General features: G+C 41.7%; 2 protein-coding genes across 6 annotated transcripts; one reads left to right on the top strand and one right to left on the bottom strand.

The window, feature by feature from the left end:
- The first annotated feature begins 74,129 nt into the window (after nucleotides 1–74,129).
- On the top strand, nucleotides 74,130–226,894 carry WDFY3 (WD repeat and FYVE domain containing 3). 5 transcript variants are annotated; one of them, XM_044428212.1, is made up of 69 exons: nucleotides 74,130–74,323; nucleotides 75,158–75,273; nucleotides 92,613–92,651; nucleotides 100,960–101,059; nucleotides 110,089–110,299; nucleotides 115,760–115,883; nucleotides 117,342–117,451; nucleotides 121,586–121,747; nucleotides 122,197–122,389; nucleotides 125,966–126,152; nucleotides 128,233–128,399; nucleotides 129,257–129,724; nucleotides 130,544–130,645; nucleotides 134,278–134,471; nucleotides 137,739–138,196; nucleotides 139,651–139,734; nucleotides 144,965–145,142; nucleotides 146,273–146,487; nucleotides 147,221–147,333; nucleotides 148,834–149,065; nucleotides 152,156–152,256; nucleotides 152,775–152,993; nucleotides 153,743–153,924; nucleotides 155,491–155,722; nucleotides 157,350–157,510; nucleotides 158,565–158,676; nucleotides 160,149–160,339; nucleotides 161,567–161,719; nucleotides 164,204–164,277; nucleotides 165,393–165,554; nucleotides 166,046–166,140; nucleotides 170,182–170,302; nucleotides 172,175–172,392; nucleotides 174,453–174,688; nucleotides 176,636–176,770; nucleotides 178,144–178,323; nucleotides 180,542–180,775; nucleotides 182,200–182,299; nucleotides 183,374–183,534; nucleotides 184,206–184,435; nucleotides 186,366–186,475; nucleotides 187,254–187,436; nucleotides 188,091–188,248; nucleotides 189,586–189,663; nucleotides 190,513–190,740; nucleotides 193,492–193,545; nucleotides 196,224–196,392; nucleotides 197,890–198,053; nucleotides 199,632–199,780; nucleotides 200,141–200,261; nucleotides 200,600–200,685; nucleotides 201,629–201,709; nucleotides 202,702–202,756; nucleotides 202,945–203,064; nucleotides 204,016–204,133; nucleotides 207,680–207,786; nucleotides 210,199–210,352; nucleotides 210,949–211,040; nucleotides 211,301–211,513; nucleotides 213,858–214,005; nucleotides 214,931–215,085; nucleotides 216,386–216,544; nucleotides 216,680–216,859; nucleotides 218,414–218,596; nucleotides 219,563–219,659; nucleotides 220,338–220,667; nucleotides 221,534–221,645; nucleotides 222,393–222,590; nucleotides 223,155–226,894. In XM_044428212.1, the coding sequence occupies exons 5-69, from the start codon at nucleotides 110,120–110,122 to the stop codon at nucleotides 223,273–223,275; spliced, it is 10,587 nt and encodes a 3,528-aa protein (XP_044284147.1). In that variant the 5' UTR covers nucleotides 74,130–74,323; nucleotides 75,158–75,273; nucleotides 92,613–92,651; nucleotides 100,960–101,059; nucleotides 110,089–110,119; the 3' UTR covers nucleotides 223,276–226,894. The 5 variants fall into 5 exon arrangements, with proteins under 5 accessions (XP_044284147.1, XP_044284146.1, XP_044284148.1 ...); XM_044428211.1 differs by lacking the exon at nucleotides 75,158–75,273; XM_044428213.1 differs by lacking the exons at nucleotides 75,158–75,273; nucleotides 92,613–92,651 and having other exon boundaries at nucleotides 174,453–174,643.
- A 4,521-nt stretch (nucleotides 226,895–231,415) lies between these two features.
- CDS1 (CDP-diacylglycerol synthase 1) lies at nucleotides 231,416–257,130 on the bottom strand. The gene is made up of 13 exons (XM_044429607.1): nucleotides 256,563–257,130; nucleotides 247,720–247,847; nucleotides 246,386–246,482; nucleotides 245,760–245,857; nucleotides 245,147–245,286; nucleotides 243,501–243,559; nucleotides 241,712–241,794; nucleotides 239,549–239,636; nucleotides 236,386–236,454; nucleotides 235,113–235,265; nucleotides 233,764–233,883; nucleotides 233,409–233,512; nucleotides 231,416–232,121 (listed from the first exon to the last, which is right to left on the bottom strand). Exons 1-13 carry the CDS (start codon nucleotides 256,623–256,625, stop codon nucleotides 231,992–231,994), a joined length of 1,332 nt encoding a protein of 443 aa, XP_044285542.1. The 5' UTR covers nucleotides 256,626–257,130; the 3' UTR covers nucleotides 231,416–231,991.
- Between the last annotated feature and the right edge of the window lie 30,337 nt (nucleotides 257,131–287,467).

Genomic DNA, 287,467 nt, shown 5'->3' with positions numbered 1-287,467 from the left:
AATTTGAAATAATTTTTAAATTTATTTTAATTTGAAATAATTTTTAATGTGCAGTGTGCATAGGAATTCATGCATTGTATTTTTCAACCTATAGTCCAGCTCCTCAACAGGGACAGTGAACTGGCCCCCTATTGAAAAAGTTTGAGGACCCCTGCTTTGAAGCAACCAGCAGGTGCCAGGTTTCTGCCAATCCGCACTTGCCTTTGGCTTCTTTTTCTTTTCTTTTTTTGGTAATACATTCCCTCTTTGGAGGCAATGCAGAAGCAGCCAAGAGGATAAGGACACGATGGCTACTGGGTTTGAAGGCTAGACACTCCCTCTACTATCAAAGGCAGTGGCTGGGGAACATGGGTAGGAGGGTGCTGTTGCTCCCTTGTCCCACCTGTGAGTTCCCAACTTCACCACTGTGTGAACAGTCTTGGTACCAAACACACCTTGGTCTAATGCAGCAGGGTTGCTTTCACATTGTTGCAGCCACCCAATCCCTGAGGTGCCTCCTCTTGCACCAGTGAGGGAAGATTATTTATTTATTTATTTATTTATTTATTTATTTATTTGGGAACTTGTATGCTGCCCCATTCACATAAGCCTCGGGGCAGCTTCCAACAAATAAATAACTGTACAAATACATAAAAACTGGAAACATCCAGGCAATAAATTAAAACCAATAAATAAATTAACAATTAATTAAAATAACGTTTAAATAAAAAGGTCTTGGCCCAGCGCCGAAAACAAATAACGACAGCGCCAGGCGGACCTCTCTGGGGAGCGCATTCCATAAGATTCTGCCTCTCTGCCAAGCCCTCTGAGCACAACCTCGGCAGGGGAGAGGCAGCCTTACAGGACAGCTGGCTGGTGAGCTAAGCTCACTTCCCTGGGCTCCTAATAAAGCAGCGTCCTGCGTTCCCAATCTGTCCATTTGGGAGATAGTCAGCCTGTCCTGGGAGGGGTCACACTCCACCTAAAGGACAAGTTTCATAGTTGGGGGTTCTCCTAGTCCCAGAATTATCACTTGAGTCACAAGTGAACTCAGTGTCTAGGAGCACCTTGTATAAGCCTAGGTTGGTTTAGCAACTATGACCCTCTCTGGACAGGCAGAGTTCAGCCACAGTGCCATGCTCTGGTTACCTCTGGTCTGGATTACTGAAACACTCCAAATGCCTTTGAAAACAGCCCAGAAACTCCAGCTGATTTCAAACGGGGCAGTGCAGCTACTAATGAGGAATGATTCATGTGATCCTATAGTTCCAGTCCTCTTTTGGCTGCATCAGCTCCCGGTTGGAGTCCAGGCTTAATTCAAAGCACTGGTGTTAACATTCACGGCCCTAAACAGCTTGGGGCCAGGCTATCTAAAGAAACACCTTGTTCTGAATGTTCCTACCCAGCATCTAAGATCATCTGCTGGGTCCTTCTCAGGAAAACCCCCTCCCTGCAAAAGAAGCTAGGGAAAAGACGATGATCAGAAGGGCCTTTTCAGCAGCAGCAACCCATCTTTGGCACATGACCTCCAAGAAGATGCACCTGTCGCCATCTTTGTTCTCTTCTCAGCACCAGGTGAAAACCTTTTCATTTTCCAGACATTTTAATAGATAACTTTTGCTTTAATTGTGTTTTTACTGCTGCTATGTCATATATTAGTTTTATTACCGTTGCTATGGGGTTGTCAATCTTTGTTGCATTGGTTTTATTGTCCATCTATTCAATTATGACAATTTGTTGTTCTTATGTCTTTTTTATTGTGCAAACCGCCCAGAGAGCCCAATGGACTATGGGATGCTATATAGCTATAATAAATAAAATAAAATAAATTTTGAAGCTTTTCACTATGATTTCTTCTCCCATGGGCTTTAAAATTCATAGAACTGCTCTTCAACTTAAAAAAAAAAAAGCAACGCCCTTCATGCATCTGATTGGAAATCAAAGTTACCTTGAGCCGAAAGATCTTGTAGGGGGATGATTTTGCCTACATTTATTAAACATACCTTTTCAAGACTTTCCATCCCCCCTTTTTTATTTTTCCCCTCCTCTGAATTTTAGGTATGCAGAAGAAGAAGGAAACCAGCATGCTAATATTTGATTCTGAATTTCTTTTGAAATGAAGCAGTCCTTCAATAATCTTCTGGTTATCCGCTCATTACCCTGCATACAAGATGAATTCTGATGAGATCATATGAATGTTTTAAGTGGAACAGATACATCATTAGGAAGCAAAATCAATGCACCTGTACATGCCTATGCAAACCACATTATTTTTAACTGTCAGAAATAACCTTGTATCTAAGGATGCAAAAGAAGTTTAACGTTTTCCTTGTGAGAGCCTCTTAAGAAGGAAACTTCAAAAAAAAATCTAAGAACACAGATGATGGACAGGTTGGTGGGGGGAATAATACATTTGGCTTCATTCCCTGATTGATTGATTGATTGATTGATTGACTGGGGGGGTCACTGACAAATCCAGTCAAATCCCTTTCTTCCTTCTCCCACCTTCTGAGAAATAAAGGTATCTGGGGTGAGCTAGGTTTCCTCCCTTTGCCTACAGACCTTTCTTGCAAAACTTTCCTTATTTCCAGAAGCATGAACATCCAGAATGAATCTTTGAGCACACACAGAGAAGTGCCTTGAACCCTATTTAGTATTCACTTTAGAACACTCCTTATGACTACGTTTGGGCCCCATCCCTTTGGGAGGGGCCTTTCAGAAACATGTACACCTCCTCTCTGCATGCCAGATTGGATAGCCCTTCTCTGCTGATGTTGCATTGTGGGGTTGAGCCCCATCTGTCTCCAATAAACTTCCAATCCCCTTCTTGATACCTGTACAAGTGGGCTATTCTCAGAGGCTGCCTGTGCACCTGGGGAGTCCAGCCTCCACTTCCCTCATCTCGCTGTCTGGAATTGGCCCACATTCCAAAGCCTCCTCCAAGTCCCAGCAAGATGGCCTTGGGAGCACGTACCAAGAGTGGATGTCTTTCTCACCCTCAACAGTATCAGCAACACAAGTAAACAAATCCAGTCTTAGGAGAAGGTAGCATTTCATCTTTGCTTAGAGGACACCCCGTTGCTTAACTATGTCATGGTTTATCCTTCCGTGTACCACAGATAGTCATAAATATCCATGTGAAATAAATTTGGGCCATTTGTAAAAACAGATCAACATTCCTCCATTCCTGAACAGTGCAGACATGCATATATGGTAGCCTGCAATGATATTCATGTGAAATATGCCTGAGTGACAACACCAACCCCAATGGAAAATGCCACCATTTACATCGGCTTCTCAGCTGATCACAAACCCCACTGAACTTCATGGGATTTACTTCCAGGTACTTCCAGGGTACAGGATTGTATTGTTGGTTTTGAACATACATGCTGCAACAGATGCACCTCTGAACCTGCCTGTTACACCTGAGCGTGTGAAGAATTGTTTGCAACTTCTCATCCAACAATAAACTTGCTTCTCTTCCTGGGCAAGACTAGAATGTTTGCCATTTTGCTCTAATTTATGGCTGATTCTCTCCAATTCTTTGCAAACCTGAAGTATAAATCCCATTGTGCATTGTCCATGAGGTGGGGAGGGGTGACTGATTGATTAGTAGATCTATGCAGCTGCTTTGAAGATTAGGGGAGCGGTGTGAGGGATGAACGTGAGAGAACAGGTTGTCTTGAGGCAACAAAGAGCCTTTCTGTACCAGGCATTTATTCTGCACTAATCAGTCCTTATTCACAGTTGTTTATAGATTATTTAGGCAATGTCATGACCTTCCAGTTTCCTTACTGATTTTAAACAGCGCTCTCAGTGAAGGTGCTTTAAACAGAGAAATGCAGTATTATCTATGAAAAATAATGCTTTTGCGTAACTGTGCTATTCTGCTGTACCACCGCACCACCTAGAGGTCATATCCTGGAAAAGCAGGAAAGGTGATGCTCTTTGCATAGTGCTTGGATCTCAATTCTGTAACATACAGCATAAGAATCTGGTGAGGGAAAGCTCGAAAGGGCTCTGGACAGGAAAGACAAGGACAGTGACAGAGAAAGGAGATCCCTATCACATCATCCACAGGGGCAGGGGGGAAGCCAGCGGACAGAGAACTCCGAAGGGGGTCAGATGACGCCAGACCAACATTATTTATACTGTTGTATTCCTGACTGTTACGCATTGGTGCGAAAGACAATCAGTGAAGAAAGCTGGCAGAAGGAAAACTGGTGCATTCAGAACATGATGCTGGAGGAGAGCTTGCAAATACCCTGGACTGACAGAAAAGATGAACAGGTGGATCCTGAATCAAATCAAGCCAGAACTTGCCCTGGAAGCAAAAGAGACAAAACTGAGGCTGTCCTACTTTGGACACATCATGAGAAGGCAAGACTCCCTGGAGAAGACAATCATGCTAGAACAAGTTGAAGGCAGAAGAAGAAAGGGAAGATCAGCTATAAAATGGATGGATTCCATAAAGGAAGTGGTGATCCTGAATTTCTGAGAGCTGAGCAGGGCTCTTCTGGAAGGGACATTTTGTAGGGCTTTCACTCATAGGGTTGCCATAAGCCAGAAGTGACTTGATGGCATATAACAACAACTGGGTCTTAGAGGTTTTGCAAGGAGGGACCAACTCCTGATGGTACCCAGGACTAGCAGCGATGAGATTTTTTCCCTTGAATAGTCACTCTGAATTGCCCCAGTGTTGGTTTCTTTTCCTGCAGGAGATGGAAGAAAGAGGGAAGTTTTTAATTACTGACCTTTTATGGTTCTTAAATGGTAAATATGGGAGATAAAGAGAGACTTATAAAGATATATAAAGAAAGGGCCTGTGAGAGACAATAGTACTTGATATTTATTCATCCATAGCAAGCACTGTTTGAAGAAAGTGTGTAAAACAAAACAAAACAAAACAAAACAAAGAACACTGCTAATGTGGGAAAGAGGGGGGCAATATTTACATTTATATGCCGCTGAGTAACCCAACAGCTATACTGCTCAATGTCAGCAGCAAATGCTGGGGTACAGCTGAATTCGGAGTAGGGGAGGGAAGCTTTGGCCACGGTCCCCCAGAAGTGGTCCTCTCCCCGTCTTTTGTCAAAATGGACCAATTGTGAACTCTGAGTTTATCTCTGGACCTGCATTGATTTCTGTGCAATCTGTGAGAGTCAGTGCCGGACTCATTTATATTCTCTGCAGATCAGGATTCATTACCTCCCCTTTAATGGCAGCCTGCCTTCCTTTCCACCCCGGCCCCTGCCATATGATGCATTTGCATGCCTCAGCTATGGTATTTATTTTTGAAAGTGGCAGTGGGAAGAATAGCAATCAGTGCCGGTTTACAGCCCAACATTCAAGGACCTGATTGCTGCAAAGCCCCCTCCCATTCATTTTCTCCCATGCAAAGAGAAGAGTTGGCCATAAAACAGCACAGCCCATTTAAAAACCCAGTCACAGCCTCCGGCTCCTTGACACGGGCACCAGGAGCCTCCGGGAGCCGTAGATTATTATTAAGAGGCCAGAGAGAAGAGAACGATTGCTTTGTAATTTGTGGCGCTTCTTCCATTTGGGAGGGCCTGGTGTAATTGACAATTTTAAAAAACATAATTGACAATTCAATTACATGGGCTACAATGCAGACAATACTCCTTTTATCATCCCCAAGTGCTCTTCCTTCCTCAGAACTCCGCAAGATGCTCCTCCTCCCCAGCCTGCCTCCCAGTTCCTCTTTGGGCAGGACAGCAATCTGGTTGCAGCCTACGGTGGGGAGGTGAGTCGCCCTGCTTTTGATGGCATCTTCTTGGGATGGCCTGAGTTCCAGCTGTTCTCTCTCTTTTTCTTGTTGGACTTGTTTTACAGCAAGCCCAGCTCCTGTGCATTTCTGTTGCACAGAAATGATGCAGGTGAAGGTTTTTTCCTCTCCTTTGGGCCTGGCTTAGGGGTCGCCGGTGGGGGAACCTCACTGTCTTTCTAGCATCACGGATCGGGGCTCAAGGCACAAGGGGAGGCTGCCAAACAAGGCTGCAACCCTACAGGGCCCTCAGGATACTGCTCCAAACAGGCGGCACCAGCAGCCCTCGGTACTGAGCGGCTGATGGCCCCACCTGGCGCTGAAAGCTCCTGCTACGTCCCCCTGCCTGCTACCCCCTGAAACTGGCAAAGGCCTTTGACCTCCTCAGGCCCTCACGACACCAGCCAGGTCACAATCCCACTTGATGTGACACAAGATATAGAGTTCTGCACTGGACACCCATCAGTTCATGTGACATATTGAGGGCCCAGGTAAATGCTATGGAGCAGGTATATTGTTGGGCCCCATGAACTAATTTTCTTCCTTTAGAAGCAGTCTTAGGGCCCTCAGTCAGGATCAGGGCTGTGGCACAGAAAACATTTAACCCTTTCCCTCCATCCCTTAGCTCTGCGTCCAGCATTGCTATCAAGGTTCATGAGGAAGGGTGAATACTATAATTAAAGAATGAACAATGTGCTGACCCCAGATATGAGACGGGAGGCTCCATCAAGGCAGCCACAGCCTTGAGTTTACAGGAGCTGAGAGTTGCTATCATGGACCCAGGAGGGCTTTCATTCACAGGGTCAGAGATGAGCCAGAGATGACTTGACAGCTCACAACAACAAGAAGAAAGGCAACCATCTTCTGCCTTCTGAGGTTTCCAGCCAGAAAAGACCCTAGAGAAATGTGAAGACCGTCCCTTCCGTTCTAAGCCTCTTCTCCAAGTGCTCATTTTCACTGAAGTAAAATACAGCAGTTTTATCCTCCTCTTTTCTCTCTGGTATTGGAGCTAGACATGGGGAAAAAATGGGGAAAAGGGGTTGGTGGAGCACAGCAAGGTAACAATGGCGGACAAGGCAGAGCCAGAATAAAAAGTAAAGCCTTCTCCCCCCACAAAAGCAGGCTATTTTGCCGGGCTAAAATACTTTTTCCCAGTGACTAGTGCAGTACTGAAGAAAACAGGTGAGGGGGGGGGAGGGTTATTACTTCCCCATACCTCGTTCAGTTAAGTAATGCCTGTTAGCATGGAAGGAAGATACTAGAATGAAGCACTGCTACACTCCTCGATTTTCAGGAAGTTTCCGTGCATCTTAAATGGAAGAGCAGTAGTTTGGCAGGATTAAGAGCCCTCTATCTGGAAGGACCCAAAAACATGGATTAAAGTTGCAAACAGGAGTCTTTCAATTAGCATTAGAAAGGACCTTTGCGGAATGCAATTTGCAGAATGAAATCTTCACTGGAGTAGCCGCTATAGAAGGTCTTGGCCGTAGCTACAGCTGCCATTACATCCAATTCTGGCTAACATTGCAATCAAAAAGGTGGATTGCAGTAATACTCATGACGGAGGGCTGGTGGCATGAGACATTTCTTTGTGGATGTATTTGGAGTGCTTTTCCACAAGGTTTTAAAAATTGCAACCAGGGGGAGGGGGAGGGGAATTGGTCTGATTTAGCTCCAGAAAAAAAATCCAGGTGCACATTTAAATGCTCTACATACGCTGGTTTGATTGCTTGTTTATTTGGGGGACTAGACATTGCAGATGCCACTCAAGTTGTCAAAATGAAGCTTTTCAAACGTATCAGAGACTTAAACTGAATCTAGTTTTTCGATGGACTGTGGTTAAACAATTCTCTGCACTCCTGAATCAAGATTGTATCAATTGCAAGATGCTGTGCTTCAGTGCTAAAGTGCAGGGTGTTGTTCAGGTCTCACATGGGAAATGATGGAAGGCAAGTTGTAGGTGGACTTGTGAGAAGTTGGTGGCCATGTGAGAAGCCGCATGCTGGGCTGGATGGGCTGATCGAGCAGACCTTTTTTGATGCTCTTTTGCCCCATGGCTCAGATGCACCCACCAATCACAACTATATGCTGATACACCTGAACTTTAAGGCTGGTAACCTTGGTAAAAATGCATGCCATGGGCAACCCAGAACTCTTCAACATGATCAACTCTTCAAAGTGTGCTAACCATTCCTGACTTCCTGTATTTTAGGGGTGCTTTAGAGGGTGCTGGCATCCTTCAGCGCTTCTCCTGTGCTTTCCAACCATTTTGGCTTGGATTTTTGAAGTGTCGTTGGAGGGAACTGCAACAAGGAATCGTAAACCAAAACTGTCACCATCCATCAAGCATGGTTCTGTCTCTCTTTGTTTCACTGTGCCATCCTGTAATCCTGACAGGGCTAAGATGGATCACAGATGAATTGAGATATTTTGCCCTGTATGGCTCTGAAGTCAAAAAGCTGCCTCAGTGGGAAGAATCAGGCAGATCACATCATCAAAGATGTATTTCATCAGAAATGTCTAAGACACAATAATTTGCAACATGTATTAAGTAATACAATCCTGTTTCAAAGGTATGCCTCGAAAAGAGGATGCTACATGTAAAACAGAAAAGGTATTTGGAATCCACCAGAACAACAATTGAAGTCCGGGCCCAATTTAAGGTGCTGGTGATGACCTATAGAGCCCTAAATGGTTTGGGTCCTGGATACCTGAAGGAGTGCCTTCTCCCCTATGTGCCCTCCCACCTCTTAAGATCTGAGGGAGGGGTCCTCCTCCAGGAGCCCTTCTTGAAAGTGATCAGGAGGGTGACTACCCAGAAGAGGGTCTTCTTTGTGGTGGCACCCCAACTGTGGAACACGGTCCCCAGAGAGATTCACCTGGTGCCAATGCTTCTTTCCTTTCCTGTTTCAATTTGTGGTTTTACACTGAACATGGGATGCTGTGCTACTCTTAATTCTATTTTTATCCTGTTTTATTAATGTTGTTTTAAACCATCCTGAGATGTCTGTGATGGGTAGGTATAAAAAAGTTTTAAATAAATAAACAAGCAAGGCAAAAGAAAGTAGTCTCCTTGCCATTTCCCCAAATGCCACGGGGTCCTCAGCTCAACATTCACCCCTTTCTTCCACCTAGATGCTGAAGTGAGATCCTCTTGCTGGTTTTAAAGCTTGGGCCTGCAATCTCGAAAATTAGGGACTATCTCCATCCATCAGGCACCCAGGCCTGCTCCTTCTGTGGAGTTTTTCCAGCTGGGCTGACTCAGATATCTTGTTGCATAGTAAAACAAAACATGCATCACACCCATTTAGCAGAGTTTTGAACAAAATATTAATGTAGGCCTGTAGTAAAAATGTAATTCTTCTATGGCACAATCCAGTATGGCTGCCCATCACCCTCCGAACTCGAGGATGGGAAGAGAACAGAGGTAAATGTTGCCTCTGAGTTTCTCCTGCCTTGAAAAAGACTAGGATGCCCAGTTTCAGACTTCCAATTCTTGTGTGCCTGCTCACGTGGAAGATAAGCTGAGCCTTGGCAGGGTCCATTGACTGAATGGGCCTCCAGGGAGGAGGAGGATAACGAAAGTGCTCCCCCTGAAGGCTGAATCCACTTGGGGAGAAGCTCTCCATGGCTTCATCCCAATTTCGCAGGGCCAAAAGCAAAATGGGGCAGGGCCAAAACACCAAAACTGTCGGAAGAATGCAGCTTAAAGCTCTTACTGCCAGCAGTGAGGCCTTAGAAGAAGCATCACAACCTCTTAGAAAGGTGCAGGGACTTGTGCAAAAGCTAGGAAACCAACCAAGGTTCAGCACGTGGGACTGGGGTGAAGGGAATGGTCTTCTGCAGCACCAGAGGCAGGGGACCTAACACCAAATGCATTAGGATGCTCGGCTGGCCTGTGGGTCTAAACTTCATCATCCCTGAAGGGAGGCCGTGGCTGCTGATGTATCATGCTGCCTGCACTGTGAGCAGGAGAGAATGGGACTCTCTGGCCACATGAAGCTCTCCCACCCTTCAAACCGAGGCTTTACGCTCTCTGTCCCTTGCAAAGAGAAACAGCTACCAGAATCATCTTGTTGAAGGAAATGGGAGTATCAGCCCCAATTGCTTTTGAGAACCCCTCTGCAAATCTCTGTACCTAGACTTGGCCTGGATTAGGGCATGCCTGACTCACAGAGCATTGCAAAAGCATAATCGAAGCAGGGATGAATGAGTTTTATGTGAACTTGGGGACTCATTTTCTTTCCCTGGCTAGGAGCAGACAGCAAGCCATTTGCCAGAGCCGATGGGCTGTAGTCTTCCTTTGCGAGCAAATGATGCTAATTGCCATCTAGTTGTAGCCACTTTCTCACCAGAAATGGGCCCTGCAGCTCGACTGGCATGGACTTCAGCTCGGGGCATTCAAAAGGGAAAGAAGTGGAAAGGAAAGCAAACCGGTCAGTCTACAAATCCCTCGATTTTCTAAACAAATGTCCTATTTCACCCTAGTGTCGTCATTCAGCAAGGTTCCAGAAAAGTTGGACGCAGGCAGGTAGTTCTCCAGCCATTTTGTGGGGTTTAAGCTAAACTCTAAGTCTGCACCAGTATGTTCATATTTAAAGTATGGAAATGGTTCCCTTCCCACTTCCTTGTCACCCAGGACTAATTGCCCCCCTGGGAAAGTGCCAGAAAGCAAGCCCATCTGCCCCTTCTCCACCGGGGATGCAGCAAACGAGGAAGCTAGAGCCTGCAGCGTCGGCATGGGCAACCTGTGATCCCGGGCCATGTGTAGCCCTCAGAGGCCGAGCCGGCAGCCTGCCAGAAGTCCAAGGTGCTCCCACAATTCTCCCTCCCATACCAAAGTGGTGCAAATTGTGCTGGGCAAGAGGACAGGTGGAGATGAGCCTGCTCTAGAGCTCAACTGCCCTGCTAACAGCCCACTAGACACTTGGCTGATAGGACCTGACTGAGCTGGGGAGGGGCATGCAGGGAATGGCATCCCTCTTCCCTGGCACAGCTGATCCCCACTGCAGCCAGGGCTGCCACACGGAGGGGTGTTACCTCTGCCTCTCTCAGCCACCCTGTGCAGGTGTGTGCAGGTGGATGCAGCTTCCAACCCACCACTGGACAGAACATGGAGCCCATGGGTCTGCAACGGTTCCCCCACCCATGCTTTATAGCGGGAAGGTCTACTAAACAGCAGTAGTCTGGGCTGCATGACGATGGAGGAGGGGAGGGAGAAGTCTGCTGCCCCCCACCTGCCCCATAGCACTGCCTGATTGCTGCTTTACGGCCACTGTGGATGGCATCAAGCAGCAATGGTGGTTGCCCTGGAGTCCTTTGGAAAGGAGACACCTGCAGCCCACTCTTGGTCATTGGGTTGGCAGTGGTCAAAAAACAGTGGTCCTGCTGCAAGCCCCATTGCCTGACCTCCAACAGCAGCGACTTGGAGTCTCGCGGGGCTGACGGGCAGGGCCTGTAGACCATGCTGGGCGCAGCATGAGGCTTGGAGTGCAGTGCCGCCAGTGCGTGCGTCAGATCCAGGTGTGTGCACGGAAGACATCTGGCTTCAGCGGCCGCTTCCATCAGGTGTGCTGCAGTGGTGACTTCCTTGATCCAATTTCTGAGATCAGCGATGGACTGGAGGAATGTGGAGAAACTTCGGCTTAATCCAGATGCGTTGACCGCATGCTGGCGGGCCGGTCCAGGAAGTAACCGGGCCTTGCATTGCCATACTCCTCCTCAAGCGTAGAATTTGGCACCCCAGCCATGATTGTGGACTTCTATGACTCGGAGTGCTGTTTGCCCAGCATAGACTGTGACTCAGCTGGGCTTCCTGCTGGAAGTTCTGAAATCAAGCTGCTACCACCTCTGCCATGGAGAACACACAAACCCTGTCTTGAAACAACTGCACTGCATATCACTTTGTTTCTGGACTTATCCATGCTGCTGGCTCTAACTATAAAAACTCTTACTAGTCCATGTCCTGGATATGCCAAGAAGTGTCCTTCTTGTTTCTCTTCCTGCCAAGTTTTTTGTCTGCAGCACCGTCCTTGTTCTTGCAAGCATCATTGTCAGATGCTATATTGTTATATACTAGAGAAGGGCTTTTTTCTCTGGTGGCCCCGATTAACAGCTCCCTCTTCTGAGAGGCCAAATATTTATTTTTATTTTTTATTTAAAAATGTCTATGCCGCCCCATTCACCGAAGCCTCGGGGCGGCTTACAAAACATCAGTTAAAATATAAAATATAAAATAGCCATTTGTTTTGCCTCTTATAAGAGGCAGGTGAAAACCTGGTTGATCCAATGAGATTTTGGAAGCTGAGACTTTAGCTTTGGGTCTGATTGTGGCTGCTCTGTTGTTTTCTGGGTGTTGGCTGTTAAACATTAAGGGTTTGAAATATTAATACTGACGCTAGATATGTTTTATGTGTATCACTTTGAGAGCATTCCTGCTGAAATGTTTGATAGGTATCTTGTAAATAAATAATATACCCATTTGAACTACCTTCCCACCCCCGCAAGTCTCCAGAAAGATTTTAATCATGTTGAATTTATATGGTTTTCAGAACACAGCAATAAAATTAATTCTTTCCGGGAGAAACTCAGCATGATTAAAAGAAAAAGATCGGCATCATAACAGAGAGACTTTTGTGTGAAGAAAATTTTGTATGCTGCTCGACGTCTCCCCTCCCTCCATCTGCAAAACATTTTAATTTCCAATAAGTGTTTTTCATTTTTATATCTTTTTGAATTAAGTCTTACGAAGTATTTGGATTCAATTAAAATCAATCCAAGTAGCTAACTGCTACTTTATGAAAACCATCCACATAAATTGAGAATAGCAAATATATGTATCTCCCCACCCCCCCACCCCCACCGTGCTCTTGCTGGGGATAACCCTCGCTGAACATGGTGAGGTCTACTTGCAACTCGTGGAAAAGTGTGACCCGATGTTTCTGGGACAGCAACCTGGGGCCACAGGAAAGAGGAGATCCTCCCCCGCAAGGTCTGGGACAGAACTGGCCCCGGAGTGGCCGATCTGGCCTCGGATCCCCTCTCCCTGCCCCTGATGGAAAAGCCACATCCCTCACCTTCTGCATGAGCAAACCTCTCCGAGAATCCAACGCCACCCTTGGTGGGGAGGTGGAATTCAGCCCAGCCCTGGAGCACATCTAATGGACCTCCCTCCTCCTACTGTGAAATGGTTTGAGGGGTGGCAGGGTGGTCCCCAAGGCCTTTTTCTGCAACCTCCTTGCCACTCAGCACCTCCCCCCCCCCCCGTTGCCCTCGCAGCCCAGATCCCAGTGGGAGTGCAGGCGTGATTGCAGCAAGCTCTCCTGAGGCCGCCGGCCTGTCCCACTCTCTTCCTGAGGCTCTGGAAGAGCTGGCTGGCAAGAGCTGGCCGCAGCGTGCCCAGTGCTGGTCCAGCTGGCAAGGGCAAAGCTGGAGCTGAGCGCCATCGCACGTGTCGGCAAGAGCAGGTGGGGCTTGCTGGAGCGAGTCCGTTGGCTCACGTGCAAGAGGCTCAGAGCGCCAATCCAAGAAGGAAGGAGGGGCCATAGAGGGTCACATGCGAGGGTCACATGGGTGGGAGAAACAGCAAAGAAAGGGATGGGCCACCCCAGGGAAGCGGTCACTGTGCTTGGGCTGTGGGCAGAGCAGGAGCTGCCTGGGAACTGTGCAAAGCCCCCAAAGCATTCTTTTTCATTCAGGTAGTCTTAAAATTAATTCTCCCTCAATTAATGGTTAATTAAATATATTAATGGTGCATGCTAAATTAAATAAGTATATTGCAAACACTTTAATTTACGATATGGAGATATAGAAATATAGAAACAGAGCAAGTCAGAAGGGGTCTCCCGGGCCATCTAGTCTGACCCCCGGCTCCAGCCGGCTCCGCTCTCGACATGCCCACCATGTGCATGTCCAGCCTATCTTTGAACACCCGCACCGATGAGGCCTCATTGTGCAGCCCCTGGGCTCCATGTCGACGTCCTCATGCAGCCCTTGAGGTACACAAAGCTGGACCACCCTGGCCTAAGGAGTGGGAGAAATGCCTTTCGTAGAATCATAGTACAGTTGGAAGGGGCCATGAAGGCCATCGGGTCCACCCCCTGCTGTTGCAGGACACCAGTTTACACCATCCCACTCAGATGGCTGTCCAGTTTCTCTTTGAATGCCTCTAGTGTGGGAGAGCCCACCACCTCTCTAGGCAGCTGGTTCCACTGCTGTATTGCTCTGACAGTGAGGAAGCTTTTCCTGATGTCCAGCCTGAATCTGGGTTGTCACAACTTGAATTGGTTAGTCCGTGTCCTGCACTCTGGCACTCTTTTGTCCCTTCCACTGTGTTCACGGAAGCACAGCCAAGGGCTGGAAATGTCTGAGTCACTGTTCTTGAAGCCCTCTGACAGAATGGTTGTCCCACCATTCCTCTTTCAGGGAGTGGTTCCGAGAGCCACAGTGGATTCTTTCCTTCATTTGGACCCACTGAAACATCACCACTGAGTGAACACATCCTTGAGTTTTCCAAACTCTTCTTCAGGCTGGATATTGAAGTAAAACCATTGCTGGAGAAGGGAAAGGAAAGAAGAAGCTGGCCGTAGTTGCTGAAGCCCCACAGTCTGCAATGTTTAAGCAGGTAGCCCTGGAGGTGTTAGGCGACTGAGGCTGGGTTAGATGCTGCCAAACAGCTGCTGGGAATGCTGGGTAAAGAGACAAGAATGGCTGTGGCTGTTGGGTTTCTGCTGTTCCTGCCATGAAGGTCCATTCTTGACTTCTCAGGGGCAGAACTGTGGTGCAAAGACACAGAACGTTTCAGCTGGTAGAGGAGCTTCTTGGCAGAGAGCACAGGAAGAAGTTTCTGCTTTCTGAGCAGCCGGATTGCAATATTGTGCAAGTCTGTGCTTGCTGACTGGTTCAGCACCCACGGTCAACAAGCACTTTTCGAAGGTGCTGAGAGAGGTGCCCCTGCCCTGCTCCTGGCCTCCAGATCACTCGTCCTGTAGCTGCAGCTGATGCTTCTTACTAGCAAAACACTTCTGCGGTCACTATTGCACCCCTACAGAGTTTTTCTTGATTTTTCAGCTATATTTATAGCCCAGTTTTCTTCCTCTTACAGGGAACTCCAGGCAGGTTGCGCAGACCTCCTCTTCCTCCCCATCCTCTCCTTTTTTATCCTCACAACAACCCTGTGAGGTGGCCAAATGAGGGCTGGAACCCAGATCTTCAGATAACCCACCAAGACTCTAACCACTACACCACATTGACTCCCTGATCTATCATCCATTCTTATTTCTATTTACTCTGAAATCAGAATCAGTTGCACCCCAGGCCTGCCCTGGCCTTCCCTGGCAGAGAGAACAACCCTTGCAGAGAGTAAAATAAACATGTATCTATGCATGCAGTCCACTGATATCTATGCATGCAGTCCAGTGGAAGGGTTTGTGTTCAGAGGGTGCAACAAGCCGCCCTTGCTGATGAACTGTCATGGTTTATTTTGTTGTCAAATGAGTCCCTGTGATCCATGGATCTACCCTCTTGCCACTTCTTTTCCCACCACCAGAATGACAGGCATTTTACTAGTGTTCAATAAATTGGTGGAAGAAACAGATTACTACTACCATGAACATTTGTTATGGGCTCTCCTCCAACAGTAAAATAAAATTCAGGTTGCTGCTACTGTGGGAAACATTTGCTTTTTCCTAGGAGGAGAGTTCCCCCTAGTGGTTTTGTTGCAAAATGCAGCTCCAGGAGAGAAGAATGACAGAAAAGTAGAACAGAGCCAGAGACTCGAGGAGAATGTTACTCTTTAGTAAAATGGGGGATCCCACTTGAGATAAAAACAATGAACCAGCATGTGCGGAAAGAGTTGAGGAGGCATTCTATGAGAACTTTAGGCTCAGCGTTTAAGAGGGTGAAATGGGGACCCTAACCCCAAACCTAACCTTTTCACTACCACCTGGTTTATAGTAGCATTCATCCTGGCAAAAGGGTTTAGCACAGTGGTGAGGGCTTGCCAACAAGCACAGGTTCAACAATATCGGGTGTGGTGCTAAAGGCAACAGGTACCAATTCTAAATGGGCCTCCCCTTCCTCCTGTAAGTAGGACTGAGAGGAAACATTTTCTCCTGTGGAATCCAAGGGCTACTGTCATGCTTTCCTGTATTACATTTTTAGACTGCCCAATAGCCAATCTGTCTGGGAGGCTTACAAGGATTAAAAACCTTTAAAATACAGCATTATGCAAATTTCAATGTATTTTTATTCTGAATTTCACCAGAACAGAACAAAATCTAAATTAAAGATGAGTGTGTGTGATGCCATATAACTCCATAAATTTAAAAGTATCAATTGCAAATACACTTCCACAAAGGCAGACCTATATATTTGAGAACAGTGTCTTCAAGTCATCCACTCAAACATGGAAAGTCACTAGAAAAATGCATAACATAAAAACAGATTAGCTACAGCAATCCCATGACCTGACTAAAAATTAGCCTATGCCACCAAATACCTGGGAATAGAGGAATGTCTGGACCTGGTGTGAAAAAATAGCAATTTGGCACCCGGCAGGCCTCGGTGGGGATGTCGTTCCATCACTGGGGAGTTACAATGGCCACTGAGCTTCCTTCAGAGAGGGCACCTGGAGAAGGTGATGAGCGTAGTGTTCATGCAGGGAGGGCTGCTCTTCCAGGTGTGGCTGTCTGAAGCCATGTCAGACTTTCAGGGTCAATTCTTCTTGACCTGGGTGAAGAAGAATTCATTGCCAGCTAGTAAGCCAGTTTTTTCCCCTCCCTTTGCCACCCACCTATATTTCTATGATTAGAAAGTCTGAGCTCTACAGTTTGACAGTGCAGCTGATTTCAGTAATCTTTGACTAATGGGCCATTATCTGCTTACCAATGGCTCATGGTAGAGTGGACCCTAACTCCTCCAAGGAAGCTTCAGCAAGAAGCCTCTGCATCGCCCTCTTTCCAAAACAACAATGGCTCCCATCCAACAACTTCCAGTGGAGTGTGCTTGAGTGGGCAACTCACCTTCCCTTCCTCCCACCTGCAGCCCCAACCTTCTGGAGCAGACCTGAAGGACAAGGATATGGAGGGGGAAGGGAATCTGTCCCATCTGCAGCACCCATTCTGCCCACCGATTCAGTTGGCTTTGGGAAACAACATTGCACATACCATGTCCTTTTTGCATTCCCACTTTTTAGATCCATTCCTGTCTTTGTAAGGAAAACATTCCTAGTAAGATCTGATCTAAATACTCCTGCTTCCTTTGAGCCTTCCCTGGGCAATGCAACCAGGTCCTGAAAGCGTATCTAGAAATCATCACAACACGAGGTGATGTTTCCTTAGCTAGGCCAGTAAGTAATAGATCCCTTAACATATAAAGTCCCTTTCACCTAATCAAAACATTCCCCCCTGTGGCTTTTGCAGGCTTCTTAAAAATGTGCTCCACCTACCACATCAGACTCTGTCAGCTCCAACATTAGCTTTGTAATTCAAACAATAAGCTAAATTAGCTGCTAGAAGCACAGCTGTGGATGAAGAAAATATTTGATATGTCTCCCTCCCCACCGTTTTAATATGTTGTGAATAAACATGGCACATTTTTCTTGTTGGAATCAAGGTTTTAATCGGCTTTATGATCATCACCATGACATTCCCAATTAAGGCACACAATAGCTTTCCAAGACTTATCTTTTATTAAGAAGTTTGGGGACATGACATTCTCCAAGCCCCAGTCTAAGTAAAACTACTGGAATGCTATTGATCTGAAGAGTTGGGTCTGTCCTTGAAAATTCTGAAAGCCTTCCTGAAAGCCCGACAGCAGAACTTTCTAGAGGAATGCAGCCAGGCACAGGTCACGAGGAGTCCTAGACTGCCTTAGACCTGTATTGTTATTTGTGCCTTGGTGGCTAATTTCCCCTGCTTCTCCCTTTCAAACTTCAAGGAAAAATCACGCTATATTAACAAGGCCAGGGAGCTGTCCAGCAGAGCAGGGAAGAAGTCCATGGAAAGGGATCAGAAGCACCAGGACAGCTGCCTGGCGAAGGGAGGCGAACGGCGAACTGGACAGTATGAGGTAGAGCACAAGCAACTGTGAACGATTGCCTGGCTTCCTGCCTGCTTCTGTTTGTGGCTCCATCCTTGAGTAGTACTCAAGGATCTCATTAGTCATGAGTCACCGGGGCAAGAACTAGGGCCTCTTGGCCTGGGGCGAGTTGCCCTGTTCAGTCAGCCACCACTAGAGCTGTGAGTATAAGCCACCTGCTGGTCAAATTATAGGCTGTGGCTGGTCCCACCTAGGGATGTGTGAGGAATCCATTTGTGGGTGGGAATCCATTAGATTTCCTGAGCTCAGCTTCTGGGACTCCAGTCCAGTTTGCAGCAGCCCCAAGTCTGAGTTCCTGGTGAGTCTGCCCAGCATTCCAAGTCTAAATTTCAGCTCAGACTCCTCACCCTCTCTGCCTCTGGGATCCTGGGATGGTTGTGGAGGAGATGGAACTGCATGCAAGCAATCAGGGTAGTAGAGTGACCCACTGAGGCAGGCAGAAGGTCTGTCTCAGAAGGTCTATCATGGTTCCCTGGTTCCCTGTAGGTTCTGAGGCTGTTGGCAGGCTTGTCCTCTTCTGATGAGGACTTCTCTTCTGCTGGGCTGGTTCAGACATGGAGAAGAAGAGATGTGACAGAACCCCTTCCCAATTTTTAAATTAGCTTGGGAACAGCAAGAAGAACCTCCTGTTTCTAGCACTCAGACTGCTGACCACTGGTCTATCTGGCAGCCCACACAACTCCCGTCTCTCAGGAAAGAATCTTCCAGATCTGGCCCAGGACCACCTGCCTTGCCACCCATTTCTTCCTTCTGGGCAGGAAAGAGGAGCCAGATGTCTTCCTTTTTCAGCTCATCTTTGTATGAACAACAAAGTCACCCTATTGAATTTCTGGGCTTGGGCTTGGTCACCATCCCTGGCTTGTTCTGAACTTGTCTCCTTGCTGTCCTTGTTCCTAATTCCTCTTTGATTCCTTGCTCTCTCCATCCCACTTCCCAGCACTGACTCACAGATGGGAAAAACATCTAACATATTCTGGCTAACATATTCTGGGATGTCTCCAAACATCAGAATTCTATGAACTTGTGAATATGCAGTCAATCAGAGGATGCCTTGCTAGTGTGCAATGGGCTTGCTTCTTTTGTATGGAGAGATCGGGGCGGGGGGGGGGGAGGAGAAAGCACCTCGGCATCCTGCCATTGTGCTGCTCTTCTCCACCTCATTAGACAGTGACTTGCCATAAAAATGCCCTTTGATCTTTGTTACAATCCAGAGATAATGGGATTGCATCTAGAGCCTGCCTTCTGTGAGAGGAAGGGTGACGATCCCAGAGGGTCTAATTTGAAAGACCCTCCTCTCACACCCACCACAGCTCACCCCCTTCAGCAGGGTCCCTTGATTCTCTCTAGAGCATTTACAGAGGGTGGAAGGGATTCCATGAGAAGGAAGGCACACTAAATCTGGATCCAAACCAATATTGCCACAGGTCGTCTTCATGGATCAGAAGAATCATGTGCAGTTTTCTGACCTATAAATTATCAGATTGATACCAGTTATTAGATTTAGTTATCCAACTGGGTGTTGTGTTTTTAGGAAAGTGCCGGACAGAGTGTAAATGCCTAGTGGTGCATGTTGAAAAAAGAATTTACAGGACTTCTGAGGCAGATATTTTAAAAAATTGGAATGTAGCTGAAAGATACTATGGAAGTTGGATCATTTCCCCCATTTGCAAAGAAAGGCAAAATGTAATCACTAAGTTAAAAAAGGAATTCTACAGAGTGCCTCTATTATATTGAGAAAGAAGAACCATCAGGCATAAATCCAGTGTAAGGGATTAACAGTGACAGAGAAAACCTCTCCAAGCTCTTTTGCACAGAACTGAACGAGAAATGCTGAGACATCACAGTCCAGCAGATCTGTTACTGCATTATAATCCTGGTTCCAATTCCACCTCAGCAGAAGAAAAATTGGACAATGCAGCAGAATGGAGCCAAAACCAGTAGATGGAAGATGAGCTCAGCTTCTAAACTCTTCAATACATTTTGGACATAAATGTTCTTTTTCAAGGAAAACCATTTACTTTATGAACTAAGAAATGTGTGATTAATTATTAGTGATTGACTTGAGTTGCCAGTTTGTTGCAGAATAAAAATCCCTTATTTGGCTTTTGTAAGTGGCACTCAGATACTAATGAAAGACTCTCTCACATTTTAGCTAAATATGAAGACGGCATAATTTAAATTAGATAAAGTGCCTCCAAGATAAGCTGGAGGAGGTTGAATTCAACCGGGGGACTGAGTTTCATGCCAAGTCATTTCTTCTGAGTATGAACATTTGTGTTCAGAACATAATAGGGAATTTGGAAGCCCATCACCTTCCACTTCTTCGTTTTGCTGGGTTTTCAAATCCCGTCTCAGCCATCAATGTACATCCATTTCATACGTAATCCCTTGTTAGCTACATTCAATTTTATTTGTTTGTTTATTTATCCAATTTATGTGCCACTCCAAGTCCAACAACATTTCTGATTGGTGATCAGTACAAGAATGGGTAACAACAAACACAATACAGAATCCAGGCCTTTAAAATCAGATTGTGCCAATAAAATGACTTGTTAATCATGGTAGTCTTTAAAAAAAACAGGTCTCAGCAGACATTTTTCTTGAAAATGTCAGACTGCAATATCATGAAATGCCTCTGTGATCCATTCTAATTTATTTCTGTCCAGTTCTTATTTATGGCTCCTGTGCAAAGGTCATTTCCCATTTGCAGCTTGAAAGCCCAGTATTTTTAACAGAACGTATGTTGTACGTGTGAAAATTTAGGCCAAGTAGCATTCTTCATTCCAGTCCAGAATGGATGTGGGGTGGAGGGTTGGCTGCTGAGTGTTTGAGCTTTCTGCCAGCACCAACTTTTATCCCTAGTGCTTGTTCTGCAGACGCCAGCCACTGCCACTTGGAGAGCAACTTGCTATAAAGATTCTTGGACCGCGTTGGATGGTGTAAAAGTGTTCCTTTCTGACTTGGGCAGGATTCAAATGGATGTGTTCAAAAGCCTTTGGCTGTGCCCGTCAGTAAAATGGAGGCATTCTGAGTTTAAATTGAAATTTCATTAGTCCAACTCCCACTTCTTTCCAAACACGCATCATCTGGGTCCTGGAAGGAAAAGAGGAGCTCCATCAAAACACGTGATGAAGGGGAAAGACATGGCGAAAGTGATGTTCTCCGTCAGGTGTTCTGCCGCATATGGTGAACATTGAATGGCGCAGGAGAGCCACACTGCCTTTGCTGGCCTAACCCTCTCAGTAGCCTAATCCCACCCCTGCCCAGTGGTGCAGCTAAGGATCTTGGGGAACCTGGAGAGGTCACAGACGTGGTAAGGGGAGGTGGGAGGAGCGCGCAGGCTAGTCTGTGTCTCCTAATGAAGATATCCCAGAATTCACTTTGGTAACATCTAGGCAGGACAAATGTGCCTGCAAACTATTCAGAACATTTCAGGCGCTCATAATGCAGCAACATGATTGCTATTAGGAGTAAGCCAGTGGATGCATATTATGATAGACATCCTCCAGGCAAGTTCCAATCTCAATGTATCTTCTCAGAGGTTAATCCCACAAATGGCAACAGAGGTTGCTGTGCTAGTTGCTGTAGTTATTACATTTCTATACCACCCCATAGCCAAAGCCAAAGTTTACTTTAGGGTAAGTGTGCATAGCAGCCTTCCCCAACCTGTTGCCCCCCAGATGTTCTAGACTACAGCTCACAGCATCCACATTAACTGGGGCTGATGAGAGTGGAAGTCCACAATGGTTGGAAGGCACTAGACTGGGAAAGGCTAGTGTATAGAAACTTCTGCATGGAAATGGGGAAGAGAATGAGCCCAGGTATGATAGCATCGCATGTTTTCCATGGCCAAACAGAAGGAAGAAGGACATAATGGCAAAAGCTACTTTTGCCATATGTGGCTTCAGTATTGGTGCTCTAGGGTATATTCAGATGTGCAGCTGGAGACACTTTATGTGTTTGGAAAAAAAAGTAATTGTGCATCTGAAACAAAGTTTTTGTGCAGTGGGGAATACGGAGTATTAGAAGGAGCGAGGTTGCTGCTTAAAAGAAATAGATAAGAAAAATAATATAAATAGAACATAGGATAATTACTGTCTTCATCCAATTTTTATAATCTTATACAAATCAAATACTATAGGGACCAACTGCTTGACTCGTCAAAGGCATTTATTAACAGAATAGGTAGACTGCAGTGGCACATGGCAAAACAAATACAAAGAGGAGCACGGAACTGAGCCATGGGCCCTGCCTCCTCTCACGCTGCAGCTCTCATATCAAAATGTCCTTCAATGGTCCTCCTGTCACTAGCTGGGCAGGATCAGCAGTGCTGCTTGAGGAAATTCCTTTAAGCTATATCGGCTCTCTCACCTGTGATCTCCTCTCACCATCAGTGATCCCAATCCGTGAGTGGTGGCATATTGTGATAGACACAGAGGTAACTGAGAGTCTCTTTTTGGTTATGGGTTCAACGTGACACCTGTGCTATAAGAGGTTCCCGTTCAGCACCATAAGGCTTAGCTGCTAAAAGATGTGCCCTGAGTGTCGTCACGTTGCTGCCTTCCTCGGACACTACGAAGGAAGGGACCAAATGGCCACTGACATCACTGCTGCTCTCAAGTTGCAGCATCTCCTCATATGCTAACAAGAGTTCCACCAGATCAAGGCTGTACCAAGCACCTCATAAACTGCTTCCAGGTTTACTACAGGTTCCTTCCAGGTTCGTAAGGTGGCAAAAGCTTCATCATCATTACCTTCAAAGCATTGATTCAAGAACTGAACAGGAGAGTCAATCACTTAATTGCAGAGGCGCCAGCATATCTTGTGTCCAATACACAGTGGTGACGCTCCGTGCATGCCTTCTTGTGCTTTGCTAGCAGCTGAGTTCCATTCAGCATCACTGATCTATTTGGCTGTTCAACAGCTTCATTCTTGAACACCTTAACTCCCCCATCACGTCAGTACTGCTCTTTCAGTGCCTGTAGGGTTGATTTCACCAACATTATTTCTCTGTCAGGGATGCTGAACCCATCTCCTTGCAACTAGGGGTCTGTGAAGAATCTGGTTAGTGGTGTGCATCAGGCCCCCTGTGACCACTGCACAAGCATATTCCTCTTGCTTGCACATGGTTTGTGCTTTTGTTTGTACTGCAGGTGACATGAAATGACGTTGCCAGTTGGGGTTCTGTGAGCCTTCATGCTCTTCCTCTTCACTTGGCTCACTTTCTAAGACAGGGTCAAGCAGGAAAGGACGCCCATGAACTGCAGAAGTTCATCCTGCTTCAGTTGGACCTTTGGTCTGATCCTGCATGACTTTTCTAATGTTCTTATGGATTCCACAGAGCTGCATCACAACACAACTTGCAACTGCTTCTGGTACTTATCAAAGACTTTAGCCAGAAAGTAAAGAAGGAATGCAAGAAACCAATGTACTTCCTATTCTTCAGACTTCTTCATGACGATGACTAGGAAATGCCAAGTATCAAAATTCTTTAATGTGTAGACATATATGTTCAGCACTACAAGCTTCTGGAGGATTTGTCTAGATTTCCCAACTAACAGTGCCATCCAATGGGCTGCCTATAACCTGCTGAACTTGGAGGATTATGGGCATTCAGTGGAAGTGGGAGGAGTTTGGAAGCAAGGATACCTCTGCACTTCCTTTTACCCTCCTTTACCTTTCTGAAGGTTGTGGCTTCCTCTATGGATTTGAGCCACCTCATAATTGGTCTTCCTAGTCTTCTTCTGCCATCTACAATACAGGTTATGCACCAGGTGCTAAGACACACCTGTTTCTTTCAGAAGCAACCTTTGATCCACACAGTCAAAGGTTTTGTTGCAGTCTATGAAGCAAGACTGATCTTCTGAAAATCTTCAATATGCTCCAATAGCCAATGTATATTTGTAATATAATCTCAAATACTTCTTTCACTTCAGAATCCAGTTAGAGCATTAAGCATTTCTCACTTCATATAGGGTAAAATTCTTTGTGACAATACCTTTGTCACTATGGTTGCATGGGAAATTAGTGCAATGGCTCTACAGTTGCTTTTTTTGTATCTCATTTCTTGAGAATTGGAATGCATATTTAACATTTTCGTTCTGTGGGCTTTGCTTTTCCTTTGATTGCTTAGATATTCCCAAAGAAGTCTCTTGTTTTTTCCTCTTTTGTTATTCTCTTCTACGTCTTTGCTCTGGCCGTTGTTGTAGTTCTTTAACAATTGGCATTATATACTGACTTTCCTTTGGAGGAAAGCTGTGTGCTTTCCACACATGTCAAGTTGACAATTGGACCATTTCAGTGCTTTCACCACAGTAGGATTGTTCCAGACACTTCTGAATTTTCTCGTTCTTATAAATATATCCACACTCTTTTGCAGTGGGGACATCTGAGAAATCAGTAAAACCAATTCTACTATGTCAGGAACTTGAAATATGTTCTACAACCTAATATATTGTCAGCCATTTACTGTGCTTTATTAATTTGAAACTTGGTTTCATAAACCCTTATGACCTGACACTCCACCAGAAATGTTTGCTTAGCTATTGCCCTTTCAGGAACTGCAATAGCACTGTGAGGGTCCCCAATTTTCTCCTGTTTGTCAGCAGTCAGGGGAATTTAGGAGTACTGCTGGAGCAGCTGAGGGTGTAGTACACTAGAGGTTTATCAGCAGTGACAGGTGAGAGCTCATGCTAAGTCTGCAGGTGGTGTATGGGCTATATCAGAGAGCAGAGCCACGGCAGGTGGTGCTGGAAGTGATGCACTTTTGGAGGAGACAAGCCAGCTTCACAGAGAGCTTGCATTGATGTTTTTTCCTAGTGCAACTGATGTACCAAAATGAATTCTTAAGTAGGAAAAATATACATTGGATTAACAACTGAGTGACCGTTTGGGTTAAAAGAAGGCTGAATCACTGCTTTCTATAATTCTGTTTAAATATACCCCTACGGATGAAGGCCTTGCATTCATCCAAACTTCCAGAAGCAATTTCCAAGGCAAAGTAGTTCTGTGATGTCTGGGCCCCACGCCGGCAAAGCAGACTGTGCTCCACCTATGGCCTTCAACGGGTCTCCTCAGGAGCACCTGAACTAACTTCTTCCCTTTCAGCCATTCAGCAAAATGTAGCCTGGGTCTCTTTCAGGAGACAACCCAGCTCCATTTTCAACTCTTCGTGTAGGCTCCTTGCCCACTTTCTCCACCTCTTACTCTTCTGTCTTCTCTCAGGCACAACACACCTACTACACAGGGTACACACTTCCCAGGGAACTCAATTCCCAAGGTTCTTTGGGATCTTGCTTTCCTTTCACCCCTCTGAAGAAGGGTAGAACCCTTGAAGAACACTCTTCTCTGGATTTCCAGAAGGTTCAAGTTCATCACTGGCTTCTTCAGGAAGAAACGTCTCTCAGAGACTTCTAGCCTCTGACAAGCCCTCAGCGCATCCTAGCCAGCTACTTATATACAGAGCTTGGCCAAACTTCACCAGAAATCTAGACAAAGTGGAGCCCAGTCTGTTATATATAAGATAAAGGAGTTATATATAAGATAAAGGAGTATTTCTGTGCATTTCCAGAGAGTTTTGTGAATAAGTCAGAAGATGATTACAGTGTGGTTGCACTTGTCTCCTCTGCTCCTCTAACAGAGAGGACTGCCCTTTTGTCCTAACACAGCCCACACCATTATCAATGGTAAAGCGCTTAGCTTTTGAAAGGTTTCACACCAATTCCTGGTGGATTTTTTCCCAAGTGTTTTACCATGTCAGAGGAAATGTAGGTGTCTTGAGGTTCAAGCCAGGCCTGATCTTCCTATTGCAGCAGTTGTTCCCAAGCTTTATAATGGCTTGACAGGTTAAAGGTAGCAGTGGAGAGTCTGAACAGTCATTTGTGAGCAGCCTCTCTTTTGTGACTGCCGTGGAACCTGCTATTATCCCTACTATGTCACACAGAAGCTTCAAAACACCCGATCTTGTGAAAGGATAAATTCTAGTCACCACAATTATAAACAAGGGACAGGGTTTTCAGATCCTCAGCTGTACATTTTGCGGGGTGGGAAGCTCAGTCCTTAACTATAATTTAAGGCAGGAAGATAACCTCAACATTCTTTGCAAGACATCTTCATTTCTACTTCTTGTACTTTTATATCCTTCTTTCCTTTCTGTTTCTCTTACTCTTGTCTTCTCTAATGCTTCTTATTTGCATGTTCTGCTTGCATTTTTTTTTTCTAATAGAAGCATTTTGGGAAGTATCATGCATTGTGGCTGGGGGTGGGTGGGTGCACCCGTTCCTTATGCCACTGAAAAGATGTATATACAATAAACACTGCAGTGTTCAGCGGTCAGGCTTATCTGGAAGTGGGTGGGGAACAGGACTTGCATCTCAAGCCATCACTCTATTTAAAGACACAATCCTGCACCCTCAGTGCACATCACCTTGCAAACTAGGAGGCCTATCTGCATCCTATGCCTATTCGATGGAACAAGGCCTGGTGGAAGCAGTCTCGGCTGCCACCATACCTCAAACCAGGTATTTTATCTACACAGTATTTTTCAACTACCTAGATAAAGCTCCAGGAATGTGGCCAGAATGTTTGGCAACAACCTCTTCCCCTCTCTGTCCACCAACACGACCCCTTCTCGCCCTTCAAGGCCTAGTTGCGACCTCGGTGAGGCAGCCAGCAAGGCTGTGAGGTGGCCCCAACGGTGGCCCCTTTGGAGTTTCTGTTCCGAGGTGGCAGGATCTGCAACCAGGGGCTCTGAAAAATCCCAAGACCCCCCCCAGAGGATTGCACCCTAAAAGAGCTGGGCCAGGAAACAGGCTACCAGGCAAATGTGACTTTTAACATTTATTTCCATTCACAAACGTCTCCCGTGATAAGCACAAATGATTAATTTGGCTCAGTGATGGGGAACGTTTCAACTGGAGCACAGGTCCCGTGATGTGAAATTGATGGCTACTACCGCAGCTGCAAAAGAACAAATAGCTTTCCAAGCCACAAAGGTCACTTCCAAAGGTTACAGTGGTGCACACGTCTCCAATTACCAGAGCCACGCATGTGGAAAATAGAAAACAATAAGGCATAGATTGTGATAATTCTATTAACAATGACAAGGGAAGGAGGAGGCAGTGTTTGGCAAAAGTTCATCATGGCTGATGCATGAAGTGGGTCTTATTCTGCAATGTAGGAAGTGAAACATGTGCAAAGGATAGATCAATTGATGAGACAAGTGCAGCAGTGTTTTTTATTTTTTAATTTTTTGGTCAGCTGAAGAAAGGTGAACGGTGGCATTCATCAGCCGCTGTCTTGTCATATACTTTGCCTAGGAAGGATAATAGAATCTACCTTCCATTTGTTAAAACTGTTAATCTTGCTTCTGACAGTCTCCAGCTCTAGCACCATTTTAACAAGACCGTTGGTTGGGTGCATTCATAATACATCAAAACCAGGCCATCCTCTCCTACCTGCAGAACATTTTGGTGCCAAAAGAAATGTAAGCCTTGTAAATGCTGCTTGTCTGAATGAGTTACTTTTATGACCATGAATTGGCCATAGATGTGAGTCATACTCTCATTTATTTGGGAAAAAAGCTCTTCTATTCCCCCAGGAAACAAAGAAGGAAACTAAAGGGATGGGCAATAGGTGCCCCATGATCCGTTTGTGTCTCCCCCCAACTGTAAATAACAACAAAATGGCATTGAGAGTACAGGTGTTGAAGCTTTTATATCCTTTTGGTGATTTGTAACTACCACAAGGCACTGGAAGAGTCAAAAGTCTCTTGAAATCGCTCTGATGTTGATACTGTTGACTCTTTATAGACGTTCTAGACATTTTTAAAATAGTCATTATGGGTTTTTTCCCCAGAACTGTGGGTGTGGAGAAGATGAAGCCCGTGGTGCATTGTAGGGTGGGGGGATGTCCAACAGCAAAAATGGTTCCCAGACCTCCCAAAGTTGCATACCTTTAATGGATATGAATCAGGAAGAACACATTCCAGTAAGCAAACACTACTGAATGAACATTGCTGAAGTGAGGTGCCCACTTTGGGGTAACATACAAACCAGAGCATTGCAACTCTATCACAATTCCATGATATAAACTTTGTTTATGCTGAGGACCAGCAACCCCTTATTCCATGAATAGAAGGGAGAAGAGGCAAAATAGTGTATGCTGAGTCCTTTCCCCCTCCCTTCCTAGTTTTTATTTATTTATTTTTTTGCTCCCACCCCACCCCACCCCCCACCTCTGCCTCCTCCATCAAATCAACTTTAAAGTCCCTGGAACTCAGGTATCTATTGCAGATAATCTTGGGAGTGACTATTTAGATGTGGGATGCGTAACCCAAAAGAAAAGAGGCCACAAGCTTTCAGTTTTACAAGGAAAAGTGAGGTGAGACAAGTTTTTAAACTCCCAGCAGCCAAGGAAAAAAGATCTTTTGTTGCCCTATATGTTTCAGAAATGTAATTTCTTTTCTCTGGGGGCTATAGAAAAAATGCAAACATATTATTCAAAATCATAAATAATATTTGTGGTTAAATGAGTGGAGGTATTCTTCTTTCATATTTATACATAAATATAGTATTAATGTTTAAAATGTTTTCTGCATGTTTCTTCCCTTTGATGATTTTAATAATGTATAAGATTTTTCATGTAAATGATTTTAATATACATGTTAACTTTACCTGTTTTTGAAAACATTTTTAGAAATATGATGTATAATTGTTATTTCTTTTTTGTTTTTAGTTGTTTCCATATGCTTTGGGGTAACACAAATTCATAACAATGGTGCATATTTATAATTATAATTAGACATGCTAAGATACTTTGGAGTGTCATCAAATACTCAAAATGTTATGTTTGTGTTACTTGGTAGCTGCTGACAAAGGAAATCTACATTTCTGAAAGGCATAGGAATAATAATACTTTTTTCCCCTTGCCAGTCAAGCCTTTTTAAAACATTTAATTTTCTGCATCACTTTCTCCTGCACACACGTGCCTTTCCCTCATACTGTTTTACTGAAGCACTATTTTAATAGGAAAAGTTTTGAAATCCAAATGAAAATACACAGTTAACCCACAAGATTATATAAGGGCAATAAACAATCCAGATAACCAGGGACAGAGATAATTTGACTATACTTTATCTATCTCTTTTTTATCCCAGAAATGCGTTACCATCGTAAGTCCAGCATTCTGTCAACCAGTTTTCCAGTTTCAGCTGGGCCTCTTCCCTTCCTTCACTTTTTCTGCCACTATGGATACATTCATACTGAGCCCCCAAATAAGTTTCCAGGGGACGCAGGGTCCCCCAGACTACAACCTCTCAAGCATCCAGAATTTCTACAGGTAAAATCACAGCCCATGATCCTTCTTTCTTACAGTTCTACATATCCAACAGCCAAATTCTAGGCAATCCACAACAATTTTAAATATTAATTTATTAGATTTATATCCTACCTTTATATCCTCTTTTTTTAAAGAACTCAAAGCAGTTTACAATGTTCTCCTGCTGCTCTCAATCTTATGCCCACAACAACCCTGTGAGGTAGGTTGGGCTGAGGATCTGACTGGACCAAAGTCACCCAGTTGGCTCCATGGCTAGCTGGACTAGAACCCAAAACAAACAACTCACAGTCTTGTGCTCTTAACCACTGCACCACACTGGCTCTCAGTAATTGTGATATCAGTACTGGGATTCTGGTAGGTCTGGAATTATATCTCCACTGTGCTTGTGCAGAAGCATTCTGTGGCTATAAACCTGCAAAGCATTTGCAATGGTTCTATAGGGGTAAATCTTACAAAACTGCCATTCAGTACAACTACAGTATCCCAGCACACTCGTTGTCCAGAAGGTAAACTGGCCTCTTGTGTATTTTTGGCTTCTGAACAATGTTTGCCCATTTCAGTTTGCTACTGGGTTACAGAAAGGGGGTTGTATAGCCCACAGGACCTGTGGCTGAACAGATTTAATGTACGCTTCAGATTCTTATGACTCTGCCGAGACAAATAAGTATTGCTAGCTTTCTATAGCAAATTTTATAAGCTAACCTAACAGAGCTTGCTTTATAACAGGCCCAAGGTAACATCTATAAACTTTGTGGGCCACCTAAACACTGTGGTCAGTTTTAATTTTCCTCATGTCACATTGGCTAATAATTGGTTTGTGCAAAGGTTTGACTTACTTGCACGAGCTGTTAGAGATTTACTACTAAACTAGACTTTAATTCACTTTTCACAGTACAGAAACACAATACCTACTAATAATAATACAGTGATGTCAAGTGAGGTCACCAGGGATGGCGCTACAGGAACAGTGAATACCCAAATATCTGTGCTCAGAAGACAGAAACCAGTTTTCTCCACCTTAGGAAGCAATTCTACTTTCCAACCTGTTGTTATGTTCTGTCAAGTCATCTCCAATTCATGGTGACCCTAGGAATGAAAGCTCTCCAAAAGCCATGACTTCCCTGCTTAGCTGTTCTAAATTCAAGTCCATGGCCTTCTTCATGACGTCAGTCCAGCTCATATTTGGTCTTCTTTTTCTTCTTTTGGCATCAGCTTTCCCTTGTATGACTGTCTTCTCCAGGGAGTTTTGTCCCATGATGTACCCAAAGTATGACAACCTCTTTTTTTTCACTCTTGCTTCGAGGGAAAGCTCTGGCTTGATTTGTTGTAGGACCCATTTGTTTCTCTTTCTGTTTGCCAAGGGTTCCTCCAGCACCGTGGTTTGAATGCATCACTTTTCTTCCTGTTGGCTTTCTTCGCTGTCCAGCTTTCACATCCATACACAGTGAACTGTGCAACTTAGGGCCTCCTCATATTAGGGGTCACAGGATCTTCCCCTTTGAGAGCAAGTCCACCCTCAGAAAGGGAGAGCTGATCTCACAAGCCTCATCTGTAGATCATGGACAAGCCCACTGGCCAGAAAAAGAGGGGTTCCAGCCCATGACAGATTGTACCCTCCTGTTCCCCAACATGCCACCAGAATGGGAGGAGAGCAACACTATCCCCTTCCACTTTGCTGGCACGAGCCATAGGGTCATTAAAAGGACTTTCCCCTCTGGGATCAACCAAAGATGTTTTGCTCCCCTGGGTGAAGGACAAAAATACATCCCCTTCTGTTCCTTTTACAGAAGCTGAACAGACTAGCAGTGGAATCATTATTTCTATACTGTTCCACAGCACCTGCGGGAAGCAAACTAGTTTTTGGGACACAGGGCATATGACACAGGTTTTTCTTGTCCACAGCATCTGCCACCTGGGGAAGTCATGGCTTCACTTCCCTCTGCCTGGTTCCTCCCTCTCCCTCCCAGGCTTGCTCTATCACTGTTCAGATATGTAAGAAGTAATTCACATGTTACTTGTAGGCAGGTTCTTGCATCGGCTCGATCTGAACTAGCACAAATCTTTTTTGTGCTCTTCTTGCAGAGCAGACTGAATTCAAATTAGTTTAAGAGACTGCTTTCTCAGGGTGTGTCCCAGAACATGAGAGTTTTCACATTACCTGCGTAAAGAATGCATGGCTGAGCGTCTTAATTCCTTTGCATTTCCAACAGCTTCCTGCTTACTTTCTGGAAAACCATATATAATATAGTAAGCATTGCACAGACCAGAATGGAGAGGTTGTATGGATGAAAGATCATAATGCAATCAACCGCAGAATGTATAAGATTTCTAGATCATGAAACATTATTGTTGATGGGCACACAAAAAGAGACAAGACAGACAGATCACTTCGAAGTATATTAAGTCTAAAACAAAGGCATTCTGGTGACTATGCTGAGTGGTGGGTGGTCCTTGTTAAGCCCTGGATGCAGTGTTCCAACTTACAAGGATCTTTCATTCAGCACCCTGGTTAGCTCCCAGTCACCAGCTTGCTTGCTAAAGGGTGTTTCATAAAGTATGCAGTTTTTGAATTGCGCGGTATTTTTTTGTTTGAAAATTGTCAGCACTGTTCCTATCATTTTTGTTATCTATTATCACTCCAATTAGAAGACCATTTGTCATTTTTCCATTTAGTAGCCATGGAGTGTTTCAGTTTCGAGCAACGCATTCTTATTGTGAAATCTCATTACAAAAACAGGAAGTGCTACTCAGAGACTGTCTGTAAACTTCACGCAATCTTTGAACATGACAATGCCCCTAATGCAACAACAGTTTCGAGGTTAGTACAGAAATTCAAAGAATCTGGGTCAGTTGCAACCAAAAAAATCACCCGGTCGAAACCGTAATGTTCGAATGCAAGAAAACATTGCGGTACTGCAAGACAGTGTGAAAGTGAGTCATGTGAAGTCGCTTCGCCGTCGTTCACAACAGCTGGGTATGTCAACAACTTCACTGCATCGAATACTGAAAAAAGATCTTCATATACACCCCTACAAGATTCAGTTGGCACAAGAGCTGAAACCTCAAACGATTGCCGAACTGAAGAGGGAAATTCAACAGATAATCAGCGAAATCGACAGGGACGTCTGCGAAAGAGTTATCGTTAATTTCAATGATCTGATGACTGTCTGCAGAGAAAGTGGAGGTGGACATATGCTCAATATCATTTTTCATTATTAAATCGAAGTATATGTTGAATGAAATTAAATAAAAATTTTGAATGTTGCTTCGATTTTGGCTGGTTTATTGCATTTTTAAAAACTGCGTACCTTATGAAACACCCTGTAGATAATCATTCATTCAGAGCAGCCTCCCAAAATTCATGCCCTTCAGATATGTTGGACTATAACTCTCATCATCCCCAGCCAGAATGGCTGTGGTGGAAACTGTGTTAGGAAAGGTTACTTTAAAGCTGCCGCACACTTGCTGTTGCAATGCCCATGGGGAATTCCTCAAACCTGGGGTCTGAGTCAGCTGGGACACGAGCCAGTGAGGGTGTAGCTGGCACTGAAGCAGAATCTACAACACAGGTGGAGGGACCCTCACACCTAAAAGGGAGACCAGGCAATACCTGGAGGGAGGAGAGGTAGGAAGAGGGGCCAACGCATTTTGTTGAGCATGGGCCGAGTGGGCATGCATTGTAGTGGAATCATATATTCTTGTTGAAATGTGATTGACTGTGCTGTCCAAACCCAGACATGATAACAAACCACAGATTTGGTTTGTTATCATGCTTACCAACCACAAATTGATAAGTTTATGTTGTGAGCCGCCCCAAGGCTTCGGTGAATGGGGCGGCATAGAAATGTTTTAAATAAATAAATAAATAAATAAATAAATGATCATGGACAATGCATTGTTCAGAACAGAGCAACAACCATGGGCTCTCTTCATGGCTTGTCAAGAAACCATGGTTTGCGTGCTCATATGGCTGGGCTGAAACATGATAACCCACATCTCAAAAACAACCAGTGGTTCAGTGACAACCTCCACTTGGCCCTTGAATGTGGCTTGTTCATATGATTAACAAATCACCCCACAGCCTTACCACAGGTCATGAGGTTGGGTGATCTGTTAATCATCCCAACAAGCTACCCTTGCTGGGTTCACATCTCATAACAACCCAGACCCAGTGGAGATAATTAGGGAAATCAGCTGGCAAATAAACAGCATGTGGGAAGCTTAAGAAGCTGCCATGGATTATTATCAACCCTTGTGTTATGTGAACCAGGCCAGCTTCCCACGGATTGAACAATTCATTTAAATTTGGACATTATGCCTGAACAATAAGAGTCTCTAAAGTATAATCTCCCACAGCATCTGTACCCACGACAATGCGTTCCAGACATTTTAGACTACAGGCCCCATCATCTTCCATCACCATATTCAATTGTCAGGAGTGATGGGAATTGCAGTCCAAAACATCTGGAGGGCACCATGTTGCAGAAAGCAATCCTCCTGGGAATCCAAACATGCAAGAGGGGATGCTGCGTTGTTTATGATGTTGCTGAAGTTGCTTGTACCTCATTCCTTCTTGGTAGTTGCAGCTCAGCTGAGATGATGCTGATTCCTAGACCAAAGTTCCTTATTTACAACTCTTCAGCTATGTCCAGAACCCAAGTAGAATGATAGTGTTCAACTTGGGCTAAGGAGAGCCAGGTTTAAATCATTATTTGGCCATGAGACTTTCTAGCAACCTTGGACCAGCCACTAGTCCTGATCCTAACCTGCCTCATAAGGTTGTTATGAAGATAAAATAGGGGCAAGGATCATGTGCACTGCCTTGAGCACTTTGGGTGGAGAGAAAAGGAGCTCAGGATACATGAAATGAGAAAACATAGAAGAGGTTTGCCTATACAGGGCACATTCAAATCACCTGCACCCTTAATGCATGTAAGCCCCCAATCTCAAGGAAAGGGGTGTGGAGCTGGCAGTCCCCACTGCTGCTTTGCCTTGCGCCATGCGTTTTATCTAGGAAGCATTCTCGAGCTATTTCGATTAAGCATCAGGGAAGGGGAAGGAAGGAGGCCAGGGCACTGACAGCAATCAGAGCAAGTTCTGGTCAAGCCCTGCCTCCTGGAACACCCCTTTTCTCCCTTCCAAGGGACAATTGTAACCTGCAGGGAGGTGACCTTCATGGTTCTTTCCACACGGGCTGCAAGAGGAGCTGACCAGGGGCTCCAAGACTGCAGGATCACAGAGCCAGGACTCCAAAGAATCCTTTACTCCCCACCGCCCCCATCCCAGACAATTCTGGGAGGCTCTGGGATTGCACCTTCAGTCCAGCAAAGACATAGCAAGAAATAACTTCAAAGGGAAGGAGCTGTTCTCAATCAGTCAACCAACGTCACATCATAGGGGAACCAGCAAATGATGATCAATATTGCCTGACCTGTGTTTTTTCTCCTTCATCTCCAGTTTCAGGTCATTGGTTTCACCCCTCCCCCCTTCCCCTGTTATAAGGAACACAGTCCTGTAGGCCCACCAGAAATAAGCCCCATTGAGATATGTGCGCATAGGGTTGCAGCTGAAGCCTGTCATTCTATATGCACCTGCTCTCATCTAAGCAGATGCGAATACAATTGTACTGTGAGATATGAAGCCACAGACCAAAACATCTTCTTTTCTAAAGGAAAAGCCGTCGTTGCAAAGCTGCAACCTATGCATCATCTCTGCCTGATCTGACAGTTCTGTTATTGCTAAATGTTTGATGGAAGGTTTTACAAATGAGGAAAATAAGGGCCCAAAGTTGTCTTTACAAAACAAAACAAATCCTATTCAGCTTCAAAGTCTTTTAAAGACAGGATTGTATTGCCCTGGCCATGAGCTCAAGGCTTTCTGGAATCCCAAGGAATGCTGTATGCCAGGTCTAGGTTTGCTTACCAGAAGGAAAGCTCTTAATTGTGTATAAAATACAAGTCAGCGAGCTTACACAGTGTTGAGCAGCAGTCACTTATAATGCACAGCATGAACTGGACTGCAAGGCAGGCTTCAATCTCCTGGAACGGACGGTCAGCGAAGGCTGCCTAAAAGATCAATGCCCAAACAAGGCAGGGGGTAGAACTAAGCACCTGCTTATGCACTCTTTGCTGGTGATGCCATGAAGCGCCACAATCCAAACAACCTGAAAGTTTCTTACTCTAGCAAATCCTGCTGTAACTGGTGCTCATGTTCTGAGGTGTTCTTTGCCTGTCTCTTGTGCTGAGCCAGGCCTTTTAGCTGAGCCAGACAAGATGGAGGCTTTGCCCACAAAATGGAGGACAACCACAGCCTACACAGGACTCGATCCGTCTACAGTCCAAAGAAACCTGAAAAATTGCCTCTGGATGTTCCTTGGACATTCTGTTGAGAAACTTAAGTCAGGAAGCCAACTTGCTATGTTGCATTGTGCATAGAACAGAAATAAACAGGCATACATATTTATGTTTCCCTGACTAACTGCAGTTGTATGTGATGCCAAACAAAGTGTGATTTCCCTTCTGTTTACGCACTAACGGGATTTATTTATATCACCCACACCTTTTCTTCAAGAGGTTCATGGTGGTGTTCAAGATTCCTATGTCTATATTTCTCCTCACAACAATCCTGTGAGGTAGAAACAAGCCTAATTAATCAGCTTCAAGCGTTGGTGAAGATTTGGATCTGAGTCCATTCAGTCCATATAACTACAGTGGTACCTCGGTTCACGGATGCCTCAGTTCACAACCAAATCAGGTAGCGAACAGAAATTTCAGAAAAAAATTGCCTCAGGTTGCGAACTCTACATCGAGTGACGATCACGATCGCGCCGCCTTCCCTGCACGAGCCCAACCGCGGCCATCTCCCCCACCCACCGAGCACGACTGCGGTTGCATGCATGCAGGGAAGATGGGCGCAATTGCAGTCGTACTGGTTGCGGGGGGGGGGGGCACGGTCGTGCCCACGTTCCCTGCCCGAGCAGGACTGTGATCACACCCATCTATGGCCACGATCATGGTCGCACCTGTGCAAGGATGATGGGTGCAATTGTGGTCGTGCTGGTGGGGGCGGGGAGATAACTAAGCTCGTGCTCGGTGTGGGGGGGAGATGGCCACGATCTCTGTTGTTCTTTGTCACTTTGCTTCAAATTTTTGTGACTGAAAAAAAATAGTTACAGAAGGATTAACCTTATTTACATTGAACCTTATGGGGAAATTTGACTTGGCACACAACCAGTTTGGGTCACAACCAGAGCCGTGAAACGGATTAAGCTCACGAGTCAAGGTACCAGCGTACTTTATTGCACTGGATCTGGGGTGAACTAGGACGACTCAAATTCCATCACATCTAGAATGTTGCATAACCAGCCTTGGAGCTGAAGGATATTAGAATGCTGTTTCTTGGCAGAAGAAACAAGGACAATTGCAGGTTGTTAAGAAACAACCAAAACAAATGGAAGTGATACTGGATCACATAGATGCCAATCTCTTTTGTGCCAAAATAGAATGCATTTTTCCTCAGGGACTCCCTCAAGTACATAAGATATTACATCTTCAGGCAAATAGTTATTCAAGATAGACAGCTGCAAAAACATCATGGACAAAAGACAGTGTGGCACAGTGGTTAAAGTGCTGGACTGGGGATCCCAGGATCCAGATTCCAGCCCCTGCTCAGCCATGCAGCTCACTAGGAGACTTTGGGCCTGTATCTCAACCTAAGCTACCTCACAGGATTGTTGTGAAGATAAAATGTTAACAACTTTGTGTTGTCCACAAGAGGAAAATTGGCAGGATATAAATATGATGTAATCACAACTACATATGTTCCAGCAAAAGCAAAAACACTTCCTTGCATGTATTTATAAATGCTTAAAAAGCACAATCCTACACATGTTTTGCCAGAAAAAGGCCCACAGTTCCCAGTAGGCCACAGCTGGTATTTCACCTGAAATGTAAAAACAAGTAAAACAAAACAAAGCAAATACCACCACCCACTAAAATTAAGGTTTCTTTCAACTATTAAATAAAACTTCTTTCCAGCCCAAATTTGCATGACACAGAAATACTTTATGTCTCTTTATAAGTCAAACTGCTCCTCAGGAAGAAGGAAGTAGTCTCTGAAATGTTGGGCAGGTTCAGCACAAACTAAACTGGCATATGCCTGATCCTGTATCAATTTTGTTTGTTTGGGGACTAATTTTGATGCCTCTCTCTTGTTGGCTGCAAATGCAGTTTGTGCTTCTTTGGATGAAGAACTAAGGGACTTCTCTGGACAAGACATGTGTAGCGAGTGCTCCATGATCCCTTACTCACAGTAGGGGGTGACTGTTTCAACTCCCTGCTGCTCCTCCAGGTCCTCTCTTGCCTTCCATGCATTTCTGTGTTTCTTGGGTTTTTTACAGCAGGAAAAGCATGTTTTTATCTGGCTGCCTAAAATGTGCTCAACACACACAGGAATTTCCATAATGGGATTATACCACCTTGTGGTTGTCTGATGGAACATACAGGAAGGCAGAGAAAGAAGAAAAACAACTGGGAGCAGATGTAATGGAGCCAGTCTTAAGCGAGAAGCTGTAAAAGGCATTTCTTACATCACCCTGTTTTTTAAGAGATTGTCTGTTTGAAGCGATCTTGTGAATACTCACACTCTCATAACATATATATGAAAGAGAACATGCATGTATTCCTTTGCATGCACACACAACTATTCAGACATCTAGCTCTAAAAGTATCATCTCCGACCGATATCTCACCTTTCTGTGTTCTTATGAGCATTCTAGGATAGCATAGGATAGGATAGGACAGGGTGCTAGTCTAAGAGCCCAGATATAGAAATAGCCCTAACTTTCCTGTTAAGAAACCCAGCAGCAGAGCAGTAGTAATACAGAGAATATTTATAATGAAAATGTGGCTGTACAAGATACTTGCTTATAATCAAGTAGAAATTGCACGGAAAATCAGCCAATGCAATCCTACCTTACAGTTCCCTTGGCTAGTTGATCCTATAGTGGCCACTAGAGGTACTAAGTCATCAGGAATTGAGAAGAAGAATTTTCTTCCAAAGCAAAATAGACAAAGGAGTCATCTTCGTTCAGGAAGACACGCATGAGAATTATGCAGTGTCAAAATAAGTAAATTGTAGGGAGTGCTGGACAAGATAGACCTTTGCTCTGAATCAGCATGGTTTTTCTTACGTTCTTCGACGGTTAGGAGTACTCGTGTGATTGGCACAATGGTGTTTTTTTTTTTTTAACAAACACACCATATATTCATTTTGCTGTCACCAAAGATCACAATGCCTCTTTAAAGACAGGAAACCAACTGATTTGGCAAAGCCAAATGTACCACCATTAAGTTGCTTGTGGGCATCTCGCTGGCATCCGTTGGAGATGGGATGGTAGGCTAGGCAGTCTCATCTGAGGGGGCTCTGCCTATGTTTGCATCAGCCTCGTGCAAACAGTGAACTCAGGTGGCAAGCACCAATGCCGAATGGGGTCTCCCCAGGCTTGGAGGAACTTGGAAGTTTGCAAAAGTACACACAAGTTCCTCCAGTGAGAAATGGCGAATGTTAGTTGGAAAAGAAAAATGGAAAAGAGGAGCAAGGGAGGTGGATATGTCTGCCTTGGAGGGAATCACTGGCTGGAATTCTGAACAGGAGCACTCATTTCAGTATTTTCTCATTAGTCAAGAGTGGAATTACCTATCAAATGTGAATCCGGGGCCTCAGCTAGGGTGGCTTGGCGGGTTGGACTGGGGACCTGGGTGTTAGCTTCCACTCAGCCATGAAGCTCAGTGGGTGAATTTGGGCCAGTCATGCAGTCTCTGCCTAACCCACCTTACAGGGTTGTTGTGGGGATAAAAGAATGTGGAGGAGGACTCTGAAAGCTTGGGTTTCTCCCAAGAGGAAAAATGATGGGATATGAATGTAATGCAATGATAATAATAAAATTGCACTCCTACCCATTTTGGAAAAAACTCATAAGGAACTTGTGTTCATATATTATGAAAGAGAAACTAAGAGCTTCTAGGAAATGCACAATTCTCCCTCTGCTTGTTTCTTAGATACAGACTAGATAAATTCAGCTTCCAAATAGTGCTAATTTTAATGCTGTAAGCTGTCCTTTAACATTGTAAGTCATCCTTTAATGTTGTAAGCCATCCTGAGATGCTGTCATAAAGGATGGCATATAAATGTTTTAAATAAATAAATGAATAACCAAATAAATAATTTTGTTTAGGACAAAGGAAGAAAATTGAAATAAATTGGCTAAGTATCTATCAGATGAGCTTGTTTGGCTGGTTGAGTACGGCTCCGCATAACATCATGATTTCGTAGCTTATATGCAGATGGATTCATGTCATAGTTCAGCACCACAACTTCTCATCCACAAAATATTAATGTATTGTATTTCTATCCTGCCTTTTTTTCTTCAAAGAAACTCAAGGTGGCTTACATAATTCTCTGCTTCTTATCAATCTTGCATTCACAACAACGGCCTTGTAAGGTAGGAAGGCTGAGCTTCTGTGACTGGACCAAAGGTACACAGTACTCAAGACAAAGTTTGACTAGCAGTGAGTATAGAGCGGTGATGGCAAACCTTTTAGAGACCAAGTGCCCAAACTGCAACACAAAACCCAACTATTTATCGCAAAGTGAAAAACACTACAATAAAACCTGAAAACTGAGGTTTTAGTTTAGAAAAAACAACTCACAGCCAGTCCAAGCAAATATATACATATATATAATTGGAAGCGCACTGACTGGTCATGCAAAAGATTGCACGTGCTGTGGCTACTGCGTAGTAGTGGCTTGTGATGTCATTGCATGGCGCCGCTTATCGTTTCTGAGCACGCGCATTGCCCCTATGTGCACTGTTATCAGATGCTTGGCTGCAGGGAGGATGCTGGGGCAACATGGCTTGCATACCGACACAGAAGGCTCTGTGTGCCCGCTGTGACACACCTGCTCAGGTTCGCAACCATTGGCCTGAACCTGCGCTGGTGCATGGCCCCACAATAATATTGGACGACAATTCCATTGAAAAGAGGGAGATTTTGGAAAAGCCTTCCTTGAGTAGATTTTTCCACATAGCTCATCTTTTCTGCCCATTCTAAAAACATTCCAACCATCAGAATCATGCCAGGACAGTTTGTTTTTCTAGTTCCATTGAAAATAATGCGATTATGAAAAAGCCTTCCTTGAGCAGCTTTTCCTGCACAGCTCATCCTCTATGCCCATTCTAAACACATTCCAGCCATCAAAACCCTGCCAGGATACTTCGTTTTTCTAACCTTAACCTTACCCTGGTGCACATTTCTGACCCTAATATCGGGGAAAAGTTCCCTTGAAAAGAGGGCGATTTAGAAAAAGTCTTCCTTGAGTAGTTTTTCTTGCACAGCTCATCCTCTATGCCCATTCTAAACACATTCCAGCCAACAAAACCCCACCAGGACACTTCGTTTTTCTAACCCTAACCCTACCCTGGTGCACACACCAAAACCTAATATAGGGGGAAAATTCCCTTGAAAATAGGGCGATTTTAAAATATACTTCCTTGAGTAGCTCTTCCTGCACAGCTCAAAACACATTCCAAGCATAAAACCCAGCCAGGATACCTTGTTTTTATAACCCTAACCCTACCCTTGTTCAAACCCCTAACCCTAAGATGGGGCTAAAGTTCCATTGAAAATGATGCGATTTTGAAAAATCCGGCCTTGAGCAGCGTTTTTTCCACAGCTCATCCTCTCTGCCCATTCTAAAAATATTCCAACAAACAAAACTCTACCAGAAAACCTCATTTTCTAACTCTATCCCTACCCTGGTGCACAACCCTAACCCTAATATACGGAAAAAGTTCGATTGAAAATAATGCGATTTTGAAAAGGCCTTCCTTGAGTAGCTTTTTTTGCACAGCTCATCCTCTATGCCCATTCTAAACACTTTCCAACAATCAAAACACTGCCAGGACACCTCATTTTTCTAATCCGTACCCTACCCTCATTCACACCCCTAACCCAAATATGGGGCTAAAGTTCCATTGAAAATAATGCGATTTTGAAAAAGCCTTCCTGGAGTAGCTTATCCTGCACAGCTCAACATTTTTGCCGATTCTAAACACATTCCAACCATCAAAACCCTGCCAGGAGTCCTCGTTTTTCTAACCCTAACCCTACCCTGGTGCACACCCCAAACCCTAATATAGGGGGAAAGTTCCCTTGAAAATAGGGCGATTTTGAAATATACTTCCTTGAGTAGCTTTTCCTGCACAGCTCATAATTTTTTCCCATTCAAAACACAATCCAAGCATCAAAACCCTGCTAGGACACCTCGTTTTTCTAACCCTAACCCTACCCTGCTTCACACCCCTAATCCTAATATAGGGCTAAAGTTCCATTGAAAATAATGCGATTTCGAAAAAGCCTTCCTTGAGTATCTTTTCCTGCACAGCTCATCCTCTATGCCCATTCTAAACACATTCGAACCATCTAAACCCTGCCGGGACACCTCATTTTTCTAACCCTTACCCTACCCTGGTAAGGCTATTCCTAACCCTAATACAGGGCAAAATTCCTTTGAATGTAATGCGATTTTTACAAAGCTTGCTTTGAGTAGCTTCTTCTGTACAGCTCATCATTTCTGCCCATTCTAAGCACATTCGAACCATCAATATCCTGCCAGGACACCTCTTTTCTCTAACCCTAACCCTACCCTTGTGCCCACCCCTAACCCTAATATAGGGCAAATATTCCTTTGAAAATAATGCGATTTTGAAAAAGCCTACATTGTGTAGCTTTTCCTGCACAGCTCATCTTTTCTGCCCATTCTAAACACATTCCAACAATCCAAATCCTGCCAAGAAACCTCCTTTTTCTAGCCCTAACCCACTGATGGCGAACCTTTGAAAGACCGAGTGCCCAAACTGCACCCCTAAACCCTCTTCTTTTTCACAAATTGCCAACACTACAATAAATGCTAAAAGCTGAGATTCTTGTTTAGAAAAAACAACCCACCCCCGAAGGGTCTGGCAGCGCACTGACCGGCCATGAAACAACACTTGTGGGTCACACCTAATGAGTCGCGGCTCATGACATCATCGCCTGGCACCAGTACTCCTTTCTGAGAATGCGCATGGCCTTTTGTGCGGTGTTATCCAGTGTTCGGCTGCTGGGCGATTCTGGGGTGACTTGGCTTGCGTTCTGAAAGAGAGGGCTCTGCATGCCCGCTTTGGCATGCATGCCACAGGTTCACTGCCACTGCTATAGAGGAACTAGTACTTCATGTGATTTTGACGCAATACTCATATTTTTATTAACGCAGCATAATATAGCAGCCTAATTATATGGATGTGAGGTAGCAGTGACAGATCAAGACAGAAATCTTGGGGTTGTGATGGAGGGCACAATGGAAATGTCTGTGTGCACCTGCTGTCAAAAAGGCATGTTAGGTTTAAATGGAAAAGGAACTGAAAATAAAACTTGCAATTGTATTCACTGTATACATATCGTTGGTGCAGCTGCACCTAAAGTATTTTGTACATTTCTGGTCACCACACCTGAAAAAAACATTTTGAGTTGCAAAAAATGCAGAGAAGGGCATCTGAAATGGTGAAGGGTTTGGAGCAGCTCCTCTGTGAGGAATGGGTCTAAGAGCTGGGTTTGTTGAGCGTATAAAAAGGGGCAGACAAGGGGATAGCTGATAGGCGTATTCAAAATCATGCATATTGTAGAGAAAATGAAGGGGAAGACATTTTGCTTCCTTTGCTTCCCATAATACTAGACTCAGAGTCACTCCATGACGTGTGTGGGTGGGAGATTCGGGACAGATAAGAGGAAGTACTTTTTATGTAACGCACAGTTATATTGGGGAATTCTCTGCCACAAATTTACTGCTGGCCACCAATCTGGATTGCTTTAAAAAGAGAGCAGACAATTTCATGGAGGAGAAGGCTGTCAGTGGTCACTAGCCTTGTAGCTAGGTGCTTTCTTCTTATCAGAGGTGGCATGCACTAATTGCTGAGGAGTTTGGCAGGCAGAGGTCTTGTACCCTTCTTGCTTGCAGGATCTCATCTTATGAGATTCCCAAAGGACTCTGAAGCACTCCAGAACGACACCATGATGGAACGGAGACCCTGTGGGATGGAAGTTCCCATACCTGGAACAGGAGTGGGGTTTGGTTATCTTCTTCCCAGAAATAACCTCAACGACACTCTACTCATTCCTTTCTATTGACACTTTGCTGGGTGGTATAGAAAGTAAATAAATAAATTCCCTTTGTTTTCATTTTCTTCATAAAGAAGATTAGAAGAGAAGCAACCAGTTAAAAGGGAAGCAGTAAAGAAGCAAATGATGCAACCATAAAAAGAAGCAGACACAATACAGCCAAGAAATGAAAATAAAGACACTTTTATAGCCCATTGCTGTCAAATGGCATGGCAGATCTGGGTTCTAGTCCTCATTTGGCCAAGCAGCTGACTGGGTGACTCCAGCCCAACCTGCTTCACAGGGGTGTTGTCAGGATAAGAAATGGGGCGGAGTGGAACTACCTAAGTCGCACGAGGACGAGGGTGGGATATAAAAGCAGTGTAATGCTAATGTCTTGCTCTTGGCCAATCCGGATGCAGCATTAATTGCACAAATGCATTCTGCACTGCTCATTTTTTGTGATGTAACTATCAGCCATGGGGGAGTAAACAGCATCATGGAAGAGGAAGAGCTTAGTTAATTAATGATGACATTCTGATACCACCCAGTAGCTGAGTGGTTTACAAGATGAAGCTGACAATTGCAAAATAAAATAACATCGTAAATTAACATATCAAATTCGAAGTTTAAAAGAGAATAAAAGCAAAATAGTAACCAGAATAGAACGCAGCAGGAAAGCAGAGATCTAAAAATGCAGCAGCAAGTTTTAAAGGAATAATGCGAAGGTGCTCACCGTGACACTGAAAAGACAACAAAGGGCACACTGAAAAGGCATAGTAGCCCCTGCCTTCCTAGTCCCTGCCTTACCTCATTTGACAGGGACAGTTTTATCCTTTCATCCTCCTGCCATGGTCCTGTTTGAAATCGTGCATGCCCTGAAGCTGCTATTTTCAGCAGGATGGAAACTTCCATCTGGCATCAAATAACAGCTTGCAAATAGAAATAATGTGGGTGGGGTGGTGGTTTTCATTCCGGCCACGGCACTGAGAAAGGTAAAATATTCCTCTCCGTGTCCTGTAGCCACTCAAATAAAGGGCACCATCAAACAGGATTGTCATCTGTAAATTAGGACACCCTGCTATCCTAGCAGGAAAGCCTTGTTCCTTCCTTTAAACGATCTGCCTTTGGATATTTTCCCTGTCTGTACTCCGGCAAACTATTTAAGTAACAATATATCTTTGTTCAAATATATATATTGCCTTTGATATAAATAACCATGATAAATAAATAAGAACTAAATGAATGTATATTTCAAAAAGCAACAACAATAATACAAGAAAGCATCACATTGCATCATAGTATCAAATGCAAACAATGGAAACCAAATAAAAGAAGAGAAGCTGTAGAATCAGGAGTGATAAAACACAGCATTGCTGTGTGTGAGGAAATCAGGTCCAATACAGGTGTTTTAACCTGGCACCTGAAACTCATCAAAGCAGCTGCCAGTTCAGCAACAAGGCAAGAGCGAATTCCAGAGGCAAGACACTACTATGAAACAGGCCTTATGCTTGGTTGCCAACAACTCAACCACTACAGTTCAGGGGCACTGCTGTGTGGTGTGACATGGTGGTTCAGAGCATGGGACTGGGACTCAGAAGATTTGGGTTCTAGTCCCCTCTCAGCCATACAGCCATCCTGATGGGATACTCTAGTATCCCACTCAGGATACCTAATGGAACACCTGCGTCCATATTTGCCCTCCCGCCCCTTGAGATCGGCAGCAGAGGCTCTACCCTGGGAACCCTCCGGGAGAGATATTAGGAAGCAAAGTACCTGGAGGAGGGCTTTCTCTGCGGTGGCGCCCCATCTGTGGAATGCGCTCCCCAGAGAGGTCTGCCTGGTGCCGTCACTATTTGTTTTTCGGCACCAGGCCAAGACCTTTTTATTCAAACAATATTTTAATAATGTTTAATATTTATAGGTTTTGATTGTGCAGCCAGGGCATTTCTGGGTTTTAATTGTGATTGTTATTTATATTGTATTTATTTATTTCTGTGAGCTGTCCCGAGGCTATATAGCAAGGGGACGGCATATAAAAACTTTAAATAATAAATAAATAAATAAATAATACCGCCAAGTGGGTAACCTTGGGCCAATCATGGACTCTCAGTCCAACCGACCTCACAGGGCTGTTGTTGTGGGAATAAGAAAGCAGGAGGAGAAGGATGTAAGCCACTTTGAGTTCCTAAGAAAGAAGCGGGATATAAATCTATTTAATAAACAAACTTAGAAGCAAGCCTGACCAGATGTCCTGCCTTACAAAGCATGTCCCTCTGTCCAAAGGCATCCGCTGCTTAAAGGGCTGTCTGTTCCAAGGAAAGTATAAAGATAAAGGACCACTGGAAACTCTAGGAAGGGAGGGCAATAGGCCTTAAGGGGGAAGGCAAAGGTAGCCACTGCAACCAAGAGAACATTTCCAAAATCAATGTTGGTGTGTAATACTACACATCAGGAAACAAAGTTGCTCGTGGATCCCTGCTCAGCAGCTTTAATAGGCACATGGCTGGCCCAGTCACCTCTTCCCCAATCTGGTGAGTAGGCTTATATTTTTGTTTGAATTATGGAGTGGTATTGCACTGGGCCCATGTCCTCACAGGACACACCATTTGTGCAGTGAGGCCTTTCCAGTTCTAAAAATATCTTGGAATGAGTGGAAACCTTTGTGTCTGGAACAGGGCTGGTCAGAGGAGCCCACAGAAGGAAATTTCACAGACCTGCCCTGATCCAGAAACGATATTCTGTGAGTTTCCAGGATAATTTTCCAGGAATGCATGAGCACAACAGAACCAGCTGGGGTGAAATATCCCAGTTGGATACTGACCAAAGAAATCATTTCTAATTTTTTCACCTATACATCTAAATTATACATGCAGATTTTATGCAATTCTATGTCCCCTTTTGCTTTTTATCAAAATGGCACTGCAGTTACTTTTTCACTTCTTTGTCATCCCCACCCCACCCCCAGGTCATAACTAGCCACTCTGTTCAGAAGTTCTTTATCAGCCCACCAGGTGCCATCCAGATGTTTTGGACTTCAACACCCATCAGCCTCAGGCAGCATGGGCAATGGTCAGGAATCTAAGTACCTGTAATGCAAAATATCAGGAGAGCAGCAGGTCAAGGAAAGCTGTGCAGCGCCAAATGTTTGGGAATGCCATGCTTCCAAGTGAGGAGCTGACCAAATCTTTGGCACTGTACCAGCTTTGGGGCCTGATCCTATGCATGTTTTGACAGACAAAACTCCCCGCTTGCTCCAGCCAGCCATGCAAGTAGTAGGGGTTTGTTTTGTCTAAATGTGCCCTTGTTGAATTAGCTGCTATGGAAAAGGGGAATGCTTCCCCCCGACGCACCTTTGCAGGCCCAGTGTAAACGCAGCAAACATAGTGACCGTGCTATGAAGCAGCTCTTAAAACATTCTTTTCTGGAACTTTCTGGTGCCAATTATGACAAATGGCCTACCTCAGAGAGTTGTTGTGAGGATTAATTAGATGAGGATTAGAAAGCCCTCTGCATCCTGAAAGTTCTGTGAAAATGATAAATAGCTGCATTTAATCTCAGTAATGGTAAACATCTCAGGGATTTTTTTACACATACATACACAGGCAAAGAATTATAGAGAGAGGGAGAGAGAACTAAAACTACTTGACATCTTATTTTTCTCCCTAAGAAGCCAAAGGAAGACTATCACACAAAAAGGATTAGGTTTTGCTTTTCCAGTACCTCCAGGCTTCTGCCCCACTCCAAGATCTCCATATGTCTTCATTTTTATGTTAATTTTCTTTTCATTCATTTTGGTGCCCCAAGCTGTGCACATTCTTTGAGCAAATTCTTGTACCGGGTCGCCAGAAGCTTTGCAGCCAAGAATGCTATTAAAATGTGAATTTCTGTATCTGAGGAGTTTGGGAGGTTTCTTTCTTTCGTTCATTCCTTCTTTCTTTTTGCTTTGCTTCGCTTCTTTTGCCCCAGGTGTTTCGATATGGATTTTCAAAACTCAGCTGGAATAGCTCAGCCGTAAGATCAGAGGCTATAAATCTGGAGCCTTTGATCCTTGATTACTTGTTAAATATTCCTAGGAAACCATGCATGCATTTATAACTGAAATGAGAACATGCACTAAGAGCAATCATTGTGCATTATTCAGCAGTCGGCATGTTGCCAGCTTTGGGAAAGAAAGCCACTGAGCTGATATCTTCACAGGGCTCTTTTTCCCCTTAGGACTGAAAGGGTATGGAACGGCCACATCGCAATGACCAAATGTGCTCATCTGAATGTCTTATCTGGACGTCCCCCAGGCATTCTGACTTTGGCCGCCAGAGTGTCTTGAGAACCAGCTGTAATGCAGCACCACAAAAGGTGCATTTACAGTTGAGACATGTGCTCAGCGTCACCTGTGGTTAAACTGAGGTTTCTTGGAGTTCAGTGGGGCTCAAGACTCAATTACACCTTCCATTAGGTGCATGGCATGCAGCTGAACTAGCCGTCTTTTTCACACCGATGTAAGTGCATGTTGCCCCAGTCTGGATCAAGAGAACCGTATGTGTGTAGAGAGGTTAAAACCTACTCAGCCTCTTCATAATTCTCGCTCTCCCGGTGAAAGAGCCATTAAAAACAATGCATCTTTCACATGAGGAGAAAAATTTCCCAAAGTGGTGGGAGGAAGAGCTCAGCAGAGCATCTATTCAATGTCTCTCACTGATTGAGAAAGCAGGCATCCAAGGCACTTCATTGATGTAGCATAATAGCGAAGTCGGAGGACTGATGCTCTCCTGCAAAAACGCCACCTCATAGGTGAGATACTGCCATCTCAATCTGAACTGCCTTGACTCTGTGCCACACTGCAATTGGCACATAATAATTTGCAGGGCTTATGTAAACAATTATGAAATACATGGGTGGCAGAATGTACCTCAAGGAAATTCATTATTTAGCCAGTGTGTACATGAGAGCTCAGACAAGCATATGAGAGCTCATTCTGTGTATATGAGATGTGGCACATACACAGTATCCAAGTGCATCTTGGGAGCTGTAGTTTCCACTGCATAGTGCAATGATGTAATGTAGCATTATGTAACCGCATCCTGACTGGTTGTTTTCATGTGACTGCATAGGCTGGGCCAGCTTCTCCCAATATATAGCATTCCAGGCTAGAAAGCACAGACTCTGAAGGTTGGAAAGAATTGCTAAAGCACCAAGGTTAACAAGTGAGGTTAGCTAAGCAGCTGTTGTGAACCAGATTGCCTCAGGTTTGGGCAGGAGACAGTGTAGAACAAGCAGGATCAAGTGGGAAGGGGTGTGAATTTATCCATCCAGTGGTTTGTTTGTCAAACCAAATGAGCAGTCCAATTAAGTAATGTTCAGTGTTCCCACTGTCTGGCCCACAAGCAGCAGAAACCTCCCTAAGGGTGGAGCCAACACCTTTTGGGAGAAAAAGAGGAGGTGAGTTCAGTTTATAATTAATTCCTGACATGGGCAAGAGCTAACTCCACCAATCAGAGGAATCACTACTTTGATACTGCTTGTTAATAACTTTATTATTACTCACTCTGTATTTCAAAGCCATTCTAGTTCAACAAAGGCTGAATTTTAGAAGCCTTTTGCATTATTCTGTTATGGGAATGGGAAATTAGGGGAGAGATGTGTTCACAATAGCGAGCTGCCTGCATGATTTCATGTTTACTCAGCATTGCAGATTGTCAGCATGTGGAGGAGACAGCAAGATGGACCTGCAGAGAGCAGCATTACTAAATATATTTGAAGTACTTGGACACTTGAAAGCTGTTTTCTCCTAGTGGTGAATATTGTGCTGTTTGAGGCTGAGTGTATCATCCACCTGTCAATAAGTATTCACATCTGTTCCATTATTTCTTCAGAAAACACTTATATCCATCTGGATCATTCAGGAGTCCTTGCAATACTAGCAGAATTGTGATTTGACTCTGCTTCTGGTGGAGCATGTTCCCCTGATGGCTGGACAGATAACAAAGTGAGTGTAGCTACCTGCAAAGACCTTGCTGATCTTCCAGACATAAGCATGGAGTCATGCATTGCTTCTGTTCCTTCAGTGCTGAATACTGAAGAAATCAAACTTAGTGTTTCCAAGTGAAGCAATAAATATAACCCCTGTGCTTTTGCTGCCTTAATGGTCTAAGAACAGGTTATTGTACAATCTTCTGCCTTCACATGATGGATGTGATCAACACTGAAGTGGCAGAACAACTTGAATGGATTTCAAACTGATTCATAGGACAACTAGAATGTCTTGGCTTTAGGAAGCCACTGTCAACTAGCTGTTTACATCCATGCTCTGCATAGTCAAATACCTATCCCTGAATACCCAGAACCTCCCTTTCTGTTGCATTTGAAACTCTGACAAACTCTTCATTGTAAAAATGTTGAGGTGGGAACCTCTTTGACCTCTTCTACTACTCTATCCTTCAAACCTAATGGAAATCAACCCTGACTGTTCATTAGAACAGATAGTGAAGATGAAGCTCAAATACTTTGGCCACCTAATGAGAAGTAGGGACTCACTGGAGAAGACCCTGATGCTGGGAATGATTGAGGCAAAAGGAGAAGGGAATGGCAGAGGTTGAGGTGGCTGGATGGGGTCACTCCGGCAGTGGGTGTGGGGTTGGGTGGACTCTGGGGGATGGTGGAGGGCAGGAGAACCTGGAGGAATGTTGTCCATGGGGTTGTGAAGGGTTGGGCATGACTTTGTGACTAAACCACAACAAACAACAACTACTCTACCCAGGATAATGCCCATTAATGTCACCCTATAGAAACAGGTATGCCAGAAGCTGCCCATAGATAAGGCATTAAATCAGTAAATGAATGAAAGAGGTGGACAAAGAGAAGTTTTACTCCCTTCCTTCATAATACCAGAAGCTGGAAAGAGCCAATGGGTTCTAGCCAACATCATAATGAATTATAACTCACTGAAATGAATAAGACTATTGTCAGAATACCATTGGATATAATCCATTGCAATCGACTGGCAGCAAATTCAGGACAGACAAAGGGAAATAAAAAGTGGAAAGATCATGTAGTCCAACCCAGCTCCTTGCTTGATGCAGAAAGCCTTGTTTGCTTGCCTGAAGACTTTTGATTGCTGTTTCCCATGGCAACATCTCTTGGGTCATCTCAGCCCACGGTGCATCAGAGAGAGGATGGCACGTGCAGATCCTTTTCCAGATGAATTGTGAGGCAAGAAGGCTACTGCACGGGAGTGTTGCTGCCACAGCGAGAAAACAGTGGCCAGATCTGTTTAAAGTACAAAAGAACAGAGCAAGTCATACCTGAAGACTCTGACTGCACTGCTGTCTCTGACTGGCAAAAGGTGTACCTCCCCAAGTCTGACACCGTCCTCATAACTTCCTCATCCCACTCTCAGATATGTAATGGTGCTGCTTGTTATTTGTTTTTCGGCGCCAGGTGAAGACCTTTTTATTTAAACGTCATTTTAATTGTTAACAATATTTACTTATTTATCTGGCCAGGGCGACTTCTTTTCTTTTCTTTTATAACTTTTCTAACTCCTTTTATATCGTTTATATTTTTTATTTATTTTATATTATTAATTTTAATTTTATATTGTTATTTTTGTATTATATTGTATTTTATTGTGCTGTAAGCCGCCCCGAGGCTTCGGCAAGGGGCGGCATAGAAATGTTCTAATAATAATAATAATAATAATAATAATAATAATAATAATAATACAGTCGAAGACTGGGGCTGAAAGAAAAGCGGAAGGGAGACACTTTCTAGCCAGCCCTAGTTGTCTTTATTGGTTCACCCCTATAACCCTCCGAAAAGATTTTTCCAAAGTTTAGAAATGTGAATTTCTCCACTATTTAAAAATGACAGAATATAGGTTCCTCTGAATTGCTACACCACAGGGTATAATTTAAAATGTAATTAACTCTCACTGTCTATTAAACATGCTGTCAAATAAACAGCAAGTACCTTGCCTTCTTACTCTCTCGCCTCCACCCCATGGACCATGTGTTATTAATACAAATTATTTTCTAATTTGGTGCTTCTCCGGGATGCAGTATGACTGCCCAACTTAGGGCAGTTTTAATTAAACCTGACCAAAGCGGAAACATACTTTAGTTCATAAAGGCTATGTTTACTAAGTTTTTGATTAGTTTCTAGAGCAACTGAGCAACAGAAGCAAAGAGAAAATTTAAAAGCAAATTACAGAGCATAGGAACATAAGAAGCTTCTGTGTAATGAATCAGTCCTTTAGCGCACTACTGTTAATGCTTCCCAGGTTTCAGGCAAGATGCTGTCCGAGTCTTATCTGGAGATGCCAGGAATCTGCGTGCAAAGCATGTAATCTGTCACTGAGCCAGACCAGCATAGTGAAAGGGCCTGGACTGAGTCCACCTGGAGATATGGTATCGCTTCGGACGGAGGGTGGTAACCTATGAATAACCCCACCCCAAAAGAAATGCATCACTGCATAAAAGAGGGGAGTGGTATATATAAAGTTTTCATGTGCAAATTTTATCTGTGGATGCAAATATTGAAAAGCTTATTGTAATTAAAATAGAAATCAGTACCTCTCACTATAGCCAGGGGGCATAAAAAAGCTGGTGGAAGATGGAAAGCCCTTCTTAGTCTCCGGGTTAGCTGCAGTTGATTATGAACTTCCTTCATATGGTCTTTAATTTTAATACAAGATGGACTGGACAGTGCTTCAAACAGAGGGACTCTGCAGAAAAGAGGACAGTTCCTTGGCAGGCTTGTCCTCTGCAAAAGAGGACCCTTGGCCACCACATGGATCCAGCTGATCCAAAGCTGGCTTTTCCCTGTCTATGGGCCATTGACCTGCCTGGGTGTATCCAGCTTCTCTAGCACAACAGAGCTCCACACAACCACCAGCAGTGATTGGAGGTGGTAAGAAACATGGCACTGCCCCCTCGATACATCAGTACTGGGATTAGAATGAGTTTTGTGCTTGGAGTGAAAGCTTTTGCATGTGAACCAAGTTCTGATTTGTAAATTACATTAATGAAAATGTTTTGCCAGCTTTTCAGAAATAACCAACAACAGCCAGTGTGGGGTAGCGGTTAGTGTATTGAAGTGGAACTCAGGAAGGAGGCGCAGGGGTGTGGGGTTCAACTTGAGGACTAAGTCTACAGCTTATACACTGTGCCTGAATGCAACACGGCACCTACAGAAGCCTTTTGTTATCTATAAACCTGTTCCTTTTAAAATGCAGCATTGATTCAGAAGGAAAGAGGGTGAAACAGAGTTAGGAAGAAGGCCTGCATCAGTCCCTGCCCATTCCATTATTGCTTATTGTGACCTTTTCACATGCTTTCATCACTGGAGAGCACGCTGATTTATATAGACCAATCTTTCTGGCTTGGTATAAGTTTCATATATTCCTAACTGTATTAGCAGTTACTCTTGGCAGCTGCCCGTGTGCCTGCCAAGCCTTATTCCCAAGCATTGAAATCATTCTAATGCTTCTGCAACTGAATCACCCAGAATTATTTCTTGATGATGTCTGAAGAAAGGCAGAATTCTTTCTGCAACATTCCAGATGAGGCCATCACTTCTTTCTGTAGCTGGTAGCATATGAGACCAAGCTTGGCTTTTGCCAGTATTATTTTCACTTTCCTGCCAGTGTTCTTTGCATCAACGATATAATGGTGCTCTCACTTAGCTAATGCCAGCCTGCCTAAAACTAGGAGAGCATATACTTTTAGCCAGACCAAGAATATCAGGAGCTGTTGTTGTTGTTGTTGTTAATTCATTTCTATATCACCCGTAACTGAAGCTCTCTGGGCAATGTACAACAAATACTTGTATGCAGCTGTATACAGAACTGCTTCATTTGTTTTCTGGCAAGGCCCCAGCAGGCAGAAATACGACAAGTAGAGCTTCCCCAAAAGGAAAATGCATCACTCGTTAAATTTTAGCCTGCCTTGCAGCTGTTAAAGGCTATTAAGATCCCTGCCTGGAAGTGGGGTGGGGAGGGAAATGCTGTTTATGTGCAGAGAGTAAGAAGATTTAATATTAGTATGGAATGAAATTGACTTTCAGGAACATCCCCAAAGGAGATTGACAGTGTAGTTTGTAGTCAGGAGTGGTCTCTGCCAAAGGCATCTGCACATCTTTGCTCTTTTTAAATGAAGCCCCTATAATAAAGCTAATAATAGCAGTAAAGGTTTGTAGTTGGGTCATTTGCTCCTAGGCAAGGTACTGTCAAATATAATTACACTGGATTTCTCTGCTGTAAGTTATGTTATCTGAAAGAAGGGCCACCCCTTCTCTCTCTCTCTCTCTCTCACTCGTCCCAACCCTTTTCCTCTCTTACCCTCTTCACCTCAGCTCAGCAGATTGCCTGGGGAGAAGGCATTCCCTCTTGACAGAGGCCTGAATAAATAAATATATATAGTCCTAGCCCATTTTCAAAACGTAAAAGTATTCCCCGTAAAAGGTCTGGGGATACAGGACCCAAAATGAAAGGACAAATTAGCATGTGCTAATTCCCATACATACTGTGTCATGAGAAAAGCCCTGCTGGGTCAGACCAAAGGTCCGTCCAGTCCAGCGCTCCATACACACCTTGGCAACCAGGTGTCCACGGGATCCCTCAGGTAGGGTGGATGCAAGCCCTCCTCCTGCACAAGCTCCTCAGCAACTGGTGTATGCAGGCATGTAGCCTCTGCTAAAGAAGGTAACACATAGCCAGCAAGACTAGTGGCTATGTGATGTCATGACTGTTCTACGCAAGTTCCCCTGGGTGTTCATAGCCCAGTAGCATCCAAATAAGTTAAATGTCATTCCATAGAACAGGGCGCAGAATCTCTGTCCACCCAGGGGCCAAATTCCATTTGGAGAAGCCCTTGAAGGGCCATATTCCACTGGAGGGGTGGGATTGATTGCATAAGGAGTGGCACCAAAAATATCAGCATAATAATAATAGCTGAAAACTCTTACTCATACAACCCAGCCCTAGAGGAGGCATTTCAGCATTGCAGAATGGGAGGGAAAAGCCAAGAAACCAGCAATGGAAAAAGTAGTTGGGGCAAATGGGGCAAGAGGATGGAATGTGGTAATTTGAGGGACCCCAGGGTCAAACTGGGACCACTTGGAGGGCTGAGTTCTTCATACCTGACATCTCTTCCCAGGCCCAGAGAGGTTTGGTTACTGGGAGGTATAGAAATATAATAAATACATTACCTGTGCTGTCCTGTCAGTGAAACTGTTCTCTCGATGTGTTATCCCCTAATGCAATTCCAGTATGGTCAATCCTGTTGAATTCAGTTCCCCCAAAAATACATATTTCACATCATCACCTTCAGTCTTTGAGAGCTGCTGCCATGTTTTATTCATTTCAACAGGATTTGCATAGGGAAAGATCCTGATGGATTGTTTCAAGAAAAGCACTGTTGAACCATAAGAAGGTCATCTGATTGATCACATTTCAGGCTTAATCATCTTTATTTCCTGGCTGCTTCCATTTCCCTTTTTCTACAAACATGCAGAAAATCAACCTACAGAATCAAATGGCTGCGCTGCAAATAGAGGACATATTCCCAGCAGACAAGTGCTTGCAAAGCCCTGCAAGTTACTCCAGAAAATTCACAAAAGGGAAGCATGCCACACCAAAGATTTATTTTCTTGAGTTACAAATTGGTTACTGGTTTCCTTTCTTGATGAATAGCCATGTATATAATTATGATTAAGTTTATATCTTGCCTTTTGCCCTCTTGCAAGAAATTCACAGTGGTTTTCATGGTTTTCTTCCTCTTCATTTTATCCTCAGACAACCCTCTGAGGTAGGTTAGGCTGCGAGTGGGTGACTGGCCCAAAATCACCCAGTGCATTTCATGACTGAGTGTGGACTAGAACCTGCATCTTCTGAGCCCCAGTTCAAGACTCTAACCACTACACCACCCTAGCTGCCTGACAAGGCAACTTATATGCAATTAGCATGGAGTAAATTAGACCACAAATAAGGATCTAACAATGTTGAATTATTCTGTAATTTTAAACAGTATGATAAAACTAATGGAAAAGACAGAAAACACAGTCAGCAACAGTAAAAGCCTAAAACCAGGGAGAGGGACTCTTCTGAAAATGATCAGCCCATTGTTAAGATTATCTCTGCTGGGCCAGATTCAGAGGTAGGCAGGGTGTTGCATATGCCACGGGCAACATCCCAACTCTCATCTGTCCAGGAAGCAAGTGACAGCTAAGGTAAGAAAGAAAAGAATGTTCCGGCAACAACAGTGGCAAGAATGTAAAGATCCTGCAGCAGGAGAGTGTCTTACCTAACAGCCCTCGAAAACTTTCCAACAGCAATGGATGTCTTGGCCCATCACTGGGGCAAGATAAAAAGTGTGGTCCCAGGTGGCCTTCCTTATAGGACATCCCAAGACAAGGCTACCACACCCGGTCCATCAAGTTTGCATATATTTCCCATGGATTCTTATCAAAGAACGTCTTGTGCTACTGGCCCGGGAAGATCAACTTCAGTTCTCTCCCTGGTAATGCCTCCTATGGCCAGTGAGGTTTGACAAATGAATGCTGCACAAGAAAAGTTACTATCAATGTTTAATAAACACATCTGCTTATAAGAAATACAAATTTTATGGAGAGTATTTTTAGGTTTGCAATAGATTGCTCAACTCCTAAAACTATCTCCCTTTAAATATTCATGGTGCAGAGCAATTTACATGATGAGCATTGCTCTAAAACAAATCCACTCATTTATGTAAGGACTCCATTGCTCAACATATTTTTAATATACAAAGCATGACCTCTCCACAATGCTGAGAAGCAATGGGGCCCTTAGCTCAGGGCTGAAAACCTCTTTCAACCCAAGTGATAATTTCAGAGCAGCTCTAAGGGCCACCTTCCAATAATGGGTGGAGCTGAAGGCAAGTGGGGTGGAGTTAAAAATGCAAACGCCCCAGCATACTGTAACTTAAGGGCACAATGCTATATATTTCTAGAATGAAAAGGTCTTGCGATTCCCAGCATGCCCCAGCCACCAAGACTGGCTAGAGGGTTGCTGGGAGGTGGAAGACTTTTTCTGTGCAAATATGCAGAGGATCGCACCCTACGTCAATGACTAAGCCTTAGGAGAGGCATGGCAACCTCCTAGAATGGTAGGGAATTGCACAAAAACAAGACAACCCATCCATTGTACCAAGACTGCCAAACCCGAATCTTGGCACACATACCTAGGAGAACTTGAGGATGTGCAACACAATGCTATTGAACTGTAATTAATTTAAATGTGCTTCGAGTCTGCAGTGTCCTCTTCCGCCATGATGGGTAGACTTCCCTCCACGGCACATAGCTTTGCAGATCCTGCAATCAGAAACCAGGGGAGATTAGACCAAGAGGAGGAGGAATATACATGCGCCCTGCTGTGGGGCAGCCTCCCAAAGGAATGGAGGAGACAGACCCCTCCCTCAGGGGGCTCTACGGATGCACCCCTGCAAGGCCTGCGTCAGTGGGTGTGACTTTTCTCAGACATGTTTTGCCAAGCAGCAAAGCATCCTCTCCAGTAAGATTTGATGGTGGTGAAGGAAAAGAGCCTGCTTTAATTTCCAAAATACAGAAGTGTTCCTATGAGTCTCAGAGAGAAAATCAACAGGTTACTTGCTTTGATCTTTTCAGTCATCTGGAACCCAGGAAGATGAGAGGTGGACACTTTGGCCAACTTGCACTGTTCTTTCAGCCTGGGCTGAGGTTCACTCTTGGTCCTGTTTCCTTGGGACTTACATACCACCTATCCCTGGTGTTTTGCAGGTCTACCTCAGTATCAAACGCTGCTTGAGCTGTTATTTGTTTTTAATTTTTTGTATTTTGGAAAATGTAATGGTGTTTTCTTGTCCTGTTTGTTTGACAAACTGTTCAAAACAACCCAGAGAGCTCTGGCCATTTGGCAGCACAGAGATGCTGATGACAATGATGATCAGGCTACATAGTTTTACTTGTGCCTGTGCGCACCTGTGAGCAAACTCGGTACAGAGCAATATATTCAAAGGCCACCTATGAGCAAATGTCCAGGGTAGATTGTGAGGGTAACCTCCCTTCATTCCCACACTAGATGCACAAGTCTGAACATTCCACTCCCAAAGAAAATTTCAAAGACATTGAAAACAAACACATCTCCAATACCAAAGAGTAAGAATGCCATGCGCAGGGAGAAGAGACACATGCATCACACCTACATCCTCAAGCTTACAGTGATCATCTGTGGTAGGGCAAGCACAACATCCCAAGCTAAGTTTGCATGAAGGTTTCACTGTATTAAACTGAGGCTGACCTGGAGCAAGTCCCATTGGTCATAGCTGGTTTTACCTCTGAGTGAATATGCTTAGGGTTGCCTAGAAGGCTAATGGGAGAAAACAACTTGGGATATTCTGCTGTGGGTCACATTTCCTCTTGTTTATTGGTTTATTCCCTTTGCAATTTGCTCAATATCTATCATTCTCTTTTGGACATAAATGGAAAATATTTTTAGTCAAGCAGGCTTTTTAATATCTATTTCTGCTGCTATTTTTAACGGGGAGCTTTTCATAGTTGCTTATTTCTTATTTCCAACACTGTATGTTCTTTTGTTTTTGTTTTTATTACATTTCAACTAAATAACAAAGTCCTTCTGTACAATAGTTTGGAATCCAAGAATATAAAAGTTCATAAATAAAAATGGCAAAATCAGAAGATTCAGAAATAACAAAGTTTTAAAAAAGGCTTTTTGGATAGATGTATGTAATGATTTAGTAGTCATAGAATTTAGTTTTCATTTAGTGTATTTTGTACTTCTTGTGTCTTTGACAAGCACCCTGGGTATGGATTGGTAGAAAAACAGGATATAAATATTCAACAATACAAATAACATTTCAAATTTACTTCCAACACACAGGGGACCTTTTAAAGTTACATTTTTGGGCTAATGATGCCTCTCTACTAAAATTTAGTCTTCTGAAGCTGTTTTCAAGACAGCTGCTTTTGCACATGTGATGTTCCGGTTTGGAGGCCTGAGCCAGAGAATGCCAATGGACTTTGCCCTTATATTGAGGGAATTGTGGTGGTAAACTGGTAGAAGTGGGTCTGCATTACAAGCGGCAACACAATACTGTGATGCACACTCCTCTTGTCTGAGGTTCCTGAAAAACAAGCACGTTCTTTTCATGGATATTCTATTCCATTACGTTCCCTCTCCACAGTGCTGTTCCAGTGAGCCAGTGTTCCATGCACACTACGTAATAAGCTCTACCCATATTGGACTGCCCCCCTTCTTTAGGTGCTTCTCCCCAAACAAAGTTGTTTTGTGCTTTTGGAAGCTTTTTGATTCCCTGGGCAGCCCTCATGTCTCTCCTCTTTCATATAGAGGAGAATCAGCAGATAGAGGAAAGATGAGAATCAGCTCTTGGATATGATAACATGATACAAAGCTCCTGAGCATCCAAAATCATAATGCAGTGCACTATTCTGATCACCACATTTTTTGTTGTTGTTGTCGTAGTTACAGTGCATTTTTTCATTGCATTGCATTTGTACAGCCATCAATTCAAAGGGAGACTGCAGCCAAGAAATGCAAGGAAGACTGAGACTCAGAAGGACATCAGTGAAGGAACTAAAAAACACCACCAAGTCTAAGGACCTTTCCCTGAAGACCAAGGCCAAGACCATCCATGCTATTGTATTCTTCATCACTATGTATGAGTGTGAAAACTGGACAATGGAGAAAGCCAACAGGAAGAAAATCGATGCATTTGAAACATGGTGCTGCTGGAGAGCCTTGTGAGTGTCCTGGATGAACAGAAAAACGAACAAGTGGGTGCCAGATCAAATCAAGCCAGAGCTTTCCCTGGAAGCGAAAATGGCAAAACTGAAGTTGATGTACTTTGGGCACATCATGAGAAGGCAGAACTCCCTGGAGAGTCGTGCCAGGGAAGGTTGAAGATAGAAAAAGAAGAGGAAGCACGAGTAAGAGGTGGATGAACTTCATAGCGGGAACCACAGCTCTGAGTTTACAAGAGCTGAGGAGGGCTGTGAGGGACAGGACATTTTGGAAGGCATTAATTCATAGGGACACTATATGTTGGAGATGGTGTGACAGCACATAACAACAAAATTCCACTTTTTACCTCTTCAGAAGTACCCACAAGCGGCTTACATAGTCCTCCTCCACTTCATTTTATGCTAGCAACAACCACCCCATAAGGTTGGTTAGATTGAGAGGTAGTCACTGGCCTTAAGTCACCCTATGAGTTTCATGGCCAAGTGGGACTAGAATATGGAATTCCCAGGTCCCCAGTCCAGCACTCTAATTACAATATACAACAGGAGTGTTCAACCCTAGGTCTGTGGGCCAACTCCAGTTTTCCTGGGGTCCTAATATGTCTCTCTGGGGCTTCCAACCTGGAATTCTGGGCTTCCCTTCTCCTGACCCCACTCCTAGCTACCACTCATTTGAAGGTTTTACAGGTCCTGCATGTCCATCCTAACCCTAACCCTAACACAATCCTGAAAAGTCGGAATGCCTCTCTCAAGGTTTATTCACTGGCAGTAAGGTCTTTAAGCTAAATATGCCAATATTTGGAATATTTCTTGTATTAGCCGCACCTTTTGCCTTTTGCCTACTCACTCGTGAAATGCTGGCCCTGAGAACTGCTCTGAAATTGAATGTGGTCCTTGGTCTGAAAGAGGTTCAGAAGGACTTTCAGGAGGTAGAATATCATTCTTTGTAAAGAAAAGCAAGTGTCATTGCAGTTTCTGAATTCAGAAAAAAAGACATTAAGTCTGTAAAGTGAGGGGAGTGGAGAGCAGGGAATAGGGACAATAAACATAATGAAAAGTCTTTCTAATTTCTCAGATCTTCAGAATGCAGTGTCATCAATAAAATGGGCTACATAAAATCTACAGTCAATATATAAATACATGAGGAATAGGTATAGATCCTGGGTTACTTGCTGCATGTAGATGCTCATAAAGCATGTAGAAGAAATCTGTATAAACACTGTTTCAGGATGTCATTATTTAATATCACCACTGATATCATGTCACTTCATGGAATACAGGAACATAGGTCTTGGCCCAAGGGACTTACAATCCAAATTTGACTCAACAGAGAAAGGCAAGGAAGTGTAAGCAGTGGCAAATAAGGAAAACTACATGTGGCTGTTTCAATCATATGCCCTCAAGACAACAGCCCCTAAATTTTACCTATTATAGGATGTGCCAAAGCGCTGAAGAGGCTTCCATCCAGAACAAAAAGGAAGAAGCGGAAAGGTGCTCTTTGATGTTTTTCCAAGCAGAACGTTCCAAATTGAGAGTGGTAGAATCAAGATGCACAAACAGAAGTATTCATTTATGATTTGTACTTTGAAACTCTTACAGGGTAAATTGCAGCAGAAAGTTGTGGTGGCGGCTAGCATAATAATTAGATAAATTACACAGAAAGCACAAGTCTCAGAGAATGTGCCAGCATTAAGGAACAGAACCAGTATGTTCAAGCAATAGTTCTCTGTCTGTTAGATGGATGTCCTCATCTTTCCATGTCCTCATCTTTCCACTGGTTCCATATGTGTGAAAATATTTTACCAGAAAAGTTTATTCACATACATTGCTTAAAAGTGATAACTTTATTACTACATTGTGTGAAGGGATCTCTGTGTGATTACCAGATCCCACACCTCAGGCTCTCCCTTTGAAGTTGAGTACACCATGGGCCCAGCCACTGAAAACTGAGCAGCTGGTGACCCTAACCACAAATACATCCTTGCATCATGGATTCCATGCGACTGGCACTTGCTTCCCAATCACAGGTGCTTGGATGCAAAAGCACCTGTTCCCCATAGGCTTCAGTGTTCCAGATTATTGTGCCAACGTGTGGAAGCCCAGGGAGTGAAGCAGGGGTGGACCTAACACCACCATCAGGGTCGGCAGAGCACACCTGCTCCACAGTAACGGCATGGAGACCCCCTTCATACAACTGAAGGAAGACCCCCTTCAAATTCACCATGTGAATGAGATTACTTCCTTTTAATCTTGCTTCAGTTTATGGCAACCTGTTTGATCAAGCTGTGTGGATGTCCAATTCAGATTAAATGTTTACACACAGAGACAGGAGAAATATCTGAAAAGCAATGGCATACTGCAAAAATACAAAATATTATTTGTCTGCATTTTAATGCATACCATAGACTGCAGTGTTCCTCACTTACTGTACTGGGTATACATTTAGATTTGAATGTTGACTGTCCTTAAATACTTTGATGATAAACAAAAGGGATTGACCACAGTCTGAAACATACTTACTAGGAAATATATTCCAATAAATCCAAAAGAATAGATTTCCATGCTTAGACTTGTGCTTCTTGTGAATATTTACCTCTCATGACTGAATTTGGCTTTTGGATCCATTACATCATTTTGTTTAGATAAACCTCTTGTTAGAAATAGTCAAATGTCGCCTCGTGCATATCTGGATGACAGATTACGTTAATGAAACAAGATGTTTGATGGAGATATACAGTGTAGCAGAGATATAACATGCTTTGGGGGAATGTGCAATTTACCATATGTGTATGCAAATATGAATCTCCAAACATATGGCCCATTACATAAAGTCCAGACTTAGAATTATGGATTTGTCATTGCCGGGAGAATAACTACTCCACATGGAACAGAATGCAAGAGACCAGGTGTGAAACCCATCCTGCCTAACTTGTCCTGTGAAGACAAAAAGGGATGAATGAGAACTTATTTCCAACATTCATAAACTTTTCCAAAAACTTTGTTTAAAGAATCTGCATGAGGGAGAAACCAAACGTGACAGATTTATCCATCCAGGCCAAGGATTTTGAGTACTTTGCTCTCAAATGTTTGGGTTTGAACTCTTGTATATTCAATCATACTAAGGCTTAATGACTTCTCACCCATTTTTGTGGCAAGCTTCTCATCTTTAACAGCTATATGGCAGGCAGGTGCATCATCTCCATATGGAAATAACTGGGCCAGTTGAATTTAGATGGTGCAGATGGATGAGAATTTCATTTCCGTTTGCTTTGGTTGGCAATTCAACTGAATTCTTCATATTTGAGAAAGAAAGGTTTTCAAAATCTGAATGGAGAAAGTATGGTTGTTAGATTTCCCCATCCTTAAGTAAAGATATCTTACAGAATCCCCTCCATTCTGTCTGTACATGTTAGTTCTTGTGGGAAGCGCAGAGGCTCCCATGGGGATACAGCTGGTGTGTGTGTGAGAGAAGAACTTTCAGGATGAATAATGCTTTACTCGGAGACATTCTCTGTGTTTTGTTTTGGCACACCTTTCCACATTGTTATCATTATTACATTACATTTATATCCCACTTTTTTCTGCTTGTGAGGAATCAGGGTGGCTCCCCCACCCACATTTTATCCTCACAGGTACAGTCCTGTGAGATAGGTTAGGCTAAGAGTGAGCCACCAGCCTGCAAGTTTCATGGCCAAGCACGGACTAGAATCTGGATCTCCTGAGTCCTGGTCCATCCCTCTTACCCCACAGCCCACACTCGTTCTCCACAGCAACTATGCCATTTTGCTCTCACAGTGGCTGCTATTGTTTTCTTCAGGCATTTAATTATTTCTACTGATTTTAGGATGGACTGCTTTTATTTTTGCTGTTTATATTGGTGGGTATCGTGAGCAAGCTTGGCAGGTCTAGTATATAAACAAAAGATGGAGGACGGGGAGAGGAAGAGGGATTATATGATGGTCATATGCTCATAAATCCCTCAAAGATGATGATGAGGAGGAGGAGGAGGAGGAGAAGGATGCCAAAGTGAAACCTGGATACTCTGCTTCTGCCTGTAATTCCACCAAAGCAGATGTGTATGGAGCAAAGATGAATTCTTCTGCTTCTTTCCTCTCTAATCCAGTTGGCTATTCCTTTCACCATGTGCTTTGGATACTCTGTGGAACTGGCAGGTGTATGTGTGGAGGGGGGAATGACAATAAAACTGGACTCAAGGAAAGTCATCACTGATGTGTCTCTTTCTACATGGGCCAGGAGGATGAGACCAGCTTGCAAGGTAGAATCTGACAACTGGGTTCGAAGGAGCAGGACCAGAGCAGAGATGCCTCACCTGGCCCCCTTTGGTGCTAGGAATAGCCTGCAAGGCCTGTAGCTGAAGCCCTGCCCCCTCTAACACTCACGTGCACCCGCGTGCACACACACTTCCCTCAGCATCTCTCCAGCCTCTTAGCCGCCACATTTCTTACCCTTTCCATTTGGGCTGAATCTGGATGCCAGCCAATTAGCTTGTGGCTAGGTATTCCCACTGTGCTCTCCATTATTTCCCATATGTTTTCAGAGTAGATCCCATAAACCAGCTGCTGGATAAATCATCTTCTGCTCAGCAGTGACCCAGAGTAAAGCAGGATATGGCCGAGCCTTAAGGGCTTGAGCAAAGCTTTCTGATTAGCAGTGCTCCCCACTAGGTTTTTCAAAAGAAAATTGTTCAGTATTTTACTGGCACTAAGCCTATAACCCAGACTCAGCACACAGAACTGAAACAGCAGCATGTTCTTTCCAGCTTATGTCTGCCTTTATTTCTGTCCCTTCCTCTCTTGTTTCTATTGCATAGGCTTTTATCTGTAAGCTCCTTGGGGCAGACTCTGCATAGTCTAAAGTCTCAGTGCCCTAGTGGCACTATATCAGGATTGGGGAGCCTTCAGCCCTCTGGATGTTGGTAGACTACAACACCCATAATCTCTGACTATTGACCATGCTGCCTTGAACTGATGGGAGCTGGAGTCCAACTACAAGTGAAGGTCCAGCGGTTCCCCAGTTTTGCATCATAATCATCAAAGCAGCCAGTTTCTCATGCTATTTGTCTAGCTATAGACTTCTCCAATGTCTCAAAGGAAAGAGGCAGAAAAATGATCTTTTAGACTGCAAGACTATGCATGTTTAGACAGCAAAAAAAGTGCTTCCAATTCCAGCATTCCTTGACCAGCCATCCTGGCTGGGGAATGCTGGGAGTTGTAGGGATTACTTCTGTCTAAACATGCATAGGATGTCACCCTTAATCTCTTCTGGGGTGCTATTACAGCAAATTGAGCCGGAGTAATACTTCCTGCCAGATGCAATGGTTCTTATTTCTGAGAAAACAAATAAATATGTGCTCATTATACAAACACCTGTAGATAATCTATCATTGAAGGAGACTAATGAAGGCTCTTCTTGTTGTTGTTTAATTGCAGAAGCGGTTTTTTCCTAGAAAGATCATTAGAGAATATTGCTCTTCTGATGTGGACCAAGATAAATTATGATAAGACATAGGAACAGAGCGAGTCAGAAGGGGCCTCCTGTGCCATCCAGTCTGACCCCTGGCTCCAGCCGGCTCCACTCACGACATGCCCACCACGTGGACGTCCAGCCTGTCTTTGAACACCCACACCGATGGGGCCTCAACCACATCCTGTAGAAGCCTATTCCACACCCTGGGGGTCCTAACTGTCAGGCAGTGCTTCCTGGCATCCAAATTGAACCTTGGCTCCCTGAGCTTTGCTCCATTGGAGCGTGTCCTGCCTTTCTCTGCAGGGGAGAACAGGTCTCTACCAACCTTTGTGTGACGTCCCCTCACATACCTGTATGTCGCCAACAGATCCCCTCTGAGTCTCCTCTTCTCCAGGCTGAAGAGACCCAGTTCCCTCAGTCTCGCCTCATATGGCATCCCCTGCAAACTGGCCACCAACCTATATAAAGACAGTTTATATATACATGTGTTTCATGATATGCCATACTTTATGCTGCTGCTTGCAAGTGAGAAAAAATAATGAGAAATGTAACTTTTAGAGGATATTTAAGGTCTTTGTTCTTGGACAAAGAGAAGTCCTCTAAAGACTCCACAAGTGAGATAGATTCTGTCTGACAGGCTAAGCCACTGGCTTCCCTATTCTGCTGAATGTGGGGCGTTTTTTCTTCCTGCCAGTTCAGTAAAAGGCAACCAGGGTTGCTAACACACACTCTTAGAAGTTTCCTACTTAAAAGGGCAGGATTCCACAGTATCCTCCCAAGGGTTCTGCGCAGTAGGCATGTGTTTTCAGCACCCTTGGCCCTTTTTGATGGAAAGCTTGCAGGGCCTTCAAAGAAAACCATATCCAAGTATTTAAAAGAAGTATGTGTTCAGAAAATGCATGCAATTTATTTTGGGCAGTACTTTGGGGGCATGTCTCTAAGGAATTGCCCACTCCCATGTCCTTTCTAGTCAACAAACCAGTTGAGATGGTAGTCTTAGATACAAGCCGATTTAAATCTATTGATGTCAAGGTGACCTCATTTTATAGCATTTAGTATCCTTTTACATTGACATGGAGAAGTATAAGCCTAAATAAATATATTTTTCTGGGTGTGGAGGTAAGCAAGAGCAACTGCGGAAACAGGAAAAGCAGTGTGTTTATGGCTGAGCCAACCATTAGGCAGGGGGGTCCAGGTGGCAAATGAATCCTCATCCTTCGCAGACAGAGAGTCAGCAGTGTCAATGCATGCTTGCAGTTGGCCTGGCCTGCCTACTGGTCTCACTGAATTTTCTTATTATTGATTGATATTTAACCAAACCATTGAGCAATCAGAAAGGCTGTGCTTTCCTCAGCTCAGTCTAAAAAGGCGTGAGACACATGGAAAAGGCCTGTGAGGAAGGCACCAGATACCCACGATGGTGATGCTTGATTGGCAGATAGGAGTATAACCTTTGAACCCAAGTAGATGCCAGATCTATTGCATAGCCAGAAGTGTGGCTTCTAGATCAAGAGAGGTATTACTGCCTCTCTATACAATTCTGGTGCACCTGCAGCTGGGATATTGTGTTCAGTTCTGGGCCCCTCATTACAAGAGGGATATAGCAAGGTTGGAATCAGTGCAGTAAAGGGCCGCTAGGATGGTGGCTGGTTTGCAGGGTGTCATATGAGGAGAGACTGAGGAAGCTCGGTCTTTTCTGCCTTGAGGAGAGTCAGAGAGGACCTGTTAGCGACATACAGGTACGTGAGGGGGCGACATGCAGCGGTGCGTCATGACCTTTTTTCCCCTGTATTGGAGGGCAGGATGCATTCCGATGGAGCAAAGTTCAGGGAACCAAGATTTAGGGTGGATGTCAAGAAGTACTTCCTGATGGTTAGGACCCCTAGGGTATGGAATGGACTTCCACAGGAGGTGGTTGAAGCCCCAACAGTGCGAGTGTTTAAGGATTGGGTGGACGTGCACGTGGTAGGCATGTCGTGAGCGGAGCCGGCTGGAGCTGGGGGTCAGACTAGATGGCAGAGGAGGCCCTTTCTGACTCACTCTGTTTCTATGTTTCTATGTCCATCTGGACTGGCCTGTTTCCTTTTTCTTTCAACACTTCTCTATGTCACCCTGCATGTTTCATGGCTGAATAGGGACTAGAACCTGGATCTCCTGAGTCCCAGTCCAAGACTCTAACCACTATACCACAACGGTTCCACTCCCCACACTAAGATATGCATTCTCAAATGTTGTCATTCTATTATTATTACCTGCTTTTACACACACCTGTCCAACACATTAACAGAAAGCATATCAAAGCATCATGACAATAAACCGTCTAGTGCCAATTCATTCAAAACATAATACAGTGGTCTAAATAAACAATTTGTTCTAACAATACTAATCATCACATTTTTATAACAGCAAAATATGCAGTTAACACTAATGAAAACACAATAAGCCAGATTCAGGTACTTTAATATTTTCCAGTGTGGCAGGTATTCATAGATTAATATAACCAGGAAGCAGTTGCTCGAATTGTGAAGCACAGAAAATAGTAACCGGATTTCTTACAGCTGACAATATTAACAGGCTTAATTAGATGGAGAAGTAACAAACAAACCTGGGTAGGGCCATATAAACTACTAACTGTGCGATTCTACACATGTTTAGAGAGAAAATTCCTGCAGTTTCCACTATTCCTCAGCTAGGACTTTTCTCTAAACAGGCAAGATCACACCAGGCCTCCAATTAGCGCTCATTAGCATATTCAACTACCCTCCTCCATTCAGTTGAAGACAGCAGGAGACGCTCCTCTTCATCCCATATAGCAGAGCAGTGAGAGTTCAGAAGCGGCTAGATCAGAAGTGTACCACTTGTGGTCCTTCATTTGTTTTGATCTACATCTCCCATTATCTCTCACCACTGGGGCTCGGGCTGCTGGGAGATGCAGGCCAAAATATTGGGAAGGCCACAAATTGCCCACGCCTGGTCTTGATGGGTCAAAGCCTCTGCTACCCTGTTTCCTGGGGTCTCTTCAGCAACTCGGATGTCTCACTCTGTCCCATACGAGAGCAATTCTTAAAGGCCCCAACAGCGATAGAGAAAGGACGAAGGCTTTCCTTATTGTTGAGTCGTCTTCCCTCGAAGCTCTGAATGCACTGGATGTTACGTTGCAGATTGGATCAATTTCAATGCAGTCCTGACCTGTTCTATACTGTTAGCGTAGACAAGATATAAATTTATTCTTATTTCAATGGTTTCCGTTTGTAGAACATTCTGCTTTGTCTCTTGCGGCCAGACGGAGAGATGGCGAAGCATACCGGCAACAACTGAATCTTGAGCCAAGACGTCCCTGACTGAAATCTCATCTTAGCTGTAAAACCACTATCTGAACACTGTCTCCCAGCTTCTTACCTCCAACACACACACACTCACACACACACACTTTATATTATGGATTAACAAGTGGGGACCTTGGTGCAATAACAGCAGGGGGAGAATCACTGTATATATATGAATGTGAGGAACGAATTGTCATCAGAAGGCATTGTTCTGGAATCCCATCGTGTGACTTTGCCACTTCCCTTGTGCTGATGCATACCTGACTCTGTCAAGAAGTCCCGCTGCATTTGGCATGGTTTAGTGCTGGTTACTCTATAATCCACCGTATGGGTTAATCTATGAGCAATAAACCAGAATGAATTTAAGTACCTGTGGGAAGAACAAGACACTACCAAACACGTGGGTTCAAGACTCCATTTAAGAAAAAAGTCCTCACACTCCCCCAACCTTTCCCCTTGGCATGTACTGAAGAAACATGTGATGCGGTGTTAAAGTGCATTTCCCTGTGCCAGCCAGTGATGTGGAATGGGAGAGGTAGATGACATGACACCATTACATAATCATGTTCATTATAGATTGGGAAGGGGGGCCTGGAAAGAAAGTTCTGTCCAGAGGTGGTTATTTTTAATAATTAAAGAACTCAAGCAACTTATTTGTCTATTTATCTATATAGCCTTCACTATGCTGAATTCTTAAATGGCCTGCTAACTTATTTAAAATGCTCAGGTAAAGGCATTACAACCTTAGTATGCTGAACCTACTATCTTATAAAAGAGCCAACCCAGCAAGCATTAAATTTGTGCATGGCATGAACAGTATGAGATATAGATATAGAGAGGGAGTGTGTGTGTCGGGAGGAGTTCTTAGGACACAGCTGGTACTGGTGTTCGAGTGTTACAGGGAAGTGTTAAATGAACTGGTGCTGGTGTGTTAAAGTGTTCAGAATATAAAAGCCCTGCTGGATCACACCAAAGCTCCCTCTAGTTCAACATTCTGTGCCCCTGCAGAGGCCAAGCAGCTGCCTGTAACAGCTCCCTCACAGAAACACCAAAACACAGCAAAGCCATGCGGGATCAGACCGAAGGTCTGTCTCGTTCAACATCCCATTCACACGGTGGCAGCCAGCCACCCACAGGACCCCCTAAGAAGGATGGGTGGAGAGATTTGCCTGCCCCAGCTCTTCATCAACGGGTGCATGCAGACCGGCCTCCTCTGGTGGAGGAGGAAGCACGTAGCCAGTAATGATTGTTGCCACAGATAGTCTCAACTTCCAAGATCCCGTCCGTGTTCCCCAGCTGGGACACAGAAGCATTACTGACTCCGCTCTGGAGGCAGCATACTTTCAGATAGCTTGCTCCTGCCTGCCCATAAGAAGGTTTGTTGACTGCTTCCTTGGAGTATGGAAGCAAGTTGTTTAACAACGAGGGAAGACTCCTATATCATCTGTGGGGACCTATCGTCGTAAGAATCTAAGAAGAGTCTTGGTAGAGCGGACTAAGGACTCATCTTATCCAGTATCCTCTTCACCAACTGGTAAACCAGCTGCCTGTAGGAAACACGCAGGTAGAACAGAAGCACAACAGCACCCTCCTACCCATGTTCCCCAGCATCAGGTGCCTCTGATGTCAGAGGTAGCATTTAGCCAACAGGGCTAGTAGCCATTGATAGGTTTTTTTCCTCCATTAACTTGTTCAATTCCTTCCTTAAACTCATTCTTCTTGCATTAAAATTCTACCCCAACTTAGCAGAGAAGATAGGACTTGTAGTACCTCAATTGACCTACTACTGATTGGGGCCGCCATTCATTAACCTGGGAATGAGCCCCATTTAAGGTGATGGTGCTTACTGCTGAGCAGACATGTACTGGTTTTCAGTATAAAAAATGGCATATAAAGAAAAAGAAAAGATTTCAGTCGAACTGGTAGCACTGCGTGATGCAGAATGGAGCCTAATGCACAGCACATTTTAGGCAATGAAAATGCAACGCGGCTGAACTTTCATTCACCTCTGCAATGCACTGTCAGACAAATATTTGAAAAGAGGAGGAAAAAGAGCTAAACCCAAACATATGAAACAGGGGATTTGGGTTTGAGAGCTGTGGAAAAGAATGTAAAATGTGTAATAACTAGATACACATGTATTTTGCTGGCTTCTAATAATCTGAGTCAATGCCCAAAAGCTCAATACAGATTGTAACCTCCCTGTTTTGATTCAACAATTCACTGTATGAAAATGGGTCCTACCATTCTAGCTCAGAACACAACACAAGTTAAATGAGTATCACAAACAAAAGAAATGCGGGAAACCTGTTATTCTGAACGTTTTCAAACTCAGCAAAGTAAGACTCTATTTAAATAAATAGCTTAGTTATAAGGAAAAATAAGTGCTGCCATGAACCTGGAGCATGTATGGCTGCATTTCTGCCTGGTTAGTTGTCTAAGAATTTATTTATTGCATTTATATTTTCCCTCCTGCAAGGAACCAAAAGTAGAGTACCTAATCCTATTTTATCCTCATAACTGTATATGGTAGATAGGGCTGAGAGCCAGGGACTGGTCCAAAGTCACCCAGTGAGCTTCATGGCCAAATGGGGACTAAACCATGTGGAGTTTGCATTATATATTTATTGTATTATATGCATATCCCACATTTTATGCAAGGAAAGTTTGGGTCATTTATAAACCCTCCTGGGGAACCCATTGAAAATTAAGACTTTATTGTTGCTGTTGTCTTGCCTTCTCATGATGTGCCCAGAGCATGACAGCCAGAACTTTGTCATGTTTGCCTCTAGTGAAAACTCTGGTGTGACCTACCATGATGCAATTATATGGATAAGCATTGCCTTAGGATTCTCCTGGTTCTTCCTCCAAGAAGATGATTCCTGTCTGCCTTTTTAGCATACCCTTGGGTCTGGTGGTGCTGTTCCTGAATGCCAGGTCAGCTCAAAACAAAATCTCCCTTATCCATGTTTTAAGTTTGGATGGGAAGGCTGACCTGGTGTGTGTTATTGAGAATGAGGTAGGAAACTTGCAGTGGTTAATTGCAGATGTGCTAATTTATTCTGTTAATTGCAGATCGGTATAGCACCAATAGAGCTTTGTGGATTGGAGAGGAAGCATAGCTGTGGTCTATAAGAATTCTCTCTCTGCTTTCTGTCCATCCAGATCTCAAACCTGAGTGATTATACCTTATGTGGGGTACTCAGAACAGGTAGCAGGTTCTGCTCATGTATTGACCCCTGCCCTATCCATCACTTTGAACAGTCAGTGGTGGTCCTTGATTTGGTGCTGGGGACTCTTACTTAGTTGTCAACTTTCATGTGCAGGCTGTCTTCTGGGACAACTCAGGCCTTTAATGGCCACCATGACAACCATGAGGCTGTTCCAACATCTTATTGGCCTTCTTCATATGGAAAGACATATGTTTGGATTGGTTTTGGGCAGGAGCATGGTGATCTGAAAGCAGAGGAATTAATAGCTGTCCCCTTTCATGGTCAGACCACTTCCTATTGAATCATAGAAGATGGCTTTTCCTCTCTGCAATGGCTGGGGTTGTATTAAAATATTTGGATATTTAGTATCCAAATATCCTATTATAGACCCCAATAGAAAGTATAGGACATACTTTGTAAAGGATTCTGATGGATTCCAGAGGGCTCTGGGAGATTTTCCTTCGGACATGGCTGCTGTTGCTGTTGAAGCTCTGGTTATTCTGTGGAATGCAGAGATAACTCTGGAAGTTAATGCAATTGTACCCTGAAATGATTTCCACCTAAGCAGAACATGGGGAGCTCCTTTGTATACATCGGAGTGGAGGGCAATTAAATCTGTTGCAATGTGGGGAAGGGAAAAGATGATGGGACCCTGCCCTGATAAGTCTGGGCAACTCTTCAAAATTATAGTCTCTTGTATCTCTGAACACCACTAATAATGCATTTCCTTTAGTAGCAGTGTTCTAGACTAAGTGGGTGTCCTAGATTAACTGAGCTGGGTTTCAGTTGAGATGCAAGGATGTAGACAATGTGCTGTTTTAATTCCAGTCAATCACTTTATAGCTTACTGTCCTTTAGGGTGCCTTACATCTAAAAGGGAGCAGCTGGTTCCAGGTTATAATGGATAGAAATTCCTCTTTGACCAAGCAGATGCTTTTTAAGTGTGGCAGTAATTAGATCACTCCTGAAGGAACCTAACGTGGCTCCCAAATACGGCAACAACTGTAGGCCAATTGCCTACAACCCCTTCTGGACCAAGGTCCTTGAGCTGGTAGTTTCAAAGTAATATAATAAATATTTAGAAGCATACAACTTCCAATACTGGAGGCAATATATTGCCATCATTACTGCTGACTACTGATAGCTTTACCTTCCATGAATTTGCCTCACCTTCTAAGTCATCCAAGGTTGTGGCCATCACTTCTTGTTGAAGTGAATCCCATAGTTTTAACTATGCACTACATGATGATGTACCTCCCTTTGCCTGTTGTAGAATGCTAACTCAAGCCTACACTTCATCTTTTTGACACACACACACAAAATGGTGATGCAGACCATATCAATTTATTTCTTTTCATGCATGCACATATATTTGTAATATATGGATCAGTGTTTATAGTATGGTTGCTAGCTGTCTTTTGGGCTCCATTAGAGAGGAAAAGGGAAGCCACAGCCTTGACTTTAGAAGATTTGAGCAGTGCTGTCATGGACAGGACATTCTGGAGAGCTTTCATTCATTGGGTCACTATAAGTCTGAGATGATGTGATGGCACATAACAAGAAGAGATGCAAAGACCACACACACACACACACACACACACAGACAGAGCAGCATTGAAGGAACTAGGAAAGATAATCATCTGTAAGTACATTTCATTGGAGACCAAGGCCAAGATCATCCATGCTATTGTATTGTATTCTGGACAACTATGTATGGTGAAAGCTGGACAGAGAAGAAAATGAACAGGAAGACAATTAATCCACTTGAAACATGGTGCTGGCAGAAAGCTTTGTGAGTATCCTGGATGGACAGGAAAACAAACAGGGGGTCTTAGGTCAAATTAAGACAGAGCTTTCACTGGAAGCAAAAATGACAACACTGAGGTTGCCCAAATTTGAGCATATCATGAGAAAGTAAAAGTCCCTGGAGAAGACCATCATGGTAGGGAAAGTTGAAGGTAGAAGAGGACCAAATCTGAGATGGCTAGGCTCTCATCAAGGAAGCCACAGCCTTGAGTTTGCAGGGCTATCATGGACAGGGCATTTTGGAGGGCTTTCATTCATAGGGTCAGCGTAAGTCGGAAACAACTTGACAGCACATAAAATACCAACCTGTGTACAGAACATATAATATCACATGTTATGACAGTTTGGATAGTCTTTCAATACTACAATTAAGACATGGTATACATCATCAGGCAAGTAAAAACTTCTCCGCTTACACAGCAGTTTGGAGGGTGGGGAGAATGAAACGTGCTATAACCCGAGAGCATTTTGTATTGTTATTTTAATTTAAAGAGACAGACTCGAGAAGCACCCAGAGCCAGCAGCCCATCCCCTTCTTTTCCCAGGACCTGGTGACAGCGTGTGCGTGAGGGCAAAGCCCCCTGCACAGGGGGTGCCGTTTTCTCGGGACGCGGGTGGGCGCCTCGGAACCCCAAGGGGGCCACGACGAGCCGGAGCAGTGGCTGAGGCAGGCAGGGCAGGCAGGCAGAGGCGCCTCCATGGGGCGGCCTGAAAGGAGCCGCTTCTGGTAACCTACGAAGCAAGGAAGGAGCAGAGGAGAGAGGGAACTTGGGAACAGAGAGCAGCGGCGGCCACGGCGACGAGGGAGGAGGCGAATTAAAATGGCCACCAGCAGCTGCGGCGGGAGCAGCGGCGATGGCGACGGGAGCAGCTGGAGCAGCAGCCGCCGCCAAAGCGCCGCCTTCTCGCCTCCCGGGATTGCCCGCTCGGCCAGGCCGGGCCTCGACTGAGGGCGAAGCAGGGACGCCGGGAGCCGCCAGCTGACGGGCGCCCGACGGCGGGCGGCGCTGCTGTCGCTGCCTGAGATCCCCCTTTGCTGGGCTGCAGCCTCGCCGGACGGAAGGGCAGCCAGCGAGGGAGGGAGGCAGGCAGGCGGGCGGGCGGCCGGGCAGCCGCCCCTCCCAGCCCGGCCGGGCTCCTTGCACGTTACTGTCGCCGCAGCTGGAGTGTTGTTATTATTGATTGACGTACTGCCCGGTCCTGTTTTGTTTTAATAGATGCCTAGAAGCCCTCTCCGGTGGGGGGGGATCCGGACACGTCTCCCCCTCCCCTCGGGTGGAGGGGGAACCGCGGAGCGACCACCCTTCGGTGAGTAAACGGAGCGGGGTCCTTTCCTCCCCTTCGCTTCGGGCGGCCGTTTTGTGGGGAGCCGGGCCATTCGGGGACTTGAGGGCGAGCCTTCCTCCCCGCTTGTGTCACCCCTGGGGCCTTCGGGGACATGTCCCCGGCGTGGGTGGGTGGCGGTGGCACCCCCGTCACCCTCCCACCCTTTTCTAGGCCGCAACGGCGACTCCGAACTCTCCTCCGCCTCCTTCCCGGAGATGCTGCAGCAGGAGCCCGTTTCTCCTCTCTTCCACCCCTCCCTCCACAGTTATCCCTCTCCCCTGGCTCGGCTTCAGCCATTCCCCCCGTTCCCCGTGCTTCGTTCTGAAGTGTGTGTGTGTGGGGGGGCGGGGGCAGTTAGCCGCATTGCTTACAGCCTGCAATAATGAGGAGGAGAACAAGAAATAAGAGAGCGAGAAGTCTTTGCACATAAGATACTAGATCCTGGCACTTGACTTCCTGATTAATTTGCTGCTTATTGTTATTTTCAGTCGCTTGTATTAGTCGGCTTTTTATATGGAATTTGCATGGGATTACGGGCCTGCTTTCCAATCAATCATGAAAAAAGAGAAATAAATCAGAGCTCGCATCTGCTTTTCCCTAAAGGGGGCAGGTTACAAATCCCCCTGTCTGTGGAAGCTGCCTTTGCTCGCTGGGCGAGGGACAGAAAGGCCCATGGAAACACTGGCAGCCTCTCTTCCTGGCCCTGCAGTGGTTTGCCGCTTCGACTCTCTGCTACTGCATGCTGTCTCTTCTCCTTTTGTTAAACTGAAGGATGGCCGGTTTGGGGTTACTTTTTTATTTATTGGTTCCTCTTAGATACTAGGAAGGGGGAGAGTGGGCAGGAAGGAGAAGCAGAAAGGCAGCCCTTGGAACGAATCAATCCCAAGCTTCCCCACCGTGCCCTGCGGTATGATAAAGGAAAATAACAAAAGGTATCCAATCCCTGTGGATTAGGGGTGGTTTGTTTTTGGTTTTTATAGAGAGTGTTAACTGATGAGTCTATAGGAGAGGAAGAAAGAAGGTATTTGTCTATAAGCTTGTTAAAAATTGGTGCAGGAGGGGGAAGGGATATATATGCATGTGATTGTGGTACAAGGGACAAGGAAGGAGTGACTGGAACTGGAATAGCTTTTTGGAAGATGGGAGTTACTAAATAGTCCCATTGGTTCTGTTAGAGGAGCTTGCTAATAGTTAGCTGCTAATCTTGTGACAGTTACTGTTAATGGAGATCTGTTAAGTGGTATCAGACCTTTTTTTAAGGCTGTTAGAAGATTCACATCCCTTATTGCCTTTGTGACTTTTGATGTAAATACAGTAAGTGTATGCATAGTAATTCACTGTAAACTTGAAGAATGTTTCATAAGCTAGTTAAAATATTTCATTGTCCTATAGACTGCAGTGACTTGAGTGCACAATGCTGTATAAAACCCATGAAGCTTGCTTGTCTGTGTGTATGTGTTTGTACGCACGCATGGCATAGACTGAAGAATCCCTTCCTGTCTAATGTTGTTCTTATGAAAGTTGTAAGAAAGAAAATAGCCCTACATAATTCTCATTCACACCATGTTTCTGAGGTGAATACAGTGGAGTTCACTCTAATCATTCCAGAACTTCAGTTGCTCATGTAGGAATAATAAATGCATCTGCTATGCTACACTCTTGTAAGTGGAAGCTGTGATAAGCAAGTCAGCAGTTTCCAAAATTGGGTGCCTGAATATTTCCAGGCTTTCAGAGTCGCTTTAAAAATAAGAGCAATGTTGGGTCTTGAAGTTTATGCTAGGGAGAGGCAAACCTAACCCTCCAGATGGTTTAACCTACCACTTCTGATTTGCAGCCAGCATTGCCAATGGTCAGAGATTATGGGAGTTAGTCCAAAACATCTGGAGGAAATCACATTGTCTACTGTTGTCCTTCACATTGCAATTTACTGTAAAGTCTTTTGGTATTGGTTTTCTAAAGTTGTAGTCATTATTAGAATGGCACACTATGCTTATTTCTTGACTACTTTGAATGTTAGGATTTTAGAATAATTTTAGTTAGTAAATTCATTGGACATATTGCAGAAATATTATTTGTGAGGAAAATGCATGATTTCATAGATACCGTGACTCTAGCTTTAATACATATGAAAACCAACATTATCTCCAGGATCAAAGGTCACCTTGTTCAGAGGCGACATCAAGACCTCTTGTTTTCTTTCTTTGTCCCTGAAACACCATCAAATACCAGTTATGGCAAGAATTTAACAATAATGCAATAGTGCACTTCTGTTCAAGTACTCACACCTTTGTCTCAGATAGCCAACTAAGCAAATCTGAGTAATAATCTTTATCATCTCCCATGTCAATAGTATTCCTGGAGCCAGTGCATGGGGAAAAAACTACTTTCCTTATAAATGTTACTGGATATATTTGATACTGTTAAAGAAGGAAACGTTTGGTTAAATATCAGGGAGTATACATGAAGTATATTTAAGGGGAAAATACAGAGTTTTGAAATAATCGTTATTGAACAGTTGTGACAAAAACCTTGTGTTCAATAGCTGTAGTACTTCCTGTTTAGGATGGGAGCTTTTCCACATGTGTTGATTACTCAATACTGTTAACCACTTCTGTGTAGGAAGAAGCACTTTTAGAAGCATGTGAATGAACATCTGTATTTCTTCATGAACATGTGATGAGAAGCAGCAGTCTGTTGTAATGTTCTACCAAGAGTGCATATAAGCAAAATAGATATGGGTGCATGCTACTGAAATTAGGGGAGCTACCCCAGTGTATATGTTCAACTAACCCTCCTGATCTAATATAGACAGGGTTTGTGCACTATCAACAGGAAGGATGCCCGCTGAACTGTCTTCATAATCATTGTGTAACTTCAGCTCTAAGATGAAATAGAAAGTAAACAGACTAATGCTTCCCTTCAAAGGATTAAAGGATATTTCAGTTCTTTTTCTGGTTCTTTGGAAAAAAATAATTGAAATACTAACCAAATTCATATAACCATACAGAGCTGTGTTGTACTAAATCAGAATGTTGGTTCCTCTAGTTCCCTGCTGTCTACTGCAAGCTTTCAGAAGCTTTTAAAATCTTTCACAGCCCTTGAAAACTTCTAATTTGTAGTACTGAAGATTCTAGAATCGGAAGTGAGGAATCTTTGCATGTGCTATTCTCCCACTGAGGCTCAGCACCTAATTATGATATTGTGGTGCCAGTAGTCTGTTAACAGTTCAGGTGTTGGTTTGTCTATGTGCTGATGAATTTTTTTCTCTGTGTATAAGTTCTGTGGTATATCAGGCTGCTGTTTGTACTAGCTATGTTTTACTACACTTTTATTACTTACAAATCAGTCCTTGAAAATCATCTACTGCCAAATGACAGCTTTACAGCTCACTAGCCCTAAACCTGTCAAGATGTTGTGCTGAGTTCAGTAGAACTAACTTCTTAGGAACCATGTTTTGGTTGTTTCTGCACAATTGCAGTCCTAATATGTTTATGGGAAAGTCAGCTTCAGTGGGAGTCTGCCAGGACTGTGGATCAAGATGGCTCAATTCCTTTTGTGCTTTAGTATACTTGTCAAAGTGGAAACTTGCTTGTTTTTAGCAACATTCCCTCTTTCTCCCTTGAAGAGAATTGTGTGTGACTTTCTGACAGTCTGTTCCCAGAACTATGCCTAGAAATCCCATTGTTGTTTGGTGCATGAAGGAATCCTTTACTACCTAAGTACAATTAAATATATAAATGGATTGATATTGCTTAGATTGAATTGGGAAGATGACTGGTTTGCCATTAGACTGTCAGTATTTTTCTTAATTCTGATAGTTTCGCACCTGCCTTCTCTCTCTGCCCCACTTACCTACCTTTTCTTGCTCCTCCACAATAGTAATTACGATACTGAGCCCATTGGTCTATAAAAGCAATCTAGAAAAAATGTAATACTAAAAATATGAGTAAGAGAGGTCTAAGCTTTGTTATGGTGTTTTATTTGAAGTATTTCTATACTACTTTACTGTCAAAATAAAATAATCAAGACATTTTATTGTAGGCATTTTAAATATGGGGAGATTGAAATTATGTAGTGGAAGGATCTTGGCACAATACAGAACTGCATGTTGCTTTATTCTAGAGACCAAATTATGATTTCCAAGCAAATAATTTGCCACAGAGGTTTTTGTTTGTTGATTTAAGGTTACTGGTCCAACCTGGTGGTCAGTTTTGGAATTTAGTTCCAATCAACTCCAGCCAGCATATGTTACATAGCTAATCAACATAAGCAATGTTCCAAAACATCTGGAGAGCTCCAAGTTGGGGAAGGCCGGTTTAAAATATTTACAGACTTGACTGAAACAGTATGTCATAATGTTTATTGCAGAACAGCCTCTAATGTAATTTGAAATGAATAAATAAAAATGTAATAACCCAATTGGCATAATACATAATTTGAACTTCAATTAAAGCAGCAACTTTTATGAAATATCTTAGTTCTTGGTTGCCCAAACTATCACAGAAAGCTTCAACTCTCAGCCTTGACCATAATGGAGCCTGGCAACATTAGGGAACTGTGCTGTAATTACGTCCTGAGTCATAATGACACTTCTGCTGCTTCTGAATCTGGTGGTGGTGCGGATATTTCAAAATGAACATTTTGAAATCTGTAAGTAGATCTCAGTTTACTATATAAAAGAACAGATGTATAGGAAGAATATTGTGCACATCTTATATTAATAGTTTTGTGGTCTCCGATCATATTCTTGTTGCCGAAACATATTTTAAATACCTCTGTAATTGGTTTTTAAAAAGTAAGCCATATTTGTTATTGTAGCTCATTCTCTTTTGTTTTGTTTTTGAAGGTATTTCAGTTAGGAAGTAAATTGGGAAATGTACTTGGCTCATGTAATGGAACCATTTAGAGGGGCACTTACAGCATTGTGATCAGCTGTGCGATATCTCTGTGACCAAGCTTGAGAAAAGGTGGGATGAGGGCATATAGCTCAGTACAAATACTGCATGTAGTGCAATACTTATTTTACATATATCAGGCAGGATGAAAGAAATCCCTCCTGAAAACCTGGAGAGCCATAGCAGTCTGTAGTTGGATTCATGTACAATGCAAGCCATAGTTTTGGCTAACCATAGTTTATTGCGTTAGCAATGAATTGTGTAGCTTCTTTTCCTTATTTATTTATGGTTTGTTTTTCTTTCACCCATTTTGTCCATCTTCAGAAAGATTTGGTTTTCATGCTGTTCTTGTGGGTGCCTTGGTTTGAGTGTAGATAGGCATGCAAAGCAGCTAGGGATAAACCAGGTTCCAGTGTTTAGCTAGCAAGCCATGATTAAACAAGCCAGATTTCATGTGCCAGAAATAAACCATGACTGCTGTTTGTGGTTTGTAAGCATGGTTGGTTTTTGGGAATGGATTCAGACATAATGACAAGCCAGATTTTAACAAACCACACTGTGGCACAGGGTTATGTACACATTAGACCAATGTCAAGAAATGGACTAGTGGTGTTGTTCAGTATAAAACAGTGTCTTTTTGTTCTGCCAATTTGCAACAGAAACTAAATAAATGTAGTACTTGATTTGTTGGAACTTGTGTACATTCTCCCATCCCATCTCTCAGGAACATTTTAAAACTTCTATTTATATAAATAGCATTTGAAGTGATGGATAAAGTAGACAGCCCACCTAAAGTATAAGCTCTGTTTCTCTCAGGGTTGTGTAGAAGTTCAGCAGCCCTGTCTGTTGTTGCTTAATGTTCAATCATACTTTTAAATAAACTCATGCTAAGAACTTTATTGCACAAAACGGGTACATTAAGGGCTGATTTCCATCTAACTGGCCCTGTATTTCGTAGCCATGGGCTTGTGCACCTTTCCCCATTCAGTGCATAATTTTAATGAAAATCAGGGTGGGCATATTCTATACAGATTGGCTTTTTATGGGAGATGGGTTGCCGAAACAGGACCTATTTGTGTAAGCACTTCATTTATGTATGTCCTGGTTCTCTTTTAAGTTTATGCAAACTGTGGGAGAGTTATGCATATGCATGAGCCCCAGATAAAAATGGCTGAGACAAGTATTAGAGACAAGTATTTGAAGGCAATTCCTAGAATGTGGGCTGACCTCTGTAGTACATATACCAATCGTGGCATCAATGGGTGAGACAGATATTGATACCAAATATATAGTAAATTGAACTTCATTATAAAAGGGGTATGTTCCTTAATGTTCTTCCATTTCTTGCAATAGGAAAAGATTGTATTTAGATGGTGATTTACTTCATCACACATCTTGTTTGGCTAGTTCATGCTCTAACTGTCCCCCAGAATGAATTGGGAAGAATGGATTTTTCCAGATTGTCTATACGGTCCTTGCTGTGAATTCACCCATAGCTATTCCCAGATATGATTGGTTGTAGAACCGAGCAGTTTTAGACTCAGGTCCTACAAATTGGAATGTTGTTAGTGCCTGGCATGTATTTCGGAAGAGTATGTAAAGGTGTGTTGTTACTCATAAGTTTTACTATGTTACCTTTTTTTTCTTTCTACAGTAATTACCATGTTACATGGCACTTTGGATATTGTGGCCAAGGTGCAATAGAATAAACGGACAATTTACCAACTAGAGGAATAGAGGTTTATGCTGACTTACGGGGCAAGTTTGCGTGTTACACAAAGCTGCCCTAAGAATAAGCAACTGTGACTCACTAATGTGGTGGAACATCAGGGACTTTGTGGTTTGCTGTGGCTTCTTTCCTATCTCAGTCCTTCAAGTCCTCCTGCTGGCTACCAGTATATATCCTAGGAAACTTTGGGGCAGAATTCCTTAGGCATTTACAGAAGACTGGGGTAAAAGTTGCAGATGTATTTGGAACACTCTCCAGTGATATTTCTTCTTGGGTTTTAAGAGCATGGAGTGGGCGACACTAAAAAGGGATGAGGGAGGATGGTGGCAACAGGGTGTCATGTGTTGGAAGTTCTGTAGTCCTTCCAGACAACCCATGATGAGGTTGCCTTGCTGGTTTTAGATGTTGTAAAAAGCCACCAACAGCAAGCCCTGTGTTGTAATTTTCACAGGGTCTTTATGAAAAAATAAGCCACCCTATGGAAACTATTCCAGGTTTGGAAGTCACAACAATCCATCATACCTCTCTACCATGTTGCATGAACCAAGTCTTAATTTCTTAAACCCATGTATAAACTGAGATAAAGAAGGAAGAGCCCAAAGCAAAGGTCTTGGAGGAGCATACATAGGCCTGTTTTGCATATATTAGCAACTCATTGGTTTATGGTTGACTTTCATCCCTAAATAACCCAACAGGACATGTTCACACATTGTGGTCATTGGTTGTGGGACAAAAAAGGAAGAGATGGACAAGCTGCAGGCAGTGCACACACTCATGCATGGCAATCCCATGAGTTTTAAGTGGATGGGTTACTGTCATGTGTAAGAAAGTTCACTCTTTCCCAGGGCATTATCGTGTTATGTTCTTGCTATTCCAGTCAGCGTTTGCCATTGAACAGCATCTATAGAGAGAGGAGCTGATTAAAAAGTGGGGATGGGCTAGTGACTAAGAAAACATTTTCACGATAATTCATCTTCATGTGTGTGAAACAGGCTTAGGATGCAATCCCATAGCCTTGGGAGCACTAGGATTTTCCAGAGTCCCTGCTGCAAGGTCCTGTGATCTTACAGCTGGGACTGCAATTGCTGATCCTACTCCCCATTGTAGCTGGTGCAGAAAAAACTGCCACGGCTGCCTCTCTGAGGTCAGAAATTAGCTTTGGAGAGGAGGAAAGGGCATGAGCCAGGCAGGTGGGGTGGCCAGCGTATGTCATCTCCAAATAGTGCACCAGCCTTTTCCTTTTCCTTGCTATGCTGCTTCATCTACATGGCTAAATGGCTGACTAGATGAAGTACACTGTGTAACATGCAGGGTGGCAGAAATGTTTGCCATCACCCCTTGTGCTGTGCGTTGGGTGTTCACACATTTACATGCCTCAAGTGCCGTGGACATTGAATTGCACCCTTCAAGCACATTAGTACGTATATTTGAAAATAAGTTAGTTGCTGACAGGGCACCTGACTCACTTCCTCAACTAGTTTAAAACTTTAACTTTGTTTTATTTCTGAGTAACACAAGGAGGAGAGAATACAGCGGTTTAGCATTGTGCTAAGTAATCATTACTTCACAGAAATTCCAAGAATATGATGAACGTTGCATGTGACCTCATTCAGTATCTTAAGAGAGTCAGCACTTAAACATCTTCGTGTGCTCCTTAAATTAATATCCACATGAGTAAAGTTATACATATTATAAACCATGTGTGCTAGGGAATGGCTTATTTTTGTTGTTATTTCTTTTAGAAGTTATCTTTCAGTCCTTGTAACTGACTGAAGACGCTAGTTGATAGAATCAAACAAGAATAACGTGTCCTGATTACAAGAGCCAAGAGTAGAGAATACATGAGCATGCCTGCAGGGTAAAATTTCTCAAGAGTAGGTAATTTGCTGAATTTCAGGGGCATACAGTGACATGAAGAAATATTCCCCTCTTCGATTTTTCTACATTTTGTTGTGTTGCAGCCTGGAATTGAAAAGTATTTAACTATCATTGTTACCACTTAATGTTCACATGATAATCAGCACTGTCAAAGTGCAAAATACGTTTATTGTGGTATAAAAGTTAAGTAAACAAAAACAAGCTAGCACTTGTATCTTAAGTATTCACCGACTCAGTCAATGCTTAGTAGAAGCACCTTTGTCAGCAATTACATCTGAGAGTCTTCTTAAGTAAATCTCCATCAGTTTGAGCATCTGCCATCCTGGCAAACCTGCTCCAGCTCTTTCGGATGGATGGACGTCACTGGTGAACAGCAACATTCAAGTCCTGCCGCAGATTACTCATTGGATTGCGGTGCCTGCTTTGGCTGGCCCTTTCTAAGACATCCAGGTACCTATTTTTAAATCACTCCATTGTTACTTTGGGTGTGTGTTTACGGTCATTGTCCTTCTGGTAACTGAACTTATGTCCAAGTCTTACCTCCTTTCCAGGTCTTCCTCTGGAATTGTCCCATATTTGGCCCTATCCATCTTGCCCTCAATTCTGACTGGTTTACCAGCCCCTGCTGAGAAATAGCACGCCTACAACATGATGCTGTTGCCTCCACGGTTCACAGTGTGGGCAATGAGCACTGCTGGCTTAACACCACACATAGTATTATGCAACTAGGCCCCAAAGTGCGACTTTGGGTTCATCAGACCAGAGAACCGTTTGCTACATGTTTGCTGTGTCTCCCACTTGTGTTTTTGCAAACGGCAAATGGTATTTGATATGGGTTTGTTTCAGCAATGGATTTTGTCTCACTCCTTTCTCATAAAGCTCAGCTTTGTGAAGCATCTGGATAGATTGTCCCATGGATGGATTCTTCCATCTCCTTCAGGCTTCAGATGAATCTCTCCATCTCCTTCAGTCTTACACTTTTGTTTCCTTTTTTGACTAATCCCTCCTTATCTTATTAGTGGACAACCATCTCTAGGCAGAGTTGCACTTGAGCCATATTCTTTCAGTTTGGCAACAGTGAATTTAACAATGTTCTAGGTATGTGTGTATAATTCAGTCCTGATTGGTGTTTTTGCACAACTTTATCTCAGAGTTGTTTTGAAATCTCCTTGTTCATGATGTGTTCATTGAGTTATGCTGTTCAAAAAAACTCTGGACCTACCAGAAACTAGTGTATTTAATATGAGAACATGTGGCATTGGGATTGCACACAGATAGACTCCACTCTACTGCATATTGGATTTCTAGAAGCGGTTAGTTGATTGTATCAGATGTTAGGTGTCTCACCGCAAAATGGGTGCAAACCTCTGCGACCAAGGTCCCGTTTGTTTTCATTTACTTAACTTTTGTGCCAACAACAACAGCTTATATCTTTACATTTGAGTATCTTGCATATATTAAGTGGTAACAATGCCTATTAAATCCATACCAATTCTAGGCTGTAGCAACAAAATGTACAACATTCAAAGGGAGTTACTGTATGGCAGGAAAGAGGGACTGCAGTGTGTCAGTTGAAATATGTAATTCTGTTGGAGAGTAGCATATTTGTACCTTTGGTTTATTTATGAATAGTTTCTTCCAGTATAAGTATATGTGATATTCCATTCTGAAAGAAATATCTGTTGTGTCACTTTTGGTTTTTATTTGAAGGTTGCTTTTTAATAGGTAATTTCTGCTAGATTGCAGAATGAATAGTGATTTAAAAGGGAGACTTTCTCTCTACTTGTACAATATGTAGCTGAAGTTGGTAATAAGATGAAAACTGTTTGGAAGTCTGTATTTGAGGAAATACTGCCAGAAATTGCTTATTGCCTGATTTATAACTCCGTAGAATTAAGAAAGGAAGCATAAGTAGGAAAAATGAGTGGGAAAGGTGACATTGATGATTAAACAGATTCTATTTTTGGATACATTAAAAAGGAAGCTGTAAGAGATGTAAGATAAATGAATATCCTGTATTTGTGTATAAATAGGCTTTTTCACTTAAGCAAACAGTGGATAGCTGGAAGATGAATGGCTTTTTTAAGCTTTTTTTCCCGTAGGGGATGAACAGTCTGTGTAGGAAGAGACAAGGGCTGCTGTTGCCAACTTTTTGGCAAGCCCTAGCACCTGTGCCATTAACAGTGGCTAGGTTAGCAGCCATTAAGAGGCAATCATGTCCTGAAAGCCTTCATTTGCTAATTGTTAGTAGTTCACCACCCTCACTCCTGCTCTGCAAACAGCTGACCCTTGAGTAGTTTTTCAGCATTTTTACCTATTCCAACATGTTGAAAAGCTTAGCTACTGATCTTATTGCCCTTAGTCTAATAAATTTTTATTGATTGATTGATTGGTTGCATTTGTATACTGCCCCATAGCTTGGGGAGAGTTTGCAATAAAATACAATACAGTCAACCATATATCAATGAAACAAAATAATACAGTAAAAACAATTTAAAGCAGCACAGAAATTTGGCAGTTAATGGCAGAGAAAAATGAAAGCAAGGCATGAAGTGATCAAAGATAAAAGCAATGTTATGAACCAATTTAGCCACTGTAGCACCAGGAAGATAAAAAGTCATTTGCCTGGTGCCAAAAAGAAAGTGGCGATGGCATTAGACAAACCTCCCTGGGAAATATATTTTACAGATGGGGGGCAACCAAAGAGAAAGTGCTCCTCCTAACTCCTTCATTCTTTGTGGAGGGGTAGGGGGGCTCTCAGAGAAGGACCTCCATCAAAGATGTTAATAATCGGGTAGGGATATATGTAGACAGGTGTTCTTTCAGGTAACCTGACCCCAAGCTGTTTAGGACTTTGTATGTTAGCAACAGCACTTTGAATTGGGTCTGGACTTCAACAGGTAGCCAGTGCAGTCAGAAGAGGACGGGTGTGATGTGTTCTTGAGGCCATCCTGCTCTGTTCTGAACTAGCTGGAGTGTGCAGGCCATTTTCAAAGACAGCCCTATGCAAAGCGCATTACCCTAACCCTTTCCTATATATTGATGTGGCTGATTCCTCAGGTTACGAGCTTTAAATCTGTTCATGTTAACACGGGGCCTGTTTATGTGGCTTCCCTCCTGCAAACAAATAAAAATAGAATGTATGTAGGAGTTATCAAGAATGAGCCCTAGGCATAGAAAGTAATCTCTTTCTGAAGTGTGAAGTTCCGCAGGTACTTGAACATGGCTTCTTTCTTACCTAGGATGTTTTACTCACATCTACTTAGCTGTGTATTTCATGTGACCTTCCATTGTAGTTAGGGGAGAAGGGAGAGACTGTGTAAGCCTAAATACTGTTACTCAAATCAACAGCCACATTTCAAAAACAACTCTCTGACAAATCCTTCTTGGATGCATTTGTTGGATCTATGGAAATGCACTCCTCAGGGAGGCTTACTTTGTACAAATCTTGCTTTTCTTTCAGTCAGCCGGTGAAACCGTATTTATTTCCATAAGTGAACAATTATTTCCTCTATTTAAAGATCTTACTGATCTCTTTTTTCTAATCTGCTGGTTGTTTTTCTTATTATGTAGTTGATTGTATTTTCTATCTTTATGTTGTTAATTTGTAACCTACTCTAAAACCAAATCTGGTGAAGGGTACTTATACGTATTTTAAGAAAACATATGCAAGTGCAAAACGATTGGTGTGCAATAGGTTTTTTTTTTTTTTTTTGGACTGGGAATAATAACTGTTTATCGTCATAGACCCAAACAGTATGCTTAGAAAGATTAGGTGTTGTTCATAACGAATGTCCTGCTTTGAGCTGCCAATGAGGAAGCAAAGAGCACCAGGTCAGAAGAAGGGTCTTAGTCATGTGTGTGTGTGTCAGTGGTTGGTTTATGATCTCACTTCAGCAGTTAGAACTGTATATTAAAGAAAGAGCTACACCATGTTACTTAAGTAGCTTGAGATAACGTATCTGTGTATTCAACAAGCACATTTTCCCCCTTTAATATTAGGTGTCATCTCCTTTTAAGTATGCAACTTCTATATGGCTTGCTGTATGCCTGATAATTGACTTCAGATTTTGGTACCCATGGCTTTGAGTGATGGAGTTCTCAGAATGAGTCGATTGATTGCATAAGCCAAAGTATATGTACTTTTAAATAATACATTTTATAATATCTCTGTACATATTGACCATATCTTCATGCATTTCTTTAGGCCATTACCTTGTAAGGATAATAGTGGACTCCCCATTTGTCTGAACAGCGTTTGGATTTTGCATTGCCTATGATATTTGTCTGTTAAATTGTTCCACAGTCCACACTGGTATAACACATTTCTTGCATATGAATAATTCCAATGAGAATCTGCTTTATGTTTGCTGGCTTTGAAAAATCACTGACCCTGGTTTTTGGACATGGATGGCATGCTAGTTTTCCATAACTTTCATAGTAGCATGCTTTTTAAACATTAATTTTTTGTGATAAACTGTGAATTGAAAACTTGGGATGAAATGTTATCTTATGCATTGGATCTCCCCTCCCAACAAAAAAGCTGTCCAGAGTACAGGGGATACTTATAGAACATTGTGGGCTGAGTCTTACAATACTGCCGATATCCTCATCTCAGCAATTTCTCCCATCCACTGCAGTCCCATAAGATCATGACCCATAAATTTTGGTACATTCTGTCTACCCTCTGAAGAGACTTGTTCAAGGATGCAGTGTGGAGGAGGGAAAAATTATTTGTGTAAATTGCCTTTCAATTGCACAACTTTGTATATATATCTTAGTTCTTTTGTTGTATGGGCAGTTTAGCAGCCCATACTAAATTGACTTGAGCCTATAATCCTTTGGTTAGGTAATATGCTGCAGTATTTGGATTAATTCAGTGCAAGGCACTGAACAGAAGAATGCTCATAAGCTGACCAGTGACGAGGAGAAATAACTGGTCAAAAGTAAGAAGTGCTTTACATGCATTAGGAAGATGTGGTTTATTTAATTCAACCACATGTTAAAGGATAATCACTGTGGAGGGCTGGTTTTTCTCTCTAAACCTTTCTCCTCCCAGTAGATAATGACCAGAGGCTTCTAACTACAATCTTTGTTATGTTAAGGTTGGCTGCCCAGGATTGACTTTGTGATCCAAATATATAAAGGTCATTAGTCCAATGAATGATTGAATGAAGGAATAAATCCGTTGAGTTAAAACCCTCTAAATGTGGAGTTCTTCCCTATGGTAGTATTGATTTCAAATGAATTCTCTAATGACATTGCTCTCCAAGTAGAGGTGGCTCCACCCTCATGGAAGTTCCTGCTGCTTGTGAACATTACTTAATCGTTCTGCTTGTTTGATGAGATGTTGAACCACTGGGCTGATAAAGTCAACCCCTTTGCTCTGACTATGTTCTCCCTATGTTCTAAGTTTGCTTGCAAACCAAAAGTGGTCTAGTTCTCACCATCCACTTGGCTTATCTCATAGCTTATCTGGACCTCAGATTCAGAGTCTGAAATCACCACCTTGAAGTACTGCATTTTGGGAGTAATGGGAGTAATGGATATAATGCTGATAGTCTGCATCTGTATATATGTTTTAGGCCAGAAGCCCTTGGCTTACTTCCACATTTACCTGGAAGTAAGTTCCATTAAATTCAGTACAGGAATAAAGGTGAGTAATCTCTATTGAGCAGCACTAGGATTTCCCTGTTGGAAAATTCATTATAGATCTTATCTAGCAACTCAGTAAGAAAGTTCTTTAAAATGATCCAGTAAGGTTTAAAATTGCTACTTGTTTTCTTGGAATATCTAGAGTACTATCATTTTTTAAAGCTACAATGTTGAAAGAAGGTGTGTATGTATATTCTCTCTCATGTGTACAAGCATACATGCACATTTGGGAAAGACTAAATAGTGGGACAGAGGTAAAAATGCATTTATTCAGTTTTGGTTACTTCTCACCAAAAAGATGTGAGTCAAAATGGAAGCTGGGGTGTTTCTTTGTGGACTACACTAATTTATCTATTTCAAACAGTGTTCTTAATCTATTCTCACTTCTGTAACTGGCATAGAATGTATATCATGTCTATTGTAAAGCTAAATGTTAGGCTTTGAACAATATCATTATGAAGTCTTCTAGCCAGTGCAATAACATTTGTTAAAACTAAGTAAAGGATTGTGTGTTGCTTACCCCTGTTATACTTCATTTGGCACTGAAGAGAGGAAAGGAAATAGTTACTTTTTCATGGAAGGATAAGTAACATAATAGCTTTTGATGTGTTAAGCCTTAAGCATGTTTTCAGTTGGGAAACTGGTCAGGCTTTCAGGCATCTATTAAAAACTGTTGTGTAACACAGAATGATCAGCAGAGGATAATTCTATTAACATGAAATCCAGTAAAATAGTCTGGAGACCTGAAAAGGTGGCATTATGCCCTGAACCTGTACTTATATGCACAAAGCTTGAGGAATCCATCTCAACATTTACCCCTAAATATTTCTATCTAAATTTAGTCTTCATCTTTCTTAGAAAAAATGAATTTATAATTTCTCTATTTAAAGTAAACCCCTTTAAATACATATTAAGTAAACCCCTTACAAGCATTTTGGGCTAATAATGGCAGAATGGTTGCCTAAAGGCAGATTATAGATGTCAAGAATGAAACATCCACAAACTTTCTGCTGAAGCAAACAAAGGATGGGATATGTCCTTGTTAAAACCGTGGTTAAGTCGAAAGAAAGATAATATCACTGCATATTATTTGAGTTAATTTGGTTGCAGCTAATTTGGATTCCCAGAATGCATTGTAATAGGATAACATTGGGTTGAAATGCTGACATAAGACACAGCAGAACTGTTCACGCAACATGAATGGCTACTGCAGTTACCTTTCTTAGCTCATGTCCTGTGTTGACCCATTAGTGAGGTGAGTAGTTTCCATGCACCTCCGTCTTCCCTCCAAATGGCAGCATGCATCCCATCAGCCCTTGTGGCTGGGAACCAGTCTCAGCATGCGCCACTGTTCTCTGCATTGTCTCCCTCACCCCCATTGCCCTGCATGCTCCCTTGGGTGTCTGCCACTTTCCCCTTTCCTGCTGTGTGGCTACTCCATGATCATTGTGACTGGAGGCCCTCCCTGGAGGCCCTTCCATCTTGGTTTGCACTTCCTGCTGCCCAGCTGCTTTCCTGCCATGGCTGCTTCTGGGCTGATCTCCCGTCTACGTACCTGCTGCCTGGTGGACGAGAAGTCTGTCTTGGGAGTCCAAGAAACAGCACGATGTGAAAGGGGACAATGTGATTGCACATGAAGAGGTTTGGCTGTGCCAGACAGGCAAGACCAGCATCTCAGAAATTGGCTAGGCAGCAGACATGGTGGGAGGGCGGCCAGGCATCAGAGGCTCTATGCTGAGAAGGAAGACTGGGAGCATGGGGACAGCCAATCAGTGCTTGTCTCCCGCAACTCAGCCACTGCTAGGCAAACAGGGCTGTGAAAAATGGCGTCTGGAGTGTAATTGGCTGTTCTTGCTGCTGAGCTTGCTGACCAAAATAGGGAAACTGTGAAAACACTGTGACTGGCTTCATGTATAATGAGAAGCAATATTTAAACATGGAAACCTTAGAACAGATTGTTGGTTCTCTGTGGTGATTCATGCTAATCAAGCATGCCACGTTTCACCATGCTCCTGGTATGCACATATAATGACAAGCCATTCCTTCCATGGCTTGTCACTCTGTGTGAATATAGGCATGTGTTTAGACAGGACAATCAACATGATTGGGGGTTAAAGAATCTCCCCTGTGAGGAGAGGATATAACTTTTGGGGCCTTTTAGTTTAGAAAAGGGTGGGAAGAATTATAAACTCATGCAGTTTATAAAAATATAGTGCAGTGCACGGAGAAACTCTTCTTCCTTTCATACTAAACCGTTCCTCCCAATCTTACAGCTAAGGGCTAATCCAGTGAAACTGGAGAAAGAATCAGTATTGGTAAAATGACATAGTTCTTCATATCGTGTATAGCTAAAAAGATGGAATTTGCTAACTCAAGATGTGATGACATCTAGCTTAGATGATAAAAACATCATCTCTCTAAAAGGATTAGCTATACCATTCATGGAGGATAAGATAACAAATGGATACTAATCATGATAAATACATGCTACTTCCAGTAGGCTTTTGCATCACCATTGTTGGGTGACTTGTGCAGGAAGGCACTAATGTGTTCTTGGACTTTGTGGAGGCATCTGGCTGGCCACTGTGGGGAACAGATAGGCCTTTGGTCAGATACAGCAATGTGATTCTTGTGTAAATAGCCTTTCTTACAGTTTAATGTAAGTTTGCTTTTCAAGTGGGGAAGGAAGTCGCTTTCTCAGGATGGAGAAAATAAACCTGGTGCATGTTACATACTCCTAAAAAAAAAGTAACCACATTGCATTTCTGTCTGCAAAAATAAATCTTTTTAGTGGATCAGTGCAGACATAGCCAAGGACTTGCACTGGAATTACATTTCCTCCTTCAGGAGAGCACTTGCCCCCACTTTCCTTGGCAGTGCTAACACTGGGTAATTACTAACCAGGATTTGGGACCACCTTCAATGTGTGTTTCAATTCTTGAAAGAGTTGTTATGTGCTGTCCAGTCATTTCCAACTTTTGGTGAGTCTATGAATGAATGGTCTCAAAAATGACAGCCCTTTTTAGCTCTCGTAAACTCTTTTTTCCTTAGAATCAGAATAGTAGTGTTGGAAGGGGCCTGGAAGGCCATCAGATCTAACCCCTTGTTGTTTCAGGTCACCAGTTTGCACCATCTCATCTTAAGGCAGAGCTGTGTCTCTATTCAACTGGGCAAGGAAACAGCTTTCTTAGAGTGGGACAGCCCTGACTCTTGTTCCAGCAGCCACATTTCTGGTAGCCATTGGACACAGAACAATGTCTCCATAACTTATCTTGATGAGAAAGTAGGACCATATGGGAAAAGGCATCCCTTTATAATTAAAAACTAATTATAAACTAATTCAAAAAACTAAGTCAAAATGTTAAATTTGAGTGACTCTATTATATTGGATACATGTGTATGATATTTCCCTATCCCTACATTATTAGGGATGGCTTTTTATGAACTTGAACAATATGCTTGCATTTATTCATTATTATTATTATTATTATTATTATTACTACTACTACTACTACTACTACTACTACTACTACTACTACACTTCTATGCCGCCCCTTGCCGAAACCTCGGGGCGGCTTACAACATGATAAAATACATTGAAATACAATAGTACATAATAAATTACCATTATCATACATATACTTTGCCAAAAGACCACCTACTCCTTCATAAATTGAAAACTTCCTCGGGTCCTCTGCCCACTTTTTTGTTGAAGGTGACCATTTGGCCTTCCAGGGTTGTAGTATAAATCTTTTAGCTGGCAAGGGTGTGGAGGATAAAGGCATCTCACTTTAAAGTCTAAATGATTTTAGACCTGGCCATTTACTAGTACTCGGAATTGTATTTGGAAAATAGTGGGAAGGTAGTAGAGATTGAACTGAATCAGAATTGCTTGCCCTGAGCTCCACCCAAAGCCCTAGTTGCTGCAGGGAGTTGCAGCCAGCAAAGGTTTAGAAGACTGGAAGACTGTCAGTAAGTTTAGACTGTTGGAGGCAATGTGTTATATTAGTCAAGAATCTACCAGAGTTGCAAGCCAGCATATAGTTGGTATTCTGATTATAATGAAGTGAATGTTCTGCATGAATACTTGGCATATTTTTCATTTTCTTTTCAGGAACATGGATGAGGAATCTCTGGTAGGCATTATGTTGAGGTAAGATGCTGGCTATTAGTGTGTTTCAGCAAGAGGTATATGAAGAGGGTGGAATATTATACAGTCAATGTATTGGTGTAGTATGTAAATTTTAACTCTGGTACTGAAACAAAAGCAGAAAAGTTACTGAGTTTGGACAACACATGTCTTCTCAATATAATTAATGAGCTACAGTGCCTACAGGTACCACCAAACACTCAGTGGTTGTCATGTTCTGAAGGACCCACTGAGTGTGCTTTATGAAATGATTAAACAATCCTTGCATAACCATAAAACAGACCATGGGTTATGCAGACATTGTTTGACCCAATTATAGCTTGTACTTATCAGGTTCACATGAGCTAACAACCCCTCATTAGGGGTTGCATATTCAAACTAGCAGTTGCACACACCTCAGAGGTTAAAAAATTAAATGTGGGTTAAGTAACACACATTGGACTGTTGTGTCATGTGAGTAGTTCCAAAGGGACAGAAATATAACTGTTCTACCTAGCATTAACTTATTAAAAGTATCAATATATTTTAAAACCATCCTTAATATTTGGCAGGTTTGATTAAAATAATATAGAATAGAATTAAAACACTAAAACCAAAGAATAATGAACTGGGAAGAAAGCAAGATTAGTAGGAGAGCATTGTAACAGTGGAACTGGGAATTCTGCATAGTCGGCATTATAATTGGCAATGGTTGCTATACGAACAGCAGAATATTTCTCCCAGGAGCTTGAAACACTTCAATTTCTTTTGGTAAATTTGAGTTCTACAACACAACCCTTTTTGTCCTAAAGATAATAAAGGACTGCAAGTCTGGTCCTGCTTGCAAAATCAGCAGTGGGCTACAACTCAACAAAGATTGTATAGATTTGAACACAACCCTCTGCTCTAGAAATAAAACTAGTCATCTAAACCAGACTTGGCAAGCAAGAGAGAACAAATATTTGTTTTAGATGGTTGAATGCTAGGGAATTACAGATCAGTTTTTATCCTCCTTTTGTCAAGCCAGCCTCCACTCTCTTTCCTTTCTGTTGCATAAATTCTATGGTAGAAACACTGTTGTTCTGTACATGTCAGTCATAAATGCAGTTTCTGTAATATGTAATGCATATTTTCTCTACACTTGCATTTTATTCTGAGAACAGCATATAATACAGAGTTAGTAGGATTCTGGCTTGAATTAGCCATGGTTTGCAGTGGTGCACATGTAGGACAAAACAAGGGTTATCACTTGGAAAGTGAATGAGCTTTCACCCCGGAAGCTGGCTCCTGAGTCATAGCCCATGGTTTGTAGCCATCTGTAGTTTTTTTCTGTGCAGTTGTGTATCTGTTTATCTTTTTTTTTTTTTAAGGCCAAAAACTAAGGGAAGTTGAAGCAGAAAGTCATTAATAGCTTTTAAGAAGTATTATTGTTTGACCTTTCCTGTAGAATTTACTTAGATTTGTTGCTTTATTTAATTTTACTTATTTTTAAAATGTTCCATCTTTACATATAGAAGGCTGCCATAGCAAGAATGCATTAAAGTTATTCTAAATCTTATTCTAAATCAACTGAAGTTTCAAGAGAGTGTTCAAAGACAGACTCATGTACCGTGCATTGCAGAAATTAACCTGGGATAACTGTGACAGAGTAATATATATACAGTAGGACCCCATATCCATGGGGGATAGGTTCAAAGCACCCCAGTGGATGTCTGAAATCATGGATAGTATGTGCCTGCCTGCTCCTTAAGATCTGGGTTGGAGGTCCTTCTTTGGGAGCCCTCTTTGAAAGAGGAGAGTGGCTACCCAGAGAAGGGCCTTTTATGTGGTGGTGCCCTGGTTATGAAAAATGCTCCTGGCACTGACATTTTATTCTTTTCAGTGCCAGGTGAAAACCTTTTTATTTTCCCAGTATTTTAAGGTTTAATTGCTATTTTAATTGAGGTTTTATTGAGGATGTGATGCTGTACATTTTCATATTTTCATTTTTATTTTATGAACATCCTGAGACATTTTGGAATATGATGGGATAGAAAAGCTTTAAATAAATAAAGCTTTTTAAACAAACAAACAGTAGTGAACACTATGCAGTTGGCCCTCCGCATTCATGGGGGTTGGAGTGAAGGCCCCTATGAAAGTGGCAAAACCACGAATATCTCAACCCTCCCCCCCCAACTCTTAATACTGTTGATCATACATGTACTAGTAGCTGCATTACAATTACTTCTTTCTCAATTTGTATTATTATTAATCACATTTATATATTCCCTGTAGCTGAAGCTCTCTGGTTGGTTCACAGCATTAAGTCACCCATCCAAGTTTCACCCAGGGTCACCCCTGCTTAGCTTCTAAGGTTAGGCAGCATCAGGCACTTAAGCCTATATGGACGCAATTTGAATAACCTTTGGTTTAAAGCAAGATCCAGTGAGCTGGAGCATGGCCTGCGTCATCAGCCTCACATGTGGTCACGTATCTGGTTCCAAGTCTGGGGTCCATCCTGCTCTTGCTGCGAGGTGGTGCACCATTCTGGGCTGGCCATGGAGAATTCCCCAAATGTCGCTCTGTGGATTAGTAGGCAGTAGGCCACAAAACTTGAATGAATGAATGAATGAATGAATGAATGAGTGAGTGTGTGTGTGTGTGTGTGTGTGTATAATTTTTCTGACTTTAGTCAGCCGTGGTTAAGTCAAACCACAGTAACTGCAACAGTGGGTATGGGGGTTTTACTGTAATATTAATTGCTGAACATGTAAAATATTGCAAAATTGTGCTATAAAGAATTCATATACATAGGTATGCTTGCTGCATTTAGTGGGCATTTGAATTCTTCAGAATGGATTCCCTTAGATCCCCAAATAATTGCAAATCTTTTTACCCCCTTTAAATATAAAAGAGTTGCTATTTTTCTTGTGCTTATCTCATATTTTGTACTGAAGCATTTCTTACTGAATTTATAGTTATTAGAAGGTATGTGATGTATTTACTCAACTATTAATACTGCAAATATCTTGAAAGCATATATATTACATTATCTAGTGGGTGTAATAGTAGTCAGTGCATCCCAAAGATGCTCTTAATTTTAATTCAAGAAATTCTGTTTTCAGTTTCCTGTTAGGTATAGTGTTATTTTTATCACTTCGCATTTCTCAGTTTTCAGTGGCTTTTAAAACTAGCAGAGCTAACTTTTTGGTATCATATTTAGGCATTTGCCTCTTAAAGTAGAAGAGCAAATGTGCAAAATAAGGCTATATTGAGGCTCTTCAGTTGCTGCATACAAAACAAAAAATATTTTGCTGCTTGTGTACCTGCAACTATATAGTAAATTTATATGCCACATTTCATTTTAAAACAGTCATACTATATAGAATATTTTTCAAATTGGTTAGTCTATAATCGTTGTACTCCTGAAACATTTCCATCTGCAAAAGAGCTCAGAAAATTGAAGTGCTAACTGGATACCCTTTGCAGTATCCTTACCTTATTGCCTCTTGGAAGTGTGTATCCAGGAATGGAAAGGAAGACTTCTGTTCCTCCTCAAAGTTAGGCTATTGATTGTTTTGTTCTAGGCCACCTTGCGCTTTCCCAAAGCCTTGTTGCTTTCTGTTTGGAGTGTATAACTGCCCTTGTCATCAGACGCACAACACTTTATTTGACCATGGAGCCAAACATGATCAGATGCCCGGTTGCACAGATTCATGCTCCATCTACAGATTTAGTGAGCTGTAGAACATTCTTTCACAGCATTGTCCTATTCTTGGGTCGGATTTCCTACTCATTTCTTGGAACATCCCACTGCTGTGTATGGCCAGATAGATCTCTAGATATCATCCAACGAACCCATTGCTGCTTGTATTTAAAAAAAATTACATGTTTATAATGCTCAATAGCTGAAACTCATAGCTGTTTAATTGTTGTCAGCTACCCCCACTGGAAACTCGCTTCTTGTATCAGCCTGGAGGGAACTCCACAAATGTTTGTAGCTACACTGTGGTGCTGCCAATATGGGTGGCATGCCCACCTGGACCTACGTGACAGCCATGTCTCACAGTGAGGGAATGTGCCAATTGGGCTTGAAGCTATTTGTTGCTGTGGTTTTTCCCCAGGGACAAGTTGGGAGATAGGACATGGTGCTGAAGTCTTTCAGTATCTCAGGTGCAGCACAGCCACACAAATACACACAGCTACTTTCTCTTGTTTTCCTTATCCACCGTTTTGTTTTGTTGTTGTCTTTGTATTTGTTAGTTCTTCTGATTAGTTAAAGGTCAGCTAGAGAGCTTGCTCTTGAACTTCCTAGTTGTGCAGCCAAGTTGTTTTTGGCTCCAAGATGTCTCCATCATTGACGAATGCCAAGGGACTAGCCATCTTAGCTTGATGATATTTATTCCTATTTCTGCTGAAATTGCTTTAAATATATTCATTTTGTGCCTTGCATATACTGCCCTTGCTACTGTTGCACAGAGCCTGCCAAGCCAACCCTTTCCTGCCCACTATAACCCATACCGTGCCCAGTACCCTTCCTATTATTTGATGAACCACAGCACCCATCTTTATCTGATCTTTCTCTAGCACTATTATTAGGAAGATTCTGCTGATCCAGTCCTATTGTATTGGTCAGGGTCTCTCTTTTCTGTAGTGATTTCTCTCTTTTTTCCTGTAATCATATAAGATAGGATAGTCAGTAGGATTGGATCTTTTATGTTCATAAGCCTCTGAACCCATGGCACATGAACTTCCAGTTCAGAGTGGGGGAGCAGTGGGAGTGGTTGCTGTTTCCTTGCATCTTTAACTCTGCATTTTAGCTTGACAGCAGTTTTCAGTCATCTGGCTTGAGGTGCTTTGGAAAGGGAGGGAAGGAGACTGGGAGTGTTATACGGCAATTTCTTATCCTGGCAGACCCCATCTCTTCTTTCCATCCCCTGGAGTGTTCCCTTTACCCCCTGTCTGAGGTTGATTTCTTGACCTTGGAGATACAGCTGGCTAAGGGGGTGGGGAGGATTGGAATACAGATTCCCAGAGTTCTGTTTCTAACCTGTGATCTGAGTTTGAAGTATCTTCACCTCCATATGAGGTGTAGATGCCACAGGATCACTTTTAAAATGTGTATTGTTAAGTTTTTATCTTTGCCCTGTTATTGAAGTATAGTGTCTACCATGCCTCTGTTAAAAACAAACAAACAAAACCTACATGGTTTTTCTGAATTTGTTGAGCGCATGTGTGTTCATGCAGTTTTGTGTTCTAGGACATTCAATAACAATTGGGTGAATAGGAGATCTCTCTGGATTTCTGTGCTTCATTTTCTGGTTTCATCCCTCTTGCACAGACTTTTCATCTTCAACAGTGAAGATTTGTAAGTGATCTGACATAGGTATGGAATTAAACAACTGGAGAAAGTGCGCAGTCTCATGAGTATTTTCTTAAACTGGCCAGAGTTTCGTCTGTATTATGGTTTTGGCAATTTAATAATGATTGCTGTTACATCTGCACTGGCATCGAGCAGTTTCCATCTTAACTAGGACTGAAGCACATTTGAATCAATCAAATGGAATCATTACAGTAGAGCCTGTGGATTGTTTTGCTATGCAAAAATGAAAGATTTTCTCTCTTGTTGCTCCAGGCTCTTGAAATTGAATGTTGCATTATTGATAATCAGATCTTTATTTGCAACTATTTAATTCTAGACCATCATTTATTTATTTTTGTTGAAATGGAAGATATTATTGTCCCTGCTCAAAAAGAGTATTTACCTTGCAGTGTCATTTTTAAAGAGCATGCCTTGCTCCTAAGTGCTTTCAAATGAAGCAGCATCTCTGACTATATCCATTGAAAGCATCTAAATAAGCTGTCAATTTTAGAAAGAGCATTTCCAGATGAAGATGTGACTTGCTGTATTTAATAAAAGGTTAATAGTAGCTCTTTGTTTTATTTTGGCAGGTTTTGTGATGACAGTGGCATCGGCACTGCAGCATGAGAATTGTAGAGCAATTAATAATTTATATAGTTTTGCTAGCATGTATTGAGCCTCAGATGTATTTTCATTCCTGCTGTTCTTTTGGAGGGGGAATGTGTTGTTTGTCCTTAAACAGCATCACACAGCATTTAACATTACATGTTCTGATTGTTCAGATGACTTTTAGTAACCCAAATAACAGCCGCATCAGGTACATCACTGTTGTTATATCTTTGTTGCAGTTTGGTTTTGAGGTTGGGATAGAACCTTGTCTAAGATCACCTAGCATGTTCATGAATGGAGTTAAATTTAAACAAGGAATTTTTTTGACTATTGCTACATCAAATCTGAAAAATTAAAGTGAGTCTTGTCATCTTCCTGCCTTAGTGTGGCCATGCTGTAAATCTTTGTTCACAATCAAGTAATATTTATGTCTATTCAGTAGTATGTCCATAAGCACAGAACTCCAGTGATTTTCTAATTAAATAGTTTTAGAATGAATTGGCATAGTTTAAATCAGGGGTGGGAAGCTTTTTTCTTTTGGCAGTCACGTTTCCTTAGGGGAGTGTTTTGTCAGGGGTGACATGATGGTATTGCTGGACCCATAGTCAAAAGTGGGCAGTGTCACCTCTCTCTTTCTTGTCTTTCTTTCTCTCTCACCCCTCTTCCTTCACCTACACACACACACACAGCACACAACATCTTTTTTCCCTACCCATTGAGTTGCCATGGAAAGGACAGCTCACTAATTTTAGAGGTCTGAATCAATCACTTGCAGAAAGCTTGTGAAAGGTTATTCACTCTGGTATGAAGGATAAACTTGTGAGAAAGGTGTTTTTGAGAACCTGGGTACATCATAATTGTGAAACCAGTCAGATTTTCTAGTAGTAAGCAGATAGTCATTCAGGAGACATTCTTTTCTTGCTAGTGGTTTTTAATTCATCCATTAATCCAGAATGTAGGTTTCTGTGTGCCTTTGTTCACATATGCACATGAACGCCAGGGATGGGCGCGAGCCTCCAAGGTGGTGCGGGTGGGGGTGTGTGGGCCAGGCTGGGGGTGGGGGCGTGCGCGCAGAAAGGCATGACATGTGTGCGCAGAGATCATTTTCTCCGAACGAGTCCAAAACGATCTCCTTGCAAGCAGGCTGGTGCTTCGGGGCCGACTTGCTCACAAAGAGATCGTGTTGGACTTGCTCGGAGAAATCTCCCGGAAAGGCGCTGGCTATGGCGGACCAGACCAATGGGCATAGTGGGCTGGATTCAGCTCGCGGGCCGTAGTGTGAGGACCCATGGTGTACATGTTGTGTCTGAACCTGTATGTTTAGAGTTATTTCCAAAAGCGTGGCGTACTGCGGATGCATAGGACACATTGATCAGATAGAAGAACTGAGGGAATTTTATTTAGCACTGATTTTTAGTAGCCGTGCTTAACTAAACTCTTTGTGGAATTGTGCCTTTATATTTTTTAAAACCAATTTAGCTATTATTCTTTCTGAACTATTTTGCTATGTTTAAATTAATGTTAGTAGAAGTTATTGAGAAATAGGTTAATCTTTGTCAGAAAAAGTAATGCAACACAGCTCTAAAAGTATTACTATGAGCAGATTGCATATTTTCCAGGTAGACCAATATAATTTCTCTGGAATTTTCTAACTTTGTGCAGTTGTTCTGTAATAACATTGACTTTTGTATTTTAGCCTATTATAATTTTCCTTACGTCTAAAGCCTGAGTATACTTATACAGCCTCAACTATTGCACCTTTAATAAGAACTGCTAAGATAGGTGTATCCTTTGGCCAATTGTATGTATGTCAGATTTTATTACCCATTCTTCTTTGAAATAAATATATAATTTGAGTGAACAACATTTTGCTACACTTCATGCCTGCAAGTTGCAATAGTCTTGGCAAAATGTAAGAGACATGAATGAGAAACATCGGAGAGAGAGAGGACAAAAGAAAAAGTGAGAGTAAGTTGAGGGAAGGCACAGAAGCAGAATCCAAAAGGCAAGTTATGTGAACCCACATAACCTTATTTAAAATTACATGGCAGTAGAGTCTTGGAAGGTAATTTTATATCCTTGCAAATTCTCTTTACCTTCCTAGCTTGGTAGTTTCTATTCACTTTCACAGGAAGAGCACTTGCCCTCAGGGTGCTTTGCATGTCATGACCCTTAGGCCTTCAAGTGGTTGACTGTAGGTTTCCCAGGCTTGTTTGTTGATTTGTCTTAATTATGCATCATTTGGACTAGTAGGGTGAAGTCATCATATAGCCTAATTTTTCTGAGGATGCCAGCATTTGGGGGAAGTTTTACTTCTCAGTGATTTATCCAGTGATAAGTGTTGTAATTACTAATAATTCTCCCCCCCTTTTTTTTCTTTAGTATCTATCAAGAAGAAAACTTCTCACAAAGGAAATCATAGGAGAGGAATGTGCCTCATTCTCATGAAGTTGGCAACAGCAATTCAAGGGATGATATAGAGGTCAGTGATAAGACTTTTTAGGAGAAATGTATCTAATCAAAGTAAAGGAGGAACAGTACCTCTACTGCTTTAATGCTACCATGATTACATGTGCTCAGCCTATCTAAAATATTAATTATTAATACAGAAAGTTGAATTTAAACCTTAGAAGACATAAAGCCTGCTCATCCTTAACTATGGTTAAGGAATGCCAAGTGGCTCAAAGACTTGCTTTTGTTCCTCCCCTGCTGCTTGTAGTTTGGTATTAAACTTATCTTAGGATACATGTGGCTGATTTTTAGAGGGTGTTCATTAGCTATTTCAACGTGTAACTGAAAACCAGTGTTTTACCTGTAATCTTTTTGTGTGGTAGTCAGCTGCTTTTTTGTCACATTTAATAATATATATAACACTGTATTTATTATTCAGGGTATACTGTGAGGCTTAAAATAAACTGGGCATAAAGGGCAGGTCACACACATGAGAGGACATATGAAGCTGGTGCTTGCGGATCTTGGGGGGAGGGGAAATCCACATATCTTTATTTCTTACAACTGGCAGTGGCCCCATTAGCTTAATGTCTAAGCAGAGTTTCTTAAATGACAAGTGCTAGCCTGGTAGGGATTTTGTATTCAGTCAGGCACATGGGATTCTGTGGTGCTGAATGGGCTGACCCAGGAGGGTTGTTCCTGCCCTGTGCCCAACATAGGCAACAAGTGAGCTGCTAAAGAAGTGGTATTTTAACCCAACTGGGGATTTATCCACCTCCAACCCTATTTTCTAAGGTTAGTTCTAGAATACAGATGGCTAAGCCGTGTGCAAAAGAATTCTGGCTCTTAGGTTTTGGTTAGAAACCTCAAAGTATAAAGCAGAAGTTCAAATGCACCTGTTCCTCATTAACCAGGATGTTGGAGCACTTGGCCCAATCCCACATGTTAGAAAGAATCGCTTAGAGAGAAGTATGAAGTGCCCTTTTTCTCTCCAGCATAGAAATGAAGCTCTCTTTTCCTCCAGCAGGCCGGTCATCATTTTTTAATGTGGCTGTGTTGATACCATTCTTAAAAGTAAAAAAAGACCCCAATCATAAATAATAAGTGAAAATAGTTTTCCATGCTTTTCTGTAAACTGTACTCTGTATCAATTTGAGTGGATTTTTCCCTCCCCCACTTTCCTTTTTCTGTTCTTTGTTAAGGCTACACTAATCAGCATATGGTAGTTGACACAAGCTGGGAGGAGGAGCTTTGTCTGAAGCAGAATGGGTCCATCCCTTATTTGTAATCATATGACGAATGAGACCAGCAATAGGGACAGACAGAACAGCAGCCCTGTGCTTCTGTTGTCAACCCAGCCTGCACGCTGGTACAGTAAGCTCCTGGAGATTTCAGTGCAAAGCTCCGAGTCTTGCCTGGATTAAGGTCGTTTGTTCAGTATTGGACTGGCAGTTGTAGATAGCCATAAGAACTAGAAACCTACTGCTCTTTTCTTAGAAAATTAAAAAATTTAAGATGCCTGCAGGAAACCTGAAGACAACCAGGTAGGAAAGTTATTTTTGTCACAGAATGTTAGAACTTTAATATCAAATGTTTATTGTGTGAAGTTGTTCATATTTTCAGTGTAAGATTTCTGAGCTCGTTAGACATAGTAAAACAAAGACAGGGCCAGGTAGGCTGGCAAAGAATTTTGTAAAGTCAGAGTTAATATTATTTGTCTTGGGGGTGATAAAACAATCATCTGTGTTAAAATTCTCCTGTAACAAATGCTTCTTTGTGTCTGATCCTGTACTGAAAATGGATAATGGTTTGTTCCATTGCTTTTTTTTCCTCCTTGCATTTTTGTACAGGTGAAAAAGAGGTCACAGGGAAGCTTAGCATTTTGTAGCTTATGTGTGTTTTTAACTGTTATTTAAAGCTAACAAATGACTTAAAATAAAACTTGGTAGATAAAATTTCTAGTTCATCTTACATCTCATTCCTTTTAGCTGAATGTTTTACACTTGAAATAATGATTGGAAGGGCCATTACTCAGTGGAAGAGTGCATATTTTGTATGCCTAAATTCATTCTCCAGCATCTTCAGGTAGGCTGGAAAAATTCCTCCCTGATAATCCTGGAGAGCTGCTGCCAGTCAGTGACTGCCAGTCAGTTCAGAGGGTGTTGGATTAGTTGGGCCAACAGTCTGACTTGATACAGTGCAGCTACCTATGTCCCTTTCCATTATAGTGCTAAAAATGATAAATGTCCTTTTGTCACTGGAAAACACAGCCATTCAGGTTCTGTGTGAATCTGCATGTTGTGCTAATCTTATTAATGTACTCCTGGTGCATCGTTATGGTAAAAACAGTTTAATGAAAGCAATAGCATTTAAAAAACACTAAAGGCTTCTTATGTCTTTTTGGCATTCCTTTGTTTATAATCATTTGCTATACCTGTTGTGATTGGGAATGATTGGTTTTTGTGGAATCAATGGTAAGTCATACAATTTCTCTGTGAAAGTAGTATTTGTGAGAGAAATGACTGGAGATACCTGAGTTGGATATTTACTGCACTAACCAACTTGGGGCCAGTGATACTGTTACAACTGATTTTATTGATCCTCTCCATCTTTTAGATAGCTTACACACATGCCTAGTTTTTATTTGCAGTGTTTAAGTGGAAAAATGCTCAAACCATGGCAGTTAGACTGAGATCACTTGTCCATCTCTTACATTGTATATCAGTATTGCTTGCAAGGATTGATGGAGTCCTCTCATCTCATTCCCCTAATCTGGGGTTGCTTTGGTTTACTCATTTCCACTCTTTCAGTTCTTGTTTCTACTGTTTGGATACTATATCTCTGTGGTCAGCTGTGGAGATAATGGGTTTGAAGGGTCCTGTCTCAGATCACCACTGGTCCACTTCCAGGTTCTGTGACCAGCTTGTTTCACACTTTGAAAAGCTGCTTGCTCACAGTTCTCTTGAACATCCTAAAATCCAGTGTGGTGGAGTGAGAGCCAGTGTGGTGTAGTGTTTAAGAGCATGGGACTGGGATTCAGAGGTTCTGGGTTCTAGTCCCCGCTCAGCCATGGAGCCAACTGGGTGACTTTGGGCCAGTCACAGACTCTCAGCCCAATCTACCTCACGGGGTTGTTGTTGTGGAGATAAGATGGAGAAGGAGATATGATGTAAGCTGCCTTGAGCCCTTTGTAGGAAAAAGGCAGGATATAAATCGCAATATAAATAAATAAATAAAATCCCTAGTGTAACTGACCCTTACACGGCCATTCATGAACAAAGAAAGTTCAGAGGGTGTTTATAAGATTAAATTTCTAAACTACAGTTCCTCAAGAGGTTCACTTGAATATTTTCTTCATTTTTAAAAGTTTACTATGTGTTAATTAATTTGTCAATGGGACTGGGGCTCTGCATCCCTGCTTTATATTATCTAAGAGATTCATTCATTCATTCATTCATTCATTCATTCTATAGGAGCATTTGGTTATATAGGCAATGTGCTTTTTGTACTTTGTTCATTTAAAGTGAATATGTGTAGAAATGGACTGTAAGTGCTCAGAACCTTCTATAGCAGGGACCACAATTTTCTGGTTCCCCAAGAGATTGAAATTAAAGTCATTGGCTGCTTGGTAACCTGTACTGGTTCAGTGAATTAGCATTGTGTTCCACAAAATAGTATCTCCTGGATTTCTGTATCCATGACTACTTACTAGTTCTTGGATATCATAGGAAGCCCTCAATAATAAATGCAACATTTGACTTGTTGGACTTGTTTGCATATCATGATAAGCCATCATGATAATCAACAGTTGTTTGATCACAAATGCACTGAGCAGCATAAAGGGATTTTGGAGGATTCTTTTTTTGACTTTGAGGAGATTTGCACAGATTCAATAAATCTGCAAACTTACTGTGAATAAGAGCAGTCGTTACTGTAATTTATATATATCTTCCCGAGTGTGGATAAGTGTGAATGTTAAGAAAACTTGTCACTGTCTAGGGAGGCAATGAACGGGAAAGTAAACTGACAAGTATCATTTCCTATTGATGAGAGAAGGGGGAAATGGCAAAGGAGAATAGAGGACAGAGGATAGCACTAGCAATTTCTCAAGGAGTGACAGGAGTTTTTGTTGCTCTTCCTTGGCAGCTTTGTAGCCCTTTCCAGGAAGCCATAGCTAAACCATTGTGCTGGGTCTGCATGTCATAACAAGCCACTCTGAAAACAAGCTGTGTTCTGTTTTGATTACAATATCCATCTTTAACTGATTTGACTTTTTGGAAATAGTGACTGTGTTCAGATAAAATGCTGTGACTTAGTTAACCCAGGATGAGACGTCCATGGGCCACAGTTAATATGCAAGCCCTGCTTAAGGGTTAGCATACCATCCAAACTTTGCAAATATAGTCTATGCGTGGATTAAACGATCCTTGCATAACCCTTAAACAGAACATTATTCATGCTCACAAGATTTGTGCAGCATGCCAAACCCTAAGTAGGGTTTGCATATTCAGCTTAGTTTACATGGGCACTGCAGCTTCATCATGAGCAATTGTGTCATGCGAACAGCCCTTATGTCTTGGTTCATACATAATACTAACTCATGGTTTATTTAATCCATGGTTAACCTATACTTTGTTGCCTTGCATACAGTTTGTCTGGCAAACGACTGAACAAACAATGACTTGTTTTCTCAGTCCTTGGGTTGTTTGTTTTCCTCTCTTCTACCTCTCTTCTCCTTGCCTGTATCCCAGATGACTTTCTGGGACTGTAGCACTGACATGCAGAATAGCTGCTGTTGTTGTTGTTTTTAACAGCTCTTGCCTACCATGAACAACTTATGGTTCTGCATTCATGCATGACAACTCATGGTTTAGACAAGCCCAGGTTTACAACCCAGTGACAAACTATGTGTTTTCTTTCTGTGTTTGTGATCAACAAACCATGGTTTTATTGGTACATCTGAGTTCATACAATATGACCAGAATTCAATAACTTATACCATAAGTTGACATTGGATTACAGTATTAAATGGACTGTATATATATTGTTTTTTCAATATAAGATCTGTTTTGATATTACAATAAATCATGAACCCATGCTGCTCACTTAAGCATCCTCTCAACGCCCCATTTGTATGACATCTCAACCCAAATGCTCTGGGTTGTTTAGATTAAAGCATAATTAACCCATGAACTAATTGTAGGCTAACTCAAGGCTGTTTAATTTCTAAACGGCCTAAAGTATCTAGGCTCAGACATCATGTTCAAAACCTAGTAATGGGTAAATTGTAGGTTATTTACTGAAAGTGGAAGTGAGGAGATGCTGGAAGAAGTGTGCTTATTTGCTTCTGCTTGTGTCTAGCTGTTCGTGGATTGTCATGTTAGAATCGCATCTAAGTAGTTTGACTTTAATTTGTGTTAAAGGATTAATCTGAGGTTTTCAGGACAATACTGGACATAAATAGGCCACCTATTAATGAAACCAAAGGAAATACATGATGCCTGTTTCATTTTACCATATTTCTAATGTGTTTTAAAATGACTGAGAATTTTAGCATGTCAGTTTAAATAGTTGGGAAAAGTCTCCTGATAAATGTTTACATAATTATCCAGTAGCTTACTTAAATAACACCCTTTGAAAGCAACAAACTGATTGTCTAGTCCTATAATAGCTATTGTTAAACTAAATAGTGAGTGCTGCTTGGTCGCTGCCTAACAGTTTTAACAATTGTTTTGAAAGCTGTAGCGGTATTTACCCCTACATTATCATGTCCCGATGATGAATGTATATTAATCTACATTCTTGTTTATATCCTTATTATGCATTTGCATTATTTAATGTAGCCTAGAGGTACTTTATCTAAATTAACTGCTGGCCAAATAGTATAAATGGTTACTACTTTGGTTCTGATTTATATTTAGAAAAATAAACAGATACAGTGTTTCTCTAGAAAAGTGTTATATCTAGAGACAGTTGAAATCTCCATTTCAATGTGTTTCGAACAGGGATATCAAAGTGAAAAAAGATACACAATATTATAACATAGATTTTGATTGTGCTAAGGAAAAATGGGTGTTAGAAACCTCTTGCTTTTGTATGTAACTTTGCTTTTCTGGAGAGTTTCATAATGACACCCAGATATGGTACCCAGTATGTCAAAGATTTCTGATCCTCAGCTGCTTCTTTTTTGAGAAACTGAGCAGTGCTTTAGTGCAGCAATGTAACCTGGCCTCTGTATACCTCACACATCTGTGCAAGCTCAGAATATAATCAAATGTCAGTCTCGCTTTTTAATTGGTGGTCTATATGCTTCTGTGTTTGAGTAAGTAATACTTTCAGCTAATCAAACTAAATGGGTTTGGAATGTGTATGTGCTTGTTATCACTTCAGATGAGCCCAAATTCATTTGAACATTGTGTCTTCAGTCTGCAGTTGTTCACTTAGTCAACTACTGTGTATAATAAACTAGTCTTGCAAGATTTAAATTTTGTAGTCTTACCTATTTTCCCAGACATTTTCAGAAATAGGATATGAATTTCCAGTTCTGTTTTTCCATGTATATATAAAACAGGTGATGTGGAAGAAACTTGGAGATGATTTCTGAAAATGTTAAACCATAGGAAAATAAGTGCTTTCCATCCCCACTTCCTCCAGAGATGAGGCGAGGAAAACTATTGGAATTTATGGGACAATATGGTTTTTTTTTAATTTTCTTTAGAGATCTAAAGTCATGGTTAGGCTCATATGTATAAATTGGATGCTCAAAAGTTATGTAAAGTAAAAAGTTTTAAAAGTAATCTAAATTAGTACATTTGTAATCATTGCCTGAATAAAGTATACATTTAGATTTAATATACTAAATGCAATAATTTTATGAGCAAGCTCAAGTTGTTCATAACACTTATTAGGTTCCTATGTATTAGGATTTCAAGGTGAAATTCCACAAACAAGCTGTCTTGAATACCAGATTTAGCAAAAGGAAAAGTACAGCTCAAATCAATAAAAAAGGTCCTCAAAACATCCGAGTCATCATAGAAGCCAGAAGACAAAGGAAAGTAGGTGATCTGATCAAGAGTCTAGGAATGTTGCCAAGTTGCACTGGAGCAAAGGCCTGTCTTATCTGAAATTCTGCTCCTGTTTGTGAGGAATTGTGTTTCGGGGGAATGGGGTTTAGGGAAATCTGAGCCACTGTCCCTCCTGAATTTTATTCTGTTGCTTTCAGCCCAGTGTTCCAAGTTTATCAGGATCACCCTGGTTCATCATTCTGTCTTCCAGGGCGTTTGCTATTCCACCCAGTTTTGTATTTTGTGCAAATTCGTGTCCAGTGATGAACAGGACACAATGCAGCCACCACAAAGGCCCATGCTGTTGTGTCCAAACTGAACAGTGCAGGATAGCCTTTTATAGTGCCGTCCAGAGCCACATGGTTGTACAGGTTGCAGTCCTTAAAAGTCCTTACAGGTCTGCTTCTGTTCCTGCAGGCACTTGCAGGATGGGTCATGCTGTGGCTGCGGGGAGGGCGAGGCGGAGCTGTGTCAAGGCTTCAGATCCTGACCAGTCCTCTCTAGTAGCCATTGGATTGCGTGCTAGATCAATAAAAAGACATGGAAGAAATAATTATTCTGGGAATTTGAGAGAAGAGACTAAATACCATTTTCTGCCATGGCTTCAAAGTTTCCTGAACTTTAGTCTTGCATTTTGTAGTTTTTAGGAGTTAGCTTGGAGACGCAAGGTTGGATAGCAGTATATAAGTATCTTGTCTTAAAGAATTTATTTTAAATATTAAAAGAGAATGCTTCATGATCCAAAATATTACATCTTACTCATTTTTTCTTGATTTTTTCTATTTCCCCCTTTTCCCTGAGTCTTTGCATCTTTAAGCAAACTAGAAGGGATGAAAAATGTGTTATAGTATTTCTGGCTTTTAAAGCATTAAACACGCACACACAAACATGTGACAGGCTGCCAAGCTGGCAGGGAATTTTCATCCTCCCCCCCAACAATTTTATATCTATCTAAAATTATTTCTAGGTCATCTTTTTCTCATGAGCACCCTACAAGCTGCTATTTGCCCCAGGGGAAAAAAATATGTGGGCTCCTGCATAATATGGTATTTAAAACCTTATGGAAAGTAGTAGCTTTCTGATTGAGGGCCTTTTCTTTAGGTAAAACAAGATGTTCATGCCACAGTCCCAATCTGAATTAGAAGCCCTCCTCGCTCCCACAAAAGATATTTTTAAACAAATCTCTCAGAGGGATAAATGCAAACATGCATTTCTTGTCTTGCTCAGTTGGGTTTCATGAATGTTTCTTATATTAGACAGTGGTGTGTATGGTTGAACACCTGATTCTCAATATTGTTTCCAAATGGTACATTCTTGTTTCATTCCACATCTGAATCTCCCAAATTGGCTTTAAGAGATACTTAGGGGATATGTGGGACAAGCTATGCCCCATTTTTCTGTTGTTCCATTGGTTTTGACATTTCATCCTATTTTGAGAAATCTACAGGGCAATTCATAGCTTCTGGAATTAACCAGAACTAAGAGGAAATTGAAATCTGAAATCTTTTTGGAACAATTTAGGGCACTGAATATTGCACATTTATGTTTGGAACATTAAGATCAAATATATAGAAGAGATCTTCATTTAGGCACTGAATTCATCTTGGCAACTGCATAAAAATCTCATTTTTGCTTAGAGTGCATCTTCATGGACTGAGATACAAATTTTGAACTTCACAGTGCTAATAATGGCAGACCCATATTTCCGTAAGAATTTGAGCCTGCTGGACTAAAATGTTGATGAAGTAGAGTACTAACTTCTTAATGACAAACACTGTCAAATTTTCATATCAAATGGGAAATACAAACCTCAGAACTGTTTTTTAAATTGTTTGACCAGCTGTGCATTGTTGTGTGTGGGAAGGACAATTTCTGATCAATATACTGCTGAAAATAAATTCTTCCGATTCCCCACCACTACCCTGATTTTGCTTGTACTTAAAATATCTGTAGTTGTGTGTGTGTTTTCAACTTAATTCTGGTTATTTCTGAACAGGATCAAAGGGGTCTTTCGGAAACCAGCAAAGATGAATATGGTGAAAAGGATAATGGGTCGACCCCGGCAGGAGGAATGTAGTCCTCAGGATAATGCTCTAGGTTTGATGCACCTGCGTCGACTCTTTACAGAACTGTGTCATCCTCCTCGGCACATGACCCAGAAAGAACAGGAAGAGAAGCTTTACATGATGCTACCAGTTTTTAATAGGGTAAGCCCAGCAAAATGCGGATTTAGATGTGTTTATTGGCCTCAGGTATGCAGGTTCTAAATGGTGTGCCTGCTAAAAATGATTGTTGAAGAAGGTGTGGGTAGGAGGGAATGGTGATGGGAATGATGCTGGTGAGAGTATAGTTAAAAACTAAATATTGGAATACAAGTTTTTGCTTTCTCTACATCCAGAGCAGTATTGTGATGTACATGTTGCCTGCCTACACACTCATAAGAATTCTCCCACCGAAATGACTGAACAATTCTTTAGTCAATTTGTTATTGACCGAAGTGGCCCATAACTCACTTCCATGGTAAATATAACATGGGAATGATGTATGTCCATGTCTGTCTGAATAAGCATGGTCATGTATGCTGAGGTGCTAAACATTTATACCCTTTGTATGATTTTTGAGTAGATGCCAGGTTAAAGTCTCTCATTCCAATTTCTACGATGAGAATAACATGCGAGTGAAAATGTGACAACAGTAACTTAGGAAAGGGTCTACATTTATTCTGTCTGTGAATGCCACAGCTGTTTCACATAGTCTTTGTGTTTTCAAAGGTTTCATTTACTTCTTTCATTCTTACATTTCTATACTACCCAATAGCTGATGTTGTCCAGGCAATTCTCAGAGCAAAATTTAAAACCATAAAGTGCAATACCACAGTAAAGCATAATATAAAAACATATGTTTAAAATAGAATAAAACCAAAGTAAAACCTGAATAAAAACCACCAGCAGTGTGTAAATCTAAAAATGCACTAACATATTTTTAAACTGAAGAACTGAAAAGCCTTAGGGTGGAGAGTCTTCATTTGGCATTGCAAACAGCACAACAGAGGGTCCAGGTGAGACTTTCTGGAAGAGGCATTCTATACCCACAGTGCCATACTGAAAAGGACTTTTCTTTAGTGGCTACCTAGCTTGCTCATTTGGCAGGAATCCCAGAGAAGGGATTCGTAAGATGGTCTCAAGGTCTGGGCAGGAATATATGGAAGGACAAGATCCTTCAGGTAACTTGGGACTTTAAAAATAATAGTGTTTTGATTTGGTCTTGAAATAGACTGGTAGCTGGTGCCACTTTTGTCTGGACCAAGCTTTGAAAGTTTTCATAAATAATAGAAAGTATAAGAGGTAACTATGGATGCTGAATGAGCTAGATATGAAAAGTAGTAGATGGCTGTCAGCTGTTGGAAATGTGTTTTTCACATGAATAAGTAGAACTTAAAGGGGGTTATCAGACTAGCTTCCCTTTGAGATGGTGATTAGGTTCAGAGTGGTTCAGTTTGCGGTGAATGGGACTCCTCAAGGATACATCAGTGGTGCAATCCTATTGTCACTAGACAGAACCATAAAAGCATTCAGACTCCCAGCTCTGACCTTAGAAGCTTGCTGTGAGGTTGGAGCTAGGACACTAGAGTCAGAGGGCCCTCCCTCCACCTTCACAACTGATGCAAACAGAACAACGCTGGTTGCAACTCTGGTTGTAAAAGCAACCTTGGAGATGGAGTTTTATTTATTTGGAGGTTTATGGATATTCTGGGGGACACTGAGGAGAGGAGACAGGAGCTACAAGCATATGTGGTATCATGCATATCCTCACCCTTTTCTCCTCATGTCCCGAGGTAAAAGACTTAGCCAAAACCTGCAGATTACTCTGCACCTCTCTGCTTAGTGCCCTGAGTACAGGATGTGCAGGAGACAATGTGCCTTTCGAACACCTAACAGAGAAATATGGCTGGCTGTTGCTGAGGCATGGATTGCTCCCTACCTTCTCTGTCAGCCTGTTATTTCTATGCAGAAGGTTTCATCTTCTGCACATCCAGCATAGAAATGGATTGGACTGTGATTGTGGTACTAGCTTGATTGGCTTTCAAGACTGAGTTCAAAATAATTCAGGTCCTACCTCCATACCTAGGATCAAGCTGATAAAGTAGGGACAGTCTCAGTAGTAGGTATAGATGAAGGGACTTTATTTTCACTGCAGCCAACATGGAAGCTGAGCAAAGCTGGGAAAGGAGGGATAGATTGCTTTGTTCTATCTTCATCAGCTTTACGGTCATCTGTGTAGAATTCCTTGACAGTTGTGACCAGGTGAGTGGTTAGAAACAGTGCTGTCTTGTATTGCCTTGTCCTTGCAGGCCCAGTTGCAGAGGCAGAGTTAAAACAGCGGAAACCTTGGCACCTTAGTATGGCATTATGTGATAAGAGAACTGCATTCCCTTCTTAGCTTATAAATGCTCCAAATAATGTGTTGCGATTGGCTACAGAGTAAGCCCATTTTCTGGCCTCCAGTATGGCTGTAGGGTGGTGAAGGCAATGGAAGCGTAGATATCCAGGGCTGTCTACCAAATTCGACAGGAGTGCTTTGTATCTTGGGTTCCTTACAGATAATAGATACTGAGTAAGTTTGAAAACTAATTAAGGAATTATTCCATCTGTTCCTCCTTTTCTTGCTTTTCCTCTCTCTTCAGACCTTATGAAATCCCATCCCGTTTTGCTGGCTCTGAAAGAAGACAAACCTCTAGATAACTGAATTGATTAGCAGGATTCCATATTGTTTTATTTTCACCAACTTTTTTTTTAGTTACACCATCACTGAACTTAGAAGTTCTCCCTCACTGCTTTCCCCACTCTACCCAGCTTCCCCTTTGTATTAATGGAATCCTGCCAAAATAAGCATTATACCTCCAGTGGGCTTCTCTTGCCACCTGGCTACTTGTTTGTTTCGGGTTTCCTTTCCTGATACTGAATGGTGCTCTGTTGGCACAAGATTTATTAGTGACCCGATTGTTCTGGGATATGATTGTCCTATAAATCTTGATTTTGGAATTCCCCAATTCATGATAACCAGAGTTCCAATTTTGCTATTCCTTCTCTTAGGAAAATGCAATGCAATGTCTCTTTCTTGAAGTATTTCCTGCATGTAATTTTGGTACGTGCCGGGATACCAGTGAGGGAGAAGATATCTCCTTTGTAACCATCAGAAATCTAAAGATTCCTATTTCATAACAGCCATATTTTTGGACTGTAACAAACTTTTCATGTTTCTGAGAAGTGGGCTAAAATCAGTAATTCAGCAATACGTAATTACATATTATTTTCTCTTTTGGACCATACAATCCGGTATTATGTGGGGTGATTCTTTTTTATTTTATGCTTTGAATAGCAATGAGCTAAAGTAGTGAGGCATTTTTTAAATGCTTAAATGTGGACATTGTACTGAAAAGGTCTCTGCCAGTAAACAATGCTTTAGTTCATGACGTGTTGTATTTCTTGACACTTTTGTTACATAGTACTGACTGCTTAATGATGCACTTTAAGTTTTCTGAAGAGTGACATAACTGAAAATATAGTATGAGGGTTCTTAAATTGTAGGTTTGTTTTAAAAATGAAATGTATGGCATGCTTTTGTTGCACATCTTTCAGGGAGTAAAGTGCTTTTGCTCTAAAGTTAGAGAAGGTCAGTATGATGAAATATGAAAAATAAGTCTTTCTTGCTTCTTAATTATCTTATAGGCTGCACAGGGGTGAGGCAGAGTAATATTTTGCTGGATCACCTTTTTACCCAAATCCAAATGATTGCTTCTGCTGTTGCTATGCAGATGACTAGTGTTGAATGGGATTGGCTGACTGGCTGGCTGGCTTTCCTTCTTTCGTTCGTTCGTTTGTTTGTTCAGCAAAACAGTTTGACAGAGTTAACGGGTTTGGTACATGATCAGAAGTTATCAGCTGCCTCTGTACAAGGGCAGAAATATGATCTATCACTCAAGGTCTTTGTTGTTATTTTATAGAAGATTTTGTTCATAGTTGTATGCTGCTTCCACATCTCTGAAATATTTTGCACAGCTGTATATTTTAAGTAAGCCCAGATGCAGACTTTTTTTGCTTTGTCTGTTCCCTTTGGTCTTATGATGGGAGTAATAAGTGAGCAAGGATGCAAATGTTTTGAGAGAGCAGGACAAGTTGTTAATTGACTCAGATATCTAGGAACCACGCAGTATACAATATCTGTGCATATAATGCAAATGCGTAGGGTAGAGGTAGCTGATTGGCCACTGTGTGAACAGAATGCACAATCCATCAGGAGTCTTCTTATGTTCTGATCTGTACCTCCAGCCCATGTGCAGAAATCTGGGAAAGCTGAGCTGTAGAGCCTGGGTGCATGTTATCACATGTAAATGAAGGTACATACTGCTGAGCCAGACCTCCCCAGCTTAGTAGCTCCAGATGCCTTGGAGTCACAGCATTCCTTGCCGTTGGCCATACTGGATGGGGCTTAGGGGAACTGAAAGTCAAAACATTTGGAAGGCACTAGTTGCTAAACTAACCTCTGCCTTTGCCTAGGAATTTAGGAAAAGGAAGAACAGGAGAAACTAGATAATCAACAGAAGGAGGAAGGCAGAAACTGCTTCTGCTTTTTTCATGTTCACTTATACATTCTTCCAGATTTCTTTGTCTTTCTTTCAAGAATTTTAAACAGGTGGAACATGTGTGGATGTGGCTGCATTTCCCTTTATGACTGTAGTAATAGTATTTTACAGATGGGGCTCAAGTCACTGCATTTCCATTTAGAAAGTTCAGACTTGGAATGTTGGAATGTGGCATGGAAATGTCAAGGTTAGTAAGAGATTTGTCAGAGAGCTGCTGAGAACCAAACAACTTCAGGTTTGGTGGGAGACACTGTAGAACAGTGAAGGTCTGAACAGGATTAGGGTGTGAATTCATTAATCCAGTGAGCCAGCATCAGGTTAAATAAGCAGGCCAGTGTCCAACATTCCTACCATCTGACCCACAGGCAACATGAGGGTGATGTAAAACCTTTCATTTCAGATTGGAATGAACTCTTTACATGGGCAAGAGTTGCTCCCACAAACTGGAGGCAACGTTAACTTTGCTTATTGCTACTTGAGATCAACCTTCTTATGAAACATCCTATGTCACGAAAACAGTCTAGCACAAATATGGGACTATCCTTGAAAAGCCTTCTGTTAAGGTCTGCTGAAAAGGGGAGTGAGGTGTTCACAACAAATATAACTGTATGATCCAGGCAAATTATTCACCTCCACCCCATGCAGCTGTAGCTATCGGGCAGTGAGCTTCTGATCATCTGAATGAACCCAAGGAAGACCAGAACAAAACACAGAAATACTAGTTGAGCACAACAGTAGCAAAAATAGTTTTGTGCTGTACTTTTCATCCCCTTCTCTTCCACATCCCCACCCTCCAGCAGGGTTTTGGTCATTCTGAGGGCAGTCAGTATGGACCACTTCCATGAAAATCATCTTGGTATATGTGCACCAACCTACTAGAAACAGCTGTGTGCATTAACTGGGTTGTTTTACTAATAGTGAAATGCGTATTTTCACACTTGTGTCACATTGTTTTGTATGTCTGATGGTTCATTGTGGTTTGATGTTACTAGCAGGTCTGTCTTTCTTACTTGTTTGTCTGCAGGTATTTGGAAATGCTCCTCCGAGTACAATGATAGAAAAATTTTCGGATCTCCTTCAGTTTACAACACAAGTGTCACGATTAATGGTGACTGAAATTCGTCGGAGAGCCTCTAACAAATCTACAGGTAAATGACTTAATGAACAGTTTAATTACATAACTTGGAAAAGATATATTTCATTTTTCATCTGATTGATCCTTGAGGTGGAATAGATAAAAACGTGCGTGTCCCAACTCCTCAAATGTAAATATTTGAACAGGCTGTTGTCACTGGCTGATGTATTGGTCAGTGTGTGCTTCCCTGTAATCCTGCAGGATATTAGCATCCTTAGAGAGGGATGGTTGAGCAGGCATCACTGATGCTGGTCTACCAAAAATAGAGAATTATTCTCACATGTCTTTACCAAATACTTGACATGTTAATTGAGGAGGTCAATATGTAAAGCTCAGTTATGGCTTTGAAGAATGGAGAAGTTCAGCCTGATGTAAAACTGCCTTTTAGAGTTTGTTATCCCTTTATTCTGGTTTCTGTGAGTTTAAAGTTTCCCAAGCTGGTTGAATGATATCTAAAGTGTGTGTGTGTGTGGGGGGGGGGCAACTTGTGGGCCAAAAGATCAGCTGAGTCACAGCTGCCATCACCCCTAGCTAGTATGTTATTTGTGTTGTTTTTACATTGGTGTAAACTGCCTGGGGAGCTTAGGCTACAGGGTGTTTTAGAAATGAAATTAATAATAAGCAATAATGGTGGTAGCCGCCACCAATGGAGGGGGAAGATGTCAGTTGTAAGCCAGAAATCTGGGTGGCCACAAGCTACCCATTCCTGTTTTAGAACTTTGGCTGCACAGAAGCAAACTGGCACACATCCTGGCCTTTTCAGAGAAATGGGGGCATTTTGTCCCCTGGTCTGTTTTTCCTTCAGGGTATATGCATTTGTGTGTTAACAAGTGGAATGAGGATGCATTAAACTCCAATATGGGAGTGTTGAAGCATGTTGCCTTCACTTGCTTGGCTTTTCCCAAAGGCTGCTGGAGCTGGAAGGGCCGTCAGGTGAAAGTCTGAAAGCTATAATAGTTGGGCAGGCCACGAACGCCAGGAAAAAATTGTAGACCCTTAAGAAAAACTGACTAGTCATTTGATTTGCTTCAGTCCTACGACCACTGGACACACTTCATTTTAGGCTTTCACCTAAAAATATATGGAAAATGTATCTAATTGGAAACACATATATTACTAAGAATAAATACAGATCCACTAGTTAGAGATTGGTTGCATCTTCCTGTTGAGTGTGTGCCATATTTCAGTTTATCTTGGATGTAGCATGTGAAATGGTCACTGGGGCATATCAGTTATGAATGTCCATGTTGAGGATGTGTTAACTTTATAGTTGATGACATATTGAAATCTGGTGGGACTTTGTTTTAAATGCCATTTATTTAAATATTATGAATATAGGCAAGTGGTACTGTCTCCATTTTTTATCTCTAACTGTAGGGAAAAAAGGCTAACAGTGACCTTCCTGGTAAGAGAGGGGTTATTTAAGATAATAGTTTAAAGTACTTTATACATTGAGTTATTTTTGCTTTAGAGGCTGCAAGTCGTGCCATAGTCCAATTCCTGGAGATCAATCAGAGTGAAGAAGCCAGTAGGGGCTGGATGTTGCTGACCACAATTAACTTGCTAGCTTCATCTGGACAGGTTAGTTCTTCATGAACAGAATCTGAGTAGTGTCTGCCCCTCCTACCTTCTAAAATGTTGTATTGTTTATCCTATATGGGGTTTTCCAACATAAGACAGAGAGACCTGCATAAGTGAAATGGGTCAAGGCTTCAGCTGAAGAAGTTGATTGTACAGGTATCTCTGAAGTGTCCTTGGTAGTAAAATACTGACTTGCCTTTCCTGTCTTATGGATACTTAACTTCTGAATGGAAAAGCATACCTGAGTTCCTCCCCTTTCCCTCTCACCCTGGACCCCCAGGGCATGACAAAAAACCTGTTAACATGTTTTTGTGGGGAGAAATGCAGAGAATTTCCCTGAAATGCCTGTCTCTGTAAGCTGCAGGTTGTATCTTGCAAAACAGAGAATTTTACAAACAGTACATAGCTGAAGGAAACCTCTTCCAGGAAAAAAAAAAGCAACAACCACCATGGTTGGAATTATAACACTCTGAAAAGTTGTGTGGCCATCTGCGTCAGAGTTATTGGCACATGACAATACATTGCTGGTTCCTTGCTGTCCCTTAAGACCCATGAGCTTATTTCATATCTTTTCTTCTACTCCAATAATCCTATCTTTCGCTTCTTCTTTATCTGTTTCTTCCAGACATCCATTCATACTTTTTCTATTCTGCTTTTTATGCATGAAGTGCCTTCACAAATCTAGTTAATAAAGGCACTGCTTTTTCATTGAAATAGCATCAGCAGTGATACCTGACATACAGCCTGCTATCAATGATGTTAAAACCCCTGGTTCCTATTAGAATTGCTGATATGCTTATTCCACATTTGAAATAAGTGTAGACTCCCAAATGCTAGGAATTAATCAAGTTTTATATCACTAACTATACAATTAAACTGTTCTTTTTTTTCCTTTTCTTTTTGGGCACTTCCTGCTCCAGCTTTCGATATTCTATTGTGGCCTTTCTGTGCTTTGTTACAGTCTAACATTTTCTAGGGAGCACTAGGTGCTATAGAGAACAGAATTGCTGTTTTTGAAGGTAAAGTGACTATAATTCTGTAACCCCGTGACAAAGAAGTTGTAAGGACAGAAACAGGAAAAAGATTGAGGCTCTGACAATAGAAAAGGTTTTTAGAAAAGAGGTGTGCTGAAGAAGGTTTTGAAGGAGAAAAGCACCCCTAACATAGGGCAGACACAGCTATTTCCTGATCTAGATTCATACGTGTTCCATGTGGACATACGGCACCTGGTGGTGGGCTGCACCATTAATTTTAGGAAACAGTGCATAAAACCAGTGCACACATTGAACTGCTTCTCCACTGCATGTCAGTTCTCTTTGTCTGGAACTAGGCTGTTATCTTACCTGAAAATAAAAGGTCAGAGAAGAGAACAAAGGAGAAGAAAGTGGCATTAGTTTGAAGTAAATATGAGCAAAAAAACTCATGTTAGAGTTTTGTTGTTGTTGTTAGTCGCGAAGTCGTGTCCGACCTATTGCGACCCCATGGACAACATTCTTCCAGACCTTCCTGTCCTCCACCAGCCCCTGGAGTCCACTCCAGCTCACACCATCTGCTTCAGTGACTCCATCTAACCACCTCATTCTCTGCCGTCCCCTTCTTTTTATATCCTACCTTTTCCTTTTTTTAAAGACCTCAGAGAGGCTCTCCTCTTCCTCTAAGCCTTATCCACCACAATGTACCCTGGTGAGGTACATTGGGCTGAGAGTCTGTGACTGACCCAAAGTCACCCAGTTGGCTCCATGGCTGAGCATGGACTAAATCCCAGATTGCCTGTATCCCAGTCCTGCACTTTAAACTACTACAGCACACTGGCTAAAAAGTGTGGTCACAAGAGGAGAAAAGAAGATAAGGAGAGGGAATTTTGAGTATTCCTCAGGGATAGAGGGATCACGTGATGCAGATTAGTAAAGAAATGAGCAATACAAATGATTGCAATACAAAGATGAGTGATACAAAGCATAGATATGGCTATTGCTTGTAGATACAAAAGTGAGGGATACTTGGAAATGTAGAGGTTAAACAGAAGGATTTCTGAAGGGAAAGAATAATATGATAAACCATAGGCTATACAGAAAAAGATCCAAAGACCTGTGGAGTATTCTGTCAAAAAGTTTTTGCTTTCAGTTTTACTGTTTGTCCCTCCCTCCTCACACTTAGCATCTTACATAGATTTGTTCTACTCTTAATATTCTTCTATTCATTGATTTTTTAAAAAAACTTAGCACTTGAGAGGTAAGAGGTTGATTCTATGTACATAGATTTGCAAAGGAACAATGGGGTTAAGATCTTTTTCTCAACTCTCTATGTTTATTTTATAACAGCTTTGCTATGAAGAAGAGCTGTGTGATCTTTACTGATGCAAATTCACAATTTTGGAACTGTAAAGCCAAGCATGTGTGATATAGTATCTTCTAGGCTAGAAAAATTGTCCAATACTCTTACAAAAATCTCCGGAAGAGCATGTCATTATGAATGAATTAATAGAATTAATTTATCAAAGAATGTAAGGTTTAAAGTTCCTTGGAAGGTAGAGCAAATTACTCCCTTGGGGGTTTAAATCATGCTGCCCCATTTTTGTGAGCTAAGATCATTCATGGCATTCTTTCTCTTGCCATTTGACAGCTGTCAGTGCAAAGCAAAATCTATTGGGAACCTGTTTGGGCAATGCTCAAGGTTAGTACTTGCCCTTCGGCAGCAGGTACTGCCCAGTTAAGGCTTCAGATTCCCACACTTGCACAATGGCAAATATCCACAGTTACTCTGCTGCTGCTAGAAAAAAACACACATCTATTTGGACACATTTTCTGTGCAAAAAATAAAGCCTTCCAGCCACTCTCAGCCCTTTGTCAATGGCTGTCAAAATGGGGGTTGTAAACCCCAGCTGTGAAGCCAGCTTTTCTAATCTATTGGAAGAACAAATGTTTAAAGTATGAAAAAGCCACTGGGAACTGAAAACAGCTCTCAGTTCTGGTGAAAAATTGCCGAATACTCTTGGTCCTGCTGCAGGGCTACAGCCTGGAAAACTGAGGGGAAAGGAGTAGGACTGAGGGAATGAACAATCCATTGGGAGTTGTTTACAGAACCACCAGCCTGCCATGGCATATTGCTAGGGTGGAGTGCCACGCTACGTGAACTTGCCAACTGGGTGAGTTTGCATGACATGACAACCCACCCTGCAGATAAGCTAGGCTGTTTGGATCATTTGTGAAACCACCCATGTTGTGCCTGAAACATTATTATTTCACTGTCCTCCAAGAGGTATTCCAGGCAACTTGGCAGCTGAAGCCCGCATATCTCCTTTTTCCACTCCAGTCATGAGTTCCTTTGCTCTTGTTGCAGCTTCTTCCTCTTCCTCTTCCTCGCTGATCACTTTTTGCAATATATCCATGGTTTGTATTTGCTACAACTCAATAGTAGCCTCTTATCAGAACATGGCCAAGGCAAGCATTCCTATTTTGACTACCCAGAACTGTGCAGTTGTGTGAAAATAACAATAATAAAAGAGAAGTGAACCGCCAACAATATGTGCTGCTTCAGTGGTGTCAGTTCAGAAAGCAAGCTTTTGAAAAAAGGGCACAGTGAAAGAAAAGTACTTGTGATCACAGCAGCGGGGAAATGAAACAGTGGTGGCCAGTGACCATTGTTCCTTAGTATTGTTTTGGCACTTGCTGGCATGGCTGGTGGTGCTTCAGGTGTGCTTGGAGAGAACAGCAATGAGTTTCTGTTGCTTTTGCTTGCTCATTCCTTCCCTGGACTTACAATGGGATTAGTTGCCTGGGTTCAGACAACACAACAAACCAGTGAAGGTCCAGGAACCCCTATTCCAAATCATGGGCTGTCAGGGCAGCTAGCTGCACACAAACAAACCATCTTGCAAGGAGTGGTTCAGGCCTGCATGGCACAAAAACTTGTGCCTAGCTGCCTGCAGTGGGTTGTCATGGCCTGCTAACCCAGTCAGTTATCCTTCTAGATAATTAGAACGCTTTCTTTCAGTTTTCAGAGGAATGGGTTTTGAGAATAGTATTTGTGACTTTAACATAAAGGTGCTAGACGTTATGCCACTGAATTCAAAATAAATTGCATTGTGTTAGAAGTACAAGATTAAAATTTGTCTTCATTTTCTTTCCTATCCAGAAAACAGTGGACTGCATGACGACTATGTCAGTGCCTTCCACACTCGTGAAATGTCTCTATCTGTTTTTTGACCTTCCACATGTGCCTGAGGTGGCTGGAGGAGCCCAGAATGAGTTGCCTCTAGTGGAGCGTAGAGCAGTATTGCAGAAAGTGTTTGTACAGGTAAATGAATTATGGTTACAGTAATAAATTTCAAATGCCTTTGTTAAAAGAGTGAGTTGGAAGAAAGGGGTTTTGGCTGTACTGGTTGCCTATAGTGCATCTCCTACCCCAAGACAAGCTTTTTACTGCCTGAAGAAGCTTCCATAATTGCATGGTGGCCTTTGGAATTTTTTAGTACCAAAACAGACTGATAGAGCAGTTCCAGGGAACTGCTTACAACTGCTTATGTGGTCCAGAGTTTAAATATTGATCCCAATACACAGAATTCTTATGGTAGTGATTTATATAAGTTTGTTATATGTTTGTTTGCTCCCTTGTTTGTTTGTTTGTTTGTTTGTTTTAGTGAATTCAGTGGCTTTTCACAGTGTTGTGAACCACCCCGAGACGTCTGTGATGGGATGATATACAAAAGTTTAAATAAATAAATGAATAAATAAATTTTGTTTCAGATCTTAGTGAAACTGTGCAGCTTTGTATCCCCGGCAGAAGAGCTTGCTCAAAAGGATGACCTGCAGCTTCTATTCAGTGCAATAACCTCATGGTGCCCTCCCTACAACCTGCCTTGGAGGAAGAGTGCAGGGGAAGTACTCATGACCATATCACGTCATGGCCTTAGCGTCAACGTAGTGAAATATATTCACGGTTGGTATACCTGTCATCCAGTTAGTGGAATATTTTTGAGTTCTAATTTATATTTATGCCAAATTATGTAATTTTTGTTAAACAGTATATAAATAAAGATGGAATTACCTATATTTCTATTTAAATACTTTGTATTAATTTTCAATCTAAAATACAACCAAAAACACTACATTAAAAACCAAAAGCATATACAGTTAAACATACAATTAAAATAATTCTTACAATATGGTGTCCCCCACCACCAGGACCAGTGATATATGTTACAAATAATTAAAAAAACTTATTCAGACATTTCAGGATATTTCCCTCTTCCAAAACTGTAATGATTCTTTCAGTGGCTCAGATCCTTCCCCCTTTTTAAAGACATACTCAATGAATACACCCCAAATATTATTAAATTTCTTTATATACCCTTTTCTCACCTGAATCTCGCATGTTAATTTGTCATTTATATTCCAAGGTTTACCTATATTTCTAAAATAAAGAGGGAGTGGGGTGACAGAGAACAAGATTTTGTAATACACTGAGCTGAGCTAGTATGAAATCCTGATTCCCTGGATCTAGAACAAATGTGTCCCACAGAATCTCCTTTCAGCTAATCTCTGTGATACAAGGTGTCATCTGTTCATCAGTTATTTAAATACTTGCTGTATGTCTATTGTTTCATGGTGATATTCAGTATCCAGTGATGATTTCAGCTTTTGATATCCACTGTTATTTCAGAAAATAGTATTATTTGCTGCATTTCACAATTGATATCTTCTGGCATTTTATACATGGAACTAGCCAAAATGCAAATGACGAAGAGGTCAGTCAGCAGTCTAGAGCAAGGGTAGGCAACCTGGTATCCTCCTGATATTTCAGATTACAATTTCCATCGGCCTTGATTAGCATGGCCAATGGTGAAGTATTTTGGAACTTGAAGCCCAAAACATTTGGAAGGCATCAGGTTTGCTACTCATGGTATAAAGTAATATATTTCATAAAAACTTGAATGTTGAGCGCAAGTTTTGAATTTTTTAAAAACTTTCTGAAACCTCATCTCAGGGTTAGACCATGGGCTAGTCATCATCCCACAATTTTGCTTCTGAAAAAGTAGGGGAAAAGACTAATTTTTCTACCTTAGCAGGCTCCCAAAATTCTCAAACTTCCAGTAAGCTCTATGAACAGATGTTTCTCACATGAATGAGAGGGTGTTTTGCTGATGTTGCAAACTCACAAGCATAGTTCCTGTTTCTCATTTATGTTTAATGTAGCATTAGCTCCTTGCAGATGCAGCTTGGCTTCCTGCTTATGTCTTACTGCGCCTTGTCTTTTCTCCAGACATTTGTAGTAGATGGAAGGCAATTAAGCCAGTGCTGTGAGGCATTATGATTCTTGACTGTTGCATCATCCATGAGAACTGTTGCTTATAGATTAATAGTAGAGCAACTATTTAAAGCAAATATTCTCCCCTGCAAGAAGCCGTCCTGAGGCTTTTGCAACAGGATGGCATATAAATATCTTAAACGAACAAATATAATGTATCTACTTGTTGTATTTGGAATAAACTGTTGGAATTAAATGATGAAATCTGCTGCCAATAGGTTGTTCAGATCAGTCTTTGCTTTTCACTTTCCCAAACACAAGCTTTCCAGTTATCACTTGCACACAATGAACTTCCTTCTAATAACTACATAGTTTGAATCAAAAATAACTAAATGTACAAATTACTTTTCTGGAATTCATTTGTTTTGAGTCTGTATAGATTATTATGATTGCTTTTTGTGTATAGTTTTTTCCTATGACACTCTGGGAGCAATACTACCAGGGAGCCCCATAGGTGAGTTATATTAGATTATCCTCTTTCAGGTGCTTTCCAGAGGTTTTGGACTTCAACTCCCATCAACCTAAGCCAGTATGACCAATGGCCAGGAATCTTGGGAATTGTAGTTCAAATGATTTGGTGAGCACCCTGGGGGAAAGACTGGATTGCAGCTTTATACCTTTTTGAACTAAGCATTTTTGATCACCAGTAAAGCATACCTGGGGGTTGTGTGATGCTTCAAGATGCTAAACAGAGTGTTTAGAACCTGTATGGATCGGGACCATTTTTCCAAAAAAAGTCTTCAAGGTTGTTGATTAGATTCTAACTCATACAAAGGGCAGGGACCAGAATTTGCAGCTGAAATGCCAAGGCAAATGGAATCAAGGTAAGTTAAGTGGTCACTGCGAATCAGAATTTCACATTGTGAGCATGCCAGTGGGGAAGGGGCAAACCTAATATAATTAATCCAGGGACTTGACATCAGGTTAAAAGAATGGACCAACTCAAAAACCTCAGACACTTGAAGTGATTGGTTTTTAAACAAGAGGACCTACCTCTTTTCAACTTTGGAAGGAAGAATGGATATTGAGTTTTGAATCAAGTTTTTATCACAAAACTGTCTTTCACTAATGGCCATTTTTCGACATGGCTTTTTTTTTTAATTGACTTGTGCAATTCTCGTCTTTCGTATTAAAAAGGCAACCTAACCAATCAGCCATAACATAATAACAGTTCTTCAGTTAGAAAGAAGGCTTTGTCTTGGTCTGGTTAGAAGGAAAGAAAAAAGAATGGCCACAGCAGAACCTTTCTGCAGAACCATGCTTTTCTGACACAGCAAGTTGGTGGCCAAAGGAGAAAGGAAGGAAACAACTTGAGGACTGAGAAAATAACTCATGGTTGGCTGGTTGGTTAGTCAGACAAACCCGGGGTAGGACAACAAGCTATGGAATAACAATGGGTTAAATAAATTGTTGGTTAGTGCAAGAGTGGGCAACTTGTACCCCAAAATAACTGAAGGGCCGTAACTCCCAGCCTACCTCCTCATTGACTGTGCTGTCTAGGGCTGATTGGAGTTGCAGGCCAAAATATCTGAAGCACCCAAAGTTGTCTTCTCCTGGATTAGTGTTATGTTTGCTATGTTGTACAGATGAAATGTCCAAAGTTCAGTTTTTGTGTGTTTCTTGATATGTTAAAAAGTGGACAGTGGGTACCTGAAGCATCTGCTTTTTCTTGTAATATGTGGAATAACCCTGTGTGAAGCATATTTACTAAGAATTGTTTAGTCAGGGTGCATTCTTAGGGCTGCTAGATGCTGTCTGGTCAGCCATAGGAAAAGGTGGAGTTCCTGTTGTGTCCTTGGAGTAATTCTTCCAGGTCACAGCAGTAACTCCTTGGCATCTCCCACCACCCTCACAGTCAGTGAGGTGGAAGACCCACTTTGGTGCAGGCTTGGCAGGGTGAGGGCTGAGAGACCGCCATTCTGCAAAGGATCTAGGCAGTGCCTCACGAAGTGGACAAAAGCATTTGGGCAGCTGAAATCAGCCACCTAGATGGCAGTTGCAGCCTCTGTGTTTCTCTCATCTTCTGTTGGATGCACATAACCTTCCAAGTTCAGCCACATAAGATGGTATCCTTTAAAAAACTTACAAGAATCGTACGATGTAAATTGCATGATAAGTTTGTGAATTTTAATATGTTCCTGGACTAATCCATGAGAACAACTGCATTTGATTCTTTAAGTATAATTTGAAAATGCTATTTCTTCACAGAAAAAGAATGCCTGTCAACATGTGTTCAGAACATGCAGCAGTCAGATGATCTTTCTCCATTGGAAATAGTTGAGATGTTCGCTGGCCTTTCCTGCTTCCTCAAAGATTCCAGTGATGTGTCTCAAACACTCCTAGATGATTTTAGAATATGGCAAGGATACAGCTTCCTCTCTGATCTCTTACTCAGGTATGCAAGTCATGTTTGGAAATCTAATTTTCTTATTTAAGTGGCATTTTTCATCTCTTAGCATGGTCTGTCTGTACATGAATAATTATAGCATTCTTTGAAGCTACAGTAGAAAAATTTAACCTTTTAACCTGTAACACAAAGACAATATGCCAACCCACAAAGTGAAACAGTACTTCATTGGGTTCTTAATAGGATTGACTCTTGCTATTCTAGCAACTATTTGCTTGATGTCTTTGATTTGCTGATACCAGATTTTGTAAATGCAAGTGAATATGCAAAGCTGCAGCATTACCTGGGACAATAGGATGTTCTTAGTGGTTAAAGCTATGAATTGCCTCTAGGACTTGGGTTGATGCGAAAACCAGCTGTTTCAGAGGTAGTGTGTTGTTTCCTTAGTATGCTTTGCTGTTATTTACTGTTTTCTGGTTTTTTAGAGACATAACTTAGACATTTCCCCACCACCACCTGGTTTAGTAGTAACAAATAAGGAAAATGTATTTATTTGTACATGGGCAGAGCTATTAAAACAGCCATCTGGTCTTACCCCTGGCTTTTCCTGAGGCAATGTTCTCAATGATGGAACCAGGACTAGAGAATCAGAGAGCTGAGCTGGTAAAGTGATCAGTACACATTTCCCCTTGTCGATCAAACTTAAAGGTCCTTTCGCAGCTTTGGATAAGAGTCCATTATTGAAACAGCTGGCTTAGAAACAGCTCCAACAGTTTCTTTGGCATTTGATGAAATAGAGGGTAACTGTCACTTCCAAACTCAAACTTGTTCTATGGATGCTTGAGAAAAAGATGGCAAATCTCCAAGTACTAGTGTTATGCCTAAAATCATCAAACAAGTACAATGAGTTGACCTTTAAATTTGCCTCAAAGGCTACAGGTTAATTCTCCTTTTTAGCATCATGATGACTTCTCCAGACAAAGTATTGTTTGTGCTTATTAATAAATGACATAGTAAAATCTCTACAATTGTAATTCAATTGCCATTTGATCCCTAAATTTCTATGGAAGCTGATAGTGTTGACTATTAATTATCTGTCTGAATCTCATGCACATATACATGCTTTTTCTGTCAGTCACTCTGTGTACTTGTTTGTGCAATGACATCCCAAATCTTAGCTGAATTAATCAGGAAAAGAATTAGAACATTTTTCTCTGGCTATCCCAGATCAACACTTCTTCAGTTAATTTAGCATGGCGCCTTAATGCACTTAGTGCTAACACGTGTGCAGTGCGTTTCTAGAAAGAAGTGCATATCTTCTTATTGAGTATTTCGGTCCATTCTAGAGTCCATTTGCTGTAGGCTCTAAACTCCCTGGACCTGTTGTTTCCTATATCCAGAAACTAGGTCCACACTGTATCTAATCTGTTTCCTGTTTATCACATTATCTGCTTAATTTAGATGTGTTTATATGCCCCTATTCTTTGATAATTTTTATAACAAGTTCCTTCATTTACAAAAAAGACAGCTCTGTCATGGAAGTGGGCCACTAATTTAGCACAGTATGATATTCACTAGTAAAGAATGGCTGTGGCCCTTCATGCTAGTTTCACAGGAAGCAAAGTCAGTTTTGCTCCCTTTGAACATCTATGATAGCTTAAACTTGAGAACATCTTTATGTTCAATGTTTTCACCTTTTCCCCTGTGCTTTAGGTTTTCTGTAGCAAAGAAATTAATGTGGGGACTTGTTATGTGAAATACAGTAAACTTCATTTGAAACTGCACATTTAAACTTGAGCAGGGTATGTTCTTTTATGCACATATATTACTTTAAACAGGGACAGTGTCCACAAGGTTTGGCTCCATGTTGGGTCTATTCATTGGAGTATTTCCTTCATGCCAGTTCAGCTGGGCCATCCTCAGCCTGTAGAACAGATGCAACCAGACCCATTCAAGGCTGCTGAGGAGGGACTTTGATGCTGACCCCCTTAAAGGGATCAGGTGCACACACAGTCTTCTTAACTCTTGGCTGAACATGACTGCTGCCCGACCATTGCCTTTGGAGTGTTACTACCCCTTTCAAATCTCCAGCCTTGACTATCTTTTGAAAGATGCTTTTTCTCTGCAGGTTAGAACAAGCAAAAGAGGCAGAATCAAAGGACGCTTTGAAGGATTTGGTTAATCTGATAACCTCCTTAACAACATATGGTGTCAATGAACTGAAACCAGCTGGTGTTACTACAGGGGCACCTTTTCTGTTGCCTGGATTTGCAGTCCCCCAGCCTGCAGGGAAAGGTGGGGTTACTCTTTCTTAATCATGTACATACTTAAGCTGACATTTACAGTCCTGGTTTTGTTTTTGCTACTTTTTCTTAACACTGGGGAAGTTCTCAGTCTTCAGATGCTTAGGTCCTGTGTGAACATGGACAGCACACATTCTCCAAGTCCATAGAATGGTGTGGGCAACTTTGCTTCATGTAGCAATCTGGAACTGAGCTTGTGGTGCCCTCTGATGTTTAGACATTTAAAATACAATACTATGGTGATAGTGTTGATTGGAATTATTCATTCCTAATGTCCATAAGACGCCATACTTGATAATATCTATATAATAACATGTTTTCTCATCTTATATGGGTCTGGAAGCATACATCCTATTTATTCTGGGTTCCACTTCCTATCCATTTTCTCCCATTTATGGTAACAGTATATTTATGAAACCAGTCAATTCTTTCAGATCTTGGAACACTCAACCATATATCGAATGGTGTCGACATAATCTGACAGAAGATTCTAAAACAAAAGTATGCATAGTCATTCTTTTATTTTTAGCATGTTCTCCCATGTCATGGTGCTGCTGTCAAAACAGTCTTAACTACCTTCCTCACCAGGTTTTGGCCTTGCCTATTAAGTGATTCATTACTAAAGGATTTTAAAATCCTATCCTTAAAATTCTCTCTTGCACATTTTTTCTTTGTTCTGTGGGAAGGGTGAGCTTGTACTATTACTTCTTTAATCTGCATGCTCAGTTCATATGCAGATATTTGCACGAGAATAGAAATGTGACTTGAATTGTATGCTTTCCTTACTATGCATGAACAATAGTATTTTTATAATGAACCCTGATTTTTATCTCTTCCTGTTTGTTGTAGGTCACAATGTGAGGAATATCCAAGCTTTTTCTGTCCTACAAAATGCTTTTTTGAAGGCAAAGACCAGCTACCTTGCACAAATTATCCTTGATGCCATCTTAAATATATATATTGCGGACAATGCCAACTATTTCATCCTAGAATCTCAACACACTTTGTCTCAGTTTGCAGAGAAAATTTCCAAGCTTCCAGAAGTACAGGCCAAATACTTTGAGATGCTTGAGTTTGTTGTCTTTAGCTTGAATTACATACCCTGCAAAGAACTGATTAGTGTCAGCATCCTCTTAAAATCCTGCACCTCTTACCCATGTAGCATCATTGCAATGAAGACTCTGCTTAAATTTACACGACATGACTACATCTTTAAGGATGTCTTCAGGGAGGTGGGACTTCTGGAAGTGATGGTGAACCTTTTGCATAAGTATGCAGCTCTTTTGAAAGATCCTGCACAGGCTCTGAATGATCAAGGTAAGTATCCCTCCCTTTCTTTTAAATGCTGATTTCTTTTTCTTCTCTCTGCCATTGCTTTTGTTGCACTATGGGAAATGCATATCTGTCTTACATAATTATAGGAAATAGAAGCTACTATTTATAAAATGTATGTAATTTCAGACTTTTGTGCTTCCAGTGACTCTAGGCAAAAGGCATTTTTTCAAATTCTGCTTAGAAAACAAATGTAGTTTTCTTCTGAATCTCAAAAGACATTAAGATTACTTCCAAGGGTAAACCACTTCTTTATAAGACCTTTTAACCTTTTAACTTTAAAAATAAAATATAAGTGTGAAATGTTAGTGTGTCATTGGATGCATCATATCTAAGATTACAATTTTTCACCTGGGTTTTTGCACTTGCAATAATTCAGGCTCAAATCACTGTTTCTGTGTCACTACTAAGCATTTATTTTTATGACATTGGTAGGCCAGGTATTACATATGATATAGTAATGACTCTCAGAATTAATGTGAGGGTTGTACGAACAGAAGGAGATTGTGACTTGGTTTGCACACAAAAATGACCCATAAAATAGCATGCGCCCCTGCCATTCTGAATCTTCTACTCTGGGTTGCCCATTGATGTGTGAACTGTATATTATGGGTTAATTGTTGGTTAAACTAAACCAGAGTTAACTAGTTGTTAGCTTAAATTTAGGATGTGTAACTCATGTTGCACAGCAAATATTAACTCATGATTTGCTGCTATTATATGAGAATGGGTGTATATGAGTGAGTGAAGGGAAAAAGTAAGAAGTGTTTTCTGTCATGGGTGATGATCAGAACTGTTTTCTAGGGGAGTCAAGAAACAACTGCTCATTTGAAGACCAAAAACAACTTGCTTTGTTGGTTATGGAGACCTTGACAGTACTGCTCCAAGGATCAAACACAAATGCAGGTATTTGGCTGCTGACTGATAAAATGAAGAGTTACACCTTTTATGTTGATATTTACCCTTGAAGTACACTTAACTCTGTATTGGTCTTTATGTTTTGTCTGATCTCTTGAGATATGGAAATGCTGTGTCAAGCAAGTTTTTGACCTTGCATATAAAAGGGTTTATTAATAGAATGCTTAATTTATTTAATTTGCTTGGTAAGATTCGCTTTTCTTAGTAACTTATTGATTGCTAGCTATAGCAGAAAATGAACTTATTTCTAGTATGGTCCCATTAAAATACTTACTTTTGTGGTTTTAAAATGCATCCTTCTTTGAGGATGCTTATTCTTTGCCCTTTGTCCATATGCTGTGGAGGGAAATGGCAAAAATGAAAACATTATTGGTCTGGATTCTAGTATATCAGACACACCTAGTAATGAATTTTCATCTGTGCCTCTTAATAATTGTAATCTATGAAAAGTTAAATCAGTAGTTTTGTCCTGTGAATGATACCATTTTGCTTCTCAGGATGCTATAGGTTTGTCAAGGGGAAAGTAACTTTTAGTGACCTACTGCTACAATCTAGCCCTTATTTACTTTGGTCATAAGTTGTTATAATTTTCATTCACAAATATAGGCAGGAATTCTGGATTAGTAATGTGATACTGCTTTAACTTTTCCCCTTCCTTGGATTGTGTTGTGTGCATGCATGCTGCACTACCGTTGTGATATTTTACAGAGGGCTTGTGAACCTAACCTAAATAATGTCTACCAAATACTGGCAGGCAGAGCTGTGGCAGAAGCTGTCAGTTCTGGAATGAAGCTGGAATGGAATGTGGTAGATTGAGGGCAAACGAAAGGGAAACATGGTGTTTTGGAAACAGAGTCTTGAAGAAACTGGTGGTCATACATGGAGATTGGCATTTTTACTTAGCTAGCTTTGCATCTCCCCACTGTTGAATGGAGAAGAGGCTGAGGCCTGTCCTTTTAGCATGGTTATGAAGATGTTTTTACGGAACTATGCCCTCTCTGGAGAAAGAAATTTGCATGAGGTCTTTCGTATGACTTTCACAATTTTAATAGGTACTGATAATTATATCAGAATAATTATTTCAGATTGATGATTTTTTTTACCTTGGATGTTTAGTTCTGCTGTTCATGTCTAAATTTGTGGAGTGGGGAGAGCATAATGAATGGAAAGAAACAGGAAAGGAATTCAAAACAAATGCAGTAGTGCTCCAGAAATAATATAGGAGATGTAATAAAAAGATGATTCATTGCTTAGTAGTAGTATATATCCTTAACAGGAAAAACTTTCAAGTTAATGTGATACTTGTTTTGTGGAAGCCACTCATTTTATAACAAATGTCCCTTAAGTGTCACTCTTGGTATTGTTTTGCATTGCATCAACAATGCAAGTTACCACAGTGGTCATAACTGGAAAGCGTAGACAGTTCCAAGTATCAGTAAAAGGCTCTTGCTCCTGTCCAACACTGGATGCTGGATATAAATTCTGGCTTAATCTTGTGAGTGATCTAAATTGTCTACTTGGTAGCTATGGTTTTTGATCAGGGAGGGTACCTGTATTACTGTGACAGGCAGAGAAATCTGTGACATTGCAGGTTGGACATGCCAGGTGAGGGGATGGGGAGTGTGAGATAAGTTCTTCTTCCTTCTAGTCCTGTCCTTGACCAAAGGGACTTGGGCTGTTCTGTTCTGTTTATCCACAGGCCTTGTGCTGCTTTTTCTGTTTGGTATGAAGGAAACCAAACAGGCATCCAATAATATATCGCACTACTGCATCCTAGGCAAGGTATGGATCATGTGACTTAGTCTACAGTACTCGCTTGATGCTGAGAGATTCAACCCAGTTCTATTGTTTAACTCCTCTTTTCCAAAGTACCCCAATTCTTAGTGTGGATTTATCATACCTTCTGAAGGATCTTTGCCATCAAAGCAATATCCTATTAGGTCTGCAACCAATTGTGTGCAAACTGGTCAGAGAGCCAGCACAGCTGAGAAAATGGTATAGACAGGGTTTTTTTTTTTTTAAATAAACAGATAAATAAAACTCTGCAGGAATATGCACAACCAGCATAGGCTACAGTGGCATCTCTGTTTTCTTGAGTATAAAGCAACTAACGGAGGGTAGTGGCTTTTCCTTCAACTTTTGACAAGGTAATTAAATCTGGTCTGTGCTTATTCAGAATAAGTAAATTATCAATATTGCCTAGAGACTGCTCCCTCATCCAAACAGTGATGGAGGACCTGAAGATGCCCATTGACAACCTTGTTGTCTGTAACCACCATTCCTAAGGATGTTGATGTCCCACTCTTATTCACCCTGATTTAACTCTCAGGAAAGTCAGGATCTCCAGTCTCTTCTATCTCATCTGTATTTGCCAGAACTTCCCTTTTATAGGTAGACGACCATATAAGGATCCATAGTAGACCAACCCAGAGCCTTCCTTAAACTAGCAACAGGGTATGTATTTGTTGCTGACACCAGTCTGTGCTCTGCTCCATTCTTGGTGAGGGCAATGATATTCAGACACTTTTTTGACTTCAGGCAGAACATCCTCCTATTCTGAATTAACTTCAGTTTACTTCAGAAACACTCACCAATTTGAAGAGGAGGCTCTCAGATATGTTTTCACAGAGACTAAGGACAAACACAAGGCTATGCCCAGTCCCCAAAGGAGGAGAATACAAGACAATCCAGAAGTAATTATCCTTTCAAACTAATGGAAGCCCTCTTTTTGTTGGAAATTCCAGGAGTAGCAAGTTGGATGCCTCCATGACACCAAACAAGAAGGAATTTTCACAATATATGACCAGTGTTCCATTTTAATAGAAGCAGTCTTGGCCCGTAATCCATGGCTCTATTGTGGATGAAGCAGCTGACTTGATGTGCATTACTGAGATCAGGGTGTATGATCAATAGAGGGAATAGATCAATCTCAGATGTGTCTCCCTGAGCACTCAGTGCAGCATCAATATAGCCTTGAGGGGCAAGGTTGCCATGGGTTATAAGGATTTTATCTTCCTGTCTGGAAAAACTGTTCAGGCAGGTGGGGATTTTAAGTACCTGTATCTACTGCTGACTCTTACGGACAGCTTGAGCATCCTGGTATTGTACTAACCACCCAGTTGCCCAGCAGTCTGTCCACCTCAGCTGCCAGTTAGTCTCAGATTTCGTGTTGGGGCTCTCTGGATTGTGAATCTGTAGAACCGCAACACTTATGCTGAGACGGCCTTGTTGGGGTCGTGTGGGACTTCATGACCACTATGACAACCATGAGACTGTCCAATCAAGTCATTGGCCTGACACATAAGACAGGGCATAATTAGGTCCAGTGCAGCAGTAGGAAGAATATAGACCTTTCACTGATACATTTGTGGGTGATTTGGAGTAGATCACTAAAGATTTTTGATCCCAAATTATTTAACAGTAGTAGAAGATTGCAGAATTCTAATAAGGAATAAAGTAACTACTACCTTCTGTACCTAATTCTCTTCCATACCTGACTAATGGCATCTCTGAGTTGACAATTATTACAGACATTTGTGACAGTGTACACCAGAAGATAATGTGTTTAGAGTGACTTAGTGATATTGCAGCTATTGCTCTGTAACTTGTCTTCTTTCTAGGTATCTTCAGGGAGTTTGGTGGAGCAAGATGTGTACATAACATAGTCAAATATCCACAATGCAGGCAGCAAGCACTGATGATAATCCAGCAGTTGGTATTATCACCAAGTGGTGATGATGACATGGGTACCCTTTTAGGATTAATGCACTCTGCTCCACCTACTGAATTGCAGCTGAAGACTGACATATTACGGGTAAGTGCAGTAATACAGAATTAATGCTTTAAAAAAATGCTGTTGTTGCAGTTTTAAATACTGTAATCACATCTTTACTGCTTTTTGCACATTTTTATCCAGAAAACCAGGCTAAAAGTCCAATAGAATAATCTGAAATTGGTTGTGTGTGTCCTGAACTGGTGTTGCTGCTTGAGCTTGTGAATAATAAATATAAGTGAAACATTATGTATTTAAAAGTTTTAGGTGCAGGAAATCGAGCTCTTACAGCTTCTCTGAAAAATGTAATTTAGACTAATGAAGCTTCCAGAATTTTTATAGACAACATCTTTCATTGCCTTAGTGATCTGCTAATTAGGATGTATTTGCTAGCATACAGCAGATATGGCCTGCAGCCATTTCCCATTCATCTTGTCTGTCTGAATATCTTCTATATTGCATTTTCTTTGGTTTCACAACTTTATATGGTTCACAGAATTGCTATCATGTATTTGATTAATTTTCTAAAGTTTTTGTTAAAGCAAAATTGATACAAGATAAATGTTGTGAAAGACAAAGTATGGTATAAATTCTCTATGGTGATCATCCTCATGCATTACAAATTTGTTCCTAACTTCCTGAATAAGCTGTAACATAATTTCACCATTTTATTTCTGCGGGCCATATCTGCTGTATGCTAGATTTGTGCTCTTTTTTGACCCAGGTTCCTAAAGCATCAATTGTTGAACACAAAGTTTCCATTGAAAACCATCTAATTTAAAAACTAAAGCCATTATTAAAAAATGGAAAAGTAAGAGGTATATGCTTGTGATGGGAAGAAGAGTTCTAACTCTGAATGTTTGTACCTGGTGTTGGACACACAGACTAAAGATTCTGATGTCCATCCTTTGACTGTGGATTCTCTATCTGAGCAGTTGGAAGTGATTTGGAATGTGGTGCTGAGGGCTACCAGGGTTTAGATATTACATGTAGGAGTATGTTCCATATTCAGCCACATTTGTGCAAATGGATTCTGCAGGAGTCCTCCAAGAAAAATATGCAGCATGACCCTAAAACCAATCTGTAATGTGGTCAATGTATGCCAATATTTAAAAAGAGAGTCAAAAAATTTCAGGCTAGCTTTTTAACAGAGAGCCCTAGGGCTATTGGGCAGGATAAACATGTATTAAATAAATAAATAAAATATATAAAATTATTAAGCATATGGAAGGACAGGTCTCATTTTGAAGAAGAATCAACATGGCTTCTGCAAATGTAACAGAAAAGAGGAATAAGTAAGTGGTCCTTTTTGGAATGGATGAATATAGGTAGTACTGTAGATCCCAAGGATCTTTATGGGACTGGTGTTTTTTAACCTAATAGATATTTGGAGTGAGTGGTAAGGTTTGGTGGTAAGGTTTGCTAACAGCACCAAATTATTTAGGCAGCTGAAACAAAGGACAGTGAAAAGCTACAAAAGGAAGAAATGGTATGTAAAATGCTAAATACAAATTAAGCAAGTGTAAAACGATGCACATTTGGTGGGGGAATCCTAATTTACATATATGTTACTGGGATTTGAGCTGGTGGTAGGTAGATGGGAAGGAAAGGATCATGGGATGGTGGTAAATAGCCTGAAGAGCCAGCTGAGTGTGCAGCTGCTATGTAAACAGATTCCGTTCTTTTGGGATCATTAAGAAAGAACTGAGAAGGAGGAGGAGGAGAAATTAATGCATTGCTTCCCACCACAAAAATTGTCCCAAATCAATTTACGCATGTCATACAGTAATCCATGCTTAATGTAACTGGAAGAATAAAACACACTCAAGAGCCAGTGTGGTGTAGTGGTTAAGAGCATGGGACTGGGACTCAGACGACCTGGGTTCGAGTCCCCACTCGGCCATGGAGCCAACTGGGTGACTTTGGGCCAGTCACAGACTCTCAGCCCAACCTACCTCACAGGGTTGTTGTTGTGGGGATAAGATGGAGAAGGAGATGTAAGCTGCCTTGAGCCCTTTGTAGGAAAAAGGCAGGATATAAATCCAAAAATAAATAAATATAAATAAATGAATAAATAAAATAAAATCAATATAAACCACAATTAGCTCAAAAATAGAAACAAAAATGAATACCAACCCCACTCCCACTGCCAAAAAAATACGATGAAAAGTGCCAATCTACAAATACACAAAATCTTTTCCAAGTCACAACAATCACAAAAGCAACGCACGACAGGCCAAAACTAATGTCCAGATGCCTGGGAAAGCAAGTTGCCTTTGCATGAAGCCAAAGTGTACCCTCTAGCCCTCTAGACAGTGTACCCTCTAGACAAGCTTCCTGGGGGAGAATGTTCCGTAAACATGTGATTACCATAGAAAGATTTATTCCCATATTTATACCTCCTGAGCTTCTCTTGGAGAGGGCACATAGAGATGGGTATCTGACATTAATCCTAGGGACTTACTAGGTTCATATGGAAAGAAAGAGTTTACTTATAAGTAAGGGGAAGACGTGATAGAAGTGCATGAAATTACGCATGGTTTGGAGAAAGTGCATAGGGATAAGTTTTTCTCACCTGTTGCCATTAGGTTTCTGGTGATGAAGGAGATATTACTTCATACTGTGCTGCCACAAAATGTACTGATGAATACCAGCTTGGATAGCTTCATAAGAGGATTATACAAATAGATGGAACATGAGACTGTTAGTAGTTGATAATTACTGTGGTCATATATTGCACCTTGGGATCAGACACAATATGCACCTGAATATGCTTATAATAGGCATCTGGAGAACATGAGCAGAACATGAGCAGAATGCTGCTATTGCATTCATGTCTTGATTTATGAAATTCCCATTGGTATCTGGTTAGCCACTGTAGGAATAGAACTGGGTAGACTGTCTGATCCAGTGTGGCTTCTCTTATGTTCCCCAGCTTAAGAGGATGTCAGCTTACTCTGCCTGAATTTGGACTGCATTGGTGGAGGAAGCTTTCTTGAATTTGTTTTAGTTTGTGTGCTTCTGTTTATTTTTGATGTTTTGCGATGAATGAATCCTGCACACTTGAGCATAGATAACTCTGTGTGTGTGTGTGTGTGTGTGTGTGAGCGAGAGAGGGAGAGGGGTGGGGGGAGAATCTTTGTTTTCCAAGTTCACAGCTCAGAAATGTTTTATATTGATGCAAGAAGCTTGACTAATAGTCATGTGATTTGTCCAAGGAAAGTTTAGAAATCTTTGGCATTACAGCATTTAGAATTGTTCGTCTCCGTGGTGTCCTGTTTATTTTGACTTGTTTAAATATCCATGTAGGCCCTGCTGTCAGTACTGAAAGAGAGTCATCGCACAAGAACTGTTTTCAGAAAAGTTGGCGGATTTGTGTATGTCACATCATTACTCGTTGCCATGGAAAGATCCTTGTGCTCTCCACCTAAGAATGGCTGGGAGAAAGTGAACCAGAACCAAGTGTTTGAACTGCTCCACACTGTGCTGTGCACCTTGACTGCAGCCATGCGCTACGAGCCGGCCAACTCACACTTCTTCAGAACAGAGATCCAGTACGAGAAGCTGGCTGATGCTGTGAGGCTGCTTGGCTGCTTCTCCGACTCCAGGAAGTTAAGCCCTTTGAATATCTTCCCCTCAAATACCCAGCCCTTTCAAAGGCTGTTGGAAGATGACCTCATCTCCATGGATTCTGTGTCACCCACTTTAAGGCATTGCAGCAAACTCTTTATTTACCTCTACAAAGTAGCTACAGACTCTTTTGACAGGTATGCTTCATAAAGTTTGGGGTAGAACCCCAAATATGTGGTTATTTGGGAATATAATATCTCATTTATGATTCCTTAGTGGATTATTCCTTGGTGATGATTCCTTAGTGCATTTTTCACTCTTACTTTCCTTCGAGATTGACAACTGCCAGCCCTTCGTTTTTGAAATTCTGGTTGTTTAATGTCTGTGCTATTGCAAAATCAGCATACAGAGAAGGAATTAGGGTTGTTCAGAGGATCTACAGTATAGGCAAAGAAAGATAGGGCTCTTGCACCTTCAAAAGTTGTATCAAAGGGGAATTTTAGCTAGTTAAGAAGTTGCTAACTCCAAATGCCTGTCATCTAGGCAACTTTTAAAGGCATAAATCTAAGCAACTTTTAAAGCTCTCTTTGCATATTACCCTAACAATTTGCCATCATTCATTAATAACATTTGAATCATTCAAATAAAGCTATTAAAGTTAAGATATTTTATTATGTAGTATTTTTCTTTAGTTTTCATTCTGTTCTGTAACTTAGATAATGCTATTAAATATGAACTTATAATTTTATGTATGATTTTACATGCACATAGAATTAAAGAACTTTTTAAAAGATCATTACACTTTTAATTCATATATCAACATACTGAGAAGCTAATAATATGACTATGAACCAAACAGATGAATTTAAATATAACATAGCCTACAGTTTGCTACAATTTTTCATTACCTTCCTTTCAGTGCATAAGTTGAACTTCTAACTTTTTGATGCTATTATGAAACCTTAACAGCTCTGTTGCTTTTGGGAAAAAGTGGAATAGCGAGTATCTCTCACCCATGATTCCTTATATTACATAAAAGTTTTTTTATCTTGACTTTTCATTCACGTTTCAACAATAATTTAAATGTTCCCTGCAATTCTTAACTACTCAGTGATTTTAATGTTGTTTTTATAATATGTATTACTTTTGTGATTTTTTTGGTTCTGACCAATATTATTTTCAGATTTCTAATGGATAGAATTGGGTGATACTGTCTGGTACTGGATAATAATGCCTATCTTATTTTTCATTGTCTTTGCTTCTTCTCTCCTCAACCACATTTATTTTTTTCAGATATTATATTAGTCCAGCAGATGAAAAATTAATCATATCTGATTATATTATCAGTTTGGCTGTCTGTTATTAGTCCTTATAACTGCAAGGTTTATTTGAAGATGCCAGGCTTCATAGAAGCAGATTGTTTACAACTCAAACTAATAATTTCCCCTAGAAATGAAAGAGTTACTTTTAAAAAACAACAGCACTACCTGCTTTGTATGTCTTCATTTTTACTTCATGTGTTCTTTGTCCTTTGTTCTGGCTAATTCTGCAAAATGTATTTCTATGGTGAAACTGTGAAACTAACAAAGCTTCCAACCTCTTGTTTTCTTTTCTAACCTCTCTATCCCCTCCATGTCTGTTTTGTCTGTAGTCGTGCTGAACAGATCCCTCCTTGCCTGACAAATGAGTCTTCTCTCCCCTCTCCCTGGGGCACACCAGCATTGGCCAGGAAAAGGTACTGATCCTTTTTAAGAGAAGTCGCACAGTCTGCTGGCTTCACCTCTTTGTTGGATGTATTTTGTTACTTTTCTCAGAGTGATGTCTATTATTGTCTTTCTGTGTTCTTGAAGCATTGTGAATTTACTGGCAAGTTAGCAAATTCACATTTACTTTAGTGCCATTTTGGAATACTCGTGCAGGTATGATAGGACATTTTATACCCTACTGAGCATTAAGCATATATTCCGAATAAAGGAAGAGAAGAAGATATTCCAGTAGGCACCTTGAGTGAATTGTGTTCAACCAGAACACACTGTGTTGATTGCCATAGGAGAGTGAGCCATCATGCTTTTCTTATGGTGAAATGAAGTTTTTAGGGCATTTCCTCCATTGTGGAACATTGTGATGGTAGAGTTGATAGCAACATTTCAGACTGCACAGCGGATATAAATAGACTGGATGAGGGTCATATAGTGTATCTTTTACAACTACAGGAAGTTATACTTGTTTGCACATGAGACTATGTATGGATTGAGATAATCAGGTCAAAAGGGTTTACATCTTCTATTGTGCAAAGAAGTTATGACTGTTCAAAACTCTGGAAATCGTATGAGACATATATTCTGATGAATTGTAGAGATCATAGAAGCCTACTTTCTGCATGTGTGATTCTGTATAGATTCAGACTGGTATAAAGGACAGAATAGTATCCAGTGCTGTCAAGCTCTAGAGCTGTTACGGTAATGTAAATGAATGGTAATGCAATATCATCAGACTTTCTAGGCAAAGACAAAAAGCAGTCATTTGCCACCACATGTTGGTGGTAAATCACCACTTTTGCCCTTGCATAGCAAGTCTTAAGGATGTTATACTGGCATTGCTTTATGCCAGCTCAAGATAATTAGTGTTGTAACAGCTGTGAATACTACACTTGGATTTTGACCAAGGAGAATGACTTCAGGTCTCAGCTTGGGCAGGAAGCTTGCTGTATGACCTTAGGGTAATTTTGCAGGAATAGTGTTGAGATAAAAAGGTATGTTGGACTGGTCATGAATGCTTCTGGAAAGAATAGTGCAATAAACATGAAAACTATCCATAGGAAGTCTTTTACTGGGTGTGTGTGTCTTCAGTCTGATCTTCTTGCTAATTTTGGGTAATGAGTACAATGAGAATAATGATGCGGCTATAAATACTTTTCAAAATCTCCTATTTTGTCAGTTATTAGTTCACCATTAAGTACCCTACCATCATGTTGTCAGGTTTGCTGGTTTGACATGGTTGACAGATGTGGAAAATTGCATTTGGGGAATTTCTCTGGCAGTTGAATTTAGTTCCTTCCAAGTTACTGTCCTTGAGCAGAGAATGTAGTTTGTTAAGATTGCTTAAAGAGCTTAGCATTTTAACAATAAAAGTGAAGAGCAATTGGCTGAATTATAGAGTTAGTTCCTTGGTTTCTTTCTTCTCTTTCATCTTAAATATTAAATTATTACAACAAAAAAACTTCACCTAAAGATCTTAAGATGGAATGTTCTCATTTTTAAATTTGGATAGCATTGCTCACTGCTGACCTGGTGGGAACTTCTGCAAATTTGATAGATCCATATCACCAGAAAGAATATTCTCCATCTCTTAACAGTGGTAAATAGATAGTGACACATATTGGCAAATTGTTGGTTAAGCAACTGTTTGCTAAAGCATGTTCCTGGTATGGAACATTTCTGCTTTGTATAATCAGCCTGCAGTCAGCCTGAATGAATGGCTTAACTTTGGGTTAAGCAGAAGCTAAGCTATGATTAGCTTTTATTGTAGGTTGTTTAACAAATTGATTAGCCCATAGTGTCTGGGTTCACATTTCACAAATGAATATTCAATTGAACTGATTGGCTCTTGATTATGCAGAATGGAAGCAGCATATTCCATGACAAATTTCTCATTAATTAACCAGTGATTTGCCACTGTTGTATGAGTAGGGCCTGAGGGAATGCTGTGGGTTTGCATTTTATTCCCATATGTCTTGCTGTGCTGTGTGTCAATTCTCCTACTGCCATTTGTACTTGGATGAGGTTAACCATAGTTAATGCTGATACAGGTTTAGTACTACACTATGGTTAAAATGAATATGGAAAATAGGTATAATTTACATAAGAGAGGAAGGAAGGAAGGTGGGCGTTTATGAATCCACAACCTTTTCGTGATCTAATTTTGATTGTAAGTCAGGAATGTCACATATGTAGTATGGTTATACAAGTGGGAGTAGGCTATAGGTGTCTTGCATGCTTGGCCCTTGGTTGGTATGTTTTCTCGATCCCTCCATCCCCTGTGCCAGATTTAACCAAGGCTCTCTGTTATACATCAGAGTGACAATTGTAGTTGGGATTGTGTTGACATCAACTACACATAAATTCAGAGACAAGGCGGGTGGGGAAATATTAAGTTTTAGTAATTAATACACACAACACTGAGTCTAATAAAAATTGTGAAAATATTTCCAATGTAGTAAGGTATTATTCAAAATCTGACTCTGTGAAGCCATATTGGCTGTGTTTGAAAATGAACTTTATAAAAAAAAAAGCCTCCTCCATTCAGATTCTTGTTATATTTACTAAGTCCAATAAAGTATTGATAATTTCTGCAAAACATGGTAATTCCAAACGATTCCCATTAGTATTTAATAGTTCAGTTGCAGAAGATGTAGAATTCCTATGAGAACTGAAGCAACAAAATCATCCTTAAACATTTTTATTTAAGAATTTCATAAACAGGTATAAAAGAATGGTTGAAGAAACCTTCAGGGGTTTAAAAAACCCTTCTTTCGATGCACAAAACTATAATCTATTAATGTTTATAGTACTAAAGTGTTTGGAAGCTTATTTAGTTGGACTGTCTTATGCCACAATAATGACTGAAATTGTTTTCCAGAGGAAAATACATTTTCTATATACCTTTTCTTTGAAGCTTCATAAGTCTTTCTTATCCTCAAATTTATTAAAAAGTGGTTTTATGGACTCTACGTTGTAGGTTTGAGAATGCAGTGGTAGACCCCGGATTAAAATGGGAAATTCACAAAGGAAAGAATATCAAGACTTAGAGTGAAATTTCTTCTATCTATGTGATATGCTTTTATTGCTAGAAATAAAATAAAATTCTCTTTTTTTAATTGGAGAAATTGTGACCCACAAAAAATAGAAACATATTTGGTATACTTGGGAGTGTATATTTGGGTTACTTAACCAAATTTTTCATTGGTTCTTATTCAATAGGAGAGTTTTCTTAGAATCAGTCCATTGTAAACTGTTCTGCTTTTAAACAGTCTGAGTACTGCATACTGATTTGTAATTTTGCCTAAGATTGATCATAGGTCAGCTACGTATTTGAGTGATGAAGAATGGGTGTGCTGATAGTACTGTAGTGAGAAGAGGTATATATGGGATAAGGGACATGTATATCCTAAATCTTCATAAAAGATGTAGGTTGCAGAATATATTGGTAACTTTTGGGGGAGAGACGCAGGACTATTCTGATGAGACACTATTATAGTGAGAATGGACCTAAGTAGTTCTGAAGAAAAGCACAAATCTCCATTATCCTGTGTGGGATCATAGTTTTAGTGGCTGAGGATATGCTTTGCATGCTGCAGGTCCCTAGTTCAGTCCCTGATATCTCCAGCGAGAAGAGCCAGGTAATTGTGCTGGGGAAAGTCCTCTTTGCCTGAGAGGTGCTTCCGGTCAGATTGGACCAGATGGACAAAGAGTTCGGTCCTAGGACAGTGTGGCTTATATTGTGTGCTGCTTCAAACTAATTTCCATATTGTGGTTTTAATTTGCCCAAAGGTTCTGGATTCCTGGAATCCTGCGCTAGATTCTCTTGCTCCCTTCTGGCCTGTGCCCTTTCAAGCAGAGCAAGATGAAAGGCTTCTAATTACACTTTGCTGGGGTAAATTGGACCAACCCAACCAGCCTGGTGATGCAGCACTAATATTGTAGAGGTTGTTAGCAAAAGACAGCCCGTCTAGTTAATGAGGGAAATAACGAGAGAGAGAAAATATTGCTTAAGTTAGGAAGTTGATTCCAAATTGAATCCCTCTGATCCCTTCCCAACCAGAGTACAGGAAGAGTCTCACTACTTGTGGGCCAGATGACAGGAAAGTCAGATATCTCTCAAATGACGAGCTCACTTGAGATAGCAGCAGAAGATCAGAACTTCTGGACCTGCCTGATCAACAGTGTCACCCCCTGAACCAAACGTGGGCTTATTCTCCCAAGCCAGTTGACTTATCTAGGGTTTTTCAACCGTGATATTTCCTCCAATGAGCTCCTCTTTTGCTTCTAGTTCAGTTTCAATGTCTGAGTAACCACTTTGGAATGCTTTGTTTTGGGATAACTGGGCCCAGTTCCCACAACTTGCCATAGCTGTTATAATGGGGATAATATTATTTCTGTGGTAGCATGAAGCTTAACTCTTTGGACAGATTCAGACTGTTAGCTGACACAAGTACATCCAAGTACAGAGGTGCAAGGTGTGAATGAAAGAAGATCCAAGGTCACTGCAAGGTTCAAAATCCTGCACTTGGATTTTTTTAAAGATTTAAGTTGGTGTGGGGGAAGGGGGTTTTCCAGACATTAGCTCGCTCTCCTCTTTTTTTTCTTCCTCTTTTTCTGGTGACATTTTATAACTGTGAGAAATGTAGATGCGCCTGAAGAATAATCTTGAGTGGTGCTAATTGCATGGGTATGAGAAGAGAAAACCTCCTATGCTCTTCTTAAACATTTTCTAGTGTTCTGACACAGTTAGAAATAGTTCTATTATACACAACACACAAAATGCAATGTGGAAATGGTATGTGAACTTTTCTTTCCTCCATAGCCATTTTAGTCTGTGCTTTCTGGTGTATTTCCTATTCTTGAATGCAAGACAAGACCTGTGTAACCACATGACTGAAGAGTTCAGCTGGGTTTACTAGTAGGCTTATTTCTGTAAGCATCCATGCCAGAGACTTTTTATTATTGTTTAATTTGTCTCCTGGGAAAAGCCAACATGTTGTATCCAGCATGACTGTGGTACAGCCTGTTTCTTGTTTGAAAAGGAGCTGTGATCAGGAGCATATATGATAGAAAATGAATGCTAAAAAGTCATGTACTTGTAGATGAAGAACACAAACATAAAGCCCGTGGCATACCTAATCTAAATGCTAATTGCAGAAAAAATATATGTGACTTTTAAGCTCTTATTATTCTTTCCACCATCAGGCATGCATATCATTCTGCTTCAACACCTCCAGTATTCCCTGCCAAAAACCCTGCTGATGTGAAGCTGCACAAAGGAACAGTGCCTCTGCAAAGCTTGGATGCAGTCATCATCCATCCTGGAGCTATGCTTTCCATGTTGGATCTCTTAGTCTCTGTTGGGTCAACTACACAGCCAGAAGTGAGAATGTTTTCAAGTAGATCACTTAAATTGTGGGATTTAATGCTGGAAGACTACTAATGGAGGGCTAAATGGGCTTTCAAAATCTGTTTAAATCTAACTGCCTTATCTTAAATTGTTTAAAGGTAATATGGAGTTACTAGGAGGTTTTGAATTTGTATCTTGGAGTATATAAACTTAGTGACTAGAATCTAAACAGTTTAGCTAGTGGCATGTGATAAAGATGGCTGTGCACTTTTGCACCAGTTTCTAGAACAGCCGTCTCCTGCACTGCATGACAAACCACTGCTGAAATGATTAAGAATTAAATGCATGAGGTTACAGCCCTTGTTGGTTTGTGCCCTTGTTGATTGGAAGCCTCCAGATGCAGAGGTTTCTGATTGTACAAAGCCTGGCTGGGCAGAAGGAGTCAGGGTAGTGATCTTTGCCTCTCCATACTCTGTGTTCAGTGTTTTGATTTTTGCAAGATCCGCTTGTGAGCCTGCCTCGGGAGACTAGGGAAACCTCAGGCTATCTCGTATCCAAGTTGCATTGGTTTCCATTCACCGAAATTCCCCTTTCCTAAGGTAGCTTTTTTGGGAAGCTGGTGTGGTTCTTTCCAGCCTTGGAAGGGGTATTCTGGGCAATCCTGTGGTCACTGGGACAACTTTCCAGGGACCTCTGGATTGTTGTCTAGCTGCAGTCAGTAATATGACATATGACATGCAGGACTTCTGGTCAAAGGAGAATGGGTGGTAATCCTTGCTAAAATAGCAGATTGGATTCAAGCCTCCCCATGCCAGATTTAGAATTTGAGTCTCTCTGGTTTTTGTAGGACTAGTGGTCATGATTTGATGTTCTTTGGTAGCTTACAGTGTCTAACATGTGATTATTAATGTTCATAAACATAGATTGTATAAGTGCAGCAAAATCTGTATGGTGTGAGGACTGTATTAGCTAGATGACAGTATGAGAACAAATGAATGTAACATTCTTTCCACTTAGCACACGCACATGTTTGGCTGAAAACTCACTGATAAGCAAGAAACCAAATAAAAGTGATCTGAATGTATTCTTAATTAACCAGAGATTGATTTTATCAAGGCTTTTTTCATAGATTTGTTTTATTTACTTGTGTGTTCCATTTCTAGCATGCTCTAGATCTTCAGCTTGCAGTGGCCAACATCTTGCAATCTCTAGTGCATACAGAAAGAAATCAGCAGGTCATGTGTGAAGCGGGACTCCATGCACGACTTCTGCAGAGATGCAGTGCTGCTCTTGCTGATGAGGACCACTCTTTGCATCCACCGCTCCAGAGGATGTTTGAAAGGCTGGCCTCTCAGGCACTGGAACCAATGGTGCTGAGGTAAGTGAAAAGGGTTAGTTTAAATTGGAGCCTCCTCACTCACATTGGATTGGAACTGTATTTTATTGTTATATGGAGGTTGAATATTAGGGTTCTAGAGAGAGAGAGAGAGAGAGAGAGAGAGAGAGAGAGAGAGAGAGAGAGAGCGCGCGCGCGCGATAAATTTGGTATTACAGTTATGGGCAAGAATAATTTTGTCTTCTCTCTGATTTATTTTAAGTTATTAATGTTCTCTATTCCTGTTTACATGGTACTAAAAGATTTACACAGCACAAAATGTCTTTAAATAAAGCAGCACTTCCAGTGTGCTTTACGCATGATATTTGCCCTTTTGTGGGGATAATCTCCATATTTAAAAATAAGTCTTGCATACTGTCAGTTTTGCAAGTGCGTGTTTTGCGTTAAGTACATAGATTGCAACACTGGTGATACGTGGGAAAAATGCATTTTGAAGCAGCTCTCAGTTTTCCCTGTTCATAATTTGGTGTGAGAGAGAAAGAAAAAGCAGCCTTCCTAGGTTTCTGGGAAAGTTGTACTACTATGAACTGAAAACTGTTTCAGTGGTATAAATGTGACTCTGTGAAATGCTGATTGCTGCTAGTGTCAAAGTATTGTTCTACGTATTTCCAGCTGTATACATATGCAAGTGGGAGCACTTAAGCTGATCTCATGAAAGGGAGATGTCTTGAAATCTCTCTCATTCTTTATCCCGTCTATGTCTATTTCTCACTAGGGAATTTTTACGTTTGGGAAATCCCCTGAATTGTGGAGCCTGGGACAAAAAACTATTGAAACAATATCGTGTACATAAACCAAGTTCACTCAGTTATGAGCCGGAAATGAGAAGTAAGTATTCAGATGTTTGATTTGTCAGCAACTGTCGGTTATATCTGATCATGCTTCAGTAAAGCTTCTGAGAGACCACACATGACATTTCATTATTTTGTAGTGTTTTTTTAAATTTCCAGCTGGAACCCTAGATAGTGTTATTCTTGATTGTTGTGTTGTGCTGATGTGTCCCATTGTTGTAGTTAATAGTAGGGGCGAATCATGCTGAACTGAAAAAGGAGTTGGACTATAATCCGTCCAACCACACTTCTGTCCTGTTCTCTTACCCATGGTTAAATGATAGGGACTATTACATTTGCATTAGACCGCTATTTTGAACTGCTAAGGTATCGTTAACTATAATGAATACAAAAGGCGTTATAATGTCTTCCAATTTAATGCCAGGTAGACAATTTTTGACACTTCTTGGCAGGCAGGGAAAGAACAAAAAGTAATTATTTTCTACTGGTAAATGCTGCCCTTAAATGGAGATATGAAGTAGTTTGAAAGCCTGTCAGAACCCAAATGTATTTTCATTTTGTTTTAATGATTTAATCATTAAGATCCCCCATCTTTAATTAGAAGGGAAAAAGAGAAAGACAATTTTCCTCTTCAGTATAGTAGAATTTGAGTATGTTTTATTCTGTTGACTTCATCTGGACTTGGTTGATTTAATTTTCAATACTTCCATTTGTGCAGATGGTACCAAGGTTCCTCAGTCTATGTTTATAACCTTGCATTTGTGTAAATGAAACTTCCATTAATGTTCTGAGGACTGATTTAACAAGCAATTATTTTTAATGTGAGTTCTGCCTTTTGTGCATCCAGCCAGAGTCCATCGCTTATGGCTTCCCCATATAAAATTTTGTATGACTCATTGAGCTGACTGCTAAAAATCTAAAATATATTATATTTTAAAAATATAGTGTATAAAATATGTTGACTGGATTCAGATGATAAGGCATGGCTCATCAAGAGTCATGTTACCCATGATGTGTTGCAATATCCATGGATGCCAAGTTGCATATACAACATCTGCATGGTTAGTGTCAGAGAATCATAGAAGAGTAGAGTTGGGAGGGGCCATGAAGGCCATCAGGTCCAACTGGTGCTGCAGGACACCAGTTTACACCATAATACTCAGATGGCTGTCCTGTTTCTTTTCAAATGCTTCTAGTGTGGATGAGCTCACAACCTCTCTCTTGTTTGACATGACCACTTCCAGTTAGGGTTTCGTATTCAAAATTTTGTCCATATGCACTGAACCTTCACTGTTGTCGGGACAGCCCCATTTGGACTTTGTACAAAGATACAAAGCACCTTTGTCCTATTTTCACTCAGTACCAGTACCACTACTACCAAGAATAATCAAATTGAGATCTCCTCTTTTTAAATCATGTTTTGTTTCTTAACTCCTACATGGTTGGCATGTCATGAGTGGAACTGGCTGGAGCTGGGGGTCAGACTAGATGGCCCAGGAGGTCCCTTCTGACTCACTCTGTCTCTGTGTTTCTATAGATAGCATGATTACATCAATGGAAGGTGTAGGCAGTGACTGTGTGTTCAGCTTACATGAAGATAATCACTACAGGATAAGTAAAAGCCTTTTAAAACCAGCAGAAGGAAGCACAGTGCCTCTGACAAGGGTGAAATGTTTGGTTTCCATGACAACCCCACATGATATTAGACTTCATGGCTCATCAGTTACTCCTGCATTTATTGAATTTGACACGTCTCTTGAAGGATTTGGGTAAGGTCTTGCAAAGGCTTGTAACTTACTATTTTCTTGTTTCAAAGGGCATGTTGTAATTCCAAATGAACTTCTATGATTTTAAAACTATGAGCTGTACCACAGAAATTTGCCTCAGTAATAATGCATCTACTTTAGCTAATGAATTCTGCCTATAGGTGATCCTATGAAGACTAGTATGGGTTCTTTGGTGTATGTTTTTGTGTATGCGTTCGGGGCATGATATAATGTGGCTGCCTGTATCCTCTGAATCCATAGGGTTATGAGCATCCAGATAAACAAGAGCGGGGTGCAGAGACCAGGATCATTGCCTGCGCTCTGTGTGTGCTCTACCACTTGTCTATGTCTTTTGCCCCTGCTTGTGGGGCAGAGGGGCTGAGGCACCAATTCATAACCTCAGATGCATTACTAAAGTTGTCTAGATGTTTTTTTAAGTGTTCTGATCTGTAAAAGGTTTAATTTGCAAAGGTTAATAGCATAAAGCAACTTTACTGTGTTCAGTAAGTACTAGTTCACTTACTGAAATACGTTTTCAAGAGATAATTTCCCTTAAACAAATTCTTAAGAAAAGGAGCCATGCTTCTATGTCATAATGTAATGTTTTCTTTCACCCATGAATTTCCTTCCCCATCCCTTGTACCATGGATACAGTGCTACCATCTGATGAACATTAACCATGGTTAATGCAACCAATAAAAAATTCTTGAACCCTAGAAGCAGGGTAGAATGCCAGTCAACTTTTAAAACAAATGAAAACATGTCATAAAGAAAGAATTAATATGAGTATTTTATAGACAAAAATAAATGCAAAAAAGTTGACATACAGAAGTAAAATGTGGAACATGAGCAAAATAAAATGTGACACATTACAAAGAAAATATCCATGAATCACAAAGTCATGTAACTGTTACATGCCAAGTTTTTACCATTCAAAGTAATCCACCGTTTAACTTTTTTCTGGAGCTTACTCAAAAATTGTATTAGGAAAACCATTAGAGCATCTGATGGAATGGCTATGACATACCCAAGGTATAGTATGGCCAACTAGCAGTATTTTGAATTGTTATTTGGCTCCACTTAAACTTCCACCAGTGCAAACTAGTAAAATGCCTCCAGATATTTCACAGTGTAGTCTAAACCTTTCACTACCTATCCTAAGCAGAGATCTGAGGAACAGGCTTTTGTAGACCAAAATGAAGATTGGAGGAGACTTTTCCCAGATTCCAGAGTGTGAAACACAGCAAAGTACAGATGGGAAAATTAGTCCATGTGGGAAGTGAAGAAAATGTTTTGAAATGGAAAAGGGTTGTGATGTCTAAGCCTCACCACAGAATAAAGTGGTGAAGGAAATTTGAATCTCTCCAAGTTATTCAGGAGCCAAAATTCCAGTTGACATTGTTTGTTAATTCACAAACAAGGGACAGCTGCAGTCTTAAAACTGAAGAAAGGTCATGGTTACAGTAAGAAATTCTCTGCACTTTCAAAAAGAAGGCGAACATGTAGACTATTTAAATCAAATTGAGACTAGCCAAGAGATTCAAAGAAGACTTGAGTGGAAAACAGCAATGAAGGAACTAGAAAAACGTATTAAGTATAAAGATGTTTCACTGGAGATCTGGGCCAAGATATCCACATTATACTATTCCCTGTCACTATATATCTGTGAGAAAGCTGGGCAATGAAGAAAGGAAGGAAATTGACACTGACAGGAAGGCAACTGACACATTTGAAACATGGTGCTGTAGAGGGTTTTGAGAATACCCTGGTCTCTGAATACCCTGAAAAATAAAAAGTGTATCATAGATCATATCAAGCCAGAACTTTTCCTAGAAGTAAAATAATCTAAAACTCGGGTTGTGCTATTTCGGGCACACCATGAGAAGGCAAAACCCCCTGGAGAAGACCATCATGGTAGGGAAAGTAAAAAGCAGCAGAAAAAGCAGCAGAAGAAAAGACCAAATGCGAGATAGATTGACTCCATAAAAAAAAGCCGCAGCCTTTAATTCAGAAGAGCTGGGCAGAGCTCTGTGTCATTGACAGGACATTTTGCAGGGCTTTCACTCATAGGGCCACCATAAGTCAGTGACAGCAGGATGGCACACAGCAGCATGTAGAATATTGCCTTTAAAGACCCCAAAACAAAAGAAAAAAATGTTTTACAAAAGGGATTTTAAAGTTTTTATTTATTTAATTTTTATACCTCCCAATAGCTGATGCTTTCTGGATGGTTTACAAAAGTTAAAATTAAACATTTAAAACACACACACACACACACACTTGATTCAGAGTGCAATCCCGAAATGAAAAGTAAACAAAGCCTTTCTAGCCTTTTAATCTGTTGATTCTTTTAAATACTCCTGCCTTTGTATTGATTTCCTTCTTCTTTCCAGTTGTCTATGGAAAACAGTCTTTTTCCATAGTTTCAGACAGTTGCTGCCTACTGGCCAAAGCCTTATCAGGGTTCATAGTAACACTCTAAATTTATGGAGCTGCTAACTTCAGGGAGTAACAAACTTGTTACTTATCTGCATACTAGGCTGTTGTTCCACAACTTGACCACAGAATAGAGTATCTCTGACTCCATTCTGCAAAATGTTTCTCCTCTCCAGGAAGGACAGGCTTGCTTTTGAACTACAGTTTTATTTCCACTCCATTCCACAGATTCCTTATATGCGTTTTGTTCCCAGCACTCAGAATTCAAAAGTGATCCATGTAACATACCTTTTGGAAGCTTTTGACTTGTTGCAGTCTGACTTTTATGGGTGCATGTGCACTGTACTGATACCTCCTGTTTGGAGTTGAAAATCCATATGCAACTTCTCTCTTGTTCCCCAACCATCTTGGAACACGGACATGTCTCTGTATGACAACCAAAAGCCAAGGTGACACAGAACTTGTTGTGAAACATGAAAATTCTTATGACTTATTTTGCTATAATAAATTCCATGCCCTGCTAAAAAGTAACTACACAAAGCATAGCAGTCTTGGGATTGTTTCCCTTGGTTTTGATGATTTCCTTTTCTGGTCCAGATTTTGTGATCCCCTGAAACTGGAAATGTTATTTGTAATTCACTGCTCTCTATTTAACAGCTGTCTGTTCTTGCCAAGTTTGGCACCTCACAATGCACCTACCAACAATGTAGTTACAACAGGACTTACTGATGGCACAGTAGTCAGCGGAATTGGAACTGGTAAGTCCTTGACTGTAGCCATATCAAATGGATTTTCCCATCATTTGAAAGCAAGAGGCTTTACTTTTAACATGTGTGAATAAACCAAATCCTTTTGCATGTACTAGGAATGCAGACTGTTGCATCAAGGAAAAAAAACCTGCTTTTATGCTGACAGAAATCCACTAGGCTACTGTTGGTTGGCAAACATTTTAAAGAAGCGAGAATACCTCAGTATGCTAGTGTTTCATGATGTGATGCAAGACAGTGGTTAATATAGGCACAGAAAGTTATGACATGCCAGAAGAGCTAGGATTTTGTGTGTGTTGTTTAGACTGATCTTGGCTAATCAAGAATGATTTTTATTATGTTTAAATATACAAAGCAATATTATTTTTACCACCTAAACAAGTCATTGTACAGTTTTGTCTGAACAGCTGTGAGTTTAGAATAGCTAAGTTAAAAGCTGTAAAGGAACCATAGGTTTATTTCATGTTGCATTTCTTCAGATGTAGCTAATGTATGTCCTTTTCTTTTAGGAGAGAGGCTTTTTCCTCCACCATCTGGTTTAAGTTATTCAAGTTGGTTTTGTGTGGAACATTTTAGTACGGCTCCAAATCATCATCCAGTTAGGCTACTTACTGTTGTGAGAAGAGCAAACAGCTCTGAGCAGCATTATATATGCCTTGCTATTGTACTCTCTGTAAAAGACCGGTTACTGATAGTTTCAACTAAAGAAGAACTTCTTCAGAACTACGGTAAGATACACAACATACTGTATATATCTCCCCCACTTTGTAGTGGATATTCCTCACTATTTGATGGTTGGGCTAAGTTCAGATTAAACATCCCTTGCTCTAACAAGCTATGGTTTGGTGCAGTGGAAAGGTGTATTGAGTGTAATCAACTGTGATTGAAGGTCTCTCTACAGAATGGGATTGCAAATTTGCAGGCCAATTAATAATAGAATCCTGAAATTACAGATTTCCAGTTTGGGCACATTGAGAAAGTGTAATTGAGCAAATCAGAAAGTCCTTGTTGAAGTTAGGTGCACAAGGGGAATGGGAAGGAAATGCTTGAATTTGTTGCTTCTTTCCACTGCATGGGAACGAAACCTAACTCTTGAAATTTGTCTAGACCTATTATAGAGCACATGTACCTGCTTTGTTTCTGATTCCAAATTACTTGCATGCTAAATAAAAACTGATTATGTTCTTTAATTTTAGAAGTGAATTGCTAGTCTAAATGTACACTATTAAGCCTCAACTTTAAAGTTGGCATTTATTAATGAATCAATCTAATGCTTTAGTGTGGTATTTTACATACTTCTATTGTGATACTTTTTAAAAACTCTCTTGGTTTCTTGATAACCTCAAGGGCAGACTGTGTTGTTTGTATATCTTGCTATTCTTCATGGAAACAGCATATGATAGACATAGCCTGCTCTTCTTCTTGGATCACAATGTATTTGGCAGCAGAAGCTCTTTAAATGTTGTTTTATCTTCAGTTGATGACTTCAGTGAAGAATCCTCCTGCTATGAGATTCTGCCCTGTTGTGCTCGCTTTCGTTGTGGAGACCACATAGTGGAAGGCCAGTGGCATCATATGGTCCTGGTGATGAGCAAAGGCATGCTAAAAAACAGCACTGCTGCACTCTACATCGATGGGCAACTGATTAATACTGTAAAGGTAAGTTGAATTCCATGGCATTTTACTGAGATTACAGATACGAAGTTCCAAGAGCATTCTGAAGTGCTGCTGCCTTTGCAGCATGATGTGGCCATATGCCAACTTACACTGCTCTGTATTTTATGTTGAGAGAGCAGTTCATGGTAGGTGGCAGCTGCCTTAAATTGATTCCCATGGTGGCTTCAAGGTTATAGGTTGTTCATGTGAAGTGTGTGTGTGTTTTGGTTGCGGGGGTGGTTCTCTCATGTGTAAGGGTTGACCTCATCTAAAATAATTGCTGCTCTCTCTGTAGCTTCTTGTCTCAGGCTCCTTGAAAAAGAATCTTGTTCCTCAGATCTGCATCATGATATGATATGATATGATATTGTATGAGGAACATCATTATATGTCCCTCAGATCATATAAAAATCAGATAGTGTTTATTTGAAGGCATGTACCAAATAACATTCACAAGTGTTTTAGATACCATCAGAACACATAGCTGGAAGAATATTGTTCCAGGCCTGACAAGTTATAGTGCAACAATGAACTTACACATAGGCCAGAGAAGCGAAGATATGGATGGCTGGAACTTAGAATGCCTGCATAGTTGATAATATCTATAAACTACTTAGAATATACAGAACCAAATAAAGGCCAGCTTATGGAGGTCAAACCCAGGTTATCACTGAAACAGCCCAAACCAGGTTATTGCTGATGGTTGTAGGGAACTTTCTGTCCCTATGCTCTGAAAATACTAGAGTTCATGGCAGTGGTTCTGTCTGTTTTTAAAAGCCTACGGATATCTTGTTTTCCTCAGGGGATTTCTTCCAGTTGGCTAGCCAGGTGTAGCATCCAGAGTAACTGGTTAGCAGAGACAGTAGGCTGCCTCTCAGAATCACAAAGGCAGTGAACCATTCAGAACTGCAAACCCAATTCTGTATGTTAGACATTGAAGATACAAAGAGAATAGCACATAACAAACGTTTGGGAAATTAAACCTTTATCCAGTAATACATTGGCTTTCTACATTATTTAAAACTTTAACTTTATGTTAAAGTTTAGGTTTGGTGTATGACATGACTTCTCTCATCTCTTTAAGTGCTGACCTGGTTTACATATCGGGGTAAGCCAGGGTTCATTACTAAATCATGTAACATTCATTTCACTAAGTAAGTCTCGATCCAACCTATTTTTTCTTTTCTAGGAATATAACATATAGTTTTCTCCTGTGAACTTTATTATATATATGAAAATTTAATCAGGTTAAAAATTGATGATTAATTGATTCACATTCCTTTCAGCTGGCCTATATCCTTAATCAAAATCCATAATAAGTCTCATTTTTAGTGAGTAGGAATATCATGTTAAGCTATATATTCTGTCTGTTTTGTTCTTCATACACTGTAAGATTGAGTCATGCTTTGGAAGGAACGCTCATATACCTTTCCATCAGATTAGATGCACTTTGATCTCAAACAGTTATGTAATTTCTTGTTTTTTAACATGTCATGCATTAATGTTGGGATAAAATCCAGGTACTAAAATGTGGATCTTTTAAATAAATGTTGTTATGTATTTTTACAGCTGCACTATATTCACAGTAGCCCTGGTGGCTCAAGTTGTGCTAATCCACCTGTAGTTAGCACAGTTTATGCCTATATAGGCACACCGCCTGCCCAGCGCCAGCTGTCCTCACTTGTTTGGCGTTTGGGACCAACTCATTTCTTAGAAGAAGTCTTGCCTCCATCAAGTGTTAGCATGATTTATGAACTGGGACCAAATTATGTTGGAAGCTTTCAGGCAGTATATATGCCATGTAAGTAAAACTTATCCTGTTGTAAATATGTATATATTAGTTTCAGGTTGTGAGATATTCTCTTTTAAAATATAAACCCACCTCAATATTCGTATAAACTTTTAAATAATATTTTGAAAAGGAAGGTTGTATAAAGGTATACTTTGATGACTGCATCAAGAAATCCTTGCTCAAAATTGTTGTAACTGTGTATGAATGAAAGAGGAGAGAATGTCAAAGATACACAGAATAACACTTCCTGTTGTTTGCACTTTCCTGGGAGTAATCCCCAGTGAATACAGGGACTTGAGTAGAAAGCTATAGGATTGTGGTGTTATTTTGAGGTGGTGTCCCAGATGAGACTTTATTTTGTTTCTTTTTGTAACAGTAAAATTGGAGATATGCCCTGAGGAAGAGTTTTAACTCAATGTGTTGGACAGTAAATGGTCTTCTCTGAATTTTTTAGGCTTCTCCCTTTCCTGAATTTGGTGCTTTCCTTATTTTTCCTAACCTGAGACTCTGAAAGCTTTCTTGATGTTGGCATCAGGATCATTTTTACATTCCCATATATTCTGTTTGATTCAGAAGTGAAGTGTAAGAACTGACCATATTGACTGGTTAGTGGATTGGCCATATGTATCTGAGCTACCTGTAATCTACTGCAGTAGCCTGTACATCAGTTGTACAATTTTAAAATGAACCATGTTAATGCTTTAAACTGGGAGCTTTCAAGTTCGGTTCATGATGGTAAAAATATGAGCATTAAATGAATAAAAATGATCCTTGGGAGTTATTATGCTACAGTGTTTATTATTCAGAGTGTTTATGGAAATTGGCACTATAGATGTTTACAATATTTTGCATATAGTCCTTACTGAGATGGCTTTAAAAGTGGATTGGACAAATTAATGGAGGATAAATTTATCAAGTCCAGGCTTAGAGGCAATGGGTTGGATTCAGGATCTGCTTTCTGCAAGAGAAATTGGACCACTCACAGAATGTCTCTTTACCCAGTCTTTGGCCATCCCCATACCACAGTTCACCCCATTGAGGAGGATCTTCTGACTCTTTATGTTGCCTTTTCGGGGAGGTGAAGGGGGAAGCAAGTCCTGGTTTAGAGGCATTGGGTTGGGTTCAGGATCTGCCTTCTGCAAGGGGAAGAGGACCACTCACAGAAAGTCATTTTGCCTAGTCTTTGGCCATCCCTCACACCACAGTTCTCCCTATTTAGGAAGGTTTTCTTACTCTTTGTGTAGCGTATTTAAGAAGTTGGAGGCAGAAAGAAGGAGTGGCAAAGTCTGCTTCTGTGAACACGGTTGATCCAGCTGAGGTCTGGATTCAAATCTGTGTATCCACAATATCACAGGATGCCAATTGCTGGGAATCACCAGGAGAAGGCAAAGGCTATCGTGCCTTGTTTGTATTGTGTCACAGTCCTGTAAAAGTAGGGCATTGATTACTCCACAATTGCAAGGGGAAGACTAATACTGGATGATAGGCACATGCCTGAACCCATCTAGTGAGTTAACAGCTGAGATGAGATTTGACCCAAAGACTGCACAGATCACATCTGCTCTCATCCACTACAGTATGTCTGCTTACAATGAAATATGCCATTCTCTCTTATGTCTTGCCTTTTATTCTGAAGGTAAGGATTCAAAACCAGAAGGGATCACTCCATCTCCAGTATCATTGGTACCAGAAGAGAAAGTTTCTTTTGGCCTCTATGCACTCTCTGTTTCTTCACTGACAGTTGCAAAAATTAGAAAAGCATATAACAAACTGGACAGTAAGGCCATAGCCAAACAGGTAAGTTTGAATTCTTGTGATGTGAAAGACTTTAGAACTGGGATAGTTTTATGATGTTAACTCAAAAGATACCATAATACGTAGTTATGGGTGTCACAGAGGCCAGGACTGCCAGCTTGTGGCTAAAGAGTTAATGTCCTAACTCTTTAATAACTTGAAGGTAAATAAAGTACTGATTATTTATTACAGTCTAAGGTGGGGCGGTATCATGACCACATTTAGATTGCAGAATGATGATGATAACCTTAGTAGAGTGTATGGTTTGTTCCAACACCAATATCCTTGCCTCTGTTGAGTCCAGTAAAACAAGAACTCTGCAGTTCTATTTGATATAAATACTCCTAGTTTTAAGTACAAAGTGCGAACTAACTGTTGAATAGTAGTGTTGTACTGGAAACCACTTGAATCAGATCTGAGAGAGCTAAGATGTTACTGTGTATACTTGGTAGCTCTGCACTATGAGAAAGAGCCTGGGGTTCATGTGCTTTTTCATGTAGTGGTATCACATACCCTCCTTGCACATGTTCTTCATTACTGTATTATTTTCCAAGCTGCTGTAGACTCTTTTAATATATTCCCTTTCTTGTGCTTTTTGTCTCAGTTTCCTTAACTTTAGATCTGATGAGGATGAAGGCTGTAGACTTGCAGCTGAATTGTCAGTTTTTACTTCTAAATTTAGAATTACTTGGACAAAACTGGAGAGTATCATGTTTAAGGGAAGTCACAAGCGACTATAGAATTGGCTTAGTTCTTGCTTCTGTAAATGTAGCTTCCTTTTAAAGGCACCTTTAATTGTATGTTAGGCTAGGCTTGCATTAAAGAGCCAGAAAGTTTCCAGTAAGAGTTAGCTCAACTTCATAAACAGTGTAGAACCTGTTCTTTAAAAATTCAGATACTGTTCTACTAGTCTACGGCTGCTCCTGCAGTAATCTTTGAATATTTCAGGTGTTCAAAATTTGCCCCAGTCTCCCCTCTGTTAAGGTTTGCCACTTTGTTAAAACACATTCTTTCTGACGAAACTCTCAAAGTGATCGATTTTCCTTGTGTTAATTAGCTGGCTGTTTCATCTCATGAGAATGCCACTCCAGTGAAACTGCTCCACAATTCAGGAGGACATCTGAATGGACCTGCACGTACCATTGGTGCAGCTCTCATAGGATATTTGGGTGAGATGACATTGTGCTCTTCCACATGCTCAGTTTCAATGCGTACTTTGGTAATGTACAATTTTAGTTGCTGGAATGATGCAGAGACTCAGAAGGAAGTCTGGAGTTTTCTAAATGCAAGTGCTTCTCTTCTCCTGGGTACAGGAATGCCTAGCACATTTTGTTGGGTAATTACTATGTTGCCCCGTTATCGTAAACTTTCTACACTTTGAAGCTTACCCTGAGACACTGGCAACCTGTCCACAATAAAAGATACAACAACGCAGGGTTGGCCAGCATTCTACTGTCCTTTAACAAATGTTCTTGTAATTTTTGCCATGCTTGCTTCTGTTTTTTTTTTTTTAGCAAGGAGCCTGGTGTTAGAAGATATCTCATAGACTTAGAAACTTTCATGTTCTCTAGGCAATTAGTTTTGTTATCCTTCCTGAAACTAGTATATGGTGATACGTCTTTTTTATGCCCATGAAATGTGTTTTGGGGCATGCATGTAATATTCAAAGATTATGCTTTTAGCTCTAGTGCAGCTATGCTGAAGCATATGGGTATTGCTGTCTCCTGCAGAGTGAGAACATAAGGGCTGGTCATTACTAGTGCCTAGGACGCTTTTTGAAATCGAAAGGCAGGATAAATAAATCATACATAGATGCCAGTTATTATAGCCTCACGTAGGCTTTGCTGCGAGAGATGTTTTATATCTGAGGTTACCCTCTGAGAGCAAGATCATGTGGAGAAGATTTGATTTGCTGCCTTTTAGTGAGGGACCAGCACTTACTGGCTTGTCTCAAAAATCCACTGGGCTGTTCAAGGCGAACACTCAGATTCCTTTGATTGGTGGTCGTCCCCCCTCCCCCCAAGTGTGTTTCAGTGAACACTTGAGCAGACCAAGTTCTCCATCACTCTTCTGTTTCCCCAGACTCCCAACCAGATTCCTCCTACTTTCTCCATGGAAAAAATAATTACTTGGAAAGAAAAGAGGAACAGTCAACAGAGGGCATCTGTTGCATCTGTGGGGCTTGCTAGCCCTGTGTTCTCCTGCTGCAAATGGTAGAAGAGGCAGCATAAACTCCCATTGATGTTGGGCAAGCTTGGAGGGGAGCTGTGACCATTTTGAATTGTGGCCTCACTAATCTGCGCACTGACGCTGAGCACAGTTTCAGATGCCATAATATAATCACACTGTCTCTGCTTTCAGCTAAAGAGCTTCATTTTTTCTTTGTGTGTGATCTTACAGCAAATGTTTTGTGATATACCTTTGGAAATACAAAGCAGTAGAAATTATCTTCCACGTTAAGACTTACTAATTAGTAATTTGCTTATTAAAATTCCTTTGGTAAGAGCAGAAGTAACAAGACTGAGGGAAATGGGAAATTCACTAGCTGTATGTTTTTGAATTGTAGAAATAGTTTTCATTATATGGTATTTCATTGATCAAACTAATTTTATTGCTTGCATTTTTGCTTCCTTATGTTCAGGAGTAAGGACATTTGTCCCAAAGCCTGTTGCCACTACGTTGCAGTACATTGGAGGAGCAGCTGCCATTCTAGGTCTGGTCGCCATGGCATCAGATGTAGAGGGACTTTATGCTGCTGTGAAGGCCCTTGTGTGTGTGGTAAAGAGCAACCCTCTGGCTAGCAAAGAAATGGAAAGAATCAAAGGTTACCAGGTGTGTATGCAGTTCAGCATAGCCGCTCACTGAGGGCATTAATACCTCAACATTACATCTTACTTTAACATCAGTTGCATGTTTCAGGGTTGGGCTGCTTGCTTGCTTCCTTGGGGCACTGTAAAGATTTCCAGTTAGTGACACTTTTATGATTAAAGTGAAGTTCCCTTGCCAGAGGGACAGATCTGTGACATCTGCTGGCTCAGCAGAGCCTCTTATCAGCTGCCAAATCAAAGGAAGAACCATAGGAACCTGCAGAGAAATAAGGAGGAGGAGCTTCTATTGTTCCTAATATAATCAAGGGCGCTGTACCATCTGTGTCGAGTGAAGGGCATCTGACACCAACACTGTATATTTATTTGTAATTCAGACAAATGAACTAAAAAAGACTTGCCACCATAACTTACGAGGCCCTTTTTCTAAGCAAAACAAAGATGACTTTCCCCACAGTGATCCAACAATGTATGACTTGGAATGCATTTTGTGTACCAAGCAAGCTTCTGAATAGAGATTTCCAATATGACTCCTAACTACCAGCTACACAGAGAACTTTACTGCTAATCTGGCTGAACCTAATTTGCTTGCAGTAAGCACCAAATATTGCTGCTTTTTGAAAAAAATTCAAATAGGGATAGGCAAGATCCATAAAGGTGATGTTTTAGTAAATAGGTAAGAATACTTAAACTCACAATCCACTTAGTACATGGTTAAGAAATTGCTTTTTTCTTTTAGAAAAAATGAGTAAACATTATGAAATCCCAAGATAATGGATTTAGAAATGCTGAGAATTTGTATTCCTTAATGCAGCTGCCTGCCCTTTCCTGGGCTGCTATTAAATCCACCTGAATGATCAAAGATTAAATTATGAAAGGCTGCTGGGGTTACCTTTCACAGTTATTTTTCTTTTCTTTCCTTTTGACGAGTATGGATTCTGGGTTAGCAAAATTCAAAGAAAAGTCTCTTCAGTTCCGAATGCCTGCCATTGTGGGGTTAATTACATTTTCATCTCTTTCTGCTTTTTTACTGAAACTTGGTATTGCATTTACTACAAAGGAGTATAGACTTGATCTTTGAATTTAAGGAAGCATGGTTGTGTGAATCGTTCCGCTGTGCTGTGGTAACTTTTTTTAATGCTTGGTTGAAGATGATATTTCTTTTGTATGCAAAATGTTTTGAGAATTGCACAAAACAAAACTTTTGCCCATATGTTGCTGCATTGTATTTCAGTTACTGGCAATGCTGTTGAAGAAGAAGCGTTCTCTACTGAACAGCCACATTCTTCATCTGACCTTTTCTTTGGTGGGGACTGTTGACAGCGGACATGAAACATCAATTATTCCAAATTCAGCTGCCTTCCAGGATCTGCTTTGTGACTTTGAGGTATGTAGAGCAACTCTGAATGTTAGAAATTTTTAGGATCATTAATGCAGCTGTGACAGCTGTGTTTGAAAAAAACAAAACAAACCTAGAAAGCAACACCATTGAAAAATTGCTTTGGAGGAGCTCATGCACATTGAATAATCATGCATACCATACATGATACGTCATGCGGTATATTTTGCAGTTGCTTTACCAAGCAACTCACAAGTCATGTTGACTGATGGCAGTGCAGGCTACTCAAAGACTTCACTCCATTTGGTTTCATGAAGAAAATAAGTTTGACATATTTTTGAACTAAATTCACAAACCAGTAACATAAACATCTTTGAAATAACACAGGATGAACCATGAAGTATTTATGACATAATAGCCTTTCTATTAGGGAACACTTTGCCTTTATTCTTGTGGGTAAACACAATATGGGAAATGGTATATTGCTACTGGAAACTGATACATATTTTGCATGAAATACTATTTGATGGATTTTGCATTTTGAGTTGAGTGCAAGATGACTCAAAGGCAGGGGGCAACAAGGTGTATGGTAACTAATAAGGAATATCAGGATTGCATATCTTCTAGTTGCTCAGACCAATGAGCAACCTGACCTGAATTTTTTTCTGGGGATCAGGGAATATCTCCTAATTTGCTCAGGTGTATTGACTTTATTACTGGGGTGGCTGGTTCTAATGCTGTTTGCTCCCTTTAGCTAAATCCGGGTGCTAGCACACAGGCAGAATCTCCATTTGATAACTTTTCATCATCGGTTCAGGACCCACTGCATGCTCTGACAGCTGTCAGTCTCATGAGTATGCAAACAGTGGCAATAGATACTGGATGGCAATGGGTGTGAGCCTTGAGAATGGAACATGAGTTGGGTGACTGCTTTCTGGATGCTTATTATGCAAACCTAGCCTGAGTGTTAAGACATGGAACCTTCTAGTTACCCACCCTTCTGTTACAACACAAGACCCATGAATATGGATCATCCAAGCATCCCCATTAGGCACATGTGGCTTTGGGTACTATGAGGGCTTGTGTTCACAGAATGGCTGTGCCACACACTGCAGCTGGTCTCAGAGCAACCATTTTGCAGAAAGGCCAATGGATGAGGCTAAAAGACAAGTCATTTACCCAGCTTTCTGAATAGGAAGTGGAGATGGAACGCTAAACCACTCCTATGAACCTTCAGTACTTTTTCTGGCTCAAGTTCACCCCAGGCAGCTCACAGCACTCTTTCCACTCACAGGCTTCTTTTTCTCATTCTTCCTGCTTTCCCCCATCCCCTTCAAGTTATCCTGCAAGCCTTCTTAATCTCTCTGGTTGCTCACCACTCCCCTTTCAGCTCCATGGAGCTTTACTAAGCAGCAACTTTGTCTTCCCTCCCCATTTTTAAAAAACAGTTTAGGCCTGTGGCTGGAAAGTAGAGCACAGGTCTCCAGCTCCCCATCCCCTTTTCTGAAGAATTATCTGGGCTAAGAGAAGGATGAGGATGGAGCACTGGAGGCAAATAAAGTTTATTTTTTTTAAAAAAATGGGAATGGATGTTTGATATAGGGCATGGTTAGACTGCATTGGTTCAGGAAGAGGAGGTTTTTAAGGAGGCCTTTGAAGAATGAAGGAGAACTTGGATGTGTGAACCTGGAAGTAGGATGTTTAAAGCCATTCAGCATCTAGCATTGCAATCCCACAGAAGGTACAAAATGGGAACTTAAGAACGTGGAAAAAGAAGGCAGCAGATTACCTTAAGTGAAATGAGAGGGATGAGATGGGATTTACTGGTTACGTGAGTTACCTCTGGACTGTGTAGTTCGTGGTAGCTTTTCTTATCCCCAGGGGTGAAAGAACTCTACAAGGTGGTCATAAGAAGAAAGTATTTTAGTAATGATAAAGTGGTGGCAGAAGGAGGCCTGTTACCAAGAGCAGCTTGTTTTTTATTGTAAACAAGAGGTGCAAAATGGCTGGGCCATATACAAGACTGAGTGATGATAGATGCAGAAAACCATCCAGTATCATTCTATGCACTTTTTGAGTTTTTTTAATGGTTCTCTTAATAACCCGTGTAATGCTCACACACTTGTATGTGGCAGGGGTAACAATATATAGTGTTCTCCATCCTTTAGTCTTCAGATAGTAATTTTCTCCAAAGATTATCACATTTAACTCTTACGACAACATTTATCCATTTTAATTTCTATGTACATAACTGCTATTTCACTAAAAAACTACTTTACTTGTTCATCACTGTTGAATTCTCTGGAGCTTTCATTGTTTGATTAGTGATCTGATAACTGTTTTGAAAAGAAACGTTAACATTTTATGATGATGTCACCTAAGTTCTCTCCGTGTCCCTCCCCAGCCTGGAAGAAAATGGAACAGACTCTCAAGAGAATATAACAACTGACTTTAATCGTATAAGTTTAAGTAATTCTTCCAAGCTGAATCCCATAGAGAAGTTCTAAATCAACATTATATTTTCTATTTCAGGTCTGGCTTCATGCACCCTATGAACTACATCTTTCATTATTTGAACATTTCATTGAACTTCTCACTGAATCCAGGTAAAAATACACAGCAACATATATAATCAAAAATTTCTCTCAGAATCAATAACCCCAGGAGATTTTATCTTATTGCTTTTAGTTTATTGCTGTTGGAGTTGAATTTGGTTTGGATTTTAGCACAGATGGAAGAATAGGAAAGGAGGGTTGGAACGCATGGAAAAATATGAATATAGAAAGTGGCAGTCATTGTGCAGAATAGAGCACCCACCTGTTGAGAATGCAGTTTCTACTGCAGACTTCATAATTGAACACACAGATGAGCTTTGCATGTCACCATGAAGGCTGGAAACTTTGTGTCTTTAATAAAATTGGATCTTTAAAATTGATTTCTACCTTATATTTAATAAGGTATTGTTTAAAAAGCCTGGCTCTTCATCCTGTCTCCATATGATTTTTGATCAGCAGGCACTAAGGAAGCAGAACAGAACAAAAAAGAATTTTCCTGTCATAGTGCCTAAAGTTTCCCAGGGGGAATCTTCCTGTTCCCTTGCTATTTGTTCCCTCTGCAATATATTGTTTTTATTTAAAATATTGTTCATCCACTTTTCAGGACAGTCTTCCTGAAAGAAGAACATACAATTAAACACACACAAATGAAGCAGCAGCCAATAATTTTTAACAATCTGTGTCTTCAGATTGTTTTAAAAGACAGGAGTTATAAGGCCATGCTTACCTCTCTGTGGAGGGCAATCCAAAGATGTGGGACCATGGCTAAAAAAGCCCCATCCCTGATACCTGCCTGCCTAAGGGTCTTGCTTGTGGGCCAGAGAGTGGGCATTGGCTATTGTATTATACATATCTAATATGCTTCCAATAACACTTTTACAGACTATGCTTTCTTTTTGTGTCTGTAGGCTGACTTGGAATTTATTCCACAGAGAAGGGAAGTGGGGAATAATTGAACTAAAAATAAATAAATGCACAGTAGAGGCTGTATTCTCATTATGTATGATCTGATCCATACTGATTCTTAGATTTACCTGTCTTTCAGTCAAGTGTGAATATGATCTGCTCTTCAGAACTAGTATTAGTTAACAGAAGCTGTAGTACGAGGGGTTAGTTAGATCAGTGGAAATTGCTAATTAGTTATTGTGCTGTCCTTTTACTTTCAGTGAAGCAGCAAAGAATGCAAAACTGATGCGAGAGTTCCAGCTAATTCCCAAACTCTTGCTGACACTTCGAGATATGTCTTTGTCTCAGCCAACAATCTCTGCGATTAGCAACGTATTGAGCTATTTGCTTCAGGGATTCCCTAGCAGCAACGACCTACTAAGGTACTCTGGAGACTTGCTCTGGGTTTTTCTTCCCAAAATTAGTGCATGTTTGCTTTCCTTCCCATGAGGCCTTATGTTCCTTGCCGAGAAATATTCCTCTTGTTTGAAAGAGAGAGGACTGCTTGCCCATAAAGTGGTGCAGTGTAAACCTTCCCATTGACAAACTTTATCATAGAGGTACAAGTATAATAACATTTAAAAATGAATGCAAGCTTTTATCTTCAGATTCTGTTTCAAATTAGATTGGAACAGACAATCCTGTGACTTAGCTTCCAGATGTCCCATGGTGACATTTGGAATAACCAGGTGTGTGTGTCTGTGTGTGTGACTGATGTAGTCTTCATAGTCAGCCCTAACATATCTCAGAATCTGCTTTTTTATTTAGAAAGTGTCTCTTATTATTGCTCTTACTTGCAGCTGATACTAATTCATGGCAAATTAAACATCTTTCACAAAAATGCACGCCATTTTTCTTCCCTTCATCCTACAAGGTTTGGACAGTTCATCTCTTCTACTTTGCCTACATTTGCAGTCTGTGAGAAATTTGTAGTCATGGAGATGAACAATGAAGAAAAGCTTGACATTGGTAAGTCCTTCTAAGAACATAGTGGAAGAGACAAACTTACCTGAGACATAGAAACAGAGCGAGTCAGAAGGGGCCTCCTGGGCCATCTAGTCTGACTCCTGGCTCCGCTCACAACATGCCCACCATGTGCATGTCCAGTCTATATTTGATCACCCTCGCCAATGGGGCCTCAACCACCTCCCATGGAAGCTTATTCCATACCCTTGTGGTCCTGTCAGGAAGTGCTTCCTGGCATCTAAATGGAAACTTGGTTCCCTGAGCTTTGCTCCGTTGGAGCATGTCCTGCCTTCCTCTGCAGGGGAGAGCAGGTCTCTACCCACCTCCGTGTGATATCTCCTTACATACCTGTACATCGCCAACAAATACCCTCTGAGTCTCCTCTTCTTCAGGCTGAAGGAGACTCAGTTCCCTCAGTCTCGCCTCATACGGCATCCCCTGCAAACCGGCCACCAATCTTGTGGCTCTACGCTGCACTGACTCCAACCTGGCTATATTCTTCCCGTAATGAGGGGCCCAAAACTGAGCACAATACTCCAGTTGCAGGTCCACCAGAGTTGTATAGAGTGGCAGTAATACCTCTCGATCTAGAAGCCACACTTCTAGTTATGCAACCGAGGGTGACATTCGCCCTCTTAACCACTGCATCACACTGCTGCCTCATGTTTAGCCTGCAGTCAACCAGCATCTGAGGTCCCTTTCACAAGTGCTGCTCTCCAGCCACTTGTCCCCAACCTGTATTTATGACACCTATTCCTATGGACCTTGCACTTATCCACATTGAATGCCATCCTGTTGTCTCCTGACCACTTCCATAGTCTGTCCAGATCTTTTTGGATCTGGAGTACCTGCTCCTCAGTTGTGGCCACTGCCCCAGTTTTAGTATCATCTGCAAATTTGATCAGCAGACTCTTCACCCCTTCTTCCATGTCATTTATGAAAAGATTAAACAGGATCGACCCCAGGACAGAGCCCTGGGGGATCTCGCTTGTCACTGGCCGCCATCCCGATGATTCTCCACTAATGGTTACCTTCAGTCAACCATGCCCTAATCCACTGGACAGTGCTTTGGTGTATCCCAAAACTCCTCAGTTTCTCCACCAGGATATCATGGGGCACTTTGTCAAAGGCCTTGCTGAAATCCAGGTATACCACATCCACTGCATCCCCTCCATCTAGCCGTCTCGAAACCTTGTTATAGAATTCCACAAGGTTTCTCTGGCAGGACCTGTTTTTGCGGAAGCCGTGTTGTGTGACTGCCAGTCTCCCTTCCCTATCTAGCATCACTAGATCTCTCGCTATTAAGAGCCTTTCCATTGTTTTTCCTACAATGGATGTAAGGCTAACTGGTCTGTAATTCCCCATGTCCCTTCTACTACCCTTTTTGAAAATTGGGACCACTGATGCCACCCTCCAGTCCTCTGGAACTTCACCCATTCTCCACGAGGCCTCAAAAATGGAGGCCAGCGGGTGTGTGAGACCCCTGCCAATTCTCTACGTACTCTCGGGTGTAACCTGTCAGGGCCTCGTGCCTTTGTAATCTCCAATGCCCTGAGGAGCCCCTCGACTTCTAAGGGGGTGACTCTAATCTGTGCCCCTAAGTCCCTGGCCTCATCTAATCTATGCGGATCTGCTTTGGGGAGAACACAGAAGCAAAATAGTCATTTAGCATCTGTGCCTGTTCCCGCATATCAGTCACTGGATCTCCTTCCTCCTTATTTAGTGGTCCCACCACTTGTCTCCCCTTCGTCTTCCGATTTACATGTTGAAAGAAGCCCTTTTTGTTGCTCTTGATATTCTTGGCAAGTCTCAGCTTGTAATCAGTGTTAGCCTTGCGAAGAATCCTTCTGCAACGGGCCTCCTCCTCCCGGTATACCCTTTTGTGTGTTTGCCCCAGTACCCATTTCCTACGGAGGTTCCTCTTGCATCTAATGGATGAACATTTCTGTTACCTTCAATAGTCTTGCATTTCACTGTAGTATAATAAAGTATTTGATTGAACTTTTAAAAAACACTGTGAGATGTAAACTACCCAGAGCTGTGCGGATGGATAATATATAAATACATAAAATGATCTGTGTAATGGGAACAAATTGTCCTTCCCACATACCTTGCTCCCTCATTTCATACTGTGAGCCCTCTCATTTCTATTCAAGTATTTAATTAAAACGGCTTGGTTTTTGCATCCTATGGAATCTGAAACAATGATGACTAGAAATTGTCTGCTTTAGAGTTGTTGCATATCTTGCACTACGATCCTAAGGTTGCAATCCTGTGCAAAGTCACCTCAGAACAAGTCCCATGTTGACAGGCCCATGTTGGCAGCCTGGGCGCATGCTGCATGGCCGTTGTGGCCAGGCGTGTGATTGCTTCTTCCTGGAGAGGTCACTTTGGCCACAGTGATCACCCTAATCATCTTGCTCCGTGCTTAGACTGTCACTGTATAAACTGTATGGAGCAGAAGTTGCTTGTGTGATCTGGCTCCTTCAGGCTCTGAGGCTTGTCATGGGTTGTAGTTTGTTACTTCTTAAAAAGAGCAGAAGTATGCAGATAATTCAGTGAAATGTCCCTTATCTGAAATAATTCAGGGCATGACTTTATTGTACAATGCTATATTTTTGACTCTCCTCCCATTCTTCTTTTCCTTTAAATTGTATGTATGAAAAAATAGTAGTTACAACAGAGAAGGGAAATTGGCCACATATACTTGAAAGTGATTGGTCTCTTTGATTGTGGTTTTTCTTTTCATGTAAAAAGAATAAGCTTGATCGTAAATTCAGGTCATCTGAATAGAAATGAAGTGGAACAAATATTTTCACTGACACCTTTTGAAATGTGTAGCCTACCAAGAAAAATGAGGTGATTGCAGGTGGTCTGTTGGAAATAGGGCTCTTGAATTGTTTTGAATTACAGATTGCATTCAAAGGCAGGTGTAAAACAGTTCAAACATATTGTAAAGGCAGCATTGCTTATTTTTCACAGTTACATCATGCCATTATAAATAAGCTGTAATAATTTTTGCCCTGTGGAAAAAGAAAAGAGGGGCAAAGAGTTGAAAATGGGGAAAGGAGAGCTTTTAATAGGCTCATACTCTTTAGCAAACACTTAACTCTTCCCTTTAGGCTTTCTGTTTTTTGGCCCTCTGTATATACATTTTGAGTTGTTCCCACCATCCTTTATTGTTCCCCCCCCACCAGGAGAGAGGTTTTTATGGCTCTCCTGTATATTTACATATGTTATATGAACATATGGAGTTGGTAGCAAAATAAGAGAGGGGAAAATATGTTAATCCTAAGAGTGCAAGCTCTTTGTTGCCATATGGACCTGGCTTGCTCATAATAGTAAACTAGGTTTCTGATGCTCCCTGTGACAAGCCAGAATCATGGTTTGTTTTTAGCTTATGGCTCTGGTTTGTTGGAAGAGAAGCAAGGCAGAGTTTCCAATTCACACATAACACTGAACGAACCACTCCTGCTAGTGACAGGAGTGACTGGTTATGTACCCAAGCACATTGTGAGCAAATTATAAGCCAGACATAACATTACATATAAACTGTACAATTGTATTTGCCTAGTCAACTTAGTTCGAGTTTAAGTTTATGAAACATTTCCTTTTGTGTTGGTTCAGTGACAGATTTGGATATACTTCATTGTGTCTGCAATATTTTAAATTGCAAGAAACATTAGTGTTATTTCAGACTTTCACTACATGAATCAATCTCTGCAGTCTGTTCTTTTAGCAGTGCATTCACTGGCATATGTTTGCTCTTCTATCTGATGTAGCTCCAGTTCTATAAACTGCAAATGTGATTTCCTGTGGAAAGTCTAGTAGACTTTCAGTTCCATCACGTTTCCATCGTATTACACCAGAAAAAAAATGTAATGATAGTAGTACCTTCATGTGACAAACCCACTTGCTTACAGCCCAGGGTGTGTATCCATGCACACTTTAATAGTAACTGACAGTACTTTAGAAGAAAAGAATACTTGCAAAAAGTTTTCAGAATTACATACTTCAAAATAAGCGGTACATTTTGTGTTTCAGGAACTGAGGAGGAATTTGGTGGGCTTGTTTCTGCAAATCTTATTCTTCTGAGGAACAGATTGCTAGATATCCTACTTAAGCTTATGTACACATCGAAAGAAAAAACAAGTGTCAATTTGCAGTGAGTACAACTGTCCAAAATTTTGGTGGATACGGTGATTGTGATAAGAACTCACAACACATTGATGGATTAAAGGAAGCTTAGACATCAAGTTGGTTTGCACATAATGACAACTCATGAGTTGCTGGGATGTTTAGAGGTTGAAAAACCCAGAGTTAACAACCTAGTTATTTTTGGGTGGTGCAATTCTAAATAAACCAGAATGTTGAAGTTTGAATGTCATGCTAACCACCTACAAAAGGAATGACTGCTGTTGATTGAAAGTGAAAGGGAGAAGCATGCTGAAGGCAGCATACTTGGTGCTCTCCCTTTCTTCCTCTAGATTTTGGCAATTTGTGGATTAATTATTGCACAATTACCTTTACACATGACCTGGCTGAGACTTTGCAGGATCCTTGCTTAATACCACTTTGTTTCAGCAAAAGCAGAGGGCAGTTGCAAATGCAATCATAATGATGGCTGCATTTATGTCGGTGGTATTACCTGCACACAGCTACTATCCTTCTACAAACCCACCTGGCAACAGGAAGGCATTTGCATTACAGCAATTAAATTAGATTTTCAGAAAAGCCTGGATTCAATTTTTTGGGGTAGTTATTCAGTTGCTTGGGGTGAGGGACGGTACGTAGTACCCTCTCCCAGTATCCCCGACCTCTGTTCCTTGCAATCCTAATCCTTGGGAAGCTTGTGTATTCAACCAAGCACACTTACAAACTTTCTACTGTCCTCTGTGCTTATTTCATGAAGAACTATAGAGGAGCTGGAGATGTCAGGTACAGGGCTCGTGTTCATCCCCACAAGCTTTTAATCCTGGTATATGTCATCTGAATGCCTCCTTGGGGCTAGTCTTTGTTCTTTAGTTCTGAATGGCACCTGTTTTTCTCCCTTTCCTTTCCAGGGAATATTACAGTTCTGATGTTCCATGTTGCCACACCATTTGTAATTTCTCTTTGGTGTTTAGTTAATTGGCGTAATTTGGTGTTTAGTTAATCCCAGCCTCCATCCATCACTTTGAGAATATATTACTTCAAATATGTTCCGGTCAACAAACTCTTTTGTATTGCTTTGTTCTAGCTGCAGATTGATTTCTTAAGAATTTCTTAAGAACAAGGATGTCTTTCTTTGTAAATTGATTGAGCTGGAGGAGCCAATACAGTTTCAAAACTCTCTTATTTCCTATAGCCAGTCTCTATTCCCCAATCCTAATTGCAACTGTCTTCTGTTTCTAACTCCCCTTTTCCACATGAGAAAGAGTGGGAAAGGACCAGCTCCCCCCTTTTTTCTTCTTGAGGTAGATTACGATAAGGAACCGAAAAAACGCACCTCAGAGTAGGCGTGGATTGGAATATTGTGTTGAAGGCAAAAAATACTAATACAAAATTATTACTCTTCATATGTTCCTTTTAATGCAGTATGTATAAAGCTTGAGGGAAATTTTCCATTTTCTAAAAACAGTTACACCAGAAAATAAATGGCAATGTGTACCATCCCCTGCTTCAAGTGACTTAACTGAAACATCATAAAAATGTGGACAGAATGTCTGAAACATGTTTTCAGTTGCCGCAGTCCTATACGTACTCATTTGGGAGTAAACCCTATAGGGTTTACCTGAGTAGACATGTATAAGATTGTGCTGTAAATCTTTTTCTCTGTCTCGCACGCATGCACACGGAAGAATATTCAGACTATTCTTAAGGGGAGCTGGTACAGTATCAGTCATGTGTTCAGACTTGCAAAATGTAAAGTGGATAAAAGCTGCCTGCCTATTTAAAACAATAAAGAATGCCTAGAAATCTAATCCTTTTAAGACCTAATCATTTTGCTTGGCTTAAAGACCACTACTTCTGTAGCAATTTCCCTCTCCTTACTTAGGGCTTGTGAAGAACTTGTCCGGACGTTGGGGTTTGACTGGATCATGCTGTTCATGGAAGAGCACCTGCACCCAACCACAGTGACGGCAGCCATGAGGATTCTGGTGGTCTTGCTGAGCAACCCTGCCATCCTCCTCAAGTTCAAGGAAGGCCTCACTGGAGGAGGCTGGCTTGAGCAGACAGATTCTGTATTGACCAATAAGATTGGAACTGTGCTTGGTAGGAATCCTTAAAAACATTTTTTCCACATCTGTACCTTTGTGTTCTGAATATTGTGGCTTCCACAAAATTGATCTGCCATCAAAAGAGCTGCTTTCAGTGGAACATTCGGACAGCCTTGAGATGGCCAGTGAAGTGATTTCCTGGAGATGGGTGCATCCTGTAGAATATTTCCATAGATCCCATTAGCTGAGACTGCAATTTTGGATAATTTTAGTTCATGCCATTATGCACAAGCTCATTTTACAGATGGCTCATTAAGACAACCCCATTTTCATGTGTTTGTGAGGCCAGCTATACAAATTCTCGTCAGCTTGTTAAATGATCGCAGACTAGTCTGTGACATTATCAAATACAAAACATCCTGGTGCTTTCAACAAATTCAGGAAAAATGTATGTATTCAGAGTTCGCTGTGGAACAGTCATATACAGGAACATGCAAGCTCCTACACAGGACTGAACCACAGATAGAGGGTATGGTACTGTACTGTCACATCAAGCAGTGGTTAATTCAGTGGGACTAAGTGAGACTTACTTCTGAGTAGACATGTATAGGATTGTGCTGTTAGTCACCTAAAATTACCAGCACAGTCTCCTTGCCAGCTCAAAGTTATCATGGCAGGATGAAGCCTAATGGTGTGATTCTTTGTGCACTTACATAGAGGGGAAAAGGCCCACAACTCCCAGTATGCCTTTTTTGCCTAAACATGCATAGGATTGTGCCTTAAACTGGATTGTGTTATAGCTTTGCACAGGTGAAAAGATGGTGATATAAGCAGTCAGAATGATCTGGTTTTTCTGATGTTGTGGGAGCTCTCAGCAGGGAGTGGCAACAGCAGCTGCTTGTGTGATTTAAGAATTGGCAAAAATAAAATATTTGCCAAATAGTGAAATGACTAAACATTCAAACTTGGAAGAAAGAGTTAGACTGTTGCTTATTTGTGTGCTGTTCCTAACAATCTGGGTCATGCCTGATGGACAATACATGGGGCATTAGTAAGTTAGGGCATAACAAGATTACTTAATCAAAATCTGTAATAGAATTTTGAATCCCTAATGATGGAAATAGAACAACTGAATTAGAAACTTTGAGTTAAAAATCATTTTTCATGGGCATTTTAAATACCTTTCATTAAAGCAAACATCTTCGTTAAAAGAAAGTAAAAGTTAAATAATATTTTAGGTTGATAGTGAGAATGTGGAAGAGAATATTGTTGAAACTTAGATGAAATTGATTACAAATCTGAGAGCTATATAACTTTAGGAAGAAAAGAACAGTTCTTTTCTTTACAAAACACTGTTGTACTGTTATAAAATTACAAAACACTGTTTTATTGTTGCTATTTTGTGTTCTCACAGGAGAATATTTTGATTACAAAGATCAAGAAGACAAGCATTTTCTACCAGACTTATTACATTGTACATTCAATTTATCATTTACATACGTACGCTTAAAGAAATGGGCCCCTGAGCAATAATACTGTTCATTTTTTCCCCAACTGTGTTTAGTTGTTATCCATACAAAATTTTTGATAACTCCAAACAAATAAAATGCCATTGACCTTTACAAGTTATGGGTAATGAAGGAATATTCCTTGACTATGAAACTGAGATATGTTTAAAAATGAATTAGTTGGGCAAGCTCTTGAGCAACTCTATGAATTCAGGTGAGCTGGCAGAGGAGATACAGGTTGTGCCCAGTCCTCACAGAAGGCTCAAGCAGGTGATTAAGTAAAATGGTTGAATCTTCAGATCATGGCTGCAAGAATGTTTCTTCATTACTTTGCTTAGTAGTTTGCACAATTCCAAAATATTTGGGCAGAAGGCAAATAAAATGCCATTGTAGAAAAACATTCTGTAATTCAGTCTTTGCTTTTTAAATTGGATTAATGTTTGTTTGGTATTTTTTGATCTGTAACTTTGATCTTTATCTGTTGTGTTTCTATTAGTAGCAGTAATTATGCATAAGATACTCATCTGAAGTGTTCCCGAGATTGCTTTTTCTATTAAGTGTTGATGTTATAAATTTAACCTAACCTATTTTTCTCCCTGCCTCCCAGGTTTTAACGTTGGCAGGAGTGCTGGTGGCAGATCAACTGTCAGGGAAATTAACCGGGAGGCTTGTCATTTCCCAGGCTTTCCAGTTCTTCAGTCATTTCTTCCTAAGCACACAAATGTGCCTGCTCTCTATTTCCTTCTTATGGCACTTTTCCTGCAGCAGCCAGTCACTGAACTGCCTGAAAATCTGCAGGTCAGTGCACCTGTCATCACCAGCCGATGTAATCAGGGTGGCCAGGTAGGGATTATCTAGTAAGGTACCAACTTTATTAAGTGTGTTCCAGGGGGAAAACAGTGGTTCAAAACTCAGTAAAAGTTTTCATCTCTCCATTGAAATGTGTGATGGAAATTCCTGATCTGAGAAGAACATGCAGTAATTATTATATTCTTTGTGGTCTTTGAGCATCACTCATATGGGCTTTGCACCTGTGTGGAGCCTCATTCAGGAAGCTTCCACGGCTGAGGAAATTTTGACAGTGTGCATGCTTTTAACAGGTCTCGTCCTATTTCCTCAACTTTATTAGACTGTCAATGTGGCCTTGGAACTGAGAAAAAACTATTGATTGGCATTGAACACTGTATATCCTCCCAAATCGATGCCAACCAACTATGGGTGCCTTAAAAAAAAGACATTATGAGGGGCAAAATTAATGTTTTCTTGGAGGATAGGAAATAGGCAGAAACCTGTTAAGGACACATACACTAGGAGACTGGGAGAGGGTTCCTACCAAAACTTCCTCAACTCCAAGTGGGTACAGAGCTCATACGTGTGACCACTAAAAGACCACAGTTACAGGTAAGCCACCTGCTTGTCTGTGCTTTTGGGGATTTATTTGTTTCTAAAATGCAATGCTGCCAACCGTATAGTATATAAGAAGCAGCATCCTGTGCTAATATATGTGCATACTTCCTTGCGATGAAAAACGCAGCAGAAGCTGGAATGGTTGACATCGACAGATCATTGCAATGCTGAGTTTGATTCTGTGGAAATAATGACAAATTTAATGCTATGCCTTCTGCTTTTCTTAGAAGGCATGTTGATAACTTACCAATGGAACGGGGTTCTTGTGTCTTTTGTAAAACCCATGTTGCCCCTTATGCTATGTAATATCCTTTTTATAAGGATTTAGAAGAAAAAAAACCATTTGTCCAAGTTTGGTCTCGGGGACTTTTTTTTTTTTTTTTTTACATTAAGGGCACAGTGCAGTGGGCTGCCTGTAACTCCTGCACTCAGGGAAGTACAAGCATCATGTGCAGGGTGGAAGGAGTGAGGGGACAATCTTTGAATTTGTACTCCTCCTATCCTTCAAATTACCTAGACAGGCAGTTTTGGCTGTCTAGCTGTGGCATTCAAGACAGGGAAGGAAGAAAGCTGGAGCAGTACCAGGTTCTGTTGCATCCAGGCAGACTCGGTCTTCTTCACTCCCTGTCTCCTAGAATGGCCTTTTCAGAGCTGCAGATAACACGGGTCTTTCTGTGCTGTCTGCAAGGTGAGGAGTGGCATCTCCAGCTGTGAGCTCAGAGTTTTGTTCCAGCCTTGGAGCTGGGAATCCAAATAATTGTACAGCCCTTTAGACAGTGCAAGGTTGTATGTTTCCTTTTATTTGATAATGAAAAATATATTATCTTGCGTGTTTCCTTATTTGTGCTGGCGAGGCAGTGGAGAGCTACATTTGTTACACAACTCTCCCATGCCCTTTTTAATGGGTTACAGCTAACTAACAACATTAGTAGTACATGAGAGCTTCTCATTTTCCTAGTTTGGTATTTGGTTTCCTACATGGGAAACTCCTGAAAAAGTTTGTTGTCTTGCAAAAAAGAATTCAGTATGGTCAGATATTTCCTGCACTGATGTTTTCTGTTTATGCATGTGCTCCAATGAACCCCTCATATCTCATTCTTCTGCAGATATAAGTTTGGAGCTATCTTTTTTTTAGCATTTTTACAGCATGTTGTATATGCCGAAGTATGTATGTATATAGGATATATGTATATGCTACAATATAATAATTGATACAGGTTGGGTGTCACTGGGCTTGTGGGGATTACATGAACTGAGTAAGCACACCCAGTTCTGCATGACAAAATCTTAGAAATGACTGCATAGATAATAAAATGGCAATATAAAATGGATTATCTCCTGACACTTGTCTCTCCCCCGTTCCCCATTCTCTCCCTTCAATAGTTTGACTTAGATTCAATTTGGACATTTATATTTGGTGTTCCTGCATCAAGTGGCACAGTGGTTGCTTCAATTCACAATGTTTGCACAGAAGCTGCATTTTTATTACTGGGAATGCTTAGAAGCATGTTGAATTCAGTAAGTATAAAGCCCATTTAGCTATTAAGTAAGAACTGAGCTGTTTTCACTTTAATTCTATGTTATGCTTTGCATTGGTTTTGAAAAGATTTCCTGCTTATCTTTAACTGTGTAATATGTGATTTCCATTGTTGCTTTTTACTTCCATGATGCCTCCAATGACCACAGCTTTTAGAGAGCAACATAAAAAGTAAAAAGGCAGTTCATGCTCTGCAGAGTTACCTGAAGTCCATTCTTCTAAAAAAAAGGAAACTCCGCCTAACAAAGTGTAGCAATCATATATCGCTATCCTGCATACTAATTTTTTTTCCTTTATCCCATCATGCACAGTTTAATTTTAGGATTACTCATTTTTATTGAAGAGTTCTCTCGATACATTGTAAGCATGTCACTGCACAGTAACTCCCCAGGCAGTTACTGTACAACAGTTCCAGTATTAATAAAGGTTTTTACTAGGCATTGTAGTACTCATTGAATATGAAGCTCATTTTGGTTAGTCATAGGTGCATTGGACATTAATAAATATAAAAGCCTTTCTTCCAGGAAAAGAAATCTTGCTCTGTTCTCACATGAAATAATACAATCCTTATCAAACAGACTTTCACCATGGCACAGTACTGGAACAGTACACTGCCTGGGTAAAAGCCGGTGGAAAGACTCAGCCAGCCATGAGTCTTACTGGCCTTGAATTCATCCATTTTGTTTCCATTCAGTCTGCCTCGCAAGGCATTAATGGAACAAGTTAGATTAGACTTTAAGGGCTTCAACGAGGCTGTCCGATCTGAACTTGGAGGATTACAGGCAACCAGTATATGGTGGGAAGAGTGCCGAAGAACGGTCACTTCCGTGCTCCTCCTACCATGCAAAGCACTCAACGTGGCTGATTTTGGCAGGTGGGAAGGAGGGCAAGGCACTCCCGGGACACTTGAGCCTGGCAGAGTCCTCCCCCACCTCCAAAAGGTCATCACTAAGGTTGCCCTCTCGACCTTAGAGCCACTCCAGTTCTTCCCACACTGGCTGTGAGGGCAAGGGAGGGTATCCACACTCAGAGTCCCAGCTCTACCTTCAGAGTAAGTTTCCAAGGTCAAAGCTGAGACTAGACTTTTCTAGCACTCGTAGGCTTGCACTGTAAAGCACTTCGCCCCAAACAGGGCTGTAAAATTAGTTGATTTTTTATTATTAAAAATGAGTTTATTATGTATAAATATGTAATGTATAAATGTATGTGTTGTTAATATGTATAAATATCTAATAAAAGTGTAAACGAGTTGATTTTACTAGTATAAATATGCAACCCATTTGCCTGATACCATATTGTTGTTCTGTGTTGCACTGTCGGTTTAACTAACTATGTGATCTCCCCTTTCATGCAGCCTTGGCAGTCAGAGGAAGAGGGTTCTTGGCTCCGTGAATACCCGGTCACTCTGATGCAATTCTTTCGCTATTTGTATCACAATGTACCTGATCTGGCCTCAATGTGGATGAGTCCAGAATTTCTTTGTGCTCTGGCAGCCACTGTGTTCCCTTTCAATATCCGACCATATTCTGAAATGGCAAGTGATTCTTTGTACATTTTCAGTGCTTTAAGTATTTGTCTTTCCAGTTCCTTCTTTCCTTGTAATGAGAGACTTTCTTTGCAAACTTTTCCATAGTTTTTGATTGACTCGAATTATTCTACTTTCTGTGGGGCTTTCTTTTGTACCCAACTGCCAATGGCCCTACAGATACTCTTTGAGGGTGCATTTTTCTTAGTGCCTCTCATCTTTTTTAAACATCCAAGAGGCACACTGCAGTTACTCCACCGTGCTCCATATGGCAGGAGCTGGGGTAGGAGCAGAGCCTTGAGTGTGGCTAACCATCGGAATCAGTTGAGAATACAGCCAGCCTGTCAGTCTCTGCAGTGCCATGTGCCTCTGCAGCTACTGTGGCACGAGACTGTAATTTACTCCATGCTTCTGCCCCCAGAGTGTCTCTGATGTTCAGGGGTTCTCTTGCAAGCCAGGGGCTTAAGCATGCTTTAGTCATTGCAGAACTAAACAAGAAAAAGAAATAGTGGGTTCCAACAATTTGCTGATATCCAGGGCTGCCCATGCTATTAGGATAACCCTGCCCTGTGTCCCCTTAATTAGCTGACTATGCTTAGGTTCACTGGAGGGTATTGGGGGATTCAGGTTTTTAGTGCAGCTGGGCTTTGTGTGTGGCATCCTGTTCTTTACATCAGGAAGCCAAAGGACTTGGGCCAGTTTCACTGACTTAATATAATAAGTGCCAGTTTTTCAGTGTCCTTTAAAAACTGTTCTCATGTCTAATTATGATTATAAGCCTGATCAGATCCTGAAACATTCAGTAATCTTTTTTAAAAGCCTTCTGTGGTTACTTTTATCTCTCATATAGTATTTCTCTTTCCTGCAAACTTAACTCAAAAATTTAGCAAATATGTTTCCATTGAAGCAAGAAACAATATTATTACTACTAGTAGTAGTAGTATCACATTACACCTCTGTTCTTTGTTGAGGTCTCTGTGCATCACACATGTGGGCTTTGTCACACCAGCGCCAGGCCTAGATCAGAGGAAACTTGTATTGCTTAGTGTCATGGAGTGGGCGGGAGTTCCCCCACCCATTCTCAGTCCTAGGTTAAGAAAGGTGGGGTTCCTGTCCAGTCCTTCAGTTCCTTTTCAACCTCACATCATCTGGATTGGAAACCGCTCTGCTCTCCTCGTTTGTTTTTTGTTTCTTACCACCTCTGTACCACCTGTACCTGAAGCTCTCTGGGTAGTTCACAACATTTAAGTCACCCACCCAGATTTCAGCCAGGGTCCAAGATTAGGCAGTATCAGGCACTTCTGGTTATATGGAAGCTACTCACAATAGCTGTGAAAATATTTGTAGTATTGGTATACATAGTAAAATAACAATATTTTCTTTATATGGAACAAATTTGAAATGAATTCACTCATTTCAATTAATGTTATTATTTCATTATAATAGAACTCAATTGCTTGATGTGAACAATGATGAGCATTGCTGAAAATGTCAAGAAAATAGTTCATGGGCAGTGATATTGGAATTCTGTCAAAATACTAACAAATAGAAGAGAATCAACATACAAAATGCTTTTGATGTTAGTTATTTGCCTTACATCGTGATGCCTTACATCACAATTTTACAAGCTGTTTACTAATGAATCTAAGGAAGGAAACCTTGTTCATATGCTTCTGAAGAGTATTACTATTTTTCCTGTGCTATTGATAATACATGTTTACATGTAGTGCTGAGTGTGAAACACCGTGATATTTTATTAGTGCACTAAATTGCTTGCTTGTTTTGACTTCAGTGTCTCTTGTAAATGCACTGCTAAACTTAATTTGGATTCTTATAGCAGTAGAGATATGTGAGTTAAAATTTCTCCTGGAAGCTAATTACTTTAAGCATGTCACTGTCTCCCAACTTTCCCTCAGAGGAATCTTCTCAAGTAGGCTAAAATAGGATGGAATTGGGGTTCTTGGAGGAAATGTGGAACACAAAGGTGATTTGAATTGACAGTTCTGAAAATGCTAAAGAAGTGAAGTTATTTTACACCTAGATTATATTTCTCCTTGCTAGCACTGTATATTTGAAACTTGAAAGTAATAGTCCGAGAAACCTTACTTCTAGAGAAATAATAATAATATTAAAATAAGTAAATAGCTGCAAACTGCTCTCTGCTGTACCAAAGGTAGGATAGGTACAGTAAATTACTAACCTTGTATTCATTTCTTTTAAAAAATAGGTAACTGATTTGGATGATGATGTTGGATCCCCAGCAGAGGAATTCAAAGCATTTGCCTCTGACACAGGAATGAACCGAAGCCAATCTGAATATTGCAATGTGGGAACCAAGACTTTTTTGACCAACCATCCTGCAAAGAAATTTGTGTTTGACTTCATGCGTGTACTGATAATTGATAACCTCTGCCTTACACCTGCTAGCAAGCAGACTCCTTTAATAGACCTTCTCCTGGAGGTAGAATTGTTTTATTTCAGTTTTTCTTAGATCATGATTAGAAATTGTATTGAATCATTTTCATGCTCTGATTTGCTGGTGGATATGGATTATTCATGTTCATGTTATTCGCGAAGTTGTGCCTGACCCATTGCAACCCCATGGACAACATTCCTCCAGGCCTTCCTGTCCTCTACCATCCCCCAGAGTCCACTTAAGCTCACGCCGACTGCCCCAGTGACTCCATCCTGCCACCTCATCCTCTGCCGTCCCTTCTTCTTTTTCCGTCAATTGTTCCCATCATCATCATCATCATCATCATCATCATCAGAACATTTCTATGCCGCCCCTTGCTGAAGCCTCGGGGTGGCTTACAACACAATAAAATACAATACAATATAAAAATAACAATATAAAATTAAAATTAATAATATAAAATAAATAAAAAATATAAACGATATAAAAGAAGTTATAAAAGAAAAGTTATAAAAGAAAAGAAGTCGCCCTGGCCAGATAAATAAGTAAATATTGTTAACAATTAAAATGACGTTTAAATAAAAAGGTCTTCACCTGGCGCCAAAAAACAAATAACGGCGCCAGGCGGACCTCTCTGGGGAGCACGTTCCATAGATTGGGCGCCACCGCAGAGAAAGCCCTCCTCCTCCTCCTCGTACATACCCTCCTAATTTCTTTCACGGAGGGTTCCCGGAGAAGGGCCTCTCCCGCAGATCTCAAGGGGCGGTCGGGCATATATGGACGTAAGTGCTCCTTCAGGTAACCAGGTCCCAAGCTGTTTAGGGCTTTATAGGTCATAACCAACACCTTGAATTGGGCCCGGACTTCAATGGGAAGCCAGTGAAGCTGTCGGAGGACTGGAGTCATGTGAACATAATGCCCCGTCCCCATCAGCAACCTGGCAGCTCTATTTAGGGTTTTCTCCAGTGAGTCATTTCTTCTTAGTTGTCTATTTGTCGGCGTTAGCCCCTGGCAGTTCCTGGATTCAGCCCCCTAAGATGGTGAGCTGGCCTGCGAATTGCCAGCTTTCATTGCATGGCTCATCATGGGGAATTGAACTTATGCCAAGACATATCCAGCTCACACTTGGGTGCTGCCCTATGAGAGTTGGGTTATGAGAGGACTAAATATTCCTCACTTAACTCCATGGTGAGCTAGAACAGACCATGTCATGCAAACCAGCTCTCTCTTTCTCCTTATCAAGATATTTAAACCCATTTAGAGCAGCACTGAGTCACTTTTTTCTAAGCAGGGCATTTGATTTTTCCATTTCAACAGAAAAAAATGTAACATTAACAAAGGAATTTTTAAGCATAAATGTTATCTGTGGACTATATGGAATACAATATTCTATTTTTGTTTGCTGAAGTTTACAGTGACAGCTGAAGATAACTTACCCTTCCTCATTAAGCTTGTGTTTTATTTTCCAGGCCTCTCCAGAGAGATCAACCAGGGCACAACAAAAAGAATTTCAGACTTATATTTTGGATAGCGTGATGGATCACTTACTCGCCGCCGATGTTTTATTGGGTAATTAACACTTGATTTGTTTTTACTGCCCCTCTTTCAGTATCCTCAAAATATCATGTTAACTGAGTTTCTGGAAATAGGTTTTTTTCCCCTCTACACCAACTTTAACTAGCCTGGTTGAGATGGATGAGAAAAACATGGAAATACAAATGCCCATATATCATCCTTTTTCCTTTTGAAGAAGTAATTTGCACTTCCTTCCCGTTGTGCTTTCATAGATGTGGCATCTCTTTCCAGCAAAAAATGAACATTTTTCTTTCCAGTCCACTGTATATGTCACTTACATTATTATTTTATTTGGGATATTTCTAACCCGTCCAATCACTATGCGTCTCTGGACGGCTTACAAACACATATTTAATCATCCTTTCTTTGAAATAAGGGTGTTTGGCTACATTTTATTAAGTGTTATTCTCTTTTGGAACATACTTATCCATGGATTAGGTGGACACATTTCCTCTGCTTTTTGATTCTTGGTGGTGGCACTGGCCTGAGGGGCTTCCCACCCCCTTTGTGTGGTGCCCCAGCACTGCTTCCTGTGTGTGATTGCACAACTACTTGACCTGCAGTTATAAGTACATTCTTGTCTTTATTCCATCCGACTTGGCTTGTTCTTCATTCCCAGCTCAATTCAGAGTGTGCAAGTCATCTTTATTGAGTCCTAAATATTTAAGTCCTAAATAATGCAGATCCACAACACCTTAAGGAGTGCTCTCTCCCATATAACTCTTCCTTTGCCAGATCGTCATCACAGTTCATGGCATCTCCCACTGCTGTCAGACATATGGGTGGGAGGTGGGGAATATGAGAAAGGGCTACCCTGGTCAAAGGGCCTACACTTTGGGGCATGAGCATCCTCTGTGTATCTTTCCCAAGCAAAAAAAATGTAGCTGTTTTGCCAAGCCTTGTACAGGTACATGGTAAGTGTTTGAGTGCCGATTAGTTTTGTTTGTTTGTTTTGATATTACTTGTATATTGTTAGCTGTCTTGTAAGGAGCCTGCTTGATTGAAAGGCAAGATGGAGACATTTTTCTAAATACTGTTATACATTATTGTAATGCTGTCATCATTTAGGTGAGGATGCATCTCTGCCTATTACAAGTGGAGGAAGCTACCAGGTGCTTGTAAACAATGTGTTCTATTTTACTCAGCGTGTGGTGGATAAACTTTGGCAAGGCATGTTCAATAAGGAATCCAAGCTGCTTATAGATTTCATAATCCAGTTAATTGCACAGGTATGCATGCTGCTGCTTCTTGTAATTATTTTGGCCCTCTTAACTGAATATTTTTAAGGCTTCTCACTATGGGCAATACAGATCATCTCGTGTTTCTTTTAAAGCATTGTCCAAATAACCACCTTGAATCTTCTTAAATATAAGGGTCTCAATAGTTATTGCACCTAAATCCCATGGAAATAAAATAGGAAACCATTAAAAATGGTGCTGTTGGCTTCAGCTGCATCAGTAGCACCAACAACTTTGCCAGCTAGAGCCAACTTTCTCAGCTTTCACAGCAGACCAGGCAGCACAGCCCTACTGTGCACAAGCTTGGATAGTGCCAGGAGGTTTATTGACTTCCACAGATGTTCTGGATATGAGAAAATTCTGCAAACTTATAAAAAGCAGAGGTCCTCGTTTCCCTTGGGAAAGGTTTATTTTTCTTTTCTCATACATACAGAATCATTTTATTAATTAAACTCTTGAGGCAAATATTTTTTTAAACAAACCATTAGTAGTTATTCCAGTCATGTTTTAAGTTACTAATTTCAAAGTAATTGACTCTTGACTCCAATTAAGTGGAGGAGGTTAATGCGCTAGCAGTATTTTTTAAAATGTGGTAGTAGCACTTGTGGCAATAGAGAGGTTTTATTGTTGAACACGTTCATTTGTGTCCTTTGTTTCTTTAGTCAAAAAGAAGATCTCAGGGATTATCACTGGATGCTGTATATCACTGCCTGAACAGGACCATCTTATACCAGTTCTCAAGGCCACACAAAACAGTTCCCCAGCAAGTTGCTCTCCTCGATTCTCTAAGGATGCTCACTGTAAATCGAACACTGATCCTGGGACCTGGGAATCATGACCAAGAGTTCATCAGCTGTTTGGCCCATTGCCTGATTAATCTGCATGTAGGGAGGTCTGTACCTCACAATGCTCATTGTTCATATATGTGTTAACTTAGCTAATTGTTTACTTTGCAAAATTATCAGGTGCTTAACCTCCATCTGTCTTGTTTGCAGAGGGGGCTTATAAGTTGTAACCCATTATCTCCATTGCCATTTAACTTTATTGGAGATGAGGCAAGGTAAAGGAACAGATTCTTCTAGAAATCGCATTCCAGTCATACAAAGACTCAGTTTAGACAAAGACAGAGATATGCAGTGTAAAGAGAAATGGCAACAGATTCTTGAGCCCAGTGCTAGATCTTGTGTGCAGGGCTGGTGTCGGGTTTTGAGGGCCCTTGACCAATACCTTTCATGGCCCACCTCTCAGGAATTCTACTGTCTTGCTGCTCTTGTCAGCAGCTGCAGTTGCTCCTATCCAGTTTCTCATAATTATTACCAATTGTTTGCTTGATAGTCAGTAGGCAGTGGCATCTGCAGGTCCTCCTCCTCAAGAGGCAGGTGAACAAACAGGTCTCAGTGATGAAGAGGAGGAGCAAGTCAGGGACACTTTTCAGTGGGTCCCTGCAGGGCTGTATGGTCTTGGCAGGTGGCTGACCATGATGCCCTTGAGGATGCCCCTGCCCACATATCTGGCATACCTCTTGTCAAATTCAGCCAGATTTAGCCATCGGTGTTTCTCCTCCTCCGTGCATGCCTTCTGTGAGCATCCTCTACTTGTTTGAAGTCTGTAAATAAGTAGAATGTGTGTGTATGATAAAACATGGTTTTGCAGAAATGCATGAAGCAGCCTTGCTCGTAATTGTCCTTATGTTCCCCTCACCATATGTGCAAACCTCAAGGGGGCAAGGGATGATTAATCGCCCTGAGACAAAGACACATTTATCTCTCTCTTTTAAGATGTTGGTATTAATAAACGCCTTTCCAAGTGTTAGTATTCATTCACTGTAGCACTTCCCATGGTATATGAGGGATTGATTGTATCCACTTTGCTGATATAAAAACTTCTGTATGCACAGCTAATGTCAGTGGGAGAGGTTCTAGTCGAGTTTTCTCCCTGAACATCCTTTTTTAAATATACATGTTGGAATTTTTTACGGATGGCAGTATTTAGACATGCTGTCTCCCACCTGCTAGCTAATGTGGTATAATTTAGGAACCTTGGCCATCTTATTGATTGTCCAGGTCAGTTCTTATTCAGGTGCTGCTTGAGGACTGGCAGAGCTTATTTGGAAAGCCTTCTGCCCAATAAACTATATATTATGGTGGCACATATAGAGAAAAAAATTGAAACAGGATGCAGCCCTTCTTAGGATGTTTCCAGTATAACTCTGCAGGGGAGTTTCCCCACTTTGGAGTGTGATCTTTGGATAAGACACACATCCCTTAATGCACATGACTCAGTTGCTTTTCTGCATTTCTGGTAGTTCTTAGCCAAACTAAGATTAGATGTTTTCATTGGGGCCAACATCATGGCACATTCTTAAGAAGTCTACAGCTCAATAAAGTACCTCATCCAACTATAAGTAACTGTGATATTGAAAAGATCCAGTGTTTGAAAATAGCATTTTATAAGTCCAGATCACCTTTCACACATTTTTAAATATTAATGCATTTTAGATTCCATATTCTTTTGAAATTTCATTTCCCAAAATCTGTCAAATGCTTCATAGATCATCAGTACCATTATGCTTTTAATGCCCAGAGCTTCAGTACAAAGTCTTGGCTGTGCAAGATCTGGCTTTCCCTAGTTTTAAGTAGTTCTTAAGGTCTTTTTCTAGTATGAGTCTCTTGAGAGACTCAGAAAATGTGGTTAAATGTTTGAACTCTGTACATTATATTGTACATCTTTCCACTTAGCTTTCTTTTCTCACTGCCCTTTCCCTTTTCCAAAGTCAGTATCCTTCCTTCCCAAATTTCTAACATTTTTGGATGTATTTACAGCAGTGTTGATGGGTTTGGCCTGGAAGCAGAAGCAAGAATGACCACTTGGCACATCATGATCCCTTCTGACATTGAGCCAGATGGAGTGTACAATCAAGATGTTAGTGAAGGTAATAACATGCAGTGTCAGGCAATATCATCACCTAATGTATTGCTTCTCATTGTCTTCCTATTTTTTCTGCTATTTATTTATCAACGGTATTTTATACAATGAATGATGCAGAAAGGATTACACATGATAAACAGTAGAGTTTACAAACTGATATATTCTGTATTGAAATGTAGGCCAAGATATACCTTACTGACAGTAAGCAGTGTTTAGTACTTTAAGCTGACCAGTCATATCTATTTTATATAGGTAGCTGACAGCCTGTATATCTACTTTGAGCAGATCCTGCTAAGTGGCAGTCAACAATATTTAGGATTTGGTCTAATTCCTGTAGCTCATGGGAAATGACTTACAATCCAACATGTGCTAGAAAACAAGGTGTATTACAATTTTGGTTTAAAAAGCAGTGCAGTAAGTGGCTAAAATTCTATTAGCTTACAGAAAGAGAAAATTAAAGGATCCAGATGAGTGACAGATTTTCCATCCTTGTCCCATCATTAACATCACACTTCCTAGGAAACCATTCAATTAAGTGTTAGTAGCTTGAAGCAAGTTTGCATTTATTGCCTTTATATTAGTATTTTGATATAACACCATCAGTCAGTATCCTTAGTTAGCAGTGCAAATGTATACTATTCATGCATTAAAGTACCATTTACTTCAGACTCAAACTTCAAGATAGATACAGTCTACACATCTATCTTGGTTACTTCCCACTCACTCTGTAGCTCTACTATACCTGGTATTTGTTCATAGTTGTGTGATTTTCACATATTCAGGTCGGCAGCTGCTTTTAAAGGCTATAAATCGTGTATGGACAGAACTAATCTACAGCAAGAAGCAGGTTTTGGAGGAGGTATTCAAAGTATCCCTCCCTGTCAACGAAAGAGGCCATGTGGACATTGCAGCGACAAAACCTCTTGTGGAAGAAGCCAGTTTAAAGTGTTGGCAGAATCATTTGGGTAAGAGTAACTGTGCAAAATATTTTTGTCTTAAATAGTTCTTCCATGGCTTGTTCACATTTGATTTTATTTCTTTTTACTACATTGATATCCCATCTTTCTTCTATCATGGAACTGAAACAGTTTACATTTATTGTGCATAAGGAACTATTAGCACAATAATATGCATCATTCACACAGTGATGTTCAGTAGAACTTTTTTCTTTTAAAGATGTTATTCAGTACTTTGTGTGTTTTCTTAATTATACACAATACAGTGAAAGCCCAGTTTTGAATATGCAAGGGCTGAGCAGCACCCTCATTTTGGGAGTCTTTCTTTCATAGCATTTCTAGGTAGCATAGGAAAACCTGCAGCCTGAAACCTTGGAAACCTGTTGCCAGGCAGTATTAACAGTATTGGGCTTGTCGGGCCTAATGGTATTAGGCCATTTCCTATGTTCTCTATCTGGGCCTATGGATGGAAACATGATTGTATGTGTGTTTAAAACTTATGTGATAAAGCTTATGTGATAGAGAAAATTTCTAGAATACCTTGGCAGTGTGTTACAATCTGGATTGGCCTACTGCTTTTATGGGTATCATTTTGTATGTGTATGGGAATAATAGGCTGCAGTAATTCTGTGTGTGTTTTTTAAAAAGCTTTTACTATTGCAGCTCATGAAAAGAAATGCATCAGTAGAGGAGAAGCATTGGTTCCAACGACACAGTCAAAACTTTCACGGGTCAGCAGTGGCTTTGGCCTTTCCAAACTCACTGGATCAAGAAGAAACAGAAAAGAAAGTGGACTTAACAAACATAATCCATCCACACAGGTATCTTATTGTATTTGAACAAGAAAGAAAAACCAAATTTCCCCTCCCTCCCCGCCGCCTGTATATAAAGCATGTTGTTCTGTGATTTAACTTTTCTTAGTTAGATCCCTTTCTTTTCTCCAACATCTTCTGAAAAGGCCCAAAATGATTAAAGGAGGGTGGGAAATCTTCAGCTCCCCAAATGTTGTTGCACTGTAACACCATCACCCCTGGCCTACATCTGGAGAGTCACAAGTTTTCCACCATTGACTTCAGATGTCTTTGGCAATACCATGACCTTAATTTACCAAAGCAGTTAACTGCTTTCAATTTTAGACTGTCAAAGTAAATAGGCAACTGAGGTCTACTTAGCTACAAGTAAGCCTCATTGAACTCCGTAGGACTTCTAAATAGGGAAGTGTAAAATTGTCCTGTAAAATGCTGTGTGAATTCCGTATCAGAACTAGTAGTTTCATCATGATGATTAACTATGTTACAAAAGCCAACATAAACTCTGTAGAAGTTCCAGCTTGTACAACATGTAGCAGCAAATTAATAACTGGGACCCAGAAGGTTTGAACAACCCTGTTCTGGCTTGCTTATGTTGGTTGCCTGTATGCTTTTGAGCCAGATTCAAGGTGCTGGTCTTAACCTATAAAGCCTCACATAGCTTGGGACTGCAATATGACCCTGTATACCAACAGCAGGGGAACATGGTCAGAGGGGTGTTATTGCACTCATCCTGCTTGTGAGATTCTATGAGCAGCTGCCTGGCTACTCAGTGAACAAAATGCTGGACTAGATGGGCTCTTGGCTCCAGCTTGCCTCCTCTTTATAGTCTTATGCATTGCACTTGTTGGAGCACCACTCCTAACCTAAGTCACCCTGGACCCTGTGCTCAACATCTGTGACCCGTCTCCAAGAACAATCTCCAAGAGAGTCTCAGTTGGTGGCAACAAGGGCCTTCGCAGTGGCAGCCCCCTGCTAATGGAACAGGTTCCTCACCGAGACCCCCTGATGCCAGCAGTGTTATCCTTCTGATGTTACATTAAGATTTCCCTCTATTCCAAGGCGTATGGTAGGGGAGCTTATACCAGTAGTGGTCTAATTTGCTGAACATAACAAATGTGCTTAATTGTTGAGATGCTTTTTAGTTTCCCTTTTAATTCTTTTTACTGAATTATATGTTTTATTGTGCTTGCACTATATTTTATTAAGTTTTACAAATCTTTTTTAACTGCTCCGAGCGCTTCAGTTGTTGGACAGTATATAAATCAATATACTGATACTAATATTTTATATGCTCCTGTTTTAAGTGTGAACTCATTTCTGTGGATATTTTGTCTTTATGCCATTAGGAGATCTCTCAGTGGATGTTTACTCACATAGCAGTGGTTCGGGACTTGGTAGACATGCAGTATAAAGAATATCAAGAGGTAAATGATAAGTAATCAAATGTACTGATTTTATCTTAGATGCATAATAATAAATTGTATTTAATCTTCTTTCTAGTTGGTCTTGTTGGTCAAGGGGCATCATACGGAGACTGTCTCCTAAGATAACAGTCATAGGTTTTGTCCAGTGTTTCTAGATTTTCTGTGGACACTGCACTTGAAGACCAATATACACCTCAAACACCTGCAGAGAAGTTTCAGACATTGATCTGCCAAAATATAACATATTGGGTGCTTCCTTGGCATCATAGATACAATGTGACTTTTGTTGGGTTAGCAGGACTCAAACCAGTTTCACCAAAGTTTGTTCCTCATGTTGTACTTCACACAGAGAAGACCTGGCAGTAGTAATAGTGGGTACATGCAGAAGGACCCAGCTGCAATCTTTGGAAACCCATTCTGGTACCAGATGATAGGGAAGACCTCTGCTTGAGAGTCTGGCAAGCTGATAGAATGATGGAGTAGGCAATACTGGGATAAGGCAGCTTCACACATCCATAGAATGGTAGAACAGCTTCTTAGATATAAATAACCAAGCACCAGTCACCCTTTCTTGCAGGTAGTGCACTATATAATAACAAAAACTATTGAAGGGGCAGCTCACAAGTTTGGGACTTGAGCTTCCAAGAATGAGCAGGACAGCCTGGATATGCAGTTAGAGGGTTTCATCCCAAACCTAGCAAGGAGTTTCAGGCTGTTCTTGCTTCTTTACTGCCGTTCCTTATGAAATGCTCACTGTAGAATTGCAGTACCAGATAGCTAAGTAGATTCTGCGTGCATTTATGACTTATTTAGCATTTTGTAGCAATTAACCTATTTTGTACTTTTCAGCGTCAGCAAAATGCTTTGAAGTATGTGACAGAGGAATGGTGTCAAATCGAATACGAGTTGTTACGAGAGAGAGGATTGTGGGGCCCTCCCATTGGTTCTCATTTGGACAAGTGGATGCTGGAGATGACAGAAGGACCCTGTCGAATGAGGAAGAAGATGGTGCGAAATGACATGTTTTACATTCAATATCCTTACATGCCAGATACGGAACATGAGACAAATATGTTGGTAAGTGCAGTGAAGTCAGAATACATATTTGTAGTCTGCTGCAGTGTTTGTTTGTTTGTTTGTATAATTGAAAAAATGTTAATTGCCCTGCCTGTATGTACGATACCAGATACTCATTGGCCAATAACGATTCTACAGTTATTTTCTCTTAGTATTCAGCTATAGGTGTGTGGGTTGTCTTATTGTAGATTGTTCCTCCAGAAGCCCGTTAATTGACACTCCATTGAAGGATCACTGAAGTAAAGCAACCTGTGGCTTGTTCCCTGTCTTAACAAGCACTCTGCAACAGTGATGCTCCAAGTTACTCCCAGGCCACTGGACACCTGCTTCACAACTTACCTATATCGGTAGTCCAGCCAAGACAGCAGAACTATGAAATTTGTAGAGTCTCTAGCTGGGTTGCCATACATTGCTGATGTGTTCTATCCAGGCTGGTGAATTACAAGTTATGCAAATTGAGCTCATTTAATCAATGATATCTGAGAAGCTGGAAAAATACGAGCTCATTTTTCAGGCAGGAGTGATCAGAGGCATACCAAGTAGTTTTACCGCCTCAATCAATATAACAATGCGTACACGCACATACACACTGCCAAGTTGGGTTTTGTTTGTTTGTTGGCAGCTGAGCTAGAAAGGCCTATGAGCACCTCTTCCACAGCCCTGATGGTAAAACATTCTCATTATTATTTATGTATCTTAATATATAAATTTTCATGACAATCTAAGTCATAATTAAATACCACTTTTAAAAGCAGCTACCAAACTGTTCCATACTTCTGTGCTTGTTTGTGCGTACACCAGATGAAAGCCCTTCTTATACACACATGGGTACCTTGGAGTATGTCTTATGGAAACCTGTGGGGCTCACTTCTGTGTAGGCATGTTTAGAACAGCACTATAAGTAGCCTTAAGAACATACGGATTTCTTAAATATATTCATGCTGTCATTTATCTCATTTTTTGCTGTGGTTTTGTTTTTCCAATGTGAAATAGGAACCTGGCTTTTATAATAATCCACACATGTTAAGAGGTTGGGTAGCCTATTACCTTACTGTCTTGCAAGACACTTTGATATTTAGGAGTGAAAGGCAGTAGCATAAACATACTGTCAACCACATCTGCAAATTAATTGGCAGAGCCTTCATCATACATACTTCTTGGGAAGTCCCTCTATCCATGTGAAACACAACATAAATATTCAAACTGTGCCTTGAGCTGCCCTTTACAGTGCTGACAACAAGATGACTGGAAATCAGTTGCATGTCAGTATTATTCCACATTGTTTGGAAAATACCAGCTTTTGAAATAGAGCTTGCAAGTAGCAACAATGCTTCTTGAAAAGTCTACAGCAGGCTTCCCCAACCTGGTGGCCTTCAGAGGCACTTGGACTGCAACCCCCAGAATTCCCGTCCAGCAGGACCATAGAGTGAGAATTCTGGTTGTTGTAGTCCAAACATATCTAGAATGCACACGGTTGGGGAAGGCTGGTCTACAGGATTATTTGTCTTCTAGAATGCCCATTTCTGAAGGATTTACGTGGGGGTAGTGACTTGTGTTGTAAATTGAAATGGCAGGTTTAAGCACCCACTTCTAGGTTCTCTGCGTGAGCTGAGGGTGGGCAGAGAAAAACAGAATGAGCGAGCAAGCAAACATGCTGCTGCTTCTACTTCCGCAGTAGAAAGGCAGGCATTATGGGGCGCTCCTCCTAGCCTTTGCCGTTGGCTTCCCTGCCTGTTCCTCAACAACCTCCTCCAACTTATTCCACTTCTACAGAGCGAGTCTAAGACAGTATACAGCATCATTAAGATCCATCATCTATACATAGTTAAAATATAAATCCTGAAATTAAATCTTAAAGCATTGCAATCCGAGAACCATGTTACATTCTGTTGAACAAATATGTTTCTAAGCTGTTGTCCAAAATTCAACACTGTGGGGGCCTGCCTTGGGGAGGGAGTTCCATCACTGGGCCACAACCACTGAGTAGGGTATATCTCAAGTGACCACATCAGAATCCGTACCCACTGATGGGATCATGAGCAGGGAAGGAAAAAGCCTGTAGGAGCAAATGGGGATGGGTGGGGAAAGAGTGGCCCGGTGTCTCTTCCTCATATGCAGGAAAAGAAAATACCATGGCTGCTGAAACCTAGCTGGGTGGAAGTCACTTTCCTTTTGACAGAGGCGGGGCCCTGCAGAGTTGGTGGTATTCTTCTCTGTGATCCATCACCTGCAGCTTCTGCTACCTAAGGCAAGAGATGTAACATGCCTTGTGGTCGGGACCAGCCCTGAACATGACTTTTACACACATGATGCTTTCAGGAGCAGCTCCTAATTATTCATTACATTTGCAGGCTGAACTTGATAGGCAAGTGCAGAATGAAAATTACACTGTGAGATGTTAATTGGATCAACTGTGGATCGAATACTGATAGTACTGCTAAAATATTGTATATGAATTTCTTGCCAAGATTGTTGGTTCAAAAAATTAATCAAGTTTGCAGTTAAACAGAGTTTGACCTTGTGTTAATTCTGACAAAAATATAGTGCTATTATTATTATTATTATTATTATTATTATTATTATTGTTTTTGCTTGGCAAGCCCTGGTACAGAAAATAAAGTGCAGTCTGCAGCAAATAAGCCGTCTTTCACTGGATTTTGCTTGATAAGGTTTTAGTGACATGAACATAATTCTTCCTCAATGTGATTTCCCCACCCCCTCATATTTTTATACTTAATGCCCTATTTTCAGTCTGACTTCTCAAGTAAGCCTCCTGAGACACCTGATGATACCATTCCTCAAAAGGTAAAGAAAAAAACTATCCACTGGTGGCAAAATGGATATAAACTTCTTTGTGCATGTTAGGCAACCTTAACAAGGCTTCTCTGGTTGGCTTTCAACGTGCTTCCTCAGTAATTCTGTTGTAGGATTAATCATTTACTTTAAATACACTCAAGCGGGTGTGGCTGTGTTTTCTTCGAGTCTTCACCTAATACGACGTCTCTGTAGCTCTTTCTGTCTGTGCTGCACACTAACAGGCTGTGATGGGCTGTGCTGTCACTGTTCTCACTGTAAAACATGAACTGGTTGGAACTGGAACTAATGGACTGTGATGTGTTTAGTGATGGGCAGTTTGCATATCTGCATACATAGTCCAGTCATCTACAAATGGTTATTTGGGGCCATATCAAGATGGGACCATTAATCACTACAGTTTGCCTCTTTGTTAACCCACACATTTGGAGCATGCTCCATATCAGGAACATATGATTTGCCTACTGGAATGTGGCCCTTTAAAACAGTTGGCAAAGAGTGTGAAAGAGATCTGGAAAAGGTGCTACAACTTTTAAGCAGTAGTTCTTAATTCTTTTTCCATTTAGAAACATGGTATTTCTAAAATGAGGTGTTTGAGAAGGGTGATTCAATATTATATAAATTAAACATTCTGGAAATGATCCTAGCTAGATCACAAAAAGCCAGTTTCAAATAGTTGTTTAAATAACTTTGCTCATCACTAAGTACAATAAACTTTCACTCATCCTGGAATACTTGTCAAATCAATGTTTGGAAAAAAATGTATTAAGGGATAGATTTTTAGACCATTAGTGGGGTTTCTAGTAATTTGTCAACTTATACTTTCTCTGCATAGCTCATCTATTAAGTCTGTAATGCTAGTATAACAACTCACTATCTTGTGTCAGCATTTAACATGTAAAAATCTGATCTGAAACTGAAGAATTATTGAAGGTTTTAGATGGTAGCCAGAAAAGAGCTTTGACTGATTTCTTTAATTATCTTCAATAGACTTTGAAATGAGATCTAGCACTTACCATCTTCATAATCCTTATACTGCACTTTTCCATCACATTTTGTTTCCTGCACTTTTAACTGCACCATTACAAATGAATTGCAAATATAATGTACCATTGGAATTTAACCATTCATCCAGTGTTATAAGTTTTCTTGAAATCATCAGGGCTTAAAGTCAGTGAAGTAAAAAAGAAAATACCTTATTGTGAAAGCGTGTTAAATAGATCTCTGCAGAATTTGGTGATTTTCATAAATGCTACATCAGAGCTTGACTCATAATTGAACTTTATTTACTATGCTGCCTTAAAGATGTTAAGCATTGGTTAAGTCAGCAGTCATGTATTCAGCACTAAATTGAGCTCTTAAGGAAATGGTTCTGTGGCTCTATTCTGCAGATTTCCACAACTGCTCTCAACAAGGCGAGGACTGGAATAGAAGTTTGGGGAAACAATGGGATTCTAGAAAAGGCATTTCTACCATTTTTATTAATGATTTTTTATATAACATAACTGGAGCTTCAGCAAAACATAAACAGTCCTCTTTTGCCACTGCAGTCAGCAGCATATTTTATCATGGATCCAGTTTATGAAAATGTGCTTAGGATTTCAGCCCAACAGTCTAAGGAGAAACATACAGACTGGGTTCCCCCCGCATGGCAACCTGTCACAGCTAGCTGGCCATGGTGGGGTGCCGTCTCATGTGCACTCAGACTACTTCCAATAAAGTGTCTTATTTGTGGGCAGCAAGTCACCCTGCCATCCCATGGCTTGTTGTACTGACGACTCAGGTAACTGACCCCATCATGGGTACAGGGAAACAGTGAGCGAGCCACTCAGGAAGAGAAGCACAATCCCTTGCCACTCTTACTGAGCTCATCCAGGCCACTAACATCGAGAGTTTCTCCACCAAGGACTGATGCGGCACATTGGAGTAGCCTTCACAAGCTTGCTGTCCCCATGCCAGTCATTAGCCCTTTTGTGGTAGTCGTGGCTTGTTTTCTCCCCTTCCCTTTCCCTCAGAGATCACTGGCCACCTAAGTGGCCCATTGAAACAGCTGTCACTGGTTCACCACTCATTTTAAACCAAAAACTGCCTGAGCTATATGCAGATTTCTTTCTTTTTCATTTTACGAGTAGTAGTTTGGAGTTGTGCAAGTATGTCTTCTCAGTGCCCTAGATAGTGCCTGCTGTCAGAATACAGCAGAAGATTAGTGCAAATTGGTTAGTCCTTTTCTAGTAGTGCAAAGTAACTGAAGTCATTCTGATAACTTTTATACTGCATACCATTCATATCATTTTGATCATTGCTTCAGTGGAAACCGATTGATTCCAAATTGAACTGATTCACTATGAAAGTTCAAATAATAATTAACATTTCTATACTGCCCATAGCTAAAGCTCTCTGTGCGGTTTACAACAATAATCATAGAATCATACACTGAGGTCACCCATCAAGATTCTAACCAGACCTGACCCTGCTTAGCTTCCAAGATTAGGCAGGATCAGGCACTTCAGGCAACATGGAAGATGCTTTTTAATTAGCTTTCAGTTGGCGGCTTCAAGCTATAACACAAGATGATATGCAGACTCTCAGCACCAAGTTATATCAAGGATAGATTCACTTAAGGAATGAGTTGACTTTATTGAACACTTTACTTAAATTATTATTTTAAGAAACCTGCTCGCTACAGAAGAGCCATAAGCTATGACAGCAAAGAGTATTATATGCGCCTGGCTTCTGGAAACCCTGCAGTCTTTCAAGATACCATTGAAGAGAGCTCTGAAGGAGAAGCTGCTCAGCAGGAACCAGAGCATGGTGAAGATACTATTGCAAGAGTTAAAGGTTGGATCATTTTTGCATATATTCATGTCTATGCATACTTGCTGACTCATCAGTTTTGTATAGACTTGCTCCAGGTACTCTTGGATGAAATGGATCCATTTCCATTGGACTTTAGGCCAGGGTTAGGATGAAGACTGCCCCAGTCACCCTGTGGAATGAGCACTGCCAGGAGAGGCACAGGGGAAGTGTAACCCTGTTGGTTCTCCTGGATCTCTCAGCAGCTTCTGACACCATCAGCCGTGGTGCCCTTTTGGAGAGGTTGGCTGGGTTGCGAATTGGAAGCATTGCAGTGCAATGGTTCCAATCCTATGTGGCTGACCATGTCCAGAAGGTGGTGCTGGGGGACTGCTGCTCTGCCCCATGGTGGTTACCCTCTGGGGTTCCTCAGGGCTCTCTCTACTGTCTCCCATACCATTTAATATCTGCATGAAACTGCTGGGAGAGGTCATCTGGAAGTGGGGTCTTTACCCAGCTTTACATCTCATCTAATAATTGACTTTTATTCTGTATAAGAACATATTACACTAGTCCTCTGTCAGCTGCATTGGCTCCCTGTTCCAGTCCAGGCCCAATTCAAAGTGTTGTCTTTGACATAAAAAGTCCCTGGTACCAGGGTACCTGAGGGAGTGCCTATCTCCATATATTCCTACTTGTCCGCTAAGATCCTCTTTGGATGTCCTCCTCTGTGTGCCCTCCCCTAGGGAGATTGAAGGGGAAAGGGCTAAGAGAAGGGCGTTCGCAGCAGTATTGCCCATGGAATTCACTCTCCAGGGATATTCATCTGGTGCCTACTGTTCTTTCTTTTAGGTGCCAGGTGAAAACTTTTTATTTAAGCAAGTGTTTGGTTGATTTAATTTAATTTTATTTAATACTTTTATATTTTGTTAAGGATTTTTAAAATCTTAATTTAATTTTGGTTAATTTGTTGGTTGTGTTTCCTGGTATATGTGAGTATATTTTATTTGAGGTGCTTTATTATTTTATTGTTTTATATGATCCACAATTGTTTTATTATATTTATGTATATTTTTATATTCCAGTATTATAAGCCACACAGAGAACCTTTGGGTTATGGCATGGCATAAAAATGGAAAAATATAATACAATATAATATAATATAATACAATACAATACAATGGTACTTTTTATAGTCCTACTGTTTTAACTTACATTGTTTTAACTAATCACCCCTTACTCACAGTGGCATATTGTCACATATTGTTATATATTGTTTTATTGGTGTTATTTTATTGGTATATAGCAATTTTACTCCGTTATTCATATAAATTGTTATTTTGTAATCTGCCTAGAGTGTCCTATGACACTATTAGTGTGGAATAAGAGTTTAATAAATAAAGAAATTTACCTTTCAGTAAACCATTGAGTAATAAACTACTCTTGAGTGTAGGGATAGAAATCGAAAGTGTGTAGGGATAGAAAGTGCTGCAGAAAACTTGTACATTTATGTAAACATTTTCTTGACCAATTCTAATGCAGGTCTTGTTAAGCCACCCTTGAAGAGATCTCGTTCTGCACCTGATGGTGGTGATGAAGAGAATCAGGAGCAGCTGCAGGATCAAATAGCAGAGAGTAGCTCTGTAGATGAAGAAGAAAAAACTGACAATGCTACTTTGCTTCGACTGCTTGAAGAGGGAGAGAAGGTATAATTCTTGTAGTATTGAATGCCCCTTTTCTCTCCAATTTCTTTCACAAAATAGGATGTTTCAGGAACTCAGGAAATTAGAACATCAACACTTTTTCAACCCTTATATGAAAAGAATTTCTGAACTTTTGGCATCTTCAGTCATCCATCTAATCTTTTGCTACAGGAATTGTCTTTTTGCATTTTCCCTAATAATGTTTCTGGGTCCACAGTTCTGGTGCAGGGTCAGTTGAGTTCATGTTCTATTTTGGCACCATGCTTTTCATTTTACTCTGATTTTTGGTATGAATAGATCATGGTCACATAAACCATCTGCCCCTGCTTTTGCTTTGGTTGTGAGAATACAACTTCTCCATCTTCTACTGCTAATTATGTCTTGTATCTGACTTTATATTCCAGGAATTTAATTCTCTGTTATCTTATTGATCTTGTTGGAAGAAAAATACTGAGCCCCATCTTTTTTGAAGTAGAGTTTTCTCTGTAGTATTTCATTATAAAGATTATTGCTACTCTTTTAATTGGCATTAGCAGTTTCTTTTATCTATTCTGAAGATTCTGTTATTTTGAAAGCAGTGGAAGTAATCAAACCACCATCAAGAAATCTAACCTTCCACAGTGGTTTATTATCAGACACGTCTGTAGTTCATTCTTTTAAAGGCAGTAACATCAATCCTCAGTGTTCTTCATTGTGGTCTCTGTGCATCACACACGTGGGCTTTGCTGCATAGTGCAAGGCCTAGATTGGAGAGAAACTTTCCTAGCTCAGCATCATGCAGTGGGTGGGAGTCCTCCTGCCCCTTCTGGAACCTAGGATAAGAGGAGAGGACTCCTGCCCACTTCCCTTCCAACTGCACCAGTTGCTGCATCACCACATCAGATTCACTTCTGTAAGCTTCTAGTTTTTTCATACTTGGCTGTTTCCCCCACCCCTTAAAAAAAAAAAAAGCAATTCTAGTACTCAAATATAAGTTGTTCCTGTTGTAGATTACTTTGAATACCTGAGGAAACTCTTAGTAAGGTTTTGCTGGTAGATTCCATGGAATCAAGATGACATTAACTGGGAAAGAGTCATTTGGCTCTGGAACTAAATAAAACATGTAATAAATAGACTTCTTACAATTTATTTGCTTCTTTGCATTTGTCCCCATTCCTTGGTTCTAGTGGTATGAAAGCCAAAGCCCCAGGCACTGCCAACAAGATAAAATTTCACTTTGTTGAATTTGTATAAGCAATTCCAATGGGAATTGCTGCAGCTTCTTTAGAATTGTCTTCTGATACTACACATTTGCTTCCCAGAAAGATGTAATTGTTAGCCTAGTTTGTATTTGGCTCTTGATAAATAGTCAGGTCTGTGCAGAACTCTTGGGATGTGAGGGGGTGGAGACACTTTTTGGCTGTCCTTTGTCTCACTGCATCCTGTGCCACAGTCAGATTTTCTCACCTGGTGTCTAATGTTTGCCAGTATTGATGGAATCTACTTCCAAATATGAGGGCCTTCCCTTCAGGGGCCTATAAATCAGATATAATTACATTCATACCTTATTACATCATCTACTTTTGATTGTTCTTTTTACAGATTCAACACATGTACCGCTGTGCTCGGGTTCAAGGCCTAGACACCAGTGAGGGGCTCCTTCTTTTTGGTAAAGAGCACTTTTATGTGATAGACGGATTTACCATGACTGCTACCAGAGAAATACGGGATATTGAGACCCTGCCTCCAAAGTGAGTTAGGTTTGACATTCTTTGAAAAATACATGAGAAGGTATCTGTGAAAGAAATTTACAGTGTCAGTATTGTAAGAAGTCTTCCCATTTTTCTACAACTCAAAAAAAAAAACCTCAAAAAAAACTTTGAGTTGAGTTAGCTACAACTCAAAAAAAAAAACAAAAACAAAAACAAAATAGAAACATGCAGGAAAATCTCTTCGTAGCCCTCATTACAGTATCATGGTTTTGATAATGCTCACAATGATAATATAATGAACTGTTGTCGTAAAAATAAGTGGGATAAATGAGAATTATTTCATATAATTACAGGTTTATAATTTCATGCAGCTTTCATTTTATCTTTCCTTCTGTACAGTATGCATGAGCCAATTATACCCAGGGGAGCACGACAGGGCCCAAGTCAACTCAAACGGACCTGCAGTATTTTTGCATATGAGGATATCAAGGAAGTGCATAAGAGACGATACCTATTGCAGGTGATGACAATTTTCCTTACATAACTGGAGTTTGTTTAACATGTGAAATTATCTGGAATCATCTCCTTCTGAATTTTAAGTTAGCATAACATCCCAAAGATGGGATTGTCTATAATTTATAGTCTTATTTTAATTACATGTTTTGGTCTGGGATGGTTTAGTGCATTGCAAATACCAAAAGAGATAATGGGGATAATCTTAGGCTCACATCTTAGTGTTTGTGGCTAAAACCTGATTTCTTAACTAGGTAAAGAAGTGTCTAAATTGCACCTTTGAAATCCCTCAATAATCTCTCACATGGTCTGACAACCTTTTACACTTTAATTTTTCCATTGCAGCCAATTGCTGTTGAAGTATTCTCAGCCGATGGACGTAACTACCTTCTAGCTTTTCAGAAAGGAGTGAAAAATAAAGTCTACCAAAGGTATTATAGATTCAATTAACCATCTAAAGATATTGGATAAATCGATTTCCTAATTTTTCTTTTGACAAAATCCTTTACCAAAAACGACAAAGAAAACAAAGCAGCAATGATCCAAAAGAACAAAACGGCTTTTGATTGGTAAATTATTAGAAAATTATAAGTCAGATGGTAAAAATAATACTTATCACAGCTGTTCACAAAAGAATGACATAGTAGGATCCACCGGAGGATCTGCATTGGTCTTGTCATCTACTTAAAAAGGAATGATAAGGTACACAGGTTTTGCAGAAGACCTTTAATTACTTACTTACAGATGTAAGGGCTTTCTATGCATGCCTTTTAGTGTTCCTCACTATTAAATGTATCTTGTTGGAAATATTACTAAATATTACTTAGCCTCTGGATTACAGAGTTGATCTGTAAGTGCTGTTCAAGTTCCTAAGCTTTACTGACTGACTGTCCTCTTTTCAAGACTTTTTGAATTACTTGCTGCAAGTTGCAACTAGTGAATTCTTCCATAGTTGCAACAGGGCTAGTTTGTGGCACAGTGTATGTTGCCTAGTTGCTGCAGTGGCAGAAGCTTCAATGTACCTCCCTTCCTTCTAAAAGGTCCTGAAAAGTTGCCTGAAAGGGCAGATGAATGGCTGGTGAGGTTCCTTGTGACCCAATAAATAAATAAATACATACATATTTGTTCTTAATTTCATTGAATAGTTTACTGTATTTCTCTCTTGAATCTGGAGAATAAGTATGTCCTCCTTCATCTTCATGCGAGCATCATTTTTGAATGTGCTATCCAATTTTTTACTGGTTTATGTTTATTAAAAATATAATTAACATTTGAAACAATTGCCTAATTAACTTATTAACATTATAAGAGTATTCACCATCCTATTCAAATTGGAGCATATTTTGTTGATTACGTTATCTTAATTTCTAAAAGGTTTCTGGCTGTAGTTCCATCTTTAACTGACAGCTCAGAGTCTGTGTCTGGACAGCGACCAAACACCAGTGTAGAACAAGGGTAAGAATTTATGTTCTACTGTTCTGTGCAATACATTTGGAAGGATTAAACTCAGATATGAGCGTGCCTCATGGCTACATACATGACCTCTTTGTATGAGCTGGTAAACAAACCAGAGCATCTTTTGTTAACTATAGTTCCCTCTTTCATCCTTACCAGGAAACTATGATAAATGACTTCAGGATAAAGATGTATCTTAATATCCTTGTCTAAAGAGACAGAGCAGTGTTTGTTCTAAACCTATTAATCATAGTTTCTTAGTTTCTCAGAATGGGAAAACATAGCCAGTATTACTTACGACAAGATATTTTATGATCCCAGCATTTAAACAGTTGAACCCTCGCTATGCCTACTGTTTGTTTTCATGACTAAGTAAATCTGGGAACTTGGAAAATAAGTAAAAGCAGAAAGGTAAATAAAATTTTAATTTTGACCTGCAGTGGGTTCCTTCTTGAAATATTGGTGGTGGTGGTGGTGAATCCCCACAAACCTAATGTGGGAATTATTTCTGAAGCATTCCTGAAAATGTTCCTAGGAAGAGAATCCCATGCATTAAGAAATTAGGTCCTGTTTCAAAGCTTCCCAAGGCACCAGTACTCATGACGAACTCTTGTATGCAGAAGGGCAATTGAGTTTGTTCCACATGTGAGAAAATATTTCCTTATTTTTTGCCACATTTATATATTACATATCTTTCAGTAAACTCAAGGTGAGTTACAGTTTAAAATAGGAAAACACAAACATATTAAAGACACCGGCATTTGCAGCCATTTAGGGAAGGTTTAAATGAACTCCCTCACTGTGGGTTATTCATCTATAGGTTATATAACTATTTGTGATTATGTATGGATGCAGCTGGTAGTGATTCACTTACTTTAGAGAACAGTTGAGTCTTTAATTATAAATTTGACTCAGTCTGAAAAATTATTAATATTTTTCTTATACATTGCTGCTAAACAGCAGAAACACTGATCTATCCTGGTTCTCAATAGGTCTGGCTTGCTGAGCACCCTAGTGGGGGAAAAATCAGTGACACAAAGGTGGGAGGTACGTATAGAAAGTATTTTGATTTCTCATCATAATAAGTTGATATAGCTATTTGGAGATGTAATTTTGGCACCAAATGTTCTGTTACATTCTGTTTCCATATTTTAGTAGAAAAATAAATATTTAAAAGTTTAATGCTAGGAAATTAATTCAAATTGTGTTTTATCTTGTGTTTTCTCTCTACAAAGAGAGGGGAAATCAGTAATTTCCAGTACCTGATGCATTTAAACACATTGGCTGGACGATCCTATAATGACCTCATGCAATATCCTGTTTTCCCATGGATCCTTGCAGACTATGATTCAGAGGTAAGCCCCAAATCTCCGCCATATGCTGGGTCAGGTCAGAAAGGCCTGCATTCTCCAAAATAGAAACCTATTCAGGAATTCTAAAATCCTGCATTCACCCAAATTAATTTTGCAAGTCTTCTTTGTTGGCTTATATCTGATGATAGCATCTTGTAATCTCAAATGTAACTTCATTGCTAAGACCAGGAATCCCTTAATGCAAAACATGGCCAATTGTTTCTTTTACTTCATAAAGCTTCAGTTTTAGAATGACCTCTTTCAAGGGTGATGACCAGATGGAATCCTAAGCTTAGGGGAGTGTCAAACATCCAAGTGCAATGATGGTGCATTGGGATGAATTTTTCCAATCACTTTCCATTGAGTTAATGGTGAAAAGTGTCCGTATTGCTTTTTTAAATAATCCTTATGAACAAGTATCCCATCAAAACATTCTAGATCAAGCCAGATAGTTGAGTAGTTGAAAATGATATGTGGAGAAGAAGACAGGGCGAGGGAATCTTCCAGCTCATAGGCCTGATAATGATTGATGATATGGCCTAGCGGCTTCTTCCCCTGGCCCTTCTCCCACTGCCCTGCAGGGACTAACTTTTCCCTGCTTAGCACGGAAGAAGGCTCTCTTTCTCAGTGTTGACTGCAGAACATGCTTCTAATGTTTACTTCTGAATAGACGCATAGACAGCTTGCTATTCGATATACTATTTCTGAAAGTGCTGCTGAGTGATCCAGTCCTGCTTGCTTGTGAGTAGGAATCCAGAGGCTTGTCCTGCTTATGTTTGCTTCAGTAAGACAAAAAGTATCTTCTATAGATGAACATTGAAAAAAACATTTTAATTCGGGCCTACCTGAGCAGCTTACACTAACTGAGTCATTACAAATGTTGAAAAAGAAAGAAAAGGCATTAATGAAATACATTTTTAAAGAATGGGCTTTATTTCTTGTTTCATTTTAAAGGAATTGGATCTCACCAACCCAAAGACATTTAGAAATTTGGCCAAACCAATGGGGGCCCAGACTGATGAGAGGCTAGCTCAGTATAAGAAGCGTTATAAAGACTGGGAAGATCCCAATGGTAAGTGGTTGGTGGAGGAACCCTGCTTGTGCAGCAACTTTTCCCCTATTTTATTTAATTTTAAAATGTGGCCTTCTGAAAAAAAAAGTCAGTAAAGTTTATTGGACTTCAGTTAGATGCTTTGTTCTTTTGGCTTATAATAGTGATCAGATGGTGGCATGGCTTGCTGCCATGAGAGATGGCAGCATAATAGAACTGCTCCTTTCCCTGCCTGCTGGTATTTAAAACCAAAACCTGAGTCAAGACAGCACATCAAATAAATATTTGGATAAGCTGAGGAGATAAAGAAAAGAAAGTGAAACAAATGTGAGGCTTGAATGTCTCTTAAGAAGTGGAAGATCAAAGTGGTTTATCAGACTCTTCAGATGAATGTGGAAGAAATACGGCATTTGAGAAAATGAAAAGAAGGAAAACTAAAGTGGCTAGCAAACTAAATGAAGATATGAAGAAGCTTTGAGAAAAATTAAGGAAAGGCATGCAAACAGATTTAAAGATAGCTCTTTAAAGAGACATTAGCATAACTATTAAAGAAACAGGAAAAAACAACAAATGAAGCCTTGCATTTGACTCAGCACCAATAGGCTCAGGTGTATGAAAAGCGAAATAAATAAACAACTTAAGAGATGAATTGTTGACGCAAGAAAATAGCATCACTGTCTCAACATCCGCTTGGGAGGCTTCAGGGTTGTATGCTAGAATAAAGATAGTATCAGAGAAACACATGAAATCGAGCTCTAAGAAAATGATATGAGCAGAACCAGATTTAGAAGTGTTAGATGCAAGCAAAAACCAAGCAACAATGATCTATTTAAAACAGAATTATGATGAATGTAGAAGTAAAAATTCCAAGTTATTAGCTTACAACTTATAGAGAAAGTTGCCTAAAGGGTAATTATTTTATTAAAACAAAAGATGGTACATTGCTAACTTCACAACAAAGTATCTAAAGTGTTTAAAAAGTATTAAATTATTCCAGTTTCAGAAAATCTTAAACAATATCTTAATTCTCTAGTAACATCTAGTGAGTCAAAATAATCATTACAAAATATAAAAAGGAAAAACCCTGGGGTTTGATGGTTTTATAGATGGTTTTGTATAAGGTATGTTCTTATACAAAAATTGTAAGAAATTGTTCTGCATCATTTCAAAAAGGTATAATTCAACACTTACTGGAAATAAACCACCTGAATCTTGAAAATTCATAGGAATATTATCTATTTCAAAGAAGGAAATTATGTGACAATTCTTCCATTTTTCAGCCAGTTACATTACTAAATCCAGAGCAAAATATTTTTTACCAATGTTAGCCCAAAGATTGAATCCTTTATTACTCAATATATTCATACAGATCAACATGGCTTCATGCCAGGGAGTTATGTATCGAGAACAATGTGCAGAGGGTTAAATTTTCTTTGTAAAGTTAAATTGAAGGAACAAAAATGGCTGTGCTTTCACTTGAGGTGCTTTAAAGCATTTGATTGGCTGAAATGGAAATATATTTTCCATTATTATGCACATGATGAATCTGGATGAGCTGTTTATCATAGTTATTAAAAATGTACAAAAGTGCATGTTCAGTAGTAATGATAAATGGATTTGAATCTGGGAAAAAACTTTACAAATGTACAAGGCAGGGTGATCCTTTATCCCCGTTAATATTTCCTCTACCTATACAGCTGCTTGGAACTTCCATTAGGGAAAATATTAATATTATTGGAATAAGGATAAAGAATAGGCCACCTAAAGTTAATTTGTATGCAGATTATAGGCTTTGCTTCCTTGAAATTGCAATTAAAAATACAGAGACTCTAAAACAAATATTGGAGAATTTCAACTGCTGTTCCAGGTTAAACATTAAATATGAAAATTCTACATTATTATGTTTATTCTTTTAGAAGAACAAAAGTATGAAAAGAATATAAGTCATACTTTGAGCACATCATCAGTAGACAAGACTCACTAGAGAAGACATTAGGGAAAGTCGAACGCTAAAGGAGACGGGAAGACCAAATATGCATGCATCAGTTCCATACGGGAAGCCACAGGCATGAACTTACAAGAGCTGAGCAGAACACTCAGTCACAGGGTTGCAATAATTCAGAGGCACCTTGGCAACACATAGCAACAGCAGTGTGTGTTGGAGAAGCTGCAGTTCAAGTGGGTCACTAGAACACGTGTGGGTCTCCTGTCAGAGGAAACAGTTCTTGCATGAAATAGTAAAGTGGTTGTATAAAGTAACGCATCAAAAGACAGTTCCTGATGGTTACAGTTTCATTGTTTATTTAAAAGAGTAAGGCTTTGCTTTGTAAAGAATTGTCGGTGACATTTGTAGAGGCTGCAAAAACCAAAATTGTCAGAACTTGGAAGAACACCCAAGGGCTCTCCTTTGGTGATACCTTGGTAAAATATGAGTGGTGGCACTTTGTAGGGACTAGTAATGTGCTTCTTTGTGGCTAGAGAAGAAACAATGGAAGATAATTATGAAACAATTGGGTGCTAATTCTTAATGTATTCTCCAGTACTGAGTGGTAAAATGCAACCTGTATTTGCTTGATTTTTGGTGTAGCAGATTGTCATTCGACATACAAATCAACTGATTTATAATAGATGTAAAATTCTAATAGTATTATTTACAAATGTCTGAATAAGTTGCTGTGTGTGGCTGTATTGAACTTAGCGCTACAATGAAGTATTTAATTATTTAATAAAGGTAGTAATCACATTGCTGTATCCCTTGAGGCAGTATCATGTTCATACATCCGCATAACATAAACCCTTTGCCACTGCAATTTCCTGTTGCCATTTGCCACAAAGAGGCAAAACTATTCCATATCACAGAAACCCCAGAGAAGTGATGGAGAACAAGTCTGTACGAGATGTAGTCAACCTGACATATTCCAGGCTGGAAATCTAGGCAAGTTCTCTGTTTTACTAGTCGAGAAAGATGATGGCAGGTTTATTCTTAGGGGAGTTTGCTAGAATACAGTTCAGGAACAGCTAAATTAAATTAGCAAGCTATCCTGTGATGTTTAGACAGCACCAAGTCCTACAACTCACAGTGTTCCTCAGCCAGATATGCTGGGTGCAGAATGGTGGGAGCTGCAGGACTTTTTTCTGTCTGAACATGCCTGCTATAGAACCTTCTAAATCTGTAAGATCTTCCTCGTCTTCATCAGTTATTTGGAATGTTTCCATAGTAAGCCTCATGATAAAGACACGGAAGAAATGAAAAATGACGTGACACTAGTGGAAGGGAAATGAAAAAGTGAAGTGTCACTCAATTCCAGAAGAATACTGCAAGTTTTAAAACTGCTGTATTTGCCAAGTTATTGAGCAGATTTTATTTCATTGTGTTTCAAGAATCATTGCCAAAATATAAGAGAATTTAGTGCTGAGATGTGAAAATGCCTAAATTAGATGTGTCCTAGTACTATAACAACCTAACCTTAAATGCATTAGTATAGTGCAAACTTTTTGCAATGGCATATGCTTACTATTTCTTTTCCATTTCCTCCATGTGTTTTTTTTTATTTTGCCTTCTTTCAGGTGAAACTCCTGCCTATCATTATGGCACTCACTATTCATCTGCAATGATAGTAGCTTCATATCTTGTGCGAATGGAGCCGTTCACACAGATATTTTTAAGGCTACAGGTAAAAATGTCCTCTTGATAGCTTTATTCTGTTATCTGTTCAGCCTGATTGAACATCGATGCTCTATGTGTGTGTTTAAAAAAACACAACCACCCGCAATTTCACCCCTGCGTAGCTTCATACGTCACTATGAACTGGGTCATTGGTAGTGCGGTGCTTGGTGCTACCATGCCAAGGCGCCATTGGCTGTGTGTCTCTCGCACTGCTGTGGTAGCTCAGCATGAGTTTAAATGTGTGCAATGTGAATTTTTTTGCATGCTTGGCATCAAGCTTTAACCAGGCCTAAGTCTGCAAAATTTGGACCAAAGAATGTGAAATCCATTCCTTTAGCATTCATGGATTTCTTCTCCTGCTTGGCCCAGTCTTCGAGAGTGAGCTGAGCTAAGAGGAACTCCCCAAATGCTCGCAGAACGATGACTGCACAACCAGCAACCTTCTTCCACTTCAGATGCAGCAGCCTGAACAGCTGCTGCAGGTGGTGTGGACGAGGGACACTGCTTGCCCAGCCCTTGGAGCTCGCTTCCTCACTCTTCCCTAGTAAGAGCGCTGTTGTCCTGCTTTACAAGATTTTGGAAAAACTTTTGAACATTACTTTGATAGATGTGCTTCCTATACTGATTACTATCCTGTTCCAAACTTTAGAGTTTCTTTCGACGAAACATACAGATCTATTTTAGATACATGATAATAATAATAATAATAATTATTATTATTATAACATTTCTATGCCGCCCCTTGCCGAAACCTCGGGGCGGCTTACAACATGATAAAATACATTGAAATACAATAGTACATAATAAATTACCATTAAATATAACAATACAAAAAATACATTGATTTACAAATACAAAATTAAAATTATCAGTATAAAATAAAAATATAGGAGGAGAAAGAGAAGGAAGAAGAAGTTGCCCAGGCCAGATCATATGTTTTAACAATTGAAATGATGTTTAAATAAAAAGGTCTTTACCTGGCGCCGAAAAACCAGTAACGACGGTGCCAGGCGGACCTCTTTGGGGAGTGAATTCCATAGGTTGGGCGCCACCGCAGAGAAAGCCCTCCTCCGGGTACTTACTCTCCTAATTTCTTTCATGGAGGGTTCCCGGAGAAGGGACTCTCCCGCAGATCTCAAAGGGCGGTCGGGCATATATGGACGTAAGCGCTCATTCAGGTAGCCAGGACCCAAGCCGTTTAGGGCTTTGTAGGTCATAATCAACATCTTGAATTGGGCCCGGGCTTCAATGGGAAGCCAGTGAAGCTGATGGAGGACTGGAGTCATGTGAGCATAACGCCCCGTCCCCGTCAGCAACCGGGCAGCTCTATTTTGCACCAATTGAAGTGTTCGGACTGTCTTCAGGGGAAGCCCCACGTAAAGCGCGTTACAGAAGTCTAGGCGGGAAGTCACCAGCGCGTGTGTCACCGTCACCAGGCAGTCGTATTCCAGGTAGGGGCGCAGCTGATTAATCAGCCGAAGCTGAAGGAAGGCGTTCCTTGCTACCGCTGTCACCTGAGCTTCCAAAGAAAGCTCCGGGTCGAGGAGTACACCTAAGCTGCGGACCTTATCCCTAAGAGGGAGTGTTGCACCATTCAGGACCAGGTCAAATCCACCCTCTCCGAAACCCGATCCGCCAACCAACAGGACCTCCGTCTTGTCTGGGTTGAGTTTCAGTTTATTGGCCCTCATCCATTCCCTTACCTCGGCCAAGCACCGGTTCAGCACAGCCACTGTGCAGATAATGCAGATTTCCAAAAGAGTCACATGCTGTATCAGAACCTTGGTTGTGTTTGCCACGTTTTTTCCGTGCTTGTTTTTTATAAGATGAAGGAAGGGAAAGAGAATGACTAGACACATGGACCTTAGTTAAAATCTGAACTCTTCAGAATCGTCATATTCTCTTTCTGAAATTTCCTTATGAGCATATGAAGTGTTGGACATGTGATCGCTTAAAACAATTTTGTGCTTCTGAAACCAAATTAAGCAGCAGACCTATATAGCAGCCATTCCCAACAGTAATGCTCTAGATAACCCAGTCAGCATGGCTAGTGTTCAGGGATGGTGGGAGTTGTAGACTAAAAGCTTTGAAAAAATTGGGAAAGGTTATACCTGCCCGTGAGTTGCATTCTGTGCATTTTACTTCTGAGTAAATACATAATAAGATTGCATTGTTAGTTATAAACATGGAATTTCTGTGAATATGAACTATTTACAATGATAGCTTTGAAATTATTTTAATTGAAGACAAACACGTACTTATTTTTGAGCGAGTACGTCATAATATTTTGGAGTCAGGATGATTTTTTCCCTCTTTGAAGTGGTATAGTAGAATCAGCAGGCATCCTGCAATCTGTTTCAGAATTGTAATGAGCAAATTTTGCAGTTGTAATGAAAATATGTCCCTTTTCCATCTGCAGGGTGGCCACTTTGACCTGGCTGACAGAATGTTTCACAGTGTACGCGAAGCCTGGTACTCTGCATCGAAGCACAACATGGCAGATGTCAAGGAGCTCATCCCAGAATTCTTCTACCTCCCAGAGTTGTTGCTCAATTCCAACAACTTTGATCTAGGTGAGAAGAGCTGATCTCTTTCTCAAGAGATGCCATTGAGAAATGAGCACAAAAGAGATTTGGTTCTGTGTGATGAATAAAAAAAATCTTAAAGCATTTGAGAATAGCAGATGGACTAGAACAGTGCTGCACTGAAGATTGATTGGCATCTACTGGGAGATCTGTGAGCAATTTGCAGGTGTTAGTTGATCAGGAGTGTACTTTTGAGTGAAAGGACCTGGCCTCAGTTCAGTGCACATGCTAAAAACAAATAGCTAGGCTCAGAGCGTGTTCAGGGCCACCTTAGCAGTTAGTGCTGTGTATTTGTGCGCCCCCACCTGGTGACAATCCTGAAGTCTGCCCACCACTATTAATTTCAGAGACTGCAGGTTCATTTAAATGGCTTATTTGTGCTCAGGAGATTATCCATTCACAGGTTTCACTTTCTGCAGAAGCAGACTTAAGGTGCAGTTCTATGCATGTTTAGTTTGATAAAAGTCCTCCCAGGGAGCTGTAGGACTTTTGCCTGTACAAACATGCAAAGGATTGTCCCTTCATTGCAGTATTTTTCTCACTTTACTAAATGTTACTGCTTTACTTTTGGTTCTATACTATAGGTTGCAAGCAGAATGGCACTAAACTTGGGGATGTGATACTTCCCCCTTGGGCTAAAGGAGATCCTCGTGAATTCATCAGAGTTCATAGAGAGGTAATGTATGTTATTTTTAGCTTTCTGTCCAATTCTTGGAACAAAACATGTATTTTCCATCTGATGTTTTCCTCTGTATATCCTGGGTAAGTGTTTGAAAAATAACTTGTGTGTGTGTTGTTCTCTCTACTTGATGGTAGAGTTGGCTGCCAAAGGGCCCTGTAGGGTTCATTCTCTTTCAACAAGATATTCTGTATCTTCATCCACTGTAAATGCATTCTGTGTTATGCTCAATCTAATGTGCCTCTGTTGAATTGCAGGCTTTGGAGTGTGATTTTGTGAGTGCACACCTGCATGAATGGATTGACTTAATCTTTGGCTATAAACAGCAAGGACCTGCTGCAGTAGAAGCTGTAAATGTCTTCCACCATCTCTTCTATGAGGGGCAAGTGGACATATATAACATCAATGATCCATTAAAAGAAACAGCAACCATAGGATTTATTAACAACTTTGGGCAGATACCTAAACAGGTAATGTTTGTGATAAAGGATTTGGCTGCTCATCTTGCTGATTTGTACTTTTGGAGATGTAAATTTCCCTAGTCAAGTCTGAGGGACTCATGCTTTATAGACCATAGCTTTGGGAAGAAGTTATCACCAATTTGAATCTCATTTTCATGGTTTTGTTTGTTTGCTGATGATCATCATGAAGTTTTATTCATTTATTTATACTTTCATTTATATGCTGCCTACTACCATAGTCTCAAGGTGGCTTACGATAAAGATAAAAAACAGATAAAATGCATATATAAAGAAAAAACTGCATATGAATAAAATAAAACTCCATTATCAAAATTTAAAACCTAACAGTAGCAACCAGACAAAACAGCAGTGCAGGGGAGGGCAGGACGAATGACTGAGAAAGATGCTACAAAGAAATGTTTTCACCTGGCGCCAAAACTGCAATAGAGACGGTGCCAGGTGAATGTCCCGGGGGAGGCTATTCCAGAGGCAGGGAGCAGCCACACAGCTTGATGCTATTTGTATTGGTAAGCAGGCTTCATTAGCATCCACATTGCATCATCTCCTCTGGGCTGTACCCTCTGATCACCTGTCAGGGTTTGAGCAGGATGTGTTGACATTGCGAGTGCTCTGGGAATTTAATGATTCATCATCACATGATGGGCTGCAGCCATTGAAAACAACTGGTGTGCTTTCAGAAGTGAAATCCAGCTCCTGGCCACTCAGACCTGTAGGCTATTCTTGCATAATCTCAGTCTGTATTCAGATTTGTTCACTAAATCAGTGCATACGAGTTATTCCACATCACATCCTACAGGGACTTAACTGTAGGATTTTCTAGCAATAAATAATTAGCGCTCCCTTTGATATGCTGTTGTAGACACTTTGTAAAGTTCTTCCTTTCAAGTAATCATCTGCCTCGTAGTTCAAATAAGTGTAAAACAAGTAAGACTTGCAGTAGTGTACTGAATTCTCATATCCTGGCAGGATACTGCTGTTCTGAGCTTTAGCCAGGCATGTCCTAAGCCAAGATAACCCATTCTGTTCAGTCCTTTTCCCCCCCACTCTTCATGGTTTTCTCATCCAAAAGATTTGCAGCATTTTATATCTGTTGAGCACCTTCCCTTTCTAATTTTTGTCTTGTATGTCTCTCGGGGGCGGAGGGGGGGTTATTTTAAGATGGTTGGTTGGTTGGTTTTTATATTTCTGCAAGCCTCAATTTGCCCTTAAATATATGCCAGTATATCTATCGTTTCTCAGTGGTTCTGGCTGCAGAGCTGTTGGCACTTCCTGCTGGAGCTTTCTGTTAGAGATTGGCCCTCAATTTTGCGGCTGTCATTACCTTTGAGTACAGCCATATTTTTCTCTATTTCTGTTAGGCAGGAGATCAACACATGGTTCTGTTTTTTCTGAATATCTTTCAGGGAGGGTGAACAGCCTATTGTGCAGAACATGCAAGTTCTAGGAAAGCAGAATAGAGGCTGCTGATTTATTGCCAGCTATGAGTGATTTCCCAATTTGACAGGCAGAATTACCATGATAGGTTTGAGGACACTGTGTTCCTTGAAGAACATCTTCCTTGTCAATATAAACAAACTACTTTGAAATGAAGGGAAGTTTCAGAAGCAGTTTTCTAAGAGCAATCCTTTAACAGAAAAAAAACAATTTAGGAATATTCCAGATATAAAAATATTTCAAGGAAAATAAAGTCACACAGATGTGGTGATAGTTGCATGGTAATTAAATCAAATGCACATATGCACAAGATATATGGCTTCAAATTGTAAGAGTTGGTGTACCAATGTTAGCTTCTTAAAACTTGCTGAATTTTTTTAGCAATAAACATATTGGCACCATATTCGCTCTGCCTTGCAAAAGATGTTTGCTTGTACTTGTTAGGAGGAAGGGTTGATGCATCATTTGGATTTGTTCTCAAATGGAGGTGTCTCATTCCTTCCCTCCCCTTTCTTTGGAGCACCCCTAAGCTCCTACTCTAAAGATGGTCTTCCAGAGAGTTGGACCACCAACTCAATTCAAAGTAGAATTGAAGCCTGTTGATGTTAAGTGGTTGCAGAAAGAATGACAAATAGAGGCCATCTTGTGGGCTCATTCTTCTACTGTTTGAACATTGGGCAGCAGGAGGAACTACAAAGGCAGAGCAGTATTTGGCCCCTGCCAGTAGTTGGTGTTCTTGTGGCAGTGGCAGAGAAGACAAAACAAAGCTTTGACCAAACCCTGTTACAGAAGTTATTTGCAACAACTCTTAAAAATGGGGTTGACATGTTTTGAGGTGTTGCTGCAAAATGTCTCTGATCTTGCTCCTGAGCCTGTGGTGTTTTTGCTTTTATTGCAGTTGTTTAAGAAACCTCACCCACCAAAACGAGTGAGAAGCCGAATTAATGGAGAGATAAGTGGAATTTCTGTTCCACCTGGCACTGCAACTGACAAGATCTTTTTCCATCATTTAGACAACCTCAGGCCTTCTCTTGCACCTGTAAAGGGTAAATGAAATAATCATTTCGCTTTCTTCTGTTTTTTTCTAAGTCATAGTCCAAGCCCATGTTTGTTTTATGAAAATGTTTATATACTACCGTTTATCCTTAGCAAGAACTGCCAAAAAGCATTTTTAAAACCCAGTAACCTAGAATCTGGTGGAATTAAATGCAGTGAAATCTTAGTCTGCCTAAAATGCATCAGCAGAAAGAGTCACTCTAACTTCCTTCCATTACGTGCTCTATTAGAATAATGCAGTAGTGTTTTAGGTAGATAGGAGTTTATCTGTGCTGAGCTTGTTCCTAGACATCTTTAGAGTGGACATCCTATTTCAAAGGGGATGTATGCTTTTAGAACCATGTGTAGGCAAAACCAACAAAGCAAAAGTCCTCAATATCACAAAGCTTGGATATTTGCACAGTTCTGGCCTATACCTTCTTTTCCATGGAATTCTTTCCCATCATGTTGACTTCACTGGCAGTCCTGAGAACATACAGATACAGTCAGGATAGGAAGCCAGTCTTAAATTCTGTCTGCAACAAAGATGACTGCTTTTGCTTTTTGTTGTTCTAGTTGTGTTGTTTGCTTCAGGTTAAGAGAAGTAAGCAAACTTCAGGTGGAATCTACTTTGGTTTTGTTTAGTTTGTCTTTTTTACAAGAATGCCCGCCAACCAGAATCTAGTGCACATTCCTTAAACCAATTAAAGAATTCCAGATCCAAGAATTTGATACTAGCAGTCTTAATAGGTAGAGATCCTTGAAAATTCCTTATCCAGTTGCTAATATTTCACCAATGTAAGCAAGTTTTTCAGGAAGATGTTCAGGTTCCTGACAATAGTTCTCTGGTTGGATTTAACTTTCACCTAATCTCAAAGAAGGGATATTTCTGTATACTCAAGTTTGTGTGTGCAACTTACTGTTATCTTTGCACAGAACTCAAGGAACATGTAGGGCAGATCGTTTGCACGGACAAAGGAATTTTGGCAGTGGAACAGAATAAAGTGCTAATTCCTCCAGCCTGGAATAAAACATTTGCTTGGGGTTATGCAGATCTCAGCTGCAGGCTAGGAACCTATGAATCGGACAAGGTTTGTATGTTGAATTTCCATGAGTCTTTAATGTGAATATTTTATTATTAAAAATTAACAATTTGAGCTGCTTCTTTCCAAATCCTTGCATTAAGGAGGAGGAAAGCAGCCTAAACCCTAGTAGATGGTTGTTTCTGGTGCACTGTTCATATATGTTGTGTATGTTGAATGTACATATTATATTATGTTTCTTTGTTACTGGTTTCTGTAATATGCTTAATTTGTCCTTTAAAGCCAGCCTCCTTGTTTCTCGCTATCATAATAAAGCTTTACTTAGAAGATCTTTGTGTTTTCCCATGAAAGGAGAGTGAGAGAATGGTCTCCACAATTCGAGTGGCATGCCCAGTGTCTAGAAAAGAAGCTTTCAGGTTCATTCTGAGGCTGGTTTGCTCTTCCTATTAGAGAGACGGTTGCTGCCTTAAAGAAAACAAATTCAGAAACGCAGGATTTCAGTGTAACTGTGATTGGGCTATTAGTAGCAAAAAAGAGAGAAAGCAGTGTGTGATCTTGATAATTTAGGTCTTATTTCATTTCCCTCAGTGTATAAATACTTTTTGAAAATAGTGTTTGAGTTCCACCATGGTTCTAAGCCATCACTGGTGTGCTTATATTATAGAGCTGTGACTAAGAGATTGTTTGTTGTTGTTGTCGTGCAAAGTCATCCAGTATTGCTGCACCCTTGGGATGGCGGGAGGGGACTTCCCTGCAGGGTAGGCCAGTATTAGCTAATCTTTTAGTTTGCCGGGTTTTTGTTAAGGAAGTAATGGTGACAGTGGTATAAGCTGCGGAATTGAGTGTAGTGGCAAAGCGGTGATTTAAGTGCTGGAAGGAGTAAAGGAGTCAGTGAAAGAACTGAAGGTTTCAGCCATGGAAGGAAAGACGTTGATCAGAAATGAGATCTGTCTGTTGATGATTCTTTTGTCTTCTCATTGAGAAGCAGTGGAGGGCAAGAAACAAATGAGGGGGGAACAGCCTTTGCTTGCCTCTCCTCTTAAAAACAAGGTCTTTCCTGAACCCAGATACCAGAATCAGTTCCTTGGATGTGTGGCAAGAATCAAAAATCCATCACCTCTACCTAGAGCTGCCTTTGGGAGAGAAAGAGGGCCAGCCAGTGAGCCTCAAGGCTGGATAATAGAAAATATATTTCCGCCACCCCTTCACAGGTCTTGGGCTTTTCAGTGCATTGCCTCTGTCCATCCTCCCAGACCAATTCTGTCCATGACATTGTAATAGAATGTTGGAAATTTGCTTTTCTTCCTAAAGTTAATGCAGGAACTCTTCAACTTTCTCAACTTTCTAGGCAGTGACTGTTTATGAATGCTTATCAGAATGGGGGCCAGTTCTCTGTGCAATCTGTCCAAATCCCAAACTGATCATCACTGGAGGCACCAGCACAGTCGTTTGTGTATGGGAGATGGGTACTTCCAAGGAGAAAGCCAAAACACTCACTCTTAAGCAGGTAACTCTAGTTTTCTGCGTAAGAATGCAGTTTTCCATTTCTTGTGCCCATTTTTCTGGCAAATTCCTATTCTGAGACCTATATTTGCCGTACCGCACATGTTGCTTATCTTCTTTTCTTCTGCCTTGCCTGTAGGCGCTACTTGGCCATACGGAGACAGTCACGTGCTTAACGGCCTCCCTGGCCTACCATATCATCGTGAGTGGGTCTCGAGACCGTACCTGCATCATCTGGGATTTGAATCAGCTCTCCTTTTTAACCCAGCTCCGGGGCCACAGGGCCCCAGTCTCGGCCCTCTGCATCAATGAACTGACGGTATGAATTAACAGACTGCCCTGTGAGCCAAGCATGTGCATCAGAGACCTGCCTTCCCCCGTGGCTTTCATTGGCTCAGAGCAAAGCAGATTAAGAAAGTAACTCTTAATTGGTTGTGCCCATTCTCTCACTTCGGGTCCAGGCACTCTAAACCACCTCAGTAACATTTTTAAAGGTGCTATATAGTCATGAATCAGCTTCAGGAATCTTTTTCTATCCCTGGCCACATTTCCTTGGCAACCAGGGAAGGGGGTGCCATGTGCCTACAGTGAGTGGCCCCAGAGCCACCCTTCTCTGTGGAGGCCGTGAGAAAGAGGGAGGGGTGGTAGTCCTGAGAGAGGGGGGCTCACTGCTGCCGCTCCCTCTGCCCCCTCCATGTTCACCCACACAGGTGCACTTGGACATGCTGGAAGATGAAGCCAGGCCAAGGCTGCAAGGGGTGGTCATAGAAGTAACGGAAGGCCGCAGGATACGGCCTACTCCCTTCCTGTGGCTCAGCAGCATTTTATTATGTTTTCATTGAATAGAGGGGAAGGGAACCGCCAGCCTGCGGTTCACCTTCCTCTGGCCTACAGCTGCTCCTGGCCCCCACTCCCTTCTGCTCAGCCCCAGTGCACTTCGCCATGCCTCTGCTTGGCCCTGAAGCTGCTTCATCGCCTGGCAGCAAGGCAAGGGCTGGGGGAGGAGAGGGAAGAGGGGAAGGCTTCAGAAGCTGCTGCTTCAAGATGGTCAGCTTGAGGCAGTGATTTCTGCTGGAATATCCTTCCCTCCGGTCTCCCATGCAAGCCCCACCAAAGTGCGTAAGATCTGAATGTGGTGAGGGCTTTCAGTGGTGTGCATGATTTACTCTTCACTGAAAGCAGTACCTTGACAGAAGCAGAGACCATTTTCCCCTCCCGCTGTGCCCTTTTCCGAAGGAATGCTCTCCATCCTGACACCTGATGATTTGGTTCATAGAAGCATAGAATAGTAAGAGTCGGAAGGGGCCATGAAGGCCATCAGGTCCAGCCCCCTGCTGTTTGCCTGTCGTCTGGGGAACTTGACTCGGCAGAGCATTGCGGAGGGAGGTTCATCGGTTGTTTCACTGGCGTGGAAGTGCTGCAGTCATGATCCAAAGCCAGCCATTCAGGCAGGGAGGACCGATTGCGCTGGTCAGTTCAGGCAGCTGAGGCCAGGCTCCCCACCTGCACGGAGCCAGCCTCTCAGCTACTTGTGCGGTGGCAGTGGCAGGGCCTCCATACCAAGGAAGTAGCCTTTCAGCCATGGCTTTGGTATATCTTCAATCATATTGCAAGCTCTTGCCTACACAGCTGTGTGTGTCTGTGCCCAGTCCCATTTCTCCAGGCTTGAGATGTGCATTTTCCTCCATCGTGGCAGAGGATGCCACAATCGGTGCCTGTTCCGTGCCATCGTCTCCAACCTAGGGCGACCCTGTGAACGACCGCCTTTCAAAAACGTGTCCTCCGTGACAGCCCTGTGCAAACGCAAGGGCGGGGGTTTCCTGCCAGGTACCCATCATTCTGCAAGTGTGTTCAGACCGCTCTCATTTTCCAGGGAGACATTGTGTCCTGTGCTGGTACTTACATCCACGTATGGAGCATTAACGGAAACCCCATTGTGAGTGTCAACACTTTCGCCGGACGCAGCCAGCAGATCCTGTGTTGCTGCTTGTCAGAAATGAATGAGTGGGATACTCAGAACGTTATTGTAACGGGGCATTCGGATGGAGTAGTCCGAGTAAGTACCGGCACTCGTGTGGAAAGATACTCGGGCACGCTAGCTGGTAGCTCTAAGCACATGCTGCAGACAGGACGAGCTTTCCCTTCTGGCCATTTTAGGTATCAGTAATGTGGGACTGCAGGTGGCGCAGTGGTTTAAACCGCTGTGCTGCTGGGCTGGTTGGTCGAAAGGTCGCCGGTTCAAGTCTGCACAACGGGGTGAGCTCCCATTGCTCTGTCCCAGCTCCTGCCAGCCTTGCAGTTCGAAAGCATGCAAATGCAAGTAGATGAAAAGTTACCATTTTGGTGGGCAGGTAACAGCGTTCCGTGCACTTCGGTGTTTAGTCATGCCGGCCACATGACCACGGAGACTGTCTGCAGACAAACGCTGGCTCCCTCGGCCAGGAAACAGAGATGAGCACTGCCCCCTAGAGTCAGGGGAAACCTTTACCTTTACCTTAATTTATAATGTAAAAATTTCCCATTTAGGGCCATCATGGTTTTATTTATTTATTTAAAACATTTTTTAAGCCACCCCCATTGCAACGAAGCCTCGGGGTGGCTCACAACAGAAACAAAGTGTGGTTTTAGTGTGTAGTTCCATAAATTGGTGGAAGAAGCAGAAGGGTTGAGCGCCAATTTTAAAGTATGACATAAAATATTTTGTATAGGTCTTCTAGCTACTTTATCGAAAAATGCAGCTCCTACCTGTTCAGCTCATTACTCTAATGAGAATTTCATTGGTCATGTTCTAGAGAGAATGACACCCCCCCCCACCCCACGTGCATTATTGGACATACTTTAGGAAAACAGGGTTAATCTGAATTTCAGCATTTTGGATCTGAATTTTTGGCATTCTTCTTTAATGTATTGTTGCTTTGCTCCAAGTCTAGGAACATGGCAGGAAGACAGCTAACTTTAATCTGAGCATATGGCACAGAAGGGATAGAAATTCAAACCTACACTCTGTTTCTACTTTTCCTAGTTCTGGCGGATGGAGTTTCTGCAGGTCCCAGAAACTCCAGCTCCTGAACCTGTGGAGATGCTCGAGATGCAGGAGGAATGTCCGCAACCACAGATAGGTGCTGTTTTCTGCCATTTTGATCTTTTTGCTTTGCCCCCACTCTGTCTAGAATGGTTGAAAAGGGATGGGGTGAAGGATTCTTAGGGCCATGCCTTCCCTGGGGAGCAGGACCTGTGTTGGCAGCAGCTTCTCAAGGAGTGGCAGGATTGTTCTTGTCCACCAGCTGGTGCTTTCCTTTTGGAGCCCAAAGGTGAGGGGGACAAAGTCTTGGGGTTCTGAGAACGGGAGGGCATTTGCTTGGCTTCTGTGGACAGGGGTCTAATGGATTCATCCATATGTCACTTGGTATAGCCTAAAAGCCGTGCCTCCAATCATTCCCCAACAAGAAGCATGCAATCAGTGGCACACACCGAGTGTCTCTCTCCAGTTTTAATCTGTCCGGCAGGCTGCAACTGGCAGACTCTCCCAGTGCCAGCAGCAGGAAAAGCTGCTTGCCCATCTGGCGCCCCGCAGTCTTATCACTGCTGATCATCTCCTCCTCTGTGACCCGCTGCCCAAGCATGGTAGTCCATCATTCCAGCAGGTGGGACAGCTGTGCAAGGCTGATAAGGGTACAGGTTGAGCCAAATGATGTCCCAGATGAATTGTGTGATGCTGGGTGTGTTGCATGGCAGAACTGCTGTAGTGTTGAGGGCCAGGGGAATCACGAGCGGCTTTCTTGCATGGAACCTAACAGGGCAGGAAGCTCAGGAGGAGGACAGCAGTGACTCTGAAGCCGAAGACCAGGGTCTCAGCCAGGATACAAAGCCGCAGGAGAGTCGGAGCCAGCATGGGAGCGCCAGCCACAGGCCTCGGTCCTCCTCCGGCCGGGCAACAGCTGCGTGGTCCGCAGACAGCAGCTCTGACGACTCGCGCCGTTGGTCCGACCAGCTCAGCTTGGACGAAAAGGATGGCTTCATTTTTGTGAACTACTCTGATGGGCAAGCCAAGGGATGCCCTCACGTTCAAGCAGGCCACCCACACCCGAGTCAGGGAGACCTGCGGCATTACAGTAAACTCAAGCCAGGTATGAAAACGCTCCTGGGTAGAATGCCCAGCCAGGAGTGTCTGGCTCTTGCCGTGCGCTCTGGGCAGGGTTTTGGGCACTCGTTGGATGGGACCTGAAGAGTCTGGGATTGGAGGACGGATGGGGCTGTCCTTGCTGGGAAAGTAACATGCAGTTTAGGAATGGGCAGTGGGACAGATAGTGGCTGCTGTCATGATATGGCTCTTCCATCCTGTCCGGTGCAGGTGGCCTCTGAAATGTTGAAAAGCGGCAGCTTTTTAAGGTGATGAAGGAATAGTATTTGCACTCAGATTGGAAATTTTGGGTAGGCGTAAGGTGTTCTCTCTGCAGACCAGAAGGAGCTAAATTCAGTACAAATTTATTGTGCTAAGCAAAGCGATATGAGCAGGAGCTTCTAATTGGCATCTTTCTTTATTTCCATCTTAAAGATGTGGATTTTCTGAAACATTTTGACCTGGAAAAAATTGCTATACAAATTTAATCTGCATAGGATTCTTTTCCAGGAAATTTTCCAGTTTAGAGTGTTCTGGAAAACATCAGGACACTAGCCCACAAATATAGTTAATTTGCATAGGGCGATTTGCATCGGAAAATGTTTGTATTGGGAAAAAACCGGTGTCCTAGAGAGTGACTTGATTTAGAATGTTTATTTTAACTGAATTTAATACACAGCAAAGCTTTTACAAAGTGATGTTTTAAGTAACTCTGGAGTGAGGCAGTGTTCTCCTCCTATCTCCATGAAGATTTTTTTCTAAGGCCTCTGTAGAACCTGTCCCCATTCAGAGAGCTGAACTTGCCTTGTAAAGATGTCATTAATCAGCAGGTTGTGCACTTGCCCAGTTATCTTTCTATTTGCCTTCTCTTAGGTTACAGATGGGAGCGGCAGCTAGTATTCAGGAGCAAGCTAACTATGCATACAGCCTTTGATCGCAAGGACAACGCGCATCCTGCAGAGATCACAGCACTAGGCATTTCCAAGTGAGTGTTCACCCTCCACCAGCTCCCTCTGTGTGTGCATGCACGAGAGAGAGAGAGAGAGGGGGAGAGAGGGGGAGAGAGAGAGAGGTTGAAAGCCCAGTAATGTTTTCAGGTTTCACATCATTTGAAACAGATCCTAGACACTGGCTCCAACATTATTGTTTATTAGATTTATATCCCACCTTTTTCTTTTATACATCATTCTCTTCCTGCTCTCAATCTTATCCCCACAACAACCACCCTGCAAGGTAGCTTGGTCTGTGACTGGCCCAAGTCACCCAGTTTGCTCCCTGGCTGAGGGGGGCCTAGAACCCAGGTCACTGAGTCCCAGCCTTGCACACTTAACCACTACATCACCCTGGCATTTAACACATTCCTGTGCTCTATCAAATCGGCCACTGGATCTGTTTCTAGCACGCAGCTGTCTTGGGCAATAGTCACCAAATTAGACCACCATGTCCCAAGGCAATCTGCTTCCGAGGGTTAGATGCTGGGAACAAACAGGATGTGGCCCTCAAGACCTGTGTGTCTCCCCACCAGTGCTTGTGCTTGATCCAGATTCTCCTTTATTTACTTTTCATGTTGGAGACAGAATGTCTGACAAGCCTTTTCATGGTTCAGCATGGCTGTTGCATTCACACATTTGCTTCCTTTACGTGAAGTGGGGAGTTGTGTTGCAGAACTGGTTCAGGCCCAAGGATACATGCAAGCGCCTTGACGGTGAACTAAACTGCGTGTTTTTCCTAGGGATCACAGCAGGATTCTTGTAGGCGACAGCAGAGGCAGAGTGTTTAGCTGGTCCGTGAGCGACCAGCCTGGCCGCTCTGCAGCTGACCACTGGGTGAAAGATGAGGGAGGAGACAGTTGCTCCAGCTGTTCGGTTCGGTTCTCTCTTACTGAAAGACGCCACCATTGCCGGAACTGTGGGCAGCTCTTCTGCCAGAAGTAAGTAAGACCCTAGTTGCCTTTCCTGTCAATTAATTACAAAGCAATCTGCAAAATTGTCTAATACCTAAACAACTTCTTAATAACAGCAACCATTACAAGACAGCTTCATGTATTTCGACAGCAAGTAAGGCACTCCTTCCTAGCAAGGCATGAATCAAGTACATGTCTTGCTCTAGATAATTTGGTGTAAACTTATTTTGAAGGATATGGGATATCACTAAGGGGAAATTAAATGTACAAGCCCATAATGCACTCCTACCTGTGCATTATGCACTCCTACCTGAAGTTGCAATATGTGTGTGTGTTACTTCTGAAAGCATCTTATAGATCCATGTTTAGTTCAATCACTTGCCTGTGTAATAGTATTTCACATAGAAAGTTCATTTCCAGTCCTGGCCTTGTGCAGTAGAACCATCTCTCTTGCTGACTTGATCCCTCACTAGCTGATAGTTCCCACTTCTCCCCAAGACAGTTACCTGTCCAGCTACAGAACAGTCAGATCCTGAGTAAACAGGTGGATGCAGAAAAATGCAGCTAAAACCTTTGTGTTCCTGCTTACAGGTGCAGTCGCTTTCAGTCTGAAATCAAGCGTTTGAAAATCTCTTCTCCAGTACGGGTTTGCCAGAACTGTTTCTATAACTTGCAGCATGAGCGAGGCCCTGAGGAGGGATCCTGGAATTAGTCAGGCCGAGACAGACAATGCAAACGCCACACACTGCATTGCAGGACTCACAACTCGGCCAGGAATGTGGCAGCGCATTGCAATGCTAGCGCGTAACAGTTCATCCTTGTATCACGTGTTAAAGCACTGCAAGCAAAAGGGATCATTCGTGATTTTGCGTGTACATTGCAGAGATGGGGCTGAAAACATTCACATGATCAGTGAATATCAGATGGGAGATGAGTGGTTACCACAAGTGCAGTAAGAACCCTCGAGACCCAGCCTTCCCCGCTTATGTGGCTAAGAGGAAAATCCGTCATTAACCATCTTGTTCAGTCTTGCTTTTGTAGAGCTAGTCACCTTATTTGTGTTTCAGGAAGCAGGAGGCTTTTTAGAAGATAGCTGTAAATTTGCCTTCTTCGCAAGTAAACTGTGGATACTGTAAATAGACATAATGGCCTTTTTATCAAAATATGAACTGAACTGCCTGTTACATGGGACTTCACAGACCAACCACTATACTTTGCTTGTCATCTTTAGCCCATCTATCTACTTAAATATGAATGTTTTTTTAAAAAAGCATTAAGAGGCATTATCTGTATTTTTTTTCCTTTACAATCTAAGCTATGTGTTTGTTCTTTCAATTATTCCAGTATCTTAACTTCAACAAGCTATTTAGTGTTTTGAAAAGGGAAAAAAACCTCCATTTCTTGGGGCAATAGGATTTGGAATATTTTATTCTAAACTGTAAGATAACCAAGGACCCTCTTTCTGTTGCAATTTTTTAATATGGAACATATTTAATAAGGTCTTTTTTATACAATGCGGGCCTGCTGCTTTGCGCATTCTTTACCACTGTACTAATCAGCTGATGCAGTTACTACAAAGTCCAGGTCTCATTTCAGACAATGGTAAATGGCTGGCATGAAGGTCCTATTTAATATTTCTCCTGGACAAGAAGAGGGGCATTGTTTTTCTTAGGTATTGTCTGCAGAACAGCCTTGGACCCTTACCCTTGCTCTTTCAACTGGATAATGCGAATATCAGCCCCAGTCCTCTAGGGGGCATCGCCTGCATAGGCTGCATTGGAATGAATGGGAGTTATGCAAAAACAGTTGCCCATCTTTCATTCACTTCCATGGGGCTTGTTTATTCGCCCCCATGGGTTGTGTCCAAGGTCACACCCACTTTTTAGGCCCCTTTATTCTTCGTTGGTGCACTTTGGGTATATGAATTCAACTTTCATGGAAGGAAGATCTTTCATATATTGACATTTAAGATACAATGTGGAATACACAGATCCAACTCAACCTACACACTTCAGCAATCCCCGTTTTTCCCCCTTCCACAATGTAGTGTTTGTTGTTGGGGGGAGGGGGGTCAGTGTTTGTTTTCCTATACTTTTTTGTGGTTGTTTTTTGGGTAAAAGGGTGATGAGATGAATTGACCTGGAGAGCCAGGCACCCTCACAGATAGTTCCTCTGCTTTTTCACAGTGGAAAAGACAGAGGTCACGAATCGGAAACAAATCCCAGGCACATGAAGTGGCACTCAAAGGAAAACACTAATTTGTAGCACTCCAGTGGTGGGGGGGGGGGGGAGTATTTGTTCTGATCTGAGTAGCTTGTGTAGGTCAAATGGGAAAATCCTTATCCCTGGCAGCTGTTGACTTTGTTTCCCTTTTAGTGGTAACTGAAGCCAATTCTTCCCCCTAGTAAGATGAATTTATGCACTGATTAGAACGTTAACTATGTATTTTGATGATGACCATTTTAACAGTAATGATGGCATGTAAGAATTAGATCTGTCTGTGGCTATGATAAGTGTACTTTAAGTCCACAATGGAGTCATTCCATGTGAGTACACAATGTTTTTTATGATTACTTCATCTACTAGATGGTTTTTAATACAAAGAAGCACTGCTCCAGCAGCTGCTTTGCATTGCCCAAAAATCGCAGCAGAGAAAATTAGTTTCCTTATTAATTTCAAGTCCCTAACTTAACAGCAGGATCTCCAAGCCATTTAGGTCAAAGCAGTTGCTGAAGTCAATCAGACTAAGTTGTCTTAAGTGCAAACATACTTGAGTGGTTTATTGAACTTAGCCTACTAACAATACTTTTCAAATTGTCGACATATTGTTTTGTATTAAAAAGTGAAAAGAAGTTTAAAATTCTCAAATAAGCTTCACTTCACTGTATTTATTTCTCCTAACAAAAGAAGATTCTACCTAACTTAGAAGACCTTAACTTGAAGTCTGCTGCTTTAGCTGAAATAATTTTTTCTCCCAAATCACAAGAGATGTGTCTAAATAAAATTCTAAGCACTGGAGGGCACTAACACAAGGAATACCACTAATGCTGGGTCATTAGAAGACAGCAGGATGTGTAGAGATGTTTACTTTAAAAATGAGTGTGCGTTTAACCACATTAGACATGTTGTACCAGTGTTATTCTACACTTTTTACATTTGGCACTCTTCTCAGATGGAAGGCAACTTTTCTCCTGTGTGGCTGTGTTGAACGCAAGTAGGGGCATATGAAATTTAGTGTGCTAAACGCTTTAGCTGCTTGACCAGGGAAGACATGTTCCAGAACTCATTTGTGTGTCCAAGGGTTGAAGTAAGAGGCGTATCCTGTTGATGGAGGGAAACAGGGTCTGCACCTGCACCAAGAATGCATGTAGCACAGGCTCTCTGGAAGGTCCCCACACACTCCAGTGGAATGAATGAATGGTGAGTAACGCGAATTCTTGTGGTTCAGCCCTGTGTGTTCCCTGGTAGCTGCTGCTGTATCACAAACCGCTGTTCCTAATGTTTGCATAGAAGGGCATCAGAGTGTTCAAGACTAAACAGTTCAGTAACTGTTTTCCAGATAGCAACAAATTTTGCATCCAAGTCCTTTGTGGAACAGAAGCAGCACTGGCCTATCGCACTGTCAGTAGCACCCATCTCTCCTCTTGCCATGTTCTTTGATGTAATTCTTCCTTAAAGCATCCATATTCTCTATTTCTGTTCGTAATGTGCAACTGTAGTATTCATGCTTAGGATGGTGAGAGTGGCTGCCTCTACCCTTCATCCCATCAGTCCAATAGCAAAAACACTTTAGAGACATTATTTTGCACTTATGTATAAAATTCAGTAGAATTTATTTTCTTTGTATCATTTAAAAGACTCCTTTGGTTTTGTTAAATGAGCATTGTATAAAAATATTTATGCAGTTAAAACTCTTTCTAGAAAATATTTTTAATTTCAGCAAGTTTGGTTACTTGTTGCATGACTTAACACAACTGACTTTTTGTGTCAGTACAATGTATATTTTTTGTCCTGTTATTAATTTGTAAGCCCTAGGGTAAATGGCCATTTATTTGTACAGCAACAGGAGTAAATTGAAAATAACTGGCTATGACTGGAGGGGTGGAATTTTGTACTATATTGCAGAATCCAATATCTGTTTTTGGTGGTTATGTAAAAGGCCTGAAGAATTACTATCTAGTGTGCAATCTGTGATATCTGAATGTTTTATTGTATATTTGTCTCCAATGCAAAAAGGTAGAGTAACACAATTACAATACATGATTAAATGCAATAGTTCAGGTACTTTTTGTTTTTTCATTTCAAATAAATACTTGCTATTTACCACCAAATTATTCTATGCATTTCTTTGTGAAACTATTAAAAGTCTCTTTGCACATGCAAACATTCTTTGGCCAAGCAAGCTGGTTTTTTCCCCGACTTGTTCCTCCAAATATTGTTGAACGGTAAGGCCAAAATGCAAATTCATAGTCAATGGAATAAAGAAAAGTTACTATATGTCACTGAAAGTTGGGATGGACAAGCCCATCTATTTCAGCAGTGCCAGTTTTGCACATATTCAGTCTAAGCACATTCTGTCCAATTTCTACATTTGTCTGTTTCAAAAATACATATTATGCTTCAATTTTTCTACACAACTTTCCCTAAGAAGTACTTCTGTATGCAATTTGAGCTGCAGATTACATCACGAAAAGTGCCTAGCCCCATACATTATGTTGTTTATATCCCAATTTTCTTTTTCTTGCAAGGAACTCAGGGTTGCTTGGAAGTTTCTCCTCCATTTCATCCTCACAAAAACCAACCCTATGAGGTAGGTTAGGTTGAGTGACTGGCCCAAGGTCACCCAACAAGCTCACTGGCTGAGTAAACTTTAAATGCTGTGAACCACCCAGAGCACTTTGGCTATGGGCAGTATAGAAATGTAGTTTATCTGCCAGGTACCCTGCCCCACATTCTCACGTCATGTCTAACTGAAACTTGGCTCCTCTCCTGGCTTCTGAGATACACAGTTAAATAAAACCTGAGGTTTGCAGAAACCCCTTTGATGAACTTGAGTCATTTAAGCTTTCTAAGCTGCCTGCATTTTGTGGTTCAGATGATGCAGAAAGAGACTCAATAGCTGAAGAAAGGACTCGCCAAGTCCACTTTGCAAATTTGATTATAGATGCCACAGTCCTCTGGAAAAAGAAATAAAAATTAAATTGCGTCCATCAGATGTAGAGTGATTCCTCTTCCAGAATTGTTTTTTTTTAACCTCTGGAAGGCCCAGCTTACATCCTTTTTCAACAGCACAGTAATTCACAGCTGCTTCTAGCTACCATCCCAAAAAACCTTGGTGCTCTAGCACCAGATGAAAAGGATGCTACAAAGAACTTTTTTTTAATCTGTGTGTGCCAGGATTGCCTTTAAAAAACAATGCTGAATACTCATTTCTTTCCTGACCTCCATGTACATGTCTCAAGAGCACGAGGACACATTATATTGTGCTATCTCAAAACATACCTGCCTTTCAATTAGTAGTTTGATTTTGAGGAGTAAGGATATACTGAGTATTCTGGCATTGTTGGCGGCTCAAGTTCAAAAGCCCAGTTGCCATGAAAGCCACTGGGTGACCCTCTCATCCAGTAGGAAAAGGCACTGTCAAACTAGCCTAAGCTCAAAGAGGGAAGATGAATAATTTTACACAAAATCATCAGTTTATTGAAGAGAAAATGGAAAATAAGCTGGTGCACTAATTAAGCAGCACCATGCTTTGAGGGATTACAGCAAACTGTATCTGTGTGAACTTACCTGCAAAAAGGAAAGGTGGTTTAAGAAAAGTCAAGAGTATTAAGATTTTGATCAGAGCTTTATTATTCTCAGTTCAGTCTACAAAACAGTCAACTAAAATTTGAATGCTCAAGACATTTACAGTTTATATACACAATTTTATACAGTCTCACTAAATCTTGGCGGAAGTCTTAACCAACAGAAGTGCAAATTAAAGGAAGATACATGGGCAGGGGGAAGAATTTTGAGCATACTCTGCTTAAGTTTAAAGAGGGGGCAAACAATATGGGAAAAAATGAAAAAAAGCTAAAGCAGTAAAAAAACTTATAATCCACCGCATTACAGAATATGCTGTTCCAAGGTACAATTCAGCAAGCTCTGCTCCTAGCTAAACCTTCAACTGTAATTAAAGTTTGTGAATGAATTGCTACTGGCATTGCTTTATATATGCATTTACCACAACTATGTCTATGGTTGGGATAAGGCTGGATTATACACTTGCAAGTATATGTTTTCAGTCATATGTTAAATTATTCTTCTCAGTGTCACTAAAAAGCACCCTGGGAACCCCCTTTTAATGGTATCCTGAACACAAACCAATTATGGAGTTGTGAAAACACATCCAAAGTTATCAGGAAACATTTCACTTTCAGTAGCAGCATTTTTCAGTGGTATATTTTAACAGTGCAAATAAGCCGGCATGTTCAGCCCCTCTCCTGCATTCAATGGCTTAAATACAGTTTTATTTCAATAAAAGGCTTAAAAATATAGCAGAACCCAACAAGTTACACTTTTACATTAAAATTAAGCTTAATGTTTGTATATAATTTTATATGATTTAGCTTCAGGATTGAATAATTAGGCAGAATATTTTCTAACAAAAACTATCTAGGTCTTATGTTTCAAAGGCTTATAAATGACTGCACTTAATTCCAAATATTCCTGCTGATGCTGCAGAATTTGAACCCAAAGCCTGGGTCTTTCTGTATGCTAGCCTAGTTCTTCAGTGTTTGGCCTGTTTTTGCAGTATTTTAAAAAAGGCTTTATGGAACCATTTTGTTTTCTCTGAAACATGACAACAGTTCAGAAATGTAAAAGTGAAGCCCTAGATAGGAGACTGGTGATAGTAAATGAGAGCATAAGAGAAATTCCCCGAAGCCCCAATGTACTCCATGAACAGCCAGCAGGGGTACATACTGGTCCCACCCCGTTTCTTGGGAACCCAAGCATTTAGACCAATGTCTGTAACTTCGCCCTGCAGCTACCTCTGTAGAGCTTACTCTGTGGCCTGAAGGTTGCACTTTAGGAGCTAAGCAAGCACCAGGAAGCAGAGCCTAGTTGGGGCCATTCTGCCTCCCACACACACATTCAGTGAACAAATGGGAGAGGGACACAAGTCCAGTCCTTAGCCAAGTGTGTCATCTGAAGAAATCCAACATGTGCTAGAATTTACAAGCATTCGATTTCTGCCACTGGCTGCAAGGAAGGTAGTCGCAACACACCCTCTTCAAAGAAGGCAGCTGCACGTGAATGACACTGTATGGGGTATGGAGAAATGAGTGTGTGGTTAAAAAGTAAACTGAATCCGGCTTCTGGCCTCTTTTCTCAGGTTAGCAGCAGCTCCATCACTGCCACAATGGGCGTGCCCCTTCCCATGCCTCTCCAGTGATAGAAGCAGCCACAGACCAAGTGGTCTAAATTACAGTCATTTCCAATTTTTGACACTGCTGAAACAGGATGGGAGGAACAAACACAGCTGCTGCTCCCACACCAAGGCGGCCTTGGTGTTCAGTGATATGCTACCCACTTTAAAGCCGTTTCATTGTTTTTGACAGATATAATCTAAGTAGATTCAGCCTGGTACAGTGTTACCCTACTACAGTGGTACAACAGATGCCTGGAACCAAACACTTTGTCTTCAAGTACTACAATAAGGTTAACAAATGCTATTTTTACAGAAGCCAGAGGTTGACCTCTGTGTATGTTTTGCTACATGGTTTACTCAAGTGCACCAAGACAGGCTACAATTGTTAACCTTAAACCATTCATAAATTTATAGTCTTTAACCCTCACTGCAAAAGAAGAAGCTTATTCACTCTCACTTGAAAGGGTCAGTACTCTCATGATCCTCTAGAAGGTTGATTTACACACAAAATGAATGGAAACTCCAAGAGCACAGGTGGGTTGTAGCACAGCTTATCCTTGATTTTGATGAAGCTCACACTGGACAAAGCAGTTTTTGCAAGGGTTGCAGTCCTAACGCCTGAAATCCTATTCAGTCACTCTCTACCCTCTCACATTTTTGGCATTTATGCGCTTTAAGTTATTGTTTTATTTGTTTAAAATGGTGGCTTTGGGTTATGGCATGATGAAAGAAATGATACAGAAGCACTGAAGAAGCAACATGTGCCATGTATGTTAGAAATGTCAAATTTCAAGCAATCTGGGTAACACAGAGCACATCCAGAAGCACAGCTGTTACCACAGAACTAGAACAGGTGCTCTCATCTGACCTATTGCTGGCCAAATGCCCTCAAAGACAGGAAGCTCTAGAGTCGTCTCCCAACCAACAACTCCACCTAGCCAACTGCTCATACTGCACAAGGCAACCTGTCTTCATGAGAAAGATCAACACCAGGGGCACGGAACTTGTGGAACTCTGGATGCTGTTGGACTCCGATTCCCTTCAGTTGCAACCAGCATGGCCAATGGCGGGAGAGAATGGGGGTTATGGTACAATCTGAGGGCCACGGGCTCCCTATCTCTGCTCTAAATAACGCTGAGCAAACACTTGTATTGCACTTACCTTAAAGGAGAGAAATGAGTATTCATTTAACACATACAAACATTGAGGCACAAATAAGCACATTTCAAAGAGCCACCATGCCTTGGTGCACAACAGCCCTGAACGGAGTGTCCTGGTTAAGAAGAAGGCTGGCAACCCAAGTAGATTCCTATGCTTCAAAGTGGTCTTTGTGATTCTACCAGGAAAGCCTGCCTACCAAAAGGTAATTACCCTTTACAAGAACTTTTAATTCCCACCTGCCCTTCCCTCCCCACCCCACTCCACCCCACCTCCAGCTTTTTAGCTAGAAATAAATTCAACCTGAGCAATCCAGTACAGGCATGCATTTGCCCTTGGAGCCATCCCATTACATGTTTCTTTCCTATTTTTGGAAGTAATATAATAGGATAAAACAGCCACTATTGCCATTTGATTATTATTTAGCCATACTGTCAGCTAAAACTGAGATACAAACTATAAAGTGTTGTTAACTAAGCTGGAGTCATTCATCTCATTGCACAAAAATGAGTTGACATAAATTGCACACTCACAAGTATTCCTTTCATTATTTACTCTAGAAGGAGTGTGCACATCATTGTTTAAAAATGTATAATTAACTTGTACAAAATTCTGAAGTTTGGAACCAAGGGAGATGTCTCATTCCATCAAGCCAAGAAACTAGACAGCAAAAACATGGAATTGTTTCAGAGAACTTAGATCTTGCATGGCCTCCCAGGTATTCACAGTAATCTCAGTAAACAGACATTCATATTCTCAGACAGAGAGTCTGGCTTCAGTCTGACGCACCTTGCTATGTCCAAGCAAAACTGCATTTTCAGTTCTGCTTCTCTTGGCAGTCCACACTTTGGTCCTCCTATCCTCTCAGTGATGGCTGAAGAATCCCCTTTTCAATCAGGTGTGACTTCAGAGTTTTATAAACATTTAATTGCTGTTCTGGCTGGAGCACCAACAGCTGTTTCAGTAGTTTGCTGGGATTGGGGCCTCTGCAATATCAAGGAGACAACATTTCGATCTGCAGTACTAGTACCCTTTGCTTGTTTCCTGTTCAGTCAAGTGCTTGCTTTAAGGAGTTTATTCAAATGAGCACCATTTTTCCTAAATTAGTTTTATGAGGAATGGTATAACAACTAAACCATTTTGAACAGGGCAGTCTCGCTGAAGCAAAACCCTTAAGGAGGCAGCATAGCAAGGGATACTGCAGCCCATTAGTAGCACCACCCTAACAGTGCCCTAGCAAAGAAAAGCTGCAGCAACCACAGCTGACTTCTTGCATAACCCACCTGCCACCAAACTAGGTTTACCAAGAGGAAAAAATAGGGAGTGACACCTATTCTGTCACCAGAGATCTGGAGTGATATAATTTATGCATACACATTTCCCTCTGTGTGCCCAGCAACACTGGAACTGATATCAGGTGGTGAGGAAGACAGAAATTGTAACCTGGCTCTTTCCTTGGTTTTAAATACCGCCAAAGGCAGAGTATGGGGAAAATACTCAAGTTCTGAGCTGCAGAAACTTTTGTCTCTTCTTGTGGTATTCTTTTAATGCAACTAAAGGGAACTGTTCTAATTGCTAACCCATCATTTGCATACACGCAGAGTGCACAACCCTTCCAGCCCCTAGGACCGCACTGGGTGCAATGGTGCATGCACAGGTACCCTAATCCCCAGACAAGGTTTCCACCAGCTTGCTTTAATAAGGGAAATGGCTCCCTTGGCTCTGATCCCTCAAAAGCACTGGAAGCAGCTGTGGGTTGTATACCTCAGGTGTACAGTATGCTAAAAGTGGTTCAAACAAAGGCAATGGATAAAATACATTCCTACACATATTAAAGAAATAAGACAGACAGAAATTCTACATTCAATGCTTCCATTTTTAGCTTAATGAAAAAATATTACCTTAGCTTGTAACTACTTCTTAGAAGCCTTTTGAAAGGGCAAAACTGCAGTGTGTTGTGGCTCATCGCCTTTACAAGTTCATTTATACGCTCCAAATTTCTTAAAAGACTGTGCAGACAACATTCACAAAAACCAAGCTATGATGATTTATCCTTAGCCAGACTTGTGATTCTGTAAACCTGTCTGGTCTTACAAATGCTTTCCACTAGTTGCCTTAGGCCAAATATTAATTCTAACTGCAGTATCTCTTCTTAATTATTCAAATAGGGAGAAATGTGAACTTGCTCCAACATCTGAAATAAAGACTGATGCAAAAGAATTCGTATCAATTCTCTGTAACGTATTCTTAAATGGCTGTTCATGTGAACATACCTTATGAAACTGGTGATATAGACATGAACAAAGGTAGCCATCAAGTACTGACAGTCAAAACGATCCATTATTCCACCATGGCCAGGAATAGTATCAGCAAAATCCTTTAGGGAAAAAGGAAGCCCCACACATTTAAACACACATTAATACAGTATCTTCAAGTTAGTATTTATTAGCCCTTAAAATAGATTAATTTATTACCTGCTTTTTATCTGTATTTAAGTTATAGCAGCAATGTTTAATCATTTAAATCAATTAAATGGTGACTCAGGTATATGCAGCAGATGATCTCAGTTTAAACAAAAATACATGCTATGTAGAATATGTATGCATAAGTCCATATCTTGCAACATACCTTGATTTTGAAAGCCCTTTTGAATCCACTGGCAAAAAAGCCTCCAAATGGCCCAATTAAGGATGCAAATGTTGACAGAGCAATGCTGTGCATCTGGAATGGGTACATATTCACTGTTTCCTAGAGGAAACCATCATGGTAATCAATTTCTCTGAACATTATGCAATACAAGATCCTCTCCCCGCAATACCCCTTCACACAGGTATATTCTTCAGCACATTAAAGGATTAAAATCTTCAAGCAGCAGAGGGCACTTTGTATGACTGAACTAGTTTTGCTCATCATCAATATGCAAGTAAGTAAGTCCTGGCTGGGATCAACTTGAGTAATCTCAGAGGCCAGACAAACACTATCCAGCCAATCCCCTGATCTATCCCAAATATATGGAAGCCAGTCTCTACATGCGAGAGCATTTCTTCCTGGTTAGAAGAGTGGGCCAATCTTTAACATCTTCCTTTTCTAGCTGTTAACCTTCTCAGACCAGCTGCTTTTGGGCTAGAAGAAAGGCACTAGAGGCAACCTTCAAAGCAGATGAAAATTATGAAGTTGCAGGGAATGATTTACCAAAATGGTCCTGCAGTATCAATAGGATCACACTCCCTTTGACTCGCTCCCAGTATAGGTCATCATACAGGGGGTTCAGGCCAAAACCAGGCTTGAACTGAGAGCAATCAACCAGCACACTGGTGCCTGTGGCCTTCTGACCTGGAATGCCTATCTGCCAGTTGCTCATCTACACCAACAATGCCTCCAAAAAGGTATTCCTGAACAGGCTAGATGGAACTCTCAACCTGTCTACATGGAAGGCAGCATGCTGCTGCAACACCATTGTCAGCCCAGTTAAGTAAGAGACGCACAGATTTCCAAAGTGAGAACAAACCAGACCAGAAAACACAATCTTGTAATCGAAATGGAAGTCATAGTTCTGGGAAAGGTTCATGGAGCCAGTGATATCTTCACAAATCCAGAGAACAGTTGCTTGGTCAGATGCTTTGCCATCATGTTTGTGTGAAGGACGGACACTCTTGACCTATTATTCAAAAGCCTCCTATATACATTTCTACCTGTTCTGCTTCTACTTTTACCCATTCAGCTGATTTGAGTGTATAAAAACAGGTACAGACTTTCTAAGAATGGGAAGATGATCATTACAAGAGCGTAGCAATAATTTGGTATACCTTAGCATACTCTTGCACTATAGGAAAACTGTTGAAAGACTTTTGTACATATTTTTCCTATTCTACTTGATCTAAATGCTAAAAGAAAGAGAGAGACGCATGGACTCTGGCTCCTAGAAAGCATTATATCCAAGGTTCTGATTTCAAGACTGAAGTTTTAGTTTTACTTACTCTTCCCAGCACAAGCTGCAGCAGGGATGGTATGGAGTACTTCTGTAACTGGAATAGTTCTGATGGCTCACACTCTGTGACAAATCTATTTGTTTCACTGTTGTATTCCACAGGACATACAAAATACTGATACTGGGCCAGAAGGTAGGCAACCTGAAAAGTACAATAGAAATCCATCCATTAGATGTTTGTGACAATTACTAGACATGTAATATAAGAAAAATGGGAAGAATACACTACTCCCATGGTCATATCTAAGGGATGGTTTACAGGCTATGTGGAATGATGTGTTACTGCTGCCATGGACATGCCCATGCCACTCCATGGAGTGTATGCATTGTATTTTCTTCTTCTGAAGCCTTCTAAGTTCTCCTGCCATCTGAACTCAGATGGGTAGTGACCACAGATAGAATTTTCTTGGTTGTTCCATCTATCATGGATATGCCCTCCCGCAAAGAAGTTTGCTTGGTGGCTATCTTGTTATCTTTTTCATCATGAGACACTTTTTCCCTGAATTGCCCAAACACTGTTTCTATTCAATCTAGCGGAAACGAAGGATTAGTCCTTCCTCCCACTGAGACAGAATGCAAACCCAAAGAACATTTGCTCTTCTGAGCTTCACATCCATGTGGGCTATCTCAAATATGCAACTAAAAGAAATCAGCTTCCTCAGGCTGCCTCTTGTTTGATGGAAAATCAAAATCCTTTGCCATATCGTATCAGTCCCCACACGCCTGGGCATGGAGGCAATGCCTATTGGACTGGAAGATGATTCTGAAGGACAGCTGTCCTCTGGAGTCCCTCTTTGCTACCATCACTTTCCAAGACTGAAGAATAAGAAGCCTCAGTACACTGTTTGACAGCATCAAGAGCACACCACATTGTGCATCTGTCTTAGTGAGGTATTACCACTTATACATCTGATATTATTTTATTCTTTCGATCCTGCCCATACGAACAAACTTTAGAGGGTTCATAAGCACGCCCTTAAGATTACTCAGTCAAGTTTGGCACAGTGAAACAGCAGTCAAAAGTGAACTAATGAAGGGCAGGAGTCCCGCCAATTTATACTAGAAGCAGAGGGGCGGGGCTCCCACCAAAAATTATACACTTAGCTAGGGGAATCTTCCCAAACTCAGGCACTGTGCAGGCGCAGCACCCACATGTGTGATGCACAGGGACCATGAAGAAGAACCACAGTTGTGGAACTCCTTTCCAGGTGAACTATGTAAGTGAACCAGGACGAGAAATGAAAAATGATACATCCACTTACAATGAAACCAAACACAACTGTGGTAAAGAAGCCACCAATGAAGCCTTCCCAGGTTTTTTTCGGGGACAACTAATTAACAAGAGAAACAAACAAGTTATAGTTTTCAAGATATCACTTCAAGATATCACAAAGCTCCTTGCAATTTTTACTGCAACAATTTTTACTGCATGACCATTCCTATGAAAATGCTGACATTTGTTTTCAAACTTTTACACAAGTGCCAGGAAAAAACACAACAGAAAAATAAACAGCTCTGCTGCTGTTATACCTAGTGTTCAATTAAATCTAATGCAGTACTACTTTGAAAGTAATATGTGCAGCTACATATAACACAGGAATACTCATCCTTCCCTAAGTAATACCCAGAAATTAAGAAAAATCCTCCTACAAATGGGATGGGTAAGTCAATCGTGGCTGACCTCAGTAGTGTTATCACAAGCATGATCAAACAGATACCTGCAAGTCACTAAGCAAAATTATGCTCCTGGCAAGCAAACTATTAATGCTAACAGACTGCAGGAACATATTTTGCCAGCAGACACTACTCATGCTCTGAATGCTGGCAAGACCAGCAAGTTTGTTTGTTTGTTTAAAGCTTTTGTATGCCGTCCTATTATACAAGATCTCAGGACAGCTTACAATATTTAAAAAGACAAGTAAAACAACAATTGCAATAAATAATAAAACAGAACAAAACAATCAATCGCAAAACAAACAGAGCGACTAAACTTAAAAACTACTAAAGTTGAAAATACTGTTTAAATAAAAATGTTTTGGGCTGGCACTGAAAAGAGTATAAACTTGGCGCCAGGCATACCTTTCCGAGGAGTACATTCCAGAGCCTGGGCGCCACAGCAGAGATGGCCCTACTCTGCATTGATGACCTTTTTACTTCTCTTAGAGAGGGTTCCTGGAGTAGGGCTTCTCCCATAGATCTTAAGGGGCGTGAGGGCATATAAGGAAGGAGACCTTCCTTCAGGTATCCTGGTCCCAAGCCGTTTAGGGCTTTATAGGTCAAAACCAGCACCTTGAATTGGGCCTGGACTTCAACTGGAAGGCAGTGGAGCTGGTACAGGACCGGCGTTATGTGAAAGTAATGGCCGGTCCCCGTCAGCAGCCTGGCAGCTCTATTTTGTACCAGTTGCAATATCCAGATCATTTTCAAGGGCAGCCCCACGTAGAGCATGTTGCAGTCATCCAAGTGGGAAGTTAAAAGAGCATGTATCACTGCTGCTAGGGAGTGCTCATCCAGGTAAGGATGCAGCCGATGGATCAGTCAAAGTTGTAGGAAAGCACTCCTTGCCACCGCTGCCACCTAGAACTCCAGTGACAGCTCTGGGTCAAGGAGTACTCCCAAGCTGCGGACTCTGTCCTTTAGAGGGAGTGCTACCCCATCCAGAGCTGGGTCAAAATCACCTCCCTGGAGACCCACACCGCCCACCAACAGGACTTCCGTCTTATCTGGATTGAGGCTCAATTTATTACCTCAGCCAGGCACCACTTCAGTACATCCACTACCTCAACTGAAGTAGATGTAAAAGAGAGGTAGAGCTGGGTGTCATCAGCATACTGATGACTCCGCAGCCCAAACCTCCTGATGACCTCTCCCAGCGGTTTCATGTAAATGTTAAATAGCAAGGGGAACAGAATGGACCCCTGTGGTACTCCATGGCAAAGCTGCCATGGCACAGAGCTATAGCCCCCCAGCACCACCATCTGGAATCGGCTGGCCAGATAGGAGTGGAACCTATCCCAAGTCTCCTACTCCCAAGTCAGCCGGCCTATCCAGAAGGATAGCATGGTCGATGGTATCGTAAGCCACTGAGAGGTCCAGGAGCACCAACAGGGACACACTCCCTCTGTCCCTCTCCCTGCACAGGTCATCATACATGGCGACCAAGGCAGATTCAGTACCATAAGCGGGTCTGAAGCCAGACTGAAATGGGTCCAGATAATCAGTTTCATCCAAGAGTGCCTGGAGTTGTCCCGCCACCACCCACTCTAACATCTTGCCCAAAAACGGAATATTGCCCACCGGTCTAAAGTTGGTGGCCACCTCTGGGTCCAGGGATACCCTCTTCAGGACAGGATGGATCACCACCTCCTTCTAGCCATTAATAACCTCCTGGACCCAAGGACCAATCCCGTAACTGGCCTCCTTAAGTAGCCAGGAAGGGCAAGGGTCAAGAAGACAGGTGGTAGGACGTACCATCCCAAGCACTTGTCCACATCATCAGGCCACAATAACTGAAACTCATCCATTAAAGATGGACCAGACAGAGCTCTGGACACTTCCCGTACTGGAACAGTATCAACTGTGGAGCCCAGATCGCGGCGAATCTGAGCAATTTTTTCCTTAAAGTGCTGGGCAAGGTCGTCACAGCGGGCTGCCGAAGGTGCAACCACGTCATTTTCCTGGCCAGTGTGTATTAGGCCTTGCACTATTCGGAAAAGCTCCGCTGGATGGCACTGTGAGGAAGCAATGGAAGCGGAGAAGAACTGCCTCTTCACCGCCCTTACCGCCACACCATAGGCTCGATAACGAGCGCATAAGTGTGTTTGGTCAGATTCGTCCCAAGATTTCCTCCACCTGCGCAGTCTCCCAGCCTGCTTCATCACCCACAACTCAGGCATATACCATGGTGCCGAGCGGGCTCTGCTAGGTGGGAGAGGACACTTAGGAGCGATCGTGTCGATTGCTGAACATGTTGAAAAGAGAATGTCTGAATTTTGTACAATGTGCTCCAATCACCAGAAAAAAAAATGTATTCCATACATACCACAGTCTCCCTACAGCAACCTGATTAGTAATTGGAACAGTAAGAAATGCTCCAACAAGTTAAATTCATGCTGATGAAAATCAATGGTAGAAAATAACTAAGAATCTAATAAGTAAAGCAATCTGTATGTAAACAGAATGTGAAAGAGGGCAAAATTAGCAAGCCCCATCACAACTATGCTGGCTCTAACTGGTCAAAATTTGGGTTAGCTTATTTGGGGATAGAAATGGGGGCAACCCCTCCAAGTATTGCGGAAACAATGCTCCACCAGGACATAACTGCAGCTTGCAATTTGCCAGAAAAGCTGTACATCTTTAGAAAGCAACTGGAAGCCAAGCATAAATGCAGTGCTTTAAATCTTCTTTCTTAATCATCTTTAGTACCTTAATTAATGGGGTTCTCCCAAAGAAGAATCCAAAGATATAAGCAGCAATATCGTTGCAAATAACACTTGAGATTGGAACAAGAAACCTGAATGGTAAGAAGAATAAAAATTAAATTGAACTTAATCAACAGACATTTGTTGTGAAGAGTGAATGGCTTTTAGAATATTTCTGGCCAAGTTTCAGTTCTATCAATTTGCCATAAATATCACTTTTTAAGGAAGCTGAGTACATGTTTTAAAGCAAGTATTTACAAAATTAACACTCTAATCATTTGTTATGCAAGGGAATTCAGTATAAGCACATGCCAGGCATTTTAAACGTTATAAAATAAGTCAGTAAAAAGAAGTCTGCAGAGACAGGTAAAGAACACCTGTGTATATAAAAATGTGTCATATCAAACTAATAGGCTTAAACCTTGTTTGTATATATACTAGTGTTTTAACTGAAAAATGTAGTATTAATATATTGTAGCTATCTATTACGAACAGTATCCTGCAACCAACAAAATACTTTATCTTTAACCTTCTCCTCCCCCCCCACATGTCTTCTTTTCCTTTTGCACTGTATTATGAACCAGTGAATAAGGACAGTTATCTACTAATCTGTGTATTGCACTGGCATGTGCCAGGCAGAATTTTCATATTCAATGACTAGCTGTGGCTTCCCATGTCTTGTGAGCCCCAAAACAGTGGGTTATGAAATGGCTGCCCATGCATACTGCAGCCCACTGTGACTTAAGTAAGACATGGTGCACTGTTTCATTGTGTAAACCAAGTCCCTACTCAGTAGTCTTTACTGTAATACTTGCAAAAACTTAAAGACAACAGCATGTGCTCCCCTTTATTTAAATGTAAGAAAACACAAAGGTGCCAAGAACTGTTGACTGGCTGAGCTTTTTCTAGTCTGCTGTCCCCAAGGCATGTTTAACTGCAATGACCAGCATCCTTCAGTTAAAAGAGGTGGCTAAGGATGCTGGAAATTGTATTGTAATATTGTATTGTATTTGCAGTTGGCATCCATTGTTACTAATGAACTTCTTTAATGGATTTTTCCCCACAGAAAAATAAAGCCCTGGAAATTTTCCTCAGAGTTTTCTGTCTCACATCACTGATGATTATCATCCCTTTAGGACATATAAAGTACTTCATATATCTGAAAGTCAAATAAATGAGATTTGACTAGTCATCAGCAATGATTCTTCCACCCTATTCTTCCTGCCAACTGATCAAACAAAAATGTGGATCTCTTCTTTGCAAAAGAGACCTGATTTCCATTTTAAAGCACAGACAACAGTGGGACAACAGGAAAACAGGAGACAGGAATCAAAGAGCCCCTCCTGTGCTAACCCAGTGCATGTGTCAAATTTCATTCATGGAACAAAAACAAAGAATGATGGATCAGAGCCTGCCAAGATATTATGCTATATGACAAATTGCCTTTGAAACATTTCTTCATTTCAAAAGAGGTCTGCCAAGCAGTTTGGGATGGGGGAGAGCCTGTTAAATAAAAGCATGTCTAATGTCCTGTTTAGCACACAGAATTATTACAGTTCTCTGAATTATAATAAAAACCAACATGTTAAAAAATAAAACTAGCAGCTTTTTCCAAGCAAAGGGCAATTATACACTCCCAACAACGCAAATTACTCAGGATTTAACCATAAACCTAATTAAGTTTATTGGGACAGACAACACAAAATGGTTTTGAGGGGAATTGGGTTGTTCTACAATATGTGTAACTTGTTGAGGTAAACCTACCTACGGCTCATCTAATAATTCTGGTCTTGAACCCTAATCCTAGCAGTTTTTGGGGCCAATGTCTCTGCTATCTATCCAAGAAAATGCATTTACAGCCGATATGGTACTTTATTTTCTCTGTGATGGTTCAGCATCTCTTAATACTGATTTAAAATAGGTTAGTATATAATACTGCCAACCTAAGGCCAATTGCATATAGCATGCCAATTAGAACAAGATTTTGAATCTGACTATTTTGTTACTAGACTTATTTTCCAAATATTTTACGGCCTGGATGAGACTTCACAAATATATGCAAACAGAATGTTTAAAAAGAATTGAAGCACAATCATTGGACCTAGAAACACATTATTTAGATGAGTGAGGTATATGCATAGATTTGCAAGAATTACTGTCCCCTTACCAGATCATGCCTTCAAACAGATTTTGGATGACAAGATGGGATTGAGTTACAGTGATCAGCAAAGTGACATGAGTCCATGCGAACTGTTAACAGTGCAATAACACAACAGTTAGTGACAACGCACAGATCAATACACCTAAATAAAAATGGTAGTTTGGCTGAAAGGGCTACAGAGGCATTCTGATGAGGTGTGCACAAACATCATCACAATCTAACAGCATTAATATCTAACACAGGGGTCTCAAACTCGCGGCCCGCAGGCCAATTGCCGGGATGGGTGGGGCACGGGGGAGGGGCCCTGCGGCCTTCAAAGCGCCGGTGGCGCCCGGGCCGGCCTCTGGATGAGCGGCCAACCACCACCATGGTGGTGGAATACTTGATGCAGCCCAGCCTCACCCAGACTCTACTTCCAGCAGCCACCAGGTAAGTTGAGTTTGAGAGCCCTGATCTAACACAAGACAGTTATGAAGAGAGACTTCTAGTTAAAATGTATACAAATTTTCCATCTGAGAACTAGAAGATCTTTAAAAATGTATCTTAACGTGAATGAAATTGAAGATGGCAAGCTGCAAGATATTCTGTGTATACATGAGACACACAATTTAGAATTAGAACAATAAGATGTTTGTGACAAGGTTATGGTGAAATCATGCTACATAATTATGAAAATTTATCAACACAGAAGTTAGTTCTTACAAGTTACTGACTAGCACATAGGATCTAAATTGCATAAGCATTAAAGAAGAAACAAGAGTCCTTTGTCAAGAAACTAATTTGCCATCTCTAGTGTTGCTTGTACAATTAAATAACAATTCCTGATATATCCATTATCATAATAGGCTATGAAGCATTAAATGCTCAGGGTTTGTTCACACATGCATCCCCCTGGCCACATTTCCCCACGTTGTTATTCCCAAATGTGATCACAATCATGCAATCATGTTAGTCACTATGATGTATCATCTCATGATAAGTGGATATACAGTTTCAATCTCCATGATTATATTGGCATATTTATTAGGGGAGCCCAAGTCACAGGTGACCCACCATCCTCCAGAAGAGCCTCTGCTACCCCCCGCTACCCCAGGGGATTTTCTTTTTAAGATCAACCAAATCAATGCTGACTGGAGCACTTTTTTGTTCAGGGGGGAAAGCCCACAAATGCAACCAATGGAGGGGAGGGTTACAAGGACATAGAAATTAGGGCTGGAGTTTTCAACATTGACCACCCGATATATAGGATGGTGATTTTTGAGGAGTAACTTGTAGACAGCCTTTATTTGAAAATGTTATAGTATTGGTGCACCTTTTGTAGTTTTCCATGTTTTTATCACCTGGGAAAAATACAAACCAATTCTGAAACCACCCCATGAAGCAGTGCAGTATGAAAGCATCCCAAAACAGCTATTGCATTAAGGTGCATCTGAAGGAAGATGCAAAATATTGGCAACCTCACCATTAAATGCCAAGCAATCCTTTTCTAATTGTACTGTATGAACATTCTGATACATTGTTTTCCTACCTGTCCACAGAGTGTAAGAATTTCAGGGTCTCCAAAGTGTTGCTGACTAAATTGGCAGATAGTCTTACAGAAGCAAAATACTATGATCACACAGTGCCAAAAGGCATTTCTATCACAGCTCAATTTCAAATGAGTATCAACAGTATGGGATGAATACTATGAATTTTGTTCACAAGGTCCGAAACTATATTTTCAACATTATCCTACAAGAGTGACAAAAATGGATTAATGCTTATTACTCTGAGCAGCTATAGGATCGATACACACCATGTAAAACTGCAGACGATAATGCCTCTTCACCAAACTCAGTACAAACAAACAGAAACCTGTGCAAGAAACAGAAGACAGGTGCATTCTTTGCAACTTTATTCTAATTACAGTTAAGAAACACAACCTAGACTAGCAGTAAAAGAGTTCCATTATTAGGTGTCCTCACCACTTTTTTCAACTGTCAGCCTTATCCTCACCAACTCTAAGCGGAAACTCTGATTTTTTTTTACTTGCCACCTCCCAGATAGGGCTTCCCCTTGCTAATGCTAAGAATGGGGACTTTTTATCTCTGACCTCTGAAGAGGGGTTAGAAATAAGGGAAGGGTTTCCCTTGTGAGCACTACACAAGCAAGGGAAGACCCAGGCTGTTTTTTAAGAAAACAGCTGCACTAGCAGGTCAAACAGCTCCCTTATCTTCCATCTCTCTTAGTACTAACGGGAAACTTCGGGTGATGTTGCCTCAGCTTCATGCACTGCACTAGAAGCAGTCAAAGCTGTGCTGAAATAGAAGTACTTTCATCCAGGCAGGCCCCTCTTGTATGTTCCAAGATTGGCAGGTATACCTGAGCAAGGGAATGCATTCTGCTAATCCTACCCCTCACACACAATGGACAAAAAATGCACTTCTCAGCGAATGCAAGTGTTCTTCCTGAATATAATAATGTCTGCATCTAGCACTGCATTTTTCTGCAATTGGTTTAAGGCACAATGCCTTCATATTATGTTTCTGTATGAGCAGTTTTTGATAAAACCCAGAAATGGCACAAGTCTTATATACTCAAGCTGGTGGCACCCTTATTAACATACAAGCCAAATGAGGTCTTCATTACACCTTACATCTTAATGAAATTTCTCAAATAGGCCAACACCACCTCTTGACTATCTGACCTAGTTGCAGTTTTGGAATGCAAAAGCACATTAAAAGGAGATGTCAGCAATAGTTTCAAAGTGGTAGAAATACCTCCCCCCGATTGCCAAAGCCAGAGGATTTTCTGGAAGCATTTTAAAACCTTAATTGATCTAAACTAGGGATATTCCAGCAGCCTGTCTTGCCCACTTTTACTACTTTTAAAAAAGCAAATAAAATCTCCATGATCCACTACTGTACATTTTATTTACAAAACTCCAAACTGCTTAAGAGTTACAGCATAATTAACCCAAACTTGTTGTAGAATGTAAATGCTTTGCAGGTCCAGGCCAAGGTCAACTTCATCCACTACTCTTTTCAAGAGTTCCTGCAACCAGCGAGCACAAGGAAATCCACTGGACCTTGAAGTGGTCTACTGATGGACTGCAGTCCACCATGACTCTGCTTCTGGTCTACCATGTTACTGTGGGATTTTAGCACTTAGTCTGACTATGTCTTAATATGCTATCTAAATTCAGAAGCTTAATTCTTTCAGAGCCCAAGTAGAAGAGATATTAGTTCTGCAAGTTATGTTCTCACTTTAACTGTGCAAGTGGGAGTTAGCACCTATCCTGAAAATTATTAGAATGTTTGTGCAACTTTTCCATCCAACATTTTAAGGTGATCATGCCTTAACCAAGCACAGAAGACTAGAACCCAAGAAACTGAATGTAAAGGCATATTACATAGTACTAAAAGAAAATACAAGGGGCACTGGCAACATGTACTAAGTTACCTGCCAGATAAAGTGCAAAGGATATAAATCGGTGATATCGAATTAGGAACTGAAGTTGCTCTCGTCGCTGAACAAATGTGGCAAAGTAATCTGCCACAGTCTCTCCATAAAAGAAATAGTTCACACATAATAAGAAATACCTGCAATATAAAGAACAGTTACTCTGTGAGAAGAAAGACAAACATTTGTTTTTTTCTTTTCGTATTGTTGGATCTTAAAAAATGAAAAGATAATGATCAGAAATTTACTCAGTTTAGACAAGCAACACCCCAACATTCTGTCTATTCAGAACATGATGCAAACTATGCATCATGCTTCAAGGCAGATTAAAAGATTTTTAAAGCTGGGGTGAAAATACAGAATAATATAATTCTGTTAACAGTGTCCATCATACTAATATTTGATTAATTCAGTTGGACAGATTCTCAAATGTCTTGTTAATATTTAACTATAGAAGAAACATATTTTGAACTGAAGCCCCACAGAAGTCAGTGGTTCAAAGCAGAATCATTAACTCTTAGGTGTTTGCTTTCACTAGAAAATTAACCTTATGAAATATAAAAGGAAAAGTTCGTTTGCAAAAACAAACGTTCAAGCATTACTTGTTACTTACCAGCTTAGTGTTCTAAACCAAGGCAAGTCATAAGAACGATAGACTCTGTAACCTATAGTGATGATTTCATGGAAACATTTTACTTGTATGCTCAAGACCTAGAATAAAAGGATCAATAAATTCTATATATGCATTGTCCTCTGCTGTAAAAATGCATCTTATTCATATTATCACCATTCCTAGAGTTTGGATATGAAAACTAAATTTATCTAAATCACAGTTTTTAACATAATCTTGTCATACTGATGGATGTGTTCAACCCAAGAGAATCACAACAACACTTAAACTTCTGTGTGTGGGCTTCCCCATTCAGCACAATAGAGGGCCATCACATTCTACATGAACATCTGTTTAGCGGGCCTAACAGGGCTATAGATTTTTCAGGTTGTAGCTGGCTGTGGAGTCTACATTTCCAACAAGAACCCCACATAAAGCTGGTTAAGAAAAGTAAAAGAGACATTCAGGCCTAATAGGTGCTCATATGATATTGCTGATCATGTAGCCTGAGTTTCAAAATGGAAACAGGAAAGGCAAATTCAGGATACAAAACTGAACTAATTGATAAATTGATTGTTTTCACAGCTAGGTGAATCAAGTGAATAAATCTTACAGTTTAGTAAACTTACAAGCAACATGAGCATAAATGATCCCATGTATATGATCAAGAAGAAAACTGAAATCATAGCTAAAGTTAAAATTCCACGAATCCACCAATTCTTCCATCTACAAAGGGAAATGTACACAAAAAATCAAATTAAACTTCTGATTTCTGAACCTGCTTTATACCCAATTGTGGAAATTACTTTCAAAGCACAGGAATACTGAACTCGTAGGAAAAGCTGAACATTTTTGTATTAATTTTAAAACAAATTCTGTTTTTAGATTAGAGTACAACAATGTCAATCCAATCCTATTTATGCATACTCAAAAAGATTTAGTACGTTATACGTGTTAATCACTTTACAACAGTCTAGTGCAGTGATGGTGAACCTTTTAGAGACTGAGTGCCCAAACTGCAAATCAGAACCCACTTATTTATCACAAAGTGCCAACACTGCAATAAAACTCGAATTTGCTGACCACCAGCACAAGGGAGCAATGTTCCACTGACCTCCAGTTTCTGGCCGGTCCTAAAAAAGGCATCTGAGTGTATTTCCTATCTGAGTGTATTTCCTACCGGCCACGCGAAAGCTCGAGGAGTTGTGGCTAATGTGTGACCTCACTGCCTGGTGTCCTTAATCTTTCCGAATATGGACAAGGCTGCTGGGGCAATCACGTGCCGACAAAGAGGGCTCTGCATTGGGCACACAGAGCCATAGCTTCACCATCACTGGTCTAGTGGCATATACAGAACTACTCTATTTTGAAGCTTATCATAGAAATGTTTTTAAATAGCAATCACACTGAGGTTTGCTCAAACTCCAGAAACTAGAATTGGGTTGATGTCTGACCACAGCATTCAGATGACTGCCTGATGGCAAACGGACTGCCAGCGTCAAAGGATTATGGACATTCGCAGAGCAGAAGAAGCAGAGATGAAGGTACCTTTGTGTTCTACCCACTCTGCAAAATAGCTAGATGGCTGATTTTCATCCACGTAACTGTAGTACTCTGATGGGGAAGGGAAAGAGGCTTAAGTGTTGGTAAGATACATGCCATCCTGGAAACACCAGTCCTTTTCCACCAAGAACCACTTCACTGAGGTTGCTCTTACAACCTTGAAAAAGCAGCCACTGTGATTTTTTTCTGTAATGACTGAGAGGAGCAGGGAGAGCAATCCTACTGCAGATCATTTATGCATTGTCTGGGCGTGTAGCAGTACTGCCTATGTATAATGAAGTAATGGCTACAGAGCAACTCAAAATGCATAAACAACACATTTTAGCTTGCATATAGCCTAATTTTGATAAACTAATTTTACACTAACATCTGCCCAGATGAACTAGTTTTCCCTCAATACCTGGAAGATAAGCCAGAAAGGGCCTTCTTTAAAATTTCTGGGGTGCTGTCTGTTGATGGAACAACTTCAGGAACTTCTGAATCATTTCTGAGGTCTAGTTCTCCAAATCTTTCATCTCCATCCACATCCTAAAACAAAAAGCAGAAATATAACATTTAGAAATCTAAGCATGGGGACACCTGAAAATTATTTCAAAGCAGAAAATAAAATCATAGGCATTAATGCATGACAGACATTTGGCCATTATGAGATACAGAGTATAGTAGGGACACGGCAAGCAGCTTATTAAGTATGAGACCATTTATAAAAAGCTAAAATTGCCCTTGGGCAAATCAGTATGTCAATGCTGTTTTCCAAGCTATAGCAAATTACGTTCAGGCTATCAAATGTTTTTCTTACCTGCACATTGATTCTAGAACCTGCTTTACTCAATGGACTTTGCACAATACATAAGACTAACACACTCAGCATTTGTGTATACTCTCCACTACTTTGTTAAGCACTGTAGAAGTTGGTACAAGTCAGGGGATTAAGTTTCACCATTCTAATGGCTGTGAAAACAGCCCAAATGTATTTCATTGTGTAACTTTAAAAAATCGTTTTTGGCAAGTTTTTCATCATTTCACACCTCTTCTCTAGTTCCCAAATTGAGCAGCAGCTGAAGTAGACTCTTGAAACTGAAATACAGGCTGCAATGCTATACTCTTATGTTCTGTAAACAATATTGGTGTATAAACACTTTCCTAAAGGCAATTTCCAAGTTACTGGCCAAATACACATTGCTCAATAACCTCTGTATCCAGTCAGCACCGATATTTCCCAGTAAGAGATCTACAGTCATGATCTCAACTAAGTCCATAAATATGCTACAAAATAAGATGACTTTCCAAAACCGATGTGGCTGTTTATTCTGAGCAGCCTATGTGTAGTGGGCATTTATTTCTTTGTGCTTTTATTTTTTCCAGCATACCTTTAACCTGCTCATGTATTACATGGTTGGAGAATGGAAGCTTGCATTGTGAATGCAACTGCCCTAGTTTAAACTAATTGCTTATTCTAGAGGAGTAGATGTGTTAGTTTGTTGGAACAAACTTCAGTAGCTCCTTCAAACTAATACATTTATTGTAGTAGAAACTCTTGTGGACTTCATAATGCTGCTTCAACATTCTATGTAATGTGTATCGTATGTGGAACACATAAACGTATCACATCTCTAAGTAACATCTCAATAATTTGAAAATACCACATATGCTCTACCAAAGTATAGTAGAATACTATGCATGGCTAATCAAAGAAAGCAGCAGAGAATCTATCAGGAAAGTATGCCTTAACTATTCTGCAACCTCAGTAATTCCAAAAACCTAGAAAGTTTAAGAACACAATATGCTTCTTCAATAGGCATTAAACTATTATAAAGCACACAAAAGCTATTCAAACCAAGAAACTAGGAGCGGGAAGTTAAATTTTTTAGACTACTTGAATATGAAACAAGTAGAATTTAAGTGGTTTAGATGTTTGCCAAAGCAATTCAGCCACATAAGTACAAAAAACCCTCTTCATTCCACTTCACTTGCTGCTCTCATTTTCAAGTAATATTTAACATAAATCACAACAAATAATTAGCTACATTATGAACAATATTATGTATCCAAGCATCTCAGACTCATAAAATATAATTTTATTTACAAAGAAATGAAGTATAAGAAAATATAAAGCTTCAATAAACATATTTTTATGCTTGTGATCTAGCCAATCTTCAAATTACAGAAACTACTCAATTGTGATGTTCCTGAGAGGTGGATGATTTGGTTTTTTTTAAGCCAGTGAAACAGACCAGCATGAACCACAAAAGCATGAACCACAAAGTCCCTGGTACAGGTCTCACCTCACCTACAAACTCAACATGTGGAGCTGAGCAAGGTGGACTCAGGCAAATCATTATGCTTTATAACCTCAACCCTCTAACTACAATTTAAAACTAGTAACAGCCTGCCTATCTTAGAGGAATGTTTTAATGGAACACTGGTACAGCCAACATGGAGGAAAAAAAAACATGTCAGCTGCTTCTCCTGAGCAACCTTGAAGATGGGCTTTAGGGGGCATTCTGGAGGGTGGAGGGAAGGAGACAAATACTGCCAAGGTACAACATATCCTGATGACACTTCAGCCTCCTTCCTCCTGCTCCATGGTGCCCCATTTAGATTGCTAGAATGAGCCATCTAGTTGTTTTACGGGGCAAAAGGAGTGCAGAGGTGATGTTTGCCTCGTGTGCCTTCTGCCCTGCATATGATGCCCATCTTTACTGGACTGTTCCCTAACACTGCCATGCTTATCTTTTAAACTGATTTATCTATGTTCTCCCATGTGGCACAATTTGCATGAATGATCTGGATATACTTGTCATCCTGTAGAGGACACACACTAACATATTTTTTGCTTATTTTGTTCATTTGTACCCAGTGCTGTGACACTTCACAATATTAAGGATTTATGCACAGCTGGTTGGGATATGCTGGGAATTGAGGGACTAATTTTCTTCTGACTAAACTTGCACAGAACTGCAACTTTAACAAGGTAAGAGCATTTAAGTTTGAAGGGCCTTGCCTTTGCCCATGTCATCATTTGTTCCACCTCTGCCATTTTCTGCCTCATCATCTTTTTCCCCACTTCAGTTGCAGCCTCATAATCAGCAGAAGCTAGAAGTTGCAACTTAGTGATATACTAGCTCTGAAAAATCTATGAACTCCAAGCCATACAATTCTATGACTATCCACATTTTTGATCCCAATTATAACAAAAAAAGCTAGTAGGTCAATATTTTTTAGTTTAGCTATTTTAGTTTCTCTTTTCACAAGGAAAGTCAGGATAGAACATTTAAAAATGCAAATAACTGCTTATGGAGAATTGCCTTATTTTATGCTCCAGTGCATCTCTATGAGATGTTACTGAAAGATTCAGATCATGTGTTGTATTTATTCAGGACAGGACAACCACAGCACCAGGCTTTTGAAAGTGACTGACAACATTGCTTTTCAGATACAAAACCTTTGTGGCATCTCTGAAAGAGATGGTTCCACCATTCGTTGCAACCTGCTTCAGAACAAATCAGAATTAATTTTATATTGTTATTTATATATAACAATTTTATATTGTTATTTATTTTATATTGTTAATTATTTTATTAACAATATAATTATTTATATTGTTAATTTTATATTGTTATTTTTGTATTTTATTGTATTTTATTTTGTGTTGTGAGCCGCCCCGCGGCTTCGGCAAGGGGTGGCATAGAAATGTTTTAATAAATTAAATAAATAAATAAATAAATTAAGGTGCTAGGCTTGTTCTCAGAAGATGGTCTACAGAAACCATGCAAGACTGTTTACCATTCATGCTTTAGAAATTGCTTTCTAGATAAGAAATGTTTAAGAACAGAAGAAGAGTAGTGCTGGATCAGACCAAGAGTCCAGCTAGTCCAGCATTCTTGTTCACTGTATCGGAAGCCACAATCAGGCCATGAGTGCAACCTTCCTGCCCATGTTCCACAGCGAGTGGTATACATAAGCAAACTGCCTCTGCTACTGGCTATCAGAAAGAGCCACAAAAGGGGGAGGGGATTAATGAGGGCAACATCTAGCTGATTTGCAGAGGTGGTGGTATGAGGTAGCGAACATCACTTCTCTGCTCCTCTTACTCTGCACTGATTACTCATAAACCTCCAACTTCAAAAGTTATACGCATAGAGGATTGTGCTTTTACAACATCTGACCAAATATTCGCTGCCTGCTCTAATGTGCAACCCTACTACAAGCCTCAATATTCCAAATAAAGATCTAACTCAAACACACTCACCTCCATATCACAGAATCACAGAAGAGTAGAGTTGGAAAGGGCCAATAAGGACATTCAGTCCAACCCTCTGCTCAGTGCAAGTGTCCAAGTTAAAGTATCCCTAACAGATGGCTGTCAAGATACATCTTGAATGCCTCCAGTGTGTGAGAGCTCACTATCTGCTTAGGTAATTGGTTTTATTGTCATATTGTTCTAACAGTCAGGAGGTTTTTCCTAATGTTCAACCAGAATCTGACTTCCTGTAAGTTGTGCCCATTGTTTCATGTTCTGCAGTCTGGGATGATGCAGAAGAGATCTTGGCCCTCTTCTCTGAAACAACTTGCTCTATGTTACGTTAATCTCATTTTTTTAAAATCAGTTACTACTAATTGTCACAAAGGTGGTATGCAGTTTTAACAGAAACTTTGGTGATAAGTGATAGGTGACACATACAATTGTGCACAAAACGTATGAGTCATGCTGTTTTAAAGTTTCCTAGATTAAAGCATCAAGCCCATCTGAGAAGAAACTTCTGAACTACTCAAACACAGCGGGTTGGACTTTTAGGCAGGTGGGATTAGTTTAACATCTATTATCTTTAGACACTCAAAGAGATGTAGATTTGCAGATACTAGCTAAAGTTGGAAGCACTAAAATTTAATATTATGTTCTACAAAATAAAGCAAATGTAGTTTGTAAACATTCATTTTGTTCAAAGCACTGTACAAATTCAGAGTCCTAAGTCAACGCAAAAACAAAATATTATAGAACTAGTACTTTTGACAAGTCCCCCAAAACTGTAAAGCTACATTATATCATGCAAAACTACCCGAAGACTGAAGTTCCATGTATGTATAAACTTTATACTCCAGTTTCTAAGTCAAGGGTATACATCTTGAGATCCTCTGGCCTACTGCTCTCATCATATCTCATCATTAGTTATGGCTAGGATTGATAGAATTGCAGCCTTCAGATGTTTTGGTCTACATGTTGCTTACCTCTGGCTTAGAGCCAAAAGTGCACTAGAGCTTTTCAGCAGCCCAGACCTCCCCTAGCTTCCCAAAGCCTACTCTAAGAAGTAATTCCTGAAATTTAAAGGCTCTAACTGAAAGGAGAAACGAGTAACCCCTGTGTATGCAAAGGGCTCTCTAAATCCCAGCCTGAGGTTCATGGAAGACAGTAAATGTTCAATAGAACCTAGGAGAGCAGGTTGGGGGTTTTTTTTACTGTGGTGTTAACTTTCAGATCATGTATGTCCTGAAGCATTGAAGACCAAAGTCACAAATGTAGTGCCTGAAACATGTTTAGGACTCTTCTGCAAGGAAAGTTGTCATATTTTGGCAGCCACAAACCTACTTAAGTGACTTTCAATCTATGTTCTAACCAATTATGGAGTTCCCTAGACACACATTAGTAGCTCTTCAGTGGAAAGATGAGTAATGAAAGAAGAGTTTCCCAACATTGCAGCCTGACAGATGCCCTCTGAACTTCCACAGTAAAATACATTTTAGATCACATCCTGAATGAGTCTGTGTTGAGGTCCAACAGGCTGGCCATTGGAGCTGCATAAACTGAGACCTAGTTATCCCAATGAAATGTGAACGTAACTTCAACTGTGCTGTACCTCTTCATAATGTAGGTCAGGATTCACATCCCTTTATTTAAACAATAAATCTGAGCACACAGAAACCTAGCACATCAGGGAGAAGTCTAGACAGAAGCATTCAGGGCTGCCAGTTTTCAAGGTGCAGAGCTATATAATGTTTAGCTTAAAACATTTACATTCTGGCTTTGAGTCAAACAACAGGTCATCAAGGCAGCTTATGATAAAACAGAACTGACATGCCCAGTTAATGCAAGATTTTTTTTAAGAACAGTGGAGGCTGAAAGAGAAAGGAGCAGGCAGGGATGAGTTAAACATGCACACTCCATAGCCATAAGGCTTATCTCCTGACTAGGAAGAAAAAGCCACCAGAAGCAATCCCTACACAGGCAGCAATGTATATTTTTTTGGAATATTTTCATTAGGTTAATTTGTATAGAGCCAATTCACATAGAAAAATGTTCAGTTTGACTGGAAAATATTCTGATGTCTTAAAGAGTGGGTATCTTGTGACCATGCAAATGTTTTGGCTTACAATCGCTCACCATTGCTTAAGCAGGTTGCAGCTAATGAGCCATAGGTCATGATATCGTGAGGACAAGTCACTCACTCCTGTCCTAGAGGTATCTAATTCAGCATGTTTGTTTTACTTGAATTTGGTTAAAATATATTTAAAGAGTATCCCAAGTTATATTTTGTCCCAATATACTGCAAGTATGTATAATATAAAAAAGTTAAGGCTGCAGCTTGTACTTCTATTACATGGTATGAAAGTATACTTCAGAACCAGGGATCTATGCTTAGACCCTACTCTTTTGGGAGGCATACAATTACTCCCTGCATACATTTCAGGAGTCTCTTCTTTCACAGACTAAGAACTATCTTATAAACCAATCAATAACTTACAGATACGTTCTTATTTCAGTGAGCAATGTAAGTTCGTAAGTGAACAGTACAGTACACATACACTTAGGGAGTGTTCAAAATATGACTGAATTCAGGATCCCACTTAGGGAAGCAACTCTCAGCTTGCAGCTGGCCTAGAAAGAAGCACATCAGCTGCTTTTCCAAAGTCATAAGAGCAACACCAGAGAAAAGTAAAGTGGAACATAGGTTGAGACTGGGTCTACCAGGAAACAACATGTCCTGGTGGCATGTCAGCCTCTTCTCTTCCCATCCAAAGCACTACAAGCAGATGGCCAAAACCAGGCACCTCACTTACAAGGTGAGAGGAATAAGGAGGCAGCGATCACCTGAATAGGATGTTCATAATCTTCCATGTCTGAAAGCTAAGCACCCCACTAAACTGCATCTTAATAGATTTTATTAAGAACTGGATACAATATGCTGACAATAACTCACCTCTTTCAATAGAGTTCAATTTCTTCCAATAACATTACTGAGGCACCTTCAGTTTCATTGTCACTATTTATGTCCTTCATTTAACTTTGAGACATATATGTATTTTGATTACAAATATGCATTCTCTTACATGTTTTTTAGAGGTAACAGCAGGTCCATAATCCACACTCTGTTCCACAGTCTCTGTGGAATTCCCCACCTTGGCTGAAGACATTCTCATTTTAACAAAAAGTTATCTGATTTACCAACCATGGCTTGTTTCAGTATTCTGATAAGAGGGGTTGTTTCTTTTTAAAACCCTTTAATCCTAATTTATTCATCTTTTATTGTTTACCATTCCAGAATCTATTTACCTTTACAAATTTTGCAAATAAATAAATAAATAACAAATCACATTGAAACTTTCAAGTTGCCAAGTTTGCCTAATATGTATTTTCCATTGGTACACACTGATTTTTTGACCAATTAACTTATGAAATGGCACATTTTCCACCCCTTACCACAGGACACGAGTTTACTTCATCTAATGGTTAGAAGAACTAGCCCTGAGTTTAGGCCCTAGTACCTGCAGCTCTTTGAATGAAGAAATATTTCCTGGAATACATAAGTTTAAAAACAAACAGATGGCTACTTTCCAAGATCCATTCAGCAGACAAACAGTTGAAGACACTGACAATACCACTAAAAAGTAGCTTCCAAGTGCCTGACCTTGCCTAATCTGGGAAACGAAGCAGGCTCAGGCCTGACTGAAATCTGGATGGGTAACAATGTTGTGAACCATCCAGATAGCTTTGGGCTAAGGGCAGTAGAGAAATATAAAGAATAACAACAATAAAGGTAAATCAAGTTGTATAAGAAAATAGTGCCCCAATAAACCATTCTTTGGATGTTAGCTCATATTGAAGAATTGAAATAGATTTTTCCATCTTCCATTTCATCTTATTAATGGAAGCAATTAGAATGATAAAGAATAATGAAATGATCAATTTCATTTCTAGGCCCCTGACAACTAGAGGAATGCTGGAATTTATGATAGAGCATGTATACAAAACTTAAACATATTTAAAATCTTAGCATTACCACATTATTGTGAAGCTGTGTGATCATAATACATCTTTTTTAAATCCAATTATAAATTTCATGAAGATGCATCTATTGTATCTTAGGCATGGAAATTAACCTGTACTCTTGCAAGCCTAGTTCTCTTTTAAAATGACATGTACTCCATTACATAAGGCAGAAGCCTAAATAACACACCATTCCATCCTATTTGCTTTAAGGCACAGTCACAAAAATCACTGCAAAGATTTTCACCCTTTTTGCTCATTTCTCATAAAAGATTCTATTTCAAGTCATGCTATTCCCATGGCTAAATGTCAGTTGGAAAACCATAAACATATACAAGCTGTCATGGACACAAGCTAACTGGAATAAATTCAGTGGTTTCCTTCACTTGTTCCTCATACACAAGGTCTATGTATTAATGAATTGGCCGTTTACATCCATGGTTAGTTAATACCTTGAAGAAGGAAGGAGTACAGCCTTCACTTAAGAGTGCAGACTGCAGGTGCAGAAGGAATGGTCTCTTACTGCAGATCTGAAGATAGGCACAAATGCAACATTTCTTCAAGCTTATGTCTTCATATTTTATACCCTCACCTTGTAAGAAAGAAAAACTAAAAGGGGGTGTCTTTCATTCTACCACATATTCATTTCTGGATAAGAATGAACAGTCAAGCTTAAGTGCAAGTAATAATGAGCAATGACTTCCTAGCAACAAGAAAAGACAACCAAACACCTGCCCCAATTTCACTACCAAAGCATATCTGGAGAGGTGAAATTATAACTGAGTGAAAGAGACGACGGTGAAGAGTGACTCAGTCTCTCTTCTGAATTTTAATCCTCCTTCAGGAATGAGAGGCAAGATCTGCTTAGAAGGAGCACATCATGAACCAAGCAGAAAGGGTGGTGGATCTGCTTGGGAAAAAGGCGAGTAAACACCCTGCTTTTCTGAGTTCCCCGGCAATGGAGGCCCATTCAGACTTACCTTTTCAATGATTTTTTCGGCTTCATTATCCCCCCCAGCTCCTCGCTGCCTCAGCTCCGACATTTCCCTGGTGCGAGGTCAATAAAACAGCAGCAGAAGCAGGAAGAAAGTAGTATGTATGCACACAGGGACCTGAATCCCCAAGATTAGGCCTCGCACACCTTTCTACATCCCACTGGTCACCTCGAAACCTGGAAGCTCTGAAAAGCCTACCCCCTCCACAAAAGCGTGCCCCCAGGAACAGCTCCTTCCTGCAAAATAAACAGAGCTACTGTGCAAGTGTCTCTTTTAAAAGCACTGCCAAGGTAGCTTAAAGGGGCAAGCCTTTCAGAGAAATCCTCAGGGGGTTTTCCACAACCCCACTAGCAAGGACCCGAAAATGGGCAACACTCCGGCAAGAAGCCTTCCTTTGCCAAGGGCCCCCTCCCCAAACATGAGAGCCCCAGGACAGGGTTGCTTTTTCCCTCTGAGGGGGGGAGGGGAAAGGGTTCAATAACCTCCTGCAAAAACCGAGTCTCTAAATACAGCAGCTCTCTACCCTGGAGACCTACCCACATGAGACAGCACCATACACTCCCAAAATAGCAAGAAAGGGACCCTAGGGGGAAAATGAAAAGCCCCCCCCCAATGACCCCCGCCTCACACAGGCTCACTTCAGCCCCGGTTGAGGCCCCGGGGAGACCCTTCCTGCCCTTTCCCGAATGGGGTCTCTAACACTACCCCGCTGTCCTTTCAGAAGACGCCCCTCCCCCCAATAAGCGCCCCACGGATCACTGCCCCCCACACACTGTCCTAGTCGCCCCAGCCCGGCTGGAGGCGAGCAGACCATCGCACGGGCACGTCCGAAAGGCGAAGATCCCCGGCAGCGCTCGGAAGCCCCCCAGAGGCTCCCTCGTGGGAGGGGCGCCCCCGTCCTGCCTCCCCCCTCCCCGGCCCGGCCCGCCTCGCCTCAGGGCGGAGGTCTGGCGACGCCCCCAGGTGAGCAGCGCGCGCCTACCCCACCCCGATCAGCGCCGCCGCGTGAGACGAGCCGCCGCGGCCAAGGGGAAGGAGAGAGGGCGCGATTCTGCCACAGGCGGTGTGCTGTGGGGCGGGGGGGAAGAGAGAGAGAGAGAGAGAGAGAGAGAGAGACGGCCGGGCGGCGGGGACGAGCGAGGCGCGCGCGCACCCGCTCGCTCAAGCTCTTTTCCGCGCAGCAACCCTCCCTCTGCTCGCGCTCAACCGTCCGGTTCGCCGCGCGGCGCTCGAGCCACGCCCCCTCGTGTGATGCGTTTAGCCCTGCCCCTCGCTCCGCGGGCGAAGCCGAGTGGAGGAGGGCGTGAGCGGAGCGGAGTTGTTGCCGGAGTTGCATCTTCCCGTTCCGGAGCGGGAATTGCGAAGTGGGAGCATGATTCGAATTTTGCACGCTTCGTTGCTTTTTCGCGGTTTTTTTTTTTTTTTTAGTTTTTATTTTAGTGGTGGTGGTTTCGTTTGTCCTGCACTCCGTTCAACTAGAGGGGATGTGAGAAGATGGCCCGCTGGAGCTGCGAATCTCCACCGCCCTGCTGCTGGTCTTGGGCGCTGGCTGAAAGACGGGCGCAGAGGCCCTGATGGTTTCCGTCGCATCTGATCCCCCAGGATTAGCAGAGGGGGCGACGTGCCTGCATGTGCTTCACCCCCTGCTCGCTTTTTTCTATCTGAGGTTCCTCTGTGAATTCAGATCGTATCCTCTTCCCTGTCCAGGCATCCCTCTTGACAAATGGGGGTGACCTTAGCAGACAAGGAACTTCAAATGTCCACATCCTTTGGAGTATGGAAAATTAGCATATGCAAAATTGTGGGCCTCAGTCCAGGACCTTTTCAGTGCTTAGTACCATTCCTGCGGCAGACCAAATTAAGTAGCCCTTAATTTGTACCCAGTGCTCTAAAAGCTGGCATTAATGATGCCCCATTGAAAGCTCCTGTTATCCTGTGCTTTTGTTCCTCTTCTCCTTGTGGAAAGTTTTGGATAATGCCTAGTATTTACATGCCTTAGACCTGCTGTTCTTGAGGACTTAACCACAGCATTTTCAGGGGAACTTTCACCCAGGCAAGGGTGGGGTTGCTGCCATTCATTGAGACTTATTTTTGAGTAAACCTGCATAGGTGTGTGCTGTAAATTTCTTTGAGTGAAAGAGAGACATGCCTTGCTCCTATTTGATTGCTGTAATTAATAGATTTAATATACTGCCCGAGGGAATCTTAAAGTGGTGCACATCATAATAAAATAACTTCCATAAGTGAAAGCATCAGTATAACATTAACTCAAGGATGTAAAGGACCCAGAAATGAGGTTCAGACAAACTTTTCCTCAGTGGCAGCAGCACCATTGTCTTTAAATTATTGGGGTTTTAAATGCAACAAGAAAAAGAAGACAATTGCCAGAGCTTCTAGTCTCTTCGTAGCTGAGCAGCTGAGATAACTTTAAAAGACAAGCCTTTTCTTGTTCTTGTAAACTGAGCCCATAGGCATTCCTGTTTCTATGCAACTGTTGGAAGAGGCCTGCTGCTCTCTGTTGGATTTGTTCCTCCTGGTGCTGATGGGAATTGTAGTCTCAACCATCAGGTTTGGGGAAAGCTGTCCTACAGAGAAAAGGGCACAAATGGATATTGCAGGGCTTAATTTAAACTGATCCCCTATTGAAGGTTGGAATGTGGGTTTGATAAGGTTAAAGAACATGCTTATGCTAAGTTAGGCTTCTCACCCATGTAATCTAATGCTGTCAACTTTGGCAGGCAGAGTCTTTCTTGGATCTCAGCCAGGTATCTCTCCTAGCCCCTGGGTTTGGACAACACATGATCATTGAATTGCAGAGTTGTTGTTGAAACGGGTTCCTGGGTTATTTGAACTCAGATAAGATAATAAACCATGGTGAGCAATCTACAGTTCACAACCCAACAACAAACCATGGGTTCTTCTCAAAAGTTAGTGGTTAGCAAGCCATGAATTGTTAGTGCAGCTTCGTTCGATCGACATAACCTGCATTTCAGCAACGGCCCATATTCAACCCATGAGTCTCAATTATCATGTTGTCTGCACCCAGTCTCTGATATCCTTTTAATCCAGGGCTGGACCACCCGTGGCTCTCCAGTTGCACGGGCCACAAATGCCATCAGCTGTCCCCATCAGCTACAGCTGCTGAGAGTTGTAGGGAGCATCTGTAGGGCCCAAAGCTGCACCCTCCTTTTCTAAATAGAAAGGTTCAGCATTGCATGCAAAACGTACTTTTGACCCCGCTTGAATAACTGTTCCAGACAATAAATGATCTTTGACTTTGGAAGGGTAATTCCATCATTGATGTGCACTATCCACCCACTCACACCCAAACAATTTATCCGTAAGCCTGCACACGTATCACTTAATTGCCTTTGATAAGCAGGAGCTTTTCTTCGGTGGCCGCAGCACCATACTGCCTTTGTGGCTTCTATGGGCAATGCAGTTTTAAAACTTGCATACATTTAAGCAAATTAATGCCTGTAGATGAGCCAAGTCTCATTATTTTCCTACTGGAAGAGGAAGGCAACTAAGGGTGCAGTCCTATGTTTGTTTAGACAGAAAAAAGTCCTGCAACTCCAAGCATGTCCTGAGCAGAATTACTGGAAGTTGTAGGAGTTTTTCTGGCTAAATAGGATGGAATTGTCGTATTTGTCACATACTGTCATATATTGTAAGCAACTCATTCTTGTGGATTGGCATAAGCATCATTAATACAAGGAATGATCTCCCCAGTTTGCCAGAAAAGATCACTCTTTCTTAAGTGTGGCTAATGCAGGTCTGTGCTGGGCTTTGATACTTATGTGCAGAAGAGTCCTATAAAATGCTATGTATTTATTTATTTATTTATTTATTTAAAACTTTTAAATAAGTTTGAAATTCTATTTCCATGGAAGAGTCACAAAAACATGTGTTGCATCACTGTGTCCAGTGCATAACCAAGAAGTTTGGTGTTTTTATTGCAGTTTTTATTATGCAAGTTTTATTTTACTGTTTTTATTGTTATTAGGCTATTTTTATGTGAAATGTATTGTGTGTTGTCTTGGGAGGTCTTCTGCCTTAAAAGGTGGTTAAGAAATATTTTAAATAAATGATGGAGAACGTATAATAGCAACAATGAGAATGGTACTTTATCTAGAGAAAGAGCAAAAAAAAAAAAAAAAAAACCCAACCCAAAAGAAAAAAAATTTGGAAAAAAAAAGGGAAAAAGAAAAAAAGAAAAAAAAAAAAGAAAATTTAACTAAAAAAAAAAAAAAAAAAAAAAAAAAAAACCCCTACCCCAAAGGTCTAAATTTTGGCAGTAAGAGAGGAAAAAGAAAAGATGCACAAATATATCGGAATAGATACATGGCGTTTGTTTCAGTGTGGTGTGGGGTGGTGATTAAAAATACTGGATTAAAGAGGAGAGAGAGGGAAAGCACTGCTACATAGTTGCTGTAGGAGAAATTTCTTGGCATAAAGAGAAAAAAGGAAGAATTAGAACAATTCAGTTCAAAGAGCAGAAGACTGGGGTAATGTGGTCAGAAGACTATAGGGCAGTGAGGTTAATCAGGCCTAGAGTAAACCCACTTAAATCAACAGGACTTACGTTTGTTTATTTCATTTTTATGTCATCTAATAACCAAGGCTTTCGGAGCAGTGAACAAAAGTTAGTCAAAGCTAATGTAAGTTCCACAGAATTCAATACGTCTTTTCTGCATATGGCAGTTCTAGATCCAATCTACCATTTTGTGAATGTGTAATGGGAAGGAAGATGGGAATACAAGAGAAGGATCAGAATGATGCCAGCATCTCTTTCCTCAAGCAAATAGATATTCTTGGCTTACAAAATAGTTCATCATCCCTTTGAGTTCCTGGAAGTTTTGCCAAGATCCTGAAGGAAGCCCAGCGGAATTCTAGAGTGGAAATATGGCTTAGCGTCCCACAGCAGAGGAAGCATGTTTCTTTAATTTGGCATTAAATGAAAAAGGCAACATACAATGCAAATAGAAGCAGGAGAAGAGGTGTGTTGCACCAAGCCAAACAGCATTCTGTTCACACAGGGGCCAGGCAGATGCCCAATAGGAAGTCCATAAGCAGCAGGAGCATCCTGGTCATATTCCCCAAGAGCGACTGCTCTCAGTAGTGGAGGTCATAATAGATAGAGCCATCAGGAATAGTACCATGTTCTTTATAAATGTGGCTCATCTTCTTGTACAGCCATCAAATGAGTGGCCATCTTGGTATAGTGTGGTATAGTGGTTAAGAGTGTGGGACTGGGGCACAGGCAATCTGGGTTCTAGTCCCCTTCAGCCATGGAGCCAACTGGGAGACTTTCAGCTAGTCACAGACTCGCAGCCCAATCTACATTGCAGGGTTGTTGTGGTGGGGTAAGGTGGAGGGCAGGAGGAAGAGAATGATGTAAACCTCTTGGGTTCATAAGAAAAAAGCAGGATATAAATCTAAGAAATAAGAATTAAATTCCATAGTTTAACTATCTACTGTATGAAGAAGTCTGCACTGAGTTTACTGTGAGGGTATAGCTAAAGATTTTATTGTATAATTATTAATAAAACAGTTGCCACATAATCATTTGAAAACTAGCAAAACTTTGCATCTGCTACTAATTCTCAGCAAGGATTTAGATTTTCCCAATTCCACACATATTCCATTCTAATATTTAGGGGCCACTATGATAAAGGCCCTGCTCTTATGTTCTACAATTATTTCTTGCAGTAAGAACTGTCAGCTGGCTGACGAATCAGGAAATGCGAGTAAAAATGCATATCTTGCCCTTCAAATATTTTTCCCCAGCATGGCTTCTATCCAAAAATTCTATGTTCACTTGTCAATTAATTTAATGCTAATAGAATTTAAGCATGCAGCCTATTTTAACATTGCTTGTATTCATCTTGTTTTTGGTCTCTGGGACTGCTACGGAGCATGGTTTGTGAAACAGAGCTGCATTCTGCTCTGCTCATCTTCTGCACAGGCCTGGTATGTCCAGGTGGCTGAGTGGTTTCTTGCTGGGGAGCAGAACGGTGCTGGTTCTAGCCTTGTCATGAGGGGAGAACAAAGGACTGTAGAAGGTGGAAGGAGCAGATCCTAGTAGCAGAAAGTTATAGGTTGCAGGATCCAACCCTGGCATCTCCACTTAAAGCAGTACGTAGCAAATGATAGCAAAGAACTTTTGTCTGAGATTCTGAAGAGCAGCTAGTTGAGGATGGACAGTCCTTTTGATGTAAGTTCTGTAATGTTGTTTTAATGTAAGTTCTTTCCATCTCAAATATGAGTGAATTTGTGAACTTTGGCAAATTCTTGTTAAACAAGCAAACTGAACTGAAATTCTTACTAATCTGCACTGACCAATTTCATTAGGTACATGGAAAGTACCACGTCATACTTGTCTGCCATATACTTATTAACAACGGGGAGCAGATTTTTTAAAAAACTGGCATCCGTAATTTAGAAAAATAAACATGACTAAACACAGAGGAATTCAAGCTCAGACTTTTAAGAGCAAAGTCCTGGGCCTGGACTCTTTTAAGTCTCAAGATCATTCCTCCCAAAGTGGAAGCAATTTGTGAATGTTGGTAATTTTTTTTCAAAAATTAACCAAAAAAAATCCTCACCTTTCTCTACTTTCAGTCACATGGACGAATGCTGCAACTTCATATAAGACAAGTTTCAAATGTACCCTAAGAAGATTAATATGCTTATTTTTGCACACAGTGGAATTGATTTCTTTATACTGGCCAATATCTTCAAAAACGTAAAGTTTTGTTCTGCTAATCTGTATGGGGTTCTATTCTGCCATACATGTCTTTGGAAAGAATGCTTTTTTCAATTAAAGATGGTAGATCTGGGTTGCCTGATTTGTCTTCTGATTTGCATGTAATTTTGGTCTTTTCCACCCAGATTAGATTTCCCCTCTAGGCAGTTTTGGAATCCTCCTGGCCAGACTCACTCTCCAGCTGGGTTCCACTTGGTTCTTTACACACACACACACACTTGGCCCTGCAGCTTTCACTGCTAAAGAGTTTCCTCTGCTTGAACTGCTTGTCAAGGCTGATCAGACATCAGCCTTTGCTATGGTATAAATACTTATATAGATGTTGAAATGCTTATTGTCAGAGAACAAGAATTCATTGGATTGAATAATGAATTAGATTGCCCTGTTTCAGCTAACCAATGGAATACTGAGTTAGCATCCCTTTAGAAATGTCACTGGGTATTAGGCTAGGCTTTGTCCAGCAATAGCTTTGGTTCTGTGGATATTGAATGCTACAAAGTATTCTCAATAAATATTCAGTTAATTAGCTAGCTGTTGGCTTATGCTTCCTGTATCCATTTGTTTTGGCAGTTCCAACTGCTGCCTCTTTTTGGAAAAGGTTGTAATGGTAAAAATTGTATCGGAACACTCTTCAATATTTGTGCATCTCCATGTTCTACTGAACCATCTTCTTAGGTTCTAACTCAAGTTCAGTACAAATGGATTTTCTGCATCCATGTGACAGCTAAATGGCAGATATGACAGCCCTGGAAGGATGAATGGCCAGTCCTGATAACACAATCTATCGAGTCTTACAACCTTTGAATGGGTGGTATTAGATCCCGCCGATGCACAGACATGTAGCGGGCCCCTTCCCCACCGGTAGTCTCTCCCGACTGACCCATACACACACCATTTCAGCTCAGCCATGCTGACAATCCTTTCCTCATTGTCCTTTCCTGCAGTGTCCCCTCTCCGATAAATGGCTGTCACTCCAAAGCCCATTTCTTTCAAGGGCCTGGTGAAGCCTTTCAGCAGTTCCTGAGTGTGCCTGCAAGGGGAGTGAAATCTTTGCATGCTGTGACTCATTCGGCCAGCTTTCTGAGCTTCTAAAGTGCAGTGTATACTTTCTACAGGCCTTGCATAACAGAAGGTGGCTCTTTCAGGATGCCGGTTTGACCAGTCCTGCAAGCTGCTGATGAGTGAGGATAGAAAGCTCCACAGTAATAGCAAACTGTCAGGTTTACTGTGCCTCAGACGGGGGCAAGCTCTAGACCTTCCCATCATCCATTTTTTCTGATTCTTCCTCACTTTCTGTCATTCTCTTTTATTAATTTTTACTTATTATATTTATATCCCTCATTTTTTTTCTTCCAAGGAACTCAGGGTGGCATACATCATTCTCCTCCTCCTGCTTTCATTCTTCCCACAACAGCAACCCTGTGAGGTAGGCTGGGCTGAGCATCTGTGCCTGGCCCCAAGTCACCCAGCTGGCTCCATGGCCGAGCGGGGACTAGACCCCAGATCGCCCGAGTCCCAGTCCCACGCTCTTAACCACTACACCACACTGTCTCTCTCATTTCCTCCAGCCCCTCCCTGCAAGGCTGATCCAAGACATTTTGCTGCCTGAAGTGAAGGACAGTGTTGTGCACCCCCTTCCACCTACAGGAAAGTCAGCTGGACTAGCAGTTGATTCTTTTCTTCACCAGCCACAAGGCACCATTGTCCACTGTACCTGAGTGAAGCAGGGTGGGAGCAATGTTTTTGGCCCAGAAGCTGTGCTTTTTTTTTTGTCATAGAACGCACCGGAACAGAGTTCCGGCACCTTTTTTCGATGGATTTTCCAAGTTTTAAAAGTAACTTTTGAAAATTTGATGTTTGGTCCACGTGGATTTGAATCGCCCTGTCGAGCGTAGCAGGTCGGCGGCAAAATTATTAAAACGGTGCATGCGGGCTGCTTGTGTGTCGAGTCCAATGCATGCATACTTCGTCTGCACTGGTTGTGATGGTGCTGCTCAGCTTGTGGTGCTGTTCGGCTTGTGATTGGTTGTGTGGTCGCATGCTGAGTGTTTACTTTGGGAGGCGACCGTTATGTTTCATTACACAACTGATGTGTGTGGGTGTGTGTACAGTGATTGACTATGTGCGAAAGGTAAATAATTTCTTTATTTTAAAAAAAAGTTGGTGAATTAAACATCTTTTTTTAATTTTCAGTGTAGAAGTGTGACCCCAAATTTAAAAATGAAAAAAATTACTAATTACTTCTCAACCACCGGTCCTGCTAATAAAAAGGCCAGAATATTAACAGACACAACGACAGAACACATAGATACAAACAGCAGGGAAAGGAGTCGAGAAGATTTGTTGGACGAGAATTGGACAAAACCTTGGAATTTACTATGAACATTAGCCTTAAATGCAATAAATAAAATTTATGTTAAGAACTGAATATATAATTTTTAAATAAAGGGTTAACAAGATGTGAGTTCCGGCACCTTTTTTCTTACAAAAAAAGCACTGCCCAGAAGTACCTTTCACCTGAGGCAACTGCAGATGTAATTGCAGGTCCAGCCCTGCCTTCTCACAACTCTTCTTGTGCCAAAAGGTCTCCCCCTTGGCCTCATTCCTTCTTCACAGTTTTTGTCATACTACATCCTATCAGGTCAACTCTGAATGCATCCAATTGCTGTTTTATCTAGACAAAAAATAAACCTCTAGTGTTGATTCAGAATTCATCTGCATTATTATCACACAGAGAGAACTTCAACAGGCATCTGTGGCCAGCAAGGGGCAAATTGTGGGCCTCCAGACCTTGTGTTCTACAACTCCCATTAGCCATAGCCAGCACGGCAAAGCCATTGTGGCATAATGGTGAGAGAATTGGACCGGAACCTCAAAGATCCAGGTTCTAGTCCCCACTCAGACATGAACTTCTCTGGGTGACTTTGGGCCAGTCATGAATTCTCAGCCAAACCTACCTCACCGGGTTGTTGTGAGGATAACACTGGGCGATGCAAGCTGCCTTGAGTTCCTTGGAAGAACTAAAAAGACAGGATGGAAATGCAATGCAACAATGATGAGATTTGTCAGCCAAAAATCTGCTCTGCTAGAGAGACACAGACAAGGCATGACAGAGGTGGATCTATGTCAAATCTCAAATGTGTTTTGTGCACCAGAAAGGGATGGTGTCGACACAGAGACCTTGACACAGAATCCCTGGCTACCCTGAGTGCTCTGTATTTCTGCAGTATATTTTAGGATGGGAATTGTTTTGCTGTGATTGCTCAGAGGCAGGGAGTCAGAGATCCTTCCCTAGGGTCTTTTCTGAAGAATCTGCCAGAATTGCTTGGAGCAGGCAATGGTGGATAGCTCATGGAACGTGTTTCATGTTAGTATGGAAAGCTGTCTTAAAAGAAGGCAAACCAGTTCAAAAGGGATTGAAAACAGACAGGTCACCACCCTGATGCTTTTATTTAATAAAAAGCCTGCATTGAAGTGCTGGTTGCACTAGATGATCTTTGAGGTACCTTCCAATTTATGGTTCTCTATATATAACTGTGGGGTTTTTTATATATGAGGGGTGGGCACATTTGGAATATAGTTCTAATCTCCCCATCTTAAAAAAAAAAAAAGGTTCTCAATCCCCATGTTAAGCAAAATAACCAAAGGTCCGGAGCACCATCCCTATGAGAAAGCTTTAATTGCTTTTTTAAAGCATTGGATAAATTCACAGTGAGAAGCTGTAGCTGTTAACCATTTCAAGTAACTGTAAAATATATTCAGCAGGCTAGACCTCAAATAAATAAAATATATAAATGAATTTTATAAATAACAATTTTAAATAAAATTACTTATCAGATAACAAGAGCCTCCAAATCCAGAAGCAGTATACCTTTGAGACAAAGCAACAGCAGAGCACTGCACCTTTTTATCTGTCCTATAAGCTTTTCAGAGGCCTCCAAATGACTCCTGTCAGTAAACAAAATGTGTCTCCCATCTTCTTTTCTGGCACTTTAATCCGCTCAAGAGCATGGCTTATTTGCTGTCCTGTACGTCCTGTATTTTTAGGTGGCTGGTATTTTGTCCTTCACTAACACTTCCTCATGAAGGATACTCAGTGAGTGCCAGGGTTGGTTAGTTGATGAGACATGCCACAAATTCAGAACGCGCCCAGCATGCAGGATTCCACATGCTTTGCTCTCATATTGTTCATACTTAGCAGCTGACCTGCAGCTAGCTGAATTAGAGGGTGGTTTCAGCTACTGCTTGTGGCTTGCACCAAGAGGACACCAAATGCTTGGCTGGACAGTCTGTTGGGGCAGGTTGGGGGGAGCACTGTCGGCTGGACATGGGTGCCCCACACAAACCACACTCTGCCCCCGAGCTGCAGCCCTTCTCTTCATGAATGTGCTGCTTGCCTTTAATAACCCTCTTTCAATAGGAAGGCGTTTATTGCCTTGTTCGCTTTCCTGCGTAGGCCATGTCCGTGTTCACTGCTTTTCAGCCTCATTAATGCAAGAGATGCACAGCAGCATATTTTTGAACCTATTCTAGAAACATTAGGCCAAGTTGCAGAGAAAATAAAATTGAAAGGAACTTGGCCAATGTATTTGGGGAGGGGGGATTGTTCTGTTTTTTCTAAGGTGGCATACAGTTAACATTAAAAAAGCCAGGATCAACGGGGCCAGTTTAATTCAAAGATCTACCGCATAGGTGAGTTAAGGATGAGATGGCTTCTCCTGCGAAGCTCACAGAGCCGATTGGCTAAAGGGGCCCATTATAAATCTAATAAATAAGCAAGCAAGCAAGCAAGCTGCCCCAGCTGATCGCCCATTGACCCAGACCCCTGTGGGTAGAACTGCTCTGCTGGAGGAGCAGAGCTGTTGGACGTGGGCAAAGGCATCCGCGCTGCATCCAACCCCACCCCCACCCTGTGCTCATTCCATGCAGACTCCCAGGTTAAATCCAAGGAATGGAGGAGGACCGTTCTAGAAATCACCCCCGCCCACCTCCGGCCCCGCAGCACTGGAAAGCCAAAGCCCTGGATACAGCGCAATCAAGCACCCAATTAGGGGCTCGGAGTGCAGGGCGCTCCCACTTCCACAGCGTCCCTCCTTCACAAGATAGGCCCAGACGGGCTCAAAAACAAAGCTTGGGTGAAGGGGGCTCAACATCTCACTTTGCGTATGCTTAGGGACTTCTGTATTCTTCGAGACGTCTGTGTAGAAGAAGTGCTGGAGAGTCTGTCTTGCTGGGGAGGGAACACCTAGCGCATAGCAGCTAGTACTGGAGCCGCTTGGCACTGAATGCCCTATTGACTGCTCCCAGTGGTTTCAAGTAGATGTAAAGTAACACTGGGGACAGGATGGTGCCCTGTGGAACCCCATAGCTCAATTGCCAGGGGTTCAGTGAAGAGTCACCCATGGTTACTGTATAGAATTGACCCCACAAGAAAGTCTGGATCAGTGACTGGGTTCAAGTCAGCATGGCAAACAATCCTGGATGGTTTCTGTAGTGTGCAGATTTTTACTCAAACTTTCTAGTTCGATGATTGGATTAAATAACAACCCAGGGCTCATCTAACAACAAACCATGGTTAACAATGGGTGAAGGCAAGTTGTTTAATCCATGGGCTGTCATAATGTGTGAACCGGGTCCATGTCAAGGTTGGGGAATCTTTGGTACTAGATGTAGCCCCTGGGGTGGCAAGCTTCATTTGCTTCTTGCATGAAAGTAATTAAAGGGAATTAATCTTGAAACACCCTGCCAAGAATGAAGAAGTTGCAAGGATTCTGAGCGGTGATGTGTTTCCTTGTGAGTGGACATGCAGAGACTTGATTCTTGGGAAGCTATTTGAAAATAGAAACATAGAAACAGAGCAAAGGGGTCTCCCGGGCCATCTAGTCTGACCCCCAGCTCCAGCCAGCTCCGCTAATGAAATGCCTACCACGTGCATGTCCAGCCTACCCTTGAGCACCCTCACCGACGGGGCTTCAACCACCTCTGTGGAAGCCCGTCCCATACCCTCGGGGTCCTAATTGTCAGGAAGTACTTCCTGGCGTCCAAATTGAACCTTGGTTCCCTGAGCTTTGAGCGCGTCCTGCCCTCCTCTGCAGGGGGGAGCAAATGCTACTGAAGGATTTAGTCCTGCTCCTTTCTAAGTACTCACACAGGAGCCTTATCCTGCTTGGTTCTGAGTAGGCTTAAAATGGTCAAACCCATGTTTGGTTCTAACTGCTCGTGCCTCCAGATGGAATGTGGCCCCCAAGACCTTTCCCATTGTGGCCCTCGAGCTCAAAAGCTCTCCCCACCCCGCTCTATACAATGGAACTGTTGCCAGTGGCAAGAAGTTTTACATCTAGCCTCAAAACAATAGTGGTAAGCGCGGCTGATTAAACTGGATTTTTTTTTCAAGCAGTGGTTTTCAAACTGCATTCCAGTGTGGAACCTTCGGGTTCTAGGAATATTGATCTGGGAGACGTCTATCCAGGCATTTATCAGTGAATAGATCAGTCAACTAGAAAGACCACTCAATCACAATGGCTATTCCTCTGCAAGATGAGGCTGCTGTGAATGTTAGGTATTACTGTCCATGAGCCAACTAACAGTAAGTATTAACAGGTCTGATCAGTTACCTGCATAAACTGAGGCCTGGTTCTTACATCCAACAGATATAAAACTGTACTTCTTCAGATCACCAACGATTCAGACAGCAGTCTGAACTGATGCATATTGCAGGTGAACCTTCCTTGGTGAGGAAATGAAATCCCTGCATGTCTGAAAACTAGCATGTCAAGGAGACCAGGCAAGCATTTGTACTGCCTGATGCTCTAGCTTTCTGTGTACCTTTTATTTCATTTATTTACAAAGCTTTCCAACATCTTCCTGAGACATGCGGCTGCAAGACGAGTTGGAGGTATCCTAGGTTCAATTATGAGGTTCAGGGGGGCACCTAGTTCCCTGAGTTTGTGCCCTACATCCTAAAAAGAATCCCACCGCATTTCTACAACACACAGAGGATTCTCAGTAGCCTTGCAGACAAGATAATATAGAAAATATTCCTTGAAAGCAGACTCTAACCTTTCAAGGATACCGACAAGCATCTGAAACAAGTATGTGAAAGAGTAATGAGAAAAATTACCACTAGATGTCTCCATTGCAGCATATTATATATCTGTTAATCAGGAAAGTACAAATAAATTCTTTCCCAGTGATGCTTTCTGTGTAATTCTAATTGCATTTTTAATATATTATTTGCTGCAATTAAATTTTGCTTGAGTGCAAAATCGAATATTTTTAGAAAGGCATTTTAAGTGCATGAAATAAACATATGTTAAAAATAATAATATTTAATACTTATACACTCAACATCTCAATTTTATTTAAATGAAACTTAATGCCATTTGCAAGGCATTCTATAAATTGCAAATATATTTGACTCATCAAGGGTGAAAGCCACAGGGCTTTTCTTTGGGGATGTGGGGTGCTATTAAATGTTTATTAGTTTATCAATAAAGATCTAACTAATGCAGACATTAGACTTATGTCATACTTTCCCCTCAGTTTAGAACAGATAAGTTCTATCAGTGCTCGATAAACTTGAATTATGTCCATCCCTGCTAATAATTATCATCTCTTACAGATTCTGCAAACTTTTATAACCCAAATGTCCACAGTCTGGAATTAGACAAGCTGTTCTCCAGCTCCAGCCATAGGTGCATGGAAACATAGTGATAAGGCAAGTCAGAAAGGCATACTTTACCCCTCACCTCATCCAAATTTTGAATTCAGTGTGAATGCAAAATTTGAACTTGCATATTGAATGTGAAGTTTAATCTCAAATGGCTCAATGCACAAGTCTGAGTCTTGGCAGACTTTTCAATTCCTTTGATTTTAGTAGGCTTCCATGTAGACTCTGATGTACTATCAGCTCTCAGGTACCATTGCATGTTTTCTATCAAATATTACGTACCACTGCATGTCTGCTTTAGACTACAGTGAAACCCTGCAGCTAGAACAGAGTTGGATGCTGCACATGGTTATTCCCAAGAAGCGCTTGAATCTCTTAACTCCTAAATGCTGAATGACACATACTAGTATTTAAGTGGAGATCTGGATGAGCTTCTGCCTACTTTAAAAGGGGCTGTATGAACCGTGCTAATCATATTGCTCTGATTCTTATGAAGGATGCAAATAAAAAACATCACACAATCTTAATTTGCATGAATTTTTAGCTTCTTACAGTTCACTGCTCCAAGATCTGCCTCCATATGGAGTGGTATGCGAATATCGGAAGGGTACGATCCTCTCTCCTCCTCACATTAACTGGGAAGCCCTAAGATGTTATGGAACCCCAGCTCCAAGGTCCTGAGACCGAAAGGCCGAGCTCCATTCTGCATGCTTACGGCGAGCATTCAGGTGTCCCTCAGGTTGCAAACTGGGGCTCTGGAGACAAGGGAGGTACTGACGGCAGGAAGGATGGCAGGCTGGGGCCGGTTCCGACACATGCAAGCTACATATACGTGCATCCAGCACGTGCTCTGCACACCCAGACCTTCCCCATTGCGAAACCCAAAAATGGCCCTCTAGAAAAAAATATGGGGTGAGCCAGAGGGGGCAGGGGAATGCCTTCACCATGCCTCCTTCCTGGCACCGGGTTTTTGCAAACCTAATTTGCAGGGGTTGGTGTGAGCTTAGGCGGACTCCGGGGGGTGGTGGAGGACAGGAAGGCCTGGAGGAATGTTGTCCGTGGGGTTGCGATGGGTCGGACACGACTACGCGACTAACAACAACAATTTGCAGGGTGGGTGGGGGAGACTTCAGCTTAAACGAACAAAAGTATCTACGCTTGAGTGCATCAAGCAGCAGAACCCCCTGAAAATTCTGAAATGGTTCCACTTACCCATTTACATGGAAGAACATCTCATTTACGAGTATTCAGGTGAGATTTAGTTCGGTGTACACAAACACAGCATTCTAGCTTTTGCTTAGAGGGGCTCCATCTGTCCCCCACACGCCCTGAGAAACATAAAATAAAAGATGACCCACCTGACATTCCTTAATTTATTGCTCCTAATGCGAAACCAACGCCCTGAGCTCTTCGCTTAAAAAAAATCTGTAACAAGCAGAATGTGCTGTACTTTACGCTTGAGACTGAAAGTGCTAATCAATGCCCACCCCTCCTGCCCCCCTCAGAAATTTTGATGGGAAGGAAAATGCTGAAATACGGGTTTTTAAAAATCATAAAAATGTACACATAATAATCACATTTTTCCTGCCTACCACTTAGAGCATCAATTTAATGATTTCCAGTTGCTTGACACCGCTTGGCATCCGAGCAGTATCTAAGCAAAAGGAGTCGGCATTGATTTCAAGGTGACGGCAGCTTAAAAGATTGATGGTTTGATGGTCTTGTTATGTTTTCATCAAATAGCCGGAGAACGTATATAATTTTCCAGTTAGGCTAGTCGACTTCCAGTATGTTTTCTTTTAAATTTAAACCCACAGATTCAGGGCATAATCCCGCAGCCTCCTGACATCACCTGCGAAGTTTTAGGATTGCTTGGCATCCCAGCTCCAAGGCCCTGCAAGCTCAGCCCTGCGATGCTGCGGGGCCAAACCCCTGTCCTGCGCTACTGGCTGCCCTGCCCGGAGGTTGCGACGGGGCCTTGGCGGGGAAAGATGGGGCTCGCTGGGGGTGGGCAAGGAAGGAGGCTGAGGTCACTAAGCTGCAGCATCTGCCATCCACGCCCAGCCTCGTTCCCTCTCTCTGCCTGGGAATAAACCTAGAGAAGGGGACCTCAGACTTTTTTGCCAGGGGGCCGGCTGAACGCCGCCAGGGCCGGGAAGGTGGTGGGGGCAAGGGTGGTGGGGTGGGGCACGGGGTGAGGGGAGGTGAGGCGTGGGTGGGGGCGGGCACACGCAGCGAGGCGGGCACACGAGGCAGCGGCTTGGATGCCTGGAGACCGTTTTCTCCGGGTGAGCAAGCTGCTGCCGTCCCCTGCATGGAGCGGGGTGGGCGGTGGCAGGCAGGTGCGCGTGTGGGCATGGGTGGGTGCGCAGTGGGTCCGAGTGGGCATGGCGGGCCAGATCCGGCCCCTGGGCCGTAGTTTGAGGACCCCTGACGACCTAGAGAGCTAAGAACAGCCTCCAGAGAAAATGCCCCGTGCAAAGTGTGGACTGCAGAGTGCCTTGTTCCAGGTACAGGATGCACGGAGTTCAGAGACGTATACGCAGTTGCATGGGATAAAAGGACAGCACCTTCCTTTCTTCTTTTATAGAGACCAAGGTCAAGGAGAAAAGGTTTGAAGGCGTTAGGCATATTTATCCCAGAGAAGAGGCAATTAAAGGCAATATAATCTGCATCTTCGGTTTGTTCAAAGCTTACCACATAAAGGTTGAAGCAAATACATTTTCTGTTGCTCCGTGGGGCTGGGTGCAAACTACGAAGCAGCTTGCATTGAAGGAAAAAATCCATGAACTGTCTTGGAAGAGCCCATCTAGCCTTTCGGTAGACGGTTTGAAACCAGAGGCCTCTCCCGGATGTAGAAGCCCTGAATTTCCTGCATTGGCCAGGAAATGATGTCAAGGTTTGGCACCCAGAAGACCAACCGCCCCCCCCCCCCCCGGACTTGCTTCTCCTTGTCACCCTAGCAAACCACATGTCCACCTGCTCCTTGCTCTGGCCCAGGCAACAGCGGCGATGCAAAGCGTGATGGAAGCTGCTGTCTGTTGGCTCTCTGGCTCTCCGCCCGTCCGGGAAGTGAGTGGCCACAGTGGTGGGAAAGAGGGGAAGTGGCAGGGGGCCTGTTGGCGGTGCCCCATGCAAGGGCTTGCAAAACCCTGCAGACAGTTCCGGGTGGACTAGACCTCTCTTGAGGGCTCTTCCCTATTCTGTAATTTTACCGTATCTATGCCTGGGGTCTTAGTTGTTACCATAATCAGAAATGAACTGAAAGCCAATCAAGGGACGTTTCATAGCGTCCAAATCTCTCAGCCCAACCCGAGTGATCACCCACCTACAAACAGCTGTGCACTTCCCACACATAGATCAGACTTTCCCAAACTGGTGCCCTCCAGATGTTTTAGGCACAACACCGAACATTCTAGCCTGCATGGCTAGGGATGATGAGGTTTGTAGTGCCACACTTCTTAACCGAACTCTCCTGACCCCACCATTTCTGGAAAGGACTCTGGACAAATTCATGGCCAGGCTGTGGCAACGTGGTCAGGCAGAGTGAGGTGCCCATTTTGGGCAGCAGATTCTTGTGGGAACAGTGGCAACTGCCTGATAGTACTTCCTGGAATCCGCAGTTGTCCTGTCTCCTTCAAGACAGAGATGTGTACAGCGCTCCGTATGTCCTGAGCCCCTATACTGGCCTCCTCTTTCAGGATGGTGGTGAACACTATCCCATGACCAATGTCAAGGTAAGATTCAGCTGTCAGTCTAGTCCATTTTTCTATGTGTTGGAGGACAGCAACATGTCTTGGGCTGGCCCTGTGTGATAGACCCCCAAAATTACATCTCTGCATGTTCCAAGATAGTCCTACTAAATGGGGACTACTTGGGTTCTTAGAAGCCTAGAGCATGGACTCTCTCACAAAGTAAACTTTCCTATAAAGTAGCAACTCACCTCTCAAATGTGCATTTGAAATCTCTGCTGTTTCTGTTGGGAAACAGGCAGAGTGGAGAAGGGATAGTTGCGACCTGGAGGTGGATCACTGGGTTCTCTCCAGCTTGAACGTCCTCTCCGGAAGCTGCCCAACCTCCCACAGGAGGACCTGCATCTGTGAAGGAACCTTCCTTTCTTCGTGGATGTTAGAAGATGGGGTGGAGGTGGAGGTGTCTAGAGAGGCCAAGATATGAGGTATTATGAAGTTGCCCAATGACTGCCTCCCCACCTTATTATTTTATTTATTTATTTATTTATTTAAAATATTTATATACCATCCTATTCGCAAAAAGCCTCAGGACGGCTTACAGTATAAAATATAACATAAATAAATTCCCGACCCACACTGGCTGCAGTTAAAAACATAGAAAAGACAATATTAAAACTTATTAAAATATCACTGTAATAAAAAGGTCTTAACCTGGTGCCAAAAAACAAATAACAACGGCACCAGGCGGACCTCTCTGGGGAGCCCATTCCATAGATGGGTCACCACCGCAGAGAAGGCCCTCCTCCGGGTACTTTGCCTCCTAATATCTTTCATGGAGGGTTGTCGGAGGAGACCCTCTGCTGCCGATCTCAAGGGGCGGGAGGGCAAATATGGAAGATTTGAGTTGCCCAGCTGTCAAAAGCCCAGTTATGTGAAGATTGCTTCCACCACTCCTGCTCTGCACAGTATGCCCAGAAGCCCCTGAATTCAGGACTGAGGGGCATTGTGATTGGGCTCTGACCTAAGGAATATTTACCAAACAAACAAAGCCAAAAGAAAACCAAGGGTTGTGGTTACAGAATCTAGAAAAAGGGTGTGCTGCAGCCAGTCCTACCTCACACTTTTGATATCCTTCAGTGCGGTGCTGGCAGGGGAATAATCCTGACTCGTCTTTCGGGGATGTTGTAAGGGATAAAACCATAGAGCACAAGAAGCACTCTGAATGCTTGAAAGCACTAGGCAGATAGTGGGTCGATCAGGGACCAGCGGTGAAACAAGGATGCACACGCCCTGCCTATCTAAGCTCCTGCCTCTTCATGGTAGATGCATGAGAACAGGGGAACCCTTCTCAGCCATGAGCAATACAGCCTTTGTGACCAGTGACCAGTGACCAGACACTCTAGGGCCAGCTAAGAACCATGCTTGGAGACCCACCACCAGCCCAGCGCTTCATGAGCAGGCCAGCTCCCTGTTGTGCCTCTGGAGAGCCATAGTGATGGAGCGCTGCTGGTGACTGGTGAGGGAGCCCTCCACAGAGGGGCTGGTAGTGGTGTAGTGGAGCTGGAGCTTCCAGGGACACAGCTCTGACACTTTTAGGTGTCGGGAAAGCCAACATCCTCCTCCAGTCCTCTCAGACTTCCTGTGGTAGCTGCCACAATCTTCACAGGACCTGGGGTTGGGTCTCCCAGCAGCAGTATATTTTGAGCAGTGATGCCTGCAGTAAGACAAAGCATTTTGGGATGGTTTGGTCTTGATTGGGTATATTGACTCAGGGCTTGATCTAGCCAAGGCCAACTCAATTTAGATTCAATGATAATCGGGGGAAAGAAAACACTTGGGTGAAAGATAACATACAATGATGAAAACTGAATGTAGATAATAAATGCTCAGTTCGTGGGGCTTCCCAATATGATGGGTGTCACTTTGGGGCACTGTTTGGACACATGGGCACCCCTTGTCCCAAGTCAAAGTATAAGCTAAACCACTATTCTTTCCTGGGAGACGGAGGAGGAGACAAATGTATTTAGAAAAACAGTTTTGTTTCTTATAGAAAAAACAGCTCTTCTCTAAGGACTATAATTTGGAAAAACAACTGCAAAGCAATTATCATTGGAACTCTTCCTGACAAGCACAAGCTGAGACTATGTGTAAGAACTTGGCATTCCTCCAAGAAACTGTCGTGGCTTCTGAACACTGTGGAAATTCACTACATCGCTGTTAAACCTTAAGTTGTTTGCCCGTCTTCTGGTATAGCCCAGCCAATACAATGGGCACTCAAGATCCACTAAGCTTTACAAAGAACCTACATGTGAAATCTGCTAGAACTGGTTTATTGAAATGGCTTTGGGCCCTCTCCTTTACACAGCTAAAATTTACTAATGCACCACTGGAGGTGCCACAGGATACCACTCACCCCATTACCAGCCACTGGATCACAATAGATCCAGCATTCTGAAATCTCTTCCCCTTTTTTGAAGTGAAGCACCTGTCATGACTATGGCCATGCCCGGCAAGGAAGCGATGGACATCGCCAGACAGTGGCCACCCACAGACTGAGGCTGGGACACATTTGGAAAAGCCAGACGGGACCTCTCCCAAAGACTTAGCAACTCCTTGCAAGCTTTGCAACAGTCTTGGCAAAGTCCTGCAAGGCATTGTCAAAGCCTTCTGAGATGTGGGAAAGCTTCTCTGCTTGCAGCTACAGTGCGTAGAGTTGGTTGTGTATTGAAGACAGTGCAATAACCGCCTATTGTTGACTGCCCAGAGGGCCTTGAGTATTGGATGGTATAAAAATGAAATAAATAAAAAAAAAGTGGAACTGCAGCAGCATCCCTCTCATGGCAAGGTGGGCTGGGCCGAGCTCTGAGGAGTGGCATTCATGGTAAGGACTGTCGCTAAGTAACAGAGCCCATGCCGTGCATGCAAAAGATTCCAGTTCTGGTCCTCCGGGGGTGCCGGGAGAGACTGAAAGCAATGCCTCCTGCAACCCGTTGGCCTGCAGCTCCTGTCATTCCCACTGGTCATGGCTGCTGCGAATGATGGCAGTGGTGTAGCGGAAGCAGGGCTTGCAGGGATGCCATGCCAGGACTTCCTTAATTAGCAGGATCACTGGCATCATCTGCCGCCCCATCAGGATTCCCCATGTCCTCTGACCTTAGACCAAGTCTTTTGAGGTAGCTTGAACCTGAACGAACCATTGAGACCCCTTAGCTTTATTAAAGGCCAGCTCCTGGTAGAGATGAAAAGTGTCCACACTGGTTTGCTGATGTGGAACAATGCAGCTGCCTGGAATTTTGGACTCTCTCCTTTCCTTCCTATACTAATCTAGAGTTGATACTTTCTGTTATTGTTATTATAACATCTATGCCCCACCCTTCTTTCCCTTGCAAGGAGCTGAGCTATACTTGCAGGCATAGCAGCTTCCTATGAGAACTGTTTTTCCCTTTTGCAGTTATTCAGCTATTTAAAGCAGGTGTCCCCCTCTCTTTGATTCTTTTCAGAATAGGCAGTGGCAGTGAAGGCATTAATGTTGCTGGATATGTGAAAGCTTTAGAACACCAGCATATGGCCTTAGATTGATCATGAGAATTGGCAGGAGGCCCTGCTGTTGCAATTCTCCCAAAAACATCCTGGTTTTCATTCCATGCTGAACACCATAATGGGCATCACTGGCATGTGAATTATGGATAAGTGTGAAATTTTTAAAACCTTTATGGAATTTTTATGTCCCTTCTTTCTTCTTGGTAATCAGATCTTGATTAAATGTTGGAAGTAGCACCCAGGAGAGCATCAGGATTTCCGGCCTTGGCTCCTCTTGTACGATTCTGTTCTTTGGGTAGGTCAGACAGTCCATGATTCATGGCAATAGAGCATGTTACAAGGGAAAAAAGATGTCTAAATGTCAATTGATCAAGTATAAGTCTCACTGCTTTGGCAATAAGAAAACACAACTTGGAGGAACACCTGCTGATAAATCGGTCTTCTCTTTTGGGTTTGGGTGTTTATGAGCGAGGCAGCGAGGAAAAGTGATGAATGAGCTCAGTGTCCACCATGCTAAATGCACTGCTTCTTGCGCTCGATGTAAACTCCACCCCAGGTGTGTAATAAGTGGCAATGGAGGGCAGGTGTGCTGGAAGATTCCACAGTGGAATTAAACAAGCTGGCATTTGTGTGATCTGCCCCACAGAAGCTGCTATAGCCTGGTTTTTTCCAAGCTGTACAGATTTCAAAGGAAAGGAACTGTGGCTCAGTGGCAGAACGCCTCTTTTGCATGCTGAAGGTTCTACATTCAATCCACAGCATCTCCAGGTAGAGCTGGGGTACTAGATGATATAGACCAAGGGAGCTGCCAATACTCCTGACTGGGCTCCAGTTATTATTTGTTTGCCTACTTTCTGGAACTGCATGCAAATTTAGTCACACAAACATGGAAAAAAGAACATGCATTTCCCTCATTAGACTAAAGCATGAACATGTGGGAGCGGGATTGGTACATTTGTGCAAATGTGCATTCTGGAAGGGTGCAAGTGCACACTTTCCAACATCACTGTGAGTTTTCTCAAATCCCATTCTGTTTTTGAGTAGAGCCTTGAAATATATGAAATAAAGATGGACTGGATTTATCAAACTCTGTGCATCGCCCATAGAGAAGGCGGTCCTGAGTTTTAGAGTCAGCCCTTCTATGCAGTAGGGGAAAGACGAGAAACCTCCTGAATTCCCTAGATGGCCATGCCCTCAGTGATAATTTGGTTGCTTCCTGATTTTTGCACACTCCTCTCCCCACCCTTCTAATAGGTTGAATAGCCTCATCTAAAGATTTGTTGTTGTTATTGCTAGTCGTGGAGTTGTGTCCGACCTACCGCGACCCCATGGACAACATTCCTCCAGTCTCTCCTGCCCTCCACCATCTCCTGGAGTCCACCCAAGCCCACACCCACTGCCCCAGTGACTCCATCCAGCCACCTCATCCTCTGCCGTCCCCTTCTTCTTTTGCCATCATTTGTTCCCAGCATTAGGCTCTTCTCCAGTGAGTCCTTCCTTCTTATTAGGTGGCCGAAGTATTTAAGCTTCATCCTTCTAAAGCAGCGATGGTGAAACTTTTAGAGACCAAGTGCCCAAACTGTAACCCAAAACCCACTTATTTATCACAAAGTGCCAACACTACAATAAAACATGAAAACTGAGGTTTAATTTGGAAAAAATACCTCACAACCAGTCTAAACAAATATATAGCCTTCCTTGAGTAGATTTTTTTTTTTTTTTTTTACAGCTCATCATCTCTGCCCATGCTAAACACATTCCAACCATCAGAATCATGCCAGGACAACTCATTTTTCTAACCCTAACCCAGTGGTGGTGATCCTTTTATAGACCGAGTGCCTAAACTGCAACCCAAAACCCACTTATTCATCACAATGTGCCGACACTGCAATAAACCGTGAATACTGAGGTTTTAGTTCTGGAAAAACTCCTGACTGTCAGTCCAAGCCAATATATATATATATCCTTGGCAGCGCACTAACCGGCCATGCGGAAGCTCGGACGAGTCACGGCTAATGAGTCGCGGCTCATGATGTCATCACCTGGCGCCGCTACTCCTTTCCGAGCATGCGCATGGCCCCTATGTGCGCTGTCATCTGATGCTCGGCTGCTGGGGTGATGCTGGGGCGGCCCGGCTCGCGTGCCGACAGACAGGGCTCTGCGTGCCCAGTCCGGCACGTGTGCCATCGGTTCGCCACCACTCTTCTAAAGCTCCGTTGCTGGCAGTAGGAACTTAGGCTGGTGTACCAGTACGTGAGCCAGCCATTTTTGTGTTTTGCCTCCACCTCTTTGCGTTTGGCCTGGATGTTTTCTGTGCAGCCTGTCCACTCACGGACTGTGTGACCCCCGAGAGCTTCTCAGTATTTAAATGCAGCCCTCAGACTGAAACTGAAAATAAATTCTCCCCCCTTGAGCAGGCAGTATCAGCGGGAGAGTGGATAGGTGAAGGCGTTGTGTAGCACCCTAATGGAGCGGCAAGACTTGGACCTACAAGGGAAAGTTCGCACTGCAAAGTGCACACTTGTGCAGGTGTGTACGTCTAGACATGTCTTGAGCTAGCACCGTTGGGTTCAATCTGAGCTTTGACTCAAAAGAGGTTCATCTTCGGGCCTGTTTAGACCTTGATATAACTGCGGAATGCACAGTAATATTTCTTCTTGTAATAAGAAGTCCCTTGACCACATACAAAGAGTCACTGTTTAATGAGTATAAATTCTCACTCTTCCGGAAATATGATGAACTGGCCGTGTTGGCTGGGAATAATGTGAGCTGCGTCCGATGCAGCTGGAGGGTTCAAGCCTGGCAAAGGCTGGTTTAGAAGTCTGAGTGGAGAATGAAAACGAAAATCCACCAATATTAATCATTCGTCAACTTGTTGGACTTGGTTCTCTTATACCGAACTTGTGACCCTGCTACTTTACCCCTGCATTGACTAGGAAGGCAGTTTAATATCCACTGTCTAATGGAAAATAAGAATATCTACTTTGAAATGGAATAAAATGAATTCTGGTAAACGTCAAAGTGTTCAGAGAACTACTGGTGAATATGCAGCATTGTAATGTTTGGGGAAGAAATTGAGAGCAGGAACCAAAATTCTGCTCTACTTGATCCTGGCAATTTGTGGGGACGAGAAGGCAGCCCCATGCCATAACTGCTGCCTCAGAAGGTACCTGATAATGCCAATATAGCTGGAGAAGAGAATGGCGCTCCGCTTGCGTCCTCCTATGTACATGGAAGATGGGACAGTGTTCCTCCACTTCCTGCTGAGCCAGTTCTTCTCAATTTGCCATTCATTTGTACCAGTTGTTTGTTCAGAATAAGGAGATGTCCAACAGTGCCAAGTGAATTCCGGTTGGTTGGTTGGTTGGTTGGTTCAGAATTGAAGTGTGGGGTGGTGGTGAAGAGCATGGGGCTGGGACTTGGGAGATGTGGATTCTGGTCCCTACTCAGCCATAGAGCTCACTGGGTGACCTTGGGCCAGTCAGACTCTCAGCCCAGCCTACCTCACAGGGCCGTTGTTGTGGGGATAAAATGGAGAGGAGGAGAAGCGTGTGCACCGCCTTGCGTTCCTTGAAAGGAAAAACGGTGGGATATAAATATAATAAACAAATATATACTTGTCAGACAATTTGCATTTGAATTCCAAGAGTTGTCTCCTTGAATGGCAGAAGAGATCTAGGGCTCAGACACAATGGACAAAATAAACCAATTAAAAAAGACACCCACAAATTTGGGCAAATCACTTACATATGTTCCCAAGTTTCTCTCTGTGTGTACCTTGTCACCTAAGGGCACTTCTATTTGTGAAAGGGGCTGCATGGAGAAGCAACCAGCCATGGGGGAAGGGTTCGAGGCATGGGCAGCAGGCGGTGGAACGCATCTGGGCCACAAGCCCCCCCATCCACAGGGATCTGACACTACGGAGTCCATCAGACCTTCCAGACCTGGATTTCAGCAGATGCCATGGACTGCAGCACGATGGGACAGGTGACATCCAGAGATTCAGGGCTTCAAATGAAAAATTTGGGGCTCCAGCACTAATGGACTGCTATTGACACTGCCTCCACCAGCCCCCCTTACTGCCCCATGGGCACGGATTGTTGCATGGCCCCATGGGAACTGTAGTGTGTTTTCCTCTGCCCTGGAAAAATGCATATTTGCCTGCATACCTTTCCAAACTTCTGTTGCATTGTGTTTATTTTTCTTCTGAATCCCAACTTCTTTCTCATCTATCTGCCACTAGGACTGTAACCCTGTACCTAGTTCAGCATAACTGGGCACAGAACCACAATCTAGAAATGATTAATCTTGGTCCAACCACATCTCATTAATTTTGAAGGGCGAGTTAAACATCTGTTTACATTGGCTGGATTGTGTCCATTTGAGAAGATATTTATATTCCCAAATTGGGAAAATATATTTCCTCGATTTCAAGATTGCATCCCCTCCTATCCCATCTTTCTTTTTAGAAAGTAAAAGTCCCCGAAAAAAATAATTGGATATGTCTGCGGTGGGTTCCACTAACATTTCATTCATTCGTGCTTGGAAAAAACGCTTTTTGGCCACTTGCCCGCCCAGCTAAACAGAGCTACTTAAGAGCTAAAGTGCCGCTTAAAAATGAAATCCAAGCGACTTCTGATGTGAAGGTCACGCGTCGGCGGCTGTAAACAGCGCCTTTTCTCCCTGCCACCACAGGGGGGCGCCCTAGCACAAAGGTTTCCCGGTCCCGCCAGAGCGGACCTGTAAAAATGCGGGGCCACCGGTCACGGAAAAAGAACCATACGCGCGCGAACAGCAGCAAAAGCCCACGGGCTTCCCGAGGTGTATGTATTTTCTCCAGCAGAAAAGCAATGGACGGGGGAGATGCAAGAACCATACGCCATAAAACTGGTCGTTAGACTTTTCCGTGAGATGATTATTCATAGTTACGAATGCATCATCAATCAATACTGGGAAGATATTTTGTTGTAGGAATATATATCGATGGAAGGATTTCTTTTATTTCTTCTTTCCCCCCTCCATTGATTTGGTAACCATACTTGACGCATAACGGATTTCAACCTCTCAGAACCACTGCCCTTCAGTGGTCTTGGGACTACACACTCCACCATCCCCAGCTGACTGGGGATGATGGGGTTACCTTCCAAATATGCCTGGAGGGCAGCGAGTTGGGAAAAAGCTTTAAACTACGCAAGAACAGCACAGGAATCCTCCCGACAGCCAAAGGCTGAGATGCCAGACTCGAGTGCAGAGCAATCCTCTGAAGCTACCCCGAAAAGTCCAGAGAATATACGCCCAATCCATCCAGGAACCGCATCCCTCTGGAGTTCTCTGACTTGGTATTTGCTGACTTCTTAGGCTGCCTTTGAAGGTGGATTCCAGCACGTGTCTTCATCACTCCATCCTTCTTCGCCTCCTTCCACCACATGGCTCTTCCCGCTGCACGTGAGAACCACCCCCCTGAAAAGTGTTGTTTTTGGCCAGTGTTACCACTGACTCAGTTTTTCGTATCACCGATGTCTGTTTCACAAATGCAATCAATTGTGTGATGGCCACATCTACGCAATGTAGTGGTGAACTCCTTTTGATAACATTTGGACTGGCGTGAATCTGTGGGCGTGAATTCCTGTTTACAGACTTCTAACTTCCACTGTTTATTAAACTAAGTATTTCCTAAGTTTATAAAGGAGCTTGGTTAAAGCTAAGTTTATAAAGGATCTTCCTGGACTGGGAATGGTGGGCTTGAGTCAATGGCAATGAAGCTCAGGGGGACCTTTGTGTCAGTCACAGACTCTCGGTCTAACCTGCCTCACAGGATTGTTGTGGTCAGGATAAAATGGAAATACGTGAGGATTATGTTTTTCTTTGCAGAAAGAAATGCAGAAGAGAAATATAATTATCATCATCCAAATTAATCCAATTTTAATGGTTTTTCAGTGGGAGACACTGTAGCATGGGCAAACATTGTTAGCCTTGAAATAAATTAGATAAATAATCCGTGCTCGACTTGGGTCGTAGGGTACCCAGTACGAACAAGGAGAATAGCATCGCAAACCTTTGCATATCTTCCTATGCACCACTGGCCAGATGAACTCAGTGGGACTTATTTTGGAGTTGTGATATCTCGGATTGTGCTCTAAGTCTTGCTCATGCCTTTGGACATACACCGATTCCAGGATTTATTACGCATATGTGTAAAGCTGTTACAGACTGTGATGTAGCATATGATTTTATGTGATTTTGTGTCTGTTTCTTTATACGATTTTATGCCTGCTTTTCTGCTCCTTGGCCTTGCAGCTCACCCAGGGCAGTGGTTGGACTGCTGGACTGGAGACCTAAGAAATCTGACTTCTAGTCCCCAGATCAGCCATGAAACTAATTGGGTGACTTTTGGGCCAGGCACTGATGCTCATTCCAACCTACCTTGCAGAGCTGTAAAATGAAGGACTGTGTGCACCACACCAGCTTCCTCGCAAAGGAGAGCAAAAGAAAGCATATTGGACCAATTGCGTTGCAAATGTCCCTCTTCCCTACCGAGATGCAGCTGTTTCGTGGTCTTTGTGCCATGAGTTCCGGGCTATGCCAGAATGTTCCATGGCACCTTGAAGAGGGTGCAAGTGACTCACCAGGCTGCTGTTCCCCTGAAAATGTGGCCAGCCCTGCCCTGGGAGAAGAGGAGGGATGGATGTTGGCTGCGATCTCGTTTACATCAGCAGAAGGGAAGTCTCAGGACTGCCGGGCTGAGACCCAGTCGAGACCCAATTCTGGCATGGTTTGAACAGGTACAGCAGACCCTGTGAACGATACGTGCACAAGTACACGTGCCTTCCATTTTCCACACAAGTGTACACAAGTCTGTGGTGTCCAACCCATCTCACCTGATCTCCTGTTGCAGGTAAACTGGTTTCACTGGGTCCAGGCTGTCCATGGAACTCAGGCTTTCCCCTTTAGACTCTGTCCTTTCCATGGCGGGTGGAGGGGGGAATGTCCGAAGATGCAACCTGGGTAAACCAAATGCAAGTCACCTGGGTGCACTGGACACCCCGCAATGGAATCAGGTGAGGCGGAAACGCTCCAGCTGTGCTCAGTCCTCAGACTTCTTTATAAAATGCCTCTCCTTCATGCGCAAAGTGAATGTATCCGCTTCTCTATCTGTAATTCGAAAAGGAGGCCAGGAGGGACTGCTCTCCTCGCTGGAGATTTCTGCGGATCTCTAATCCGTAACCCCCAAGTAAATCGATTAAAGTTTTCTCGCTCGCTCCCTCCCTCCCTCGCACATCCAAGGGTCTTCAAGGGAGCCTGTTTAGGCTTCGAGGGTGGGACTCATGTTTGACTTCTCTGGAAGAGAAGTGGGCAGATAAGGGAATTCGTTACTTGGGGGTGCTTGGTCCCCAGGAAATCTCCGAGATGCTCGAATAGCAGGCAGAAAAGGGAGCAGCGGGGGCGTGCTGGACCCTATGGGTGGGGAGTGCGAGGGCGCCCTCTGTAGGAGGATGCGCGTATCCCACTTTTTCAACTGCAGCTCCCCTGGCTCGCATCGCAACGTCTGATCCGGGCCAAGTTGCTTCGAAACCGTCCAAGCGGTGCAGCCCGCCAGGCGGCCCCTCTGGTCACGTGCAGCGCGCTTCTGCTCCCGTTTCCCACGGTCGGGTTCCGCGGCCTCGCCACGTGTTCGAAATCCCTAGACGCTCTTCACACGTTGTGGTGTGAACGCCTGTCGGGGAGGTGCTGGCGGCCGACCCCGCTGCCCACGAGTGCATATAGTGGCACATTCACACGCTGGGGATTTGGCTGCGCATCGCAAGAGAGCACGTGTGATTTGGGGTGCAATCCTATGCATGCTTAGACAGAAAAAAGGCCCTTGCTGGCTGGGGAATGCTGGGCGTCGTAGGACTTCTGTCTGCACGTCCATAGGATCGCGCGCTTCGTTTTGCTGCACTGGAAAGAGACGAGAGGATCGGACAGATCCGCAGGTTTAATGGCCCCGGTTTCCACCCCACCCCCTCTCAAACCGTCATTTTCTTCTCTAATTAAAATGCAAATTAGTCACTTTAACATGCAAACTGCCTCCCGCCCCTTCGAAAATCCGTCGTCGCAAAGGCAGGACTCGCCCGCGGAAACTTCCCGCCCGCGACCCTTCTCCCTCTCGGTCGCCCGCCGAGTCTTAGGCGGCGGGCCGCTGAAATTGGCAAGGAAAGGATCCGGGCGAGACGCTGGTGCGGGAAGAGCGGGGGGCGGGCTGCGCCTCCGGTTGCAGGGCGGTCTGGGGACGGGAAGGGGGCGGCTTTTCCCTCCCCGCGCGGTATGCGAAGCCGGTCGGCCCAGCGGAGAATGCGGTTGCCCCGGGGCGCAGCCAAGGCGCCGGGCATCTCGCTCGGGGGACACGATCCGGCGGACAGCCCGCGCCACCTTTGTGCCAAAGGGTTGCTGATGGACTGGGGCCCCGCAGCACCCACCTCAGGAACTCCTCGCCTCGTCTCTTGCGGTTCGAATCATTAACTGTATTAATGACGGTTAAAAAGCTGGGCTTCGCCCCGCAGGAGCGGGAGAACGGAACCGCTCCCCAGAGGCCCGGTTCGGAGTTTGCGCGGAGCCCCTGGCCGTTCCTTTCGCGGGAGCCGCGCCCCGCTTTCTCCCCACCCCGCAGCCGCCCCGACGTGCCAGCTCTGCCCAAATGCGGCCTCTCCGACGCGCTCGCCTCCCGAGAAGCCTCCCAGGGCGATGGAATCGGAAGAGTCCATCAGTGGAGAGGGCATCGTTCCCACCGACGGCGGAATAGCAGTAGCAATAACAATAATGGCGCCCGCTGTCGGAGTAGCCCTTGTCCCCCGGGACGGGTGGGCCCAGGAAAAGTTTGGATAAAATAATCTTAGGGCTGAAGCGCAAGGACAGGCGGGGGGGGGGGGCACCAGCCTTCGCAGGCAGTGGGCCGTCAGCCTCGTGTGTGTGTGTGTGTGTGTGGACGCGCGCGCGCGCGCAGGGGTCGTGATCCTAGCGCCCCTTTCCTGCGCGTAACGCCTTCGCCCTGCGCTGAACGGGCGTCCTTCGAGCCAGTAAACGCGCTTCTGCTCCCGCCCCGGAGCTGCCCCTGCTGCGCGGAAGCGGCCGCGGAGTCTCCCGGCCCGGCGCCCGAGCCTGCGCGCTCCCGCCGGGCTCAGGTCCGCGCGGGCGGCCGGCCGACTCGCGCCGCAGCCGCAGCCGGGCCCCCGCGGCGGGGCGC

This window comes from Varanus komodoensis, unplaced genomic scaffold (assembly GCF_004798865.1).
Source record: "Varanus komodoensis strain SLA01 unplaced genomic scaffold, ASM479886v1 scaffold2, whole genome shotgun sequence".
Taxonomy (NCBI): domain Eukaryota; kingdom Metazoa; phylum Chordata; class Lepidosauria; order Squamata; family Varanidae; genus Varanus; species Varanus komodoensis.
Note: the sequence above shows the minus strand (reverse complement) of the source record. Positions and strands in the feature narration are given on the sequence as shown.

Excerpts from the sequence above, each read along its gene's own strand:
- WDFY3 (XM_044428210.1), top strand. The coding sequence starts at position 110,120 with ATGAATATGGTGAAAAGGATAATGGGTCGACCCCGGCAGGAGGAATGT. Across the intron at positions 134,472-137,738 it reads TGAAGACTGACATATTACGG|GCCCTGCTGTCAGTACTGAA; the intron begins GTAAGTGCAGTA and ends ATATCCATGTAG. Across the intron at positions 201,710-202,701 it reads AACACCAGTGTAGAACAAGG|GTCTGGCTTGCTGAGCACCC; the intron begins GTAAGAATTTAT and ends GGTTCTCAATAG.
- CDS1 (XM_044429607.1), bottom strand. The coding sequence starts at position 256,625 with ATGTCGGAGCTGAGGCAGCGAGGAGCTGGGGGGGATAATGAAGCCGAA. Across the intron at positions 246,483-247,719 it reads CTTTCTGGCTTATCTTCCAG|ATGGAAGAATTGGTGGATTC; the intron begins GTATTGAGGGAA and ends TTCCCTTTGTAG. Across the intron at positions 233,884-235,112 it reads TGCAGCTTGTGCTGGGAAGA|GAAACAGTGAATATGTACCC; the intron begins GTAAGTAAAACT and ends GGTTTCCTCTAG.